Raw genomic sequence first — 222924 nt, forward strand, 5'->3', positions numbered from 1 at the left:
CGCTTGCCATACGATAGTAGAGAGAAGAGTCTATTCCCAAGATAAAAACTGTAATATATACTTTTTGAAATTATTTTTGAAGTTCTAGCATTAGTGTGGCTTCAGGCATTTGCTTGTGTATTCATCCAGCAAGGTCAAAGGTAATCTTCTCTACAGTGGTAGGTTTTCCTCTGTCTGGCTAAAGCTGGTTAGATAGGCCTATAGGTTTGCCAGTTCTTTGCTGCATCAGGCACTTCTTTAGTACTTCACTACTCTGTTGCAAACTAAATGGAAGGTTTTGGCCACTGGGTGTTTAGCCATGCACCTCAGTGATGCTGGCCTGATCTACTGTGTCTAGGATGATAGACCATCCACTGCTTAATTCTTGACTGTTCTCAAAGGGATACTTAAAGTCTTCAACTTTTTCATACCCCTCTCCCAATCTCTGCCTTTTTTCTTTATGAATCGATTTATAGGATACACAGGGTAATCATTCAGAAATATATTGCATTTCATATAATTACCAACATTTCCATACTAGTACAGACATACACTATATACAGTCGTGGCCAAAAGTTTTGAGAATGACACAAATATTAATTTTCACAAAGTTTGCTGCTTCAGTGTCTTTTGAGTATAATTACAAGCATTTCATAAGTGTCAAAGTCTTTTATTGACAATTACATGAAGTTGATGCAAAGAGTCAATATTTGCAGTGTTGACCCTTCTTTTTCAAGACCTCTGCAATCCGCCCTGGCATGCTGTCAATTAACTTCTGGGCCACATCCTGACTGATGGCAACTCATTCTTGCATAATCAATGCTTGGAGTTTGTCAGAATTTGTGGGTTTTTGTTTGTCCACCCACCTCTTGAGGATTGACCACAAGTTCTCAATGGAATTAAGGTCTGGGGAGTTTCCTGGCCATGGACCCAAAATATCGATGTTTTGTTCCCCGAGCCACTTAGTTATCACTTTTGCCTTATGGCAAGGAAAAGGCATTGAAAAGGCATTGTTCATCACCAAACTGTTCCTGGATGGTTGGGAGAAGTTGCTCTCGGAGGATGTGTTGGTACCATTCTTTTTTCATGGCTGTGTTCTTAGGCAAAATTGTGAGTGAGCCCACTCCCTTGGCTGAGAAGCAACCCAACACATGAATGGTCTCAGGATGCTTTATTGTTGGCATGACACAGGACTCCCCTTGTCTTCTCCGTACAAGCTTTTTTTCCGGATGCCCAAACAATCAGAAAAATGATTCATCAGAGAAAATGACTTTACCCCAGTCCTCAGCAGTCCAATCCCTGTACCTTTTGCAGAATATCAGTCTGTCCCTGATGTTTTTCCTGGAGAGAAGTGGCATCTTTGCTGCCCTTTTTGACTCCAGGCCATCCTCCAAAAGTCTTTGCCTCACTGTGCGTGCAGATGCACTCACATCTGCCTGCTGCCATTCCTGAGCAAGCTCTGTACTGGTGGTGCCCCGATCCCGCAGCTGAATCAACTTTAGAAGACGGTCCTGGCACTTGCTGGACTTTCTTGGGCACCCTGAAGCCTTCTTCACAACATTTGAACCGCTCTCCTTGAAGTTCTTGATGATCCGATAAATTATTGATTTAGGTGCAATCTTACTGGCAGCAATATCCTTGCCTGTGAAGCCCTTTTTGCAAAGCAATGATGACGGCACGTGTTTCCTTGCAGGTAACCATGGTTGACAGAGGAAGAACAATGATTCCAAGCACCACCCTCCTTTTGAAGCTTCCAGTCTGTTATTCAAACTCAATCAGCATGACAGAGTGATCTCCAGCCTTGTCCTTGTCAACATTCACACCTGTGTTAACGAGAGAATCACTGACATGATGTCAGCTGGTCCTTTTGTGGCAGGGCTGAAATGCAGTGGAAATGTTTTTTGGGGATTCAGTTCATTTGCATGGCAAAGAGGGACTTTGCAATTCATCTGTTCACTTTTCATAACATTCTGGAGTATATGCAAATTGCCATCATACAAACTGAGGCAGCAGACTGTGAAAATTAATCTTTGTGTCATTCTCAAAACTTTTGGCCACAACTGTATACAAAAGTATGTGGGCACCCCTTCAAATTAGTTGATTTGGCTATTTCAGCCACACTTGTTCCTGACAGGGGTATAAAATAGAGCACACAGCCATGCAATCTCCATAGACAAACATTGGCAGTAGAATGGCCCATACTGAAGAGTTCAGTGACTTTCAACATGGCACTGTCATAAAATGGCACCTTTCCACCAAGTCAGTTTGTCAAATGTCTGCCCTGCTAGAGCTGCCACGTTCAACTGTAAGTGCTGTTATTGTGAAGTGGAAACGTCTAGGAGCAACAACGGCTCAGCCAAAAAGTGGTAGGCTACACAAGCTCACAGAACGGGACCGCAGAGTGCTGAAGTGTGCAGCACATACAAATCGTCTGTCCTTGGTTACAACACTCACTACCGAGTTCCAAACTGCCTCTGGAAGCAACGTCATCACAACTGTTCATTGGGAGCTTCATGAAATAGACTTCCATGGCCAAGCAGCCGCACACAAGCCCAAGATCACCATGCACAATGCCAAGCCTCGGCTGGAGTGGTGTAAAACTCGCCGCTATTGGACTCTGGAGCAGTGGAAACGCATTTTCTGGAGTGATGAATCACGCTTCAACATCTGTCAGTCCGACAGATTAATCTGTGTTTCGCGGATTCCAGGAGAACGCTACCTGCCAAATGCATAATGCCGACTATAAAGTTTGGTGGAGGAGGAATAATGGTCTGGGGCTGTTTTTCAATGTTCGGGCTAGGCCCCTTAGTTCCACTGAAGGGAAATCTTAACGCTACAGCATACTATGACATTCTAGATGATTCTGTGCTTCCAATTTTGTGGCAACAGTTTGGGGAAGGCCCTTTCCTGTTTCAGCATGGCAATGCCCCCATGCACAAAGTGAGGTCCATACAGAAATGGTTTGTCGGGATCGGTTTGGAAGAACTTGACTGGCCAGCACAGAGCCCTGACCTCAACCCCATAGAAAACTTTTGGGATGAATTGGAACGCAGGCCGCGAGCCAGGCCTAATCGCCCAAAATCAGTGCCCAACCTCACTAATGCGCTTGTGGCTAAGTGGAAGCAAGTCCCTGCAGCTGTGTTCCAACATCTAGTGGAAAGCCTTCCCAGAAGAGTGGTGGCTGTTATAGCAGCAAATGGGGGACCAACTCCATATTAATGCCCATAATTTTGGAATGAGATGTTCGACGAGCAGGTGTGACATACTTTCAGCCATGTAGTGTATTTACTTTGATGCATTTTACTGTACGTATGTGCATACAGTACAGTAGATGGCGGTAAAGTAATTTCACTTAGCTAAACCTGCATGCTAAATAGATGAAGAAGAATTTCTTGCCCAATTGGCAAAAATCGTCTGTACTCCGCGCGTGCGCATTTGAAATATGATCATGTTGTTGATATGCTATGCTAGCTAGCTAGTGGAGTTGTTTTTGCATATTAGGTTACCATTAACTTTACTCTCTTCACTGTCTCGCCACTGTATCAAGATAAACCAGAAAACGCTCCGCATGAAGGGCTGATGGAAAACGCAAGAGATTCGGTGAGCGCTATTATTGTGTTCTGTGTAAATCTCTGGTGTAATCTTATTTCCCCTTTCTTTGTTGTGGTTGTCAGACTGCAGCAGCTAGTTTAGCTAGCAAGGCTAGGCATTAGTAGTCCCAGATAGTTACTGTAGCTGCAGAAAATAAAACAGACAGCTTTATTCCAGCATTGCCTGCTTTTCAATTGTTTTATCAAGCTAGCCGTTGTTGTTGGCATGCTGTTGTGCTGCTTCTTCAACGACCCTCCAACATTCTAGGGCAGCTTCTCCGCTTGAATAACGGGCAAGATCCAGCAGCTACCATTAACGTTACGTTAGCTGGCTAGCAAATAATTGCAAGAAGGCAGGCCCGTCATATTAAATAGACCGCACTGCAGTGATTTTTGCCGCTGTATTGGGGTCTCTTGCAGACTTTAATTCCTGGGGATATCAGGTCATGGGCCAGTGCGTGCAGCTGTCATTTCAATGTTGTGCTTTGGCAACAGAGGTTCTGAATAGAAAGGGGGCGGTGCACCATCGATGACATTAGCTATCTGTTACTGCAGTGCAAAGTGTTTGTCATGTAGCTTGCTTGCTGTATGTTGTCGCTGTTTTGATCACTGAGAACAGACTTGTTTTAGTGTGAAAATGGTAAGTGAGCTACCACCAGATATGTTGTGGTGGGTGTTAGGGTTATAATTGGTTAACATGTTGAGCTCTGAGCAATTTCCATGTTGGTTCAATGCAGTGCTATTCATAGATTAATTAATTGGTATGTTGCTATTGAATTGACATGTTGTACTTTCAAAGTCTCCTTCACTATTCATTCTGTCCGTGTTGCATGGAAACATTGCACATAGGTTACATATTCTCTTGGGCCTCTATGTAGGCTTATCTAACAAGGTTTATGGATGCAGTGATTGCTTTGCCTTTATCAGAAAAAATGATCAGCAGTAGGTTATCATGCAAAGCAACCACCTGTCGTGGCATGCGGGTAAGTGAGACTGCATTGACTGCGCTGTGCTAGCTCTAGCTGACACAATCCTCTCTCTCCTACAGGCTGAACGGACTGTTCGTTCAGAAAGGAAGAGGCGGGACTCGTTTGGGATGTTCGATGGCTATGACAGCTGCAGTGAGGATTCCAGCAGTAGCTCGAGCTCTGAGGACAGTGATGAAGAGGTGCCCTCCCTCCCTGCCAGCCTGCCCATCATCAAGACCAACGGCCAGGTCTACACCTACCCCGATGGGAAGGCAGGAATGGGTTAGTAGTACTGTGGCTGCCTCTGCCTATTGAGCATAGCCGCTGATGGTGTTATTACAGGGTTGAATTGAGATTTTAGCATTCTATTATATGGCCATCTCTTCGACTGAACAGTACTCACACCTTGGTATCCCTCCGTGTATGTGTGTATGTGTGTATGTATGTATGTATGTGTGTGTGTGTGTTTCACTCTCCTCAGCCACCTGTGAGATGTGTGGGATGGTTGGAGTGAGAGACGCTTTCTACTCCAAAACCAAGCGCTTCTGCAGTGTATCCTGTTCAAGGAGTTACTCATCCAACTCTAAAAAAGCCAGCATACTGGCCAGACTGCAGGTAACAGCAAACTGCACTAAGTCTACTTCTATTGTCCTTGTATGTTCCTCTATAACCACCATTTTAAGTTGAATTGACATTGAAAAGGTGTGAAAACAGGTTGTATTTATTTCATTTGAATTCCTTCCTCTGTGTATCATCCTCTGTGTATCTATAAGTAGCTATGTTTCCATTAACTGGTCCAGTGATTTTTTGTTGTTGTTGTTGTTGACATTTAGAAAGTCCGTATAGAAAATAGATGCAACAGTTGCCTGCTACAGTTTCCATTGAGCATTAATAAATTGCTGACAGCCTGTATACCCTCCCAGCTATGTGTTTCATGTCTCAGGTAGCCCGCGAAAGCCAGCATGGATATACTGCAATAATTTACTCATATTTGTCATATTCTAATAATTATCATGTTCCAACGTATTGCAACGGTGAAAAAATAGAATTTGTCAGCAATAGGTATTTAGAATTAAATGTTGAGTGGATCGTTTTTGTTAGGGCCAGGTGACGACATCATGTGCCCCACGAACATTCAAAATTATTTGGCAATCCTCTTTTCAAAAAACAGTTTCCATCATAATTTGTCGCAATAAAGAAAGTTAGACAAAAAAAAAATCCATCCCAGTCGAACTGATACAAATGTTGTTGATCTTTAGAAAATGTATTCTATAATCTGCCGTTTCCTTTACACACGTTGCAATGATTTCTTTTGTCGAATAAACCTGGGACAAAGGAAACCTGCCTGGCTTGTATGCTTCTTCTTCTATCTCTCTCAATATTCGTTCCTTTATTATTATTTTCAAAGGGTAAACCACCAACGAAAAAGGCTAAAGTATTACAGAAGCAGCCTCTCATGGCGAAGTTGGCTGCCTATGCCCAGTACCAAGCCAACCAACAGAATCAAGTCAAGTCAAAAACAGGTAAGTTCCATGTAAAAGTTCATGACATGTGAAATGCATTTATTACCAATTACATATGACAACAATTACAATGACTACAGTATAGGTGCAACAGTCTTCAAGGATGATTCTACTAGGACTAGATTGAGATGATGTCTTTCTCACTGTAAATAAAGAAGGTGATGATAAGGTAGTCGACTTTTGTTATCTACCTCTCATGACGATACTTGTGGTGGTTGCAGTGATTCCTGTGAAAGGCTTTGATTGGGGACGCTACATAGGCACCGGCGACATTAACGGGGCACCTGTCGGCTGTTTCAAACATGTAAGCAACGCTCAGCTCAAACACTCCAAAGGGTTGCTGATGAAAAGGGACAGTGAATGGAAGTCAGAACATGTAGACACAGCCAATATGGTATATCTTAACTGACATTATACTTTTAAAGTAGAGATCACGCTCAGTGGATGAATGATGCAAGCATCTATGGTTGCCTCTCATGATGAGTGCTTATTAAGGGACTAATATTACAATAAATACGAAGTAATTGAATTTCAGCTTGCGCCTTTCTTGTTTTGTTATAAAGAAGTAGATTCTTCTAGATATTAGAATGTGTTGATTTGTAACCCTGTAAGACTTTTTATGCTCCAGTACAACGAAACTCAACAGAGCAAGTATGTTAGAATATACACTGCCGTTCCAAAGTTTGGGGTCTCTTAGAAATGTCCTTGTTTTTGAAAGAAAAGCAAATTTTTTTTGTCCATTAAAATAACATCAAATTCATCAGAAATACAGTGTAGACATTGTTTATGTTGTGAATGACTATTGTAGCTGGAAATGGCAGATTTAAAAAAACAACAACATTTTAATGGAATATATACATAGGTGTACAGAAGCCCATTATTAGCAACCATCACTCCTGTGTTCCAATGCCACGTTGTGTTAGCTAATCCAAGTTTATCATTTTAAAAGACTAATTGACTCTGCCTAATGATCAATTAGCCTTTTTAAAATGATAAACTTGGATTAGCTAAAACAACGTGGCATTGGAACACAGGAGTGATGGTTGCTAATAATGGGCCTCTGTACGCCTATGTAGATATTCCATTAAAAAAATCTGCCGTTTCCAGCTACAATAGTCATTTACAACATTAACAATGTATTTCTGATCAATTTGATGTTATTTTAATGGACAAAAAAATTGCTTTTCTTTAAAAATCAAGGACATTTCTAAGTGACCCCAAACTTTTGAATGGTAGTGTACCTCATCTCCATTGACCCATCAAACAGTGTGATGAAAACATCGTTTTTGTTGTTTTTTACATTATTGAAGCTGCACTAATTGTGAGGATAGGTGACAATGAAGAATATTAGCTTGCCATGATGAGTTTGGTTGTTTTAATTAACAGCTGTCCTTTTTGAGTGGACATTTGTATTGTGATGATGTCATTCTCTGTGTTCAGCATGTGTTGTCTTCTCTGCCTTAGGTTCCCATGGGAACTTCTTGGGGTGACCTTGCAGAAGGGGTGAGGGTAGAGGTGCCCAATACAGACAGCGGCCTGCCAATGAAAGTGTACTGGATAGCAGGAGTTATCAAATTAGCAGGTAACAAAGCAGCCCCAGAGAATCCTCTTCACTCTAAAATGCACCTGGCTGGCTTCCTAGATGACGGTGTACTTTCTCTGTATTCATTGTTTTCATCAAACTCTGTTTACACATAGACATGTTACACTTAGATGTAGCCTACACACAATGCTTGGAAACATAGATGCATCTCTCATCCACAATACTCCTATGATTTGATTTTAAATGGTATTTCAGGAAGAAAAAAAAATCTGAAAATCACAAATAAGGTTCAGTGGTTTTCCTAATTTTAAAACATTATTGTGTTTCTCTCCGCAGGCTTTAAGGCACTGCTACGGTACGAGGGGTTTGATGGTGACTCTGGCAGGGATTTCTGGTGTAACATCTGTGTCCCTGACATCCACCCGGTGGGGTGGTGTGCAGCAGGAGGAAAGCCTCTGGTTCCTCCCAAGTGTAAGACTAACAGAGGGAATAGTACTTTACTTTGTTTTGCCAAGATAAGGATAAAGGCTGTGCTACAAGTGTTCAGTCATTTATCATTTTTGACCGGTTTGAGAGAATCATTTCTAATCTTTGCCAAACGTTGTCTGACTGTTTCACCTTAGCCATTCAGCACAAGTGCACCAACTGGAAAGCGTTTCTTGTGAAATGCCTAACAGGAGCAAAGACTCTACCTATTGATTTCTCCACCAAGGTGAGCTACAACTCTACATCACAAGACACTCCAACACCTCACTCATAGTCCAAACATGCATCAAATATCAATGTTAGAAGATGAATATGCTTGTATTATTTCCACAAATGCAACACTAATAACCTTATGGCACTACCAGTACAAACATGCATTGCATGTATTATTGTAGAGTGACATATTCTATAAGGCCTAACAGGATTGTCAAGTAACCTTGTAGAATCTTCACCTCCTCACCCTTCCCCAGGTGCAGCAGAGCATGCAGTTCCCCTTTAAGAAGCTGATGCGTGTGGAGGTGGTGGATAAGACTCATCTGTGCCGGACGCGGGTGGCCCTGGTAGAGCAGGTGATCGGAGGTCGGCTTCGGCTCGTCTACGAGGAGTGCGAGGACGGCTCGGACGACTTCTGGTGCCACATGTACAGCCCACTGATACACAGCATCGGCTGGTCCCGCGGCATTGGACACCGCTTCAAGAGATCTGGTCAGTGACATAGTGGGGAGGGCACGCGGGACTAGGCACATAAGGGTAAAGATTTGCTTAGGGTTTAACCTGTTTGGTATAGGGGGCAGTATTGAGAATTTTGGAAAAATATGTTCCCATTTTTAACTGCCTCCTACACCAACTCAGAAGCTAGAATATGCATATTATTGTTCAGGTTTGGATAGAAAACACTCTGAATTTTCTAAAACTGTTTGAATGGTGTCTGTGAGTATAACAGAACTCCTATGGCAGGCAAAAACCTGACAAGGTTTCAAGCAGGAAGTACCCTGTCTGACAAGGAGTCGTGCGTCTTACCTCTTTTTATTGAAAAGTAAGGATCTTAGCTGTAACGTGACAATTCCCAGGGCTCCAATAGGCTCTCAGAGCCCGCGAAAACCCTGAAGGTTTACGAGGGAGCCTCAGGTTGAAACATATTATCACCTTTTGTAAGTGGATGCTGAGAGGACCTTTGAATGATGCGCGTGCATGAGTCGCTTCTGAGGAGAAATTTTATTCGGCTGTTTAGGCTCAATGCATACTCCCGGTCGGAATATTATCACTTCTCTACGACATAAATGGCATAAAAATTGGTTTTAAACAGCGGTTGACATGCTTCGAAGTACGGTAATGGAATATTTAGACATTTTTGACAAGCCAACGCGCCATGCGTGGGACCGTGAAAAAGCATTCTGATAGTGTCTAGAACTCACGAACAAAACGTCGCTTTTGGAACATAACGATGGATTATTTGGGACCAAACCAACATTTGTTATTGAAGTAGAAGTCCTGGCAGTGTATTCTGATGAAGAACAAGCAAGGTAAGAACATTTTTCTTATAGGAAATGTGATTTTGGTGGAGGCTGAACTGGGTGGGTATCTAAAAAGCTAGCCCTGTAATGCCGGGCTATGTACTTAGATTATTGCAAAATGTGCTTCATCCGAAAAGCTATTTTAAAATCGGACATATCGAGTGCATAGAGGAGTAATGTATCTATAATTCTTAAAATAATTGTTATGCTTTTTGTGAACGTTTATCGTGAGTAATTTAGCAAACTGTTAGTAAATTCACCGGAAGTTTGCGGTGGTTTTTTTCTGAACGTCACATGCTAATGTAAAAAGCTGGTTTTTGATATAAATATGAACTTGATTGAACAGACATGCATGTATTGTATAACACAATGTCCTAGGTGTGTCATCTGATGAAGATCATCAAAGGTTAGTGCTGCATTTAGCTGTGGTTTGGGTTTATGTGACATATGCTAGCTTGAAAAATGGGTGTCAGATTTTTTCTGGCTGGGCACTCTGCTGACATAATCTAATGTTTTGCTTTCGTTGTAAAGCCTTTTTGAAATCGGACAGTGGGGTTAGATTAACGAGATTCTTGTCTTTAAATAGCTGTGAAATAGTCATATGTTTGAGAAATTGAAGTAATAGTATTTCTAACGATTCAAAAATCGCGCCACTGGAATTATAATAGCTGTTACGTAGGTGGGACGAAATCGTCCCACATAGCCCAGAGAGGTTTTAAGGATCCTGAAAAGTTCAACATGGATGAAACACTTACAGGCACTTTAAGATTCTAGTTGTTTCCGTATGATTTATATTTGATTCGAATGCTCTTCCTTTATTTTGGTGTTTCAAATGTTAATGATATTATTGTTTCAGATGTTTCAAAGAAACTTGATGGCCAAGTAGATGCCCCAGGACAGCTTTTTGCGAAGGTGAGTTCAAATAAATGGTTCAATCTGCCACTTGACTCAGTTGATTCAAAGATTTTTCTGGTCTCTTGACATTTTATTTGATACGTGGCACAATCTCTCTCAGGTGAAGGATGTTGACCAGAGCGGGGAGTGGTTTAAAGATGGCATGAAGCTGGAGGCTATTGACCCTCTGAATCTATCAGCTATTTGTGTTGCTACTGTCAGAAAGGTAAGCCTTATAATGGTGATGAGAAATATGACTGACAGAGAAATGAGGGAAATAAAGACAAATGAACTTGCACATGTAACAGATTTGTGCACATTCACACTCCCTGCCTTCTCTTCCTCCAGGTCTTGGCGGATGGATACCTCATGATCGGAATTGATGGTTCCGAGGCGGCTGATGGTTCTGACTGGTTCTGCTATCACTCCACCTCTCCCTCTATCTTTCCTGCTGGATTCTGTGAAATCAACACAATTGAACTCACCCCTCCACGTGGTACATACTGAATTGCATTACATTGTGTGGTAAAAGCATCATCACAATTGTCTATTTGAGTTTATTTGTAGTATCAAGAGAGTGCACATCACTGATTCTCACCTCACAGTGGCTATTTAATTTGGCCAGCCAGTTGCTGTTACTTGTAGCCTCAATAAGTAAGTCTTTTCTGCAGGGTACACAAAACTCCCATTCAGATGGTTTGACTACCTAAGGGAAACGGGTTCAGTGGCAGCTCCGGTGAAGCTCTTTAACAAGGTAACCTTGTTCAGCTTTTGGTCTGCTAGCTATTTTGCCTGTTAGCTCGTTTTGGCTCTATACTTTTGTTCTCAGTCTGTTAGTTGGACTGAATTTGTTGTCAAAACCAACTACTTGTTTGTCTGAGTAACCCTTTAGATTTTTCACCTGTTGGATTTCATCTATTTGAAATTTGATTGTTTTTGCACTTTGGCTTTTTCAAATTGCTTGATTTCTCTCAGTAGTGTAGTCGTTACAGGATATTAGTCCGAATAAGGATGACCAAGCGCATCTGAGTGCAGTGAAGTTAAGACTAGTAGCCCACCAATGTACAACGTCGTATGCTTTGTATTTGTAGTGTTATGACAAATTCCCTGAGTCCACCTGCTGAATGTCCCCTTCTCTTTCTTGACTCTGAAGGAAGTTCCAAACCATGGGTTCCGCCCTAGCATGAAGCTGGAGGCTGTGGACCTGATGGAGCCCCGGCTGGTGTGTGTTGCCACAGTGACACGTATTGTACATAGACTGCTGCGCATCCATTTTGACGGCTGGGAGGACGAGTATGATCAGTGGGTGGACTGTGAATCACCTGACCTCTACCCTGTGGGCTGGTGTCAGCTGACTGGCTACCAGCTACAGCCACCAGCTGTGCTCGGTGAGTTTTATTGGGATTTTTCAGCATTTATTCACAAAGATGAAGATGGACAAAGATATATTTTCGTAGTGCAATGTCTGAACTCATTCTAGTCTAGCCCCAAATAATTTTTGGGAAAATAAAGTCAGATTTTTCATTAGCGTCATCCAAATGGCCTTGACTGTAATCTCCCAAAATAACCAAAACTACCAATACAGGTAGAACTGCTTTGAAACTGCCAATAAATGCAAAACAAAAACAACCAAGAGAAACAGTCAAAACACAGAAACCTTCAGATAACCAAAACACTGCGACTTTAACACCAAACCTTTAATCTGAAACGAATCCTAGTAATGTAGGAAAAATGAGCTAAAGCATTGGCTTTTTTTGAATGAGTTGAGACGAGCTGTGCTGTATGAATGAATGAGTTGTTCTCTGGTTTGTGCTTTTTTTCCAGCCTCTAGAGAGTTCCCTCCGAGTGTGACAAAGCAGAAGAAGAAATCCCAGCAGTACAAAGGCCAAAAGAAAAGTAGGTCATCCGCCCCCTCCCCCTGCACCCTCCCCCTCTCGTTACTGCCCCTGTGCCTCCACCTCCTCCAATGCACACTCCCCTTTCCCTCTTTCTTTCTCTATTTAAGGGCAAAGCTGCACTCGCCACGGCTCTTCACGATTCTTGCTCTGCATCTCTATTCACACCAAAACAGAGCATTGAAACCAAGTCAAAACTCTCCTACACCGGATACATTTCCGTACCAGTGTGAAGCTGTTATTAGAGGATTAGACCTCAGGCTAAAGAAAATTCTCCAATGCCTGCAATAAAATACCAATTATTTGATTATGTAGATATTTTTATAGTATGCTTGGTTTCTATATGCTCATTCAGTCTTTGTTAGTCATGCCGGACATTACGTCAAGCTTTTCCTGAATAACTTAGATTTCTAAGACATTTTTACCTAGATAGATTTGAATTTGACCTTATTGATGATTAATAACACTTAAGTAGTCACACGTCAAAAGAGCAAAGGCATAAAAAACATGAGAAGGTAACAGAAGAGCTGATCAACCATTTTACCTTTTGTCTTGGTTTTTAGAGAGGAAGATCCCCATTGGTAAGAGACCAGTGAGTTTTTCGGGGGTGGTATTGAGTGGAGTGCCCCAGAGGAACCTTTCTGGAGACGAGAACATGACCCCGCCAGACTACTCATCTCCTCCCACGCCAGCATCTGCCCCTGGGACTGCACAGCCTCCCTCGGCAGCCCAGGAACTCAGCCCCAATGGAAAGCCAGGTAACCTAAACCAACCTGCTAACTGAACTCAAATTAGAAACCCATGTTAAGCCTGGTAGTTGGGTAGGGATGTTCTCTACTGAAAGAGAATGGTGTAGTAGGTCAAGTACTCTACCCCATCTCAACATCAACAATCTTGAACAAGGCAACTTATTTGCTCCATTATCTCCTGAGTTTTATAATTCATCCTCTCCTTCCTATTTATTTTCATACTTCTATACTGGCCCTCTTTCCTTTCCCAAGGGGTGACGCTGCAGCTGAAGGAGGAGGTTCAGGAGGCAGACGAGTTCACCTTCCCGCAGGGCACAGCCTCCGACCTGGAGAGCAACGGCTCCGGCGGAAGCTACTACATCAAGCAGGAGACCTGAGCCTCCATGGGGCACTGCTGCACCCACCAACGGAGGGCCAGCCTGGGGGCAAGAAGGAGCCAGTCCCCTCCCTCTCCCTCCACAGCACCAGAGACCATGGGCCCTGGGTGGCATCCCCACAACATTAACATGGAAGGTCACCTGGGGGCTCCAAGCTGTGCCCATAGAGACTTGGGACAGAGCGACTCAAAGACTAGTTCCAAACAGACAGCGCAAACGGGGAGAGGAGTGTAGAGAATAAAGGGAAAAAGAGAGGTGCGTGAACGACAATAACTTTACGTTTCAGTTCAGTTTTTTGTACTTCAACAAAAAAATACGTTTTTATAAGATTTTTTTCTAATCCGATATCTTTTTGTGCATCTCTCGTATTCGTTACTTTGAGGTAGGGTAATCTTTTGATGGATAAACTATGTGATGTTTGTGAGTATACATAATCCAATTTTCCAAAAAAACAGGGTGTATGTATGTAGGTATTGAATGGACTAAACCTTACTGGTATAAAACAATCACTCAGATATAAAGTAGAAACACCACCAATCAGATTCATACCAGTTCTGCACATTCAACTAAGATTTGAGCAGCTTACCACATTCTCTGGATCTTGCGTTCCATTTGTGTGATAGCCAATAATGATTTACAGCTATCTCTGGGACATTACCAAGGAGAATGTGGGAGAGCCCCAAATCTCTAGTTGACCCTTTTCTATCACTATATTTACCATGCCTTATTTAAAATATGTTTACAAATATTACTCCTTTTGGCCATCTGATTGCAGGCAAAAAAAATAATCAAATCTAAACAATTCTACTCTATGAAAAACAGGTGATCCACTGTGATAATATTTAGTTCTATCACGGTTTACTACACAATGATATGCAAACCTTGACTCTTGTTTCAAGTAATAGAGATCTATGTGAAATGTTTTATATCTAATGTATAGCATTATTCTACATGAATTATGTCATAACTCAGAGCGACACTATAAATATGAGCAGAGGAAATATTCAAGTCACTGTAATAGTCGGGCTGTGTTTCATCACTACCATCAACAACATGAGAACCGTTTATCTAAATAGAGAATTTACTGTCTTTGTAAAAGATAAACTTAATAATAATGCCTTTTGCTCTACCTCTTTTAGAAACTTTAATGTAATCTCCTGTTGCAAGGTTTTCAGATTCTGGTCAAACCACACGTAAAGGTGATTTTTCATTACAATTTAATTCACTTTGACAGCTATGTGTGCATATTTCCTAGTAAGTGATTGGTAGGCCTGGGCTAAATTGTCACACTCACTGACTCATGATCATACATTTTCTTCATAGGCCATCCTTTCATTGGGAGATATTAAATGAATGTCAATATTGATTTATAAAATAAAATATTACGTTAAATGTGTATTTATGAACAAAGCATGCAGTATATAACAGAGCCAATTTACAAACATGATATGGTGATTTATTTTGTGCCATATGAGAAATTAAAGAGGGATTATAATTTACATACTATATAAACTAACGACTGCACTCCGTTGTCTCACTTTATATACCAGTAAGGTTGACAATTTACTCTCAGGAAATCTTAGCGTATTGTATTATAGGCTTCTTCTTCCTTGTTAAGGTTATTGAGAAAGGTGTTGTCATTGGCTGTTGGCATGCTGAAATTAGACTCCAGAGATTGATGTGGTCAACAGTATTAACAAAATGTGTCAGTCCAAGATCGGTCTTAAGGTAAATGTGTCGCTTGGTAAACCATCTCACTAATGTAGAGACCTATCTGATTGTGATACACGGTCCCATTTTAAGTGGATTTGTCATATTCTGTCTCTAGAGGTAGGATTACCCTTCTGTATGTCACTGTTTGATAATGTGTCGGTGTTTGTTTTGAACTTTTCTTTTTTGCAAAAATGTTCAGTTAAATGTTAGCTCTGTCGATTTTGTCTTACTGTATGTTTCAATGTCTGGTCCTGAGTGAAACTCAAACTAGTATTACAGTCTCAATGAAAATGTACATTTTACGCGCTGGCTGGTGTAAACCAGCTCAGGTGACCATGGTGATGCCAAAGATTGCCAAAGGTCACTGCCAAGCAATAACGTCTTATCACAGTACTCTCCTAACGTTACATTTGACCCTAAATGTTATAATAATGAACAAGGTTTGACAGGCACACAGTAGCTAAATATATGGTAAAGAGGCATATCTGTTGCAAATGCCCCTCAATTTCACCCTACATTAGGTTTGGGAGACAGTGAGATCATAAGCTTTTAGCTGTACTTTCACTCAAACTTCAGACTGCGTCAAAGACCGAATGGTGGAAATATACATGACATTATGTTAATATATGGCATGACTGTTTTAAGGCGACAAACATTGTCTCCGTCGTCCTTGTAACACAAATGTTAGACAGGAGAATCCATGGTATTTGAATGAAGAAAAAAATAAACGCACAAATGGACTCAATATAGGGCTACACTATTCTGATCGTGACGTTTATTGATTTCAAATGCATTTCATCAATATTATAATCAATGTAAAAGAACAAGACTATATGGTGTGTTTGTTAAAACCAAAATATGTGCATGCAGCAGTGTGAACATCCTGTCCTCTTGTGCTTAACTAGTTGGTCTTGGTTTATGTGTAACTGTTGGTCTTTGCACTAACACAGGTCTGTGTGTATGTGTGCTTGTTTCTATTGTTAAACCCCTTCATCATATTGTCTTTGTATTCTGGTGCTATATATATATATATATATATATTTGATAAAGTCATAACCTTTTAAGAATGAAATGATTTTCAGAAACTGTTACCATAGTGGAGAAATAGTTCTCTTCTTGTATTTTGGATACAACTATAATGAAAGATTTGTAATGGAATTAACTGTCAAAACACAACAAAAAATCTGCATCCAAGTATATAGTTTTTGTTCCTTGGTTTCCATGGTAAATGTGCTGTGAACATGAAGTTTACTAAGCTATAGTATATCAACTACAAAAGTTAAGATGTATTTGAAGATTTAGATGTTTACTTTCATTTAATATTTTTAATGAATCTTGCAGCATGTTTGTGGAAAAAGCATTAATGTAAAATAAATTATTCACTTTTACACTGCATAAAAGTACAGTATTGAGAAGCTAGTGTCCATTGTTTCGTTAACCACACCATTAAATGGATACTTTGGGATTGATGTCCTTTATCTACTTCCCAGAGTCAGGTGAACTCCTGGATACCATTTTTGTGTCCAGTAGGAAGGAAGTTACAGGTAGTTTCATGAGCCAGCACTGACTGGAAATCCATGGGATCTGCTAGCATGCCATGACTGGATGCTTTAATCAAGTCTAGGTCCAAGAGGCTTCTAATCAGCTTCTACCCTCAAGCCATAAGACTCCTGAACATCAAATGGCTACTCAGACTATTTGCATTGCCCACTTATTTTTAGGTATTTTCTTAACTGCACTGTTGGTTATGGGCTTGTAAGCATTTCACTACCTGTTGTATTCGGCGCATGTGACAAATTAAATTGGGATGTCTATGGGTATCTGCTAGCATGCTATGACTGGAAGTCTATGGTGTCTGCTAGCAGACCTATTGACTTCATTGCGCTAAAGTTTCCTGAGCCAATGCCAACTTACTCCATACTGGACAGAACACTTAATACGAGTTCATCCAACACTGGGGGAAGTAGTCAGAAGGGCCTCCCAAAATGACTGTCAAGAAGTAAAGTAGCTGTTCACAATGAATCATGCAAGTAAACTGGATTTAAATGTTGGAGTGCCCTCAAACCCAATTTGTGCCTCTAGTCAGGTTTACACCTGGGACTCCAGGTGGGTGCAATTAAGGTTGAACACAACCAGCAAGCTCCAAACGTCAGGGTAAGCGTTGAATACCCCTGCTGTAGAGAATGTTACCAAGTTCAGCCAATGTAGCATATAGGGCAACAGCCAGCTTTGAGAACTGGTGTATTGTCAAGTAACATTCAGAATGTTGCAGTTAACTTCCCATTTCAAGGCAAATATTTACTGCACTGTTGACCAAATAGGCCCATGTTTATTGCTACCAAAAACTCCCATATTGACTGACGCTTTCCAAACTTCCTACACTATGGTGGAATTGGGTTGACACAAGCCAACCCACTGCTGCCACCGCCCACTTTTAGATGCCCCCAATCACAGGTGTACTCAGAAAAGCTATAGAGGGCAATGCCTTAAATGGCATGTACATAACATCTTGCAAATATTTATTGAAATAATTCAGTAGCATGCCTTGCCATTGGTTTTGAATATATTGAAGCCCCTTCACTAGAGGCCCACATGCACTGAACAGAAGCTACTACCAATTAATGCTTACAAACTTTCCCAGTCCCCTACTAACAAAGCCCCTGAACAGTTTCAAAGTAAACTAGGAAGCCTCATGTATTCTACTCCATGATTTTTATTGACATTATTTTTAAGTGCTCTGAAGTCACAAAGTACATAAACACGTTCCAGATCAACAGCATTCAGAATTGGTTTGATGGGGTGTGAGATGAAAACTATTCCAGTTCCATTTTATTTACTCATACAGGAATCCATTTTGGCAGCTCTTGTACTCGACCATCTCCTCTGGCTTGAACCACAAGGCGATCTCCTTGTTGGCACTGTCGAGGGAGTCGCTGCCGTGGATGATGTTCCTTTAACAGCAAAATGAAACAATCAGCAACTCTGCATCATGGGCTTGAGGTTTATTGGAACTACAGTCAGCAGGGTATATTATATATGCCAGTTTGATTGTAGGAAATGCATTACAGCTTGATTGCATCAGATTCCTGTGCAATGATTCCTACACTTTCAGGTTGCACCTCTTGGTTGAGCACTTACCAAATCAGATTCTGTATAAACAGGCATCAGTGGACACATACCTGCCAAGTGTGATGCAGAAGTCTCCGCGGATGCTGCCGGGCTTGGAGTCAGCAGGGTTGGTCTCTCCCAGCATCAATCTACCGTTCTTCACAACGTTCAGGCCTTCCCAGATCTGAAAGCAAAGGAAGATAAAATGACGCATTGAGAGCAGAATGATTCATTTTGTCACAACCACTGATCAAGAATATCAGATGTATTACATTTGTGGCTTTACCAGTGAAACACTATGCATCTAGCAATGAGCAAGCACTTTCAAAGGGGCTGTGCGTAGTGCACGTGTTGGAAGGATAGTTACCATGGCAACAACGGGACCAGAGTGCATAAAGGCGCAAAGGCCGCCATAGAAGGGCATGTCCTTCAGGTCAATGTAGTGCTGCTTGACGAGATCCTCAGATGCCTGCAATCGACCCCAAAAAATTATTCAATGTCTCAAAATCAAGATTAGCAGTTATATGCTGTTGAAACCTACTAGAAGCACCGCTGAATAGACAATGTTCCCATACCTGGATCATCTTCATGGCCACAAGCCTGAAGCCCCTCTGCTCAAAGCGCTTAATGATATCTCCCACAAGCCCCCTCTGGACACCATCGGGCTTGATGGCAATGAAGGTACGTTCGGTGTTGGACATGGTGCTGCAACATGAGGATATTAGAAATTAAGTGACTGAAAATGGCAGTGGGCCATCAGTGAAACACGTTAACAAAGGACAAATTGCCTAGTTTGTCTTGGAGATTCAAACTGAAATTGCTGAATTAGCTGGAGTAAGACAGGCCACTGCACAACCCCTCAACCGATCAATGTACAGCGCTTCAATGTCAACTAGAATGCTATGGAGTGAAGAGATGTACTGTTGCTAGTAAATGTGGCCAAGGACAGTACAAATCTATTCTCATCACCCACCGGAAAGTATTCCCACATGCCCATTCCATGCCTATGGGGTATTTGGTATGAACAATTTGCTTTTGTTGCCAAAGTGTTACTCATGTTACATACATGGGCAAACGAGGAGTTTGTTTCACTGGCATTGTATCGTAGTTCCTGTCGCGCAAAGTGACCTCATGCTTTAGTTTTGTTAGGTTGAAATCTATTACAAGTAGGGTTCACTAAAGTCAACTGCAAACAGATGCTGCAGCAGTGTGACAGTGCAGTGATGAACTGTCCGTTGCAAACGTCACTTCGAAGGCTAATTTAAAAATGGTAATTCATAAACCTTAACCTGTATTAAACAGTCATCTAAGATCACAACCACACCCTGCGGAATCAGACGAATTGTGCAGTTAGTTTAATTACTACATCGCGATGGACTGAATGTTGAATAGGCCTAGGCAGCAAACGAAAAGTAGCAAGTTAATGTTCTACGTCCAGATTTAATACAGATCTGTGTTTGACGGCATTAATATAACTTTCAAAGTGAGCTAAGGACGTTAGCAGCGCCATGAACTTGAGCACATTCCATTGTTGAAAGCGGCCATATTTGGTACAGATGCCATGCCACATGGGCCCGGCTTTCCACTGTCGTTTAACGAAATACATTCCAAGTAGATTAAAGTCCGGCTTAATTGTAAAGTACTTCTCACCTAACACTGAGTTTATAGTAACAGATAATTGGATTATGGTAACCTGTAAGGCTAAGCTAATTAGCCATGTAAATAAGCAAATTTAACCCCGCAAATCAGTCACGTTGGGTGAAACTGAAAGGCACAGCCCCGGTGGTGTTATCTAACGCGTTACATTTTCAATTAACTAGCTATAAACTACTGCAAGTCATTGGTTTACTATTAGGATGGGACTTAACTGTCACCCAATGCATGTCAATTATCTGGCTAACTTAGTTGGGTAGAAACGGCCGAAGAACCACGCCGTTGCGTGGCATGCTAGCTAGCTAGTCAATGCGAAAAGCAGAACACAAGCGACATCCACCAACTTCCTAAAAACATGAAAGGAATAGAACCGCAACGATAAAGAGAAACGTAAAACACAACGCTGTGAGTTAATGCAAAATGAAGGGCGTTGTGGCCCCACCATTCAAGCAGCATACCTTTAACGTTGATGTGTTGAGACTGACAGAAGACCCGTGAGACAACCGTTCTGGGAAGGGGAACAATCAGTGAGGACGAGAAGATGTTGAGAGCTAGTTTATAAAGGCTGCTGAGTGAATGGGTGGGGCTTGGATGAGGTCAAAAATTGATTGACATGTTGCGTGCCTTTTAATCATCCATGTTCTTCTGCGCGTTCTAGTGCAACACGACAGTTAATGGTTGCGTGATATCCACATGTGCTGTCAAATATTCGAGTCTAGACAATGGTTGATATCAGCACACTAACCAAAACGGTATCTGTTGCAAGGGGTGGGTGGGTTTTGAAATGGGTGGACTTGTTTTATTTTTTTATCAAAGAAACAGGTGTAGGTGTAAATATATCAGAGCCTCACATTTTACAAACACACTATGAAACTATTTTCCTTTACATATTTTGGATGAGGTCTACTTGTGGTGGCCGAAACATGTTTTATGAGGCAGAATTGATTTGGCTGGAATAGTGTCTAGTCTGGTATCTGTTGATGTCATTTAAGCAATAATTCCTGAGAACCCGGGAATTATTGTGACAACTCACGACAAGGGCTGTTTTCATTCTTGATTTTGCCGCCACCTGCTGATTGTTGCAGTTACCGCACAATGACGTCTGTGATGTATATCTATTACGTCATACGTGATCATGTTTGAAACAGATCAGATAACATTTGACCATTCGTTCAGTCATCAGGTTGGTTTCGTTGGTGGTCGAAAATGTATTGTCCCGCATTTTATTGCAATGTATTTTTTTAAATTTTTATTTAATTGTATCATCATTTTTTAAAAGCATTCATTTGTGATACAACTGGAGAGAATATGGAGAAGAAATAAGTTGAGGTAGGCATTGTTTTTTTATAGAGATGTATTTTTTTTATATTAAACATTTTGAAAGGCAAGATAAGTCTTGCCATCTGCCAAAATCAGAAATAGTGAGTAATTGGGTAGTGATCGCCAAGGTGACACTGTGCATAGAGGACTTTCTGATGACATTCCGGGGTCAGAGGTCAAAGGTTATATAACCTTTTGATAAATAATGTAGGCTAATTAATGAGTTTGGGAAAGGTGATATGTGAAGCAGAGACAGAGATGCAGGAGGCTGATCCAGAGTCAGCCGGCCCATCTCAGTCAGAGGAGACTGAAGCAGAGAGGGAGATGGAGGAGACTGATCCAGAATCAGCCGGCCCATCTCAGTCAGAGGAGACTGAAGCAGAGAGAGAGATGCAGGAGGCTGATCCAGAGTCAGTCGGCCCATCTCAGTCAGAAGAGACTGAAGCAGAGAGAGAGAAGCAGGAGGCTGATCCAGAGTCAGCCGGCCCGTCACAGTCACAGGAGACTGAAGCAGAGAGAGAGATGGAGGAGGCTGATCCAGAATCAGCCGGCCCATCTCAGTCACAAGAGACTGAAGCAGAGAGAGAGATGCAGGAGGCTGATCAGGACTTAGCCGGCCCATCTAACACATGGGAGCCACAGCAGACTTCTCATTACAACCTGTCCTTGGCCCGGAGAAGCTCCTCCTCAGAAATTGAAATCTTAGGGGAGGAGATGACTGAGAAGTAGGTTGCTCTTTGTCTTCGCCATACTTACCTCCTATTCTCTATGCTGTATGTTCTGCAACTGACCAAAGAACAAATCAGAGGGTGTGTTTGTGGTGTACATGTATATAGGCTAGTCCTGTAGAGGTCAAGGGTTAGATAGTTTTAATAATTAACAGTACTCATCTATTTACCCCTTTTGCAGGCAATGGATTCTCTTGACTGAGAATATGCATGAAAGGGTGAGTTAGTGTTAGCTCTGGAATTTCTAACATCAGGAAGACGGTAAAATACACTCTGGGTACATACCAAATGGTGCCATTTTCCATATATAGTGCCCTACTTTTGACCAGAACCCTATGGGCCCTGGTCAAAAACAGGGCGCTATTTAAGGAGTAGGGTGCCATTTGGGACACAATCTAGATCAGTAAATAATAAAAATAGGAACTCAGTTGGGGTCTCAAATTATTGTTGAGAGTTTGAATAGTAGAATACACAATGTGCAATTAAAAAAAAATGGTTTTGCATCAGCAGTTTTTCTCTTTCTATGTCAGTCACTGATAGTCACTCAATTAGCCCATGTCATTTAAAACTCTTTTGGTGGGGTAAGTTAGTCTAACGGGCAAGCTATCGAAACTTGAAGTAGTCATGGTTGAATTACCGACTGGGCGTGGGGGTCATTGATTTTGTTAGTCACGCTCACTCAGATATCATATTTTTCTCTCTGTCCAATGGCAAAATTAGTAGAATTTAATGAAAGTAGTTAGAAAATGAAAAGATGTTCTCTATGCCCCATGGCAAAATGCGTAGTATTGCAGCAAACTTGCTTTAAAATGGCAACATTTTCTCTACTCCCCATGGCAAAATGTGTAGAATTGCAGGAAGGAACTCGAAAACTACTCTCCACTGTCAAGAGGGGTTCCGCTAAAATCATTTGCTCGCAAAGTGGGGGGCAGGCCCAAACAAAATTTTACTTAGGGCCCCCAAAACGCAAGGGCCAACTCTGACTGCATGTGTGGGTTTGGATGTGGGTATGCAGACCCCGCGAGCCACTGCAGCACCTCATGATGATTTCATATTTTTTGTGGCCCCCACCCCCATAAAAGTTGCCAATCCCTGGCCTAGATATTCTATTACAATACTACAGTAAATGTACCAGGAGCTGGCGAATCAGCGCTTTGAGTCTAGAGAATGGGAACCTGGTGAGCAGGCTTTATATCTCAAAAACAAGGTGGGAGGAAGATGAATAGAATAGAATAACTTTATTTAATAAATTCAGTTGTGGCATTCGGATTAGGTAATAAAGACATAGGCCTAACAGCACAATGTAGACAGACTTAAGTGAATGTTAGATCTTGTTAGATTTTAAAACAACCTTTCCCGGCTGTTCTTTTACATTACAGTTCACCGTAGTTGAGGCTTATGTTAAGTGCAAGAACATTGTGTCATGGGTGAAGGAGGCCTCTTCAACAGTGGTGGTCCCTGCCCTTGATCTCAGCATGGATTTGTGCTTGACACCATCATCATCAACTTCCTCCTCCTGGTCTTCCGTCGTAATCAATGTAACTGATCTGAAAGCAGCTTCCACATGCCGCAGTGTCAGATTCAGCCTTGGGCCAAGTCATGGGCCAAGCGAGGTCACTAGCCATAGAACTGGTGCCAGCACACGGAACCCAACTCCCTTCCCCTCCCCACTTTCGTATGTACCCCCAGAAGCTTATATCTCCCCATAATGGTTGAAACAGTTATTTTCTTCACTGTGTATAAATAATGACTTCTCTAAAATGTTTTATTTACACTGAATACAGATGTAGGATCTTAAGTTTGCTAGAGCAGGAAAACAATCCTGCAGCAACAGGAAATGTGAATTATTATCTGGATTATAATTAATAGACAGTTTTGTAGGGGCTGAGACTTTTTTCGTAAGGGAAAATCAAGTCAGAAATTTCAGTGGAAATTACAAACTTCAGAAGCCTTTTTAAACCACAAATACACTACACGTTTTACATGTCCTACATTGCAGGAAGGTTTTCCTGCAACAGGGTGATGAAATTAAGATCCTACATCTGTATGACTTTAGTTGGATTTTTGATTAATTTATACAATTCCTTTGCTTCTTTTAAAAAACGTTTTAAAGCAGTGTTTGTGTCCATAAATGTTTGTTATTGTCGTTGTTACCATATCTCTGTTGTGGGGCCCTCTTCAGCTCAGAGGAGTCTTTGGGAAATGAGGAAGAGGATGACAACCCAAGAAGATATTGTTCCACGTCTGAGGACGGAGATAGAGAGGATTGGGACAGACCCCGCTCAGACCCCCTGAGGTCTGTGTTCGGACTGTCTCACAGCTTCATCTTCAGTCAGGTTCACAGAGAATCCCACAGGTCCCTGAGTGAGGTCATACTGCCATCCATCCAGAGGAGATCGAAGAAGATGAGGCCTAATATTCTGTCTGCAGACACCAGGCTGATCATGGCCATTGTGGAGATCATTATCAAACAGATCAACGCCAGACTAGCCCAGCTCATGCTGAAAGGAGGTGCCAGTCAGGGAGCCGAAGCTCCTTCGACCAGCATCAGCTCACCGAGCAGTCAGTTTGCTGAACAGATGCTGCGGACAATCACAACCACAATGAATGGCCATACCATGGGACAGATGGCGCTCACTCGGCTGTCTGGAAAGTCCCCTCTGGAGATTGAGAGCAGGCTTGAGACAGAGTTAGGACCACTGGCAGGTCAGGTCATTGTTGCAACCATCAGCAGCATCCAGAGGGCGAAGAGCAACGCTCAGACAAGACATGAGGTTCGGGTGTCCTCCCCTTTCACCTACTTCCTGTCAGCGGTGTCGGCCGAGGTGCAGAGTCTGGTGGTCCAGAGATCAGGGATTAGGATGTCGGCCAGACAGTCAGGCAGCGACCACCTGCTGAACCTGTCTCGGGCGAAGATCACCAGGGCCGTCGAGCTGAAAATGGCTGAAATGTACGGCGGATCCCTGTGGGATTGGTCCCTGACAGAACAGAATATCCAGCCACGTCATGACAGAATCACTGCCATGTCCAGTGATTTGGTGGATTTGGTGGTCGATGATACCCTGGATGCCCTTGGATATCTAGAGAACCAGGCATTATCCGGGCCCCAGACCGCTGGATCCCTGACAGGGATTGAAGGCCTCGACATTGATGGTGTGGCAAGGGACATGGTCCGGAAAGCTGCACCCAAACTCAAAGCCTCCATGTCTGAGTTTGAGCTGGAGGGGGGATCCAGATCCTCACAGGGCAGCAGTGGTCCCTCGAACCACTCACCTCTGCCTCGCTCCCACTCCGACTTAAGGATGCTCTGTGTCCGGTCAGCAGTGGCAGTCAGAACTGCCCTGCAAGTGATAAAAACAGAGCTTGACAGCAACTCAGAGGAGTCCTTTGATCCGTGCCAGATGGCTAGAAACCTTCTAGCGCGTCTAGTGTCGAGTGTCGAGAGCATCGACGATCTGGAAATTGGTGAGATGCTCCAGGGCCCCTCAGCAATCATGGAGCCGGAGGCTATGAGAGAACACCCAGACATATCTTCCACTGCCATCTACCACTCCCTGCTCATTGATTGCCCATTCCCACCATCAGAGAGGGTTCAGGAAACAATTATCCTAAGCCATCCACTCACTGCACAGGATGTGACCACACAGGGAGAAAAGCAGCATCCTGCTGACCTTCAGACCGACAGCCTAATGGCAGAATACCTTGCCAAGGCACAACAGGTAGTGACTCAGGTCATAAGAGATGCTTCTTTGACCATGGACATCCTGTCAGCCCACATCTCCTCAAGGAACATTGCTGAGGCCTCAACTCGCATTCTTGAGTCCCTTCTAGTGGACTTAAACGAGGCATTTGAGGTGAGTAGGGCAGGGGGGAGCATGTTCTGGGAACAGGTCCAGTTATCCTCCCAGAAACTTTACAGCACAGCTGTGGACAAGCTGAAGAGTTTGTACACTGGTTGCCACCTCACCAACGAGCGAGACCACCAGGAAACCCATGTAACCGCTGACAAAATTCAGGACATGGAAGTGTCTACCAACAATGACCTCAAAGACCCAACAGTTGCAGTCAGCCAGGAGTCAGTCAGACGCAGCGCCAAGAAGATCCTCACAAAGGTTCTGAATGTGATCAAGGCCGGAGTAGCTGGCTCAGAGCACTCATCTCTGGGCGAGCAGATGACCGAAAAGTGCCAACTGGCCACGGAGATGTTGGACTCCATTCTGAACAGACTAGAAGATGATGAGCCTGATGTGGGTGAAGAGGATCATCTTCATGTGATGTCTGTCCGTGATGTCTACCAGGATGTCTCATCTAAAACCTCTCAGGTTTGTATGGTGGTGAGTAGCCAGGCGATGGACCCGCTGACCGATGATGTGTCTGCTGCGACCTTTGTGCATGGTAAGTGAAATGAACACTTTTCATTTATTTTATTTTGTAGTATGCACTAAATTGATTAACTCCTGTCATGTAGGATTCACTCATTTTGAGATTAATCATTTTAATGCAATTGTGTTCATTGGATTTTCAAGATTGTGTATTATTGTAAAATATACACAACATAATCCTGAGCTTAATTATTTTATTTCTTCTGCCCCCAGATATTGTGCACAGGTCAGAGACATGTCTCTCTCAGGCCACAAGTACCCACAGGTCCGGTACTAGCCAGGCCTCCAGTGACTTTGTTGTTGAGGACATGTCTGAGCTCCATTCCAACCGCCCTGACACTGCATTGCCTGTGAGGTGCACTTCTACAGCTGTTGGCGATACAGAGACTCGTCACGTCCCCTCTGCCAGAGTGAAGAAGAAGAGCCAGGGCCGGAGGTTCAGTTGCTGCCCAAAGTTGCCAACGGTCAGGATCAAGGTATGGAGATCCATGTTTGGGGGTTTTGCCCTTCATTACGGCTGAAATAGAATCCAAAGCTAATGGGGTCAGAGTGAGACATTGTGGGGCGTCTAATGGAAGGATGAATTTACCCGGCAACAGGTGTTCAAGAGCAGAGTGGAACCAGAGAGCCACCTCACTCAAAAGGAGCTGCCTTCGCAGCGTTTCAGCACCTCTCGAGTTGCGCTGGGTAAGCGACACACAATGATGATCCTTTTCTTTTGATGCATTGCTAAGATGTGGCCAGTGGTCAGAGTGACTGCAGCTTTACTGAGTTTAATGCTGAGTTTTATTAATCTCTGGTCCCATAATGTTTTCTCTGATCAAGGCCACTGAGTTTGATGAGCTGTCAGGCAAACATTGTAGCAACTCTTACATTTCCCAAGGTCAAAATCATTGATGCTGTCATTTTGATGTATTACCGTTTGTCTGGTTGGTTTAGACTGTGGTCGGAGAGAATGAAAGTACATTTGCCATGTTCAATTTACATTTTAGTCATTTAGCAGACGCTCTTATCCAGAGCGACTTACAGTAGTGAATGCATACATTTCATTTAATGCATTTTTATTTATTTATTTTTATATTTTTTTGTACTGGCCCCCCGTGGGAATCAAACCCACAACCCTGGCGTTGCACACACCATGCTGGCGTTGCAAACACCATGCTCTACCAACTGAGCCACAGGGAAGGTCAATTCTAATCCTGCAATGTTCTCTTATCACAGATGATGATCATGTTGTCCCATTCATTCCCCAACTTGAGGACGACCTGCCACCAGCACCTGCACAGGAGTCCCATAAACGTCCCCTGTTGGTCAGGGTGTTCCGGGCCATTTCCAGAGCCATCTCAAAACCATTCAAGGGCTGTGCTTGTTGTAGGAAGAATTAGGAAAGGGTTAGCCATCAACATCTAATAAACAGCATTGTGTCTGCAGTCAAATTTAATAGACTCTCTTGACATGGATATTTGAGTAGACACTTATCCAGAGCAACTAGGGTTAAGTGCCTTGCTCAAGGGCACATCAACAGATTTTTCATTTCATCAGCTTGGAGATTCAAACCAGTGCCCTTTTGGTTATTGAGCCAACACTCTTAACCACTAGGCTACCTACCATCGCATTGGTTCTACCATATTGCTTATTCTTTTTTGATTCCTTCCTATCTGCAAACACTGAAGTGATAAGGGGTTGGTCAAAATGAACATTTCACACCAGATGTGTTCCATTTACTGTGTTAAGAACATGATTTCAATATTTGTAATATACTTGCAAACTGAGAAGGCATTTCAAACTAGCTTTGTTTGTATTGACCTTGGTGAAAATGTGTTTAAATTACATTGAAACACAAAATTAATACAATGAGTGGCTTTTTCAACACATTTAGATGCATATATTTCCAGTGGGGGAAGGGGTATGGTTTGTGGCCCATCATATTCTATACAGCTCTTCGGGAGAGGTTGCCAAGGTCAAAGTGGAGCTATTATAATCCTGCTGATCATACAGTCTTTGTAATGAATAAGGGTCCATTAATAGGGGCTAGGGTCAGCCTGAGAGGTATCTGTTGGTTGGAGGCCAAGGGTGGGCTTGAAAATGGGTCATTGACAGTTGCTATTTAGAGCTTCTGCATTCCCTTGCTCCTTCTGTCAATGTATATAATCCCCCTGTCTCTCTTGCACCCCTTTGATAGTTTGATTTATGATCACCTCTCTAAACCTGTAGTATTTTTAAATAATAATTATCTTAACTATGGCCTATAGATGGAGGGGTACCAGGAGGGAAATGTAAGAGAATACAGATTTGTGTATGTGAAAATATAGGAAAGTTCCCATTCCCAATACTGTATATTAAGATGATCTTTTTCCATTATGCATGACTGGTATGCATTTTCCATGCATAGTCTTTTATCTTTATTTTGTATCATTGTATCTTGCCTGTTTTTCATATACTTTCACAAATACCCAATGATTACACTGATATGTACACTCTCAAAGAAGTCATCAATAAATAAAGATTTATGAAATAGTTAGGAGCATTAAATTCAACATAGATTTCCCCAAAACTTTTCATCAATGACAAATGCAAAATATGAAGATCATTTTACAACAGGGCGCAAGTATCTTTGCCAGAACGTTTGTGTGTAAAGAGAGAGAAAAAAACCAATTTATTCCGAGTTCAGGGGTCAAGAAAACGGAAACACGTGATAGGGTATTTTGCGCGCAACTTGCGCCCAACCGCTGATTAATAAAACATGTACACTGTTGGGGCGTTGCGTGGGCCATGAGTTCTTCTCTGTGCACATATTTTGCAACTTTATGAAATAGTGCAGCCGCACGTTGACTTTGCTCACAACTAGGACAGCGTTGCAGCCAACCCCATGTGGAAAACATTGGGTGCATGAGGTATGTTATTGTAAAAGAGTAGCTAGCACATTTATGAGTCTACAGAATCTTGTTAAATTCTAGGGTATATCCTGAGACAACTTACAATTCGTTTCTTACAATTCGTATGCTAAGGTTTAAACGATAAACATGGACAAAGTCGGTATACACTCTAGAAAGGGGAGAGAGACGAAGAAGAGAGTCTCTGAGCCAGAGCCTGACTACGAGGAAGAAGTGTTAAAAAAACACAAAAACGCCCAGGCAGTGACTGTTTTGGGCGAAGAAGATGCATCTGTAAAACTTCTTGAAGAGCTTGTTTTTGGTGCTGAAGATGATCTTGTGGAAAGGCTCGTGGAGGTAGGAATTCATTAGTTACATATGGGGTGTATTCATTACGCCGATTCTGTAGCAAAACGTTTCGTCTGTTACAAAACGTTTTGCAACAACTCCAAACGCTCTTCAACGTGACGTAAAATCTGTTGGGTTCTTAAACGGAAGTTGTAGTTCATTTTTTGCGGTTGCCATTCCAATCTGAAAAATCGGCGTAATGAATACACCTCTGCACCTCTGATTCCATACAGAATGATGCTGCCTGCCAGATGCTCAGTGGATTATGTTGCCACATTGTCAGCATGTCATAGATATAAATCCAATATTGATTGATAGTTAGTTACAACCAGGTAATAGACTAATAATCTCCAGTGTCATATCCCTCAGTCACATCATTTACTTTTAGTTTCATTGCAGTCAGTTTTTAGCAAATCAATTTCTTGTCAACAGGACAGAGAGGATGGAGGTGCCACACTTCTGGATGATGACGATTCCAGCGATTCCGATGTAGAGAATGAAGCACGGCTGAAGGTTCAGCCAACAAGGACAGCAGTATGGAAGGATGAGGATGATGATCTGGAGGAAGAGTTAGTTCCTGGGGCTGCAGCAATGTCTTATTGTGTCTTTTCAGCATTGATGTCATCATGTACAATGCTTCACACTTCATGTAACTACATTAGTTGTAGTCATGTAACCCTAATGTCAATTACATGGATATGTGAATCAAACATTGCTTGTATGGGCAGTTACTAGTGATGTGCATCTTTCCCTTTTGAAGACGAATCTATACGTATCTACCGTAATTTCCGGACCATTGAGCGCACCTGAATATAAGCCGCACCCACTGAATTAATTTTTAATTTTTTATTTTGAACATAAATAAGCCGCACATGTCTATAAGCCGCAGGTGCCTACCGGTACATTGAAACAAATGAACTTTACACAGGCTTTAACGAAACACGGCTTGTAACAAAAATAAATAGGCTTTAACGAAACACGGCTTGTAACAAAAAATAAAACATTTACAGTAAACAGTAGCCTAACAAGAAAGTCATTGGTCACTATCTTCCTCCTCCTGTGCACTGAAACCACTGAAGTCATCTCCTTCGGTGTCGGAGTTGAATAGCCTCAGAATTGCTTCATCTGATATTGGATCGTTTTCATTGTCGCTCTCGTCACTGTTTGACCTTAACCCGTTCGGCAATTTCATTGGTCTAATGAAAGCTTCATGCCTCAAAAAAAACTGAGCACGACACAGAATGTGTTTTTTTGGAGAAAAACATTTGAAAGCGGGAAAAATCCATATATTAGCTGCATCATTGTTTAAGCCGCGAGGTTCAAAGCGTGGGAAAAAAGATGAGGCTCATAGTCCGGAATTTACGGTAGATACATGGGCTCCAGTATGATATAGAAACCAGTGCTTGACCTGGACTGAAATAGCTTCCGGTATCCATTTTGGGTTCCGGAACTGTTTATATTTAGGTGCAGGAGCTCCCGCAATACTTTTGAGCTAATATTCTACAAGATGAAGAGGAGCTCAAGCAGTAGAACATTTGAGGTGCTGGTACTCAGCTCCGGTGAGCTCCTACCCAAGTCAAGCACTGACAGGAATGATACGTTTTAGTTTGCAACGATTTGGTTTGATGAGAGGAACAAATCGATACGATTTGGTTTGATGTGATAATATTCGATGCTACAACATTTGCTACATAAACACATTCATTTTCCATTCTAAATTCAAATCTGCTGATGATGGAGCTCATGGGCTGGGCCTCTGAGCTGGATCTGTTTGAGCTGATGTGTGTGTGTGTGTGTGTGTGTGTGTGTGTGTGTGTGTGTGTGAATGTCTATGGTGTATGTAGTCACCTGAGCTGAGCCATAAGGGAGACTAGTGGGCATCTATCACCCCACTATTAGATTGGGGGGGGGGGCTTTTTGCGTAGACATCTTGACAGAAAGGGTAGCAGAAGGTGAATGTTGAACTTTTGTTAAGCCTCGATCACACCTACAGAGTCATTGTGCAATATGGTACGCAGCATCATCTGAATGTGTGCAACCAAAGTTCAACTTTCACCTTCTGGTGTACCAAAATGCAATGACGCTATCGGTGTGATCGAGGCATTATTGGTCAGCGTGCGAAGCAGCGCTCAGTTTTAGTAGGCTACTGATATTCCCTCGGGTTGTCCAGCATGCAAAATTACTTGTAGATCCATAAAAAAAAAATATATATATATATATATAAATTAAATTAAATTAAATGGATCTACAAGTCATTTTGCATGCTGGGTATGTTTGGCAGCATGAGTGAAGGAGGCTTTGTTGCGAAATAGGAGGCCGATTCTAGATTTCATTTTGGACTGGAGATGCTTAATGTGAGTCTGGAAGGAGAGTTTACAGTCTAACCAGACACCTAGAGTATGTGGACAACTACAAATACTTAAGTCAGAACCGTCCAGAGTAGTGATGCTGGGCGGGTGGGTGTGGGCAGCAATCGGTTGAAGAGCATGCATTTAGTTTTACTAGCATTTAAGAGCAGTTGGAGGCCACGGAAGGAGTGTTGTATGGTATTGAAATGCGTTTGGAGGTTTGTTAACACAGTGTCCAAAATCAATGACTGTCAACGCAGTTACATGCTTAGTTTGACAATGAAGGAGAGGAAGCATCAGTTTTCACAACAGATCAGAGGTATTTTCGGAAGGTAGAAAGAAAGTAACATGAGCAAAACCTTTTAGTGAACTGACGATTCATAACGTTTGAGTCGATTTTCTAACCGATGCATGGTACATTTAGATCGATTTGTTTCTTAAACATTTGAACCAGGGACTGATGCGTTTTCGGTGAACCATTACATCCTTAGCAGTTACGCAACTGTTTTTTTTTTATTCATTCATCCATGATCTTTCCCTCCTGTTTCCTAGAGTGGACATGACACACCGGTTCCGTAGAGACCTGACCAAGAGTGATGCAGAGGCCAAGATGTCCAAACAGAAGTTACAGCAGAGGATGAAAGAACAGTAAGTGGATATTAGTAACACAGCCATGGAGTAAATACCGCTGGGATCTGGTGGTTCAAACTCACACTTCCAACTCATTTTTGCCAGGTTCCAAAAAGCAATGGGTGGAATGCCGTCCTGGGCAGAGACAAAAGTAAAGAAAAAGAATAAGAAAAAAGGTAAACCCACATTTTGGTTATAAACATCTTCATGATCCATGTAATATGTTATGAGAGATGCCCCTCACTGATGATTACCTACTAAATAATGGTGGTATAGTGTATACAGCAGGGTTCCCCAACTGACCGCGGGCTGAATTTTGGTGATTTTTATTTGGCCCTCCCAGGTTTTCTGAAGTAATTATTTTTTTTTTGGACATAAAACACTGTAAAAACACCAACAAATAATTTCTAAGTGATTTTAATTTTGGAAATCTGTTCCAAACTATTCCCACACATAATAGAGAGATACACACTGAGTCTACAAAACATTATGAACACCTGCTCTTTTCATGATATAGACAGTTTGAAATTGTTTTAATGAAATTGTATATTTGTTTGGGCTTCTTGCGGACAATTTGCAGTTTACAAATTATTTGTAATTATGTTCTGACCGTCGGCTCAAGAAAAAAATTGGCATGCGGCTGAATCTAGTTTGAGCCCTGGTATATAGTATACATTTGTGTCTTTTCAATAAAAGATGTCTATTTTCCAAAAACTAAAGATGACTCTGATGAAGACTCTGATGGAGACGACCTGATGAGGAAGACGGGCAACTTTGTGGGCTCATCCGACAGCCTTCCCAAAGGAATCATACGGGTGAGTTCTGTTCTCCCATCATCTCACCACTACCACATTTGAGGTTAAGTTAGAGTAAAACAACCAGGTCTCTCTCTGACTGCAAATGGGCACTCTAAACCAGAGTACTTTAAAGGTTTGGGAGTTACAAAACCATTACATTTTCCAGTATTAGATCATGTGGTTTTGTTTACATGTGATGCTAGTACATTTATTATGGATATATTTAACTCTCTTGCAGATGAAGAAGTGCCTACACGCCAACAACGATCGGCCGTCTGAGGACAGGCTGACCACGGTGCAGTTCCACCCCTCTGCCCAGGTTGTCATGACAGCAGGGCTCGACCAGTCCATCTCTCTGTTCCAGGTATTCATTTTACTCATCAGCTGCAGTCTTCTCTCAGGCATTATTGTGGCTGTCATCATGAGACATAGTATAGGGAATGTCATATACCCTTAATAATATCCTCCAGGCCTTTTTTTGACCATATAAGCAAAAAAATAATACAAACTCTCAACGGACCACCAAACATCCTTACGGATTATTATTTTATGGTTATTTTGTGTATCTGTGACACTAACAGACAAGTTTGTACTTATATTAATTACCATCCACCTCACTCTAAATGTCCCTCCTTCCTCTCCAGGTTGATGGGAAGACCAACCCTAAGATCCAGAGTATTCACCTGGAGAAGTTCCCGGTGCACAAGGCCCAGTTCAGCGTGAATGGGGAGCAGGTGGTGGCCACCAGTTTCAGGAACAAGCTGTTCTACATCTACGACATGATGGAGGGCAAGGTCATCCCTGTCCACACTGTCAGAGGTGAGGAGGAGGAAGCCTAAGGCTGCTCGGTAGTAATCTAACCAGTTGGCTGTTAGGTAGTGATATAGCCTAGTAATAAAAGGCTTGGGCGGTATCGAGATTGTCAAACCTTCATACCGACCTTGTGTCCATCCCAGGATATCCGGTAATATGGAATGGAACACAAACCCCGCTGAGACTTTGTAAACCGAAGGTTAGCAATGCTAACAAGTACATGTAAAATCTCAGTGCGAACATTTTATACAGTCTCTGATCCAAATGATTTGCAGGACAGACATCCCAACTCAGTTATACAAATAACAAAAAATTCTACAGTTTGCTGCACACACAAAACAAATATTAGACGGCAAGGCTCTTGATCCAGGAGGGATTCTCTGCTCTTACTAAGAGAAGCTTGTTTTTTGCAAGAAGCTATATAACTACTGTAAGTTAGCAAACCAAATGCACAACTGCAGAGTATTTAGCACATTTTAGACAAGTATTATACACCATTTTTAAAGATAAACTTCTTGTTAATCCAGCCACAGTATCTGATTTCAAAAAGGCTTTACGGTGAAAGCATACCATACGATTATGTTAGGTCAGCGCCTAGTCACAAAAAAACATACAGCCATTTTCCAGCCAAAGAGAGGAGTCACAAAAAGCAGAAATTGAGAGAAAATGAATCACTAACCTTTGATGATCTTCATCAGATGGCACTCATAGGACTTCATGTTACACAATACATGTATGTTTTGTTCGATAAAGTTCATATTTATATCCAAAAATCGCAGTTTACATTGGCACGTTATGTTCAGTAATGTTTTGCCTACAAAACATCCAGTGATTTTGCAGAGAGCCACATCAATTTACAGAAATACTCATCATAAACTTTGATGAAAGATACAAGTGTTATGCATAGGATTATAGATACACTTCTCCTTAATGCAACCGCTGTGTCAGATTTCAAAAAAGCTTTACGGTGACAGCACACCATGCGATAATCTGAGTATAGCGCTCAGCCACCAAAACAAGCCATACAGATACCCGCCATGTTGTGGAGTCAACAAAAGTCAGAAATAGTGTTAGAAATATTCACTTACCTTTGATCTTCATCGGAATACAGTCCCAGGAATCCCAGTTCCACATTAAATGTTTGTTTTGTTCGATAAAGTTAATCTTTATGTCCAAATACCTCCTTTTTGTTTGCGTGTTTAGTTCACTATTCCAAATGCACAAGGCGCAGGCACTAAGTCCAGACAAAGACAAAAAAGTTCCATCACAGTTTGTAGAAACATGTCAAACGAAATAGAATCAATCTTTAAGATGTTTTTATCATAAATCTTCAATAATATTCCAACCGGACAATTCCTTTGTCTTTCATTTGAAAGGGAACGGAGCTCGTGCTCACGGCTGCGCACGTAACTTAACTAAAGGCTTTCAACCAGACCACTGGTTCCAAAAACTCTTATTCGCTCCCCTTTTACAATAGAAGCCTGAAACAACGTTCTAAAGACTGCACTTCCTAAGGCTTCCACTAGATGTTAACAATCTGACCAAATTTACACTGTATATTGGATAGGCAATCACTTGAAAAACTACAAACCTCAGATTTTCCACTTCCTGGTTGGATTTTTCTCAGGTTTTCGCCTGCCATATGAGTTCTGTTATACTCACAGACATCATTCAAACAGTTTTAGAAAGTTCAGTGTTTTCTATCCAAATCTACTAATATGCATATCTTAGCTTCTGGGCCTGAGTAGCAGGCAGTTTACTCTGGGCACCTTATTCATCCAAGCTACTCAATACTGCCCCCCGTTCCCAAAGAAGTTAATGGCGCCGGATATATATTTTATATTTGAGATAATTCGAAATAGCCACCCTTTGCCTTGATGACAGCTTTGCGTACTCTTGGCATTCTCTCAACCAGGTAGTCACCTGAAATGCATTTCAATTAACAGGTGTGCCTTGTTAATTTGTGGAATTTCTTTATTTAATGCGTTTGAGCCAGTCAGTTGTGTTGTGACAAGGTAGGGGTTGTATACAGAAGATAGCCCTATTTGGTGAAAGACCAAGTCCATATTATGGCAAGGACAGCTAGAATAATCAAAGAAATGACAGTCCATCATTACTTTAAGACATGAAGGTCAGTCAATCCAGAAAATGTCAAGAACTTTGAAAGTTTCTTCAAGTGCAATCGCAAAAACCATCAAGCACTATGATGAAACTGTCTCTCATGAGGACCCCCACAGGAAAGGAAGACCCAGGGTTACCTCTGCTGCAGAGGATAAGTTCATTAGAGTAAACTGCACCTCAGAAATTGCAGCCCAAATAAATGCTTCACCGAGTTCAAGTAACAGACACATCTCAACATCAACTGTTCAGAGGAGACTGCGTGAATCAGGCCTTCATGGTCAAATTGCTGCAAAGAAACCACTACTAAAGGACACAAATAAGAAGGGACTTGCTTGGGCCAAGAAACATGAGCAATGGACTTTAGACCAGTGGAAATCTGTCCTTTGGTCTGATGAGTCAAAATTTTAGATGATTGGTTCCAACTGCTGTGTCTTTGTGAGTCACAGAGTAGGTGAACGGATGATCTCCGCATGTGTGGTTCCCACTGTGAAGCATGGAGGAGGTGGTATGGGGGTGCTTTGCTGGTGACACTGTCTGTGATTTATTTAGAATTCAAGGCATACTTAACCAGCATGGCTACCAAAGCATTCTGCAGCGACACACCATCCCATCTGTTTTGGGCTTAGTGGGACTATCATTTGTTTTGTAATAGGACAATGACCCAGGACAATGACTCAACACACCTTCAGGCTGTGTAAGGGTTATTTGACCAAGAAGGAGAGTGATGGAGTGCTGCATCAGATGACCTGGCCTCCACAATCACCCAACCTCAACCCAATTGAGATGGTTTGGGATGAGTTGAACTGCAGAGTGAAGGAAAAGCAGCCAACAAGTGCTCAGCATATGTGGGAACTCCTTCAAGACTGTTGGAAAAGCATTCCAGGTGAAGCTGGTTGATAGAATACCAAGTGTGTGCAAAGCTGTCAAGGCAAAGGGTGGCAACTTTGAAGAATCGAAAACATATTTAGATTTTGTTTTAACATTTTTCTTTGGTTCCTACATGATTCCATATGTTATGTCATAGTTTTGATGTCTTCTCTATTATTCTACTATGTGGAAAATAGTATACATAAAGAAAAACCCTTGAATTAGTAGGTGCATCTCAACTTTTGACTGGTACTGTAGGTTGGGGTGCCTTGTAAGAATCCGACCGCGAGTGGATAACCTGCCTCTACCATCAGTCCTATTTGCTAACGTGCAATCATTGGATAATAAACTGGATGAGCTCCGATCAAGACTATCCTACCAACGGGACATTAGAAACTGTAATAACTTATGTTTAACCTCTTATGGCTAGGGGGCAGTATTTTCACGGCTGGATAAAAAACGTACCCGATTTAATCTGATTATTAGTCCTGCCCAGAAACTAGAATATGCAAAAATTATTAGCTTTGGATAGAAAACACTCCAAAGTTTCTAAAACTGTTTGAATGGTTTCTGTGAGTATAACAGAACTCATTTGGCAGGAAAAAACCTGAGAGATTCCTTTACAGGAAGTGGCCTGTCTGACCATTTATTTGCTTTCTTTGACATCTCTTCCAAAAACTAAGGATCTCTGCTGTTACGTGACACTTCCCACGGCTCCAATGGGCTCTCAGAGCCCGGGAAAAACCTGAATGACGTAATTCAAAGCCCTGGCTGAAACACACGAGCGCTTTTGCTAAGTGGTCTATCAGAGGACAAAGGGCTTAGGCTCGAGCACTGCCCGCCCCCGCCTTTCTGTTTTTCCCTCTGTTTACAGACACGCAGATTCCCGGTCGGAATATTATCGCTTTTCTACGAGATAAATTGCATAAAAATTGATTTTAAACAGCGGTTGACATGCTTCGAAGTACGGTAATGGAATATTTAGAAATGTTTTGTCACGTTATGCGCCATGCGCATGACCGTGATTTACCATTCTGATAGTGTCTAGAACGCACGAACAAAACGTCGCTGATGGAACATAACGATGGACCCGATGCTGGCACTATGACCGCACTCAACGAACTATATAAGGCCATAAGCAAACAAGAAAATGCACATCCAGAGGCAGCGCTCCTAGTGGGCCAGGGACTTAAATGCAGGGAAACTTAAATCCTTTTTACCTAATTTCTACCAGCATGTGCAACCAGAGGCAAAAAAACTCTAGACCACCTTTACTCCACACACACAGGTGTGTACAAAGGTCTCCCTCGCCCTCCATTTGGCAAATCTGACCATAACTCTATCCTCCTGATTCTTGCTTACAAGCAAAAACTAAAGCAAGAAGTACCAGTGACTAGCTCAATACGGAAGTGGTCAGTTGATGCAGATTCTAAGCTACAGGACTGTTTTGCTAGCACAGACTGGAATATGTTCCGGGATTCTTCCGATGACATTGAGGAGTATGCCACATCAGTCACTGGCTTCATCAATAAGTGCCTTGATGCCATCCACACAGTAACCGTATGTACATACCCCAACCAGAAGCCATGGATTACAGGCAACATCCAGACAGAGCTAAAGGGTAGAGCTGTCAATTTCAAGGAGCGGGACTCTACCCGGACACTTATAAGAAATCCAGCTATGCCCGCCGAATAACCATCAAACAGGCAACGCGTCAATACAGGACTAAGATTGAATCTTACTACACCGGCTCCGACGCTTATCGAATGTGGCAGGGCTTGCAAACTATTACAGACTACAAAGGGAAGCACAGCCCCGAGGTGCCCAGTGACATGAGCAAACCAGATGAGCTAAATGACTTCTATGCACGCTTCGAGGCAAGAAACACTGAAACATGCATGAGAGCATCAGCTGTTCCGGACGACTGTGTGATCACGCTCTCCGTAGCCGGTGTGAGTAAGACCTTTTTAAGTCAACATTCACAAGGCCGCAGGGCCAGACGGATTACGAGAATGTGTACTGCGAGCATGCACTGACCAACTGGCAAGTGTCTGCACTGACATTTTCAACCTGTGCCTGACCGAGTCTGTAATACCAACATGTTTCAAGCAGACCACCATAGCCCCTGTGTCCAAGAACACTAAAGTAACCTGCCTAAATGACTACGGTGAAAGGCTGGTTATCAACACCATTATCCCAGAAACCCTAGACCCACTCCAATTTGCATACTGCCCCAACAGATCTACAGATGATGCAATCTCTGCACTCCTCACTGCCCTTTCCCACCTGGACAAAAGTAACGTGAGAATGCTATTCATTGACTAGCGTTCAACACCATAGTGCCCTCAAAGCTCATCACTAAGCTAAGGACCCTGGGATTAAACATCTCCCTCTGCAACTGGATCCTGGACCTCCTGACGGGGAGACCCCAGGTGGTAAGGTTCGGTAACAACAGATCTGCCACACTGATCCTCAACACGGGGGCCCCTCAGGGGTGTGTGCTCAGTCCCCTTGTGTACTCCCTGTTCACCCATGACTGCATGGCCAAGCACGACTCCAACACCATACGTGTTTGCAGACGACACAACAGTGGTAGGCCTGATCCCCGACAACGATGAGACGGGCTATAGGGAGGTGGTCAGAGACCTGGCAGTGTGGTGCCAGGATAAAAACCTCTCCCTCAATGTGATCAAGACAAAGGAGATGATCGTGGACTACAAGAAAAGGAGGGCTGAGCTCGCCCCCATTCTCATCGACGGGGCTGTAGTGGAGCAGGTTGAGAGCTTCAAATTCCTTGGCGTCCACATCACCAACGAACTGTCATGGTCCAAACACACCAAGACAGTCGTGAAGAGGGCACGACAATGCCTATTCCCCCTCAGGAAACTAAAAAGATTTGGCATCGGTCCTCAGATCCTCAAAGTTCGACAGCCACGTCATCGAGAACATCCTGACTGGTTGCATCACCGCCTGGTATAGCAACTGCTCGGCCTCCGATCGCAAGGCACTACAGAGGGTAGTGCGTAGTACGTTACTGGAGCCAAGCTTCCTGCCATCCAGGACCTCACCTAGGAGCATGAGCAGCAGTGTGCTGCATTATTTTCCTTTCTGTTTTCCATGACTCCAGCACCTGCAGAAAGTACTTGGATGTGCGTATGTTCTTCAGCTTTTGTACATATTATCTCAATTACCTCGACTAACCTATGCCCCCGCACATTGTATATAGCCTCGTTACTGTTATTTTATCGCTCCTCTTTAATTATTTTTTTATTTGTATTTTTACTTGTTTATTTTAGTAAATACTTTTGTTAACACTTAATTTTTCTTAACTGCATTGTTGGTTATGGGCTTGTAAGTAAGCATTTCACTGTAAGGTCTAGATCTGTTGTATTTGTTGCATGTGACAAATAAAATTTGATTTGATATCTAGCTGGCAAACATTTAGTTGTGTAACTAGGGGAAAGGGGGATACCTAGTCAGTTGTACAACTGAATGTATTCAACTGAAATGTGTCTAATGCATTTAACCCAACCACTGAGTCAGAGAGGTGCTGGGTGCTGCCTTAATCGACATCCACGTCAACGGCGCCCGGGGAACAGTGGGTTAACTGCCTTGCTCAAGGGCAGAATGACAGATTTTTTCGCCTTGTCAGCTCGGGAGTTCAATCCAGCAATCTTTCGTTTACTGGCCCAACTCTCCTACCCGCCAGGCTACCTGCCGCCCCTAGATCACCTGGCACGTGGTGGTAAGCTTTATAATGAAATATTATGTGACCGGTGAAATTAAGAATGGGAACTGCTTTATCTCCTAACGTATTGCACAAATTGACTGCAGGTATTTACTTAAAGTTGCTACAAATATTCAAATGTCTAGAAAAGAAAGTTATCTGTATTGACGGTGTTGAAAACCATCCCATGGCTATTTCCAAATACCGTGTTTTACGGTATACCACCCAAGCCTAGTTATTACTGCGCAAATTATTGTGTTCTGTGATTGGTTTGAAGATAAAATCGCTGTATATTTTATATAGTGGGTAAGTGACTTGTTGTGTGATTTGAGTGCAGTAACAATTATGATTGTCCCCCAGGTCTGAGGGAACAGAGGGTGAAAGAGTTTGAAGTCTCCCCTGATGGAGAATCCCTCCTTCTCACTGGCACCTCCGGATACCTCCATGTCTTAACAATGAAGGTAAGTGATTGTAGATGGCAAATACCTGGTATACCACACATCCAAAATGGATCAAAATGTAAGACTCCATTTTGGATCAGGCGCATACATGCATTGCATAAATGTCTGTATTTTCTCACTGTTGTTTTTTTTTCAGACAAAGGAGGTAGTGAAAAGCATGAAGATCAACGGAAACATTGCGGGAGTGGCTTTTTCCAACGACGGCAGCAAAGTCTTCACCAATTCTGGTGGGTTTTACCCTGGTCTAAGACACACAGCCACAGCCTAACACCACAATCACATCCTAAAGCCTTTTTTAGACTTTAGTTAACGCTTCAAAATGTGACTTTTTGGGCGACCTGACCAAATTCACATAGAAATATGAGTTATAGATCTGTCATTCTCTTTGAAAGCAATTCTAAGAAGCAGTAGATTTGTTCTATGTGTGCTATTTCTATGCTTCTGTCAGAGTTGACTTGGACTGGTGTAAGGCGGAATCAGATGCAGGAGACAGGTGCTGGAGTTGAGTGTCCTTTTAATAATTTGACACACAAAACAAAAAACGCGAGGCACAGGGCGCTACAGACAGACTGCCTGGGAAAAACACACTCCCAATATTGCGAACAAACAATATATATAAGCGGCACAAAAAGGCACGGGGCGCAGCCCGGTAAATCCTCTCTTCAATAGACTGTCAGGAAAAAAACGTAATAAAACACGGACCACCGTCCTGAATGGACAATCAACAATTCCGCACAAAATCCCCAACTGAAAACACACATTAAATAAGTCCCCACTAATGACATACATAAAACAGGTGCGGAACAGACAGACAAAACTAAACGAAACTGAAACAACGATCGGTGGCAGCTAATAGGCCGGCGACGACGACCGCCGAGCGCCGCCCGACCGAGGAGGGGCGCCACTTTCGTTGGATCCTGTGACAGTACCCCTGAGCCGCGCGCCGACACCGGCCTCGGGGGCGGCCCGGAGGGCGAGGCGCCGGCCGATCCGGTCGGCGACGGTGGAAGTCCAACAGCATAGGGGGGTCCAGAACGTCCGCCGCCGGAACCCAGCACCTCTCCTCCGGACCGTACCCCTCCCAGTCCACGAGGTACTGCAGGCCCCCTACCCGACGTCGGGAGTCCAGGATGGCTCGGACTGTGTACGCCGGGCTCCCCCCGATGTCCAGGGGGGGCGGGGGGGCCTCCAGCACCTCACTGTCCTGCAGCGGACCAGCTACCACCGGCCTAAGGAGAGACACATGAAACGAGGGGTTAATACGGTAATACGAAGGAAGTTGTAACCTGTAACACACCTCGTTTATCCTCCTCGGGACTTTAAACGGCCCCACAAACCGCGGACCCAGCTTCCGGCAGGGCAGGCGGAGAGGCAGGTTCCGGGTCGAGAGCCAGACTCTATCCCCCGGGTTAAACACGGGGGCGTCACTGCGGTGGCGGTCAGTGCTCTCTTTGTGTCGTTCGCTCGCCCTCCTTAAACATTCCTGGACCGCGTTCCAGGTCTCCTGAGAGCGCTTGACCCATGCCTCCACCGCAGGAGCCTCCGTCTGGCTCTGTTGCCATGGCACCAGGACCGGCTGATACCCCAGCACCACCTGGAAGGGTGACAGATTAGTGGAGGAGTGGCGCTGAGAGTTCTGGGCCATCTCGGCCCATGGCACGAACTGCGCCCACTCCCCTGGCCGGTCCTGGCAATATGACCGCAGGAACCTGCCCACATCCTGGTTGATGCGCTCTACCTGCCCATTACTCTCGGGGTGGAACCCCGAGGTCAGGCTGACCGAGACCCCCAGCCTCTCCATAAACGATTTCCATACCCTGGACGTAAACTGGGGACCTCGATCAGATACGATGTCCTCGGGCACCCCATAGTGCCGGAAGACGTGAGTGAACAGGGCCTCCGCGGTCTGCAGGGCCGTAGGAAGACCGGGCAAAGGGAGCAGACGGCAGGACTTAGAGAACCTGTCCACAACGACCAGGATCGCCGTGTTCCCCTGAGACGGCGGGAGATCCGTAAGGAAATCCACCGAGAGGTGAGTCCAGGGCCGCTGTGGGACAGGGAGGGGCTGTAATTTCCTTCGAGGTAGGTGCCTAGGAGCCTTACACTGAGCGCATACTGAACAGGACGAGACATAACGCCGGACATCCTCAGCCAAGGTGGGCCACCAGTACCTCCCCTTCAGGCCCCGCACTGTCCGTTCCACCCCAGGATGACCCGAGGAGGGTAGAGTATGGGACCATCGGATCAGGCGATCGCGAACACCAAGCGGAACGTATTTCAGGCCCACGGGACACTGCGACGGAGTAGGTTCTGACCGAACCGCCCGCTCGATGTCCGCATCCACCTCCCATACCACCGGTGCCACCAGACAGGAGGCGGGAAGTATGGGAGTAGGATCGATGGTCCGCTCCTCGGTGTCGTAGAGACGCGACAGTGCGTCAGCCTTCCGGTTCCGGGAACCTGGAATGTACGAGAGAGTGAAGTTAAACCTCGTGAAAAACATGGCCCACCTCGCCTGACGGGGATTAAGCCTCCTCGCTGCCCGAATATACTCCAGGTTACGGTGGTCGGTCCAGATGAGAAAAGGGTGACGTGCCCCCTCAAGCCAATGTCTCCACACCGTCAAAGCCCTGACCACGGCTAACAGCTCCCGGTCCCCCACATCATAATTGCGCTCCGCCGGGCTCAGCTTCTTAGAAAAGAACGCGCATGGGCGGAGCTTCGGAGGAACGCCCGAACGCTGCGACAGCACAGCTCCTACCCCAGCCTCGGACGCGTCCACCTCCACTATGAATGGCAAAGAGGGGTCCGGATGCGCCAGGACAGGTGCATTGGTAAACAGAACCTTCAGACGATGAAAGGCTCTGTCCGCCTCTGCTGACCATCGTAGCCGCACCGGCCCCCCCTTCATCAGTGAGGTAATGGGAGCTGCTACCTGGCCAAAACCCCGGATAAACCTCCGATAATAATTAGCGAACCCCAAGAACCGCTGCACCTCCTTCACAGTGGCTGGGGTTGGCCAATTACGCACAGCCGTCACGCGGTCACACTCCACCTCCACCCCCGAGGTGGAAATGCGATATCCTAGAAATGAGACGGCTCTTTTGAAGAACTCACATTTCTCAGCCTTGACGTATAGGTTATGCTCCAGCAGCCGCCCAAGCACTTTACGCACCAGGGACACATGCTCGGCGCGTGTGGCGGAGCAGATCAGGATGTCATCGATGTACACCACCACACCCTGCCCGAGCATGTCCCTAAGGACCTCGTCCACAAAGGATTGGAAGACGGCGGGAGCATTCTTTAACCCATACGGCATGACGAGGTACTCATAATGGCCAGATGTGGTACTAAATGCGGTTTTCCACTCGTCTCCCTCTCGGATACGCACCAAGTTATACGCACTCCTGAGATCCAATTTCGTGAAGAAGCGCGCCCCGTGAAATGACTCCACTGCCGTAGCAATGAGAGGTAGCGGGTAACTGAAACCCACTGTGATAGCATTTAGACCTCTATAGTCAATGCACGGGCGCAGACCTCCCTCTTTCTTCTTCACGAAAAAGAAGCTAGAGGAGACGGGGGATTTAGAGGGCCGAATGTATCCCTGTCTCAAGGACTCAGTGACGTATGTATCCATAGCCACTGTTTCCTCCTGAGACAGAGGATACACGTGACTCCTAGGAAGAACCGCGTCAGCCTGGAGGTTTATCGCACAATCTCCCTGTCGATGGGGGGGTAATTGAGTCGCCTTCGTCTTACTGAAGGCGATAGCCAAATCGGCATACTCTGAGGGAATGTGCACAGTAGAGACTTGGTCTGGACTTTCCACCGTAGTCGCACCGATGGAAACTCCTATGCACCTACCTGAGCACTCCCTCGACCACCCCGTTAGAGCCCTCTGTCTCCACGAAATCTGGGGGTTGTGAGTGGCTAGCCAGGGGATTCCCAGTACCACCGGAAACGCTGGGGAGTCAATGATGAACAGGCTGAGACGCTCCACATGACCCCCCCACGTCTGCATAACCAGTGGCACTGTGACCTCCCCTACTTGGCCTGACCCTAGCGGTCGACTATCTAGGGCGTGCACGGGGAAGGGGTGGTCCAGCTGAACCAGGGGGATCCCTAACCTCTTCGCTAACCCATGGTCCATAAAACTCCCAGCTGCACCTGAATCGACTAGCGCCTTATACTGGAAGTGAGGGGAAAAATTAGGGAAACAAACGGAGGTGTACAAGTGATCGACAGGGGGCTCTGGGTGTGGCTGGTGCGGACTCACCTGGGGGGCCGAAGCGGTGCTCTGCCTGCCCTCCGAACTCCCGGAGGGACCTCTCCAGCACCGGTCCACAGTGTGTCCTCTGTGTCCACATCGGGTGCAAGAGAGACCCCTCCCTCCGGTCCTCCTCGGTGCAGCCCCCCCTATCTCCATGGGCTGTGGAGCGGGAGGACTGGTAGGCGGAACGAACAGGCCCCGACTGGAACGTCCCCGGGCAGCTAGCAGGTTGTCCAATCTGATGGACAAATCCACCAGTTGGTCCAGAGTGGAGGTGTTGTCCCTACATGCCAGCTCCCGGCGGACGTCCTCGCGAAGGCTACACCTATAGTGGTCTATCAGGGCCCGCTCGTTCTACCCCGATCCAGCGGCGAGAGTCCGGAATTCCAATGCGAAATCCTGAGCGGTCCTCGTCTCCTGCCTCAAATGGAATAGTAGCTCACCCGCCGCCCTGCCCTCTGGGGGATGATCGAAAACCGCCCGGAAGCGGCGGGTGAACTCCGGGTAGTCACCCCGGGCCGAGTCTGGACCTTCCCAGACCGCATTGGCCCATTCCAGGGCTCAACCCGTGAGACACGAGACGAGGACGCTCACCCTCTCTTCGTCGGAGGGAGGGGGGCGGACGGTCGCCAGGTACAGTTCCAGTTGGAGCAAGAACCCCTTGCACCCAGCGGCCGTTCCATCGAACTCCCTGGGCGGTGAAATCCGGATCCCGCCGGCACCCGCTTCAGTGGGTGTGGATAGGTGCGTAGGGTGAGGGACCGGAGCTGGTCTGGCTGGGGAGGCACCTCTCTCCCAGCTCTCCAACCGGGCCAACACCTGATCCATGGCCGAGCCTAGGCGGTGGAGGAGGCCGGCATGTTGGGAGACCTGCTCAGCCATGGATGGCGCTTCTGCTCCTGCTGACTCCATATGTTGATGGTGCGGGATTCTGTCAGAGTTGACTTGGACTGGTGTAAGGCGGAATCAGATGCAGGAGACAGGTGCTGGAGTTGAGTGTCCTTTTAAAAATTTGACACACAAAACAAAAAAACGCGAGGCACAGGGCGCTACAGACAGACTGCCTGGGAAAAACACACTCCCAATATTGCGAACAAACAATATATATAAGCGGCACAAAAAGGCACGGGGCGCAGCCCGGTAAATCCTCTCTTCAATAGACTGTCAAGAAAAAACCGTAATAAAACACGGACCACCGTCCTGAATGGACAATCAACAATCCCGCACAAAATCCCCAACTGAAAACACACATTAAATAAGTCCCCACTAATGACATACATAAAACAGGTGCGGAACAGACAGACAAAACTAAACGAAACTGAAACAACGATCGGTGGCAGCTAATAGGCCGGCGACGACGACCGCCGAGCGCCGCCCGACCGAGGAGGGGCGCCACTTTCGTTGGATCCTGTGACAGCTTCACATTCTTAAGTTAGTTTTTGTGTCTTTTTACTTTTGGCTTTGTTCACCAGCTTCAAACAATATTTTTGTTTATGGAACATATATTTAACAGAGATGGTACAATGATTCTCTACACCAGTGGTCCTAGTTGGTCACCAAACATTTGTGTAAAAAAAACAAAACAACGATAAATCCTCGTGTTCCGATTTTTGTATTTGTTTCGTGCTGTTGGTGGTAGGTGCACTTGATTCAGCAGCCCTAGCACTGGGAAGGCAAAGTGTTCCCATTTTCAAAAATGTCATGTGTCTGAAGGTAGAACTCCACTTTACCCGGCAGGCCCAGAGAGCAAATCAAGTGCACCTTCAGACCTACCGCTGGCCAATCAGATAGCTCAGCTCAAGCCATAGACTGTAAAAAGAAGCCTCGAGCGCACAGCAAAGTTGAGACTGTGAGATTTCAAAACTTTTAAAACCATGACTAGAGACTCAGCGGAATATAGCTGATTGATTTTATGAATAAGTTCATGTTGAAATTCAGCACTGTCAATGCGCGTTCTCCCTACATCCACTCACACTGCAAGCAGTATAGCAAAGTGTTGTTAGCGGCGTCTTTTTTTTTAATATATAGTAATATATAAAATTGGTGCAGGAGGCAGAAATAATGCAGTGCGACTTCAGTTTCGCCATCGGCTGGAAGCCTCACCGCTGCTCTCTCCTTCAGACTGACCATCAGATGCAGGCTATCAGTCCAGTAAAATAAAAGCAAATGATTATGCTCACTCAGCTGTATACCTATACCTACAATTTTGAAATATAATTTCAAAATGATCTGAGAAGAACAACATTGGCAGGGCAATTCAAGCATAACCAATATGCAGTGATAATGTATTGGGTGTTTTTCCTACTACTAAACCTCATTGCTACAGAACAGTTTTTAAATAGGTTAATATTTCATTCTTTGTCATGTTTAAAAATAATAATATTAAAAATCTGAGCAGTAGATCTTGGCTTGTATTTTGACTCAGAAAGTGACCCCTGCCCTGGTGACCACTGCTTGTTTTGTCACAAACTGAAATTAGGCTATTAGCATTTTAGCAGAAAGAAAATGGCGGAGTGATTTCTGCATATTCCACCTTTTTTAAAGCTGTACATGGGTACCTGTATGTACCAAACTTTTTTTGATGTTGCAGAGGAGGGTGAGGTGTACATATGGGACATGAGGAGCAGTAAATGCCTGAACAGGTTCATAGATGATGGCTGTGTGAGTGGGACCTCCATGGCTGCATCCAAGAACGGACAGTATCTGGCCTGCGGGTGAGTCAGCCATTTTGTTTTTAATATTTTCCATGTCATTTGTGATATAAGGTTGTTGGTGTGTAGCTTTATTCATTTATTTATTAATTCATCCGTTTCCTTGCTGATGTGATTCAGCAGGGATAGTCCCTGTCGTTTTGTGATCAAACCATTGCATTGTCCTGTTTGTCTTGCTTCAGATGTCTTTTTTTGTTTTTATGCATGATTCTGCCACAAAACCTTCAGGATAATTGGGTTGTTCCACCAATTAGGTGCCTTTTTTAAGAAGTGTAACAAATATTAACATTGTCATAAAGAGCACGTTCAACTTAATAAAAAAAACATGTTATCCCACTTAAAGCGATTTAAATAAAACATTTATAGTAAGTGCCTATTATGTGCCAAATAAAGTTAACAGGGTTGACGATTTCATCTTTAATCAGCCATACATTTCCTCGTGACAGGGGGAATGGAATCTTGTTTTGTGCAACAGGAAGTGTTAATTAAATGCAAGCTTCACAAAAAAATGTAGGCTAGAAATGTTTTAACTGTCTGTCCATGGGTAACAGGGTTGACATGTTATGCTCGACCCGCTCAGTTTTCCACCAGAAAATGGCCAAAAAGAGTAGAACCAGCTCACCTGCTTTTACTCTATCATTTGACTATTTGACGTTCTGTTTTTTAGGACAAAAACTATTTTAAAAGGAATAGTTTCACGATATTAATACCAGAGTTCAGTTCAAGTAACATGGTTGATCTTAAAATGAAGGAAACATGTAAATTAATCACATTAAATAAATTATCTTCATACATGACTTTGTCAAAGCAACAAAATAACTAGGGCTGTACAATGATGGAGAAATGTTGGGGTTAAGCGAGTTAAAATCTTCCTAGAGGTGGACACATTGTTGAAGGAGGGACATGTCAAAATGCTGAATTTTTGGCACTTTATTCATATAAAAAATAAAAAAAGATTTATTGAATTCTCCATGTGGTCTACATTTAAAGGGCACTTAATTTAACATAAAAGGCTTTTAAATTGTAATATTTGTGCACATTTTCTACTTAAAATATCAACGGGATGCCAAAGGCACCCATTTCATGGAATAACCCAATTATATTTTTTCATATAGATATAGCTGTAGCACACAAGTTCACATTATTTTTCTACCATTTCTATTGTCTCAGGTCAGCGGCAGGTGTGGTGAACGTGTACTCCCAGGAGGAGTGTATGCAGCAGAACAACCCCAAGCCTATGAAGACCATCATGAACCTGGTGACCTCTGCCACCTCTCTCCGCTTCAACCCCACCTCCGAGATCCTGGCCATTGCCTCCAGGGCTGACGACGAGGCTGCCCGATTGGTCAGTCTCTTTCTCACACATACACCTAATGTTGTCTTTGTCATCATAACAGATACACCTGGTCTCTTGTAAATATTAGGTTTTATTGCAGCATGACTTGGATAGTAATAAAGTTTGAGTTGATTTAAAAGGAATTAAAACCATGTCTCTCTTTCACTGTCATCAAGTCTCTCCAAGTGCCATGTGTCTACCCTTCTCATTTCAGGTTCATATCCCCAGCTTCACAGTGTTCTCCAACTTCCCCATGTTCCAGAGGAAAACCATATACAGGGCCCACCGCCTGGACTTCTCCCCAAACAGCGGCTTCTTCTCTCTGGCCAACAACAAGGGCCATGCCCCTCTCTTCAGGTGAGTTTTGTATTTTTTCAGACAGCAGAAAATAAAAAAACATAAACACTATGGGTGACTTTTGATACAAATAAATATATTACAATAATAATTTGGTTTATTTTCAGGTTGTTGCATTACAAAGACTTTTGATGAAGAGCATCACAAGCAGGCTCGTAATCAACATCAAGACACCAAGCTCCCTCAATACAACTACCATTGTCTTCAAGAAGACATTTTTCAATGAAAAGGACTTCAATTGTGAAATCGGTTATGGTAATTTCATCTATGAAAGTGTCACAGCAAGAAACTGTCTTTGTTATCCTGTTTTTTTTTTCCCTTCAAATTTGAGTGATTACATTTTTTAAGTGTTCTGTTTTCAAAATGCATGCCCTGTATATTTCTTTCTGTCTACTTTAGGGTTTGACAAATGTTTGTATAATGGATAAAATACAACTTCATTTCCTTGATACTTGGTTGTTATTATTATAGTTTCTTCTGTTTCTAGATATCTCCGGAGAACAATAACATTATAGATTGACTATAATGCTTAAACAAGTATAGAAAAGCTGTCAAACTTGTATGTACTATAGCCCCGTTAGTCTACTCCATGTTGACCTGAAAATCTGTTGCTACCAGCCACAATAATGGACTAGAACAATTCACTGTGAATTCCATTTTGACCAAATTGCTCCTCCAAGTCTGATAGTGTTTAAAGTTGATCATTTTCACACAACTTTGGATTTAATACTTAACGTACAGTGCCTTCAGAAAGTATTCATACCCCTTGACTTATTCCGCATTGTGTTGTTACACCCTATATTCTAAATTGATAAAATATTTTTTTGCAAATGTATTAAATTAAATGCAGCAATATCTCATTTACATAAGTATTCACACACCTTTGCTGTGACACTCCCAATTGCGCTCGGGTGCATCCAATTTAATTTGATCATCCTTGAGCCGTTGCCACAACTTTGGCTAATTCAATAGTTTTTACATGATTTTGAAATAAACACACATGTCTATATAAGGTCCCACAGTTGACAGTGCATGTCAGAGCAGAGACTATACCAAGAAGTCCATGGAACTGGCCATAGAGAGCTGAGGTAGAATTGTGACAAGGCATATCTGGGCAAGGGTATAAAACCATTTCTAGAGTGTTGAATGTTTCCAAGAGCACAGTGGTCTCCATCATTGGGAAATTGAAAAAATATGGGACTACCCAGACTCCCTAGAGCTGGACCTCTGACCAAACTGCAGAGAAAAAAAATAAAGTCAAGGGTTATGAATACTTTCTGAAGGCACAGCATATCTGACCCAGTTTATCAGCAGAACAAGACCCAGGCCAGAAGGGCACATCAGAAAGCGAAGCTAATATAAACCCTTACTTTGCATTCATGCTCCCATTATGGCTCATAGAACAGTTTGATGGTGCCATTCGCACTGTGAAATTGACTCCGCTTTATTTTTTTTACTGCACGAAAGGGACCTCCCTGCTGAGCCACAGCTTTGAGAGAAACGCACACCTACAGACATCCAGATGAATGACGGTCACAGCACCATGTGTTACATACATTAGATCCTCCTTTAGGACGTCAGTCAGGATTGGCAGCATTCCAACACCTACATTTCTCCTCATTAGTGAAAGATGAAGCACTGTGTCCTCCCTAAGGCGTCGTAGTCGTTTGTATCTGCATTCAGACAAATAATTTCTCTTCCCCTCGTGTTTCAGTGCATCTTCATCACATTTATTGTTTTGGTCTGTCCTGAGGTGCTCCTGTAATATAATAGGCTGGAGAAATGTCTTTATGATAAATGAACCTTAACACCAAACAAACAAGAGTTTTCCCCTGTAGTCCCCCCTAATGCAGAAACCAACAAACTATTAACGGGTGGGAAGTACAGAAACAAATAATGAGCCTCATCAGCATTTTACTTGGTTTTTGTTCTCATGGTCTTGAGAGTCGGAAATAAATATATTTGCCCTGCAGATCAGGCATGGAAAAATAGCTGCAGTTGTGAAATTAATGGTAATTTGTGTAAATATAGGTTTAGGATAAACACAGATTCTATCTATTCTCTGGTCTGACTAATTTACAGATTTGCGATTTCAGCAGCAGGTTGCAGCAGTGTAGTTGGTGAACCTCAAAATATTCACAAACTCCTTAATCTGTCTCTTAGGAATATATGTGCTAGTAACAAAATGATCTACACTAATTAGCAATATCTTTTTACACAGAATGTCTCTTTTTCACACGCATGTTAAAGGAGAAATACAGTGCCTTTAAAAAAGTATTCACACACCTTTACTTTTCACATTTTGTTGTGTTACAAAGTGGGATTAAAATGGATTTGTCATTTTTTGTCAATGATTACACAAAATACTTTTTTAGTATTTAATGGAAAATAAAATACTAATATATTTTGATTAGATAAGTATTCAACCCCCTGAGTGAATGCATGTTAGAATCAACTTTGGCAGTCTTTCTGGGTAAGTCACTAAGAGCTTTGCAAACCAGGATTGTACAATATTTGCCCGTTAATCTTTAAAATAAAACTCAGTATTAGAAAAGGTGCTCTTAATGTTGTGTTGGATTTGCCCCAAATATAATGCTTTGTATTCAGGACAAAAAGTTCTCTTTGCCACATCTTTTGCAGTATTACTTTTACGCTTTATTGCAAACAGAATGCATTATTTTGGAATATTTGTATTCTGTACAGGCTTCCTTCTTTTCACTTTGTCATTTAGGTTAGTATTGTGGAGTAACTACGATGTTTTCTCTAATCACAGCCATTAAACTCTAACTGTTTTAAAGTCACCATTGGCCTTATGGTGAAATCCCTGAATGGTTTCTTTCCTCTCCGGCAACTGAGTTAGGAAGGACGCCTTTGTAGTGACTGGGTGTATTGGTACACCATCCAAAGTGTAATTAATAACTTCACCATGCTCAAAGGGATATTTGATGTCTTATTTTTTTACCCATCTACCAATAGGTGCCTTTCTTTGCGAGGCATTGGGAAACCTCCCTGGTCTTTTTCGTTGAATTTGTGCTTGAAATTCACTGCTCGACTGAGATACCTTACAGATAAATTGTATGTGTGGGGTACAGAGATGGGGCTGTGATTAAAAAATCATGTTAAACACGATTATTCCACACAGGTAGTCCATGCAACTTATCCAACTTGTTAAGCAAATTTTTACTCCTGAAGTTATTTAGGCTTGCCATAACAAAGGGGTTGAATACTTATTGACTCATGACATTTTACCTTTACATTTTTAGTAGTTTGTAAACATTTCTAAAAACATAATTCCACTTTGACATTATGGTGTATTGCGTTCAGTGACACAATCGAAATGTAATGCATTTAAAATTCAGCCTGTAACAACAAAATGTGAAAAAAGTCAAGGGGTGTGAGTACTTTGAGGGCACTGCAGTTGTTTCACCAACTCACCTGACTACTGTGCAAGCTGCTGTCAACTCCCCATCACAACACATACCCACGCACAATCAAACATATACCTGACTAGCTGGAAGAACCTTCTTTGGCAGTGATGACAGCAGCTTTGCAGGACAGTCACAGACTTATTTCATTATTTCAACTCCATTGCAGAAGAAAACACCCAGAAGAAAGATAAGGTAAGTTTGTGTGTCAACAATTTTTGTAACAGGATCAAGAGTAGCCTACGGCAATTTTTTATAAATATTATCTGTATGTGAAATATGCTTATGTATTGTATTACAATTACACCAATTGCTCATACGTTTTTTTGTGTAGCAATATTAACTGCTGTACATTTAGTACTATAAGTACTCTATGAGAGCAACGATTCGTATGTTTTCATTCCAACCAATCTTCTGTCTGTTGATGTGGGTCAGGTACATTTCAAAATGAAACACAACTATATAGTGACATTATCATCTGAACCTATAACAGTGAGCATCCCAGTTTGGCAGATACCATTCTTCCTTGATTGACAATGGTATAATCACTGAGAGGTTTCCAGGTAGACCTCAGTACAGGACATTCATTGACTGTAATTTCTGTTCCATTCGTAAACAGCCATTAACATAAACTCAGCAAAAAAACAAACGTCCTCACTGTCAACTGCGTTTATTTTCAGCAAACTTAATGTGTAAATATTTTTATTAACATTAGATTCAACAACTGAGACATAAACTGAACAAGTTCCACAGATGTGACTAACAGAAATGGAATAATGTGTCCCTGAACAAATGGGGGGTCAAAATCAAAAGTAACAGTCAGTATCTGGTGTGGCCACCAGCTTCATTACGTACTGCAGTGCATCTCCTCCTCATGGACTGCACCAGATTTGCCAGTTCTTCCACCAAGCCACCTGCAAGTTCCCGGACATTTCTGGGGGGAATGGCCCTAGCTCTCACCCTCCATTCCAACAGGGCCCAGATGTGCTCAATGGGATTGAGATCCAGGCTCTTCGCTGGCCATGGCAGAACACTGGCATTCCTGTATTGCAGGAAATCACGCACAGAATGAGCAGTATGGCTGGTGGCATTGTCATGCTGGAAGGTCATGTCAGGACGAGCCTGCAGGAAGGGTACCACATGAGGGAGGAGGATGTCTTCCCTGTAACGCACAGCGTTGAGATTGCCTGCAATGACAACAAGCTCAGTCCGATGATGCTGTGACACACCGCCCCAGACCATGACGGACCCTCCACCTCCAAATCGATCCCGCTCCAGAGTACAGAACTCAGTGTAACGCTCATTCCTTCGACGATAAACGCGAATCCGACCATCACCCATGGTGAGACAAAACCGCAACTCGTCAGTGAAGAGCACTTTTTGCCAGTCCTGTCTGGTCCAGCGACGGTGGGTTTGTGCCCATAGGCAATGTTGTTGCCGGTGATGTCTGGTGAGGACCTGCCTTACAACAGGCCTACAAGCCCTCAGTCCAGCCTCTCTCAGCCTATTGCGGACAGTCTGAGAACTGATGGAGGGATTGTGCGTTCCTGGTGTAACTCGGGCTGTTGTTGCCATCCTGTACCTGTTCCGCAAGTGGGATGTTCAGATGCACCGATCCTGTGCAGGTGTTGTTACGCGTGGTCTGCCACTGCGAGGATGATCAGCTGTCCGTCGTGTCTCCCTGTAGCGCTGTCTTAGGCATCTCACAGTATGGACATTTCATTTTATTGCCCTGGCCACATCTGCAGTCCTCATGCCTCCTTGCAGCTTGCCTAAGGCACGTTCACGCAGATGAGCGGGGACCCTGGGCATCTTTCTTTTGGTGTTTTTCAGAGTCAGTAGAAAGGCCTCTTTAGTGTCCTGAGTTTTCATAACTGTGACCTTAATTGCCTACCGTCTGTAAGCTGTTAGTGTCTTAACGACCGTTCCACAGGTGCATGTTCATTAATTGTTTATGGTTCATTGAACAAGCATGGGAAACAGTGTTTAAACCCTTTACAATGAAGATCTGTGAAGTTATTTTGATTTTTACGAATTTTCTTTGAAAGACAGGGTCCTGAAAAAGGAAAGTTAATTTTTTTGCTGAGTTTAGTCTTGGTTACATATGAACCTCACCGCAACTTGTTGGTGAACAGGTTTGACAAGCTAGCACCAATCATGTAAAGTATAAAATCTAGTAGCACAATGCATGTGTCATGTTATTTTGGATGGTGACATTGGTGCGACTGGATACAGTAAATTAAACCTGGGCTTTCGACAGCCGTTTAGCTTTGGGCCAAACTGAGAGAGGCCGCATGAATGGGAGTTGTCAGTAGTAGATTAGAGTAGACAAAACCTGGGATATTGTTTGCCTGACTGGCAGGGAAGCTTGAAAGTATGTCCCCATGTTTTTGAGGTTGTATAACTTATTTGTTGGATTCATGGATCACTTTCCAAATAATACATTTTTAAAGGTCTTAGGGTTGTGTAAGGTCACATAAATTCAAATCTGGTATTAGAAAAAATTATTTGGCAAAGAGTAACTCAAGTTCTTTGTTCTTTAATTATTGCAAAAACGTTTATGGTAAATAAGTTGTTCGTATATATATATATATATATACGGTCTCGCTGTGACACCACGCAGGGCAGACAGAGAAGAGAAGATCACATCCTATTGTTCTCTCTTATATACTCTGAAAGAGATAGTTCCCGCTCAATGCTGGCCTGTCAGAGGGAGGAGGAGCGTGGTTTAAACTTGCTCCTCCTATCGTCGGCGTGCAGGCTGGTCCCAGCCTCGTGACGCACTTCCTGTCGCCGGTTGTAGTTCTTGTCTTCAGCAGTTGACTTATCCGTAGTTTATATACTTAATAATGTAGCATAGCTTCCCCGGTATATTAAATAGGTTATGCAAACAAATATCCAGTTTAACCCTAACAGTTGAAAGAGTCATTTACTGCATCACAATGAGGCCATTGTTGTTTTTATTGAGGGAGATGGAGCATTGGAGTTCACATGCATTGACAGCATGTATGGTATGACATCCACATTCACTCATGTCTGAGACAATCTAAGCCACACACAACAAAACGGACTATAGTCTACAGAGCATACAGAGATGCACCTGTTATTTTCCATTGGTTCAGATGTGAAGCTCTGTGGCATCACAGTGTCCTGATCATTTCTCAGGTCACCAAGGGGGAAATCACTTGCACGCCACACAGGTAGATTAATGGTTGGACAAGGGAGTCTTCTTTTGGGACAAACTACAAAATAAGTCATGAGGAACCTGACAGATTGTATGTTAAATTGGGTTGGAAAGCATCGGAAGTATGGAGTCCTCCGCCTCGAAGCAGAGAATGATATTATGGCAATGTTGGAAATTCAAAGTCAGCCTGTCTGTCTGAAAATGTACCTGTGGTCAGAGACCTGTGTTCAAATGATAATGGAAGTACTGAAATCAGAGACTATTCTTCAGTGACTATTCGATTCTTAAAACATGGTGGGATAAAAGCCATGAGCTCACACATCAGTCTAAATTGCATGGATGACGTTTGTCTGTCTGTCAGTATCATGGCAGAATAATGATTTCGACCTCTCTTGCATTTGTGTGCTCCCATTAGGCCTATGTGGGGTGGAATTGTCTATTGTTGTGCTTTCAGGAGGAATTATGAGAGCACACAAGGTGCACTGTAGGAATTCTGTTGAGAAATCACACACACACAGCATAGGAGTGAGAGAGAGTCTTTTGAAAATGTCATGGAATGCTATAGGACCAGAAATATCAATGGACTAGAATAGAGAGTCTTCTGAAAAACCAGACACAGACTTCTGCATTATCACCGCATTTTCCACAGTTTATTTGTTTACCGTTGTTTGTTTTGGGAGTCAATCAAATTCCTTGCTGTGGTACATGACTTGCATGAGTTCATGGTGTACATTTCCCTCTTTACACCCATGTAAAAAAATGTTTTACACCCATGTAAAAAATGTAAGACTACCCCATTCATAGATAGTAATTGCGTTAGCGCCTATTGGCGATAGTATCTTCTGACTGTGGGATTTTTGTTAAGAGCCCCGATGCTTGCTCAAAAAAGGAACACGCATTGCTTGCGGTTCGGTTTTGCAAACATAAGGAACATTGGAGCATTGGAGTTCACATGCATCGACAGTATGTATGGTATGACATCCACATTCACTCATGTCTGAAACAATCTAAGCCACACACAACAAAACTTTCATATTAGCAAGAAATACTTTACTTTTTTTTTTGTTAAGTACATTTACTACACACCGGTATAGGCTTAATGTTCCCACACAGTCATATTTCCGTTACAGCGATTGTTTACTGAAAACAGGCGGAAGACAGAGTGGATTACATGTGCTAATTAGCCCTCTGCGTCTCTGAACACCCGTAGGTAAATGAAAGATGGACTCCACAAACATGTTGTCACTGAAAAATACTGTCTGCTGCAACTGTGTAAAAACAGTGTTTATTTTGCATTTGTGAAATTATTTTGATGTGATATGAAAGTAGAGGGATTTATGTTTCTAGAAACGTACCGCAAATGAGAATCAATTGACGTTTAAATTGAGTATTTGCCTGTTTTGGCTTCCAGAGACAATTTGCTTTTAAACAGAGCATGTAAGGAAGGTCCTTGGACTATAAGGAGTAACATTAGTCTGATCATAGGTAACAAGTATTACAAGATTCCCAAATTCTTTCTTTAACGCAAATGTGCCTCTGGGTTAATCTCAATAGTCTAAAGTGGCTTCCTTTCAATATCTCCTTTTCTGCAGCTGCACTGATCTGGAAGACCTGGATTGATGAGGGTCATTCCTTGGATCAGCGCAGATGAAAGAGAGGAAGAGAGGCGAGGTAGTCACTTTAGACTATTGTGATAAACCCTTGGCGTGAATCAGCACTAATTGTAAACAGGTGTTAGGCCAATCCCAGTGGAGGTGGCCCACAATGCACCTGTGCATATCAGTGATATTTTGTCCACTGTCAGACACACCTCTTGTCTCTAATCTACAACAAGTCTGAAATCAGGTTAAAAATGCTTCTCTGGGATCGGTTAAGGTGTGTTCAGTGAGTGCAAAAATATTCACCTAGACAGGGTCAAGTTTAGGTATGTTATAGAATGCTTAATCAAAATGCTTGATTAAAAACAGGATTTACTATTTGTGATGCAACCCTTACTGTAATAGACACATTTTGTACTAAGTTGTTTATCAGCACTTGTATTTTGTGACCATTTGTTTGCCTTATAAGGGACAATAGGCCTTGGCCCATTCTAAAACTATCCAGTTGTGATTTTTCAAAGGGTTGCATCGGAGGCTACTTTGCCTCCAGCTGCACCTGTCCGCTCTGCAAGCATCAGTTCCCCGAGCGGCCTCAGATCAACATCAACCGAGTCTTCGCCCATATCGCTGAGAAATTCAAAGAAGCTCGCTACGGCACAGGAAAGCCGCATATGTTGGACATGAAGACGCCGGGAGCCATGGCCAACAGCAACCCCTTTCTGGAGGAGATGATCAAATGTGACGTGTGCACAGGGAAAAAACAAGTGGCGATCAGCTCGTGTTTGACCTGCACGGCATCCTACCGCGAAGCCCATGTGCAGCCTCGCCTGAACACGCCCTTCTACGTCAACCACCACCTCCTGGAGCCCCGGGAAGCGCTTCGCGGCCGCACCTGCCCACTGCACCACTGGCTTCTGGAGGTGTACTGCCGCACGGACCAGATCTGTATCTGTGTGCTGGAGGAGCACCGCACACACCGCACCGTGTCCGTGCAGACAGAGAGAGTCAGCAAACAGGTGAGAAGGCAAAGCAGCTTTCACATCAGGCTCTTGGATTACACACCCATTCAGAACTTCAGTGGCCCACGCAGCTCAAAGATGCTTTTTGTGCCAAGGCTACAGTCTGAAGGCTACTTAAGGGTGTGGTGTGTTTTTGGGGGGGTTGGACATGTTCCTTATAGAAGTATAATTTCATTCTAGTTCTGTGGTTGGTGTTTTATTTAGATGACTGTTTTATATTACAACTTGCATTTTGATTGAACCTTTGAAAGACTGAGTATTGGCCACTAGTTTGTAAGTCATAGGGGACTCTCAGCTTCTTGCAATGCAGATGACATAGATAACACCTTTTGTAAACAAGCCACTAAAATCCCTTTTTCAATGCAGATTTTACTCTAAAGATTGTCTGAGATGGGAGTTGATTATGTTCTTGTCTAAGCTGCATCCACATTTCTAATGTAAACAACTTGCATAGAAACAGTGGCTGGGTATTTATCTGGTTCGCTTTCAGATAACTGTAAATTCCTGAACCAAGAGGGTTAAAAAGTGATTGGGAACTGTGGAACATTACAAATTCAGCAACCCATTTCCATTCAATGACTGTATCACAATTTGACAGCTCCCGGTTGCACTGTATTTTAATAGTCATTAAATAACATATGATCCTCATTTCGCACTGAGCATAAAACAAAGGAACAACTCATCGCATAAACGTATCTGAGAAAATGGGCAGCTCCATTGAGACCATCTCTATTTTGAAGTACTCAGTTCTCTACTATTTCTGAATTGACAAACGACGGGTGTGACCTGGAATGTGTTGTATAAAGCCAAGGTTTGATTTACTGCCACCTGCAGTTATGTAATGTTTGCTCATGAGTAGCAATCATTGGCTGATTCCTCTTGATGACACAGATGGAATATTAGAATTGTATTTAACCTTTATTTAACTTGGCAAGTCAGTTAAGAACAAACTCTTACTTACAATGATGGCCAAACCCAGACGACGCTGGCCAAATCGTGCGCCGCTCTATGGGGACTGCCAATCACGGCAGGTTGTGATACATTCTGGATTCGAACAAGGGTGTCTGTAATGAAGCCTCTAGCACTGAGATGCAGTGCCTTCTATCGCTGCGCCACTCAGGAGCCCAAAATGATGTGATCCTTCCTTAACCTATAGGCAGACACACAGGTATTATGACTCATACTGTGGTCAAAGTCCTCAATGGTGCTAAAATGAGCTTTTGGGCACCAGAGTCCTCAAAGGGTCAGGCATCTGACCAAAAACATGAGCAATTTTACATGATTTAAGTCTAATCTTGTGGATGATGGGTTTGGCTCAAGGCAAATGAATAACATGTATGATTTTGTTTGTTGTTGAATGTACTTCATTATGTTATCGTGTGTGTGTATTTCAATTGCAATCTTTCTATTTGCATCTAAAAATGTATATTTTTTTGCACTTCACAAAGCACATTTCACTAAAGTGTTCCCTAAGAGCCTGTTAAAGCAGCAGCAGGCCAGCAGAATTGTCTAGTTAGGACAAGTAGTGAACAGGCATGATGCCAAATCTACTCTCAATGAGACTGCATTCACATAATTGGTCTCTTTGTCTCTCATCCTCAATCTCTTTACTGTCCTTTGTCTGTCACACAGAAACTCATTGGGAAGACTGAACAGGAGATTCTGAACAGGATTGAGGATAAGCGCCTCCGTCTGAATGACCTCGAGCCGACTGGAGACCGTCAGGGTAGGCAGGTAATTCACAGGCCCCAACGTTGTATCAACATTGTGTTAGATCTATTTGACCCCTTCACTAGACCCCTCAACATGTCGGGCTTCATATTCATCAGATCACGCTACCACTCCCTCTAGTGTTAGGAGAACGTACCAACAACCATTACTCCCACTGCAGTGGCTATTAGCAGGTCAAGACAGTCTGTTTAGTCAACCGAAAGGATGTTTGACATACCCCTGTCATGATACATTACAGAAAATACTCAATTAAAATGTAAAAAAACAAACACATTTTAGGTTTGATGAATCACACATTTTTCAGTTGGCAGAATGTTTTTTCTTTGACCTGTGATCACAATGTCCACAACTGGAGAGAAAGAAACTGACCTTAAATCAGTGTCAAGGAGCAACTTAATCCTAGAGGTTTTTCTAGAACTATGCACAGGGTGAGGTGGAGCAGTTGCTGGGGGAGCTGAGTCGCTCGGTGGACAGGATCCGTGAACAGCTAGTGGGCGGGATGGAAGAGAAGCAGGCGTCTGTGGAAACAAGGGGGAAGGGGCTAGTGACACGTTTGGAAGTGGAGCTTAGCCAGCTGTAGGTGACCACCTTTGAAGACCACATTTGCTTCCTCCAGGTATGGCGGGAATGTGTTTTAGCTGAGGCACCTTTTATCATTTGTGGGTGTCTGTTGTAACAATTGGGTGGGGTTCACACTTTGAGGGCAATGGGACCTAACCCCCCCCCCCCCCCCCCCCCCCTACAGGCAGACTCTGACACCCAGGAGTTGGATGCTGAGGCAGAGGTGTTGCTGCATTTCTCTCTGGGGGAGGTGAAGGTGGTTCTGGGGGAATTGAAGAAGAGTGTGGCTAAAATCCACATAGGGGAAGTGCACTCATCATCACTTTCATTGTTTAAAACAATCTCCTAATCTCCATAGTCATCATTATATATTATCCTTTTCAAATGAACATCAGTTACCAAATATTCATAATGGTAATTTCTTTTTGTTTTTTTCCTCCTTATGATCATCTACAACATTTTTCTTTTGTAAAGTCATAAGTTGTTCCCCAACTGTGGTTTTCGGGTGAAGTTTCTCATAAATGACTGAGTTGATGATAAATATTGAGACAGGTGTTCTGCTGAGTCACTCTGAAAGTCAGCCTAGTCTGTAAGCAGTCAAAATACCATTCCAACTGTGGGGTTATTTTTCGGTTTTATGCTTCTGCAGATATTGAATGTGCAACTATAATTATGGTTTATAGTACATCAGAACTTAAACAGGACAGCAAAATGGGTAGACAAAGAGAACATTGTGTAACAAGGTGTAGGCAGCTGACTTAGTGATAGGAGGTTGTGAAATCAATCACAAGGGGAGCATGTGAGGAACAGAGAGTGGAGAAACAACTGTATGAGTGAATAACAGGCAACTGAGTGGTTGCTGACTCTTGAGTATACACTAAGAAGATAAGATCCAACGCCTGGCAACATGTGATGCGCCAGAAGGCTGGGACCAGCCTGTGCGCCTACGATAGGCTGAGTAAGTCTAAACCACACTCAGCCTCTACTCTGACAGGCCCGCTCTGAGCGGGAACTATCTTTGTCAGAGTATTAAAGAAGAATTTTGTGCTTAAACAGTTAGTTCTCTGTTTTGCCCTGCGAGGTGTTACAGTGAACCCGTATATACGAACATTGCATTTACCATTTATTATGCTTGACTAAATTCTATTAGTAAACAGCTGAAAATATATTCAGTAGCCTAGTGTTAAATTCTGTTCTGATACCAGATTCGATGGAAGCAACCGAACACAACTCATACCTCATGCCAATAGAACTCATTCCTTCTGTCATCCATTACTGTGTTGCAACATCGGTCTGGTGAAGAATGAGTCATTGACAAAAGGGGGTTGTAAAAATACCAGAAGGAACATGAACACATAAGAAAAGAAAGGAAACACAACCTATCACACCTGGCCTGATAAAGTATAATGCACTGTATGTTGTGGACTGACCTATTTGTCTTTTAATATAACACAGTATGCGTGTGTTAGTTACTAAGCTACGGGAGAGCGACAGTATGACCAGTGTACAGACACTATGGACCACTAAGAGTCAGTGGTCTCTACGAGGTGGGTCAATTTAAATTGCGTCATATATACACACACACAGGACCAGTCAAATGTTTGGACAAACCTACTCATTCAAGGGTTTTTATTTTTACTACTTTCTAGATTGTAGAATAACAGCTTTGCACACTCTTGGAATTCTCTCAATCAGCTTCATGAGGTATTCACCTGGAATGCATGTCAATTAACAGGTGTACCTTAAGTTAATTTGTGGAATTTCTTTCCTTAATGTGTTTGAGCCAATCAGTTATGTTGTGACAAGGAAGGGGCGGTATACAGAAGATGGCCCTATTTGGTAAAAGACCAAGTCCCTATTATGGCAAGAACAGCTCAAATAAGCAAAGAGAAACAACAGTCCATTACTTTAAGACGGTCAGTCAATCCAGAAAATTTCAAGAACTTTGAAAGTTTTTTCAAGTGCAGTATGAAAAACCAGCAAGAACTATGAAACTGGCTATCAGGAGGACCGCCACAGGAAAGGAAGACCAAGAGTTACCTCTGCTGCAGAGGATAAGTTCATTAGAGTTACCAGCCTCAGAAATTGCAGCCCAAATAAATGCTTCACAGAGTTCAAGTAACAGACACATCTCAACACCAACTGTTCAGAGGAGAGTGAATCAGGCCTTCATGGTCAAATTTCTGCAAAGAAACCACTACTAAAGGACACAAATAAGAAGACTTGCTTGGGCCAAGAAACACGAGCAATGGACATTAGACCTGTGGAAATCTGTCCTTTGCTCTGAGTCCAAATTGAGATTTTTGGTTCCAACCCCCGCGTCTTTGTGAGACGCAGAGTAGGTGAATGGATGATCACCGCATGTGTGGTTCCAACGTGAAGCATGGAGGAGGTGTGATGGTGGCTCTGTCTGATTTATTTAGAATTCAAGGCACACTTAACCAGCATGGCTACCAAAGCATTCTGCAGCAGTACGCCATCTCATCTGGTTTGGGCTTAGTGGGGCTATCATTTGTTTTTCAACAGGACAATGACCCAAAACACATCTCTAGGCTGTGTAAGGGCTATTTGACCAAGAAGGAGAGTGATGGAGTGCTGCATCAGGTGACATGGCCTCCACAATCACCCAACCTCAACCAAATTGAGATGGTTTGGGATGAGTCAGCCCGCAGAGTGAAGGGAAAAGCAGCCAACAAGTGCTCAGCATTTGTGGGAACGCCTTCAAGACTGTTGGAAAAACATTCCTCATGAAGCTGGTTGAGAGAATGCCAAGAGTGTGCAAAGCGGTCATCAATTGTGAAGATGGCTGCTGTTTTATGGGGTCTTAACTAACCGTGCTATTAAAAAAAAAAAAATTAAAAAAAAATCACATTGTTTGCAACTTATTTTGTACACATTGTTGCTTCTACCCTCTCTTATGACCGAGAAGAGGTTCTAGACATCAGAACAGCGATTACTCACCTTGAACTGGACAAATAATTTTTCTTTAATGAGTTGGTTGAGAGGGATTTACTCCAGAAACCCGAACATGCACTCATTCACAGGAGAAAGAGACGACGGTTTCGCGGAAGGAGATCGGGGTGCCTTGTGAGGATCCGCGAATGAGTGGCTAATCTGCCTTTACTATTGGCTAACGTACAATCGCTGGATAATAAAGTGGACGAACTACAAGCACGTATATCCTACCAAAGGGACATTAACTGTAATATCTTATGTTTCACGAGTTGTGGCTGAACGACGACATGAATAACATACAGCTGGCAGGTTATACTGTATCGGCAGGATATAAGAGCCTCTGGTAAGACAAGGGGTGGCGGTCTATGTATATTTGTAAACATCTGGTGCATGATATCTGAGGAAGTCTCGAGGTTTTGCTCTCCTGAGGTAGAGTATCTCATGATAAACTCTCAAGCTGTAGACCACTAACTACCTAATCGGTATTTTTCGTAGCTGTCTACATACCCCCACAGACCGACGCTGGCTCTAAAACTGCACTCAATGAGCTGTATACGGCCATAAGCGAACAGAAACTCTAATCCAGAGGTGGCGCACCTAGCGGCCAGGACAACAACTTCTCCCTCACCGTGATCAAGACAAAGGAGATGATCGTGGACTACAAAAAAAGGAGGGCCGAGCTCGCCCCCATTCTCCTCAACGGGGCTGTAGTGGAGCAGGTTGAGAGCTTCAAGTTCCTTAGCGTCCACATCACCAACAAACTAACATGGTCCAAGCACACCGACAGTCGTGAAGAGGGCACGACAAAACCTATTCACCCTCAGGAGACTGAAAAGATTTGGTATGGGTCCTCAGATCCTCAATGTTCTACAGCTGCACCATTGAGAGCATCGTGACAGGTTGCATAACTGCCTGTTATGGCAACTGCTCGGCCTCCGACCGCAAGGCACTACAGAGGGTAGTGCGTATGGCCCAGTACATCGAGGCCAAGCTTCCTGTCATCCAGGACCTCTATACCAGGTGGTGTCAGGAAGGCCCTAAATATTGTCAATGACTCCAGCCACCCTAGTCATAGACTGTTCTCTCTGCTACTGCGGCAAGCGATACTGGAGCGCCAAGTCCAAGATAGTTTCTACCCCCAATCCTTAAGACTCTTCAACATCTAATCAAATGGCTACCCAGACTATTTGCATTGCCCCCCCTCCCCCCCTCACTTAACTCTACATGTACATATTACCTTGACTAACCGGTGCCCCCGCACATTGACGTTGACCGGTACCCGCTGTATACAGCCTCGCTATTGTTATTTTACTGCTGCTCTTTAAATATTTGTTACTTTTATATATTTGTAGGTATTTTTCTTACCTGCATTGTTGGTTAAGGGCTTGTAAGCAATTCACTGTAAGGTGAAATGTGACAAATACAATTTGAAGGCAAAGGGTGACTACTTTGAAGAATCTCATATAAAAAATATTTAGATTGTGTTAAACTTTTTGTTGTTACTGCATGATTCCATATGTGTTATTTCAGTTGTCTTCACTATTATTCTACAATGTAGAAATAGTAAAAATAAAGACTCCCTTGTAGGAGTGTCAACTTTTTGACTGGTACTGTACATACATACAGTGCATTTGGAAAGTATTCAGACCCCTTGACTTTTTCCACACCTTGTTACATTACAGACTTATTCTAAAATTGATTAAATTGTTTTAATCCCACTCTTTCTATTCTGGTTAGAGCCAGTTTGCGCTGTAGTGTGGTGGAAGAAGTTAAGAACCATTTAAAATTGGGGGCCACTGTTCTTAAGGGACCTTCAATGCTGCAGACATTTTTTGGTACCCTCCCCCAGATCTGTGCCTCGACACAATCCTTTCTCGGAGCTCTACAGACAATTCCTTCGACCTCATGGCTTGGTTTTTGCTCTGACACGCACTGTTAACTCTGGGACCTTATATAGACAGGTGTGCCTTTCCAAATCATGTTCAATCATTTGACTTTACCACAGGTGGACTCCAAGTTGTAGAAACATCTCAAGGATGATCAATGGAAACAGGAAGCACCTGAGCTCAATTCCGAAGTCTCATAGCAATGGGTCTGAATACTAATTTTAAATAAGGTATTATAAATGTTTTATACATTTGCAAATATTTCTAAAACCTGTTCACTTTGTCATTATGGGGCATTGTGTAGATTGAGTATTTTATTTAATCCATTTTAGATAAGGCTGTAACATAACAAAATGTGGACAAAGTCAAGGGGTCTGAACTTTACGAAGGCACTGATTCCACACTGAGGTTGGAATAGACACTTTGTTGAAAAATCTATGATAAAGCACTTTGGAAGAGCTGTTTGAAAAGCCCACCTGAAATGGCTAGTTTTAAATTTACACATCTCTACCATTAAGCTCCTCCAATTAGGCCCCTCTCTCGGACCACTCTCAAACAGTCCTAGCAAAATTCTTGCTTGAGAAATATAATTTTGCTAAGAAGCTGTTTTAGTTTATTTTTTGACCATTTTAATTGAAAACATGGTAAGGTCCTTAATTGTTACCCAGAAATGATTTGATATTGAGAGTCCAATGCAGCCATTTTTAACTTTAATTATTTTTATTCTGTACTCGCACACACTTCCATTTTAAACAACATGTCTTGTTTCTTCTCCCCTCAGGTCTAAAAAAAGATAAAATCAGGTATGTCTGTCTGCACTCTTGGAGCTCTTCACGCCAAAGATTCTCTTTTTGATTATGGTCTCGAACCCATGTGAATTAACTATTGGGTAATGAGATGTTTTAGCTCAAAGGAAATGTTGGACAAAAGTAACGTTTCTCTTAAAGAAAATAGCTTACAAACATATGAGTTCAACTTACTTCAAATATTTGTAATTATTATTTTTTTAAATTTAGAATGCTAATTCACGATGCCCCTTTTGCGGTGGTTTTAAAATAAGTAATTTGATGTAGGCCTCATTGTCTTTTCACTTCATAGTTCGACAATGTATGCTCTTCTTAAACACACACATTTAATAGAACCCCCCCACCTTCACAATGGTTCACTAATAGTTAAAGGCCCAGTGCAGTCTTTTTATCAATGTACAACAGCTGATGCATACGAACACTGTAAAAAATGTTGATCACTAGCCACGTTTAAATCCATAGTTTTATGCAAGTAAAGTCCTACAGTATGAAGGAACAAAAATCACGAAAGCTGTGATGGAAACAGGAAGTTTCGGTACAATTTGTACAACGCTAACAGAATTTGTTCGTTAGACATGGTTGGTTATTTTTGTCAGTAAAATTAATTAGGCAAGAAATGGTGTCGGAAACGCCTTTTTATGCAGAAATATTGGTATAATAACCATCATTCAAGTTAATTTCGAGTCACGTGACGATATTGTGTGTGTGGGTGGTCCTCTTGCTATGACTCAGATAAACCATGCAATTTATTACGCTACAGATAAATTATGAACTTCACAGGGTGGTGAAAGTGCACAGTGATCGTGATGCTCCTTTCCAATAAATATTGAGGGTCTTATTCTGGTGACATGATGATCGATGCTTGACTACCCTCTGACCAATATGCATAATAATCATGTAGCGTTGCCTACCCGCACAGTATCTGCAAGCTGTTGGCTAGAGCGCACGTGCCAAGACCAGATTAGGCACATTTGCTATTTAACGCAGCAGTTTTTGACCACTATCGGTAGAGTTGAAAATGGGATGGAAACACTTTGAACTTTTAGATTTGTTCGGTACCTGAGAATTTAAGTGAAAGTAAATTGTGTGCACTGTCATCACGCACTGATTTGTATCCACAAGTCAGTTTGGTGGAAACACACCACTGGTGGGAAATGCATATTTTCATTATGCAGATTCTAGAATATTTGCATGGAAAATATGGTGCTAATTGGATGGAAACCTAGCTAGTGTTAATTCCTGATATTTACTGGTTGAAATTAATCTACACTAATCAACCTGTTTGCATGGATGGGCGTTTTGCCTTGCCTGGTGACATCCCGAGGTGGTAAATTGGATTAATAAACCAATAAAAAAAAAGAGTAAACTTCTCTGCCAATAACAGCTAGTTTTAAGTTTTCCCCTCCCCACTCAGACCACTCCCAGACAGTCCTAGCGAAATCCTTCCCTGAACAAGTTTTTTACTAAAAAGCAATTTTGTCAATTTTAATGGAACACTGCAACAGTAAGGTACTTAATTGTTAGCCAGAAATGATTTCATATTGATAAAAAGCTGCATTGTTTAACTTATCAAACCAATGGTAGTTTATATGTATTGGAAAAGAGACTCATCAAATAACTTTTTTTTGTTGTACAGGGCTGAAGAAGGTCCAGTCTTATTTAGGTGAGTTGTTCTGATCTTAAGACCAGGATACGATGATTTTCAGAATTATCTCTACCAATGCTCTTACTGTACTACTAGATGTAGTGATGGACTGTTTTACAATAAAACTCTCCAAATAATTGTCTGTTTTACACAAGATGCCATCTTACTGTCATCACTGTCTTTTTGGCCATGATTCCTAAATTTATTCGACTGTGGCATTCACACCAGAGCCTTGACCTTTTTGTGTTCCTTCTCATTCACAGAGGATGTGACGCTAAACCCGGTGACGGCATACCCCTTCCTCATCGTCTCTGATGATTGGAAGCAGGTGAAGAGAGGAGAAAAGTTGCAGTTCTACAGGAACAGTGCGCAACGCTTCGATGTCTGGTCTTGCGTGCTGGCCAAAGAGGGCTTCACCTCTAATCTATTTAAGCATTTGTTAGAAAAGTGTAGGACATGCAATCTAGCAGAGTAAATCACTTAGGATTCACCCTTGCATGCCCCACCGAAACTTTTGTCAGTATCACTTTCTTTGTTTCTTTCTGTCTTTTCATCTCAGGTGAACGTGGGTGAGAATAAAGACTGGAAGATTGGTGTGGTGCAGGAGTCAGCCCAGAGGAAAGGGCTGTTTGACATGAGCCCTAATAGCGGTTACTACGCCCCGTGGTGGGGGGGCACCCACCTGCACGCCCTCACCACCCTGGCCCTCACCAAGGTTAAGGCATCGGTGTGCCTCTGCAGAGTGGGCGTCTTCCTGGACTGTGAGGAGGGTCAGGTGACCTTCTACAACATCAAGACTGACTTGGAGGTGTACCGTTTCAGCGTGGCTGAGTTCTCTGAGAGGATGTTTCCTCTGCTGGGCACTGGGGACAGGGAGGTGCCCCTGGCTCTCAAGATCACAGTGTGCCTGAGTGAGAGGATAGGGTGAGGTGTGTGTGTGAGAGATTATGAAAGTAAAAGTGTTTCAGGGTGAATTTGCTTGATTAAAGTGTGGTCAGCTTGGATGAGTCATAGTGAGGAAGTTTGATTAGGTGATGTATTAAATATTTTAAGGTGAATGTGGTTGAAGATGACAGTGATGCAATTTAATAGTGGGAGTGAAAGTGTGAGACTGTAAGAAGGTATGTGAGACTGATGGAGGGAGGGGACGAAGAGAAGTCTTCTCTTCATTTTGCCTGCATCCTCAAATTCAACTGTTGGTATTATGTCCTGTACCCATTGCACACACACTAGTTCACAATGCACTGAAAGGGAGGTGATGGGGAAAAACACGTGTGGAATCTTGGAATTACTTCATGGTCAGGAATCAGTAAGTCATGAAATCACAATGGTACACTTCGTCACAATTTTCTAATATTTGTGTCAAAATGGTTTAGTCTAAAGTTCTTATTTATATTGGGGGGATAGGTCCTGTTGAGGATATCTTGCATTGTTCAAGGTTGTTTCACACAACCTCAGGGGTGCAAGTTTAGTTTTTTCTTAGTATCCACTACACAGCTGATTCACATCAACTAATCAAGCTTTGATCATGTGCTACAGCTGTGTGGTGGTAGGGGAAATGCTGCACAAACTACTTTTGTTCTATATCTGGAGTTGAATTTTGTCCTGTTTGCAGCATTGTGTAATGCATACATGTGTTACCATTGTCAGAGAATAATGGTAGATGATGATCATCGACATTTGATGAATACCAATCCTTACACAATTCAAGTAGAAGGCTGTGAAAGATGCCAATATCTTGTGTGGCTATTTCCAGCCCTTGACAGTGGGTTGCTTATTTATTAAGTGGCAATATTGCTTGTTATTGTCTGTCATTCAGTCCCAATATGTATATTTTTAACAATAAAAATGTAGTGAGGGGGGGGGTTGCCTCAGTTATTGATATAAATGCCTCATGTTTTACACTTGGTCATTGGAACCTTCCCATTATTGCAGAGGTCTCACAGTCCCTGGTTCGTATCCAGGATGAATCACATCCGGCTGTGATTGTGAGTCCCAGAGGGCGTTGCACAATTGGCCCGTCATTGTAAATAAGAATTTGTTCTTAACTGACTTGCCTAGTCAAATAAAAAACATCACTACAGCTGCAAAAGGTGCTGTTGATTCCAGCCACAAGAGGGTACTGGAGTACAAGAACAGCCTTTTCCTCATCCCTGCTCTTGGACAGCCATTATGTACAGGCGCAAACTCAAACCCAGCATTTCATGAGTTGTATCATGCACCAAACTCCCAACATTGACAAATGCGAAAAGAGCAAGTATTTTTTTTAAACATTTATTTAACTAGGCAAGCCAGTTAAGAACAAATTCTTACTTTCAATGACAGCCTAGGAACAATGGGTTAACTGCCTTGTTCAGGGGCAGAACAACAGATTTGTATCTTGTCAGCTCGGGGATTTGAACTTGCAACCTTTCAGTTACTAGTCCAACGCTCTAACCACTAGCCTACACTGCCGCCGTGTATATATACATATCACCATGGCTCAATTATAATGGCAAGCGTTATATAAACCAGCATTACATTGTCTCGGTCCATGGCAATGAACAATGCATCTTTGTTCAGCTGATCTCAGATTTTTCAAAGGATCCTGTCAGTTGGATCCTAGCAACTAAAGTGAGTACGCATAGTTCATTTGAAAGGGTTAATTAATTTCAATAAGCTTAAATCACCACTGGCAGCCTGAGATGATTAAATTACCAAACCATAAACAGAGCCTTGACTGGTTAAATGGGCCTGTGAGTGAACTGTATCACTGTTTTATGGGAATGACCCATTATGGCCTCAACATTTCTGAACACAGCCAAACTGAATGCATCTTGATGAATTCATAAAGTACAATTAAATATTACATTGGCTGTATAACTCAGGGTACAGTTCAGTTATAAAATAAACCTTCAATTCAATAAAGCCCCATTGACATAAGTTGTAGTTTGTATAGATGTTACAATAATTATCATTCAAGTTCATATTTTATTTAACATAATTCATATTGCAGTCATTGTGAACAGCTGGGATTTCAATATACACAATAGAATTGTAACATTGTAAGCCTCCACCCCCCCTCCCAATGAAATCTAACGCCCACCCCACCCAGAAAACCATAACAAAACTAAAAAGATCTCCCAATCCCACAACAGCCCTGCCTGCATTACTGATCCTGTCAATCTATGTCTGGGTCAGTCCTGTCAAGTCAGTCCTCTGCCAGTGTGTCTATGGCCTGCGTTATGCATCTGGGTTGGTATGGGTACCTGTCTGAAACACGTGTGCGCATGTGATAGCATATGCCTTGCGTGTCAGTAGGCATGTTGTTGAGGCGTGTGTGTGTGTGTATATATATATATATGATAAGTTTCGCCACCAAGCATGGGTGCGATCCGTCAGGTTCAGAGCTCTCGTAATCGAGAGGCCTCGCATAGTGTTCAAAACACAACGCGATCCTTTAGTAAAAGGGAGGTGTCTAAGTGCGTATCTCGGTTGTGTTTTTGTCCTTGTCCGCGAGTGGGAGGATCAGTTGGCATGTCTATCTCCGCAAAATAACAACTGTGGGCATCAGCGTAGTGGCAATATACCGATTCTCTGAGCGACATTCACTGACCATCCAAACCTGTCATCTTTACCTTCGGACCCCCTCCCTTCCCCGAGTGAACCCCACCCCCCAATACTTTCCCCTCCCGGCTCCATCGACCCCCTCCCTCCCCGACCGCTCAAGTTTGTGTATCAGTCAGTGTCTCAGCGTGTGTAAACGGTAATGCGTCTTGGGGGGAGGGGGGGGGAAGAAAAGCGACACGGGCAAGGAGCTATTTGAGACACCGCTCAAAATACGTGGCGCCAACATAGCCCCCCCGCAGCGACCGCTGGACATTCTGCTCAAAGAGCCGTCGGTTCGTCTGCAGGACCTCCGCCGCCTCTTTGTTCAAGGGGTCCTCTGGATTTGGCTCCTGAGGAGGAGTAGAAGGGCGTGGTTATTTGCCAGGTGTTCCTACCTGCTCCAACCAGTCGATTAATCTTTCAGAATCTGAGAGTCATAGCCTTTATACAGTGCATTCGGAAAGTATTCAGACCCTTTGACTTTATCCACATTTTGTTACGTTACAGCCTTGTTTGAAAATGGTTAAATAGTTTTTTCCCCCCTTCATCAATCTATACACAATACCTCATAATGACAAGGCAAAAACAGGTTTCTGGAGAAAAAAAATCTAATTTATATATAAAAAAACCCCCCGGAAATATCACATTTACATAAGTATTCTGACCATTAACTCTGTACTTTGTTGACACCTTTGGCAGCGATTACAGCCTTGAGTCTAATTGGGTATGACCCTACAAGCTTGGCACACATGTATTTGGGGAGTTTCTCCCATTCCCCTCTGCAGATCCTCTCAAGATCTGTCAGGTTAGACGGGGGAACGTCGCTGCACAGCTATTTTCAGGTCTCTCCAGAGATGTTCGATCTGGATCAAGTCCGGGCTCTGGCTGGGCCACTCAAGGATATGCATAGACTTGTCCCAAAGCCACTCCTGAGTTGTCTTGGCTGTGTGCATAGCGTTGTTGTCCTGTTGGAAGGTGAACCTTCACCCCAGTCTCAGGTTCTGAATGCTTTGGAGCAGATTTTCATCAAGGATCTCACTGTACTTTACTCCGTTCATCTTTCCCTCGATCCTGACTAGTCTCCCAATCCCTATTGCTGCAAAAAAACATCCCCACAGCATGATGCTGCCACCACCATGCTTCAACATAGGGATGGTGCCAGGTTTCCTCCAGACGTGACGCTTGACATTCAGGCCAAAGAGTTCAATCTTGTTTGTCATGGTCGGAGAGTCCTTTAGGTGCCTTTTGGAAAACTCCAAGCGGGCTTTCATGTGCCTTTTACTGAGTGGCTTCAGTCTGGGCACTCTACCATAAAGGCCTGATTGGTGGAGTGCTGCAGAGAAGGTTCTCCCATCTCCACAGAGGAACTCTGGAGCTCTGTCAGAGTGACCATTGGGTTCTGACCAAGGTCCTTCTCCCCCGATTGCTCAGTTTGTGCCTTGACACAATCCTGTCTCAGAGCTTTACGGACAATTCCTTCGACCTCATGGCTTGGTTTTTGCTCCGACATGCACAGGTGTGTGCACCTTTCCAAATCATGTCCAATCAATCAAATTGTAGAAACATCAAGGATGATCAATGGAAACAGGATGCACCTGAACTCAATGTCTTGTCTCATACCAAAGGGTCTGAATACTTGTGTAAATAAGGTATTTGTATTTGCAAAAATGTCTAAAAACCTGTTTTCGCTTTGTCATTAAGGGGTATTGTGTGTAGATTGATGAGGAAAAAACTATTTAATACATTTTAGAATAAGGCTGTGACATAATGTGGAAAAAATCAAGGGGTCTCTATACACTGTACATCCTGCTACATTCCTGATTCTAAGCATGGTGAACAAGGAAGAGTAATCAAACTTGGCTAGGCAAAATTGGAAATAGAATATCCCTGTACTCACTAGAAATAGATACTGTAGTCCATATATGATGGAGTTTACGGTCAACACAGGCTTCCAGTCCTCTCTGTAAGAGAAACAATGTTAAAAGACACTGCTCAGTATAATAGTCAAAATTTGGAATTCTGTAGTCATTCTGAATTATCAAATGAGACAACGAAAACAAAGTGACCACAGTGCAGGTGGTGTACCTCAAGATATTTAGGCAGACATTGCCCTCCAGGTCAATGTTTGGGTGGTACACCATTGTCTCACACTTGACCTTCGGGGGGTCATGAGGGTAGCCCTGTCCTACCTGGAAAACAGAGCAGTCACAAGAAGTCAAAGGAGGATAATCTCTGACCTTATATCCATTCACTTTCTTTCGACTTACAACCGTGTTATTAACAACATGCTTACCATCAAGATTGTTAAAGACATGGTCGGGAACTTTGGCGACTACTAAGTATTTTTTAAACCTCCCGCTTTGGCCTGAATGTGTCAATGTGTAGTTCATACATGCATAATCTATGATCTGAATTACTGTCTTACCTCAATTAGCCACGAAATCCCTAATTTGAAAGTGACTGTTTTTCTGGAAGCCGTATTCTATCATTTTCCCCCACGTGAGCCAGCCCCTAGCAATTTGAGATCAAGCCAATGAACTTCAGCCCTCGCCATTTAAGTGAGAGCTAGCAAGACACACACACACAGCCGAGCCAGAGAGAGAGCAATGACGTGGTGCAAATATCTTCATTTACCCTGAGTGTACAAAACACTATGGACACCTGCTCTTTCCGTGGCTTAGACGGACCAGGTGAATCCAGGTAAAAGCTATGATCCCTTATTTATGTCACTTGTTAAATCCACTTCTATCAGTGTAGATGAAGGAGAGGAGACAGGGAAAATAATGTTTTTTAAGCCTAGATACAATTGAGACATGGATTGTGTATGTGTGCCATTGGAGGTTGAATGGGCAAGACAAAAGACTTACAGTTGCCTTCAGAAAGTATTTATACCCAACTTACTGCACATTTTGTGTTACAGCCGGAATTCAGAAGGGTAAAAAAAAAAAAAAAATTGCATAAGTATTCACACCCCTGAGTCAGTACATGTTAGAATCACCTGGAAGTGATTACAGCTGTGTCTAAGAGCTTTGCACACCTGATTTGCATAATATTTATCCATTATTCTTTACTAAATTCTTAAAGCGCTGTCAAAATTGGTCATTGCTAGACAACCATTTTCAAGTCTTGTCATAGATGTTCAAGCAGATTAAGTCAAAACTGTAATTCGGCCACTCAGGAACATTCACAGTCTTCATGGTAAAGCAACTCCAGTGTAGATTTGGACTTGTGTTTTAGGTTATTGTCCTGCTGTAAGGTGAATTCATCTCCCAGTGTCTGGTGGAAAGAAGACTGAACCAGACTTTCCTCTAGGATTTTGCCTGTGCTTAGCTCCATTCCTTTATTTTTTATCCTGAAAAACTCCTTAGTCCTTAATGATTACAAGCATACCCAAAACATGATGCAGCCACCACTATGCTTGAGAATATTTTAGAGTGGTACTCAGTAATGTCTTGTATTGAATTGGCCCCAAACATAACACTTCGTATTCCGGACAAAAAGTTAATGGCTATGCCACATTTTTTTTTATAAGTATTACTTTAGTGCCTTGTTGCAAACAGGATGCATGTTTGTTATTATGTACGGACTTCCTTCTTTACACTGTCAATTACGTTAGTATTGTGGAGTAACTACAATATTGTTGATCCATGCACAATTTTCTATCACAGCTTTTAAACTCAGCAACTGTTTTAAAGTCACCATTGGCCTCATCGTGAAATCCCTGAGTGGCTTCCTTCCTCTCCGGCAACTGAGTTAGCATGGACGGCTGTATCTGTGTAATGACTGTAAGTCGTATTGAAACACCGTCCGAAGTGGTAATAAATAACTTCACCATGCTCAAAGGGATATTCAATGTCTGCAAATATTTTTTTAACCCATTTACCAATAGGTGCACTTTTTTGTGAGGCACTGGAAAACTTCCCTGGTCTTTGAGGTTGAATCTGTGTTTGAAATGCACTGCTCGACTGAGTGACCTTACAGATAATTGTATGTGTGGGGTACAGAGATGAGGTAGTCATTCAAAAAGCATATTAAAAAACACTATTATTGCACACTGTCAGTCCATACAACTTGTGGCTTGTTAAGCACATTTTTTACACCTGAACTTGCTTGCCATAAGAAAGGGGTTGAATACTTGACTCTAGCCATTGCAAATTCATTAAAATGAAAAGCTGAAATCATTTCAAAAAACATAATTCCATTTTGACATTACGGGGTATTGTGTGTAGGCCAGTGACAAATAAAATCTCACTGTAATCCATTTTAAATTCTGTAACATAACTAAATGTGGAAAAAGTCAAGGGATGTGAATAGTTTTCTAAACGGGGTGCCAGGTGCACCGGTTTGTGCCAAGAACTGCAACACTGCTGGGTTTTTCACGCTCAACAGTTTCCTGTGTGTATCAAGAATGGTCCACCACCCAAAGAACATCCAGCCAACTTCACACAATTGTGGGAAGCATTGGAGTAAACATGGGCCAGCATCCTTGTGAAACGCATTCGACACCTTGTAGAGTCCATGCTCCGACAAATTGAGGGGGGTAGGTGCAACTCAATATTAGAAAGGTGCTCTTAATATTTTGTAACAGCGTATTTGATTTAGTACACAATTTTCTGAGGTCACTTTTTCTTGTGAGCTCTACTTTTCAGAACTACTGGCTAAAAAGTATACACAAGTACTGGAGAATCTCTTTAAGGCATTTAGAATCAGAAAAACCAAAAAGAGAACAGCTTTATTCTAAAAACATGCAGCAGCACAACTTTTGTTAAAGGTCCAGTGCAGCCAATTTTTACATCAATATAAAATAATTTCTGGGTAACAAATAAGTACCTTACTGAGATAGTTTTCAATTAAAATGGTAAACAAGAAGCCAAAACAGCTTACCTAGCAAAGAACAGTTTCTCAAGCAAGAATTTTTCTAGGACTCTTCTGATTGGAGAGGGGAAAATGAAAAACTAGCTGTTATTGGAATTAAGGTTTGGAAATCCCTTTCTCAATAGTCTATTAACCAATGTCCACCTAGTGATATCACCAGGCAGGCCAAAACTCTGTCCCACTAAAACAGGCTGTCTTTTCAAATCAGCTCTTAAATTAAAAAAGGGCATTATAGCTTTCACAGTATTATTCCATCACCATAGTGTTGCCTATTTATTAGGCACACCACCCCGTTCATGAAAATGGTTTGCTCCTACAGACAGTGAGTCACGTGGCCTGCTATATAAAGCAGGCAGACAGGCATCGGGGCATTCTGTTACTGTTTGATTGAGCGTTAGAATGGGCTAAGAGTGACCTAATCGACTGAGCGTGGTATGATTGTAAGTGCTAGGAGCGCCGGTTCCAGTATCTCAGAAATGGCTGGCCTTTCACGCACGATAGTGTCTAGGGTTTACCGAGAATGGTGCAGACAAACAAAAAACATCCAGTCAGCGGCAGCCATGTGGGTGAAAAGTGCTCGTTGAAGGGAGGTCAAAGGAGAATGGCAAGAATCGTGCAAACTAACAGGCGGGCCACCAACGGCGCAGTACAACAGTGGTGTGCAGAACGTCTTCTCGGAACTCACAACTCGTCAGACCTTGTCACGGATGGGCTACTGCAGCAGACGACCACACCGGGTTCCACTCCTATCAGCTACAAAAAAACAAGAAGCGCCTCCAGTGGGCACGTGATCACCACTGGACAATTGAGGAGTGGAAAAACATCACCTGGTCCGACAAATCCAGGTTCCTGTTGTGTCATACTGATGGCAGGATTTGGGGTAAGCTGCATGAGTCCAAGGCCTCATCCTGCCTGGTGTCAATGGTACAGGCTGGTGGTGGTGGTGCAATGGTGTGGGAACTGTTTTCCTGGCACACATTAGGTCCCTTGATACCAACTGAGCAACGTTTGAACGCACACCTTGTAGAATCTATACCACAAAGAATTCAGGCTGTTCTGCAGGCAAATGGGGGTACGACCTAGTAGTAGATGGGTGTACATAATAAAACCTGGTCACCGAGTATAAACTCAGCAAAAAAAGAAACGTCCTCCCACTGTCAACTGTGTTTATTTTCAGCAAACTTAACATGTGTAAATATTTGTATGAAAATAACAAGATTCAAAAACGTACACATAAATCAAACAAGTTCCACAGACATGTGACTAACAGAAATGGAATAACGTGTCCCTGAACAAAGGGGGTTCAAAATCAAAAGTAATAGTCAGTATCTGGTCTGGCCACCAGCTGCATTAAGTACTGCAGTGCATCGCCTCCTCATGGACTGCACCAGATTTGCCAGTTCTTGCTGAGATGTTACCCCACTCTTCCACCAAGGCACCTGCAAGTTCCCGGACATTTCTGGGGGGAATGGCCCTAGCCCTCACCCTCCATTCCAACAGGGCCCAGACGTGCTCAATGGGATTGAGATCCGGGCTCTTTGCTGGCCATGGCAAAACACTGACATTCCTGTCTTGCAGGAAATCCCGCACAGAACGAGCAGTATGGCTGGTGGATTTGTCATGCTGGAGGATCATGTCAGGATGAGCCTGCAAGAAGTGTACCACATGAGGGAGGAGGATGTCTTCCCTGCAATGCAAAGCATTGAGATTGCCTGCAATGACAACAAGCTCAGTCCGATGATGTTGTGACACACCGCCCCAGACCATGACGGACCCTCCAACTCGATCCCGCTCCAGAGTACAGGCCTCTGTGTAACGCTCATTCCTTCGACGATAAACGCAAATCCGACCATCATCCCTGGTGAGACAGAATCGCGACTCGTCAGTGAAGAGCACTTTTTGCCAGTCCTGTCTGGTCCAGCGACGGTGGGTTTGTGCCGGTGATGTCTGGAGAGGACCTGCCTTACAACAGGCCTACAAGCCCTCAGTCCAGTCTATTGCGGACAGTCTGAGCACTGATGGAGGGATTGTGCGTTCCTGTTGTAATTCAGGTATTTGTTGTTGCCATCCTGTACCTGTCCCGCAGGTGTGATGTTCAGCTGTATCGATCCTGTGCAGGTGTTGTTACATGTGGTCTGTCACTGCGAGGACGATCAGCTGTGCGTCCTGGCTCCCTGTAGCGCCGTCTTAGGCGTCTCACAGTACGGACATTGCAATTTATTGCCCTAGCCACATCTGCAGTCCTCATGCCTCCTTGCAGCATGCCTAAGGCACGTTCACACAGATGAGCAGGGACCCTGGGCATCTTTCTTTTGGTGTTTTCAGTCAGTAGAAAAGCCTCTTTGATGTCCTAAGTTTTCATAACTGTGACCTTAATTGCCTACCGTCTAAACTGTTAGGGTCTTAACGACCGTTCCACAGGTGCATGTTCATTAATTGATCATGGTTCATTGAACAAGCATGGGAAACAGTGTTAAAACCCTTTACAATGAAGATCTGTGAAGTTATTTGGATTTTTATGAATTTTCTTTGAAAGACAAAAAGGAATGTTTCTTTTTTTGTTGAGTTTATATATAAAACACAAGGAAATCACGTTTCTGACTGCACTGGGCCTTTAACCATTCAAAACTGACAAAAACGTTGGATACCAAATTGTGACCCTAAAAACATCACAAAACAATAGCTATCAAGCAGGTGTAATGCCATTAACAACAGTTGTGTGTGACAGTAAAGCAAGGGTGTAGTGACTCATGTCATCCCGATATCTGTCCACCCACATTAAGCCCCCTTACCTTAAAGCTGAAGACAAACTTTCCCCCTTTGTAAAAGCCCTAAAAAGAGAGAAAATAACCTGAGAATGTGTTTACATAAGGATTTCTATGAATGCTGTTCATAGCCTGTTTGCTGGGTTGGCATAACATGATGTCAATGTACAGTGCTAAATAATACATTGTGTACAAAGTATTTATCTTTGGATATTAGTTGATAAGCCACCACATTAGCATTAGAACCCATTCATTAGTTGCAACTGTACAAGTTTGAGTACAATAGTTAAATGTTTAATAAACACATATGACATATGGAGGATTCTCTCTGACAAGTAGCTACAGATTGTTTCAGGAAAGAGTGAAGACCTCGTCTGGTGAGATGATGAGTTTGAAGTTGAGCAGATCATCTTGGTCAGGGAAGACGATCTCGCACGTCTTTGGGAGGTTCAGCTCATTGATGTCTGCGAGGGGAAAATGTATATGTCTCAATGAACAGCAGTCGTTTGCATCGATTTCCCTTCAGTTGCATGCATGAAACCTGCCTGGCAGAAATATGAAAACTAAAGTCTTGTTATCCGCTTTTTTCTTGTTGTTGTTTTAACGGACAAAAAGTGGCGTGTAAATGGTATTGAAGAAGGCACCTAAGCAGCGCAGTCCAATGAACACAGTCCAATGATTCCTTCTGAAGTGCTGGGGTGATCCCACACCTGTGGTGGTATTTTCCCTCTCACTCTGAGGTCTTTCAAACTGTAATGGTTGCCCCGCAGTATTTCCTATATTCTGCTTTGAATAACAACTCTGATCTTTTTCTACAAGTTTAATATGCGAACAGAGTCAGTTCACTTCAAATGGAGGAAAACCAATTTGTGACTATGTTGTGGTCCTCTAGCCTAAAAGCTAAACAACATTCTTTAGGCATATAGGTTCCGTTGGTCCACTATGAAATGGAGATTAGCTTAGTCTTTCAAAATCATGGCTTGAGTCAAAAGCCAACTGGATATCTTATATGGGGTCCGTGGTGTTACAAGGTTCATGAACCAAATAACTGAGCCATTGGAACAAAACCACCACACTCATCACAGGGGTGGTTTGAATTTCATTATCCAAGTATCTGGGAAAACATTTGTTTACATGGTTGTGGGGGGCTTTTCAAAACATGGTGCATATGTCTTTTCACAGCATTTCCTCATTTTGGATAGCTGGAAATGTCACATACACTTTTGAATCAATGTTATTAGCTAAAGACCTGGCTTAACAATTCTGTAACTACTTTATATGGCTGAGATTCTAAAAGAATATTCATATTTCTTGCCATTCAACTCCCTGTCAGTCTTGTCACGTGTTCTGTCATGAAAAGTATGACATGTTTAAAATGTCTCACATGTATTGATAACATTAAATAGCCTATCTACATGTTGTACACAGTTACTTTGTGACAAACAGTGAAATCCAGCACACTGGCCAGAAACTATGTCTGTAACCTATGTAAGCGTGGCAAACATCCTGGCTAGTGATAGCTACTTCAAGGCAGTACAGCTAACTAGCAATGTATAAGTTGCTGACTAATGAAAATCAACGGTTACTTTTACGTTACTCAATAACATCAATAGTGATATCCACAACAGTGGATACACATTTGTGATACTTTGTTGAATAATGAAAAACTACATCCACGTTTTTGAGCTAGTTAGCATCAGACAGAAGTAGCAAGCTAACTAACTTCATCTGTTTAATGGGCATAGCTACTGGTAGCTTGTGTTTTCTCTTTTGCACAAACTGCTTAGTGGCACATCTAAATTGAAACATTGATAACTTGGCTAACTACTGAACAAATAACGTTATACAGTAAGTTAGCTAGCTATCTAAGTCACTTAACTAGCAGGGCAAATTAACTAACTAATAAGGGTGCTAACTAACAAGAAGTGCTGTAAATATGAGTTGACTCCCTGGCTTCACCATCTTCTGGCTGCGACGTTTGAGTTTTGTTTTCATAATAGCTAGCTGACGTTAGCCAGATGGCTAGCTAACTAGTTAGCCAACTAGCTAGCTCAGCCTCCTATGGCAAAACACCCTCGTTTTAGTTCTGTCTTTCTTTATTAACCATGTGGACAGACACGTTAATTAAAGAAACATCTCCATGGTTTAAAAATAAACCATCTGATTTTAAAGAAGCCAGTTAGCCTACCTTTCTGTATTCGAAGCTGGGCCGCGCTTGCTTTTTTACCCCCGGCTCCTGTTCTGTTTCCTCCAGCAGATTCCTCGTCTTTCTTCTGCTGCTTCAGAGAAAAGAGCTTAATCATCTTCAATTAGTTTATTGAAGATCTATATTTCAGGTCCTTCAATTAGAAACAGCTCTTTGTCTTAAATTTATGGTGAGAGTTATGACTCAGTACAGCACCGTAATATTGTTGGAGCCGGTGCGTCTCAGCTACAATATCGGAAGACAAGCTGATAGCCTAGCTCAGTAGCACTGCTGCGTGAGACAGTAACGTTACGATGCCAAGGTAGCGAGTGAAGGAAGGGGGGAGTTCAGAAAGAACAGTGGAGGTACACAAACTGGACCAGTTTGTTTTTGTTGATATGAAATCATAGGATATTGCCTAGTTGGGCTATTCATATTCATAAGCTTTATTTAACTTACACTCATATTGGAGGGTTAGAGACTGCACATGTTCATGCACATGGTCATATTTTCTGGTTGCTGAACAGCACCCTGAAGTATACAAGGACAAAGCAAAACAGAAACTATTTGATTCAGATGTACAATGTTAAATCAGTGTTGTACATAGCTTACACAAAATACATAGCTTACACAAAATAATAATGCACATATGTATTTGCAGCACCACACCAGACAGTATTTTGTCTCTCAGGCAAGAACAAAATGCTTGGAAAATTATTTTAATAAATCCCACATTTAATTATTACTAGCTCAGTATAGAGTACCATAGTATGAGTCATAATAACTTTTCCACCATTCATTTTTCCCATAGGGGAAACAAGGGCTGTGTTTCGTGTAGGCTTACCCTGGAGTGACATTTTGATAACTGTAATTCACTTTAGGACAAGGAGACTTATCAATATATTTGCCTGTATTTACCTGCCAAAAAATGAAATGCTAATTAGCTGATATTGTGACTATTAAAGAACTACAAATGCCATGATGATCTGGACGAGGCTGCCAACTCAATGCAAATGTAAGTATCTCTGGATTAACTATCTAATGTTAGCTAAATTTAGCAATGAAGAAATTGGCTACATTTCTTTAAATTGACAATTCTGTTAACTGTCTTGTGCAAAGGTATCAGCTAGCGATGACATGCAGGGATTTATAGTCTTGCATGATGTCTACTTTGATATTAATTAGCATTTTTTTATCTGAGTAATAGAGACAAAAATATTGTTAAGTCACCTTGTCCGACAGAGATTTACATGCGAATCAAAATGTCATGTCAGGGTAAGCTTACACGAAACACAGCCCTTATTAAGTGTTTATAAAATTCCCTGTGGAAAAAAGAAATGGTGAAAATCAATTGGAACCATTTCCCTGTTACCGCTAGGTTTTATGGGTATTATGACACCTCCACTGTGGGGCTCTATATCTGGTGTGTGTGTGTGTGTGTGTGTGTGTGTGTGTGTGTGTGTGTGTGTGTGTGTGTGTGTGTGTGTGTGTGTGTGTGTGTGTGTGTGTGTGTGTGTGTGTGCGTGTGTGTGTGTGTGTGTGTGTGTGTGTGTGTTCCCACTTCTCCCGAGTGGCGCAGCGGTCTAAGGTACTGTATCCCAGTGCTTGAGGCATCACTACAGACACTGGTTTGATTTCAGGCTGTATCACAACCGGCCGTGATTGGGAGTCCCATAGGGCGGCGCACAATTGGCCCAGCGTCGTCCGGGTTAGGCCATCATTTTAAATAAGAATTTGTTCTTAACTGACTTGCCTAGTTAAATAAAGGTTAAATAAATAAAAAATAATAAAGAGAAGGAACCCAGACTTCATCAAAGAAATTGGAAACACAGACATTGTCATCCTACAAGAAACATGGTATAGAGGAGACAGACTCACTGGTTGCCCTCTAAGTTACAGAGAGCTGGTAGTCCCATCCACCGAACTACCAGGTGTGAAACAGAGAAGAGACTCAGGGTGTTATGCTCATTTGTTATAGAGCAGACCTAACCCACTCTTAAATTAGTCAAAACAGGAACATTTTACATCTGGCTAGAAATGTAATAAGGAAATGATCTCAACAGAGAAATGTCCTCATGTGTGCTACCTATATCCCACCAATAGAATCCCCATACTTTAACGATGACAGCTTCTCCATCCTAGAGGGAGAGATCAACCATTTCCAGGCCCAGGGACATGTACTAGTCTGTGGCGACCTAAATGCCAGAACTGGACAAGAACCTGACACTCTCAGCCCACAGGGGGACAAACACCTACCTGGAGGTGACAGTATTCCCTCCCAAATATGCCCCCCTAGACACAACTATGACAAAATAACAAAATGGGTCCCAACTCCTGCAGCTTGGTCGTATGCTGGGTCTGTACATAGTCAATGTTAGGCTTCGAGGAGACTCCTATGGTAGGTACACCTACAGCACATCCCTTGGCAGTAGTGCTGTAGATTACTTTATCACTTAACTCAGCCCAGAATCTCTCAGAGCGTTCAGTCAGCCGACTAACACCCCTATCAAATCACAGCAAAATCACAGTCTACCTGAACAGAGCAATACTCAATCATGATGAGCCAAAGGAACTGCACAATATTAAGAAATAACTAAGGAAAGTAGTGTAGAAACCTACCAAAAAAACATTAGGCAACAACAAATTAAATCCCCTTTAGATACCTTCCTGGACAAAAGGTTAGAAGGCAAGAAGACTGGGAATATGGAAGAATACAAACAGTGTAGTTATTCCTCCCGCAAAGCAGTCAAGCAGGCTAAACGTCGGTGTAGTTGAGTCCCAGTTCAACGACTCAGACACGATACGTATATGGCAGGGTCTACAGACAATCATGGATTATAAAAGGAAAACCAGTCACGCCGCAGACACCGACGTCTTGCTTCCGGACAGGCTGAACACCTTCGCTCGCATTGAGGATAATACAGTGACTCCTCAGAACATGTGCAGACCAGCTGGCCAGTGTGTTTACAGACATATTCAATCTCTCCCTATCCCAGTCTGTTTTCCCCACATGCTTCAAGATGGCCATCATTGTCCCTGTACCTAAGAATGCAAAGGTTATTTAACTAAATGACTATCGCCCCGTAGCACTCACCTCTGTCATCATGAAGTGCTTTGAGAGACTAGTCAAGGATCATATCACCTCCACCTTACCTGCCACCCTAGACACACTTCAATTTGCTTACCGCCCCAATAGATCCCAATAGATCCACAGACGATGCAATCGCCACCACACTGCCCTGTCCCATCTGGACAAGAGGCATACCTATGTAAGAATGCTGTTCATTGACAAGCTCAGCATTCAACACCATAGTACTCTCCAAGCTCATCATCGGCCTTCCCTGTAGCTCAGTTGGTAGAGCATGGTGTTTACAATGCCAGGGTTGTGGGTTCGATTCCCACGGGGGGACCAGCACAGAAAAAAATGTATAAAATGTGTGAAATGTATGCATTCACTACTGTAAGTCGCTCTGGATAAGAGCGTCTGCTAAATGACTAAAATGTAAATGTAATCAAGCTCGAGGCCCTGGGTCTGAACCCCGCCCTGGGCAACTGGGTCCTGGACTTCCTAACAGGTTGCACCCAGGTGGTGAAGGTAGGAAACAACACCTCTTTGCTGATCCACAACACTAGGGGCCCCACAAGGGTGCGTGCTCAGTCCCCTCCTGTTCACCCATGACTGCGTGACCATGCAGAAGGTGGAAAGCTTCAAGTTCCTCGGTGTACACATCATTGGCAATCTGAAATGGTCCACCCACACAGACAGTGTGGTGAAGAAGGCGCAACAGTGCCTCTTCTACCTCAGGAGGCTAAAGAAATTTGGCTTAAAACCTTCACAAACTTTTACAGATGCTCAATAGAGAGCATCCTGTCGGGCTGTATCACCGCCTGGTACGGCAACTGCACCACCCTTCCGCAAAGCTCTCCAGAGGGTGGTGCGGTCTGCCCAACGCATTACCGGGGTCAAACTTCCCGCCCTCATGAACACCTACAGCACCCGATGCCATAGGAAGGCCAAAAAGATAATCAACAACATCAACCACCGGAGCCACTGCCTGTTCACCCCGCTATCATCCAGAAGGCGAGGTCAGTACAGGTGCATCAAAGCTGGGACCGAGAGATAGAAAAACAGTTTCTATCTCAAGGCGATCAGACTGCTAAACAGCCATCACTAGCACATCAGAGGTGGTTGCCTACAGACATAGATTAGGAATCACTGGCCACTTTTAGAAATGGATCTCTAGCCACTTTAATAATGTCTCCGTCTCTAGCATAATCTCATATGTATAAACTGCAATCCACACTATTCTACAGTATCTTAGTCACTTTTAAATTGTGTTTACATATTGTATCAGCCATTTCATATGCATATACTGTATTGCATTCTATACTAAACCACTGACTGTTAAACAGCCATCTCCAGCACATCAGAGGCTGCTGCCTATAGACAGATTAGGAATCACTGGCCACTTTAAGGAAATGAAACATTAGCCACTTTAATAATGTCTCCGTATCTTGCATGACTCATCTCATATGTATAAACTGTACTCTATACTATTCTACGGTATCTTAGTCACTTTAATTGTGTGTAAATATTGCATCACCCATCTCGTATGTATATACTGTATTTTATACTATGCCACTGTGCTTAGTCCAATGCCGCTCTGACATATACAGTTGAAGTCGTTTTTCAACCATTAAAACTCGTTTTAATGGTCATTAAAACTTGTTTTTCAACCACTCCACAAATTTCTTGTTAACAAACTATAGTTTTGGCAAGTCGGTTAGGACATCTACTTTGTGCATGACACAAGTAATTTTTCCAACAATTGTTTACAGACAGATTATTTCACTTATAATTCACTGTATCACAATTCCAGTGGGTCAGAAGTTTACATACACTAAGTTGACTGTGTCTTTAAACAGCTTGGAAAATTCCAGAACATGATGTCATGGCTTTAGAAGCTTCTGATAGGCTAATTTACATAATTTGAGTCAATTGGAGGTGTACCTGTGGATGTATTTCAAGGCCTACCTTCAAACTCAGTGCCTGTTTGCTTGACATCATGGGAAAATAAAAATAAATCAACCAAGGCATCAGGAAAAAAATTGTAGACCTCCACAAGTCTGGTTCATCCTTGGGAGCAATTTCCAAACGCCTGAAGGTACCACGTTCATCTGTACAACAATAGTACACAAGTATAAACACCATGTGACCACGCAGACGTCATACCGCTCAGGAAGGAGACACGTTCTTTTTCCTAGAGATGAACGTACTTTGGTGTGAAAAGTGCAAATCTATCCCAGAACAACAGCAAAGGACCTTGTGAAGATGCTGGAGGAAACAGGAACAAAAGTATCTATATCCATAGTAAAACGAGTCCTATATCGACATAACCTGAAAGGCCGCTCAGAAAGGAAGAAACCACTGCTCCAAAACCGCCATAAAAAAGCCAGACTACGGTTTGCAACTGCACACAGGGACAAAGATCGTACTTTTTGGAGAAATGTCCTCTGGTCTGATGAAACAATAATAGAACTGTTCAGCCATAATGACCATCGTTATGTTTGGAGGAAAAAGGGGGAGGCTTGCAAGCCGAAGAACACCATCCCAACCGTGAAGCACGGGTTGGCAGCATCATGTTGTGGGGGTGCTTTGCTGCAGGAGGGACTGGTGCACTTCACAAAATAGATGGCATCATGAGGAACTAAAATTATGTGGATATATTGAAGCAACATCTCAAGACATCAGTCAGGAAGTTAAAGCTTGGTTGCAAATGGGTCTTCCAAATGGACAATGACCCCAAGCATACTTCCAAAGTTGTTGCAAAATGGCTTAAGGACAATAAAGTCAAGGTATTGGAGTGGCCATCACAAAGCCCTGACCTCAATACTATAGAAAATGTGTGTGCAGAACTGAAAAAGCGTGTGCGAGCAATGGGCCTACAAACCTGACTCAGTTACACCAGCTTGGTCAGGAGGAATGGGCCAAAATTCACCCAACTTATTGTGGGAAGCTTGTGGAAGGCTACCAGAAATGTTTGACCCAAGTTAAACAATTTAAAGGCAATGCTACCAAATACTAATTGATTGTATGTAAACTTCTGACCTACTGGGAATGTGATGAAAGAAATAAAAGCTGAAATAAACCATTCTGTCTACTATTATTCTGACATTTCACATTCTTAAAATAAAGTGGTGATCCTAACTGACCCAAGACATGGAATTTTTACTAGGATTAATTGTCAGGAATTGTGAAAAATGGAGTTTAAATGTATTTGGCTAAGGTGTATGTAAACTTCCGACACCCATGGCATAATTGTGTTAGTGTTTGCAACAATATATTGGATAATGGGCAACATACTGTATCTAAGAAATATTTTAAAACTTGAATAACTTTTGTCGGACTATTGCGCTTCATCAATGTCATTCAGTATAAAGCCATTTTAAAGCATATCACATGATGGTAATCATGTGACAGTGTGTGACATCACAAAGAAGACCCATTGAAGACCCTCTATCAACGTGATGAGGTGAGCAAATCTCTCTGAAATATTTGATTTCACCTTTTCACCCTCTAGTAACCTTTGTAACAAAAATGCATGTCCTTCAGTACAACACAGAAAACATAATTTGAATGTTATTATTTTATAAAAAGCTATATTAAATATGAAAAGTAAGGATAATCGTCATAGGTCAAGGTCATTACTTTATATAGGTGGCCAAGGAACTGCCTGTTAAATATGTTTATGTATGAAATCCATCAGTATCACGCTTTTGTTTTTCATCACAACAAAGGTTTCATGTTATACCACAATGTCACCTGTCATGTTGAATGACAGTAGCTTAGTTATCCCATGTTTTCACTAGTTTACAACATTTAATCATGGAATTTATATTTACTTGTATGAATACTGAATATTATAATTTTAAACTATTTTATGGCATTTTAAGGTATTTCAAGGCACATTATCTTTATACTGTCGATGCCGTTGTCCAATAAGGAGAGGGCTGCACGGCACAGACAAAAGATTAACGCAGATCCAGTTGCTAGGGAAGAAAGACTAGCCAGAAGAAAAGCAAGGTATTGTTTTCATGGTTTCATGCTACTGTCAGCAACAGAATAGGATATAATATAATATAAAGCTTGCACTATTAATATAAGTTGCACTATTACACTGTAGTTAATGTTTTATTGCACTGCAGTTAAGGTATAACTGATGGATTATATTAATTCATATAATATTACACACACACACACACACACAATTATGGATTAAAAATTGATTATGAATTAGTTAATAGCTGCTTCACATTTGGGGCTCTTAATGAAAAATCGAGACTGTACAAGTTTGAATTTAAGTAGTTTTATGGGGATTTTATGTAGCTATTTTGTGTAGGTATCTTGAAATTGCATTTGTGTACCTGCATTGAATAGAAATTTACCAGTTAGTGTAACAATGCATAATTACAACATTAACTATCATGTAATAATTGTATAATAATGCAACTTAAAGTGTTGCCGCAGGCTCAAATTATAGTAAAATGAAATAGTAAGAAAACATGTTTGAGAGAGAGAGGGAGTTGATTTAACTTTTAAACTTTGATTAGGTGTTATCATTGTATAGCCTACTATTAATAGACTACTAATAACATTTAATGGATGTGAATCCTATTCTGTGCCAGTGTCATAACTATTACATTTTCATTTTTTAGCTATCAGAGAAGAAAGAAGGATGTAAATCCTGATCATCCACCGATCCATAAAATGACACAATCTGATGCTGAAAAAAAGAGGAAAAATGTTGATTAAATCAGAGGAGGCGCCGTGAAAAATTCAAACGAATGTGGTGATGAACTTACCTCCAGTATCCACTGAAGTAAACTCTTTTGAGCAGCCCCCTGAACAACTTGTACAAGTACAACATGAACCTGCACCTCCAGAGCTGGTGCAACCATCTAAGTCCTTGACTCCAGAAGTAGAGCAATCCCTTGAGCCTCAATCTCAAACACTGGAGCAAACACTTACTTCCTCCACAAAAAGGTATCAAAGCGTTGCAAGCGGCTGCAAAAGGAAAAACTATGTAATGTCGTGATATTACTTTGAGAAAGATATCCACTATTTCGTGATGATTTTAAGCAAAACTACAGTTTTTTGCACAATGTTTATGGAATGTTTTTTAATTAATGCTTTGTTTGAAATGTTCAATGCTGATTTAATCCTATGTGAATTAAATTGTACCTCGTGTCAGTTAAACTATGTTGCATAGTAAAACCAATGTTCTTTATGCGTGTGGCGTATGGGTCATTTCTCTCTCTCTCTCTAGTATGGAAGTGATCTAAGTTCAGCTAGCCTGCACATTTTAAACATTTTATCCTGTTTTTTTACACAGTTTTATAACTTAAAAAATTGCTAAAAGAAAAATACTATTGCTGCTACTAATAATAGTTCATAGGATCATTATTGTTACTGCAGTTATTTCATAGGATCATTATATCATTATTGGAATCACATTTAATCAATATTTGTGGGCCGTAGTGATATGTGTCATTCAGGGTAACAAAATATTGTCATACAGTAGAACACTAGTTGTCAAGGATATCCTTGGTAGCAGGAAAGGAGCAGAGTCAAGTGCAGGAGACCGTATAAATAAGGTAGCCACAAGGCAGGGTGCGCAAAACACACGACAGGAGAACAGCTCCAAAATTCAAAACGCACGGGGCGCAGCCCGGCAATCCCAATGTCGGATCCAAAAGTACGCTGCGTAGTAAAAGCAACGCAAAATACCAACTGCCACTCATACATGACATGAAATAATCCGCACAAATTCCCAAACAAAAAAGACAAACTAAATACCCCCCCACTAATGACTAACAAGGAACAGGTGCGGACCTAGACAGACAAAACCAAAAGACAGAAACATAGATCGGTGGCAGCTAGTAGACAGGCGACGACGAGCACCGCCCAACCGGGGAGGGGCACCACCTTCTGTGGACACTGTGACACCAGTATTTTATATTAAAATACAATAACTTTGTTTTGTTGACTCTGAGAGACAAAAACAAATCTTAAAGGATGAAGTGAAGATATTTTCATAGATATTTAAAAAAAATTCAGTGTAAGGCAGGAAGTCTTTGTAAAAAACGTCAACAAATTTAGAGTTGTACCCGTGGCACATCAAATATGTGGTATTCCAAATAAAATGTCATTTTTTCTGGGTAGTTATATTTATGCCAGTCTATGCATGGATATATAACCTTGTGATTATGAAAAATTGGCATACATTTTTTTAAAAATAATAATAATTACACTGAATGACATTTTACGAGGGTACATTCATATGAATCACAATAAAAATGAAATATTGGCTTTTTTCATGAATATAACATAAGGGCATAGGTGACACTCCAATGAACATAAAAAAGCCTTTTAGGGAATGGCTGTTTTATTTTTTTGCTACTGTCACAGGATCCAACGAAAGTGGCGCCCCTCCTCGGTCGGGCGGCGCTCGGCGGTCGTCGTCGCCGGCCTATTAGCTGCCACCGATCGTTGTTTCTGTGTCTTTTAGTTTTGTCTGTCTGTTCCGCACCTGTTTTGTGTCTGTCATTAGTGGGGGCTTATTTAATGTGTGTTTTCAGTTGGGATTTTGTGCGGGATTGTTTATTGTCCACTCAGGACGGTGGGAGGTATTTTGTGTACGTTGTGTTTTCCGACAGTTTTGTCAAAGGATTTACCGGGCTGCGCTCCTTGCCTTTTGTGCCGTGGAATATATTGTTTTTTCGTGTTTTACGTGAAAGTGTTTCTCCCAGGCAAACTTTGTGTAGCGCCCTGTGCTTTTCGGCCTTTGTGTGTGTCAGTTCATTAAAAGACACTCACCTCCAGCACCTCTGTCTCCTGCATCTGATTCCGCCTCTACACCAGTCCAAATCAGTCGTGACAGCTACTTTGAAAACCTTATACGTCTTTGACCCACAGACTCCAATTTCTTTACTTTATTTCTTGAACTGCACCCCCACGGGACGGTTAAGCTAACGTAGGCTAATGTGATTAGCATGAGGTTGTAAGTAACATGAACATTTCCCAGTACATAGACATATGTGATATGGGCAGAAAGCTTAAATTATTGTTAGTTTAACTACACTATCCAATTTACAGTAGCTATTACAGTGAAAGAATACCATGTTTGGTAGTGTTTGAAAAGAGTGCACAATTATGATCTTGAAAATGTATTAATAAACCAATTAGGCACATTTGGGCAGTCTTGATACAACATTTTGACAGATATGCAATGTTTCATTGGTCAGTCTAGAATGTTGCACATACACTGCTGCCATCTAGTGGCCAAAATCTAAATAGGGCCTGGGCTGGAATAATACATTATGGCCTTTCTCTTGCATTTCAAAGATGGTACAAAAAAATACAAAAAACTGCATGTTTTTTCTTTGTATTATCTTTTACCAGATCTAATGTGCTATATTCTCCTACATTAATTTCACATTTCCACAAATTTCAAAGTGTTTTCTTTCAAATGGTATCAAGAATACACATATACTTGCTTCAGGCAGTTAGATTTGGGTATGTCATTTTAGGCGGAAATTGAAAAAAAGGGTCAGATCATTAAGAGGTTAAGGGCTTATTAAGGGCTTGTAAGTAAGCATTTCACGGTAAGGGTACACATGTTGTATTCGGTACATGTGACAAATAACATTTGATGTGACTCAGTGAGCATTGCTATTGAGAAAGGTTGCCCTAGGCAGACCTGGCTCTCAAGAGAAGACAGGCTATGTGCACACTGCCCACAAAATGAGGAGGAAACTGAGCTGCACTTTCTAACCTCCTGCCAAATGTATGACCATATTAGAGACACATATTTCCCTCAGATTACACAGACACACAAAGAATTCAAAAACAAATCCAATTTTGATAATCTCCCTTATCTATTGGGTGAAATACCCACAGTGTGCAATCACAGCAGCAAGATGTGTGACCTGTTGCCACAAGAAAAGTGCAACCAGTGAAGAACAAACACCATTGTAAATACAACCTATATTTATTTATTTTCCCTTTTGTACATCGCTACAACACTGTACATTTGGAATGTCTTTATTCTTTTGGAACTTGTGTGAGTGTAATATTTACTGTTCACTTTTTATTATTTATCCATTTCACTTGCTTTGGCAATGTAAACATATTTCCCATGCTAATAAAGCCCCTTGAATAGAGAGAGAGAGAGAGAGAGAAGAGTCATATCAAATGTCTTACTTCAGACAGCATTTTGAAGCTCAGGGACCTAATTCAGAAACACATTCTGTGTTGTCCCAGGCTCAAATGCTACCGCAATTGACAGGTTGACAGAGAGCCGAGTGGTGGATGACATTATCCCATACCTATACATTGTCCCAAGGACATCATACCTATTTGTCCAAGGAACATTTTTTTATTTTTTTTATTTCACCTTTATTGAACCAGGTAGGCCAGTTGAGAACAAGTTCTCATTTACAACTGCGACCTGGCCAAGATAAAGCAAAGCAGTGCGACAAAAACAACAACACAGAGTTACACATGGGATAAACAAACCTACAGTCAATAACACAATAGAAACATCTATGTACAGTGTGTACAAATGTAGAAGAGTAGGAAGGTAAGGCAATAAATAGGCCATAGAGGTGAAATAATTACAATTTTGCATTAACACGAGTGATAGATGTGCAGATGATGATGTGCAAGTAGAGATACTGGGGTGCAAAAGAGCAAGAGGAACAAGAGGAACAATATGGGGATGAGGTAGTTGGGTGTGCTATTTACAGATTAGCTGTGTACAGGTACAGTGATCGGTAAGCTGCTCTGACAGCTGATGCTTAAAGTTAGAGAGGGAGATCTAAGACTCCAGCTTCAGCGATTTTTGCATTTCTTTCCAGTCATTGGCAGCAGAGAACTGGAAGGAAAGGCGGCCAAAAGAGGTGTTGGCTTTGGGGATGACCAGTTAGATATACCTGCTGGAGCGCGTGCTGCGGGTGAGTGTTGTTATCGTGACCAGTGAGCTGAGATAAGGCAGAGCTTTACCTAGCAAAGACTTATAGATGAGCTGGAGCCAGTGGGTTTTGCGACAAATATGTAACGAGGGCCAGCCGACGAGAGCATACAGGTCGCAGTGGTGGGTGGTATATGGGGCTTTGGTGACAAACGGATGGCACTGTGATAGACTGCATCCAGTTTGCTGAGTAGAGTGTTGGAGGCTGTTTTGTAAATAACAATGCCGAAGTCGAGGATCGGTAGGATATTCAGTTTTATGAGGGTATGTTTGGCAGCGAGAGTGAAGGAGGCTTTGTTGCGAAACAGGAAGCCGATTCTAGATTTAATTTTGGATTGGAGAAGTTTAATGTGAGTCTGGAAGGAGAGTTTACAGTCTAGCCAGACACCTAGGTACTTTGTAGTTGTCCACATATTCTAAGTCAGAACCATCCAGAGTAGTGATGCTAGTCGGGCGGGCGGTTATGCTATTGTTTAATACCTTGAGCGTGGCTGAGATGCACCCGTGACCAGCTCGGAAACCGGATTGCACAGCGGAGAAGGTACGGTGGGATTCGAAATGGTCAGTGATCTGTTTATTAACTTGGCTTTCGAAGACTTTAGAAAGGCAGGGCAGGATGGATATAGGTCTGTAACAGCTTGGGTCTAGAGTGTCACCTCCTTTGAAGAGGGGGATGACCGCGGCAGCTTTCCAATCTTTAGGGATCTCGGGTATGATACAAAAGAGGTGTTGAACAGACTGGTAATAGGGGTTGCAACAATGGCGGCGGATAATTTTAGAAAGAAAGGGTCCAGATTGTCTAGCCCAGCTAATTTGTACGGGTCCAGGTTTTGCAGCTCTTTCAGAACATCTGCTATCTGAATTTGGGTGAAGGAGAAGCTGGGGAGGCTTGGGCAAGTCGCTGCGGGGGGTGCGGAGCTGTTGGCCGGGGTTGGGGTAGCTGGGAGGAAAGCATGGCCAGCCGTAGAGAAATGCTTATTGAAATTCTTGATTATCGTGGATTTATCGGTGGTGACGACAGTGTTTCCTAGCCTCAGTGCAGTGGGCAGCTGGGAGGAGGTGCTCTTATTCTCCATGGACTTTACAGTGTCCCAAAACTTTTTGGAGTTAGAGCTACAGGATGCAAATTTCTATTTGAAAAAGCTAGCCTTTGCTTTCCTGACTGACTGCGTGTATTGGTTACTGACTTCCCTGAAAAGTTGCATATCGCAGGGACTATTCGATGCTACTGCAGTCCGCCACAGGATGTTTTTGTGCTGGTCGAGGTCAGTCAGGTCTAGAGTGAACCAAGGGCTATATCTGTTCTTAATTCTACATTTTTTGAATGGGGCATGCTTATTTAAGATGGTGAGGAAATTACTCCTCTACCGACGGGATGAGGTCAATATCCTTCCAGGATACCCGGGCCAGGTCGATTAGAAAGGCCTGCTCGCATTAGTGTTTTAGGGAGTGTTTGACAGTGATGAGGGGTGGTCGTTTGACCCATAGCGGATGCAGGCAATGAGGCAGTGATCGCTGAGATCCTGATTGAAAACAGCAGAGGTGTATTTGGAGGGCAAGTTGGTCAGGATAATGTCTATGAGGGTGCCCATGTTTACATTTTAGGGTTGTACCTGGTGTGTTCCTTGATAATTTGTGTAAGATTGAGGGCATCTAGCTTAGATTGTAGGATTGCCGGGGTGTTAAGCATATCCCAATTTAGGTCACCTAACAGAACAAACTCTGAAGATAGATGAGGGGAAATCAATTCACATATGGTGTCCAGGGCACAGCTGGGAGCTGAGGGAGATCTACTCACTACAATGAGAGACTTATGAGAGACTTATTTCAATGAGAGACTTAATGAGAGACTTATTTCTGGAGAGATTAATTTTTTAAATTAGAAGCTCGAACTGTTTGGGCATAGACCTGGAAAGTATGACAGAACTTTGCAGGCTATCTCTGCAGGAGATTGCAACTCCTCCCGCTTTGGTCGTTCTATCTTGATGGAAAATGTTGTAGTTGGGGATGGAAATCACCAATTTTTGGTGGCCTTCCTAAGCCAGGATTCAGGCATGGCAACGGCATCAGGGTTGGCGGAGTGTGCTAAAGTAGTGAGTAAAACAAACTTAGGGAGGAGGCTTCTGATGTTAACATGCATGAAACCAAGGCTTTTACGGTTACAGAAGTCAACAAATGAGAGCGCCTGGGGACACGCAGGGCCTGGGTTAACCTCCACATCACCCGAGGAACAGAGGAGGAGTAGGATGAGGGTATGGCTAAAGGTTATCAAAACTGTTGATGGCATTGAAGCTTGTTTGGAGGATTGTTAGCACAGTATCCAAAGAAGGGCCAGATGTATACAGAATGGTGTCGTCTGCGTAGAGGTGGATCAGATAATCACCAGCAGCAAGTGCGACCTCATTGATATATACAGAGAAAAGAGTCTGCCTGAGAACTGAACCCTGTGGGACCCCCATAGAGAGTGCCAGAGGTCCGGACAACAGGCCCTCCGATTTGACACACTGAACTCTATCTGAGAAGTGAACCAGGCGAGGCAGTAATTTGAGAAGCCAAGGGTTTCCCAAACTTTGTCCCCTCTGGGTGCATGTTTTGGTTTTTACCGTAGCACTAGATGAGTTGGTTATTTTAATTCGCTGTGCAGTGCTAGGGCAGGACCGAGTTTGGGAAACCCTGGGGTAATCTACCCTTCTGTCTCTTCACCTTTTTTTATGTACAGTTTCATCACAGACTATTTGTTTGTGGATATTTTAGACACAGAAAGAAAATGCCCACTGCTGTCCACAATCCTCAATAGAATACATACAGATGTTTACTGACTATTTGAATGTCCAACAAGGCTTCCCTTACAGCCTTTTAGTGAGACAGTTAGAGCTTGGTTGGTTCTACAGTCTTTATACTACAAATCCCACAATTCCATAGGCTTCACTCCTGACGTCTTGAAAGGGAGGCGCGGCAATATTTTTCCTCCCCATATTTTATTTACTATATTTATTTATTAATTAATTTTTTTCTAGACAAAAATGGAGAACCATGGCCACATATCTTACCAATAGCATACGGACGATTAAACGTGTATTCGGATTAAAGTAGCAAGGTTGCTGACGAGCTAATAAAAAAACCACAAAACAAGAATCACACAATAGAAAACGAGAACAATAGCCACGCTCATCCGTCTATTCAGATTTTCTCTTTCATTTTGACTGGAATTTATAGGGAAACCCGCAGCAGACATTTAAGCTGCGAAATAAGATATTTTTTAACAAAACGTTCTCTCTCGAAATCATGTGCCATTTTGCGTGTTTTGAAGACCTCAAGAACACGTTGGAAGACGTTTGAGAGACCAAGAAACAGGGATAGGGGTCAAAGAATGGAGTGAATGGCACAAAAAACGCTATGTGTTGCGTCTTGAAATGTATTGTTATATACCCATTCGGCAACCCTTTACATCTCTGCCTAATCTAGAGTAGACCGTCAAGAAGGATAAATCTAGTTATCTTTCTAGCTACCATTATTACTGTAACAACATGGAACGCATGTGAACGTGCCATACGGGACCCAGAATCAGCAAGAAAGGCTACAGGAGAAAGAAACAAGGAAGCGATCCCATAACAGCTAATATCAAAGCTAGCTAGCTAACTGTTGGCTAATAATATTATTTCTAATGCGCGACCAAGGAGTATGCGACTCGATACCAAGAGGTTAGTAATTATAACAGTTTACCACTAAACTCACATTCAATGTGATCAGGTATCTACTACATTATTTTTGCAAGATGCTGAGCAATATGAAAGAGGAAGAGCATTGCAGGGAAGCGAATGGAGGAGAGATGACGGAGGACTGTGTGTAATCAATTGATCATTTTATTCATTGATATAACAATGCATTTTTTCAATGTTATTCATGTACAGAATCTTCACTACACAACATGTAGTGAACTAACTACGTACAGTAGCCAGTAAAGCAGCCACACTGGTTAGCTAGCTAACGTTAGCTGCTAAGTTATTGGCTGCGCATCTTCATTGTAGCTAGCTAACGTTAGCTAGTCATCCAATTCAATCTTGCGCTACAGGCCATAATGTGGGCAGCCATGTATCCTTACAGAATGGACAAGTCCCTTCCAACAAACAACATTGCTATGAAAAATTACAAGCATGTTTTATCAATATATGATTTGTGTGCTAAGTAAATGCTTGTTGTGGTTGTTAGGAAGCAGGCTAACAAGCTTTCTTGCCACAGCAGCTAGCAACACCAAGACTTGGTTGAATTATTTCTTGCCATCTCATTAATCAAACCCCAGTATTTACTGAATTATTGTCTATAAAACAAGTCGCTGGATGTAAGTTTACTGCACTATAACACATCCATTTAATGACTTGGCTTAATTGGCAAAGGTTCCTCTCCTCTCAGTCACAAATGACTGTTTTGATTTCACGAGTGCCTGGCTGGTACTAACGTCTATCTCAGTTCAGTTTCTGCAATATCACGCCTCTGTCCTTCCTTACCCTCTCTCCTTAGCCCCTCTTTGTGTGAGATGGAGAGAGACTGATACACTTGGTCCATGTTTGGCTCTAATTTATAACATCCTATATTATTCTCATCTCTGCTTTTCACCCCCCAAGCCAGCTAGCTAGGTGTCAGTGCATTACTCTGTCTCATTATATTCCATACACATCTGTTTATCTACATTACTTCATGCAAAGTATAGCCTACAATTTAGGGTTGGGCTGATATATGATTATATCGTGATGTTTGACATTGATGATATATCAGGAAGTGCAAGACTATATATACTCTATTTGATCTTTACAAATCAAAACTGTGCAGTTTTATCAGTTAGGCTGTATCAATATGTAAAAAATGGAAGTCCAAATTAATTAACAGAGATAATTTAATGAGAATGCGACTAATATTGTAAATAAGCACACAAATTGAACAGTCTGGAATGATTTAGTCATTACAGCCCAAACTATTTTTGAATATCGCAATATTTGGAGTAGCATATTGTTGATATGATATCACATCTGATATGATATCAAATATAATTTTATTTGTCACATGCTTCGTAAACAACAGGTGTAGACTAACAGTGGCATTGCAGAGACATAGAAAGTATAGAAATAATAGAAAAGTAATAAGATACCCAATAAGTAACGTTAACTTGGCTGTATACACCGGGTACCAGTAACGAGTTGATGTGCAGGGGTACAAGGTAATTGAGGTATATATATGTTCATATAACTAGAGATAGAGTGACTAGGCAACAGGATAGATAATAAACAGTAGCAGATGCATATGTGATGAACTATTTAGCAGTCTTATGGCTTGGGGTAGAAGCTGTTCGGGGTTCTGTTGGTTCCAGACTTGGTGCAGCGGTACCGCTTGCTGTGCCATAGCAGAGAGAACAGTCAATTACTTGGGTGGCTGGAGTCTTTGAGAATTTGGAGGGCCTTCCTCTGACACTGCCTGGTATAGAGGTCCTGGATGGCATGGAGCTTGGCCCCAGTCATGTAATAATGGGCTGGATGCACCACCCTCTGTAGTGCCTTGCAGACAGGTGCCAAGCAGTTGCCATACCAAGCGGTGATGCAGCCAGTCAAGATGCTCTCAATGGTGCAGTTGTAGAACTTTTTGAGGATCTTAGCGCCCACGCCAAATCTTTTCAGCCTCCTGAGGGGGAAGAGGCGTTGTCGTTCCCTCTTTGCGACTGTTGGTGTGTGTCGACCATGATAGATCCTTAGAGATGTGGAAACCGAGAAACTTGAAGCTTTCAACCCGTTCCACTACAGCCCTGTTGACGTGAATGGGGATGAGCTCGGCCCTCTGTTTCCTGTAGTCCACAATCAGCTCCTTTATCTTGCTGACTTTGAGGGAGAGGTTGTTGTCCATGCATCATACTGCCAGGTCTCAGACCTCCTCCCTATAAGCTTTCTCATTACTGTCGGTGATCAGGCCTACCATTGTTGTCGTCAGCAAACTTAATGATGGTTCTGAAGTCGTGTGTGGCTACACAGTCATGGGTAAACAGGGAGTACAGAAGGGGACTAAGCATGCACCCCTGAGGGGCCCCCGTGTTGAGGGTCAGCTTGGCGGATATGTTGTTGCCTACCCTCACCACCTGGGGGTGGCCCATCAAGAATTCCAGGATCCAGTTGCAGGGGGAGGTGTTTAGTCCCAGGGTCCTTAGCTTAATAATGAGTTTGGTGGGCACTATGGTGTTGAACGCTGAGCTGTAGTCAATGAACAGCATTCTCACATATGTGTTCCTCTTGTCCAGGTGGGAGAGGGCAGTGTGGGTTGCTATAGAGATTGTCATATGTGGATCTGTTGGGGAGGCCTGCGAATTGGAGTGAGCCATGACGAGCCTGTCAAAGCATTTTATGGCTACAGATGTGAGTACTATGGGGATAGTCATTTAGAGGTTACCTTGGTGTTCTTGGGCACAGGGACTATGGTGGTCTGCTTGAAACATGTAGGTATAACAGACTGGGTCAGGGAGAGGTTGAACATTTCAGTGAAGACACTTGCCAGCTGGGCCTTGAATGTTAACCTGTTTTAAATGTCTTACTCACATCAGCTACAGAAGAGCTCACACAGTCGTCCGGAACAGCTGGTGCTCTCATGCATGGTTCAGTGTTGCTTGCTTCAAAGCGAGCATACAAGGCATTTAGCTCGTCTGGTAGGCTCGCACCACTGGGCAGCTCACGGCTGCATTTCCCTTTGTAATCCGTGATAGTTTAAAAGCCCTGCCACATCTGACGAGCATCAGAGCTGGTGAAGTAGCGTTCGATCATAGTCCTGTATTGATGCTTTCCCTGTTTCATGACTCGTCGGAGGTCGTAGCGGGATTTCTTATAAGCGTCCAGATTAGTGTCCTGCTTTTTGAAAGCAGCAGCTGTAGCCTTTCGCTCAGTGCAGACGTTGCCTGTAATCCATGGCTTCTGGTTGGAAATGTATGTACTGTCACTGTGGGGACGATGTTGTCGATGCACTTATTAATGAAGCCGGTGACTGATGTGGTGTACTCCTCAATGACATCGGAGGAATCCCGGAACATATTCCAGTCTGTGCTAGCGAAGGTCATGCTGGACGGGAGCAGATGACATGCATCCATTGAATGGCTGGTCTTTCAAATCCAGACACTGCATGCCGCAATGCCCCCTGTAGGTAAAATTATTTTTGGAAATATCCACCGAAGTCTAAAAAATACTTTTGAATTATTTCCGAAGAGAATCAGTTATCGTTGTGTATCACCTGTAACAGGCAAAATATGCCAAACCCTCGTGTAATTGTGGAGTAGATAGGCCTGTACAGTTCTGTTTCCTATAGGGTTTTAAATGAGCACTATGCCTTAAAGTACCATCCAGAGATTGTGGCACCAACATTAAACTTGGCCTCTTTTTTAAAGGTTCTAAAAACAGGAGAAATGGTAGCCTAATGCAGTTCATGCACTGGCTGAAGGTCCACAGAGACAGAGTTTGTGCCATCAGTGAGCACTTAATTTGAAATGCAGTTACTCAAAATCTCAGAGATTGTAAAAATATGTCCACGATCGAATGATGAATCATAGGCCCATTAGATATTTCAAAGTCTATTCTCTCAGGCTAAAATATCTGTTTAGTTGCCCACGCAATGCAATTTGAACCTCCCAAAACCCCTCAACGTCCTCAGTCACTCATGATGCAATAATGATCTTCCTGACCAGTCTCTAGTTCTAGGCAGGAACCACATTATTGTTTTACAGAAGAGACGGCCCAGGGCCTTAGCCACGGGCTCTTTGATTCTGGCTGTTTTGAGGAAATGTAGGATCACCTGTGTTAGTTGCTAGAGAGAAGGGGCGGGGCGAGATTTGTTTGTACAAGAAGTAAGTTCCCAAGGCTTTGTCTTCCAAGTTATGCAACTAGCTTGGGGCCTGTCACATGGGCTTAGGCTAAGAGTAAACCAATCCTATTTTTATTAGAGGCCATGGAATGCAGAGATTCCATACACTCCCAACAGTATTTGCCCTGTTGTATTTGATAACATGGGGGTAAGGAGCATATGCTATAGTTATAGCCTGTCAGCACTTATGGTGTATGTCTGAGGAGTAGTCTAGAGAGCAGACTGGCCTCCTGTTGCTCACTAGTGTTTGCACTGTCAGTCTTTCTCTCTCTCTTAAATGTCTATGAATGCACTGGCATGCGTGTTCAGTCTGTTCACTGAATAAGCTCTTGTCCCTTCTCTCTTTCCTTCTCTTTCTCTATCCTCTCTTTGGAGAACACCCCGGTTTGTGTATGTTCATGAACTGTTTGTCCTCCCTCCCATATGACATGAGGGGATTTTCAGATTGTGGTGCTTATCTGTATTTGCAGTGTATTTTTGTGCTAACCTGTCTAATTTTCTTCAGTTACTGCAGAATGGATGTCCGGATGTTAATTGTCTCCCGTTTTCCAGTTGACTTTAGTGTATGTAAAGTTTGTGTTGACCTCTCTCCTCAGTTAACTGCAGAGGCGATGTCAGATAGTATGTGCATATGATATAGGCTGTAGCTGTATATGTAGTGCATAGGACTATCTTATGTACAGTGCATTTGGAAAGTATTCAGACCCCCTTCACCTTTTCTACATTTTGTTACATTAAAGCCTTATTCTAAAATGGATAAAATAGTTTTTTCCCTGTCATCAATCTACACACAACACCCTTAATGACAAAGCAAAAACAGGTTTTAGAAATTTTTGCTAATTTATTAAAAAATGTAAACTGAAACATTACATTTTTCAGTACTTTGTTGAAGCACTTTTGGCAGCGATTAAAGCCTCGAGTCTTCTTGGGTATGACGATACATGATTGGCACACCTGTTTTTGGGGAGTTTCTCCCATCCGCAGATCATCTCAAGCTCTGCCAGGTTGGATGGGGAGCGTTGCTGCACAGCTATTTTAAGGTCTTTCCAGAGATGTTCGTTCGGGCTCAAGTCTGGCCTTTGGCTGGGCCACTCAAGGACATTCAGAAACTTGTCCCGAAGCCACTCCTGTGTTTTCTTGGCTGTGTGCTTAGGGTCGTTGTCCTGTTGGAAGGTGAACATTCGCCCCAGTCTCAGGTCCTGAGTGATCTGGTGCAGGGTTTCACCAAGGATCTCTCTGTACTTGGCTCTGTTCATCTTTCCCTCGTTCTTGACTAGTCTCCCAGTCCCTGCCGCTGAAAAACATCCCTACAGGATGATGCTGCCACCACCATGCTTCGCCATAGGGATGGTACCAGGTTTCCTCCAGAAATGACACTTGGCATTCAGAGTTCAATCTTGGTTTCATCAGGCTAGAGAATCTTGTTTCTCATGGTCCTAGAGTCCTTCAGGTACTCAAGGATGATCAAGAGAAACAGGATGCACCTGAGCTCAATTTCGAGTCTCATAGCAAAGGTTCTGAATACTTAAGTAAATAAGGTATTTCTGTTTTCTGTGAAGATGTAACTTTTTTTATTTTTAGAATAAGATTGTAACGTAATAAAATGGGGGTCTGAATATTTTCCGAATGCGCTGTGTACATTTGTGTTTACCTGTATCTCTTTTTTTCTCTCCAGAGGGGAGGTCTGGCTGTTGGCATCTAGTATATATTTGTATTGACCTGTTTCTCTCCTCTCCCCAGTTGACTGCAGAGGGGATGTCAGGCAGTAAGGCTCTGGGAGGGGCACGGCGGCGGCGGACGCGGTGCCGGCGTTGTCAGGCCTGCATGCGGACCGAGTGCGGCGAGTGCCACTTCTGCAAGGACATGAAAAAGTTTGGCGGGCCTGGAAGGATGAAGCAGTCCTGTCTGCTCCGACAGTGCACAGCGGTAAGTTAGAACACACACTAGTGATGGGGGGGGAGAAATCGATATAGTTACATATTAGGAAATTATTTCTGAGGTTGTAGGGTTTTTACAATATTATTTTTGCGCTAGTTGGCTGTACCTGCACCAAAATTCCAGTATTTTTCCTTCATAGTTTGTTCTCCATCTTCTTTTTAAATAGGCAACCAATTTGTTTTCAGCAAGTTTTTATTTCCATGACTGATGAAAACATCTCATGGCTCTCTCTTGTCCCTCTGCCGTAGACATATGGTAAACAATATGTTTTAACATCGCAATAAAATCACAACTGGCAGCTTCATTAAATAGTACACGCAAAACACCAGCCTCAACGTCAACAGTGAAGAGGCGACTCCAGGATGCTGGCCTTCTAGGCAGAGTTGCAAAGGAAAAGCCAATAGGACTGGCCAATAAAAAGATTAAGATGGGCAAAAGAACACAGAAACTGGACAGAGGAAAATTGGGGGGAAAAAAGTGTTATGGACAGACAAATCTAAGTTTGAGGTGTTCGGATCACAAAGAAGAACATTCGTGAGACGCAGACAAAATGAAAAGATGCTGGAGGCAATGTGATGGTCTGGGGGTGCTTTGGTGGTGGTAAAGTGGGAGATTTGTAAAGGGTTAAAGGGATCTTGAAGAGGGAAGGCTATCACTCCATTTGGAACACCATGCCATACCCTGTGGACGGCGCTTAATTGGAGCCAATTTCCTTCTACTACAGGACAATGACCCAAAGCACAGCTCCAAACTATGCAAGAACTATTTGGGGAAGAAGCGGTCAGCTGGTATTCTGTCTATAATGGAGTAGCCAGCGCAGTCACCGGATCTCAACCCTATTGAGCTGTTGTGGGAGCAGCTTGACCGTATGGTACGTAAGAAGTGCTCATGTAACAGTATAGCTTCCGTCCCTCTCCTCGCCCCAACCTGGGCTTGAACCAGGGACCCTCTGCACACATCAACAACTGACACCCACGAAGCATAGTTACCCATCGCGCCACAAAAGCCGCGGCCCTTGCAAAGCAAGGGGAACAACTAATTCAGGTCTCAGAGCTAGTGACGTCACCCGATTGAAACGCTATTAGCGCGCACCACCGCTAACTAACACATCGGTTACACCCATCAAGCCAATCCATCTTGTGGGAGGTGCTTCAGGAAGCATGGGGTGAAATCTCTTCAGATTACCTCAACAAATTGACAACTAGAATGCCAAAGGTCTGCAAGGCTGTACTTGCTGCAAATGGAGGATTCTTTGACGAAAGCAAAGTTTGAAGGATACAATTATTACTTGAATTAAAAATCATTATTTATAATTTTATCAACGTCTTGACTATTTCCTATTCATTTTGCAACTCATTTCATGTATGTTTTCATGAAAAACAAGGACATTTCTAAGTGACCCCAAACTTTTGAATGGTAGTGTATGAATTGTTCCAACTGATGCCATTTTCTAGATAGGCTGTAACATCTGACACACATTTTTGGAACATGCACAGTACATACAGTGCATTAGGAAAGTATTCAGATCCCTTTTTCCACATTGTTACGTTACAGCCTTATTCTAAATCGTTAACGATTTTTTATTTATTTAATCCAATCTACACACAATACCTCATAATGACGCCAGGACAGCGGAGTCAATCACCACCTTCCAGAGACACCTGAAACCCTACCTCTTTAAGGAATACTTGGGATAGGATAAAGTAATCCTTCTAGCCCCACCTCCCCACCCGCCCCCCAAAAAAGATATAGATGTACTATTGTAAAGTGGTTGTTCCACTGGATATCATAAGGTGAATGCACCAATTTGTAAGTCGCTCTGGATAAGAGCGTCTGCTAAATGACGTAAATGTAAATGACAAAGCGAAAACAGGTTTTTAGAAATCTTTGCAAATGTATTAAATAACCAGATACCTTACTTAAGTATTCAGACCCTTTGCTATGAGACTTGAACTTGAGCTCCGGTGCATTGTTTCAATTGATCATCCTTGAGATGTTTCTACAACTTGATTGGAGTCCACTTGTCGTAAATTAAATTGATTGGACATGATTTGGAAAGGCACACCTGTCTATATAAGGTCCCACAGTTGATAGTGCATGTCAGAGTAAAAACCAAGTCATGAGGTCGAAGGAATTGTCTGTAAAGCTGAGAGATAGGATTGTGTTGAGGAACAGGTCTGGGGAAGGGTACCAAAACATTTCTGGAGCATTGAAGGTCCCCAATAACACAGTGGCCTCCATAATTATTAAATGGAAGAAGTTTGGAATCCCCAAGACTCCTAGAGCTGGCTGCCCGGCCAAACTGAGCAATTGGGGGAGAAGGGCCATGGTCAGGTAGGTGACCAAGAACGAGATGGCTACTCTGACAGAGCTCCAGAGTTCCTATGTGGAGATGGGAGAACCTTCCAGAAGGACAACCATCTATGCAGCACTCCACCAATAAGGCCTTTATGGTAGAGTGGCCAGACTGAAGCCACTCCTCAGTAAAAGGCACATGAAAGCCCGCTTGGAGTTTGCCAAAGGCACCTAAAGACTCTGACCATGAGAAACAAGATTCAACTCTTTGGACTGAATGTCAAGTGTCACGTCTGGAGGAAACCTAGCACCATCCCGATGGTGAAGCATGGTGGTGGCAGCATTACATTTACATTTTAGTCATTTAGCAGACACTCTTATCCAGAGCGGCAGCATCATGCTGTGGGGATGTTTTTCAGCAGCAGGGACTGGGAGATGAGTTGGGATCGAGGGAAAGATGAACGGAGCAAAGTACAGAGAGATCCTTGATGAAAACCTGCTCCAGAGCGCTCAGGACCTCAGACTGGGACGACGGTTCACCTTCCAATAGGACAACGACCATAAGCACACAGCCAAGACAACGCATGAGTGGCTTTGGGACATGTCTCTGCATATCCTTGAGTGGCCCAGCCAGAGCCCGGACTTGAACCCGATCTAACTTCTCTGGAGAGATGTGAAAATAGCTGTGCAGCGACGCTTGGAAAAGGAGGTCTGAATACTTTCCGAATGGACTGTATATTTGCTTTTGTCGTTTTCAATGTATAATGATATTTGATTGGCATCTGGTATATAGAGCACATTACATAGCCTAATTAACCTCGGTAACACATATTGTAATTTATCCACGCAAGACTGAAGTTAAGGTTGTTTTTCCTGTTACACAAACCCTCCACCCTGCCAAACAATAAACATGTGAAGAAGGGAGTCTCCACATACACTGCTAACATGTTTTGACCCGCATCTTTTCCCGAATGTGAAAGGACGAGCGAGCTTTTGGCATATCCCTCGCACTCATTGAGATCCCATCTAAACAGAAACCACTGTTTAGACTGGAATATAAACTCATGTTGTTTATGGTACACAATTGATTGACATAACCCATTGACTACAGTTACAGTACCTTCAGAAAATATTCATACTCCTTGATTTACATAAATATGCACACCCATTTGACACTCAAAATTGAGCCCAAGTGCATTTCCTTTGATCATCCTTGATGTCACTACAACTTGATTGGACTCCACCTGTGGCCAATTAAATTGTTTGGACATGATTTAGAAAAACACCTGTCCTATAGAAGGTCCCACAGTTTACAGTGCATGTCGGAGCAGAAACTATCATGAAATCTGAGGAACTGTCTGTAGATCTCTGAGATAGAATTGTAATGAGGCATACAGTGGCAAGAAAAAGTTTGAACCCTTGGATTTAATAACTTGTTGACCCTCATTTTGGCAGCAATAACCTCAACCAAAATTTTTATTAGTTGTGAATCAGACCTGCACAAAGGTCAGGAAGAATTTTGGACCATTCCTCTTTACAAAACTGTTTCAGTTCAGCAATATTCTTGGATGTCTGGTGTGAACTAGGATTCTTCTTAACCTCATTGAGCATTCTGCGCTGTGCTCTTGCAGTCATCTTTGCAGGATGGCCACTCCTAGGGAGTAGCAACAGTGCTTAACTTTATCCATTTATAGACAATTTGTCCTATCGTGGACTGATGAAAATCAAGGCTTTTAGAGATACTTTTATAACCCTTTCCAGTGTTATGCAAGTCAACAATTCTTAATCTTAGGTCTTCTGAGACATCTTTTGTTCGAGGCATGGTTCATATCAGGCAATGCTTCTTGTGAATAGCAAACTCAAACTTTGAGTGTTTTTTATAGGGCTAGGCAGCTCTAACCAACATCTCTAATCTCGTCTCATTGATTGGACTCCAATTAGCTTTTGGAGAAGTCATTAGCCTAGGGGTTCAAATACGTACATACTTTTTCTAACCTACACTGTGAATGTTTAAATGATGTATTCAATATAGACAAGAAAAATACAAGAATTTGTGTGTTATTAGTTTAAGCACACTGTCTATTGTTGTGACTTAAATGAAGATGGGGTGGCAGATAGCCATGTGTTTAGAGCGTTGGGCCAGTAACCAAAAAGTTGCTAGATCAAATCCCTAAGCTGACAAGGTAAAAATCTGTCGCTATCCCCTGAACAAGGCAGATCAAATTTGATGACCAATTTATGCAGAAATCCAGGTAATTCCAAAGGGTTCACATACTTTTTCTTGCCACTGTATATCTGAGGAAGGGTATAAAATAATTTATAGTGTGTTGAAAGTTTCCAAGCGCACATTGGTCTCAAAAATATGGAACTTCCCAGACTGCCTAGAGGTGGCCCTCCGACCAAACTGAGCAACCAGGCAAGAAGGACCTTGGTCAGGGAGGTGACCAAAGAACCCAATGACCACTCTGACAGAACTAGAATGTTCCTTGGATGAGATGGGAGAACCTGCCAGAAGGAAAGCAGTCTTAGATGTGCTTTTGTATGTATGCCAGTGGGTATGCTGTATATATTGTTTTTATTGATTCTATGGAACCAACCCAAGACTCCCTGGAAAACATTGGCAATTGTTACTGAGTAGACAATCCTGGCTAAATAAATAAAATGAAGTAAAAAATGAGTTTCTACAGCACTTCACCAATCTGGGCTTTATGGGAGAGTGGCCAAACGGAAGCCACTCCTGAGAAATAGGCAGATGACGGCACACCTTGAGTTTGCAAAAAGGCTCTGAGATCATGAGGCAAAATATTCTGTTGTCTGATGAGAGAAATATTTTACTCTTAGGTCTGAATGCAAAGTGCTATGTCTGGAGAAAACCAGGCACTGTTCATCACCTGTCTAACGCCTTCCCTACCGTGAAGCATGGTGGTGGCAGCCTCATGGTATGTGGATGCTTTTCAGCAGCAGGGACTGGTAAGGGTGGGAACAATAAGGGGAGCCAAATGCACACAAATAAGAACTTGCTTCAGAGTGCAAATTACCTTAACTGGGGCGAAGATTAACGTTCCAACAGGACAATAACCCCAAGCATACAACCTGGGCAACACTGGAATGGCTCGAGAACAAGAATGTGAAGTCCTTGAGTGGCCCAGCCAAAGCCCAGACTTGAATCCCATTTGAAAATCTGTAGAAAGACTTGAAGATTGCTGTTCATCGCTAATATGTATCTAATTTAAAAGAGCTTGAGAAAATGTGAAAGGAAGAATGTGCAAAGCTGATACAGACATACCCAAGACGACTCAAAGCTGTAATCGATGCAAAATGTGCTTCTATTGACTCGGGTGTCAATACTTATGTAAATTAGATTTATGTAGAAAAAGTAATATAAATTAGCAACATTATACTGAAAACATGCTTTCACTTTTTCATTATGTTGTATTGTGTGTAGATGGGTGAGAGAGAAATCTTGGAAGTCAAGGGGAATTAATATACTGCTCAAAGAATAAAGGGAACACTAAAATAACACATCCTAGATCTGAATGAATGAAATAATGTTATTAAATACTTTTTCTTTACATAGTTAAATGTGCTGACAACAAAATCGCACAAAAATAATCAATGGAAATCTAATTTATCAACCCATGGAGGTCTGGATTTGGAGTCACACTCAAAATTAAAGTGGAAAACCACACTACAGGCTAATCCAACTTTGATGTAATGTCCTTAAAACAAGTCAAAATGAGGCTCAGTAGTGTGTGTGGCCTCCACGTGCCTGTATGACCTCCCTACAACGCCTGGGCATGCTCCTGATGAGGTGGCGGATGGTTTCCTGAGGGATCTCCTCCCAGACCTGGACTAAAGCATCCGCCAACTCCTGGACAGTCTGTGGTGCAACGTGGCGTTGGTGGATGGAGCGAGACATGATGTCCCAGATGTGCTCAATTGGATTCAGGTCTGGGGAACGGGCGGGCCAGTCCATAGCATCAATGCCTTCCTCTTGCAGGAACTGCTGACACACTCCAGCCACATGAGGTCTAGCATTGTCTTGCATTAGGAGGAACCCAGGGCCAACCGCACCAGCATATGGTCTCACAAGGGGTCTGAGGATCTCATCTCGGTACCTAATGGCAGTCAGGCTACCTCTGGCGAGCACATGGAGGGCTGTGCGGCCCCCCCAAATAAATGCCACCCCACACCATGACTGGCCCACCGCCAAACCGGTCATGCTGGAGGATGTTGCAGGCAGCAGAACATTCTCCACGGCATCTCCAGACTCTGTCACATGTGCTCAGTGTGAACCTGCTTTCATCTGTGAAGAGCACAGGGCGCCAGTGGCGAATTTGCCAATCTTGGTGTTCTCTGGCAAATGCCAAACATTCTGCACGGTGTTGGGCTGTAAGCTCAACCCCCACCTGTGGACGTCGGGCCCTCATACCAACCTCCTGATGTACTGGCCTGTCTCCTGGTAGCGACACTACGCTGACAGACACAGCAAACCTTCTTGCCTCAGCTTGCATTGATGTGCCATCCTGGATGAGCTGCACTACCTGAGCCACTTGTGTGGGTTGTAGACTCCGTCTCATGCTACCACTAGAGTGAAAGCACCGCCAGCATTCAAAAGTGACCAAAACACCAGCCAGGAAGCATAGGAACTGAGAAGTGGTCTGTGGTCACCACCTGCAGAACCACTCCTTTATTGGGGGTGTCTTGCTAATTGCCTATAATTTCCACCCGTTGTCTATTCCATTTGCACAACAGCATGTGAAATGTATTGTCAATCAGTGTTGCTTCCTAAGTGGACAGTTTGATTTCACAGAAGTGTGATTGACTTGGAGTTACATTGTGTTGTTTAAGTGTTCCCTTTATTTTTTTGAGCAGTGTACTTTCTGAAGGCCCTGTATGACATACAACATGTCAACTGTTTGCTGCTGCTTACATTCTGCAAATCGGCCCCTCTGGTTTAGAAAAAGCTGTTTCAGAATGCGATTGTCATCAAAATAGAGTAGTCATCCCCTGCATGAAAATGGATAAGCTTGTTAGAATGCCTTTAGTGATTTAAGGGGTGACTCTTTTTTTTTATCGATTTGGTTTGCGAATGCCTCAAATGGCATAGATGGCTGGTAGCTTAGATGTGGGAAATGTGATGTGTTTCCTTGGTAACTGAGCACATTGTTACTTGGGTGTTTGTTTTTTTGGAGGGTAGCAATTTGCTTTGAACAGTTAATCTCCTAGCTATCCGTCTAGAAAACATATCTTGTGGGGAAGGAAAGAAATTCGGTTGGATGGCTACGGAGATTCTAATCCACAGAATCTGTGCAGATTTAAGACCTACTCTCATCTCATATTAATGCCTAATCATTTGTCAATGGATCTAGGCTAGATTCTGTTGGCCTCATATTTTTTGGCTTGATAAGTGTGTAATTTTCACCTCAGCTCAGTTTATTTTTTTGATCCTATCAAAATTCCACTGTTGGCAGGTTAATGAAAATGTTGAGCTGGACAACTGGGGTAATGTGTCAAAGAAAATAAACCTAATAAAAACAGTGCTCTGTCCCTGTGCTTCTGAAAAGCACTCCAAAAACCGCTAAACTAAATTTAATGCATTTGCTTTCATCCACACACTCTCAGTTAGCTAGGTCCTCATAAGAGCGTCAGTTTGGATACATAATAAACATACCATCCATAGTGAATGAATACATAGTTACAGCTCCAACTCTGAGCCCTCTATCCTGAATGGGCCCATATACAATATTTGATTCATTTACATATACACATTATATTGGTTACGCACATACAATATTTGATTTATATTGAATAAGTACAGGCCTACATTCCACACCTAATGTGTATATTATATCGTTTAACATGGTTATATAACGTGTTATGTTTTTATTTTCTTCCTTGCAGCCTGTGTTACCCCACACAGCAGTGTGCTTCTCGTGTGGGGAGGCGGGGAAGGAGGACACGGTGGACACAGAAGAAGAGAAGTTTAGCCTCTCTCTGATGGAGTGTACCATCTGCAACGAGATCATCCACCCCAGCTGCCTCAAGGTGGGGCCAGACCCTCCATGTGTATGGCCGGCTGTCATAGCTGGAGAAGTAGAGTGTGTCTCTCTCTCTCTCACACACACAATCTTCCATTCATACTGTCCTAAGTGAAATGTCTGCTCTGTCTAGTATTGGTTACATACATTTATTGATTGCATTATTGTGATTTCGTTGTTTATTTTCTCCAACCTACAGATGGGTAAAGCAGAAGGCATCATAAACGATGAAATTCCGAATTGTTGGGAGTGTCCAAAATGCCACAAGGAAGGCAAGACCAGTAAGGTGAGAACTGTGACTGGGAACACTGGTCTGTCAGGCTCTGCTGATAAAACAAAACCAGAGGGTGACAAAGGACATCTATGATTGTATGGATTAAACAATAATGGTTGATAAGATAGGAGGATTGATTTGGAATGGAACACGTTGTGTAAATAAGCTCTTAAATTGGAATATAATTTTGTGTTTCATTGACCCTATCCCCATTTCATATACTGAAGTAGGCTATAGTAGGGATGGCAGGTAGCCTAGTGGTTGGAGCGTTGGGCCAGTAACCAAAAGGTTGCTAGATCGAATCCCCGAGCTGCCATGGTACAAATCTGTCGTTCTACCCCTGAACAAGGCAGTTAACCCGCTGTTCTTAGGCCGTCATTGTAAATAAGAATTTCTTCTTAACTGACTTGCCAAGTTAAATAAGTAAAAAATTACATGGAGTGCATTTGGAAAGTATTCAGAACCCTTGACTTTTCCCACATTTTGTTACGCCTCATTCTAAAATGGATTACATTGTTTTTTTCCCCCCTCAATCTATACACAATACCCTGTAATGACAAAGCAAATACAGGTTTTTAGAAATCTTTGCAAATGTATTAAAAAATAAAAACGTAAATATCGCATTTACATAAGTATTCAGACCCTTTACTCAGTACTTTGTTGAAACACTTTTGGCAGTGATTACAGCCTCGTCTTCTTAGGTATGATGCTACAAGCTTGGCACACCTGTATTTGGGGAGTTTCTCCCATTCTTCTCTGCAGATCCGCTCAAGCTCTGCCAGGCTGGATGGGGAGTGTCGCTGCACAGCTATTTTCAGGTCTCTCTAGAGATGTTGAATTGGGTTCAAGTCCGGGTTCTGGCTGGGCCACTCAAGGACATTCAGAAACTTGTCCCGAAGCCACTCCTGTGTTTTCTTGGCTGTGCGCTTAGGGTCGTTGTCCTGTTGAAAGGTGAACCTTCGTCCCAGTCTCAAGGTCCTGAGCGCTCTGGAGCAGGTTTTCACCAAGGATCTCTCCGTACTTTTCTCTGTTCATCTTTCCCTCAATCCTGACTAGTCTCCCAGTCCCTGCCACTGAAAAATATCCCCACAGCATGATGCTGCCACCACCATGCTTCACTATAGGGATGGTGCCAGGTTTCCTCCAGATGTGACGCTTGGCATTCAGGCCAAAGAGTTGAATCTTGGTTTCATCAGACCAGAGAATCTTGTTTCTCATGGTCTGAGACTCTTTTAGGTGCCTTTTGGCAAATTCCAAGCGGGCTGTCATATGCTTTTTACTGAGGAGTGGCTTCCGTCTGGCCACTGTATTATAAAGGTGGAGTGCTGCAGATGTGGTTGTCCTTCTGGAAGGTTCTCTCATCTCCATAGATGAGCTCTGTCAGAGTGACCATCAGGTTCTTGGTCACCTCCATGACCATGGCCCTTCTCCCCCCGATTGCTCAGTTTGGCCGGGCGGCTAGCTGTAAGAAGATTCTTGGTGGTTCCACACTTCTTCCATTTAAGAATGATGGCCAGTGGGTTCTTGGGGACCTTCAATGCTGCAGAATTTTTTTTGGTCCCTTCCCCAGATCTGTACCTCGACACAATCCTGTCTCGAAGCTCTATGGACAATCCCTTCAACCTCATGGCTTGGTTTTTGCTCTGACATGTAGTATCAACTGTGGGACCTTGTGTGCCTTTCCAAATCATGTTCAATTAATTTAATTTGTAGAAACATCTCAAGGATGATCAGTGGAAACAGGATGCACCTGAGCTCAATTAGAAGTTATTTTCTTTTTTTAAATTTGCCAAAATGTCTAAACCTGTTTTCGCATTGTCATTATGGGGTAGATTATGTGTAGATTGAGGATACATTTTTTTTTTACATTTTCAAATAAGGCTGTAACGTAACAAAGTGGAAAAAGGAAAGTGGTCTGAATACATTCCGAATACACAGTACATATTCTTAAATCCTCTTCCCCTTTCTCCACACATCAGGACGGGGGTGATGGCTCAGGGAAGAGGCGGATGGACAACGGGGAAGTAGGCCGATGGAAGCTAACGGACGATCCTCCGCCCACCAAAAAGAAACCCCCCTCTTTAGAAGACGGGGGGCGGCAGGACGGTCACAAGAGAAAGAAGGAGAAGGAGCTTCCTCAGGACAGCGGCCCCAAAAAGAAGGTTGGAAGATCGTTGCAGTATGCAAATATTTAGTATGCACACTGAGTATACCAAACATTAGGAACACCTTCTTAATATTGAGTTGCATACCCCCCTTTTGCCCTCAAAACAGCCTCAATTCGTCAGGGCATGGACTCTAAAAGGGGCAGAAAGCGTTCCACGGGGATGCTGGCCCATGTTGACCCCAATGCTTCCCACAGTTGTGTCAAGTTGGCTGGATGTCTTGATAGACATGGGAAACTGTGTATCAACGCTATTGTGAAAAACCCAGCAGCGCTGCGGTTCTTGACACAAATCGGTGGTGCTGGTACCTAGTACCATACCCCGTTCAAAAGCACTTAAATATTTTGTCTTGCCCATTCACCCTCTGAATGGCACACACACTATTCATGTCTTAATTGTCTCAAGGCTTAAAAATACTTATTTAACCTGTTCCCCCCTTTCATCTACACTGATTTTGAAGTGGATTTAACAAGTGACATCAAAAAGGGATCATAGCTTTCACCTGGATTCATCTGGTCAGTCTGTCATGGAAAGTGCAGGTGTCCTTAATGTTTTGTATACTCAGTGTATCGTTGCTTAGAGGCCTACTAGTTGTGACCAGTTGCTATGAACGCAGCTTGCCAACTCTTGTCTCTGTCTGACCTTCTCACTCAGATGAAAGGGGCACATGAAAAACGCTTGAAAAAGGTAAATCTTCATATGAAGATGAAGTTTTAAGCTCCGTCATAAAGCATATGGTAACTAAGAGCTAGATTCAATCTGTATCGCGGTAGATCCCCGTAAATTTAAGAAAAAAGGTGATTTCTGATTGAGCTGACATCTGCAGTGTTTACCGTGAATGCAGTCTTCGCGAATTCGGGAACATTGCCTTAGAATTTCAATCGAGCGATAACGCGGATCTTCTGGGATACGGACTGAATCCATCTCTTAGTTGAGTTAGTTATATTTCTCAATGGTAAAGGTTAGGGTTCATGCTCCTCTGTCACTCTCTTCACTAACGTTATCCCTCCCATGACAGAAACAGAAGCCTAACGTGTCAGAGACTGCAGAGTCCAATGGGCCCAACTCCTCCACCGGAGGCGGCCAGGGTTCCGGAGGGGGTTCCAACTCCACGCAGTCCCCCACCTCCACGGCCAGCCAGGACCAGCGCTCGCACCACCGCGAGAAATTGGAGCGCTTCAAGCGCATGTGTCAGCTCCTTGAGCGTGTCCGCGAGTCCAGCTCATCGAGCTCGTCTAGTTCCGAGTCCGACTCGGAGTCCGACTCTGACTCGCCTTCCGGTTCAGATGGCCGCCGCGGCTCTGAACCCTCCTCCCCCGTACCCGTCGCTTATAGCAACAGTGCAAGGGAGCGCAATCGGGAAAGGGACAGGGAGAGGGACAGGAGGCTGGCGGAGCTGGGCTTCAGTGCCAGTGAGGACTCTGAGGGAAGTGTTAAGGAGGAGGAGGAGGAGGAGGCGGTGGAGGAGCAGGTTGTGGGAGACAAGCCTCGGCGTAGGGGGGAGGGACCTCCACGGGGCCGCAAGGGGCTCACGACGGACGGGAATGACGAGGAGAGCGTGGAGAGGAGTCGGAAGTCTACCCCATTGCCTCCACCCTCCCCTCTCTCCTCCACTCAGCCTCCACCTTCCTCCGGCCATGGCCCCTCGCCAGGTTCCGAGGGCTTCTCCGGTAAGCGCAGCAATGGCTCTGAGACGCGCAATGGACGGACAAGGGCGGGGGTGAGGGACAGGGAGACTCAGGAGAAGGAGAACGCCAACAACAGTGGCGGCTCGGGGGCCAACCACCGACACGGAACTGGCAAAGGCAACAAGGGCAACAAGATCCGTAGCAACAAGCAAACAGGGTCCCAACCAACGTCGAGGAACAGTAGCAACTCTTCCGCTTCTACTGCCACTACCACATCCAACGGGGGAGGGGGGGGGCTGCTGGGCCCAGGCAGCAACTCCTCAGGGGGCATGTCAGCCCTCGCCGCCTCACCCCGGTCACAGCCGTCCCGGATGGCTCCACGCTCGCAGATGATGAAACGCAGCCCCCCTGCTGTGCCCTCGCCTCCCCGGCCTGTTCAGATGGAGCGGCACTTGGTGCGGCCACCGCCCGCCTGCCCCGAGCCCCACTGCCTGCCCCTGGACAGCGGCTCCTCCCACGTGATGCCCCGCGACGTCTGGCTCCGCGTCTTCCAGCACCTCAGCCAGAGGGAGCTGTGCGTCTGCATGAGGGTCTGTCGGACATGGAGCCGGTGGTAAGTCTAGACAAAAGGTTCAGATGTGGTCAGCATCCGGTTGGGCTGGAAGAGGGTGGTTCAACACACATTTGTTTGGACTACTAAGAAATGCATCTTTGATGTTGAGAACAATAGAAAACCATCCCTGAAAGGATATTCATTGACTACAGTGTCTCAAATTCTGTGGTGTACAGTAGACCAGACTTTCTTTTGTTCTCATCCCAGTCTTTTATTTTCTCTTGCTCTCTCAGGTGCTGTGATAAGAGATTGTGGACTCAGATTGACCTCAGCCGGCAGCGCTCCATCACCCCTCCTATGCTGAGTGGTATAATCCGCAGGCAACCAGTCTCCCTTAACCTGGGCTATACCAACATCTCGAAGAAGCAGCTCATGTGGCTCATCAACCGTCTACAAGGTATCTTGTGTTCATTCAACACCTCTGCCTCCCTACTACATATTTTTTCCATCAATATAGCCTGATCGTGTCCTATTGTAGTTGGGCTGTCGTCGCCGTATTGCTAGTCTGCCTCAGGGATTACGCTAACTCCTGGCCTTCCGCTTTCTCTCCCAGGTCTACTGGAGCTGAATGTGTCGGGCTGTCCCTGGTCCTCTGTGTCGGCCCTGTGTCAGGCTGCTTGTCCCTGCCTGCGTCTGCTCGACCTCAGCCGGGTAGAAGACATGAAGGACTCGCACCTGAGGGAGCTACTGGCGCCCCCTACTGACACTCGGACAGGTTAGTGACAAGTCACTCACATGATTGATTAGCCATCCATAACCTGCAATACATTATGGAAGGGAAGATGCCATGTTGTGTTCATTGGATAGACTTGATATCACAAATGCCAATCTGTGCTGTAATGTACTGTTTAATTTCACTATACTGTCATGCTTGTTTCCAGTGAATGTTGTTGCAAGTGAACAACCACTCACTCTTCATAAGCATGATAAACACACAGACTGAATCTTAAAAGTCCTGTAACATATTTTGCTTTGTTCTTGGTCAAAAAGCTCATGGAGAGAGCAGAGGGGGGAGGTTCCAGAACGTAACGGAGCTGCGATTGGCCGGGCTGGACTTGACAGATGTCACGTCCCGCCTGTTGGTGCGCTACCTGCCCCACTTGACCAAGCTGGACCTGAGTCAGTGTGGCAACATCACGGACCAGACTATCCACACACTGACCTCCCCCATGTCCCCACTGAAGGACAGCCTCACCCACCTCAACCTGGCAGGTAAAGACTACACAGTAGACTCACTAGCCCCAAATACACCAAGGTAGGTACCCTGTTTTTTTATTTTTTGTGTATTTGAGTATTGCAGGTTCAGACCACTAATGAGCAGGGGGATCTGCTCCAGATAATGACCTCTTCTTCCCTCTGAGATGTTTAATCATGCTAAAGTAGCAACATACAGAGATACGTGTTCTCTTATTTCCCAACCATATCAACCTGGCTCCTGATTCAAATATTTAAACCAGGTCTACTCATGGAAGTGTTGCAGTCATTGTGGTTATGTAGGTTGACCGTTGGTTGTTAACCTCCTGTTGTTTCCTCCTGTCCGCAGGCTGTGTGAAGGTGACAGAGCAGTGCCTGCCCCTGTTGCGCCGCTGTGCCTCCCTACAGAGCGCTGACCTGCGCTCCTGCACCTTGCTCACCCCCGATGTCTGTCAGCTCCTCTCCTTCCCTTGCCCTGACGATAGAGTGCTGCTCAAGAACAGCTAAGGGCCTGCGACGCCCTCCTCCTGCCACCTCCCCCCCCCCCCCCCCACATCAACCACCGCCACACTACAGAGAGATAAGCGAACGAGAGGGACCCTGCGATGTGGGCAGTGAGCTAGCCACTGAGGGAAAAGGACATGGAGTGGGAGCCACGAAAGAGAAAGGGGGATTAGAGAAAGAGAACCATAGACCTTTGCCTACATTTCTCTGGATTGACTTGTTTGTGAACGGACATCATTGAAAATGTTTCAGCATGTACATATTCAATATCTGTACAATGGGTGTGTGTATATAAATGTAGTTTACTGTAAATTATCCACTCTCCGCCCCTTACCTCCCTCCTACCCTCACACCAACCATGGCACACATTATCCAGCTGACATGTGTAAAGGCACTGCACTGCGCTGCCGTCTTCAACTAGCATCATTTGCACTCCATAATTAAAAGCTCCTGATGAACGAATCAATTTCCTATTTCGTGGCGTCAGACTACGAAGAATGTACCCAATGCCAGAGGCTGTGCCCCATCAGAAGCCGTTTAATGTACAGACGGATGCTGGGCTGGTGTTTGTGTGTGTGTCTTTAAGTATGTGTGAGAGATGTAAACAGTGTTAATGTGACAATTGGAGCGAGAAAGAGACGGAGATATGACCTGTGTCTGTTTCCTTCACCACTAAGCTCTCTGCTGCCCTCAATCTTTCAGGGGGGTAAGGACATTCAAGGTCCTACATATCCTGTTCAATGGCCGAGAGCCACTAGAGCCCAAAACTCCGAGCCCCGACCACAACCTCTTCCCGCCCAACGTGCCATTCTTATGAGGTCTGTCCATCCTTGTGAATCTGATTGTCCTACTCTGTACCCTGGACAGCCCTTCCCATCACACTGTCTCTGCTGCCATGGCCCTTTTGCAGCTTATGCTGCCCACCGTCTGTGCTGTGTGCGTACATTATGCAGAGAGCTGGACCTTGCTGTGCCCGACTGCAATGAACCATGCTTACCGTACTGTTCCATACCAGACCTGGGATTCGTCAAGGCCCCTTTATTCCCTGCTTCACGATGCCTGGCTGATGTAACATTATCTTGTATATGTGCAGACTGGTTCAGTCTAGATCACGACCGCACGAACTTAGAAGTGAATGACTGACACGTTTTGAGTATGAATTGGGAAAACTGTCAAACTGAGACCGTCCGATGCACCGATGCACGCTGCTCCACGTGGCAGGGGGGATTAAAATTTAAGGCTGACCCTGGTTGGACTTCTGCCTCAGATGTGAGGGACTTTGACATGAAAACCCAATTCTGGGGAAATATTCAGTGTCCACATGCTGCTCATCTTCCAAAGCCAAGAACATCCCAGCCCATCCAACCTGCATCGCAATGCAACCTTAAGGTCTTGTAGGATGAGGGTTTGACTCAGTTGCAGCATTAACCCCCAAATCATTTCTCCATTAGGGTTACCCCTGTGCATGCTGGGTTTTGACTCTAATCACAAATCCAGTGCAGTATTTTTTTTATTCAGTCAACTTTTTTAACCAGTCCACTCTCAATCCAGTTCAGAGGCCAACGTCAACAGTCAGGGTGAGCAGGAACAACTATCATCATTAATATGGATGTTACCGGTTGAAACCAGCATGTACAGGAGGTTGTTCAGACCAGCATGTACAGGAGGTTGTTCAGACCAGAGCCTAAGCTGTATTGAATTTGATTGAGAGGGAATTGAAGACTTTATAGCTGTATTGAATTAACATAAGCAGTATTTGACATGCGTAAACGGTATTCAGCTGAATCGGGATGCATTGGACCAGTTCAAACAGCTGTCGGACTGATAGGGCCAGTTCATTCAGTATTGGACTGGACAGCACTTTGTCCTGCAATGCTGGACTCAACCATGCCAGGTTGGGTCAAGTGTTTCCCTTGTCTGTCTGTTTCTCCTCCTTCTATAGCGGTTGTCCACTTCCTGAGCCATGTTGATCTGTATTTGTGCTTCAGTGCCACAGTGGATCTTGCTGCTGTGTGCTATCTGGAGCTAAACCCCACCAACTCTAGGCGGGTTGGTGGACAGTCTTGAGCCTCAATCTGTAATTCTCATCTAAATCATGTGTTTCCATATCCTTTCAACTATTCTGTTAGACTTTCAGTGATTCCATCCTCATCAGTTCTGTTTCAATACCATTATTAGAAGTCAAATCAGCTTCCTTTGGGTGTACATGTAGGGCTAGAGACCTGCCAAGTAACTATTGAGCCACTAGACAAATGGTAGTTGTCCCATTTGCATTGTTGTACAACTGACTAGGTATCCCCCTTTCCCTAAAAGGTTGGTTTCATCTTTACCCAGTTGTGTATTCTAAATCGTTTCCAGTGTTCCTGTGTGAATTTATAGACTTGCGTACAAAGCATTGGTACCAAGATTGCACTAACTGATCGATCATAAGACAATTTAGGAGGGAACACTGAGCTATAGTGTGCTTTATTACCCTGAAAGGGGTAAATGTTAAAACAGGTCAAATTAAAAAACAGCCAAATCATGAACCTCAAACTTGATTCAAAAATAGGACTAATTAGCTGTCCATGCTAGTTACCATTTACCTGGGTAGTCCAGTGTGTTTCAATGTTAGCTCAGGTTGAGTCCTACTTTAGATCATAGATGAAAGTCATTGTTTGCCACTAAGCTATGCTGCTTACAGAGCTGAGCTTACCACGTAGCAATTTGGCTTACAGCGAAGCAAATGTCCAATATATGGTGGAAAATTGCCTTCTGCCATACACACTCATCCGGATCAATATTTAAATTTTCATAGACAATGGGTCAGTTTTCAAAAAATGTTTACTTCCATCAGTAATGTGGGGTTGTTACTACTCCTTGTCATCCAGTATGTTCTAGCATGAGAAAGCATATCAAAAGTTAAACTGACAACCACTTTCAGAGAAAATAAATGGGTGGTGGTTCATCGGAATAGATCCGGTAGTCGATAAGGAAATTATTCCAGACTCAAATCTGTCATTCTCACCCCCATCCTGATCCCAACATCCCAGCCTAGTCAAGTTGACTCAGACTTGACCCCTAGATTGTACAGTCTTGTCTCTACCAAACTGTACCAGAGCGAAGCACTGGATCAACGTTGTCATCACCTCTTGCCAAAATTCCTGCTTTGTTGAGAAGGGGCATTTTATCCATTTTCGTTTTGCTCTTGTTTATTTGTTCTTTGTTTCTTCCATTGTGTTGATCAAAATGAGAAAGAAAAGTAGAACGATGTGAAAAAGAGAAACTCAAGGCAGCTACTTACGAGTGACTACTGTAAAATGACTAACTAAATAAAAGACAGTGGGGTGGTTTTTACACTGTGTGGCCTCTGCTGATTTCTCAGATCTTACATTCAGTTATGTTGCCTACATAGCAGCGCACTCTTAGTCCACTTTCAATGGAACGCCGTTTGGGTCTTTGCGTGTCAAAGACACGTCATATAAGCTTGACCTGAATATGACTGCACATCACGTAACTTAACACGTTCATTCATGTAGTTATTACACATTGATTACACTATCACTCATATTTCATTTGTCACAACGATTCATCGATACGTATGCCATGATGCTGATAAAGTTGTCTCGTGCACCTACAGTGCCATGATAACTATATAGCTTGGTGTCATTTAAAATGACCCTAATTTATAAGACAGCTCATATTTGATTAATGGTGGTCAGACCCATCTGTGAAGCTAGCCACAAGAAGGAATTGCCACCAAAGTGGACTTTGCACTTAGCCTTAAATAAAAGTATGTCTGACAGTGATGCAAATGAATACAAATAGTAGAATAGATCATGCTAAACGAGGTTGAAAAGTTATATAAAATCAACAAGACTGTTGAAATCACACTGGATGTACTGTACTTTAGAATTGCATTGGGGGCATACTTATTTCACTATACAGACTTACCCCATGTCATTGATCCACAATCCATATGTATCAGTCTACTCCGTTACAAATCAAATGGTATTCGTCATGTGCCGAATACAACCGGTGTAGACCTTAGTGAAATGCTTACTTACAAGCCCTTAACTAACAATGCAGTTAAGAAAATACCAACAACAAAGAGATAACAAATAATTATTGCGCAGAAGTAAATAACAATAGCGGGGCTATATACAGCGGGTACCAGTACAGAGCCCCGTACATTGGCTCAGTACTGGTACCCGCTGTATATAGCCCCGCTATTGTTATTTACTTCTGCGCTATAATTATTTGTTATCTCTTTGTTACCTACCCTTACCACCTGGGGGCGGCCCATCAGGAAGTCCAGGATCCAGTTGCAGAGGGATGTGTTTAGTCCCAAGGTTCTTAGCTTAGTGATGAGCTTTGAGGGCACTATGGTGTTGAATACTGAGCTGTAGTCAATGAATAGCATTCTCACATGGGTGTTCCTTTTGTCCAGGTGTGAAAGGGCAATGTGGAGTGCAATAGAGATTGCATCATCTGTGGATCTGTTGGTGTGGTATGCAAATTGGAGTGGGTCTAGTGTTTCTGGGTTAATGGTGTTGATGTGAGCCATGACCAGCCTTTCAAAGCATTTCGTGGCTACAGATGTGAGTGCTACGGGTCAGTAGTCATTTAGGCAGGTTACCTTAAGTCTTCTTAGGCACAGGGACTATGGTGGTCTGCTTGAAACATGTTGGTATTACAGACTCAGACAGGGAGAGGTTGAAAATGTCAGTGGAGACAATTGCCAGTTGGTCAGCGCATGCTCGGAGTACACGTCCTAGTAATCTATTTGGCCCTGCGGCCTTGTGAATGTTGACCTGTTTAAAGGTCTTACATAGGATGCGGAGAGCGTGATCACACAGTCGTCCGGAACAGCTGATGCTCTCATGCATGTTTCAGTGTTACTTGCCTCGAAATGAGCATAGAAGTAATTTAGCTCGTCTGGTAGGCTTGTGTCACTGGGTAGCTCTTGGCTGTGCTTCCCTTTTTTAGTTTGTAATAGTTTGCGAGCCCTGCCACATCCAACGAGTGTTGGAGCCGGTGTAGTACGATTCGATCTTAGTCCTGTATTGACGCTTTGCCTGTTTGATGGTTCGTCGGAGGGCATAGTGGGATTTCTTATAAGCTTCCGGGTTAGAGTCCCGCTTTCAGCTCTACCCTTTAGCTCAGTGCGACACCCAGAGAACATTAGCGTAGTATCTCTTATTGCAGGACTCTGAAACAACTGTGAATTGAGCCACATGTATTGTCAACCCATGTGTATTGAACACTATTCCCGAGGAAAAATGTGTGGATGTTTAGGAGTTTGATAACTCGGAGGAGGACGTTGGGAAAAAAATATATTGGGTATTGAGTAGACTGATACCCCATTTAATTGATCCCCAATCCTTGGGTAAAGCTGTACTGTGTAATATGAATGATACCCCATTTCATTGCTTCACATTCCAACCTTGTTTAACATGATCTTGACTAAATATGGCATGATTCCACCAATTGTAACCTTCTGCATCACTTTCAAATAGGTACTTTTATTTTGAAGACAAACCGCACATTCCACTATTGTGCCTAATCCTTATTGTGGCTAGCTTCACAACACAACCCGGTCCGGTCGAGCATCACTAGACAGATTAAGCTAGCTGGCTGCTTATAACGTTAGCTTTGGGCAACAGGGTTAAGTAGCTGGCTAACTATTTATTTTCATGAACTGAAGTTGAATTTTAATAGGCGAACAACAAGTGGCTACCTAGATAATACTTACAAGGATTCCTAAATCATTACTAAGAATAATGAAAATGACAGCAGTTTCTACTGGTCATTGTTTTCAGGCTGGTTGTATTGGTGCTAGCTAGGTACCAAGCTAAAGCTGGCTAGCTACCCCAGAAGTTGCGGTCGAACAAATAATGCTTTATTGCCAAAGCGGTATTGTAAACACATCGTTAGTGGCAGTTGTTTGCTGACTTTTTTTGTACAGCTTTGACAGTGCTACTGATAGTAGTGGTGGCGCTTGGCTTGCACGTGTAAATTCAGAACACACAACATTCTATAATACAACTGTTATTTGACGTGTCAAATTAAAAGCGTATTTAATGCGTAAAATAGTGTTATTTGACGTGCATCTTTTTTGACACGCAAAGACCCAAACGGCGTTCCATAAAATGTAGCTGCTATCAGTTAGTGTACAGGTGCACAAACCGACTGTCACAGGGCAGCTGTGACAAATCAACCAAGACTATCACTGACCAAATCAAAAGTGCCCTGGATGGCAGGCTAATGGACGATTTATTTGAACTTTGAACAATTATTATTATTATTATTACACTCTTCCATGGCTTATTTCCATCACGTTCATTGGAAATTAAAAGTTATCGGCAGTACATAAAAGTATAGGGGGATTACTGAGATACATACATGAGTTGTACCAACTGAAATGACGGTTAAATGTCATTACATTAGGCTAGCTAGCCATTTTGTCCACTCCACATTTGGTTTTGAATTTATTGAGAAGTCAGATCATTTTATGGTTGATTAAATACAGGACATCAAAGTTACAACTTAGACAACAATTATACAACAGTTGACTAATACTTTACCTATTTGAACAATCGTCAAGTTTTGATTAAAAATGAATATGTTTTAGGTCCAGAAAAGGTGTGCGCACATGAAAACGCGCTCGCGCGGAAGATAGGGAGGAGTTTTTTTTCTTCTTTTCTTTTTTCATAGAAGCGGCGCGTGATATCCTTCCGCGGGAGTCGAGCAAGGCCCTTTCCCTCCCGACAACACAGAATGAACAAGCGGCATTGCTGCTTAAACCATTTTTTTTCAGGTTCAGCGTTTGGAATTAGCGCATATCCAGAGTAAACTAATCGGCTGGGGGATACTGGGCGTGTATGTTTTTCTCACCGGCTTTCATTGATTTATCCACGGTCTTGTTACTTTGGTTGAACACTGAAGAAATATAATCCGGGGTTGAGTTGTGCGCGGCAATCTAACTAGCAAGCGACTTCTGTGTAGAGTGGTTGGGACAGAATGGAGCTGATAACAATCCTCGAAAAAACTGTCTCTCCAGGTGATTATACAGTTCCATATACTTATCTTTAACATTTGCTATGTGAAGAGTTTAGGCCCAGCAACTTGACATATCTGTATTTGATAACGATAACGAGTGAAAGTTATATCAGAAAAAGGGAGGAGGGAAATGCCTAGCAGTCGGCTAACTAGGCTGCTAATGTTACGGCCTACTCACTCTGCGGATGCGGCTTCTGTGGTGAATTCGCTAACATGCTAACTTTTAGCACTGTTAATAGTTCAATCTGGGCGGCATTGACAGAGCTGCCAGTTGTCAAAATGTATTATCCGTTGAGAAAGTTGTCACCCACATAGTTGGTCATTTTGATGTGATATTTTTACTGGTTTGATACGTATAGTTACCTATCAATTAACTTGGCTAACTAGCCATTCATGTGCAACTAAATCGGCCCTGCCTTGCACGCCCGCTAACTTTAAAGATTACTATCCAAGTACTGTTAACTAGCATGTGCATGGTGTGCCGATGTGAGAAAAAAAATAGAAAAGGCCTGGACTCGATCATGTAAACCTTTATTAGGCCGTATACACTAGCTAGTGAAGTAAACAGTTGTACATTGCCCGTGGTGATGTAACATCTAGAGCGAACTACGTTAGCTTAATAGTTTGATACGAGTTGGTTAGCTCGATGGCTAACTTAATCGTTGGCCTCTAGTAGCTATCCGCTAGTGAGCATAGCATCCCCGGTAGCCAGCGTGTTGCATGACATGGGTCACCTATCTAACTAGTAAGGCTTGATAAATTGGCTATTTAATTTAGCTAGTTAACGAACTAATCTCGCATCAGGAAATGTACACCCACAATTTCCCAAGTAGATTTCCCAATTATCGCAGCAGCAGTGAATGTGATCACTGGTGCGCACTGTACATACTAGCTAATGTTAGCTAAGTAATCGTGGTAGCCTAGCTAGCTAATCGTTCTAGCTAGCTAGGCAATGTAGGAATTGCAGATGCATGCTAACAGAACTTTGCTGCTTCATATTGTAGCTAACTAGCAAGTGCATTAGCTATTCGCATAGTATAACGCTCACATTTTCTCCCTCGCCCCCTCAGATCGAAATGAACTGGAGGCGGCACAGAAGTTTCTGGAGCAGGCGGCAATTGAGAATTTGGTTTGTATAACTACACATTTTATCAGTTAGACGGATAATATATTCCGGTCACATTCAGGTCTGGCGCCAGAAACACAGGGCATGAGCGCATTGAATTGAATTGCCGGCGTTTTCAACTGGGCCCTTCTTCCTCCATCTCAACATTATGGCAGCAGCGTCACACACCTCAGCTTTCGCGAATGAATGGAGACCTAGCATTAACCCACGTTAGCTAGCTAACACACCAGCTACACCATTGTTGGAATCCAGTGCCTTGGCATGATCACTTGGCACTAACAACATTTCGCCAAATTTACGTTTTCAGTGATTTATTTTTATTGTGTATTCATTCAGATTAATTTCACTTGAGCAGTATAACCCCGGCATCGAAAAACGAGTACACTGATGATAGCAGGGCGGATTACCCTGTTTTGATATGGACACATGTGGCTAACATGTTGTAATCTTATAGCTGCATTTGATTCAGTATGCTATTCATGTAACTAATAGTTAACCGGAAAGCTGCCTGATAGGCTTTTACTAGTGAGCAAGAGCACTCCTCCCCCTGACAGATGTCCATTGCATTTTTGGAGTAGAAAACGAAAGAGGGTGTAGCTAGCTGGTTAGAGAAGAGGAAGTAAGGCGTGATCAAGGCATCTGTCATTGAACTACATTTTTGCATAGCTATTTAGCTTTGAAATATGAGTCTGCTTGTGTGTATGCTATGATAACTATTTTGGTCAGTGAAAAAAAAAAAGCTAGTTTATGCAAGGTGTACATCTGCCACTTAACCTTTCTCGTGCTAGACTATTGTGCAATATATACAAGTTATATATTCTGCAGGGTAGGCAAAAGCTAAACTTGGATTGTGTAATCTCTTGTTTTATTTGACCACACTTCCTTATGTAGCTTTTTTCAAGTCAAAATAATATAAATATATTTTACATTTTAGTTATTTAGCAGACATACAGGAGCAGTTAGGGTTACGTGCCTTGCTCAAATGGCACATTGGTAGATGTTTATTATTTTTTTATTACCTAGTTGCCTCAGGGAATCGAACCAGCAAACTTTTGGTTACTGGCCCAACACTCTTAACTGCAAGGCACCATGGCTTTGTTTGCTGGGCTGTGCAGCTCTGTTAATGATCAGTCACATAATTGGCTAGGCAGATGAAAAACTATTAAGGGAGTTTGACCCAAATCAGTAGTCAGAAGATGTCATGGTACATGTGTTGCTAAATGGCCTTCTTTTGTGGTGCCCTCCTGTCCTTCATTATCATTAAAGACCGCATTATGATTAAACCCTATGTCTTTTAATCCATCAGCTAAAGGGACATAGAGATTTCTTCTCCTACTCTAAGTATTTGGACATACATTTTTAATCTCCAGAAAGCCTAGATAGTGACACCAAGCTAAACACTTGATACCTCATAGGCCCCACTAATGGGATGATCTGGAATAGGTGTCACATATGAACTCTTACAGCTAAAATTGGTCACAAAGCAGAGTATACAGTTACTAATGGAAAGTATTCAGACCCCTTGACTTTTTCACATTGTTATAGCTTTGTTTTTCTCGCTCAGCAATTTACATACAATACTCCATAATGACGAAGCAAAAACAGATTTCTAGATATTTTTGCTAATTTATATTTAAAAAAAACTGAAATCACATATGTAAGTATTCAGACCCTTTACTCAGTACTTTGTTAAAGCACCTTTAGCAGCGATTACAGCTTCAAGTCTTCTTGGGTATGACGCGACAAGCTTGGCGCACCTGTATTTGGGGAGTTTCTCCCATTCTTCTCTGCAGATCCTCTCAAGCTCTGCCAGGTTGGATGGGGAGCGTTGCTGCACAGCTATTTCCAGGTCTCTCCAGAGATGTTCGATCAGGTTCAAGTCTGGGCTCTGTCTGGGCCACACAAGGACATTCAGAAACTTGTCCCAAAGCCACTCCTGCGTTGTCTTGGCTGTGTGCTTATGGTAGTTGTCCTGTTGGAAGGTGAACCTTAGCCCCAGTTTGAGCTCCTGAGTGCTCTGGAGCAGGTTTTCATCAAGGATCTCACTGTACTTTACTCCGTTCATCTTTCCCTCGATCCTGACTAGTCTCCCAGTCCCTGCTGCTGCAAAACATCCCCACAGCATGATGCTGCCACCAACATGCTTCACTGTAGGGATGTTGCCCGCTTTCCTCCAGATGTGAGGCTTGGCATTCAGGCCAAAGAGTTGAATCTTGGTTTCATCAGACTAGAGAATCTTGTTTCTCATGGTCTTAAAGTCCTTTGGGTGCCTTTTGGCAAACTCCAAGCGGGCTGTCATGTGCATTTGACTGAGGAGTGGCTTCCGTCTGGTCACTACCATAAAGGCCTGATTGGTGGAGTGCTGCAGAGATGATTGTCCTTCTGGAAGGTTCTCCCATCTACACAGAGGAACTCTAGAGCTCATCAGAGTGACCATCGGGTTCTTCGTCACCTCCCTGACCAAGGCCCTTCTCCCGCGATTGCTCAGTTTAGCCGGGCGGCCAGCTCTAGGAAGAGTCTTGGTGGTTCCAAACTTCTTCCGTTTTACGATTGATGGAGGCTATTGTGTTCTTGGGGACCGTCAATGCTGCCGACATTTTTTGGTACACTTCCCCAGATCTGTTCCTCGACACAATCCTGTCTGAGCTCTATGGACTATTCCTTTGACCTCATGGCTTGGTTTTTGTACTGACATGCACTGTCAACTGTGGGACCTTATATAGACAGGTGTGTGCCTTTCCAAATCATGTCCAATCAAAATAATTTACCACAGGTGGTCTCCAATCAAGTTGTAGAAACATCTCAAGGATGAACAATGGAAACAGGATATGCACCTGAGCTCAATTTTGAGTCTTGTAGCAAAGGGTCTGAATACTTATGTACATAAGGTATTTCTGTTTATTTTTAAATTTGCAAAAATGTCTAAACCTGTTTTCAGTTTGTCATTATGGGGTATTGCTAAGGATATCTTTTTAATCCATTTTAGAATAAGGCTGTAATGTAAGAAAAAGTCAAGTGGTCTGAATACTCTCCAAAGGCACTGTGTATGTAAAACAGAGACCTAAACAACTTACCAGGACCTGAATGAATTTAGCAGTTTGTTGTTTTGGTTACACAAACAAACGCATTACAGATCTGATTTAAAACAACCACACATGGATCAAAAGAGATTTGTGGAGCCCGCTGCTGCCACTCACTGACTGCAGCATGAATGGAATTTAGTGTCAATTGTTTTGCTGTTGCATACAAACCTGCTCCGTCATGTCTTTTGATTGATTACTAGCCTCCTACATCCTTCAGTTGCTGAATGTAACTGTTGAACACTGTTCAGAATCACTGCAGTGAAATCTTACTCATGCCTAGGACTGGTGATGACACATTTTTTTTCTTACCAGTGTTTTACTAAACCACTACCATCTTATGGCCTGATTTTGTAAAAATACATTTTAAAAACTCTCCCCACCCACTCTCCCTTTCTCCAGCCCACGTTCCTGGTGGAGCTCTCCAAGGTGCTCGCCAACCCTGGCAACACCCAGGTGGCTCGCGTGGCCGCAGGGCTGCAGGTGAAGAACTCACTCACCTCCAAAGACCCGGACGTAAAGACACGCTACCAGCAGAGATGGCTTGCCATCGACGCCAACGCCCGGAGGGAGATCAAGAACTTTGTAAGGAGAAACTCCTCTTCTACCTCTTAGTTCAGATTTATTTATACTTTCTTTTTATACTTTGGTTTTTATGTGGTCTCCTGGCCCCCCACCCATCCCCTCCCCTGGGATTGAAGTGTATTAAAGCCTCTTATGGCTTTGTTAAGTGACAGTGTGGGTTACACAGGGACAATCATTTCATTCAAATATCCCCTGGGGGAAAAGAGGACCCAGGTGCTAAAGTTGATTACTCTTTGACCCCCCCCCCCCCCCCCCCCAAAAGATAATTTAACTGAAGAGACCTACCCAGCCAAATGACTTATTTGACTTAAGCCCTTGGCTCCTATAAGAACCAATGTCCTCTGTCTCACTTGGCTTCACCCAGCCAAATGCACCAGTTGATTCACCTCTAAACCCCCCCTCCTTTCACTCCCCTCCAGGTTCTGCAGACCCTGGGCACGGAGACGTACCGGCCCAGCTCGGCCTCCCAGTGCGTGGCTGGCATCGCCTGCGCAGAGATCCCCGTCACCCAGTGGCCCGAGCTCATTCCCCAGCTGGTGGCCAACGTGACGGACCCCAGCAGCACTGAGCACATGAAGGAGTCCACCCTGGAGGCCATTGGATACATCTGCCAGGACATAGTGAGTGCCCCTGGCACACACACTTGCGCACATGAGGATACAGTGGTTATAACCTCAATCTATCTACTGTAATATGAAACTTGTGACGTTGTGTCCTCAATTGCACAAAGACAAGATTCCAAAATCGAACCTAGACTAAATTGGTTTCTTTGTTTTTCAGTGCATGTTTCGCTGCAGAGCAGACTTAACTTCCATGAACAACTGTCTTCTCTCCTCCCCTGTACTGTAGGACCCTGAGCAGCTGCAGGACAACGCCAACCAGATCCTGACAGCCATCATCCAGGGCATGAGGAAGGAGGAGCCCAGCAACAACGTCAAGCTGGCTGCCACCAACGCGCTGCTCAACTCACTGGAGTTCACCAAAGCCAACTTCGACAAAGAGGTATGTTTGTGTCTCCTGCCCCGCCCTGCCTGTGTCCCACTATATTAGTGTTTAAGTTCCTCCTTTGCTGCATGATGTGACCCCAAAAATGTGACCCCACAAATCTCAGCTTGTTTATAGACTTAAGTATCTGGTCTGTGATGAGAAACCGTGCACCACGCTGAACGTGTGATGGACAACCCCTACCACAATATCTGAGACCTGCACACAAGGTTGGGTTTTGAATGCTTTGTCTATGGGCCTGTCATAACAGTGAATGGGTCTGTGTTTTCCAGACGGAGAGACACTTTATAATGCAAGTCGTCTGTGAGGCCACACAGTGCCCAGACACCAGAGTGAGTATCGTGAGTTTCTCTTTTCTATTTAAAACCTTTTTTGGCACATTTATTCCATGCTTTCAGCCAATAATCATATTCTTAACCAATGTTGGTGAAATGCAATGTCTGTCTCCCACAGGTACGAGTGGCTGCCTTACAGAACTTGGTGAAGATAATGTCTTTGTATTATCAGTACATGGAAACGTATATGGGCCCGGCACTGTTTGCGGTAAGCACGCCCATGCAGCAACTTGGTCTTTCTCTGTGGTCTTTAGATGTGCTTCTATTTCTTTCGGAAGAACTTAAGGCAGAACTCCAAACAAGGTCTTGGACTTTATCAGTTACTGATATTGTAGCGTCGCTTGTTGACCACTTGTCTGGTCTGTGACGAGAAATAATGCACCACGCTGTAAAGCCTGATGTGTAACTCCTACGACAATATCTGAGACCTGCATGGACACCAAGGCCAGTAGTCTGTATCAAGGACGCTCCTTTAAAATGAACATCCTGACCCCCCCCCCCCCTTGGTCTCTGTCCTCCCCCGAACAGATCACAATAGAAGCCATGAAAAGTGACATTGATGAAGTTGCCTTACAAGGAATCGAGTTCTGGTCGAACGTGTGCGACGAGGAGATGGATTTGGCCATTGAAGCGACTGAGGTGAGCCCCCCCCACCCCACACACACTTTCAAACGTGTTTTAACTCGATTAACTAAACACAAGGCAACACTGCAGCCAACGAATGTAAATGTACACATGTTTTATATATTATAACACCAGAAAGGGTCGCCGTGTTGCTGAGTGACGATATAGCTCACCTGTCTGGTCTGTGATGAGAAATCATGCACCACGCTGAACGCCTGATGGATAACCCCTACCACTATCTGAGACCTTGACCTACCTTGTTATTTTGTTATCACACCATTAGTCAGCCATTAAGCTGACACCCTTACCTCGAGGGAGTTTATTTTAGACGCAAAATGCATACAATGGAGAGTTGCACAACAACCAAAAGGCAAATATTCCTCTTAAATTTGGTACATATCTCTCTCTCCCCAGGCATCGGAGCAGGGCCGGCCCCCGGAGCACACCAGCAAGTTCTATGCCAAAGGAGCCTTGCAATACCTGGTGCCCATCCTCACCCAGACACTCACCAAGCAGGTACCCAAGAGACGCGCCCGCGCCAGTCATTTTACACCTCGTTATCCTCTTCGTTACACATTAGGGCACAGATTTGATAGACACAATTCAAGTGAAGCGTCTGTACACACCACACATTTGTCTGCAGTTTTTAGTGTTTAACACAAGGCAAGATTCCTTTCAGTTCACAGCCCAGCCTAGCTAACACGGTCCACACACAATTCTAAGTGAAACAATGTTAATAATGAGGTTGGCGGAGGGAGAAATCAACCAAACAGATTTGGATTAATGTGAAGCATGTGAAAAATGCCAGCCACAGGGTGTTGAAACTTTACCCGGACAGGGTAAGCCAGCCAGTGGAAGTGAAGGCATCCCCACCCAGTTTGTCCTTGGAGACCAGGGCAGCGGTGGTGACTCTACATGATTTAATGTCAGCCAGAGACACTAAAACGTCCATCCATAATACCTTTATAACCTAGAATGATCCTGTAGAGTGAGACAGAAACTGATTGATAAGGATATGGGTGAATCATTTGCTGGTATTAAAATCTCTGTACAACACTAATGCCTTTAGCTGGCAGAATCCTTAATCTTGGGAAGACCTGTCTGGTCTGTGATGAGAATTCATGCACCACGTTGAACATGTGATGGATAACCCCTACCACAATATGAGACCTGCAGACGTGTATTTTTAATTTAACCTTTATTTAACAAGGCAAGTCAGTTGAGAACAAATTCCTATTTACAATGACGGCCTACACTGGCCAAAGCCGGACGACGCTGGGCCAATTGTGCTATGGGACTCCCAATCGTGGCCGTTTGTGATACAGCCTGGATTTGAACCAAGGTGTCTGTAGTGGCGCGTCTAGCACTGAGATGCAGTGCCTTAGACCGCTGCGCCACTCGGGAGCCCGTATTGGGGGGGGGGGGGGGGGCTCCTCACCCATCCAGGCGCCACCATTTTGTGTCTAATACCACAGATACAAAATAGTTGATAGTCCCCCAGGAAGACTCTGTTCTACTGCTACCACCCATTCTATAATAAGTACAAGTGTACCAAGTGAAGTCTAGCAGGGAGGTGTGAAGATTTCTCTACGTGCCACCCCAGTCTATCTATTAGGGGCTTTAATGAGACACTCTGTACTTGTCTAGCTGAATTTGTGTGTCCCATTTGGTCTGTCCTTTGTGTTGATATCTGTTATTTTGTGTGTCCTTTTGTGCAGAATGTCCATGTTGATATGCTATAGGTACCTGTTCATGTAAATGTATGCCTTTTCCTTTGGGTCTCCTTCCCCTCTACACAATCGGGTCATCTCTCCCGGCATACCTTTTTATGCAAATGTCTTTCCTCTCACCTCTCCTAAGTCCAGTATAGATTCCTTTTCATACTTCTCCTTCCCTCTTCCCCCCTTCTATTTTCCTCTGTCAATAGACATTGGTTTTATCCCTCCTTTTCTCAATGTCATAACGCTTCATGTAAATGTGTCTCCTCTCATTCACCCCTCTCGCTTCCTCCTCAGGACGAGAACGACGACGATGACGACTGGAACCCGTGCAAGGCGGCGGGCGTGTGCCTGATGCTGCTGGCCACGTGCTGCGAGGACGACGTGGTGCCTCACGTGCTGCCCTTCATCAAGGAGCACATCAAGCACCCCGACTGGCGCTACCGCGACGCCTCGGTCATGGCCTTCGGCTCCATCCTGGAGGGGCCCGAGCTCAACCAGCTCAAACCCCTCGTCATTCAGGTGACTAACTTCACCAAATCTAGACATGAAGACATATTCAACGTGCTTGTAAGCTATTCTTGTAACGGTTTCGCTCAATTCATTCTAATTAACCTAATAATTATGACACACCCCTCACTATTGCCATTGGTTGCACTAATTGTAGTCTTTGTCTACATAACCTGGTTCAAGCATTCAAGACATTACCCTGAAGAAGGCACAGTGATGCCAAAATGTTGGTTTACCCAATAAATGACTGGGTGTTTTATATATCTAATATAGTGTGCGACTATTTTAATATCTTAGTTTATTCGTCATTAGTCAGCACCTCTACACAAAATAATTTTCTCTGGGTGTGCGCCAGGTCATGCTTTTTATTAGACATGAAGACAGGCCATAAACGGATCACCACCATATTATGATCTCAACCAGCAGCTAACATATCAGATAGAAGAGGAGTCTTGACCATCTGTTAGGAAATTCTTGGCATAGTAGGGATGGGATGTTTGGCTCTTTTGACTGACTCGGGATCTTGTCGACTCGTTCGACTCCTTTTGTTCATTTGAGTCAGTAATGCCCAGAGCACGCAGGACCCCCCCCCCCCGACTGGTTAACGATGAACTGAAAACTCAAGTCATGATTCCACAAGCCTCTTGTTCACATCTGGAGCTGTCATTTGTGATTGAGACATGTGAAACTGTGATTTTAAACAATGTACGTTTGTTGATTGCTAGGCACACAAATAAGATTATTTCTTTATTCATTTGAAACGAGGTAAGGTTGTGTCTCCAACCGGACGAGATTATGAACGACTCTTGGTGGAATGCAATCCTTAAATGTCTCCCGTTAGGGTGACGAGCACAATGTTCAAACTGCAGCCCCCAGAAAGAATAGTTCTAGAGTTTCAGTTTGTTGAGCAGAAGCTCTGGTTCAAAAGAAGAAAAAAAAAAACAAGCGTCGTCAATGACATTCAATAATCAATTAATTGCAGTCATTCTTGCACCATGCGATCAATTATCAGTTGTAAACATGTATTTTTCTTCTCGATGCTTATGATCTATTTCCCTGTGCGCGTATGACCGATGGTTGGTGGTTGGAGCACGTCTCTGGATCCGCTGAGCCGGAGAAGCGTGTATTGATCCTGCTGTAGGTAGGACTCGCTGCGGCCAGTACAAGCGGGTCAAAACGAAAGAATAAAGTGAACCAGTCACTCGGGGGGGAAAAAATCATGCGTCTCGAGTCAGTAAAAAGAGTTGTTTAAAAAGAACGAATCGTTCGCGAACTGCACATCGCTAAGGCATGGCCCAACCAGCTCAAACCCCTTGTCATGCAGGCCACACCAGCTACCTCTGTATAATGATACCTACTTACTGATACTACCCATTTTCCCAAGGGGAAGTTTCAGTGGAGTTTCACAGCAGCATAGACTAACATGCATACTAACAATCCACCGTCTGATGGGTGTGTCGAGCAAGGAAGAGAATTGCTTGTGGCCAAGTAATGTATCTGTTGTAAAGGTCATTATCTCTAGGCTGCAAGCATTTCTCAGTTTCCTTGTGTTGCACGCCCATTGGATAATGCATTGTCTTTTCTGTGTGGTGTTAAACTCTCTTATGGTTAATAATGAAGCTATGTGCAAGTTTCAGTTAATCTTTAGATGAACCACAATCTACCCTAAGTTGTTGCCAGGGTGATTGGGTATTTACAGACTTGTTCATTCACAAGCAGGGTGGACTGGAGAGGCTGTTGAGGAGGCGGTATCAGCTGAACCACCATGTTCTTTCGTGGCTGTGTGTATGGCTGCGTCTCAAATGGCTCCCTATTTGGTGCACTACTTTCTACCGGGACACAAGTAATGCGTTATGTAGGGAATAGGGTGCCATTTTGGATACAGACTATGGCCCAATCCTTGACCCCCAGCCCTACTGAACTGTGAACTGAAGTGGGTGCTTGTCTCAGAGTGAGCTAGTGATAAGCTTGTGTAAGTGTCCATAATCAGAGAGGGAACCTGTCATTCACTAGGCACCAAATTCAAAAGAACTGACACGGGACTACCTGACGTTATATAAAATCTTGTTTCCGTTGTAAACCGTGAATCTAATAAGGCAGTATAAAACCTTGTATCTGGTCGGTGATGAAAAAGATTTTACTCAAAACCCTTGACAACCCTGATGTTTAAATCGGATTTATCTGAGACCTGCACAGACAGGTTCAGTAAAGCTGGATTTAGACATACTCTGTAGTAGTTATGGGGGGGAATTGACAGTTACACATCGGAATGTTGTTTTTGATAACTCGTATTGTTTTGACGATATTGCCATATTTTTTGGGGGGGCTAGTTGGCAGTTCCTGCACCAAAACTCCTGTGTTTTTCCTTCATAGCTTGTTCATCTTTTTATGTAGGAAGCCAATTTGTTGTCATCACTTTTATTTCCATGACTGAAACTCATTTTCTCGTGGCTCTCTTGTCCATCTGCAGCAGACATATGTTCAACAATGTGTTTGGAACATCGAATCGCAATAAAATCACTATCAAATCGCAATACATTTAGAATCGTAGTACATAACATATCGTGAGGTCCCTGGCAATTCCCAGCCCTACTCTGTAGAGGCTCTGTGACAATCCCTGGTGGCCCCTTTCCCTGTTTGTCATATTTGACAGATGCTACTGTTGTAAAATCTTGTCCACTGCCCTCCCTCTCCTTCCAGCCCATGCCTCTCTCGCTACACCTGAATACTATTATATTAACAGTACCTTCCTTTCTCCGCCATCCATGCCGGTCTGTTTACTCTTGAACCCTGGTTAACAGTACTTAATAATGAATAAATGATCATTTATTACATTTCTATAGCGCTTTTCATAGAATCTCAACGCTCTTAAATGAGGAGACTTCATGTGTCGCCCCCCCCCCCCTGCTCATTGACACTACCGGGGTTAATGACCAGTCTGCTGTTGTTTCTCCCCTCCCAGGCAATGCCCACGCTGATTGAGCTGATGAAGGACCCCAGTGTTGTGGTGAGGGACACCACTGCCTGGACGGTGGGCAGGATCTGTGAGCTGCTGCCGGAGGCGGCCATCAACGAGGTGTACCTGGCCCCTCTGCTGCAGTGCCTCATCGAGGGCCTGGGGGCCGAGCCACGCGTCGCATCCAACGTCTGCTGGGTGAGACACAAGCTAGACCCGCTTTTTGATTTGATTCATTTTACCATTTTTAAAAACGCAATTCGACAACACGTGGATACAATGCATTTAAAATTGAGGAGAACGGCAAACGTTCAACGGCTTATTTCCATTGTGGGCCTCCACCACACATGCAGCAGTAGTACTTTGTTAATCCCACAGATAAGAATTATCACCACAAGCATCAACAATATACTGCACAGTACAAAGCCACTTGCTCATTTACAATTGATGCCTTAGATCTGTCCACCACACTCGAGTGAAATATGTTGCATCAAAGTATCTGTAGTTGAGAGAGAACTGCCAGGTCTGTGGCGGGAGATCATGCACCATGCTGAATATGTGGTGGATAACCCCTAACCACAGTATCTGAGACCTGTTAAAGACATTTATTTATTTTTAGGACCAAAAATAATGATTCATGGTTTTCATATGAATCCCCTCAACTTCTCCCTCCCTCCCATCCCTTTCCCGCCCTCCCTCCCTCCCTCAGGCCTTCTCCAGCCTGGCGGAAGCTGCTTACGAAGCCACAGATGCAGCGGAGGACCAGGAGGAGCCTGCCACCTACTGCCTCTCCTCCTCCTTCGAACTCATCGTCCAGAAACTCCTAGAAACTACAGACAGGTAGGCAGGACTGTCCAGAAACGGTAGACTGGTAAGCAGGACAGGGGGATGGAACGTCACCTTCTATTGTCAGGACTGTAGAGGTTTAGAAACCTCAACTTTGCTAGTCAAACTAGACATTTTGTCTGGAGGATTTCTAGAGTTAGCTGGAGACTAACTCTGGTATGTGATGAGAAATCATGCACCACGCTGAACATGTGATGGATAACCACTACCACAATATCTGAGGCCTTCAACGACAAAAATGCATTTGGAGATGTAGAATGGTGCTAAAATCCACTTCCTCAGGAAATCCTTTCAAGCCCTTAGCTGTACATACCCTTTTGAAGGCTGTGAGTCTCTTATCCAGTCTCGTCGTCCTAAATCGATCAGGTTTATGTATTTAAATGCACCAAATTATTTGCTAACAATTGCACACCTTTCTGTATAATATAAAATGCAAGTAATTTTGTTTTCCTGCTGCATAGTAATGATTTGAAGTGAAATAAATCAATGTTCTCCCTCTTTGTTCATCAGGCCGGATGGTCACCAGAACAACTTGCGCAGCGCGGCCTACGAGGCCCTGATGGAGATTGTGAAGAACAGCGCCAAGGACTGCTACCCAGCCGTGCAGAAGACCACCCTGGTCATCATGGAGCGCCTGCAGCAGGTCCTGCAGATGGAGGTGGGTCCCAACAGAGATGAGGCATGGGAGAGAGCGATGGATTGGGGGCTGGGGGGGCAAAAAAGGGGGTAACCTTTTTGGTCTGTGATGAGAAATCATGTACTCACTACTCTGAAAAGCTCTGATGTTTACTTAAGGATTTATCTGAGACCTACTTTCAATTATTAGACATTTTGCTTGGAGTCTTCTCTGTATTGAATAAACTCCCATTGAAGGAACTGTTGATTTCATGTGCTCTCTCTCTGTCTCTCTCTCTCTCCTCAGTCTCACATCCAGAGCACATCGGACAGAATTCAGTTCAACGACCTCCAGTCTCTACTGTGTGCCACCCTGCAGGTGAGACGAGCTGACTTTATTCAGTTTGACCCTCAAACTATTTCAACCTCCCCAAACTAGAGGTAGAAGAAGAATACCTAGGGGGTTCCATGAATATATTTAGCTGTCTTGAGTATTTTTAAAGCCTTAGGAAAAAAAGTGATACACATTTTTAGTACCCGTCTGATCTGTGACGAGAGATTGTGTACTGAAAACCCTGACGACACTAATAGGAAGAATCTGAGATCTGCACAGACATGATCTAAAATGTACTAGGAAAGGAGAAGGCTTTATGAGGAAAGGTACCGTAGACGGCCACCCAGCAAGGAAACAACTTCTGGGTTGGAGTTCTCCTCTTTCCCGCATCTCCTTATAGTAGCTAAACAATGTTCAAGTTAGCCTGTGCTATGTTAGGTTAACCCTTTCCCTCCCCACTTCTCTATAGAATGTGCTGAGGAAGGTGCAGCACCAGGACGCGCTGCAGATCTCAGACGTGGTGATGGCCTCCCTGCTCAGAATGTTCCAGAACACCGCCGGCTCCGGGGGCGTACAGGAGGATGCGCTCATGGCCGTCTCAACCTTGGTGGAAGGTGAGCCATTTAAAACAGTCACACTGTGGTAGATGGGTACATTTTTAAAGTGTTTAAAAATAATATGTTTTAGGTCACACACATCGTTTTCTACTCACACCCTCCACCCACTTAGTAGGATGAATTATGTTTATGTGAATCTAAGCGGTTAAACCTCGTATCTGGTCTGTGATGAGAAATCTTGTACTCAAAACCCCAATGTTTAATAGGATTTATCTAAGACCTGTTTCCAGCCGCTTGGTCAATGTGAAACTGATTTCCACGCTTCTTACAGTATGTAAATGGTGTGTTGCATGTCCAGTGTCGCATACCTCACTGAGCATTTTTACATGCACACCAAAAATTCAGTGTTATGGCAATGGGCAGAGTATGGAATTAGTCATGTAAACATGTTACTCTGCTTATCTTAATTGCTGTAAGGTCACAATCAAAGTAAACATAAGCCAATTAAAACAGCTCTGAAAACCACGTATCTTTCGAAAGATTAGGATGTATATAAACGGCTTAATCGGTGTTCCAGCGGCGTATTCGATCGGTGCATATGCTAGCACCAGCAACTCAAGCCTCCATCTTATGCGCGAGTGAAGTGAGTTTGGGCCAACTGAAAGTATGAATCTTAGAAATAGTTTTCACATACCAACTTTATATGTCTGAACTCAGAATCAAATGGGCTTCCCAAAAATGACATGGTCGCTATGGTAACGTTGATTTTGATTGAAGAATTTCTGCATTTATCAAAGTGCTAACCAGGTAGACTGATTTTATATATGTCCATATAAACAGGATTATTAGGGAAATTGTTGTTTTTGCAAAGCATGTAAACATTTAAATCGAATTGTCATATTTAATTTTGACTTCACAATATTTGTGTGCATGTAACTATATTCAATGTTGTTCTGTGATGTCTTCTATGTGTCTTCCTCAGTTTTGGGTGCTGACTTTCAGAAATACATGGATGCCTTTAAACCCTTCCTGGGAATTGGACTGAAGAATTATGCAGAATATCAAGTGGGTTCTGTGATTTCTCAAGGATTATAATCATATTAATCTCGTGAAGTAAAAAAATATATATATTTCTCCCTTCCACTGACGCCTGTTCCTCTCGCTGCTCTGAGCTGTGGCAACTGGGATTTTAGGTGGTCACAGAGTAAAGCAGGGTCTATTTCACCCAGTGTTCATGAGGTAGCAGGGCTGCCATTATCTACACTGGACTTTGCGGGACCCCACACTTGAAATGCACTGATTTAGTAGCTAAGTACCTTCTAGTAATGCTTGCTGTGAGAGTCAACACTCAATTATCTGACCTAGCTTCACTACTCGCCCTCCCTCCCTCCCTTGTCAGGTCTGTCTGGCCGCGGTGGGCCTGGTGTGTGACCTGTGCCGAGCCCTGATGTCCAACATCCTGCCTTACTGCGACGAGATCATGCAGCTCCTGCTGGAGAACCTGGGGGTGAGTTGTACTTTACTTTCTGCCATCTGTGTTGGTAATGACATGGCTACCATTTGTCAATACTGGAATGTGCAGGACCATACATTTTGAGTCTTATTGCAGATTTACAGCCTCTGTTTTGTTGATCGGTTACTGTGTAGAAGCGTGTAAATGCCTTTGCGTCAAGCTGACCGTAGACACCAACAACAACAAAAAATTATCGGGAAGAAAGGGGTTATGATTCCAGCTGTCTTTGTTCATATGGGTTAGGTTAAGTCTTGTAGATACTCATGCAGTTTTTCACCAGTACTGACTAAAGGCGTGTATGTCGCCCCTGCAGAATGAGAATGTGCACCGGTCAGTGAAGCCCCAGATCCTGTCAGCATTCGGAGACATTGCCCTGGCCATCGGAGGGGAGTTCAAGAAGTACCTGGAGATCGTCCTGGACACGCTGCAGCAGGCGTCGCAGGCACAAGTCGACAAGGTAGAACAGATGGACACGCACTGTACCACATTGGCATCCCCATTTTTCGTTTGACCCTGACGCCTGTTCCTCTCACTGCTCTGAGCTGTGGCAGCTGGGATTTTAGGTGGTCACAGAGTAACGCAGGGTCTATTTCACCCAGTGTTCATGAGGTAGCAGGGCTGCCATTATCTACACTGGACTTTGCGGGACCCCACAAGTTTCTTCCCTGAGCATTTGTGTTGAACCTTGTTAAGCTTGCCTCTTCCAGAGTTTGTTAGGGATATTAGTATTATAGTGGTCAATAGATAACAATGACAGTTGCCCTCCTTGACGCTGTGTGTCCTCCGTCCCTCTAACCTGCTGTGTGTGTTGGTTCCTTCCCCCGGCAGACGGACTATGACATGGTGGACTATCTGAACGAGCTGCGAGAAGGCTGTCTGGAGGCCTACACTGGCATCATCCAGGGCCTGAAGGGAGACCAGGAGAACGTGCACCGTGAGTCCGCCATCCTCCCACTGTCATAACTAATCTACAGCTTTTGTGGCTCTAGTATTTTGCTGTTTTGCCGACTATGTTATTGATATTGTGTCTTGAGATGCCAAATGTATGATTTTCCTGCACTAGTGTTTACAGTAGAGACTGAGGAGTTCTTCCACTGACGCCTGTTCCTCTCGCTGCTCTGAGCTGTGGCAGCTGGGATTTTAGGTGGTCACAGAGTAACATAGGGTCTCTTTCACCCAGTGTTCATGAGGTAGCAGGGCTGCCATTGTCTACACTGGACTTTGCGGGACCCAACACTTGCACATTGTGGCACACTGAGAAGTCAGAAAATCGGCAAATGCCACTTCCTAACACGCACCCTTAATCACCTCTTCGTCAGAATTATGGCAACTTTGAGTGAATACTGGGCATCTGTCACCTCTGTCTTAATTCTCATGATTGCGCTGAACATTGTCTTCGTTGCATCGTTCTGTCCTACCTGTAGCTGACGTGATGCTGGTGCAGCCCAGAGTGGAGTTCATCCTGTCCTTCATCCATCACATCGCTGAAGACGAGGACCACTCTGACGGCGTGGTGGCAAACGCCGCTGGACTTATAGGGTAAGGCAACTAGGATCATCTCGGTGGTAGTGAGGCTTGCTTTGTGGATCGCAATAATACTGAAGATGCTTTTGGTATAACATAGCGTAAAAATGTTAGGGGCAGCTTGGGCTAAGATGCATGGAGGAGGGCAGGTGATCTCAAGGCATGAAAGACACTTCATAATGAATTCTGATTATAATTTTTTATATATTTTTGTTGATCTAAGGAAAACCTGTCTGGTCTGTGAGATCTTGTACTCAAAACCCTGATGTTTAATAGCGTTTATCTGAAACCTGCACAGACACAGTCAGTAAGAGACTTGAAAAGGAGTTGTTTGAGGTAGCAGGCCTCTGATCAAGTCGCTGGAAACACGACTTCGATCTAATGTAAAACTGGTTCCTCCGCTTCTCTTTGCAGTATGTAACTAGTGTTGTTCCTGCGACGTGCTTAGTTAACCCTTTCCCTCCCCTGTGACGTAAAATGTACTGCATGTGGTCCGACTCTCCCTTTTTCCTCTCCTCAGAGACCTGTGCACGGCCTTTGGGAAGGACGTGATGAAGCTGGTGGAGCTGCGGCCCCTCATCAACGACCTGCTGACGGAGGGCCGGAGGTCCAAGACCACCAAGACCAAGACGCTGGCCACATGGGCCACCAAGGAGCTGCGCAAGCTCAAGAGCCAGGCCTGGTGAGTTACTGACCTAATGCCCTACTGACTGAATTTCACCCCTACAGCACCTCTAGGGTGTCACAAAACTGCAAGGGAATAGCTAGGGATAAAAAATAAAACGGTGTACAGTTTAAAAGTTAATGTTGCATTGGGAAATACTTATTCAGGAAGTGCTAGTCTTGTCCATTTTTTATTTCATTATGGCGATGGTGTGAAATTGTAACCATTAGTGATTTCATGAAAGAGCATTTATAGAGCGTGTAACTTGGTGACCAATTCTGATATCTATAAAGTCACCAGAATTTCACTGGAGAAGCCTAATGAGGGATCACTCTATGTGCATGGAGCACGTGAACACAGGACTTTGGCTCCTTCAGCTAATAAGCTTTTCTTCCTCTTTTCCCCTCTACAGATTTCATGCTGTTTGGGGATAAGATGGACAACAATGAAAACGCCCCACTGGAATTTCTTCTGTCTTTTGCGTCGTGTCCGAGTTAAAGCAGAAGTGAAGCGTGCGCTGAGATGAGTGTCTGAGAATGTGTGAGTGAGAGCGAGAGTGAGCGAGGATCGACGTCACACCACCTTCTGAGTACAATTCCAGCAGTTGCCGGCAGACCAGCAGCGCCCCACCCCTGAACCCCCACCACCACTTCCTTAGCCACCCCCCGCCACCCTCTTCTTCTTCGGCCTCCTGTGGACTGATTCTGACTTGACAAGGACTCCACACAAAAACGTGGATCGCTGTAGCCGGCTAGTTCTAGAACTCTTCTGAAAAAAACGAATATTAGTCTACAACAGGATCACCAGAGCAGAGAAATAAAACTGCCAAAATGTGGTTTCTTTTGAGGGAAAATACAAACAAAACATGCTACGAATGAACGCGACTATTTTGCTCTTTGACCGATCTGTGGAAGACTTCCTTTTTCCCCTTGTCATTTTTTGGGGGGTTCCTTCAAGCACTATATGGTTGTGGACTTGGTCAATTTTACGCAAACGTGAACTGAACCGGAATCTTAAAAATACAAACTTTTGGGGTGTTAGAAATGCGCCTAAAGGATCACTGCTGGAGTTGAAGGAAGATGAAACGAGGGGGACGAGCAGGCGGTCTCCACCCCCCTCGTCTCCTACTTCTAGCCTCTCTGATATCCCCCAGCCTGCCCCTGCACGGAGCCCCCACAGCGATGCAGGGGTGGAGCTAGCTGACCAGCCTGGATGATGAAGTGTGTGTCTGTGAGGGAAGGGATTCACTGTCTCTACCCCCCCCCGGTTATTTCAAATAAATAATAAAGCTTGACGCAAATTCAGTAAGATATATTTCTGATGCTGTTTGGGAGAGGGCAGTGGGGGCTCGGTAGATTACTTACTGGCAGCACCCTGAGTGAATTGGCAAGAAGGTGTTTATTTCCTGCAAGAGAATCACTGACAAATGTTCACCTTTTTATTTTATTTTAATGGCATCAGTTGTTTCTCTTCATCTTCAGTGTGGGCTTCTAGATAAACAGACCCTTTCTTGCCAGCCCTGTTAACAAGAATTGGTGAGGATTTATGCGTTGAGTGCATCAGGATCAATCAAGGCTAGGGGAACACTTCCAAAATAACTACATTTGACATGTAACACTTTGACATCTTCTTAGTGTTAAGATGAGCAAGGAGTAGAAAACGAGTGCCAAATTTAGACTACTCGTCATAGGGTAAAATACAACAAGCAAACACACACTTGCCTACAGCATGTAGTTCAGAAAGAAATCTATTGAACTACATGAACTAGTGAATTGGGCTTGTTTCAGTTCCCATTTGTTGGTTTCTCGCTGCACTTAGTTGGAAAAGGGTCACTCACCAAGCTGTTAAAATGAGAATCGACTACGTTTGTACAAGGTTATATTTTTCCATTGCTATGAAAAGAAACAATAAAATGATATCAAACATTCCCCAAGCAGTTCTGGTACTTTGGTCTGTATTTTCTTTTGTTTCTTGCAAATGTTTGTAATGCACTGTGATGACTTCAGTTTCCATGGCAACACTAGGTTGGTCGAGAGATCCCCAGAAACTTCCAGAAAATGTATCTTTCTATATTGGCATAATCAATCGGGTTCAATTTAACTTGTCTTCACTGTTTTGTACTGTTTACGTTCTCCAATGCATAAGTGTTGGATATGAGGCGTTTTCCATTTGATTTGAGATTGGATATTTTTTGCAGTGACTTTGGTCCTCACACCACTTTGGAATGTGTAACATTGTCCTCATGGGCTTGGCTATTTACACCATGTCATGTGTTGAAATGATATTAAGAATTGCAACTTGAATATAGAATTGTGAGCTTTTTTTTTTCTTAATTTCCAACCTAGTAAACTAATAAAAATCTATATTGTACTTAATACTGTAACCTTTCAATGTTCTTCTGTAAATGGCTGTCACTTGTGCCTGCTGACCCTTATACCCTTGCATTGAGTGTGCGTGTGTAGAATAATGATCTATCTTGCTTAAAAGGAAAGTCAGCGAACCATAATTACTCTTGTCCCTCCAGAAATTAATGTGACAGGTTGATACATTTTTCAAGTGCCAGTAATGCACAATTTTGGCATTTTATTCACCATATAGTGCACTGCTTCTGAGTCCAATTTGTAAGTCGCTCTGGATAAGAGCGTCTGCTAAATGACGTAAATGTAAATGCAGGGACCATAAACAAAGTACATTTGATCTGAGCAGAATTTAGGATTGCTGCTATGTTAGAAGTTGACCCAAACCACAGATGTGTGTTATTACTTGATGTCCAATCCTAAGGATTATGGGAAAGAAACATGGAAGTGCAGTACACTGTCAACTACCATATACAATATATTATCAGGTATCGGGTCACCTCTAGTGCCCAGCTGCCTGAACTGCAAGTGCTGGTTTTATTTCCCCACAACTCAATTTAAATGTTGAAACGGTACAGTGCTGTCTCATAAACCTGCCATGCTGATTTAGACAGAAATGTGACTCCTTATAAATGGGTGAAATGCAAAACTCGGCTCATTGTGAAGGCTACATTTGCTAAGAGAGATACAATGCATCTAAATAGCACATAGTGAAATAAACTGGGTGGTTAATTTACACTTGACCATGAAGAGAGGGATGACACCTGGAATGAGCAGAGCAGCATCTGATGACGTTGTACACAGTCACCTAAAAGGCCTGAGGACCACGGTCACAAAGAGCACACAACTAAGTAAAAATGTGATGAAACTGTTAAAATTCCATCTTGAAGTAGTGCTTTATTCCAAAGGGGAGAGAGAGCAGGCAAGCGTTTTACGGAAGTGGAGGAGGAGGGTGGGGTTTATGTGTGACTGAACCAGAATCTAGGGGCTTTTGGGGTCCTTTCTACTTCAGGAAGCGTTCAGGGGCATGGGCAGAGACATATATTATCTATTATATGGACCAGATACTCAAGTGGCCGTTCTAAAAAATAAAAAAAAATGAAAAGGAATGCCCTCAAAAATGGAAGGCAGAGGAGGCAAGCTCAGGTGGGACCATTCTAGCCAACGAGAGGGGAGATAAGCGTGTGAACAACAGGCACAACTCACATAGAAAGTGTTTTTTTTCCTTCTCAAAGTTGCCGGGATGTCACGTATCCTACTTATATCAGTACTCTCGTTAACAACCGAAGCATTATGAAACGTATATTCGAACAAATAAGCCTCACGTGGCAAATAAGCCATTACATTTTTGGTTGACCAAATTCGATACTTATTGACCTCCATCCAAAAACCCCTCGCTTGGTGAGCAAAACAAATAAAACGCCACCTGCTGGAGAATACATATTTTGGCCCCAGTCATCCCTCGCTTCGAGGCATAAATGGGCCGAAAATCTGTATTTTCCAGCAGGTGGCGGTTTTTCGTTTTTGTATGGGTATGGACCTCCTTTATTACCAGAAGAAGTAGATTATTGATGTCGCCTCTGCGCAGACGCCCATTACATCCATGTTGTCTCCGAAGAGGGAATCGGCGTCAGCAATACTGACGGAACGATTTAGATGTGTTTTTGTTTATTCGCATACATTTTTTTTTTAAATCCCACGAGGAATATGGAACTTCAAATGGCTGTCGTTAGGTAGAATGATGTGTTTGCAGTCAGCAACCGTGCTATTTATTTTTCTTAATGTTATGTAAGAACAGAGTCGGTACGCGGCGCCTCTTGTACGGAATTGAGGCGTAATAATGAATAACGCGCAAGATATGTCTCCTGATTTTGTCTTGATGCGCTTGGTTTCTGCGGCTGAATATGACCGATTGGACGATGAGAATTTGACGTTGGGCGGTGGAGTGGTTTCCGGATTCGGGAAAGCTGTCTTGGGTAATCATGGCAACAATATCAACAATGGGTTTGAATTTGATCCGAACAACCCCACAGCAGGCCCGGCGATTCCGAGCAATCCCTCCCCGCACTATAGTTCACAGGTCGAGAGCCGGACGGGAGCCCTTGACAGCGGCTTGATGCTGACTCGACCCTCAGCTTCTGATGCGCCTCAACCACCAGACTTCGCCGTGGCTCACCGCTTCGATTTCCCTCCTGGCGCGGGCAGAGGGTCGCGGGCTCAACTCATGGTGTTTCAGAACCTCCTTAGGACAAGCGACGGTGTTTTTGAATGCGGCCTCCAGCAACCTCCTGGCTTCCAGGTAAGTGAGGTTGATAAACAGGAAGCCAGTTCTGTCTGTGTCTTGATGACCAGTGACGACAACATGGATGTGCAACACCAGAGGCTTCAGTGGCACCCCATTATGAAGCTGTCCAAGGTGGTCACAGATGCTGGAGAGGGAGATGGGCTCTGCCACCGGCACCGCCTGGTCACTGATGCCACGGACTGGCCTCCGCTCCTGGACAAGTCCCCCCGCTTTGACATCCTGGACCCCAGGAAGACCAGTTCAACAGGGGACACGAACTACCACCACCTGGACGATACGGTGCTCAACCTGGCCCGGAGGCTGGGGGAGCTGGGCCAGGCCTCAGAGATGCTGCTGAAGGAGAGGGGAGAGATGACTCGCTGTTCCTGTCAGAGCATCCTGGCTTCGGCAACTGGGGGCATGGGCCCCGGAGAGGACCCTAGTGAAACCAGTGACGCCCTCCTTGTGCTGGAGGGCCTGGACTCGGAGGAAGTGGGGGAGCTAGGGATGGGCGGGGAGGAGTTTAAAGGTGGTGTCCCCGGGCAGGAGGGTGAGACGGACACGGGGCAGGACGGGCGGGGGGCTTTCTCCAGCGGTTCCCTCACGGGACTAATGAGGCAGGTACACAGGCTGGCCGGGGAGGCCCGTGCCTGTGACCCCCAGGTGTGTCCCTCCCCGTTGGATTCCCTGGGCTCTGCTGCAGCCTTAACATCTTCGTCCCTGTCTCTGGCCTCTAACACCACAGGCCAGCAGGCGGTGGAAGCCTCCGCCACCCTACCTGGCACCTTACCCTCACAGGACCCTCCCAGCCAAACCTCCCAGTCCCAGCACCAAAGCAGGGCCACAACGCCGAAGTTAGGGGTGATGTTGCGAGCCGCCTCACCCTTGGTAGTAGAGGGGGCAGCAGGGGGCGAGAAGACGACCAGAGGGAGGTCTAGGAAAGGCTCTCTGAAGATCCGTCTGAGCAAACTATTCCGGACCAAGAGCAGCAGCGGCTCCAGTCACCTACTGGACAAGAGGCCCTCGCTGGCCTCCTCCACATCCTCCGGGGGCAGCCAGATGGATGTGTGGGGCTCCGGATCCACCAGCACAGACCAGGACACAGGGAGGTGAGGTTAAGGAGAGGGAAGGGGACAGCCCTGGGTCTCTGACTGGGTCTTAAATAGTGTTGGTCTAGCTGGGGGGACTGGGAGAGGACAGGGTGGTGAAGCTGAGGGTACGCCGACAGCTCTGCGGTCTCGGCTAGTGTTGGTCTAGTACAGTTATCATTATAAGCTATTAGTGGCTTTACAGGGGATTATTGTATTGCTGGAGGCACTAAAACAATGTGGGCGTAGTAGAGTTATTATTATGGAAGTTAAGCTGTTAGTAGCTGAATGAAGGATGGTTATAGTGCCACAGGCACTAAAGGTAGACTAGTGGTTAGTGGAACTGCAGTCAATTTTCCCAGTGAGAGACACACATTTACATATATAACAGCTTTTAGCTCACCTTGTCAACAAAATCACGTTACTCTTTTTCAGTTGTTTTATGATTAGCGCTGAAAACAGTACAAGAAAGGTGATTAACTTATCATGTTCTTAAAGGAACATGCTGGAACTTGGGCCTATTGAGTAGTAGACCAAATGCTACAGTACAGTAACGTTTGAGAGGGTGATGACTCCAAATACTTTTGACTTTGATTACTAACTTAATCTCCCTTCTTATCCATGATGGCTTTATCATGTTCTGAACTCCCAATTCAGTGAAGATTCAAAATGTCAGCCAATGTTGTTCACACCTGCTATTATGTAGCCTTGACAGAATGCTCCATAGTTACTGAGATATTCTGGCATCCAAAATACAGTGCATGTTGCATTTCACCTCCTGGTATTATTTGGCATACCTCGGCACCATCCTGGTTCTACGCTGTATGTGCTGAAGCCAACTTTTCTACCGTTCTCAAGCCAAGGCCATACAGTCTGGCGTCATGACAATGAACAAACACAGAGACAAAGTTGGAGAAAAGCACAAGCAGACAGGAGCAGCAGGCAAAGGCTACCTCGCCACTTTGTCGTTTTATGTAACCTAGGCTGTCCACTCCATTTGGTTATCAACAGAAGCCTCTGGGGGAATCTTATGGGCTTGCCATACTAATGCCTTGTTTTCATCCTCATGCTGTTAGGGGCCTTTGTTTGTGTCGGAGGGATAGTGGTAAGATTAGGCCTAATGTATCAATGTCAGAGAGTGGCCCATGTTGCCTTATAGGCTTTAGTTTTGGCAGGAATCCACCACAGTATAACTGTGCCTATTTGGTTGCCAGTTGCCACCTTAGACATGTGGTTCCCTCCATTTGCCATGTAGATTTGGCCTAACAAATTTGTCGTGAATACAGTAGGCCATAGCAAGGACATGAACGTAGTATAGCAGTATATCCTTTTTCATTTTGTAGATGCCCTCAGTGCATTGTTTTTGCTTTATGTTGTTAAAAGTCAGGGGAAACAGTTGGAGCTCGATTTAATGAGGTCAGCCCGCGGATGTTGGACCAACTGCTAGTACAGTATGTGCGTTCATTCAACATGTCCTTTGAGAAATGTTCATGTCAGGAATTTTCAGGGTGTATAAGGGATAGGCTACATTAAAAAGGCTAAAACCCCCAAACCTAGTTCTTCTGAAATGCATACACTAGCACTTCCCTCTTTTAACAGCCCTGCTAATAGTAATATCTCATTTCTGTCATGTTTTGATTTTTTCTTATTATAAAAAAAAAAATGTTTAACTGTCGGGACAGCTGGCATCTTATTTGACCCTTCAAAGGCTCACTGGCTCACTGGCTGACTTGCTGTAGTCAAATCTAGGTCAGGTTCACGGTTCATGATCTAACCCAGCCAGCCAGTCATCATCATGTCTGTCTATCTGAGCACTGCTCCCCTTAGTTCCTATATGTTTCCTTTGATTCAGAACGCACAAACCTGAGATGTGTCGTTACTGAACATGACGGGAAATCAGTGTTCTACTCCAGGCAGTTTATTCTGTCCCTGCTCTCGGCGAACATGGCTCCTCTTTTAAGCGAGGGGAAATGGTGTGGGAAGGGAGGTGGGAAGGAGTTTGTAGGTGGAGTGGGGGGCTGAATATCAGCTGCTGTTTACCCCGCTGTGCATCAGGCTTAGCTCAAGCGGCATGCTGGGTATTCCCCACTATAGCACTGTCTCACACATACACACACACAAAAGCAGGCCCCCGCTGCACAGAGCAAAGGAATCTGGCAGCCAGCAATGCACAGCTATCACCCAGCCAGGCCTTCCAGAAGCTTTCCAAAAAATTCCCAAATGTGAAAGACTCGAGTGGTGCTTTGTTTTCGGGGGAAGAGTTAAGCTAAGGAGGGCTATCCAAACAAGAAGTTACACCACAGAAATGCTCCAATCAACGAAGGATCATGTAATCAGAGGAGCTCTTTGTGCTTCTTCATATCAGTTTAATAGCATAAATCTTAAGCATATCTTCTTGCTTCAGAAAATAGGCTATATATATATATATATATATATATATATATATATATATATATATATATATATATATATATATATTTATATATTTTTTTTTTTTTTTTTTTTTAATCGAACAAGTCTTTTGGAATAGACAACACCCTCAAGACCCTCGGTGATAATTTTGCATCGCTGGCTGCTGACTTCACAGGGTCAATGTAAGCTGATTCGAGGGCAGTCTGTTAGATCATGGCTGGTCAGATCCTCTAGCCAGAGGTAAGCGTATGACCCACTACATCCCAGAGGGGTGGGTGGCAGAGATGGATCTCAGTCCTTGGTGTTGAGGCACAGTGTACCCTTGAGAAATAGGCCACTGGTTTCTCCTGTACCAGCTATAGTAGCTCGTACAGTTGAAGACTTGAAAAGTCATGAGGCTGAGAGAGATGGTTCAACGTGAATGGTGTGGGATTGAAGTGTAGCTGATAATACTGGTTCTTAGGACTATATAAGGGCTTCTCTTATGTTTGACCCTCTCTCCGTCTCTCCACAGCAAACTCCAGCACTCCAGGCCCCAAAGTGCCTTCTCTCCGGTGGCCTTCGGTCCTGCCTTCACCGGTAATTGTGTGTACTTGAGTGTTCGTGCGCATCTATTTCTTGAATGTGCCGTTTAGCTTTATGTCGACGTATATGGGTCGGTAATGGGTGCTTGTGCTCGGGAGAGTGTGCGACTCACATACGCATGTTCACTTATGTGCCGTATAGGATCTCTTGCTCTTTTTTTCCCCCTCCCCCTCTCTGTTTCTCATTTTCTGTCCCTGGATCTCTCCCTCCAGGTGAGACTGTGTCCCTGGTAGACGTGGATATTTCTCGTAGAGGGGTGAACTCTCTGCAACCCCCGACACCTCCACCTCCGCCCAGACGAAGCCTCAGTCTGCTGGGTACTTTCCTCTCTTTCTTGCTTACGTTTCCTTGATGTTTCTTCTGTCACCTCACCCTCTTCTCCATATGCTCCCCTGCTGCTGGGCTGCCCCTTTTCACTTTTTTTTTCTTTCTGGGCCCTTTTCTCCTTTTCCACAAAAACATTGATGTAAATACAAAAGTACATTGAGGATTTGTGTAAGGGCCAGACGTTTCAAAAAAAGATATATATATATCTTGCGGGTTAGAAAAGGTGGATGGGAGTTAAGCATGGTTAGTTTCTCCAATCTCAATAGCTGTAGTTGCTGCCTCAATGTTTTCTAGTTGGCATGTGTGTAACGGTTCACTGTGTAAACCAATTTCAGAAACTCAATAGTTATATACGTGTTAGGACAGACACTAACACATTTATGGTTCGGTGCCACTTGGGTTTCAGTACAACAATGTCACAGAAAACCAATGAGTCTTCAAATGCATTAGGCCTTGTGACTTACGGTACAGGATCAGAATTGCAGGACGGAATTTGATTTGGTTGAAGAAGCTCTGTCTGTCTGTCTGTCTGTCTGTCTGTCTGTCTGTCTGTCTGTCTGTCTGTCTGTCTGTCTGTCTGTCTGTCTGTCTGTCTGTCTGTCTGTCTGTCTGTCTGTCTGTCTGTCTGTCTGTCTTACTCCTAGCTTTCCTGTCTGCATTGCAACTGAGTCATCTCTCTGTTCCTCTTTCTGTTGGCTGTGTTGGCCTCAGACGAGGTGTGGGTTTCTTTCTTTAGACCGTGTTCTAGTAGGCTAGCGCTAATTAGCATTAGTAGTGTGGTCGATGCCAAGGCCGAGACCGTCATCAGGCTGAAGATACACACAAGTCGCGATGCAGTCAGGATCAGACAACGGTATGGAGAGCACTTGCGTTGCTGAGGTGCAGGTCGTTTTTGTATGACTAATGATCCCACATTTCCCTATTAGCCTACTTCATACCTATTCCTCTAGCTTCTAAAGCCATTCTGGTTCCTCTGACCTGGGCATCCGGCCACACTTCCTCGACACGCGACAATCATTAGGGGCTTAACATCCAGGTTGTGATAGAGGTTTTGTCCATTTTAATGTAGGATGACGATACTGGAGGACAAATGAGACTAAGGGAATGGGGTTACAGATGGGTATTTGCTCGATGCCTTGCTATGCCAACGTCTGTCCAGCTTGGTGATCTGCCACTGCTTTCTTCATATGCTCTGCCTGGTGTCATTGTCGCTCTGTGACCTGATTGTAACATCACTGTGTGTCGGGATTCCACTTCTGACACCAGCAGTACCCAGTTTGGACGTGAGACAAACGGTGACTATCCATTCTTGTGGTTCTTTTGAGGCAAAATGTTAGCTCTGTAATGTTTCCACCAACAGTCCTTTGTCTTATAGTGTGACATTCAGCCATCGGTATGATCAACTTAAAAGGAAGCCAGAGGAAGCCCACATTGTCATTTGATCTTTGTAAAGTTCAGGGTGGTGGTGGGCAGCAGCTCGGGCCTTTCCTAGAGAGTGGCGTGGGGGGTCTCCATGCAGTCGCTGCCCCCTGCGGCCCCTTCATCCCTCCCATGCCTTCATCCAGCATAGCCTCAGCCTCAATGGTAAGAGCAAAGCCGGGGCAAGACAGGTCAAGGGGGCTTACCAGTGGGGCACAGAGAGAGACTCATAAAGACATAGGCTGGAGAACTGAAAAATCTTAGGAAATGTTTTAGAAGGGTACACGGCCCATTTTACGGTGACATATCTAACTCATTTCAGTTGGACGGCTGTTAAATCAACTCGATAGATGGTGGCCAGTTTTCTCAAGTAATGAAGGGGTTAAAAATGAGTTGCATTGATTCACCAGCAGTTCATTTGAACTTCTATTGTTTGAGACCCAACAAATACAGTAGGAGAAGAGAGCCAATACAACTTGCTAATGGGATCAATTTATCATATTTACTATGACACAAAGGTTGACATTTGAATGTCCCCTCTTCTGTTTTTAACGTTGTTATAAAGTATGTGGTCATTGCATTGGTGCAAAGCCAGTATTGTTTCTGGACACTTTTTAATGAGTTTGGTAAACAGATGTTCTGCTGCGGTAGGGTTAATGTTTGGGCTATTATTGCTTTCCCTAACATGGTTTCTTCTTCCGCCTCCTGTAACCATTTGCATATGCACATACTAGCGTTGTTATTTTGTAATCTACTGAGCAACGTTATATAGTCCGAAATTATAGTGCGCAGTTAGAGCTGACGCGTTTCCGTAGTCTTTGCAATTCCGTGTTCTGACACAGAATCGTACATCCTTCTACATTGATATCCGAACATTGTGAAACATTGCGACCTCCCGAATAAGCCCCTGCAGGTTTACCGGACCATTTCTCTTGGTTTAATAGGGTCGGCTCAAAGAAAGGCCTTGTTAAAGTGGCGTGGTCAGAGGCAGCAGGGAAGGAAAAGTAACATGGGGATCCCTAATGAAGAACGAGATTTAGGAAGAGGCAGATAATGATACTCATTATCATTTCAGGAAAAGGATAGCGTTGATCGCCATCTCTGGAAAATGAAGAAATCATAGTTTAATCGGAGATGTCACATTGTGCACACGGGACGTATGATTGTGCCCAGTTAAGCCTGGTCGATTTGCATGATGTTAAAACGTGTCTGGTTGAATGATTTGGTGATTATATTCAGACAGACTGGTGAGATTGTCAGAGGCCGATGAAGTGACTGTGTCCATTTGATGGCTGTCTGTACCCGAAATAGACATTAACTTATAGGCTACTCCAGTACATGCATGATACAGACGTATTCATTATATTATCACAGACGTGTCATTACACACAATATTTTAACCTAAAACGGTGGCTCCGATTATCTTATTTGTTTTTTAGGTCACATAGTCAGGACAATGACGCACAAGTGCTTTCCCTGAGGTACACACTTGCTCATGCTTCTTTTAAGCAGGGTGAATTTATGGCTAACTTGGCAACAACTTCTGGAAATACCATGCGTTTTCTAATGCCGATTTTACAGAATGTTCTCGTAGCCACAATTGCGAGTGAATGATGAACCCTGGATCTGAGTGTGTGGCGCCCTGTGTTTCAGATACCTTCCTGCGGGGCCTCCCCCGGCCCATTCCGCTGCCTGGCGGCGCCCAGAACCCGTCTCGGGTGGACCAGCGCCCCATGCTGTGCCCACTGAGCCGCCCCGATGCCAGCAGCTTTGCCAGCAGCCTCCGAGAACTGGAAAAAGTAGGACATGTCACGTGTACATGAGCACATTGACATTCTTACAGACACAGTGCTAGATTCAGACATAGTCAATGTTCCCTTAAGCTGCGTGCACGGGCGCGCAGCTCCCCCAGGACTGCCGCACATAAGAAATATCAGCCTGCGCAGAGAAGCACGAGATTGAACTTGAATTGCCAATATTTGCCACTTTCCATTCAACACACCGAAACAAACTATGCAAGAGATTTTCTTGTAGGCGGAACGCACCGGAGTAGGATTCTATTGCATTAACAGGCACGACTCAGCCTGTACTCTGCACACCAGTGCGGCAAAACCAATCAGAGCTGCAGTATCCTAATGTGCAAATAGAACATTGCCATATATGGATCTGTGTCATTCACATTGAACTGGACTGTGTTTACAGCATGAGTGGTCGTGAGTAGATGCACTTGTTTTGAGATCAAAGCAAGAGCTGCATGTAACCACGTGTGCACATTTGTTCATATTATTTGATAGTGAGTTATTAGCCCAGTTATAGTTCATTTCTAGTCAACAATGGGGGAGTGGTTGCTTTCTACAAGAGCACAAAACGTGAATTTCTAGTCATCTTTGAAAAGCGAGTCAGGTAAAGAGTCTTAAAGCGGCAGTGTTGTATTTTGAGACCAGGCTTGAATAAGCCAAGTGGGCGAAGGGTAGCATAATTTCTCTGATTCTCTAATAATGGTATGGGAGTAATAATTAACTTTATTTTGGAAAGTGGTTTCTTGCATCAAACAACTCATTTTCAGTCACCTTGTCTGAAGGACAAGTGGATAAATGGGTTAATGCCAAGCCCTGCTTTTTCCCCCCCAAAAGTCTCACGGAATGAAGGCCTACATTGAACACCACACATTGGCTACTACTGTAGGCTGCTGTTTCCATGTTAAAATCTAAAGGGATGCATTTTCTCCATTGTTTTTATGGAAGGCCACTCTGATAGGCCTACCTTATGATCAAATAGCCACAGTAGGCTTCTTGGGCACAGGTATAACTCTATCTTAAAATGGTTACAGCCTCGGTGTTCACAATAAACGCGGGCCAGAAGTTGCACAGAATTTTCACAACATTCAAGTTTGCGCTCAGCAGACCTAAAAATGTGTACGTGCCGAAAAAAAATAAGAGGTAACATTGGACACGGTGCTAGGTTCGGACACGGTGCTAGGTTCGGACACGGTGCTAGGTTCGGACACGGTGCTAGGTTCGGACACGGTGCTAGGTTCGGACACGGTGCTAGGTTCGGACACGGTGCTAGGATATCAAATGTATTTATAAAGCCCTTTTTACATCAGCAGAAACCAAGCCTAAAACCCTGAACAGCAAGCAATGCAGGTGTAGAAGCATGGAAAATCTAGGAAAAACTCCCTAGAAAGGCAGGAACCTAGGAAGAAACCTGGAGAGGAACCAGGTTCTGAGTGGTGGCCAGTCCTCTTCTGGCTGTGCCGGGTGAAGATTATAAGAATACATGGCCATTAAGGCCAGATCGTTCTTCAAGATGTTCAAACGTTCATAGATGACCAGCAGGGTCAAATAATAATCACAGTGGTTGTAGAGGGTGCAACAGGTCAGCACCTCAGAAGTAAATGTCAATTGGCTTTTCATAGCTGAGCATTCAGAGGTCGAGACAGCAGATGTGGTAGGGGGGGGGGGGGGGGGGGGAGGGTTGAAAACAGCAGGTCTGGGGCAAGGTAGCATGTCCGGTGAACAGGTCAGGGTTCTATAGCCGCAGGCAGAACAGTTGGAACTGGAGCAACAGCACGACAAGGTAGCACGTCTGGTGAACAGGTCAGGGTTCCATAGCCACAGGCAAAACGGCAGAAACTGGATCAGCAACACGACCAGGTGGACTGGGGACAGCCAGGAGTCATCAGGCCAGGTACTCCTGAGGCAAGGTCCTCTGAGAGAATTAGAGAGAGATGGGAGTATTAGAGGGAGAGGGAGAGATGGGAGAATTAGAGGGAGCATACTTAAATTCACACCGGACACCAGATAAGACAGGAGAAATACACCAGAAGGACAGACTGACCCTGGCCCCCGGCACATAGACTACTGCAGGCTGAGACGGGGGGCCAGGGACACTGTGGCCCCGTCTGACGATATCCCCGCACAGTGTCAACCAGGCAGGATATAACCCCACCCACTTTGCCAAAGCACAGCCCCCACACCACTAGAGGGATATCAACAGACCACCAATTTACTACCCTGAAACAAGGCTGAGTATAGACGCAGAGCTAGGCTCCGACACATTGCTAGGCTCCGGCACAGAGGAGTGTTCGTAAATTCACTCTGAAGTGCCAGAGTGCGCTCTGGGCGTTTGTAAATTCAGAGCGTTGTCAGATTCTCAGTTCGTAAATTCAGAACGTTCAGAGCGCACACTGGACGCCCTGGCCGAGGAGTAGGGTTGATCCCAGAGTTCTGACCTCAAAACGGCAGTCAAGCACTAGCCTGCTAGCTACTTCCAGACACAATTGAGAGAACACCTCATTCTGACCATTTTACTCGCCCTAGCAGAGCTGGTTAGGCTGTTTTCATGTTATCCAGTGCATTGGTGACTGATGCTGACAACAATTTAATTACGCTTTTTTGCCGACGTTTACTGGCACCGGCCATATTCAACGGGTGTTGGGCGTTTGTAAATTCATCAGTTATTCTGCGCTCTGGCGAGAGTGCTCTGAAATCGGAGTAGAGTGAATTTACAAACGTGCCCAGAACTAGATTCAGTTAGACAAGACTAAGATGATGACAAACGCATCCCAGAACACAGGCAAATACTTCTAACACCACTTGTCTTTCGATGTGCGTTGCGTGCGTGTATATTTGATGTGAATTTGTCTGCGTCTGTGTGATCATAGTGTGGCTGGTACTGGGGTCCTATGAACTGGGAGGATGCAGAGATGAAGCTGAAGGCCAAGCCAGACGGAGCGTTCCTGGTGAGGGACAGCTCTGACCCCCGGTACATCCTCAGCCTCAGCTTCCGCTCCCAGGGAGTCACACACCACACACGCATGGAGCACTACAGAGGTGAGTTACACACACACACACACAAGCAGGCATGCACATACACACACGCTACATGTACTCTACGGTAGGGCTGTTCCGATCTGGCTGTACTCGTAATCGTGTCCGGAAATTGAGTTGATAGTCGAATCGGATGATACTCGTGATCAGAAAAAGTGGTAGTGTTTAATATACCTAAATAGATCTTGGCAAAATGCCCATCTCCCTGCACGTTTATAGACCAAACTAGCTTCAGATGAGGAGCAGCGCGCGGCGGGATGTCTGGCAGGACCAACGTACTGCCCGCCCTTCTCTTTACAGACAGGCAAACTAATCAGTTGAGTTACTTAGACCATGTAGCACCTAGCACTTTATTAAAAGATCCACGATGGCATGCCAAAAAGTATTTTTCTTCCATTCACTGATAATTAAAAAAAATGGCAATCGTATCATAACAATTGCACATATCTGTTACGATCCTGTTCTGTCAGACTACTCTGCACGCCCCTACTCTACATGCACTCTCATGCAGCACTTTTTTACTAAAGATGTAAGCCATTTACACACATTTTAGATGGCTTCATGTTGTCTTCATTTTGGATGGTTTCATGTTGTCTTGCCATTGGATGGTTTCACGTCGTGTCTTGCCATTGTGCTAAATACTATCTTTAGGGTGTCTTATTGATTGGTATTTTTCTCTCTTTGTTCACAGGAACCTTCAGCCTCTGGTGTCACCCAAAGTTTGAGGACCGCTGTCATTCTGTGGTGGAGTTTATCGAACGGGCCATCATGCACTCCAAGAACGGAAAATTCCTTTACTTCCTGCGTTCACGGGTCCCAGGTAAGAACCTACCAATCAGAGTGGGACACATCTAAATGACAGCTCTGTCACTGTATATGGACCTGAATCATAGGTTATATTCAGCACCATTTAAAGTTGCTATTACTAACACCTATTTAGCACTGGGTTGTCATAATTAATTAGGGCATAGATTTGTTTTGACTTTACTATATTTTTGCAATTAGTGTTGTATTTGTATATGGTGGAGAATGTAGTTCACTATCTAGGGTAGAATTTAGTATGCTTATGATGTGTGTTCCTGCCAATGATGTACATTAATGTGTATGACTATGGTTCCTCCTCCAGGCCTCCCCCCGACCCCGGTCCAGCTGCTGTACCCAGTGTCCCGCTTCAGCAGTGTCAAGTCCCTGCAGCACCTCTGTCGCTTCTGCATTCGTCAGCTGGTCCGCATAGACCACATCCAGGAGCTCCCCCTGCCCACGTACGTAGAAACACAACACATAGATCTGCCCACATTATAGAAACAACACATAGACCACATTCAAGAGCTCCGGCTGCACATTTACATGCACTGCCCTGCCTGTATAGACAAGTGGCCCATGATATAGTGCCCTCTAGTGTACAAAATAAGTGAAACATCCGAAGGCTGACAAGATGCATATTGGGATTTGTGTGCAATGGTGGGAGTGTTTTAAGATATTGACATAATGGAAGATTTTGATAGTGTGTATTGGGATGGTTATATTTTATATCCATTAGTACACACAGGCAGATAGTTTTGCATTGGAAGGGCTTGTATAAAATGTACCCCGCCTCTTCCTGTAGGCCTCTCATAGTCTACCTGCGAAAGTTCTACTACTACGATCCTGAGGAGGAGATGTACATGTCAATCAAGGAGATGGGGCGGGACACGACCACCCAACTGGCGACTGGCCAGCCGGAGTCTCAAACGTAGCATTTGGAAGATCATTGGATCAAGTGAGTGATGGGCCATCAATTGAGCAGTGTTGTGAAATACGTTTATACTGAAATACCCTATTCGGTACATTATACAATTGACTTTTCAATATATTTTCCATGAAAACATTGTGGTGTGCATTGTTTAGTGAGGCCACTAGTCAGTGCATATAATGTCTTTATCCTTTGATGTTGCAGGTTTTTTTATACATGGGAGCAGCTTACCTGAAGACTGATGGTGACTGTGCTTGGGGACAGTCTCACTCAAACCCTCTTGTGCCAGACTGTGCACTAATCAGCGCTCTTGGTTGACTCGGTATCCGGACATCTGGGGCAGGGTTTTGGATGATCCACCCTCCTCCCTTTTTGATTGGCCCACAGAAACTGGAGGAGGGGCAGGGGATGAGGAAACTGCACTCACCCGGCCAGTGAGGAAGATATCTGACCGCGGGGCTGAACTGGAAGAGCTGACTGACTACTTGCCATTGTGCTAACTACAGTAAGCCCCCCCCCAGCTAAGACTGGATGTCACTGCAACGTTGAAACGAGCGCACCCTTGAGCTGGAGGCTAAGACGATAGGTTGAGAGTCGAAGTATATGGAACCAAATCAGTTTTGGAAAACGATGCACTCGTCCTTTTTTTGTACACCTGCTCTGAAAAGGTCTGGGAAAAGGGACAGCTCGTTGTTTGGACCAGAGTATAAAAAGTTGTCTATTGTATGTCAGCCAAGGCAGAGAAACTGTACCCACCTTTCTGATCTGATGCATTCTCAACTACAGAGAAATATAATTTTTCCTCTTAAAATATTTGGTTGCCACTTGTTTGATCGGCACCTTTTTTGAATTGACTGCCTGAGGTGTGTGTGTCTGCGTGCCTGTATGTGTGTGTAAATACTGTGTGTTGGCGTTAACTCTGGTTATCCACCAACAGCTATTTGGTGGCGTAACATCACTGGAGGATATCGTGGTTGGCTCTCAACTCTGGAATCCAACTGGAATTCTCTTGCTATACTGTCATTGAGCAAATGCGTCACCAGAACAAATAATAATAAAACTTGATGGAATTTAAAACATGAGAAAAGCTCCTTTATGTCTCTGGCCGAGATTCAATCCAAGGCGACCAACAGGAAAGGCACATTATTGGCTGTTCAGTGTGTTGCTCTATAATGTTCTTTGGATTGAGTATTGACCTGTCTGTCTGTGCTTGTGATTGTCTCCCCAACCAAACATACCCTACCACAGAACTACGTTTTTCTTCTTCACTACAGTCATGTTGGTAAGTAGACACTAGTTGGCGCCAGAACCCTGAGGAGGACCAAATTATACCATCCTGCAGTCTACACTCCCAGCTCCACCCCACACACCCCCACAGTAGCTAACAATGTTAGGGTAGTTGCAGCATCTCATTTACATCTCATCAGGATCTCCTCCATGTCTAGGCCTACAAGAGCCTTCGGTAAGACTGGTTGGAAACAATGGCATGTGAAGAGGTATACAAACCATATCCGTACGTTCTATATGATAAACCTTTACAACATATTGAGATATACCTGGTATAAGTTAGAGGTAGCCAACCTTTATTTTCTAGATATTTTCAAGGTTATATTTTGGTGGTTGGTCTCCGTGTGTGTGTGTGTGTGTGTGTATGTGCTTTTTTGCTCCCCAATGTCCCTCTGATAAACGTTTATTCTCTGGCAATATCACCGCAGGGGAACAGTATGCTGATGTGTAAATTGACAAAGCAGTGAGGGTGTGCATGTATTTACTGTTGGTGTATGTGTGCACTGAATTCGTCAATGTATCTACCTGGTGGAGTGTGTACTCATACAGTATGCATGTCCTTTATTTAGGCTAATGTGTGAGATGCAGCACATAAATAGAAGACTTGACTAAAATAATAGTTGATGGTTCGGGTGTGTGCAATGACTTTGTGTGAGGACATTTGTTAATGCAACAAGGCCCGAGCTGCAAAATGAGAAAGAGGGGCCAGAATTTGAATAGAGCTTTATGAGAGATCAGCAGCACCAGTGGAGGCTGCTGAGGGGAGGATGGCTCATAATAATGGCTGGAATGGAGTCAACGGAATGGTATGAAGCACATGTGATACCATTCCATTAACTCCATTCCAGCCATTATTATGAGCCATCCTCCCCTCAGCAGCCTCCACTGATGCACACAGAGCTAAGTGCTAGACAGCGAGGCGGGTATTAACGGCCCAGGAAATGCCTGTAGGATAGATAGGACTGTTGAAAATGGATGTTTTAAAGATTCACAACACATCATGGTACTGTGAGAAAACATCTGACTACCATCGAGAAATAAGCATTTGTCAAAAGATCATGTGCATGTATCAATGTACTTAGTTCTTGTATAATGGCCTTGGGCGTACGAATATCTGCTGATGGTCATGTGGATGCAGTGTTGACGCATGTCTAAAGACAATTGAACTTTCTATGTTTAGCTAAACTATGCAACCAAGTGAGGGCAGCAGAGTCATATGTACAGTCGTGGCCAAAAGTTTTGAGAATGACATATTAATTGACACATACAAAGTTTGCTGCATCAGTGTCTTTAGATATTTTTGTCAGATGTTACTATGGAATACTGAAGACTTTTATTGACAATTACATGAAGTTGATGCAAAAAGTCAATATTTGCAGTGTTGACCCTTCTTTTTCAAGACCTCTGCAATCCGCTCTGGCATGCTGTCAATTAACTTCTGGGCCATATCCTGACTGATGGCAGCCCATTCTTGCATAATCAATGCTTGGAGTTTGTCAGAATTTGTGGGTTTTTGTTTGTCCACCCGCCTCTTGAGGATTGACTACAAGTTCTCAATGGGATTAAGGTCTGGGGAGATTCCTGGCCATGGACCCAAAATATCGATGTTTTGTTCCCCGAGCCACTTAGTTATCACTTTTGCCTTATGGCAAGGTGCTCTATCATGTTGGAAAAGGCATTGTTCGTCACCAAACTGTTCCTGGATGGTTGGGAGAAGTTGCCCTCAGAGGATGTGTTGGTACCGTTCTTTATTCATGGCTGTGTTCTTAGGCAAAATTGTGAGTGAGCCCACTCCCTTGGCTGAGAAGCAACCCCACACATGAATGGTCTCAGGATGCTTTACTGTTGGCATGACACAGGACTGATGGTAGCGCTCACCTTGTCTTCTCTGGACAAGATTTTTTCCGGATTCCCAAACAATCGGAAAGGGGAGAAATCAGAGAAAATGACTTTACGCCAGTCCTCAGCAGTCCAATCCCTGTACCTTTTGCACAATATCAGTCTGTCCCTGATGTTTTTCCTGGAGAGAAGTGGCTTCTTTGCTGCCCTTTTTGACACCAGGCCATCCTCCAAAAGTCTTCGCCTCACTGTGCGTGCAGATGCACTCACACCTGCCTGCTGCCATTCCTGAGCAAGCTCTGTACTGGTGGTGCCCCGATCCCGCAGATGAATCAACTTTAGGAGACATATTTGTGTCATTCTCATAACTTTTGGCCACGACTGTAGAGATACTTGCTAACATCAGACATTACATAAAGCAGGGGTAGGCAACTACATTCAGGTGCAGGCCGTTTTTTTTCCGGACTGGATATAGGTGGGTCCGGAATATATTTATAATAATTTGCACACTGCAAATTGTCCACAACTTAGCCCAAAAAGAGATTTGTATTTGAAAAGAAAAATAATTTCATACCTTGATTACGTTGAGAAACCATCACATATGCCCCTTTTTTATTCATGGGAATACTTCTTTATATGAATTCCTGGGCCCAGATTCACAAAACACTTCTTACGCAAAAACTTAAGAAGCTGCTCAAGAAAAGAAAAAAAGACATTCATATTCCTCAACAATATCTTACGATTTAATGATTTTCTTATGAAGTCCTCAAATATCTTCTTACGAATTTAGCTCGCTATCTAGCTAGCAATGGCAATCATGTTAGCATATTTCCTACTGAGATTACTGTTCTAAATGTTCTTTGGTTTAAAATAATCAATACTGAAACTTTCAGATGAAGTTTGTGAGGGAATTAAACATGTTCAATTGCTTTCATAAGTTTATTATTTCACTGCCCTGAGTTTAAGACAAGGGTTTAGCTATCTTGGAATTAAGAACAAATCCCCAAACTTTATTTTTAGGATTTTATTTCTTCTTAACTTTTTGCTTAAGGAGAAACATAAGAAATAGTGCAAGAACATTTCCAGTAACCTTTTTGATGAATAGGAACTTTGCTTAACTTTCTTCATAAGTCTATAGTTAAGGAAAAAATGTCAGTTAAGAAGAATCTGGGCCCTGGTCTTCTGGAGAAAAAAAAACGCTTGTTGCCGATCCCTGCCATAATGTATCTCACCAAAGCTCCACCTTAATGGCCAGGTGCAACTGACATCTCTATTGGAGGACTGTAACAGATGCACCTGTCTTGAGAAGTGCATCTCCTTTATCCTCCCTCCATCCCCTTTTAATCCTCCTCCTCCTTTTTAGTGTCTCCCCAGGCAGACGAGAGACATCTCCTTGAGTGGCCTGATAATAAGCTGAGTGGAGTGCTGCTGATGGACACCCCCCTCCTTCCTTCCTTCCTTCCCTCCCCCTCCTCCGTCACTTCTTCCTCCTCCCCTCAGGCTCTTACCCCCCCCCCCCCCCACGCACACACACACACACACACACATACACCAGGGCTGAATCACCAGGACCTGCTTCAGAGCGATGCCGTCTCCATCATACCAGACAGCTGTGCTTGAGTGTGTGCCTACCTCAGCCTGCCTCTTTCTCTCTTGATTTTTCTCCTGTCCCTCTCTCTCTCTTTACCCCATCTCTCTCTTTCCTTTCTCTCTACCTTAGACACTCTCATCCACTCCCGCTTCTCTCTTCCTCTCTCTTTCACCCCTCCCTCCCTCTCTCACTCTCCCCTCTCTCTTTCTCTCACCCACCCTCCTCCCTCTCTCGCTCGGCTGTCCTTGACGGTGCTCTGTGGAGGAGCAGAGCACTGTAGTGCTGGGTTGTGCAGGAGGAAGCAGGCAGCCAGCCTTTGCCCAGTGGATACATACTGTTCTGTCTCTTCCAACGCTGCTGCCGTTACCCGGGATACGCAGTCGGCCTGCCGTGCTGCCAGGGGAGTCGAGGGCTGATGCCAGTCTGCCATGTCGGCTGAGTGCCAACCTAAGGGGAACGCGTTTTAAAGGTGAGCTGCACAGCCTTTACCGCCCGGACTGTTTACCTTTTTGTCTCGATTTAGATCTTGTTTTCTAGTCTTTCCCTCTCTCTGCCCTTCTCTGCTCTCATCTCTGCTTCTGCCTATCTCTTATCATCTCTGTTCTCCTCTCTTGTCCTCTCTCCATCTCTCGCTCCTCTCTCTCTCCCTCCCTCTCTGAGCCTGCCAGCCCTATCCTCCGACAATGCTTTTTGTTGTTGGAAACAAACCCCCTCTTTTGGGAACAAGCTGTGCTTGCTTTGGGATGTGTTTGTCTCGTTTGGTGCGGTCATTTACGCCAAGCTATCCTCACGCTGACTGAATAGAGCGCTTATTAGATATTCAGCTGCATTGACCCATGTAGTTCTGTCTGGGTTGTTGTCAGGCTATTAAAGCTACTGTTCACTGTTTTCCTTCACTCCCCTCGTTTGATTTCTCCTGAGGTATATACCCTCCTGAAGTCTGTTGCAACATTTAGCAATCCTCTGAAAGTGAGATATATTCTAAAATGTAGGAGATTAATGTGTTCTATGAATTTATTTTTCTTCTGGGTATCTGAATCTTTCTAAATATCTGCCTCTCCATCTCTCTTTCCCTCTCCCCTCTCCTCCTTTTCTTTTTCTCCATCTCTCCATCGTCCTCGTCCTTCTCTCTCTCGCCGCCACGTGAGTGTCCGTCTTCCCCCAGGGTTGTTTGTGTTGTTCCTAACAAGTGAACACACAGATGGGACACGGCGTGTTCACACAGCCTAACGAGCAAGCCCCCTCTCATCATGTCCAGTGATAAAATACTGCAACTCATGGGGAAAGACACACTGTCCTTCTAAACCATAACACCCCGTAGGACTGTGTCATTGCAGTCTGAAATGTCTTCCTTTCCTAGTTTCCTTTCCTTCATGGGCACTGACCTGTGAGGACTCAATTGGTTAGAGAAATATAATGGAGTTATATCCTATTGTCTCACTTTTCTGTTATCATGGAAAGGTTACAAGGAAGTGTTGCTATGTAAACATAGGGAGCCAGCTTGGACTCAACACAAGGTAGTGGTGTAGTAGTTGTGGACAGTGTATAATGGTACATGAAGTTGTCTAGGACTGAGCTTTTGTAATAGGCCACGTTCCTCCAACTGTCTGGCCCCATGGCCATCACTCAACCCCTAAACCTGTCTCTGTCTGCAGGAAGTGATTAGGCCATATTTCCTGCCCCTCCCTTCATCCATCATCCCTACCTTCTCTGACGCCGTTGACTCCTCCTCAAGTGGGTAACTGGTTGTACGGCTTCATCGAACCTCTGAGAAGCTGGCTGTTCTCATTATCGTTATAACACAGTGTTAAAGTGTGTGTGTGTGTTCGTAAGGCCATTATCGTTGATATCTTCTGTCTTGTGATTTCTTTATCATCAAGGTTTAGTGTGTGTGTGTGTGTGTTCGCACGTAAGAACCCCGTTTGTCATATATATTGAGACCAGTCCCTGGACGCAGACACAGTATGTTGCCTCCACACTCATTCTCTCCTCTCCCTAGTTTTATGTCCCTGTAAGTGATCCATGGTGGGACGCTCAGTCTTGGGACCAGGGTATGAACGCGTGCTGTGTGTGCTGAGTGTGTGAGAGCATGTATCTCGATATCTGTGTATGTGGCAATCTATGTCCTGTCCACACCTCATGCATGTTTTAAGGAACCATGTTCTGGCAAAGAGGCCACCCCATAGATTTGTTGGAATAGGGGTCATGAGAGGGAAGTGGGGGGGGTTGGGTTTAGGTGTGCACTGCCTAAATTGCATCCCTCAGAATCGACTGTTAGCCCCCACTCCTTTTCCACATACCATCAGAGTGGGCCAATGTCTGCCCAGCGAGACTCAATTCTGCTGCTAATACGATGAGATTCCCTCAGACATCCCGCCAGGGAGGGAAGGCAATGCCATTATTTTTCCCAAACAAACCACGCGACGTGAATAGTGAGATCCAAAATCACATATTTAAGCAGATTGCATATGAAGTATATTTCACCTTTAAAGGTGGACTTCAGGATTTTGGCAAATAAGCATTTATTTCCTTCCCTAGAGTCAGATGAACTTGTGAAGACATTTTTTACGTCTCTGTGTGCAGTTTCTATTCCTTTAAACCATCAGTACAGCACATCCTACAGTTCAATCATCTGTTGTCTGTACTGCTACGGCTCACTAGCTTGTTGCTTTATGGAGGATGATGCTCTGCTCATCACTGTCTTTCTCCTCATCTCAGTCATCTGCTGCACTACACTACAGACAGGAAGTTCTCTCTCTCTCTGTGTGTGTTTATGTGACTGTTGTATCTGCCACACACACAGCTCTATCTCAGGGCGTTTCCTCTACGTGATGTACTGCAATACCCAGCACTGTCAGGAATCTCTGTTTGTGTCCCTCTCCGCTCCCCCTCTCCACAACAAGAGGACGGATTGATACACTAACTTTGGTGCACAGCTCTTACTAGAAGAGGTTATCGAATGGATGACTCATACAATAAAAAGCTCTTAGGGTGTACAGTACCAGTCAAAAGTTTGGACACACCTACCCATTGCATGGTTTTTCTTTATTTTACTATTTTTTTACATTGTAGAATAATAGTGAAGACATCAAAAGTATGAAATAACACACATGGAATCATGTAGTAACCAAAAAAGTGTTAAACAAATCTAAATACATTTTATATTTGAGATTCTTCAATGTAGCCACACTTTACCTTGATGACACCTTTGCACACTCTTGGCATTCTCTCAACCAGCTTCACCTGCAATGCTTTTCCAGCAATCTTGAAGGAGTTCCCACATATTCTGAGCACTGGTTGGCTGCTTTTCCTTTACTCTGCGGTCCAACTCTTCCCAAACCGTCTCAATTGGGTTGATGTCGGGTGCAGCACTCCATCACTCTCCTTCTTACAAATAGCCCTTACACAGCCTGGAGGTGTGTTGGGTCATTGTCCTGCTGAAAAACAAATGATAGTCCCACTAAGCGCAAACCAGATGGGATGACATTTCGCTGTGGAATGTTGTGGTAGCCATGCTGGTTAAGTGTGCCTTGAATTCTAAATAAATCACTGACACCCCACACCATCACAACTCCTCCTCCATGCTTCACGGTGGAAACCACACATGCGAAGATCATCTGTTCACCTACTCTGTGACTCACAAAGACACGGGGGTTGGAACCAATAATCTCAAATTTGGACTCATCAGACCAAGGACAGATTTCTCCAGGTCTAATGACCATTGCTCATGTTTCTTGGCCCAAGCAAGTCCTTTAGTAGTGGTTTCTTTGCAGCAATTCGACCATGAAGGCCTGATTCACACAGTCTCCTCTGAACAGTTGATGTTGAGATGTGTTTGCTACTTGAACTCTGTGAAGCATTTATTTGGGCTGCATTTTCTGAGGCTGGTAACTCTAATGAACTTATCCTCTGCAGCAGAGTTAACTCTCTCTCTTCCTTTCCTGTGCACTTGAAGAAACTTTCAAAGTTCTTGATATTTTCCAGGTAGACTGACCTTCATGTCTTAAAGTAATGATGGACTGTCATTTCACTTTGATTAGTCTAGCTGTTCTTGCCATAATATGGACTTGGTCTTTTACCAAGTAGGGCTATCTTCTGTATACAACCCCTACCTTGTCACAACACAACTGACTGGCTCAAACTCATGAAGAAGGAAAGAAATTCCACAAATGAACTTTAAACAAGGCACACCTGTTGATTTAAATGCATTCCAGGTGACTACCTCATGAAGCTGGTTGAGAGAATGCAAAGCTGTCATCAAGGCAAAGAGTGGCTACTTTGAACAATCTCAAATATAAAATATTTTTCATGGTGTTGATGTCTTCACTATTATTCTACAATGTAGAAAATAGTAGAACTAAAGAAAAACCCTTGAATGAGTAGGTGTGTCCAAACCTTTTGACTGGTAAATGATTCCTTCATTAAGCTAACATTGATGTTTTCATCCCACTTTTGTGCATGTTTTTCTTGCCCTTTTTGTCTGTTTATTGATGTCCGTCTTTTCAAATACAGGACTTATCTTAGCATTCCATATGTTTTCTGTCTCTCACCGGGACTCACATCTACATGCACGCACGCATGCACAGAGAGCATTCACCCCCCTCCCACACACACATATTCCTGTGTTGCACTAACCATGCTGCTGTGTCCTGCCAGGGCTACAGGGCCACGGGCAGTAGGCAGCAGATGGCCTCTCTCTCATGGGCCCCCTGCCCACTCACCTCCCCTCTTCCCCTCTGGGCTGGTGCAGTCAGCACACTATTAGTGGCTTCTCCATCTACAAACCAGGGGAGATTTAGGCTGAGTCCCATTTCTATCAAATGGTCTCCTTTCCTTATCTCCTTCCTCTCTGATGATCATTGATTTAAATGACTGGCTGTCCATTACTATTAAATGGTCACCGTTTCTAGCCATTTTGACCATGGCTCTAAGACTGCATAGGTGGAACCAAGGGGTTGCTTGGCTTTCATGTGGCAAATGATAGGAGCATGGAGCTATTTGGTGTCACATATTCAATGAGTAACTGAATGTCTAAAAACTGAGGGTGCATCATTCATGATGAAGCTGCACTTTTGGATAATACTTTCTTTGTCTGAAGTTGTGCAGAATTTTTTAATGCGAAGAATCAAGTGTCTTGAGGCAGTTAATCACAGATGTGATGTTTGTTGCAAACTCTAATGCAGTAAGTGTATTATTGGCTGGATTAACCCCCAGGCCAGTTCTGGTAGAAGTGGATTTTGAAGAGAAAAACAAAAGCCCAGCTATGTTTTTAAAGAAAATAATCAGCCACTGTTCTCACAGACTGCAACAAACTACTCTGTCCAATGCTTACAACTGTTACTGTAGCTATATAATGACCAGTACTGTGTTCCCCAAGCATCCATAACAGCACAGAGCTACCATCCATTAGAGTTTTCTGATAAGGTAGAATAGATCTAAAGGATACTGTCCAGAGTGTCGATTGGAGTTCACAGATAAGATAGGGGGGTTAACGGGCACAAGATTGGGTGATTCGCAGGACAACCCAAGCTAGCTTGGGGCAACTTTAATCATCTTCATTTGCAACAATCTTACCACAACCTTATGTATCTTCATTTGATCCTGAATGTTCTATTCGTTTTGTTTGTGGAGTTAAGTCGAAGATATATTTCACATTTGATCCACTAAAATATCTATACTTTATCCTACAGTGTAACACCCTCCATTTGAGATGTAATGCATGAACCCCTTTCCACCCCAAATACACACATCATCCATCTTTATCATGCAGCCATTTCTTTAGGAAGGTGTGGAATCCCCTGTGTGTGTTTTTGCTCTCCTCTCATCTCTCCATCCCTTCCATTCTCTCTTCTTTAGCCGCATGTTTAATTACCTGGCTAGCAGGGAAATGGGTCAGCAGTGTGATGATCAGCTGAGCACTCGCGATCAATCACCCTGATGACTATGCTCCCGGGCAGACGTGCCCATTAGCGCATGAGTGTGTTTTTATGTGCATGTGCGTGTGAGTAGAAATGGGGGGGGGGGGGTTTGCTGCTCATTTTCTGGTAAATTCCTAATGTGATTTCCTTGAGGGTTCTTCCAGGGAGAAACAGCCACGGGGCTAAGCGTTGTAGCAGACAGACGAGACGAGGAGGCTTGTTAGATGATGGGGTGGTGAAAGCTAAGCTAAGGGCTGCAGGCCGACTAAACTTGTCGATATACATAAATGCATCGACTCATTGCGCTCTGTCTCTCTCTCTCTCTCTCTCTCTGCACTGTAGTCTTTTATGTTTTTGTTTCTACAGTACCAAATCTCGAATTCTATCCCCCTCGCCCTCTCCGTTTCTCTCGCTCTCTCTCTCCTCTCTCTTTCTCTACCCCCTCTCTCTTCACAGTGCCCATTGCGCCATGTCTGCCACACAGCTGGAGGAGACAGAAAATGTTTTTGGTGAGTGTTTCTCTCTCTCTCTCTGAGTGTGTGTTTGTGTCTCGCACATTTAATGAGCGTTGTACATGTGACACACGAACGAAGATTGTGTGTGTGTGTGTGTGTGTGTGTATCAAAGAAAGATACACAATATGAGGCACACAGACATGGTGTGTGTGTCTGACCTAAGCTGTGTGTTCTGTGCGCTGGTCCTATAACTTTCTGAATACCGTGGGTCAGGGAAATCTGTTGAACATGAGGGGGTCTGTTCTTGTAATGATACGTGGGAAGGCCTATGCTATGAAATCTCATGACTGCCCTTCTCAGCCAAAAGGGCGGTCTAGTCAGGCTACACATGCACACAGACGTACACACACACACAAACACTCCATGTCCTATTTTAAGAAAATCAATTCCTAAAGAGGCTATGACTCAGACTTCTACATCACAGCACCTTTTGTATATAACGTTGTAACCAGCAGTGACCAAGCTACCTCTCAGTCAGAGTCCTATAAATACTACCTATTCCCCTTCGGAACAGCTCCCAGGTCACCTCTCTCTTCCTGAATAAGACACCCCAGCACTAATTTGGAACATCACCCTTTGTGTGGACTCAGCCGTTTGGGTCTCAGCGGTGTCGGGTCCAATTCCCCAATGTGCCGACTAGTGCATACCTGCCCTCCTCTACCCCTCTGACACTGTCTTATTGGCCCAGACGCCCCAAATGAGCTCAACTCCTCTGAAAACCAGAAATTGCAACGGTATTATGGATTCACTTGGCTAACATTGAAACGTGCATCTACCTGCCTGTCATTCGCTGCCTCGGATGTGAGATATATTATGAGTGTGTTGGCATTTGTGTGTGTGTGTCTCCACAGCACGTCTTTCAGATATTCAGTCAATAAATTTGACAAAACAAAACAGCCAGTGGATTAGCCTGACAGTCTCGAAATGTTGGCAGTGGGCAACACTAATACACATTTTTGAACTGACCATATCTTGTTTGCTTCGCCAGCTCTCAGCCGTTTTCTTAATATACTGTACACCCCCACCCCCGCTTTCCTCTAGTGATGCGCCTGTGAGATTGACCTTCATACCTCTCCAAAAAGGCCCACAGGGAAATATAGAGTCGGGGGGTAGTGCGCTCTGTATACCTATAATGGGGGTGGCTTGTAGTATATCTTTCTCCCACCTACTCTATGTACTGTATGGTCTGTGTAGAATCCAATAAGGGGTGGGATGATGGCTTATGGGGGATGAGAGGGGGATGTGGCTTGGTTTGGTCAATATTTAATGGTGCCTTTTAGCACAGAGACGAGGTCTAATAAGAGCAGGGGGATAATGTGCACCGCAGGGGGTAACAGAATGGTAACACAATAGAGAGGTGATTCTGGGCCTCTCAGTTCACCATTCTCCTTCACCCCATTTTACTCCTCCTTGTAGTCTCGTATAATGTTGTGAACAGGAGGGTTGATATACTGGAGCCAAGAAATGTAGTCTTTTAAATGTGAGGGATTCATCCTGTAAAATAGCTTGTTGCGGTTGTTGTCTGTTGTCTTTGGGGTTGCTGTGCTTGGTCTCCCTTGACTCGCTCAGTGGAAACGTGGTAGAGAACGTAGGCGGGGGAGAGCAGGACAGTTTCCCTCTGCGGCAGTTCGGCCTGTCTGCCTTCATTACTGGCTGTGTACATCCTAATACTGAACCATGAGGCCAGCCAATACATAGCTCATCCAATGAACCACAAAGACAATGTCATACTGAACTAGCAGTCACAGTGCTATCGTAGCACACAGCCCATAACACACTGAACCCAACCTAACGCCGTACAGTTTCAATCTTATAGGCTGAGAATTCATATCCACTGAAACCTTGCACTGATGTTCTTTATATAAAGCTTGTTTAAGGCTTCAGTTATACTGAACCAAACCTTGCTTCCGGATACAAAGCATGTATCATATAGTAAACCAACCTTTTACATTACCACTCAGGGAGCTAAACCAAACATGTACAACCCAAAACAGAGCCTGTATCACACTCCAACCTAGCTCCGTTCCAACAGAGATAGAAAAGGACCTGTTTTAGGGCTGAATCAGGGGCCTGTAGAATGGATGATTATCAGTGTTTGGTTGGCCTGCATCCCACAGGGAACTCACTCTGCTGTTGCTATAGCCGTAGCATTGATTGCTAGCTTTATCTCAACCCCCACCACCTAACCAGCTTGAGGAACCAGCACCAATCCGAAACGGCAAAGCACTCAATTCCATTCACCCCCAGATTGCGTAAAATTGAATTTAATGAACCTTACACTCTACCACACTGAGTTGGAGTGTTGTGGTTTTGGACTCGATAGCCCAAGCTAGACCCAGTGGTGTCTATCTAGACAAATTAGCTTTGAGTGCTGCTTGAGTTTTAGCATGCTGTGCAAGGACGTTACCACTCGACTACACTACTAGAGCAATTCACTTCTGTGCTCAATTCTATTTCAGGAGAGATGTGTGACATGCAGGAGTTGGAACCGATTTATTTTCCCTTATCGTTCATAACAGAACTGTAACAATGTGCGCTGAGAGTCGGGAAGCAAGTTCAGGGAGTGAGTGTTTTAATAAAAGAAACGGAACATAATACAAAACAAGAACCTCGAACAACGCACAGACATGAAACAATGACGCCTGGGGAAGGAACCAAAAGGAGTGACATACAGAGAAGGTAATCAAGGAAGTGATGGAGTCCAGGTGTCTGACGATGCGCAGGTGCAAGTAACGATGGTGACAAGTGTGCGCCATAATGAGCATCCTGGTAACCTAGAGGCCGGAGAGGGAGCACACGTGACAAGAACCAGTATGTATTTTTTTCAGTTCCATAGTTCCGACCAGCAAAATAAAGTTCTGAACTGGTTTGAACCCCAAAAAAGTCACCGCTAATAATCAGAATTATACCTCTGGAGGGGAGCGGCTTCTACAAAGGAACTTTGAATGTCTTTTGAACTTCAGAGAGTTGGTTTAACATTGTACCAAAGCTAACTAGCTAGCTTTTGTGTGCAGAGCGACACCAGAATTAAAATAAAACATTTGTAGTGAATAAATCCAATGTGAAACGTGATAATTATTTAGTATCCTTAACTAGTGTTGAAAAAGTTAATCCATTCTTCTCTAAAAAAAATCTCTCTTCCTAATTTCTGAATCACACAGTAGTAGGCTAGCAGGCAGGCAGACACTAGAATAAGAGTGAGGAATTTTGAATAGCAGCTTTGTTGCGTTGTTTTTTGTGCGAATGGATGCCCGGAATGTAAAATAATATTATTAACCGGTTCCCATGCTTTTAAAATAACGGTTCTGTTCCATTAAACCCCTGGTGATATGTACTTTACTGTAAGCTGTTTCTAATTTGGACCGAATACAATAAATCTGTAAGATAGCAGATGGCTATTGTTGAGTTGTGTTTTCTGAAGTGAAGGCGGTTCCCTTTCATCGACTGTGAGGTGCATGAAAAGGTATTGGAGACAGGTCTCCTTCATCTCTGAGCATGTAGCCCATAACATGCACAGAGCGGGCAAAAGGCCAGTTGGGGGTTCAACCTTCCTTGTCAGTAGGCTGATGATAGAACTATGGATGGAAAATGTCACTCTGCCTCCATTTGACCACTGCTGGATCACTGAGCAGCACGAAGATTGATTTAGAGTGCACCCCAAATTGCACCTTATTCCATAGGGCCCATAAAGCTCAAGTCAAAAGTAGTGCAAATGTAGGGATCAGGCTGCCATTTGGGACGCAGCCACTGAATGTAGCCATGGTGAGTCATATAGACATATATACATTCATTTTCAAATTCATACTCTCATGTTAAGACAATGTCGTAAGCTAGGACAGAGAGAGCGACGTCCATATTTGCCCGACCACAGTCAAGTCCACCTGTACTGAATCCAGTGGAAGTGCTGCAATATTTTGGAATTCATTGTGCTTTTCTTAGATGAGAATGGATCTCTGGTAATTTAGTGTGATCTGCCACACCTGCCCTTTTACTCAGACTGTTCAGTAGGTGACATGCCAATGACAATATTTATTTGATTTATTTCACCTTTATTTAATCAGGTAGGCAAGTTGAGAACAAGTTCTCATTTACAATTGCGACCTGGCCAAGATAAAGCAAGCAGTTTGACACATACAACAACACAGAATTACACATGGAGTAAAACAAACATACAGTCAATAATATAGTAGAAAAATAAATCTATATACAAAGTGAGCAAATGAGGTGAGAGAAGGGATGTAAAGGCAAAAAAGGCCATGGTGGCGAAGTAAATACAATATAGCAAGTAAAACACTGGAATGGTAGATTTGTAGTGGAAGAAAGTGCAAAGTAGAAATAATGGGGTGCAAAGGAGCAAAATAAATAAATACAGTAGGGGAAGAGGTAGTTGTTTGGGCTAAATTATAGATGGGCTATGTACAGGTGGAGAAATCTGTGAGCTGCTCTGAAAGCTGGTGCTTCAAGCTAGTGAGGGAGATAAGTGTTTCCAGTTTCAGAGATTTTTGTAGTTCGTTCCAGTCATTGGCAGCAGAGAACTGGAAGGAGAGACGGCCAAAGGAGGAATTGGCTTTGGGGGTGACCAGAGAGATATACCTGCTGGAGCGCGTGCTACAGGTGGGTGCTGCTATGGTGACCAGCGAGCTGAGATAAGGGGGAACTTTACCTAGCAGGGTCTTGTAGATGACCTGGAGCCAGTGGGTTTGGCGATGAGTATGAAGTGAGGGCCAGCCAACGAGAGCGTACAGGTCGCAGTGGTGGGTAGTATATGGGGCTTTGGTGACAAAACGGATGGCACTGTGATAGACTGCATCCAATTTATTGAGTAGGGTATTGGAGGCTATTTTGTAAATGACATCGCCGAAGTCGAGGATCGGTAGGATGGTCAGTTTCACGAGGGTATGTTTGGCAGCATGAGTGAAAGACGCTTTGTTGCGAAATAGGAAGCCAATTCTAGATTTAACTTTGGATTCGAGATGTTTGATATGAGTCTGGAAGGAGAGTTTACAGTCTAACCAGACACCTAGGTATTTGTAGTTGTCCACATATTCTAAGTCAGAACCGTCCAGAGTAGTGATGCTGGACGGGCGGGCAGGTGCAGGCAGCAATCAGTTGAAGAGCATGCATTTAGTTTTACTTGTATTTAAGAGCAGTTGGAGGCCACGGAAGGAGAGTTGTATGGCATTGAAGCTCGTCTGGAGCGTTGTTAACACAGTGTCCAAAGAAGGGCCAGAAGTATACAGAATGGTGTAGTCTGCGTAGAGGTGGATCAGAGACTCACCAACAGCAAGAGCGACATCATTGATGTATACAGAGAAAAGAGTCGGCCTAAGAATTTAACCCTGTGGCTCCCCCATAGAGACTGCCAGAGGCCCGGACAACAGGCCCTCCGATTTGACACACTGAACTCTATCAGAGAAGTAGTTGGTGAACCAGGCGAGGCAATCATTTGAGAAACCAAGGCTGTTGAGTCTGCCGATGAGGATGTGGTGATTGACAGTCGAAAGCCTTGGCCAGGTCAATGAATACGGCTGCACAGTATTGTTTCTTATCAGTGGAGGTTAAGATATCGTTTAGGACGTTGAGCATGGCTGTGGTGCACCCATGACCAGCTCTGAAACCAGATTGCATAGCGGAGAAGGTGTGGTGGGATTCGAAATGGTCGGTAATCTGTTTGTTGACTTGGCTTTCGAAGACTTTAGAGAGGCAGGGTAGGATAGATATAGGTCTGTAGCAGTTTGGGTCAAGAGTGTCCCCCCCCTTTTGAAGAGGGGGATGACCGCAGCTGCTTTCCAATCTTTGGGAATCTCAGATGACACGAGAGGTTGAACAGGCTAGTAACAGGGGTGGCAACAATTTCTGCAGATAATTTTAGAAAGAAAGGGTCCAGATTGTCGAGCCCGGCTGATTTGTAGGGGTCCAGATTTTGCAGCTCTTTCAGAACATCAGCTGACTGAATTTGGGAGAAGGAGAAATGGGGAAGGTTTGGGTGAGTTGCTGTGGGGGTGCAGTGCTCTTGACCGGGGTAGGGGTAGCCAGGTGGAAAGCATGGCCAGCCGTAGAAAAATGCTTATTGAAATTCTCAATTATAGTGGATTTATCAGAGGTGACAGAGTTTCCTATCCTCAGTGCAGTGGGCAGCTGGGAGGCGGTGCTCTTATTCTCCAAGGACTTTACAGTGTCCCAGAACTTTTTTGAGTTTGTGTTGCAGGAAGCAAATTTATGCTTGAAAAAGCTAGCCTTGGCTTTTCTAACTGTGTATATTGGTTTCTAACTTCCCTGAAAAGTTGCATATCACAGGGGCTGTTCGATGCTAATGCAGAACGCCACAGGATGTTTTTCACTTGGTTAAGGGAAGTCAGGTCTGGAGAGAACCAAGGGCTATATCTGTTCCTGGTTCTAAATTTCTTGAATGGGGCATGCTTATTTACGATGGTTAGGAAGGCATTTAAAAAAAATAACCAGGCATCCTCTACTGAAGGGATGAGGTCAATATCCTTCCAGGATACCCGGGCCAGGTCGATTAGAAAGGCCTGCTCGCTGAAGTGTTTCAGGGAGCGTTTGACAGTGATGAGTGCATAACAATTTGTCATTGCCAATGCTATGAGTCATGTGCATAATCCGATGCCACATAAGGTTTACATGAAGAGTCATTCTTGATGTTTGTTAGGTGCAATGACCATTAACTGTAATGCTGTTTTAAATTGTTTGTCTGCATTCAATGAAAAACAGTAGGAGGAGTCTGCACCACAATTCAGTTCAGGGAAACCTTCCCTCACACTCTGCCTCAGAATATTATAAAAAAAACTGTTCTAAAACAATGTATTTAAATGAGTTGTAGATAAATTGGTCACATTTGTGTTGCTAAGGAGATTAAATAGATTTTTTTTATATATACTTCATTGAATCTCATGTCCTTGGTGTCCGAGTGTGTTCATCAACACTCCCTTCCTTATCATTATCCCTGTGTCTCTGAACCCCACTGAGTGCCTGCATGGACAGTGTGCTGCCTTGGCATTTCTACATGACTAAAGACCAATTACATTAGAGTGAGCACTCAGCCACGGGAGAGAGGGAATAGGATATGCACATCAAGAAATATGAGTCGAACTTCAGATTTCCTCTTAATTCTCACACAAATCACAAAGACTTGAGTCATATTTTCTCTCTCTTTGATTTATCTCGCTTGTTTTTTTTTCCTGAGTTGTATTACTTTTGGTGTCGGTGGTGGGATCCTTTGAAAATAGGTTCTCAGCTATTTAGCCTAATATTGTCCAGGACAAGATAATTACTATATACTATATATTTCAAAAATCTGTCCCAAACCTGAATGGCTGCAGTGAGCATCAGAGAAGACACCTTCAGTGATATTGTGTTGTTCATAGCTGATGAAAGGTCTCACCACTTTCTTCTGTTGTATCTTATTTTTAGTCTGTCTTGGCTGACTGGCTGGTGTTAGATCCTCTGGTATAGGAGCAGTCAGTGCTGTTCTGTACAGTACAGTACAGTACAGTTTGTGATGAGATCTGAGCGTCAGCATGGGGAGAGAGGGGTATCAGATGAATCCTGTTAGTTGGCACTTTCACTGCAGCGTGGCCGGCAATGAATCATCACTGGCCTCCATTCTGAAACAAAAACAGTAACAAGAGCACTTAGCTGTTGACTCACTCAAATCTGGCCCCTCTGTGTCTCTCCATCACTGTACTGATGCACCTGTTCATGAAGAGGGAGATGGGAAGAATAAAAAACACTAATACAATTTAATTACATATGTTTATATATTTTTTTATATATATATATTTCTCACAAGTAATACATCAATTGAATTCTGTCAGGGCTTTGACTTTCATACATGTTTGATTAGGTTATTGTAATACATGAATCCTTACTACAGTGTCAATGCTTCCCAAGTAAAAAGCTAATGTTTAGTAGAGGGTTAGAGGCACTGTGTTTGGGGATCGATACAGTGCCTTCAGAAAGTATTCAAACCCCTTGACTTATTCCACATTTTGTTGTGTTACAGCTTGAATTTAAAAAAACTCACCCATCTACACACTTTACCAAATAATAAAGTGAAAACATGCTTTTAGAAATCTTTGCAAATTTATTGAACATGAAATTCAGAAATATCTCATTATGGCTATGCTTGATGCAGCCACCACCATGCTTGAAAATATGAAGAGTGGTGTTGGATTTGCCCCAAACATAACGCTTTGTATTCAGGACATAATGTTAGTTTCTTTGCCACATTTTTTTGTGCATGTTTTGGAATATTTGTATTATGTACAGGCTTCCTTCTATCCACTTTGTCAATTAGGTTAATATTGTGGAGTAACTGCAATGTTGTTGATCCATCCTCAGTTTTCTCCCATCACAACCATTAAACTCTCTAACTGTTTAAAACCTGTTGAGGACAGGCGTTCCGCTAGCAGACATCCAATGGAACAGCAGGGTGCGAAATACAAAACATCAAACATCTAATAATTTAAATTTCTCAAACATACGACTATTTTGCACCATTTTAAAGATACACTTCTCCTTAATGTAACCACATTGTCCGAATTCAAAAAGGCTTTACAGCGAAAGCAAAATATTAGATTACGTTAGGAGAGTACATAGACAAAAATAACCACACAGCCATTTTCCAAGCAAGGAGATGTGTCACAAAAACCCAAAATACAGCTAAATGAAGCACTAACCTTTGACGATCTTCATCAGATGACACTCCTAGGACATCATGTTACACAATACATGTATGTTTTGTTCGATAAAGTTCATATTTATATCCAAAAACAGCATTTTACATTGGCACGTGATGTTCAGAAAATGTATTCCCACCAAAACTGCCGGTGAATGAGCACATCAATTTACAAAAATACTCATCATAAACGTTGACAAAATACATAACAATTATTTAAAGAATTATAGATGCACTACTCCTTGATGCAACCGCAGTGCCAGATTTTAAAATAGCTTTACGGAGAAAGCACATTTTTCAATATTTGGGGTACATGGCTCGCCATCAAAGCAAGCTATAAAGACACCTGCCAAGTTCTGGGGTCAACTAAACTCAGAATTAGTATTATAAATATTCTCTTACCTTTGCTGATTTTCGTCAGAATGCACTCCCAGGACTGCTACTTCCACAAGAAATGTTATTTTTGTTCGAAATAATCCATATTTATGTCCAAATACCTCCGTTTTGTTTGTGCGTTCAGATCACTATCCAAAGGCATAATGCGCTAGCGTAATTCGAGACACAAAAAGTAAAAATGTTCCATTACCGTTCGTAGAAACATGTCAAACGTTGTTTACAATCAATCTTTAGGGTATTTTTAACGTAAAAATGCGATAATATTCCAACTCGGACAATAGCGTATTCATTCCCTGTGGCTCAGTTGGTAGAGCATGGTGTTTGCAATGCCAGCATGGTGTGTGCAACGCCAGGGTTGTGGGTTCGATTCCCACGGGGGGCCAGTACAAAAAAAATGCATAAAATGAAATGTATGCATTCACTACTGTAAGTTGCTCTGGATAAGAGCTTCTGCTAAATGACTAAAATGTAAATGTAAAATTCCAGGAAAAAAAGAAGGAACGGCGCACTCGCGGGCTCGCGCATCATCAAGCCCTTTGTCCTCAGGCAGTCCACTCATTGACTGAGCTACTATTCTCTGCCCAGTAACAGGAGAAGGATGAAAAAACTTTCTGAAGGCTGTTCATGGAAGCCTTAGGAAGTGCAACGTGACTCCACAGACACTGTAGTTTCGATAGGGATTCAAAAGAACTACAATTCTCAGATTTCCCACTTCCTGGTTGGATTTTTCTCAGGTTTTTGCCTGCCATATGAGTTCTGTTATACTCACAGACATCATTCAAACAGTTTTAGAAACTTCAGAGTGTTTTCTATCCAAATCTACTAATAATATGCACATTCTAGTTTCTGGGCCCGAGTAGTAGGCAGTTTAATTTGGGTACGTTTTTCATCCGGCCGTGAAAATACTGCCCCCTATACCTTAACAGGTCCGTTACCATTGGCCTCATGGTGAAATCTCTGAATGGTTTCCTTCCTTTCAGTCAACTGAGTTAGGAAGGTCGCCTGTATCTTTGTAGTGACTGGGTGTATTGCTACACCATCCAAAGTGTAATGAATAACTTCACCATGCTCAAAGGGATATTCAATGTTGCTTTTTTTACCCATCTATCGATAGGTGCCCTTCATTGCGAGCTGTCTGAAAATCTCCCTGGTCTTTGTGGTTGAATCTGTGTTTGAAATTCACTGCTCGACTGAGGGGCCTTACAGATAATTGTATGATTCGGGTACAGAGATGAGCTAGTCATTCCAAAATCATGTTAAGCACTATTACTGCACACAGAGTGAACAACATTTTACTCCAGAAGTTATTTAGGCTTGCCATAACAAAGGGGTTGAATACTTATTGACTCATACATTTCAGCTTATTATTTTTAATTAAATTGTCAACATTTCTAAAAACATAATTCCCTCTTGACATTATGGGGTATTGTGTGTAGGCGGGTGACACAAAATGTAAACAATATTAAATTCAGGCTGTAACATAAGAAAATGTGGAAAAAGTCAAGGGGTATGAATACGTTCTGAAGACAAGTATTCAGGTAGATCAATGTTCATCCCCCACAATCCTCTGCTGACTCAGCCACAGGAGAATGCCCAATGTGATTAAATAGATTCATTGTCATGTATTTGGGGGCTGGGGGCTGGATGAATGGAGTGAAGCATGGAGGGATGAGGGGAGGGGTGGGAGAGATAATTGATGGAAACGCTGAAGGACTCTCAGATTGGTGTCAAGAGGTTGAAGGCAAAATAATCGTTCCTCTGGGTTCACCACAGATAGAGGATGTTTGAGCAGGAGGAGGATCAGAAACACATTTCACCTGATCAGTTAAACTCCTCAGTGTGACATGCAATGGTGGTATGGTGGTTGTAATCTCATCTTGAACCTTCTCGTAACACAGAAAGTAGAGGATTTCTTTTTACATGCATGGGTTTAGCTTTTGCCCAGTAGTTTATCTTTCTAGGTCCCAGGTGAAAGGAATATGTTAAAATAGCTGTAGTCTAACGTTTAGGTCTGGGCTTTCCTTGTAACACATTTTGCATGGATCTGTAAAAAGCACTTCTGAAATCTGTCTCCAGTACTTATTTGAGCTTTTCTCTGTGAATTTCCCTCAGAACCGAATGATCTGACTATCGTAATTTTCTCTGTGTTCTACCTTCAGACCTGAACGAGGCCATCCCAGAGACAGAGCTGCTGGACAACAGCATACAGAAGGGGCGTGCCCAGCTGTCCGTCAAAGCCAGGAGGCACCGCCCCTCTCGCTCTCGCTTCCGAGACAGCATCAGCTCCACAGAGGGAGATGACAGTCTGGAGAGGAAGGTGAGTGACAGGCATGAGAGCCAATCAATCGATGACATGGACTCTCAAAGGGACAGGCACACCCACAAGACACATTCCTTTGTAGTCTGATGATGACCTTGTAGCATGTGATAACAAAAGGCAAGGGCCTCGCTTCCAGACAAACTAAACACCTTCTTTGCCCGCTTTGAGGATAATACAGCGCCACCGTCACGGCCCGCTAACAAGGACTGTGCCCCAACCCCCGAAGTGGAGATGTTGTTTCCTACCTTCACCACCTGGGTCTCAACCCCGCCCTGTGCATTTGGGTCCTGGACTTTCTGACCGGCCGTCCCCAGGTGGTGAAGGTAGGAAACAACATCTCCGGCTTCGCTGACCCTCAACGCTGGGGCCCCACAAGCGTGCGCGCTCAGCCCCCTCCTGTACTCCCTGTTCACCCATGACTGCGTGGCCATGCGCGCCTCCAACTCAATCATCAAGTTTGCAGACGACACAACAGTAGTGGGCTTGATTACCAACAACGACGAGACAGTCTACATGGAGGAGGTGAGGGCACTTGGAGTGTGGTGTCAGGAAAACAACCTCTCACTCAACGTCAACAAAACAAAGGAGATGATCGTGGACTTCAGGAAACAGCAGAGGGAGCACCCCTCCCTATCCACATCGAAGGGACAGTAGTGGAGAAGGTAGAAAGTTTCAAGTTCCTCGGAGTACACATCACAGACAAACTGAAATGGTCCACCCACACAGACAGTGTGGTCAAGAAGGCGCAACAGCGCCTATTCAACCTCAGGAGGCTGAAGAAATATGGCTTGTCACATAAAACCCTCACGAACTTTTACAGATGCAAAATCGAGAGCATCCTGTCAGGCTGTATCACTGCTTGGTACAGCAACTGCACCTCCCTCAACCGCAAGGCTCTCCAGAGGGTGGTGCGGTCTGCACAACGTATCACCGGGGGCAAACTACCTGCCCTCCAAGACACCTACAGCACCCGATGCCAAAAAGATCAAGGACAACAACCACACGAGTCACTGCCTGTTCACCCCGCTACCATCCAGAAGGCGAGGTCAGTACAGGTGCATCAAAGCTTGGACCGAGAGACTGAAAAACAGCTTCTCTCAAGGCCATCAGACTGCTAAACAGCAATCACTAACTCAGAGAGGCCGCTGCCTACATAGACTCAAATCACTGGCCACTTTAATAAATGTATCACTAGTCACTTTAATAATGTTAACATATCTTACATTACTCATCTCATATGTATATACTGTACCTTATACCATCTATTGCACCTTGCCTATGCCACTCGGCCATCACTCATCCATAAATGTATATGTACATATTTTTATTCCATCCCTTTAGATTTGTGTGTATTAGGTAATTGTTGGGAATTGTTAGATTACTTGTTAGATATTAATGCATTGCTGGAACTAGAAGCACAAGCATTTCGCTACACTCGCATTAACATCTGCTAACCATGTGTATGGGACCAATAGAATTTGATTTGTATAGATATTTGTATAGACAGCACCAAGGGAGACTTTAGTTATTTATTAAGCATTTTATGTGGTCACTATACCATAATACTGCACACATGTAGCTAAGTAACATAGCAACTAGCGCTCTATAACTAACAGCACTGTGCATGCCTATACACGTGAGTAGATCCTGATTGGTTGATAAACAAACCTTGACTCAATCAGGCATTGAATCATGTTTCACTGCTTCATTTGACAATCCGATTTTATGGGTTGAATTCTTTAGATTCAAACCCATTTAGTTGTAGATGGTAAAAGACCGTGCAACCATCCATATGAATTCCGTTTCTTAGTCCTAGAACTCAGTTCAGATGATATGGAGATTATCAGAAGAGAGAATGTCTCCATGGCCTAGGCTATTTTGGAGGGCATTGGAGAGTGTGCCTCGCTCTCTTCATATCTGTTGTTTGGTCATTTTTTTGACTATTTTCTCTCACTAGAGTTGGGGTCAATTCAAATTGCATTCCAGCCCAATCAGGCATTTCATTGGACTGGCACTCAATTTGAAAAGTACCGTACTACAGTTATGAGCATTTTCCCATTCAAATTTCATGTCCAATTATTCCTTACTATACAGGAGATGGAATGGAATTGACCCAAACTCATATGTCCCTAATTGTGTTCATGAGTGGGTGCGTGCATGTATTTATATATATGTAAGCGCATGTTTGTGTGCGTGCATGTATGTGTGTCTGTCTGTGTGTGTGTGTGTGTGTGTGTGTGCATATGTGTGTCTGGGTGGGTGTGCTTATTGTTTGTCTCAGTCAGTTCCCATTTAAACATGTTGTGGTGTTTCTGAATCTTTGTGCCATAGTGTCTGGACAGCCCATTGCACTCCGTCCGTTCCCCCCTCCACTCCACCCTGCGAGGAGGCTCCTCCCCTTCGCCTGATTCGCTCCTCTCCTCGTCCTCCCCTTGTCCCACCTTACAGAGCCCCGTCTTCTCCTTCGACACCTCCTCCTTACGGCGCTCCCCGGAGGAGGGCGGGACCGGGTCACTAGCCCCTCGGGGGCGGTACCGCCAGCTGACAAATGCCACGTCTCAGGAGGCCCTGGTGACCACGCCCAACAGCTCTCCCTCCAAGTCGTGTCCCAGTTCGGACTGCTCGCCTGTTTACATTCGACGAGCACGACGCCCAGACAGTGAGGGTAAGAGAGGCAGCCATTCGCGTTGGGCAAGAAAATCCTCATCCTAGTTATTACAGTCCAAATCCCCACACTAAGAATTAAATGCCCTGTGATATTAACTTTGGTATATTAAGCCTAAGAGGCAAAGCACACACACAGCAATTAAGTGGATTATTGGCTAAGCCATAAATGTATTGATACACAACCACCATTACTGCCATACCATTAAGGCCACACCAACATGTTGGTAATGGTGAGTTAATGTATCAAAAAATGCTTTGTCTAACCATTAATGTGCCAATTGCCAGTTTCATTGTTTCTCAGTGTTAGTTTCAGAAAACAGTCGAGACACAAGCCCGGCCGACCCCGGCAACAACAGCCTTATCTTCGACAAGAAGACCAAGAGGAGGTTCTTGGACCTGGGGTAAGTGCTCAATATTGAGACATTTAAACTGTTTACATTGTGAACACATTGTAAATTGGTCAGTTTCAAAACTGGTGCTTTCTGTTGATTTTAACCCACTGTTTTGTTGTTCTTCTGAAGGGTCACATTGAGACGCTCCTATGTGAGAGTCAGAAAAGACAAGTCAAACAGACTGTCAATGGGAAGCCGGTGAGTCCATGGGAAGCCATTTTGGCTCTGTCCCTTTGTTTCAATACAGGAGGCAAAATGTTGGCTGTATTAGACCTAGTTAGCACATGAGAGGCATAATTTTGTCTCTTTCAGTTAGCATATTGAATATCTCTCTTTCACTGCACAGGGAGTCATCTGAGAGCCCGTCCAGGTCCTCTGGCTCGTTCGTGCCTTTCTCCTGGTTCACTGACAGCGCCAGGGGCTCTGTGTCCTCCGGGGCAACCCCGCCCTGCTCCCCCAAACTGGTCTCACAGGACTGCAGCCCCCGCAAGTCCAACTCTCAGGTAACTCACATCCACAATAAGATATAGACACATCCAGATACCATATTTAGGTCAGACTGCGCTATTGTGTTACTACTACCATTGTCCACTTTGTGTTTTTATCATTATCAGAGGCCTCATGTGTTTATGTTAGCATTAGCATATAGGCTAGTCTTCATTTCATGTCTGTCATTGAGATTTCTGCCACGTCTGACAACGAAAATGATGAAAATGGACAGAAGGCCGTGTGCTGTTATGGTTCTGGATGGCCAGATAGTTAGCAACAATCACAAGAAACTGTCATGTGGTGAATCGTAAGTGGCTCGTTTCAGCTCGTTTAAACTTGTTCTTGATACCATGTCTTGTTTTGAGATGTTTTGACTGTCACCTCTATGCTAATATGGGGGGAAAAAATGCTAGATAGCTAGCTAACCAACAACTGTAATGATGTATTTGAGAGATAAGTGCTCATTGTGTAACTGTAATTATGTTTTCAAGAAACATTGGAGCCAAAATATAGTTTACATGTTGTCAACAATCTAGGCCAACACCTGTTTTTCCCCATACTGTAGTTGTGCATGCGTCGGTTTTGTTGCTAATCAACCAACCCGTCTATACATTCCACAGTTTAAATAACCGAGAAAAGGATGCTGCTGTTACCTTTGGAGATATGCCAAATGCTTTTAACAAATCTTTTCAAATGAATTGCCAAGAAAGTGAAAACTTTCACCCACTGGGTCTGAGCTTCAAATGCACATCAAATGAAAACAGTCAACAGATGAGAGAAGCAGACACCAGAGATATAACACTGCTATAAACAGTCTTGCGTAGATGCGACTAGCATCGTCAAGTTCGTCATCCTTCATAAGCCTCTCTCCCTCTCTCCCCCCTCCATCTCTCTCCCACCCTCACTATCCATCCATCTCTCCCTCTCGCATGTACGCGCGTACACACACACACACACACACACACACACACACACACACACACACACACACACACATACACATATATATATATATATATATATATCAATTTTATATATATATATATATCAATTTTATATATATATATATATAAAATTGATCTGAAGAGGCCCATAGTGTGACAGCTCCTGTGGAGAGTCAGGGGATTGAAACCCAATTAGGAAACAAGGCGAGTTTTCCTCTGAGTCCAAGAGGGTGCTGCTATTCGACATTTATTGACAAGCATGGCTACATTTACACAGAGGGGAAATCGATGGCATTTTGTACGGCACAATGTCACATACTCGTGTCAAATCGACAGATGACTTCAGGAGTTAAAACAAGAACATAGCTTCGATGCAAGAGTCTTCAGTTGATAGATCCGATTGACCACGTTGAGGAATTTTGGTGTTGTCTTCCTCTTACATGTTTTGGTACATGCGCATCTATTGGATGGAAAACATAGCTTAATATACAGACGAAAGAGGCTGAGGCACAGGGTTATAGTGGTTGTCCGTTCAATACCCAGGAAGGCAGACATATGCCTCCCACTGACTTTGCACCAGCTAATTAAAGCCTCTGCCAAAGGCCTAAGTATTTCTAAGGGAAATAGATTATATTTCAGAAGCTTGTGGGCCAATGGCTGTTTAGCTAAGTGGCACAGAAAGGACTGGTAGGAAATATGCAGGCGTCCGATCACACCGTTGATGTAACAAAACAAGGTGTGCGTTCCATATGAAAGTTTTTTTTACATTTATTTCACTGTCAAACGTATAGTTAAGAGCATGCCTGGCTCTTTGAGCTTCATAGCTTTTCTGCTTATGTGCACAATTTGCTTTTATAAATCAAAGGTGTTTATAAGCCGTTGTCAGCACAACAAATATGATATTTTACATATTGAGGTATAGCTCTTCCACAGATGATGACATTCTTTCTGCTAATATGTTCGTGTGTAGCCTGTCCATATCCTTGCCATGAAAACATATAACCAGTAGGTACATGCACAGGACACCTAACAATACATATATTTCTTGTTGGATGGCTCTCTTTGCACACTTTTGCAGTTGTACACAGAAATCCCATGATGCAATCGATGCTGTTGATTTACTCACCTTGGAGACTTGACCGCTGCGATGATTTTAGCTAACCACAACGACAATGTCAAGACAACTAGATTACCGTTTAACAAAAGTAGGAAAGTAGCAGAACATATTTCCAGTTAGTGGCTAATAAATGTTCTAATGCCCATGTTTACATATGCTTTAAAACATATTTTAACTTTTGAAATAACCAATGGCAGTTCGGTGACTTCATGAATATAGCCCTCTATGGGAGAATACACCCATCCACCCCTCTCAGCTTCACTTGGTTTGATCCATTCTGAGTCAAAACCCTCCCAATTATTGGGGCAGGGGGAGTGTTTATACTCTCTAACACCTGCACCATGACACATCTAAAAGCCCCAGTAGCAACATGTTGGGATCATGGGCCCGTCCCAAATAGCACCTTTATTTCCCATAAAGTGCAATACTTTTGACTGCGGGTCAAAAGTTGTGAACTTTATAGGGACTAGAGTGCCATTTAGAACAGAGCTCCATGGGGTTTAATAGTGAGGAGTAGCTATGCAAAGCATCCCAGATGCACTTAGTCACTAGCATAGAGGCTGGAGCCCTTCGCTCTGCATCGCAATTAAAGCTGCAGCTTCCCTTTGACAGCAGAGAAGGCCAATAAATTTCTACCACTGTGTGCCTGTCCAGCTGGGATAATAGCTCTAGTATGCGTCCCAAATGGCAACCTATTCACTACATAGTCCACTACTTTTGAACAGAGCCCTATGGGCCCTGGTCAAAAATCAGTGGTATAAAGTACTTAAGTAAAAATACTTGAAAGTACTACTTAAGTAGTTTTTGGGGTATCTGTACTGACTCACTAAACACAAATGCATTGTTTGTGAATGATGTTGTGAGTGTGCCCCTGGCTAAACATAAATAAAATAAAAATGATTTACAGTTACATTTACTTTTGATACTTAAGTATATTTAAAACCAAATACTTTTACACTTTTGCTCAAGTAGTATTTTACTGGGTGACTTTCACTTTTACTTGAATCATTTTCTAATAAGGTGTCTTTATTTTTTCTCAAGTATGACAATTGGGTACTTTTTCACCACTGTCAAAAGTAGTGCACTATATTGCCATTTGGGACGTAGCCCTAATAAGGCTGGTGTCTGGAGAGCAGGCAGATACCCATGACTTTGCCTTCCTCCTCTGCACTGGAGATTTGGACCTCTGAACTGTGGCTCTCAAGGGGACTGTCAAGGGCCGTTATAGGGCTGTGTGTCTGTGTGACTTTTTTGTGTGCATTTATATGTGTTTGGAGGGGCATCATTTGAGAGGGCAATTAATAAAAAATATGTTTCTGTATTTTTTTTAAAGTGTTACTGCTGTGACCAAACATTTTATCTTTCTAAGCTTAAACTGTTTGAAAGTAAGGTTTACGAACAATGCATTAATATCCTTCTAATGTCAGATGTAATTGATCTTGAACTGGACAAATCAATCAATCCAATACTGTTTGACCACAGTGGTCACAGTCAATGAAAATATCACTGTGCACTTGTACTTAATCCCAATGTGTCAAAGAATACTGGAAACAATGCGGAGAAAACGGTATTCCTTTATCATGGTTGGATAATTTCTCTCCTCTCTCTCCTCTCCCTCTCTCTCCTCTCCAGGAGTCTGCCCTGAGTGATGAGTTCTCTCCGCCCCCCCGTAGTCCCCCCCACGCCTCCAGTGGGACCACAGCCGACTCGTCCTCCCGCTCCTCACAACGCTACCAGACCCTCTCCCAGTCTTCAGACGAGGTAAAGGGCTTCCTAATGCAGTGGTGGTGGTAGTGGGCATTCTCGGCGTAGGACTAAATGGATCTAAACTCGATTTCAGTTCTCAAATCTCTAATAGCGTACCAAGAAAACTCTGAATTATTCTCTAGTAAAATGTGTACCATTACCTGAAATAACCCCAACTGGACATCCTGTAGTTATGTCTTCTTGGTTACCGGTGGCAACTAGCTTACACTATACTATAGCACACACATCATTCAATTTGAAATTCTAAGCAGTTCACTTAAATCCATAACAGTAGAAGTGTAGAGTGTGTGGTCCTGGTGTTTTCAAAGCCTGAAGCTGTGTTCAAATACCCATACTAACATATTGTATACTATATACTTAATGAGTATATACTACATACTATAAGTTCATTTTAGTATACTGTAAACGAACAGTATGCTTTCAGTTGAGCATACTCACTCTTCGCATGTATACCGGAAGTTGATGCTGTTGCTATGCAACCTCTTGCTAGCTAGTTAGCATAACAATTTACTAGTTAGACATTATGACTTCGGGTGTGTTCTTAAATTCAGAGCGTTGTCAGATTGTCCGTTTTATAAATTCTGAGCGTTTCGCTCTCGGAGCGCACACTGGACGCTCGGGCTGAGGAGTAGGGTTGATTTGAGAATTCTGACCTTACAATGACAGTCAAGCACCCCAGCTAACATTGGCTAGCTTGCTAGCTACTTGCAGACACAAATGAGACCACTCTGACCAATTTACTCACCTTAGCAGAGCTGGTTAGGCAGTTTTCATGTTACCCAGAGCGTTGGTGACTGTAACTATTGGCAACAATTTAATTACGCTTTTTTGCCGACATTTACTGACACTGGCCATATTCAACAGGTGTTGAGCCTCGTAAATTCATTATTCTGCGCTCTGGAACTCTTAGACAAGAGTGCTCTGAAATCGGAGCACATAGCCAGAGCAAATTTACGAAAGCACCCGAATATCCATGGAGTAATCAAGTCAATAAACGTTGGGTAGTTAGCCTATAGTTAATATACTGGCAAGTTTGATGTATAAGTAGCCGACTAACGTTACTGCTGTAATAATACGCTATGTGAATTGTAAGGACAGCGTAGCTAATGTAACAGTGTAGGTTCCGTCCCTCTCTTCGCCCCAACCTGGGCTCCTTGCACACATCAACAACTGACACCCACCGAAGCATCGTTACCCATCGCGCCACAAGAGCCACGGCCCTTGCAACGCAAGGGGAAACCCTACTTCAAGTCTCAGAGCGAGTGATGTCACTGATTGAAATGCTATTAGCGCGCACCACCGCTAACTAACTAGCCATTTCACATCGGTTACACTAACAAATTGTCAGCCAATCTAACGTGTAAGGTAACTTATTTGAAAAGTCATTACTTATTACATTGCTCAACATTTTCTTAACATTTGTCATAATTAGTTAAAGCAATGAATATGTATCCGCTCCCGTTGTACTTTGACTGCAATTGACTGCAATTTTTTTCGACTGCAATTTCTTTCAAATTTGGAAACTATGTGAAGCCACGCCCATTTCATGAAGAATTGTATTATGGGCCCTAAAGTTCGGAAATAGTGTCCTCTGCTTGTATACTTCATATTGTGGTGAATTTAGTACGACATCCGGGAACTTTTGGCATGCTAACTAAATGCATACTATGACCAATAAGCATACTATATACTCAATTCAAGTCACAAATAGTGTGGTTAGTGTGAGTATTTGAACACACCTCGAGTATGGCGAGTGCTCTGCGACTTCAAAAACACTCCCTGGCCAGATGCTGTCAGACACGGCTGCACAGTGATTAGGGAATCAATTACCTCCGGTAAACTAGCTCTCTCTCCCACCACATCTGATTTAGCTCAGCATGTTGGATGGGATATTGGGTTTTCAGAGGGGCTTATGACTCTCTCCCTCTCATCTCCTTAAGCTGCCATTACAGAAGGATGCAGGATGCACGTCAGACCTGGGTACAGATAGTATTTGTTTTCTTTCGAGTACTTTAATTGCACTTGATTGTGTGGCGCATGTCTGGCGCAAAGGAACCAATGGAATAGTCTCAAAAGTGCGAACCTTGCCCGTCTGGCTCTCATCCGGCTCCATCCTCTTCTATCACCCTGAGTTAATTTTAGCAGCACTTCACTTGTTCCTGTGCTTCACTGCCGGCAGAGAGACACTGAGAACACCTCAGTGCCTGGCAGACAGAGATAGCCAACCTGACAGGACCATGCTAGCCACCAGGCTTCCAACACCACCAGACCAGGGGTTAGATCAGTTAAACAGTGTTGTTTGTGTGCGCGCGTGCGTACATGTGTGTGACACAAGGGGGTCTAGACTATAGAGGCATTGTAATTGTCACTGCAACCTAAAGAGCAATATCAGTGGGTGTAATAAGGCAGAACGTTAGCTCTGTCACTGCACTGAGAGGGGTAAGGCTACCTTGTTTTGTGCTATTCATGACCACCAGGGGGCAGATGAACATGCTCTTCAGACTGCTACCTCAAAAAAAGCTATTTTTCCTATTAGGGAGCTGAAACAATGCAATTGTACGGAATAACTGAATATCTTGGGCAACCTTCCTTTCAGCCTGTTGACGAGCCACTGTGCCTAGTGTCGTCATGGAGCACCCAGCAGGTGTGCCAGTGGCTGAAGGGGTTGAACATGGAGCAGTACATCTCAGAGTTCACTGCCAGGGACATCGACGGGGAGCAGCTCCTCCTGATGGATGGCACCAAGCTCAAGGTGAGAATGGTTCAGGGAAGGAGACGAGGGAGAGGAGGAGAGGAGTGGGGAGGGTAGAAGGAAGGGGACTAAATTCAAGGAGGAGAGGCAAGGAGGGGGAGCAGAGGAGATGAGGGTAAATGGATGGAGAGGGTCAGAGAATGGAGAGGCGAGGAAGAAGTGCGGATGGAGGAGAGGAAGGATGGCAGATGGATGGAGAAAATGGTAGTGGAGGAGAGGAAAAAAGAGGAAGGGCATATGGGTATGAGTGGGCTGACGAGAACAGATGGTGAAAGGGGAGAAGCGGAAGAGAGGTGACGACGAGATTAGAGGATAAGGTAATGGAGAGGGATGAGAGGAGGTGAGTGCATATAGGATCAAAGTAAAACAGAGTATCTCTGACTCAAATTGAGCCAGTCAAAAACAAACATATTAACACCCACCTACAACAATTTACAGATGGTCTCTTTAAGTATGATCTCACTGCCCTCTGCTGGTGAGTGACCACTTCCATGCCACCTGTGAACTACACTGAACAAACATATAAACCCAACATGGAACAATTTCAAAGATTTTACTGAGTTACAGTTCATATAAGGAAATCCGTCAATTGAAATAAATTCATTAGGCCCCGATCTATGGATTTCACATGACTGAATACAGATATGCATCTGTTGGTCACAGGTACCTTAACAAAGGTAACGACGTGGACCAGAAAAACAGTCAGTATCTGGTGTGACCACCATTTACCTCATGTAGCTTGACACTTAGACACGTAGTTGATCAGGCTGTTGATTGTGGCCTTTGGGATGTGTGTCTGACTTCTCTTCAATGGCTGTGCAAAGCTGCTGGATATTGGCGGGAACTGAAGCATGCTGTCGCACACGTTGATCTGGAGCATCCCAAACATGCTCAATGGGTGACATGTCTGGTGAGTATGCAGGCCATGGAAGAACTCCAGAAATGATCAGCTTGCAGGAATTGTTTACAGATCCTTGCGATATGGGGCAGTCATCATGCTGAAACATGAGGTGATGGCGGTGGATGAATGGCATGACAATGGGCCTCAGGATGTCATCACTGTATCTCTGTGCATTCAAATTACCATCTATAAAATGCAATTGTATTCGTTGTCCGTAGCTTATGCCTGCCCGTACTATAACCCCACCGCCATCATGGGGCAGTCTGTTCACAACATTGACATCCGCAAACTACTCGCCCACACGGCGCCATATACACTGTCGGCCATTTGCCCAGTACAGTCTAAACTGGTATTAATTCGTGAGGAGCACACTTCTCCAGCGTGCCAGTGGCCATCATAGGTGAGCATTTGCCCACTGAAGTCAGTTAGGATGCCGAACTGCGGTCAGGTCAAGACCCTGGTGAGGACGAAGAGCACGCACATGAGCTTTCCTGAGACGGTTTCTGACAGTTTGTGTAGAAATTCTTTGGTTGTGCAAACACACAGTTTCATCAGCTGTCCAAGTGGCTGGTCTCCGAGGATCCCGCAGGTGAAGAAGCCGGATGTGGAGGTCCTGGGCTGGCTTGTTTACACGTGATCTGCAGTTGTGAGTCTGGTTGGATTTACTGCCAAATTCTCTAAAACAACATGGCTTATAGTAGAGAAATTAACATGCAATAGCTCTGGTAGACATTCCTGCAGTCAGCATGCCAATTGCACACACCCTCAAAATTTGAGACATCTGTGGCATTGTGTTGTGTGACAAAACTGCTCATTTTAGAGTGGCCTTTTATTTCTCCTAGCACAAGGTGCACCTGTGTAATTATGCTGTTTAATCAGCTTCTTGGTATGCCGCACCTGTCAGGTGGATGGTTTATCTTGCCAAAGCATAAATGCTCACTAACAGGGATGTCAACAAATTTGTGCACAACATTTGAGAAAATAAGCTGAAGATTTCTGGGATCTTTCATTTCAGCTCATGAAACATGTTCAGCGTATGTACTAGGCCTAACTCCCAAACTACATGTCAAGGGTTGTGTGTCTGTTTCTCTGTTTCTCTGTCTGTTTACATTAATTGGGAGTTGAAGCCTAAGGCAAATCTCTGTGTGTACATATAGTTATATTATATTCACACCACTGGAGGCTACTGAGGGGAGGACGGCTCATAATAATGTCTAGAATGGAGAAAATGGAATGGCGTCAAATACATGGAAACCATGTGTTTGATGTATTTGATGCATTTCATCTACTCCGGCTCCAGCCATTACCACTTGCCCGTCCTCCCCATTTCAGATGCCACCAACCTCCTGTGGCACACTTTCACACTCTTTCACATTCTTTCACACTCTTTCACACTCTTTCACACTCTTTCACACTCTTTCACACTCTTTCACACTCTTTCACACTCTTCACATATGCTGTGCTTCTCTGTTTATTATCTATCCTGATTGCCTAGCCACTTTTACCCCTACCTACATGCACCGGTGGAAAAAGTACCCAATTGTCGTACTTGAGTATAAGTATAGATATCTTAATAGAAAGTTACTCAAGTGAAAGTCACCCAGTAAAATACTACTTGAGTAAAAGTATAAAAGTATTTGGTTTTAAAAATACGTAAGTATCAAAAGATAAAGTATAAATCATTTAAAATTCCTTATATTAATCAAAACAAAATGTATTTGTCACATGCACCCAATAAAACCAGTGCAGATCTTACCGTGAAATGCTTACTTACAAACCCTTAAAACCAACAATGCAGTTAAGAAATATAAGGTTAAGAAAATATTTACTCAATAAACTAAAGTAACACAATAAAATAACAATAACGAGGCTACAGTGTGTATATATAGGGGGTACAGTCAATGTGTTGGGGAACAGGTTAGTTGAGGTAATTGAGGTAAAATGTAGGTAAGGGTAAAGGGGCAAAGCAGACAGCACCATTTTCTTGTTTTAAAATGTATGGATAGCCAGTGGCACACTCTAACACTCAGACATTATTTACAAAAGATGCATTTGTGTTTTTGTCAGTCTGCCAGAGGCAGTAGGGATGACCACGTGTTATCTTGATGAGTTCATGAATTTGACCATATCCCTGTCCTGCTAAGCATTCACAATGTAACAAGTACTTTAGGTTGTCAGGGAAAATGTATGGAGTAAAACCTACAATATTTTCTTTAGGAATGTAGTGCAGTAAAAGTAGTCAAAAATATAAATAGTAAAGTACAGATCAGATACCCCAAAAAACTACTTAAGTAGTACTTTAAAGTATTTTTACAGAAGTACTTTACACCAAAGCCTACATTCACAAACTCAGCAAAAAAAGAAACGTCCCTTTTTCAGGACCCTGTCTTTCAAAGATAATTCGTAAAAATCCAAATAACTTCACAGATGTTCATTGTAAAGGGTTTAACACTGTTTCCCATGCTTGTTCAATGAACCATAAACAATTAATGAGCATGCAGCTGCGGAACGGTCGTTAAGACACTAACAGCTTACAGATGGTAGGCAATTAAGGTCACAATTATGAAAACTTAGGACAATAATGAGGCCTTTCTACTGACTCTGAAGAACACCAAAAGAAAGATGCCCAGGGTCCCTGCTCATCTGCGTGAACGTGCCTTAGGCATGCTGCAAGGAGGCATGAGGACTGCAGATGTGGCCGTACAGAGACGCCTAAGACAGTGCTACAGGGAGACAGGACGGCCACTGATCATCCTCGCAGCGGCAGACCACGTGAAACACCTGCACAGGATCGGTACATCCGAACATCACACCTGCGGGACAGGTACAGGATGGCAACAACAACTGCCCGAGTTACACCAGGAACGCACAATCCCTCCATCAGTGCTCAGACTGTCCACAATAGGCTGAGAGAGGCTGGACTGAGGGCTTGTAGGCCTGTTGTAAGGCAGGTCCTCACCAGACATCACCGGCAACAACGTTGCCTATGGGCACAAACCCACCGTCGCTGGACCAGACAGGACTGGCAAAAAGCGCTCTTCACTGACGAGTCGCGGTTTTGTCTCACCAGGGGTGATGGTTGGATTTGCGTTTATCGTCCAAGGAATGAGCGTTACACCGAGGCCTGTACTCTGGAGCGGGATCGATTTGGAGGTGGAGGGTCTGTCATGGTCTGGGGCGGTGTGTCACAGCATCATCGGACTGAGCTTGTTGTCATTGCAGGCAATCTCAACGCTGTGCGTTACAGGGAAGACATCCTCCTCCCTCATGTGGTACCCTTCTTGCAGGCTCATCCTGACATGACCCTCCAGCCTGACAATGCCACCAGCCATACTGCTCGTTCTGTGCATGATTTCCTGCAAGACAGGAATGTCAGTGTTCTGCCATGGCCAGCGAAGAGCCAGGATCTCAATCCCATTGAGCATGTCTGGGACCTGTTGGATCAGAGGGTGAGGGCTAGGGCCATTCCCCCCAGAAATGTCTGGGAACTTGCAGGTGCCTTGGTGGAAGAGTAGGGTAACATCTCACAGCATGAACTGGCAAATCTGGTGCAGTCCATGAGGAGGAGATGCACTGCAGTACTTAATTTTGCCCCCCCCCTTGTTCAGGGGCATATTATTCAATTTCTGTTAGTCACACGTCTGTGGAACTTGTTCAGTTTGTCTGTTGTTGAATCTTATGTTCATACAAACATTTACACATGTTAAGTTTGCTGAAAATGAACACAGTTGACAGTGAGAGGATGTTTCTTTCTTTTTTTTGCTGAGTTTACATACATCAATTACCTCCTACCTAATTACCAGAGCATACCACCCTGCATCCCACTGCTGGCTTGCTTCTGAAGTTGAGCAAGGTTGGTCTTGGGTGGTCTCTGGATGGGAGACCAGATGCTGCTGGCAATGGTGTTGGATGGCCAGTAGGAGGCACCCTTTCATCTGGTCTTATATATATATATATATATATATATATATATATATATATATATATATATATATATATATATATATATATATATATATATATATATATATATATATATATATATATATATATATATATATATATATACTGCTCAAAAAAATAAAGGGAACACTTAAACAACACATCCTAGATCTGAATGAAAGAAATAATCTTATTAAATACTTCTTTCTTTAGATAGTTGAATGTGCTGACAACAAAATCACACAAAAATAATCAATGGAAATGCAATTTATCAACCCATGGAGGTCTGGATTTGGAGTCACACTCAAAATTAAAGTGGAAAACCACACTACAGGCTGATCCAACTTTGATGTAATGTCCTTAAAACAAGTCAAAATGAGGCTCAGTAGTGTGTGTGGCCTCCACGTGCCTGTATGACCTCCCTACAACGCCTGGGCATGCTCCTGATGAGGTGGCGGATGGTCTCCTGAGGGATCTCCTCCCAGACCTGGACTAAAGGATCCGCCAACTCCTGGACAGTCTGTGGTGCAACGTGGCGTTGGTGGATGGAGCGAGACATGATGTCCCAGATGTCCTCAATTGGATTCAGGTTTAGGGAACGGGCGGGCCAGTCCATAGCATCAATGCCTTCCTCTTGCAGGAACTGCTGACACACTCCAGCCACATGAGGTCTAGCATTGTCTTGCATTAGGAGGAACCCAGGGCCAACCGCACCAGCATACGGTCTCACAAGGGGTCTGAGGATCTCATCTCGGTACCTAATGGCAGTCAGGCTACCTCTGGCGAGCACATGGAGGGCTGTGCGGCCCCCCAAAGAAATGCCACCCCACACCATGACTGACCCACCGCCAAACCGGTCATGCTGGAGGATGTTGCAGGCAGCAGAACGTTCTCCACGGCGTCTCCAGACTCTGTCACGTCTGTCACATGTGCTCAGTGTGAACCTGCTTTCATCTGTGAAGAGCACAGGGCGCCAGTGGCGAATTTGCCAATCTTGGTGTTCTCTGGCAAATGCCAAACGTCCTGCACGGTGTTGGACTGTAAGCACAACCCCCACCTGTGGACGCCGGACCCTCATACCACCCTCATGGAGTCTGTTTCTGACCGTTTGAGCAGACACATGCACATTTGTGGCCTGCTGGAGGTCATTTTGCAGGGCTCTGGCAGTGCTCCTCCTGCTCCTCCTTGCACAAAGGCGGAGGTAGCGGTCCTGCTGCTGGGTTGTTGCCCTCCTACGGCCTCCTCCACGTCTCCTGATGTACTGGCCTGTCTCCTGGTAGCGCCTCCATGCTCTGGACACTACGCTGACAGACACAGCAAACCTTCTTGCCACAGCTCGCATTGATGTGCCATCCTGGATGAGCTGCACTACCTGAGCCACTTGTTTGGGTTGTAGACTCCGTCTCATGCTACCACTAGAGTGAAAGCACCGCCAGCATTCAAAAGTGACCAAAACATCAGCCAGGAAGCATAGGAACTGAGAAGTGGTCTGTGGTCACCACCTGCAGAACCACTCCTTTATTGGGGTTGTCTTGCTAATTGCCTATAATTTCCACCTGTTGTCTATTCCATTTGCACAACAGCATGTGAAATTTATTGTCAATCAGTGTTGCTTCCTAAGTGGACAGTTTGATTTCACAGAAGTGTGATTGACTTGGAGTTACATTGTGTTGTTTAAGTGTTCCCTTTATTTTTTTGAGCAGTATATATATGGTCCCATGTGGCTCAGTTGGTGGAGCATGGTGTTTGCAATGCCAGGGTTGTGGGTTCGATTCCCACAGGGGACCAGTACGGAAAATAAAATGTATGAAATGTATGCAATTCACTACTGTAAGTCACTCTGGATAAGAGCGTCTGCTAAATGACTAAAATGTTTTAAAAAAAATATATATATATATATATATATATATATATATATCCCAATGCCCCAGGGCAGACATTGCCCTGTGTACTGTAGGGTGCTGTCTTTTGAATGGGACGTTAAAGGGCTGTCCTTTAACCACGGTGTTAACCACGGTGTCCTGGCTAAATTCCCAATCTGGCCCTTTTACCATCACGGTCAACTAATCATACCCAGTTTACAGTTGGCTATTCCCCAGGTTGTTGATGTAAATGAGAATGTGTTCTCAGTCAACTTACCTGGTAAAATAACGGTTAAATAAATACATCTGCACATTGTCTTGGTACCAGTGCACCTTGTATAGCCTCATTATTTTATTGTGAACTATTATATAGGGTGACCATACGTCCTCTTTTTCCCGGACATGTCCTCTTTTTTGAAAACTAAAATATGGTCACCCTATATTATAGCTAACTACCTTTTTTTCATTTAACAAAATGTTCTTCCTATTTAACTCTGCATTGTTGGTTAAGGGCTTGTAAGTAAGCATTTCACGGTAAAGTCTACACCTGTTTTATTCGGCGCATATGACAAAACAAATTTGATGTTTTATTATATTTTATTCTCAGGGTTTGGGAGTGAACAGTTCGACGGACCGCAGTGCACTGAAAAGGCGGATCAAAGACATTCACACAGCAGCGGAAAAGGAGCGCAAGGCCCTGGACAAACTGGAACGCCAGAAAGAGAAACAGCGCAAAAAGGAACAGGAACTACGCAAGCTAAACACAAGCTAGACATAACCACCAGATGGCGCTAAATTACCACAGAAATACTCCTGACTAGAAACTGGTGCTGGTGCACCATCTCCAACTTTCCCATTATCATGATAGCATTGATGCTAAGTGGAGTTTTGTGCAAACCGTTGGAATTTGCACATAGACTTTTGTACTGTACCTCCGGTTTGGATGTGAGGCTTTGAACCCTGTGATGGGCGGGACAGTGTGTTGTCTATCACTGACACATGATCAATAACAGAATGAAAGCTCCATTATCATCTTGTCAAACGGCTTTATTTTAGACCAAGAACGGAACCCAAAGTGGGCATGTGAGAGGTGGGTCGCGAGTTATGAGAATACATCTACAATCACACACTATTTATTCTTAATTTGGGTAGTTGGGGGACAATTTGGGTCACGGTGGGACTGTCAAATTCTAATTTGGGTCCAGAGGTGAAAAAGCTTAAGAACCCCTGTTTGAGACCAATCACTCAGTGGTTGACGCAACATGATAGGTCCCGCCCATATTGGGGTTCAGATGTCTCATTCTTCCTGGCTATGACAAATGTGTTCTTCTTTGTCAATCAGTAAGGTAATCCACCCTTGTGGATAATGACTAATATTTTGTTACTCGAAATGAATGTGTGTTATATGTGACTTCTACACACATTCAATGCATTGACCAAGTCATACTTTTCCCAGTACTCGCATACAGTACATTCTAGCAAATTACACACTATCAAAACCTAACCCATGGTCTGAGTTATTATAGAAATAATACAATTACAGAAATTAGCATTTATTTATTTTACAAAGAATATAATCACAGAATTTTGATTTTTTTATTTTTTTAATCTCATAACCGCAAGCCAGTAACACCCAACCACATTCATATTGTAGTATGCATCAATACTCTGTAAGCCACTGTCAGTGGACAGGAGTTAAACTTGAAGTAACATGAAGATTTGTCCAGGACATTGTCAAGATAAGATGCTGATGAGACAGATGTGATTTTTGAGCATATTTATAAATACTGTATGTTTGTGGTGTACGTGCATGTTTGTGATGTACGATATACTGTCTGTTTATGTGTGTGTAAGTGTGCATATGTGCTATCTGAGGTAATTTCTTTGGTAATGACTGTATGGGGATGGGACTGGCTCTCCTGAAAGGAGTCTTCTGAGCTGGACACTTTAGAATTCTGGGTGTTGTCAATCTTCTGTCTCTACTCCCACGTTGCACCAATCGTCATCTTAGACGTTTTGAATCCTGCTGGAACAAGACAAGAAAGACACATCGATCCGCTTAGGAGGATTCAGGGTCCCGTATACTATCCAAACATACTATCCAAACATATTATCCAATCCGTATTCCCATTTTGCCCAGTTTTCATACTGAATTCTTGGACTGGTTTGTGGTCAGAAGAATCAGTGACATGGACATTAGCTCCAGGTTTTACACATACATGGTCCTTAGGACTCGTTTCTTGATTTCCGTCCTCCCATGATGCGGTTGCTTCATTTATGTTCAACTCCTGTGTCAAATGGAAATATGTATTAAATATGTTTTAAAATGCAGAATGCATGTCAGCACTCCCAAACTTCTGCTGCTTCTGGTCTCTCATCTATGGTCTCAGTTCAACATCCTGATTCACACTCGGTTCGTACAACTGATATGCAACGCATCTGATACATCGGGGGTGTGGTTAGAACCCTAACCCAACTCAAAATAACAATTTAGTCCAACTCAAAATAATAGGTTTATCCAATTCAAAATTGGTAGGGTTTGACTATAACAAAACATACACAAAGTAACACTTGGTCCATCTGGTTTTACAATGGCACTTTATACATGTCACGTTACAAAGTCAACATTCTGGGTTTCTTGGTTTACATAGCACAGTAAAAGATCAAGAACACATTGCATGTTAAAAAGAGAACAGGATGAGAAAGGAGGATCTGGAAGCTCCCGTTGATAGTTTCAGTTCTCCACAATGAAACAAGACTTGAAGTCCATACCCATACCCACACACAAAGAGAGAGAGACTACAGAGCTTTGATGCCTCTAGTAAAAGATCACCAGTAGGTCAGAACGACAGAGCCAATATACAGACAGAACAGGTGGAGTTTCAAACGTTTCTGATTGCTCTAGTCAAGTAACAGTTTGACTAGCGTGAGTCATTGGTTTTTCTTGTGTATTACCTTGTAACCTTGAAATGGCTTTTAACATTGTCTCTGTAAACGCCAAGATGACGTCAAAGAAACACGTCACATCTGTGTGCATTTATAATGACGGCTTGAACCCACAGTCACACTTGGAGGTGTCCATATCCCACTAATCCCAGTGTCCTCGCCTGTAGATAAAAACTCACACAGAACAATTTAACAAGGACCCTGATTATCAAGATGGACCATAGAACACCCCCCTCCTCAAAACCCTATTACCCACACTGCACCTGCGTCTTAAACGTGACTGATGTCCGCTATACAAAGTGCATTCCTATGTACACAAAAAGGAGCATAGCATGTTTTAGTGCACTTGTGTGTATGTGTACATGACATCCACACATCCAGAGTCCCAGAACTGAAGTAATTCACACTGAGGATTAGACACTTAGGGTCAAAGTTCAACAGGTTGCATTGAAGTGCTACGAGATCGTTCGTTGGCACGGTAGGATTTGCATGTAGAATATTTACATCTGCGATTTAAATAATTAAGTTGTCGTACGCGTCCTTAAAACGCGTCCAAATCATAAAATAATTGATAAAATAAAGCATTATAAAATAATATATTTATTTTTGTATCATTACATCTATCCTACTGTACTATTGACAGAGTGTGTTGGTTAATAGTACTATGTATGCATTTCTACTCATTCTCCAGGTATAATGGAAGCAGGTGGATTGGCTTTTGGATAACATTTCAACAACATAACAATGGCTAGGCCTCACTCAGAATGCATTGTATCAACGAGCAACGGAAATAGGTGAGGAAACCTTACAAAACAGTCATGTCTTTGTGAAGAAATTGTGTAGGATTTCCTGCAGGACTCCTGTACAAGTTTTTTGACTAAGTCGCTTTGGATAAAAGCGCGTGTTAAATGACATATATTATTATATTAAGGGGCACCTCAAGTACTAGACACTGCGGGCCAAAGGAAGCTACAGATGGCATTCCACATGGATCCACAATAAAGATGTCTATGTTTGTCTGTCTGTCTGTCTGACTGACTGACATAAATAATAAAAAAACGACTTGAATAAATATATTAAAAACATGAATTTGAACAATGGATTGTTGGAAATGTTCCAAAGGGTTTTGCCGCATGCCCGTCTCCCCTAGTGCCAGTGTGTGGCTGGCCTAGCATCAGATATCAGGCCAGGGTTTGGGGCAGTATCTTCCACACCCTACAGGCTGGCCAATGGAGCCAAGGGGTCCAGGAGATCAGAAAAGGGATGGGGTAGGGTAGGGGTCCTGCTAGAGGAAGGGCTGGGGGGCTGTGATCCCCCCTCTGGAGGGTGGTGGTTGGGGAGAGGGGGGTTAGGTCCGCACCCAGCAGAGGGGCACCCAGAAGGTCTCACGCTCCAGCCGCTCCAGAATGCCTCGAAGTTCTGTGCAGGCGCTGGCTGAGTCCTCCTTGATTAGGACCCGGTCGACCAGGTGGCCGTACTGCTGGTCCATCTGCTGGGCTGACTGACGCATTTCCAGCAGGTCCTCATCCTGACCGGTATGGATGGACGGACAAACAGACATAAAAATGAGGAAGCATAAGAGTGAGGAAGGCTATAAAGGTGATATCAGATTAAGGAGAGGAGAAATTAGGAAAGGAGAAAGCATGCCATGCAAAATAAAAGATTGAGTAACAGAAAAAAAGGTGAAATAACTCATTGATACATTCATATGAGCACATTTCAGACTCAGCTCACTATAATAAAAAGAGACAGTAGGTCTCACCGTCACTCGCCCATGATCTCCCCCTGCTGGTGAGGTGGCAGCACTACGACGGCGTCTGCTCTCCGGGACGCGCGGCTTGACGAAGATGACATAGGGCTTGAACTCAGATGTCCGCAGTGTCTTCAGAGCCTAAGGGGCCAGGACACAGTCAGATGCAATTTCACACTCACAGTCTGATACAATATCACACAGTCTGCTTTGGTTGTCACACAGAGTACACAGGGTTTAGAGAACAGATACTATCAGAGAAATGTCGTCTTGAGATGTCAGAGATGCTACGGATAACTGTGACACAAGCGAATATGGCAGCCAGCCTGACTGAAACAGAAAGTACTCTCACCAAGAGACCACAGGAGAAACGTCAGGGGCCGTCATAGAATAGGCTGTGACACAGACTGCATGTGATAGCCGTGGTTATATTGTACAGTGCATTATGACAGAATGGGATATGCTTCACTGCAGAGGATGTGCCTTGGCCCTACCTCTGGCTGCACGTCCACTAGGCACATCTTGTTCTTGGCCTGTACAGAGCGGATAGCCTCTATACTGGTACCATACTGGTTCTCCTTGTACTCCCCATGCTCTATGAACCTGGACACAGAGGACACAGCTAAGCACGAAACAGACAAAACAAAGCAGAGTACTATAGAGACAGGGACAGTATGGCCCTACAGATCAGCCATATAGTATCAAAGAGAACTCACTTGTTGCTCAGAGCGTCTGTGTCAAACGCCTGTTTGGTGACAAAGTGGTATTCCACCCCCTCTTTCTCGTGAGGCTTCTTGGGCCTAGTGGTATCTGGAGACACAAGTGATAGGATAAATCGAGAAAGCTGGGATTGTTTTACTGGTGTAGCAGTTCTTCACTAGGGTGTTAGAGGGTGTCGCCGTCAGTGTAGAAAGAAAAGGGTGAGGTTTAGAAGGTGTAACTCACGCGGTACGGCCACAGCATAGCGGTGTGGGTTCTCTGCTATCACCTTCTGTTTCAGCTCATTGATACGAGCTCCAAGGGAGCCTTTGTGTGAGTGAGAGAGAGAGAATGAGAGGCAAAGAAAGAAAGAAAGAAAGAAAGAAAGAAAGAAAGAAAGCGATAGCAGAGAGAGGGAGTGACACAGAGTTATTTAAACAGAACTATCAGGGACAAATAATCAGTATTTGCTGAAGAAAATCTGCATCAACATCACGTTAAGTCCACTGATTAGTTACTGGACGTGCCATTTGTTGTGCACTGCTAAAGTGAAAGAGAATATGTGTTGCGAGATCGGGCTGGTTCTCACAAGACGACCACACAACGGGAGGAAGTTGCTGTTTGTAGTATTGGCCACTAGAAGGCAGTATCATCAAAGTAGAATGACTCCACACTGCCATGGTCATCCTGAAGCTGTTGTCTTACCGATCAGAACCACCAGGCGGGGTCTCTCGTTGGGCCGGTGCTGGTAGCGAGTCACCTCCTCGTAGGTGGCAAAGTCTGGGTCGGTGGGGTCGGAGGTGGCCCCTCCTCCGAGGGATCCTGACCGGTCCTTTCGGCTCAGACGGAAACTCCTCCTCAGACCCGCTACGCAGGACAGGCAGGTTAAGGAGCAGGGAGAGCAAAGTGAGGCAGGGAGGCACAGGGTCAAAAGGTCAGATATGATCATCAAGTGATTTGATACACTGTCTAACACATGCTCTTTCTACATAATTAACTGTATTCTCGGAGGCATTTTAGATAGAGCCTGTCATTGTTCTCACTTGGCAATTAGTGTCGTTGACAAACATTTTAAATGCACAATACCAGTGTCCCGTCATATCAGGACATCATGCAAATCAAACCCCAACGTAACCCTAACATTATTATTACTTGTTGGTTATCAAATAACAAAGAAAGTGCAACCCTTGATCATCATGCATTAAAACCCCAGTGAACCGTGAGACCATTAAAATACGAGTGGTAAGCTGTGATCCGTCATTAATCAGTGAGTGACACTACAGGTTTGACAGCCTGTCCCGTGCTTATCTCTAAGGTAAATGGGCTGCCAGCGGCATTGCGAGATATTGACTGAATCTGCTCATTTACAAGCGTGTGTCCAACAAATATCAATCACATGCAGCTAATATCTGACAAGGGGGTTGACAGCTCCACTTTGACAGTGAGAAATAAGCTCTGGGACTGAGAGTGAAGCAAACACTCTTCTGTTATCACTATCAAGCTCATGCCTCTCCTTTCTCTTTTTAAAGGAGACTTGGCTTCACTCAACGAACAACTAATAATGCTACAGTAAAGCTAAAGGAGAGCGCTTCTTGCCATGGAAGGACAATGGTCTGGTTTGTAACACATGTAAGAGTATACAGTACAACGGAGACATGCTGCTTGACAGAGAGCTACAGGAGTGGACCAGGAGGGATAGGACAGCCTGACTCTGGAGACCACAGTGTAGTGGGAGTGACACACACACACACACACACACACACACACACACACACACACACACACACACACACACACACACACACACACACACACACACACACACACACACACACACACACACACACACACACACACACACACACACACGCACGCAGACCTGCACACATATTCTCTCCAGGCCCAAGGGTGCCCATCCCCCCTGCCTGCGGACAGTGGGAATACCTGAGGGAACAAGCCGGTAACAGTACCTGAATAAAATCCCCAGGAAAACACCTGGCCGCAGGAGGGCGCCACTGCTTTACACTTAGGAGAGACTATAACTGGCATTAGAGCATCATACAACCCAGCCTCGCGCCTCAGTCTCCACACAGGGTGAAACAAGCAGCAAAACGTGCCTGGTTGGTTGAGTGTGCAATGCGTCCAACGCAGCAGGGCCCTCGTGGGGGTGAGGGTAGGAGGGGTGCATCAGCCATAGCAGCAGAGGCAGAGGCAAGAGGGGAGTCTCAGGGGGATCCAAACACTGCTTTAGTTTGGGGCAAGGCAAGGGTACTGAGTTTAATCTCCATATATAAGGAGTAACCTGATTGGTTGATGTCAGTATTCTGTGTCATTACGAAGGTAAACAAACATGATTACATTGATAACTGCCACCCAAAATGAGGTGTAGAATAATACAGTTGGTCTTATTGCCATGGGAGGGCAGTGTTTGACTGTCAGCTGTGTTCAGATCACTCCGTGTGCTCTGCTTTCCATTCCAACAGTTTCTGGGGTATGGGGGAAGGGGAGGGGCCTCAAGGTCATGTAGGGGTGAAGGAGGCGAGGGGAGGACAGTGGAAGGAGGGGAGGCCAGTGGGAGGGTAGCAGGGGGCTGAGGATTACGGGAAAAGCGTTATACTGTCGTGCCAATGCAATTTCAGTCTGGATGCAAACTATATTTACCAAGGTCGGTAGCTTGAGGGTTAAATCCAATTGATAACGCTCATTAGCAAGTAGTAACATTTTTGAATGCTCTGAAATGACTGCTACTCTGGTGTCTGGGGAACTGATAATGAGCCTAAGACTTGTTAATACTCTGACAGAGACACATAGCAGCCATGTCTCAATATCTACTGGAGATAAAACTGTTTCTAGTCCGGTACTCGCTCTCTATCACACCCACTTCAGCACTCTTCTCATTACACTAATTATGTAATGAGACTGATTTGTTAACGACACCTGAAGGAATGAGAAACTAAACTCCCCTCTTTCGCCCTCCCTCTTTCATATTAAGCTGGAAGATCTGGTGCTGGAACGCACACTCTCTCCTTCAATACTAGTCTTCCCTATCAAATGAACTGGGATCAGTTCCGTCTCCTCTCAGCATTGTCTCTCCCCACCACCTCTCTCTCCACCTCTCACCTCCCTTCTCCATCACTTCCCACACAGACACCCCAACTCCAGCCAGTCTCACCCTCAGGACATCCATACATTCCCCAACCCAAAGCGGCATTTCAGTTAGCCAGCAGCACACAGCAAGGTCCTGGAGGACACATAGACATCAGACAGCGAAAGAGGTAAATGTGGCAGAAGGAGGAAGACGTGCAGGCTCTCACCTATGTACTGTCCATTGAAATAGCCCTCACAATCACAGTCCTCTGTAGGGAGGCAAGCAGGGAGAAGAGGGGGGCGGGGGTGAACGGAGGGTAAGTAACCTCGAGGAAGGATCAGAGGGGTGGGGAGGGGGGGTACAGAGGGGAGGGGGGGGGGCTGCGGGCCCCGAAGCAGGATAGGCAGGGTCAGGCAGGTGGGCGGCGGGCAGAGGGGTGGGCGCAGAGTAGGTCACTAAGCCAGCAGGTCAGGACAGGGAGGTTTCAGCAGGACCTCAGCCGGAGCCCGCAGCCACTGTGGCAGCCATGATGGGGGAGGTTTGACAGACACCACACAGACACACCGACCACTTCTGGAGGCAGTCGACTGGAAAAGGGAACTGGGTCTCCCTGGTCCACACACATGGCTTTGTGAAATGGACACAAAGCTATGGTAGCTAGCATACAAAAACCTTTGCAATTTACAACTCCAGAACTGCTGAATTCAATATTTAACTAAGCAAAAATATCTGATGTCTCTGAAACTCTGGATATGCAACAAAAGTGCTGACAATGGTAGATTCACAACTCAGAGATACTGATTAGAAAATAGCTGACAGAGAAAAATGGGGCAAGTAGAAAAGATGACAGCAGAGAAGGGAGAGGGAGAATGAGAAATCCTCTGCAAGGAGAAGAACAGGTAGCCAAGACACAGTAGAGGAGTGAGGAGAAGAAGAGGATAGCAAACTGCAGTAGACAGAAGAAGATGAATTACAGAGGAGAAGGAGAAAAGAGAGAACAAAAGGAGAGAAGCTGATGATGATGATGGAGAGGGTGGGTCATTGCTATCTTTAAGTGATTGGCTGTGCTTTCCAGTCTGCAGGACTGCCTTAGCATTACACACATACAATAAGGTACTGGCTCTCAAAGTATGGGCTCTTTAAGCATTGCCATAATATGCTTTACGTAATGTTCTTATAAGGTAGGGTAGGTGCTGGTCCACGACTTAGACAGTGAATACCTTACGAAGGTTGGGGCGCACACCAGAACTTTTTCAGTTAAGATGCTTAAAATAATCTTGAAAAGTATGATTTTTTGGAGTGTGTCCAGTCCGTTATTAGAATGCACGCACGTACTCACACACACACACTGCAATCGCAGTGAATCTCTATTCTGGTCTCGTAGGCTGCCTATAGTGGGGGAGGATTTAAGCTGGAAGCAGAGCAGTACAGGACCCATGGGGGTCTCATCCACCCCCGCAGCACAGGCACACACACACACACACACACACACACACACACACACACACACACACACACACACACACACACACACACACACACACACACACACACACACACACACACACACACACACACACACACACACACACAAAAAGAAAGAGAGACGGCTGAGAGCTTTGATGCCTCTACTAATATACCTTCTAGTAGGAGCCTGCAAGCAGACAGTAACTGTCCTCTCATAGTCATACCAAGGAGTTTCAAAACACGGAACTCAAATTGTCAAATGGAAGTCATGAGAAATATAAGTAATAGAACATAAACTGTCACCACATGTCCATGTATCTGATTATGCCTAATTGTGGATGGTTACTAGTATTCTCTGCAAGTCCATGTGCAGTAATGTCCTGTCTAATCACTGACAGTGGCAATAAAACTAGTGGCACACTGCCCTCATTCCCTGATCATGGTTATGTGTGAGTGAGGGAGAGAGACAAAGAGAGAGAGAAAGAGAGAAGAGAGAGAAGATTGCAGACATCTCTGTACCAGTATACCCACCTTTGTCACATCCCTGGTCATCTGAGGTAAGCAGTGAGGGAAAGGAGGATGATGAGAAATCTTTGACAAACAGTTACACAAAATCCCCAACGGGCAACGGGATATTGGTGTTATCTCCTCTCTCCATTCTCTAAAATATACTTTTCTAGCAGGTGAGCCGTTGGAGAATGAGAGAAAAACGTGTGTGAGAGAGAGAGACGGGAATTATAGATTTTAAAATGCACAAACTGTCTCAGTCTCAGTCATCGAGGGGTCGAGCCTCTGACCCACATTAAAAAGGAAACCTCAGGAGCTTCACTAATGGCAAGGAAATTAATCAGAGAGAGAGAGAGAGAGAAAGAGAGAAAGAGAGAGAGAAAGAGAGAAAGAGAGAGAGAAAGGGAGAGAAAAGAGAGCGGGGTAGAGAGACAGGTAGAGAGAGAATGGTAGAGAGAGGGAGAGAGAGAGAGAAGAGAGAGAGAGAAGAGAGAGAGAAGAGAGAGAGAAGAGAGAGAGAAGAGAGAGGTAGACAGGTAGAGAGAGAAGGGTAGAGAGAGGGAGAGAGCGAGAGAGAAGATAGAGAGCTAGGGGTAGACAGGTAGAGAGAGAATGGTAGAGAGAGAGAGAGAGAGAGAGAGAGAGAGAGAGAGAGAGAGAGAGAGAGAGAGAGAGAGAGAGAGAGAAGAGAGAGTCCATACAGACATGGGCCTCCATGGTATAGCCGGCTAGCTGACATATTGCTAAGCTCTTGTTGTCTCCCTGGGGCTCAGACCTAATCGGATCGCCTGTGGATTATGGACCACGAAGCGCCACCGCTCTCATTAAACACTCACCTGGCCACTTCTATTCAGACATACCCAATACTATTACCCCATAACATAGAGCAGGAGAGAGACAAGAGTGGACAAAATGGACATTGTTACACACTCATCCTGTTAATTGGTTCTAGTCTGTTGTAGTCTCTCTCACTATAGAGATACACTTTGTGCTCACCGGCCAGATGGACCAGACATGAAAGATTAATTCATATCTTTGTGATCCCTCCCTCTCTTCTCCCCCCTCCCAAAGCCGTCTCTCACTCTTTTTTCTATTTGTTCCCCCCCTCTCTCTCTCGTCCCTTTTCAAAACACATCCTCATGACAGCAGAGAATAAACAGTCAATACTAATACTCCCGAGGACACCAATTACCAGCAAAAAAGGGTAAATAAACGTCAACATGAACACATCTATCTGGTGGAGAAATCTACATCTGATAAAAAACAAACATGAACCATCACTGACAAATACGTTATACTTCAAAGGATATGCTTGAGCTTCAGTTTGATATAGGGTACAACAGCGAACATGTGTCTGTATATCTGTACACTCTTAGATAAAAAGGGTTCCAAAAGAGTTATTTGGCTGTCCCTATAGGATAACCCTTTTGGGTTCCATGTAGAACCCTCTGTAGAAATGGTTCTTCATGGAACCCAAAAGGGTTTTACCCGGAACCAAAAGGGTTCTACTTGCAACCATAAAAGGTTCTTCAAAGGGTTATCCTATGGGAACAGCCGAAGAACCCTTTAAGGTTATTGATAGCACCTTTTTGTGGAAACTTACAGGTAGGATTTTTAGGGGACTTAGGGTTCGGAAGAGTGCCCGTTTTTATCCGGTAAGCCAGCCGTCTGAGAAAATGTACAGAGGAGGACAGAAAGAGGGGGGGGGGGGAGACAGTGTCAGAGAGATAAACATAGATAGGAGGAAAAGAGGCAGTGAAGGAGGGAGGCAAAGAGATTGAAAAAGAAGATTAGACCATGAGAGATATAACACATACTGACCCCTGCCTCAAATGTGTTATCAGTGAAAGGAGCAAAGCTAGTATGAGAGATTAAACCCATGGCTTGGCTGAGGTTCCCCTCTCTGTATTTCAGCCACCATGATTAATCCAACACAGTGTGAGTGTTTGAGTGTGTGTGTCCGCAATCAGGCTGCAGCCGCTGGTATCACTCCCCCCTGTTTAGCTAAGATGAATACAGAGTAGGCAGTGGGTTGGGGCTTGGGCGTGTTTACACCCCCAATGCAGAGCACCCCCACACGTTTACATATTAATCCTATTGAGGGATTATGACACTGACATAATGGAGTGTTCCCATTCCAGCCTATATTTAGATCCATGTGTTAAGATCCAAGCGGCTCTGATACTTGATTTAAAAACACATTTGACCCCTGAAAGTGGAGCACATGAATATGGAACAGATAGAGACAGCTCTATGACGATATCTGCACTGTTCTGAAAACAATTCAGTCCACATACTGCACATAATAGAAGAGTCCTACAGTATATGCATAAGAGGCATATTGTACTTAGACTCTTCTCTGAGCTATGAGCTAACACCTGTCCATGGACCTCTCTGCCTATAGTCTCACCTCTCCTGGAAGAGTTTGGAGGGGATGAGTCCAGCACGGAGGTTGCTGTCGCCCACCCGTTTGGCCTGCCACCAGGTGGGGTCGTCCTGGGTTACCACCTGCAGGATGTCACCTCGCTTGAAGGGAAGTCCCGCCTCCTGACAGGGCGTGGCCTTGTCATCAGCAGGGATGTAGTCAAACAGGGCCCTCATGTAGACCTGAGAGACCACACACACAACTGTTAAACTATCTCAGAAATACATAAGGTATGTATAGAAAATAATTGACAGATCACCTCAAACCAGAGAGAGGGAAAGTGATGCTTTTGTAAATAGATTTCAGAGTATCTGTGTATGTTTCTGTGTGTGTGCATGAACAACATGTGCATACAACATACACTATATATCAGAGGTGTGGACTCGAGTCAGAAATATGATGACTTGCAACTCGACTTTGACACCAATGACTCGACCTGACTTGATACCCTCCCCAAGCCCAAATATAAAAAATGATGCTATTAAAAAAAGTGTGCAACGCATCAACTCTTCATTTAACGGATTACAGTTTGAATCGGACAGCAGCCAATCAAATTGTGCGTGGCAGTGCAGAGGAACGTCGGCGGGGGAATTCAGATGGAGCCCTTGGAATGAGGATACCCAAAATTATTATTTTCGGATTTAAAGACGACGCTGTATCAACAAAAAATGAATTACAACTTGCAAAACATGCGGGAAGAAAGTTAGACGGAGGCGCAACAATTTCCAACTTTGTTCGACATTTGAAGCTGCACAAAGAACGGTAAGTCGTGGCTAATATAGCCGACAGCTATCCATCACACGAGGTTGTGTTTGAATGTGTGTAACTTGTTTCATGGGTTTCTTTTTGCTGGCTTGTGATGTCTGGAGCCTGTATTGTTATGTGCGCTCCTCACTGCTTGCCTAGATTAGACTTGCAGATCGACTCGCCACCACGCTGGAGCTGGAAAATATCAAATGAGCACATTTGTGGCAGAGTGCCTCCTAGAATGGCTGTGTACTCTTCCTAACCTGCTGATTACGGCGAGTGCTTGAACCTCTGATTGTGTTTGTGCTTCACACAAATCCCACCATCCCCCTCTCTGCTGTCCTCCGCAGTTTTGAGCTTTCTCCATTGATAATGAAGAACGGCGTGTTATTTCATCTGAGGCACCGCATTCTAACACAGTTTTCCAGATAGAAATGCAATATATAGATCTGTACTCGATTCGCTATTCTACACGGCAAAGGCTGTTGTAGGTGATGTATTTCTATGCAACCACCCCACACGACCCGACCCAGCCTACTACGCTACCTGCTGTCACAGAGAGAGAGGGGGGGGGGGGTCTTTCTCATGGCTACCCATGTATTTCCATGGAAATATAACGTTTATTTGGAAAGTAATAAATATATTGATATTTTTTTAAAGCATTCATGATTTGCGTAAATGTAATATACTAACTATTACTCTTGTTAAAAATATGAAGTGGTATTACATTTGGTGAAGAGCACATTGACTTGTTTAGGACTCGAAACTCAAAGTTTAGGACTTGACTTGAGACTTGACTCGGACTTGCTTGTCTTGACTTGGGACTTGAGTGCTAAGACTTGAGACTTACTTGTGACTTGTAAAACAATGATTTGGTCCCACCTCTGCTATATATACAAAAGTATGTGGACACTCCTTCAAATTAGTGGATTTGGCTATTTCAGCCACACCCATTGCTGACAGGTGTATAAAATAAAGCACAAAGCCATGCAATCTCTATAGACAAACATTGGTAGTAGAATGACCTTACTGAAGTGTGACTTTCAATGTGACTTTCACATTGTGACTTTCGATGTGGCATCGTCATAGGATGCCACCTTTCCAACAAGTCAGTTCGTCAAATTTCTGCCCTGCTAGAGCTGCCCCGGCCAACTGTAAGTGCTGTTATTTTGAAGTGGAAACGTCTAGGAGCAACAACGGCTCAGCCGCGAAGTGGTAGGCCACACAAGCTCACAGAACGGGACCGCCGAGTGCTGAAGCGCGTAGCGTGTAAAAATGGTCTCTCCGCGGTTGCAACACTCACTACTGAGTTCCAAACTGCCTCTGGAAGCGATGTTAGCACAAAAACTATTTGTCGGGAGCGTCATGAAATGGGTTTCCATGGCCAAGCAGCCGCACACAAGCCTAAGATCACCAAGCGCAATGCCAAGCGACGGCTGGAGTGGTGTAAAACTTGCCGCCATTGGACTTTGGAGCAGTGGAAACGCGTTCTCTGGAATGATGAACCGCGCTTCACCATCTGGCAGTCCCGATGGACGAATCTGGGTTTGGTGGATGCCAGGAGAACGGTATATGCCCCAATGCATAGTGCCAACTGTAAAGTTTGGTGGAGGAGGAATAATGGTTGGGCTATTTTTCATGGTTCGGGCTAGGCCCCTTAGTTCCAGTTTAGGGAAATCTTAACGCTACAGCATTCAATTACATTCTAGACGATTCTGTTCTTCCAATTTTGTGGCAACAGTTTGGGGAAGGCCCTTTCCTGTTTCAGCATGACAATGCCCCATGCAAAAAGCAAGGTCCAATACAGAAATGGTTTGTCAAGATTGGTGTGGAAGAGCCTGGCCTGCACAGAGCCCTGACCTCAACCTCATCAAACACCTTTAGGATGAATTAGAACTCAGACTGCAAGCCAGGCCCAATCGCCCAAAATCAGTGCCCGACCTCACTATTGCTCTTGTGGCTGAATGGATGCAAATCCCTGCAGCAATGTTCCAACATCTAGTGGAAAGCCTTCCCAGAAGAGTGGAGATTGTTATAGCGGCAAAGGGGGGGGACCAACTCCATATTAATGTCCATGATTTTGAAATGAGATGTTCGACGAGCAGGTGTCCACATACTTTTGGTCATGTAGTGTGTCTGAAACATGTCTCGAATTACACCTCCACATCTCAGTGCATGTTGGCACAAACTGTTTTAATTCATCTGCCATCGACTCTACTGCTGTATGTGTGAGCCTGAACCCAGGCTGTATTCTGACCCTTCCTCCATTCCAGAGCAGCTGTGTCTGTGTTTGTCTGTACTGAGCGTGCCCAGACCGTTGTGTTCCTCACCTTGCTCTCCTTCAGACGGTCCTCCTCCTTAACGGCTGGGATTATCTTCAGGGTGATGGAGCCCTGAGACTGGGACTGAACGACAACACACAGAGAGGAGCTGGATGTTTAGCGTCACAGAAATACAATTTGAACACCATTTCAACTCCTGCATCTTCCCAACAGAGTTGATACTGCATGTATTGCCAACAGAAATCAAAGGAAAACAGTGCTGTTGGAGCTAGTGGTCTAAAATAATAGGAAGACATCAAGTATTCTACTCTAGTCTCACCAGAAGCTGACTGATCTCATCAGGTCTCTTGTGAATGATGGAGATGCCGTTGACCTCCCGTAGCTCGTCTCCTACGTGGACCAGTCCTGGATGGAGGGGAGGAGGTGGTGAGGGGAGACAACAGGCGAGCTGTAGTAGAGATCTATGCCTGTGTTCCAAATGGCACCCTATTCCCTAAATGGCACCCTATTCCCTATATAGTGCATTCCTTTTGACCAGGGCCTATAGAATCTGGTCCAAAGTAGTGGACTGTATAGGGATTAGGGTGCCATTTGTGTTGCACACCATATCGTGTATCGAGGAGATCTTGCACAGCACTGTATCAGTAGCAGGTGTACTATATCAATCATACCACTATTAACTGGGATGAGATATGGACAATAGGGCTTGGGAGTGGTGGTATCACTCTCCTCAGTCATGATCTACTGCAGTCACAACAGTGAAACCTGACAAAGAGGGATGAGCGATAGGATCAATTCATCTCATTACTGCAGAGGGAGAATGTGAGAGTGGGAGAGAAGGAGGGAGGGCAGAGAGGGAGAAGGGGAGGGAGGGCAGCGAGAGGGAGAAGGGGAGGGAGGGCAGCGAGGGAGAGAAGGAGGGAGGGAGAAGGGCAGAGAGGGAGGGAGGGAGAAGGGCAGAGAGGGAGGGAGGGCAGAGAGGGAGACGGGGAGAGAGGGAGGGAGGGAGGGCAGAGAGGGAGACGGGGAGAGAAGGAAGGAGGGCAGAGAGGGAGACGGGGAGAGAAGGAAGGAGGGCAGAGAGGGAGACAGGGAGAGGGGGAGGGAGGGCAGAGAGGGAGAAGGGGAGGGAGGGCAGAGAGAGAGGGGGAGGGCAGAGGGAGAGAAGGAGGGAGGGCAGAGAGAGGAGGGAGGGAGGGCAGCAAGGGAGAGGGAGACAGGGAGAGAGGGAGGGCAGAGAGGGAGAAAGAGAGGGAGAAGGGGAGGGAGGGCAGAGAGAGAGGGGGAGGGCAGAGGGAGACAGGGAGAAAGGGAGAGAAGGAGGGAGGGCAGAGAGAGGAGGGAGGGAGGGCAGCAAGGGAGAGGGAGACAGGGAGAGAGGGAGGGCAGAGAGGGAGAAAGAGAGGGAGAAAGAAAAGGGAGGGAGGGAGGGCAGAAAGGGAGAGAGGGATGCTATGAGGAAACAGACAGGCACATAATGTACAGTACAGAGAAACAGACAGATGTTAATGCCCCCTTTTCTATTGATGCCCCCCCCCCACACACACACACACACACACACTAAACTCACACTAAACACACACCAAACATATTAAAGACACGCACGTCTGCAGATGGTATTTCCATGGTAACAGCAGCGGACAGCTCGTTGGAGAGAGTGTGTAATGTGTGATATATGATTGGCTCTCAGGGGAAAGACAGAACACAGCTTCAAACAGCCTGATATCGACGGAGATCCTCGTCTGTCTGTCTGTCTCTCTGTCTACCATTGTCTCTCTCTCTCTCGCTATGCTGCTGCTTTAATCTCTGCAACATCTCGGAATCATTAGTGGAGGATTCTCCCAGCTGCAGTTTCTATACAGGATGTTACCATTAAATGTATGTCCACTGACATACTTTAGGCTACAGTATACTGCTGCCTAGAAGGCCATTTATATCCAGACTTCTGATTATTTGTCTAAGTTACATCGTCTCGGGTTAGCCTTGCTTTCAGACATATTATGTCTGGCAATATTATCTGAGCAGTCCATAGATCTCATTTGACAGACCAACAAAAACTCCCTGTCTTGTCTGTGCAAGTTCCAGAGGAAGGGGATGATGAATCAGGATGTGTCAGACAGTATGGGTTAAGACCAGACACAGAGAGGGACAGGATGGGACTGAATCACTCACCACTCCGGTCTGCAGCCCCGCCCCTCATGATGCGGGCCACGATCACAGACCCTGTGGTCTCATCCCGTCTGATGGTGGCCCCCTGGGAACAGAGAGAGATGGACGTTTCCTCCTCCCGGGATTGTATCCTCATTCTTCCCATCTATTCTTTCTGTTCCTTCCTCTTTTCTTGTATTCTTTTGTTTTCTTCACAATCAATCAATCAATTAACACAGCCCCAGTCCCACTTCCCCCTTCCCTATATCTCATCATCCCCTCATCCTCCCATCCTCTACAATTTTATCTCTTCTCTCTGTCATCCTCTCTGTTACAATGACTCACCAGTGGTTCCTTGTTCTTGACCAGTCTGACAATCTTCACTGACTCCTCCTCCAGCTCGTCCTCGAAGTCGTCAGGCAACGGTGGCAACACGGGGTCAAAGTTCTTCTGGGCAACCATGTCATGAACTGACAAAACTGCCTGATGGGAGATGACAGAGAGAGAAGGATTAATGTTAGAATTGCAGAACTGCATTCTGAGCAGTGGTGTAAAGTACTTAAGTAAAAAATATTTTAAAGTACTACTTAAGTCGTTTTTTAGGCTATCTGTACTTGACTTTACTACATTCATAAAGAAAATGATGTACTTTTTACTCCATACATTTTCCATGACATCCAAAAGTATTTGTTACAGTTTGAACGCTTAGCAGGACAGGAAAATGTTCACACACTTATCAAGAGAACATCCCTGGTCATCCCTACTGCCTCTGATCTAGTGGACTGTCACGTATATTCCCTCTCTGGCTTCTGGGTCACCCAGACTGTTGATTATTACACTCACCAGCACTTATTGACACTCACCTGGACTCCATCACCTCCTTGATTACCTGCCCTATTTATGTCACTCCCTTTGGTTCCGTCCCCAGGCGTTATTGTTTCTGTACCTGTTTCTTGTTTTGTTCATGTTTGTTTATTTATTAAATGTATTCACTCCCTGAACTTGCTTCCCGACTCTCAGCGTACATCGTTACAGGGACTCACTAAACGCATGCTTTGTTTGTAAATTATGTCCGAGTTGGAGCGTGACCCTGGCTATCCATAAAGAACATTTAAAAAAATGAAAATGTGGCCTTCTGCTTTGCTTAATATAGGGAATTTGAAATGATTATACTTGTACTTTTACTTTTGATACTTAAGTATATTTAAAACCAAATACTTTTAGACTTTTACTCAAGTAGTATTTTACTGGGTGACTTTCACTTTTACTTGAGTCATTTTCTATTAAGGTATCTTTACTTTTACTCAAGTATGACAATTGGGTACTTTTTCCACCACTGATTCTGAGTATACCAAACATTAGGAACACTTTTGTATACTTAGTGTACATAGAGATTGACATAGATTGAGCGATCCAATACAAATGGATGCATGAATGGCCACCCCACCTTCCATAACCAGGTCTCTCTGTGTGTATTGGGTGTTTTGTTTACCTTGAGATGGGGGGACGTCAACAGCTGTAGGAGTTCCTTCTCCTCAACACTCATTGGTCCACTCTGCAGCTCCTCTGCCACCTGCCGCCAATCACAAGAGAGCTGTCAGTCAGACCATGACCTCTGACCTGGTATAAACCTGTGTGTCCAACAGTGTGGGCTTGGGATATAACTGACAAATGGAGCAGATATATACTGAAAGTGTAGCAGACTGTTAGCAGTAATAGTCTGGAATAGAATCCACAAATATAGATATATATACTGTAGAGTTGCACGGCTGCTGCCTAAAGCAGCAATAAACAGAGTGTGCTTGCACACACAAATATACACACAGGAGAATAAGCAGCCAGGAGCTACGGCTCAGCACTTTTCCACTTAACTGGCGTGAGGAGAGAGAGGAGAAGCAGGATGTGGAGAGAGTCTCATTAGTGTTTAGATGAATCAGCAATTTCAGACCACAACACATTACCGTACTGTAACCCTATAAATTTCCATACCTTACTACCTGCATCTACCGCTCCTCTGTCTCCGCAAACACACTGAGACTGACTCTACTGGACGAGTGCTTCACACTTTGGCAGTGTGTGTGGTGTGTGTGTGTTCCTTGTTTGTGTGTGTATGTCTGTGTGCGTTGTTGAACTTACATCCTCAGCCAAAGAGGCGGCGCTGTGGAGGACAGGTGTAGGACTCTGGCGCTCGTACTGTCTCAGCTTCTCATGGATCTGCAACACGCAGCCAATCACAGGAGAGGTCAGGGAGGTCAAACACACACACGCACACATACACAAATTAAACAACATAAGTGTACCATAACTTTCATTAACATTGGCAACATTGCCACCCAGCAGAGGCGCAACTTTGACTGGGGATGGTGGGGACATGCCTCCCCCACATTCTGAATTTGTATTTTGCCCGCCCCCCCCCAGTTTTATAATTGGAACGTGATACAAACGAGGCAACGATGCGGACACCTCCTAGCAATCAGGTAGGCTGTTTGGAGTGTTTATCCAACTGGATAAAATAAATATATATATATATATATATACAGTACCAGTCAAAAGTTTGGACACACCTACTCATTCAAGGGTTTTTCTTTATTTTTACTATTTTCTACATTGTAGAATAATAGTGAAGACATCAAAACCATGAAATTACACATGTGGAATCATGTAGTAACCAAAAAAGTGTTAAACAAATATATATATATATATATATTATATTAGAATATATTTTATATTTGAGATTCTTCAATGTAGCCACCCTTTGCCTTGATAATAGCTTTGCACACTCTTGGCATTCTCTCAACAAACTTCATGAGCTGCTGCTCCAGTTTCAACTGTTCTGCCTGCGGCTATGGAACCCTGACCTGTTCACCGGACGTGCTCCCTGTCCCAGACCTGCTGGAACCCTGACCTGTTCACCGGACGTGCTACCTGTCCCAGACCTGCTGTCCCAGACCTGCTGGAACCCTGACCTGTTCACCGGACGTGCTCCCTGTCCCAGACCTGCTGTCTCAGACCTGCTGGAACCCTGACCTGTTCACCGGACGTGCTCCCTGTCCCAGACCTGCTGTCTCAGACCTGCTGGAACCCTGACCTGTTCACCGGACGTGCTACCTGTCCCAGACCTGCTGTCCCAGACCTGCTGGAACCCTGACCTGTTCACCGGACGTGCTATCTGTCCCAGACCTGCTGTCCCAGACCTGCTGGAACCCTGACCTGTTCACCGGACATGCTCCCTTGTCCCAGACCTGTTGTTTTCAACTCTCTAGAGACAGCAGGAGCGGTAGAGATACTCTGAATGATCGGCTATGAAAAGCCAACATTTACTGCTGAGGTGCTGACCTATTGCACCATCTGCAACCACTGTGATTATTATTATTTGACCCTGCTGGTCATCTATGAACATTTGAACATGTTTGCCATGTTCTGTTATAATCTCCACCCGGCACAGCCGGAAGAGGACTGGCCACCCCTCATTGCCTGGTTCCTCTCTAGGTTTCTTCCTAGGTTCTTGCCTTTCTAGGGAGTTTTTCCTAGCCACCGTGCTTCTACACCTGCATTGCTTGCTGTTTGGGGTTTTAGGCTGGGTTTCGGTACAGCACTTTGTGACATCAGCTGATGTAAGAAAGGCTTTATAAATACATTTGATTGATTGATTGATTGATAGTCACCTGGAATACATTTAAATGAACATTTCTTTCCTTCTTAATGCGTTTGAGCTAATCAGTTGTGTTGTGACAAGCTTTGGGTGGTACAGTATACAGAAGATAGCCCTATTTGGTAAAAGACCAAGTCCATCTTATGGCAAGAACAGCTCAAATAATCAAAGAGAAACGACAGTCCATCATTACTTTAAGACGTGAAGGTCAGTCAATGCAGAAAACTTAAAGAACATTGAAAGTTTCTTCAAGTGCAGTTGCAAAAACCATCAAGCTCTATGATGAAACTGGCTCTCCTGAGTTACCTCTGCTGCAGAGGATAAGTTCATTGGAGTTACCAGCCTCAGAAATTGCAGGCCAAATAAATGCTTCACAGAGTTCAAGTAACAGACACATCTCAACGTCAACTGTTCAGAGGAGACTGTGTGAATCAGGGCTTCATTGTTGAATTGCTGCAAAGAAACCACTACTAAAGGACACCAATAAGAATAAGAGACTTGCTTGGGCCAAGAAACACGAGAAATGGACATTAGACCAGAGGAAATTTGTCCTTTGCTCTGGAGTCCAAATTGGAGATTTTTGGTTCCAACCGCTGTGTATTTGTGAGACGCGGTGTGGGTAAACGGATGATCCCTGCATGTGTGGTTCCCACCGTGAAGCATGGAGGAGGAGGTGTGATGGTGTGGGGGAGCTTTGCTGGTGACACTGTCTGTGATTTATTTAGAATTCAAGGCACATTTAACCAGACGGCTACCACAGCATTCTGCAGCGATACGCCATTCCATCTGGTTTGCGCTTAGTTTTTTTTTCAACAGGACAATGACCCAAAACACACCTCCAGGCTGTGTAAGGGCTATTTGACCAAGAGAGAGAGTGATGG

At 43.9% G+C, this 222924-nt stretch overlaps 10 protein-coding genes, 1 long non-coding RNA gene and 3 other non-coding genes across 24 annotated transcripts; 11 read left to right on the forward strand and 3 right to left on the reverse strand.

Annotated features, from left to right (window-relative positions):
* Positions 1–3408: 3408 nt before the first annotated feature.
* LOC115197174 (MBT domain-containing protein 1) lies at positions 3409–16646 on the forward strand. Its single transcript, XM_029758470.1, has 17 exons — positions 3409–3579; positions 4618–4819; positions 5019–5152; positions 5946–6060; positions 6282–6364; positions 7525–7642; positions 7940–8074; positions 8227–8315; positions 8560–8794; positions 10460–10515; positions 10619–10723; positions 10846–10993; positions 11169–11251; positions 11651–11885; positions 12322–12393; positions 12956–13150; positions 13394–16646. Exons 1-17 carry the CDS (start codon positions 3559–3561, stop codon positions 13516–13518), a joined length of 2151 nt encoding a protein of 716 aa, XP_029614330.1. The 5' UTR covers positions 3409–3558; the 3' UTR covers positions 13519–16646.
* A 1278-nt stretch (positions 16647–17924) lies between these two features.
* Positions 17925–20600, reverse strand: LOC115197180 (nucleoside diphosphate kinase A). Its single transcript, XM_029758481.1, has 5 exons — positions 20451–20600; positions 18915–19044; positions 18707–18808; positions 18411–18523; positions 17925–18182 (listed from the first exon to the last, which is right to left on the reverse strand). Exons 2-5 carry the CDS (start codon positions 19038–19040, stop codon positions 18065–18067), a joined length of 459 nt encoding a protein of 152 aa, XP_029614341.1. The 5' UTR covers positions 19041–19044; positions 20451–20600; the 3' UTR covers positions 17925–18064.
* An 8642-nt stretch (positions 20601–29242) lies between these two features.
* LOC115197188 (U3 small nucleolar RNA-associated protein 18 homolog) lies at positions 29243–50532 on the forward strand. The gene is made up of 14 exons (XM_029758493.1): positions 29243–29316; positions 29431–29652; positions 30076–30212; positions 32544–32639; positions 32727–32797; positions 33342–33436; positions 33657–33782; positions 34063–34237; positions 41307–41407; positions 41544–41634; positions 48268–48391; positions 49559–49733; positions 49939–50081; positions 50189–50532. The coding sequence occupies exons 2-14, from the start codon at positions 29446–29448 to the stop codon at positions 50211–50213; spliced, it is 1566 nt and encodes a 521-aa protein (XP_029614353.1). The 5' UTR covers positions 29243–29316; positions 29431–29445; the 3' UTR covers positions 50214–50532.
* Positions 50533–58743: 8211 nt separating this feature from the next.
* On the forward strand, positions 58744–69839 carry LOC115193882 (E3 ubiquitin-protein ligase TRIM39-like; the record flags this gene model as incomplete). The annotated part of the gene is made up of 7 exons (XM_029753043.1): positions 58744–59304; positions 60940–61041; positions 61454–61614; positions 63055–63146; positions 68883–68909; positions 69155–69332; positions 69447–69839. Coding segments are annotated over 7 exons (1494 nt in total), but the record flags the coding sequence as incomplete, so codon positions are not given.
* A 2002-nt stretch (positions 69840–71841) lies between these two features.
* On the reverse strand, positions 71842–82627 carry LOC115197197 (NEDD8-conjugating enzyme Ubc12). Its single transcript, XM_029758506.1, has 6 exons — positions 82308–82627; positions 80489–80583; positions 80147–80185; positions 74565–74668; positions 74377–74440; positions 71842–72829 (listed from the first exon to the last, which is right to left on the reverse strand). Exons 1-6 carry the CDS (start codon positions 82420–82422, stop codon positions 72689–72691), a joined length of 558 nt encoding a protein of 185 aa, XP_029614366.1. The 5' UTR covers positions 82423–82627; the 3' UTR covers positions 71842–72688.
* Positions 82628–89269: 6642 nt separating this feature from the next.
* Positions 89270–90592, forward strand: LOC115202994 (uncharacterized). The gene is made up of 2 exons (XR_003880104.1): positions 89270–89388; positions 90021–90592. It is a non-coding gene; the product is annotated as an uncharacterized LOC115202994 (long non-coding RNA).
* A 6725-nt stretch (positions 90593–97317) lies between these two features.
* On the forward strand, positions 97318–122205 carry LOC115197202 (F-box/LRR-repeat protein 19). Of its 2 annotated transcripts, XM_029758518.1 has the most exons (11): positions 97318–98037; positions 103958–104143; positions 112355–112498; positions 112691–112777; positions 114745–114927; positions 115585–115617; positions 115949–117171; positions 117405–117568; positions 117725–117886; positions 118162–118383; positions 118715–122205. In XM_029758518.1, exons 2-11 carry the CDS (start codon positions 103973–103975, stop codon positions 118870–118872), a joined length of 2547 nt encoding a protein of 848 aa, XP_029614378.1. In that variant the 5' UTR covers positions 97318–98037; positions 103958–103972; the 3' UTR covers positions 118873–122205. The 2 variants fall into 2 exon arrangements, with proteins under 2 accessions (XP_029614378.1, XP_029614387.1); XM_029758527.1 differs by lacking the exon at positions 115585–115617.
* Positions 122206–125573: 3368 nt separating this feature from the next.
* On the forward strand, positions 125574–146274 carry LOC115197212 (importin subunit beta-1). 2 transcript variants are annotated; one of them, XM_029758539.1, is made up of 22 exons: positions 125574–125911; positions 126981–127039; positions 130519–130701; positions 131121–131321; positions 131551–131703; positions 131979–132047; positions 132160–132249; positions 132570–132680; positions 133080–133181; positions 134681–134905; positions 137856–138047; positions 138559–138689; positions 139206–139353; positions 139618–139689; positions 140114–140258; positions 141184–141266; positions 141601–141708; positions 142028–142171; positions 142543–142648; positions 143139–143253; positions 143759–143920; positions 144315–146274. In XM_029758539.1, coding segments are annotated over exons 1-22 (2640 nt in total). In that variant the 5' UTR covers positions 125574–125871; the 3' UTR covers positions 144316–146274. The 2 variants fall into 2 exon arrangements, with proteins under 2 accessions (XP_029614399.1, XP_029614407.1); XM_029758547.1 differs by having other exon boundaries at positions 131979–132038.
* On the forward strand, positions 141346–141489 carry LOC115147591 (small nucleolar RNA SNORA79). Its single transcript, XR_003866412.1, has one exon. It is a non-coding gene; the product is annotated as a small nucleolar RNA SNORA79 (small nucleolar RNA).
* Positions 142229–142372, forward strand: LOC115147598 (small nucleolar RNA SNORA79). Its single transcript, XR_003866415.1, has one exon. It is a non-coding gene; the product is annotated as a small nucleolar RNA SNORA79 (small nucleolar RNA).
* Positions 142810–142953, forward strand: LOC115147589 (small nucleolar RNA SNORA79). Its single transcript, XR_003866410.1, has one exon. It is a non-coding gene; the product is annotated as a small nucleolar RNA SNORA79 (small nucleolar RNA).
* Positions 146275–147827: 1553 nt separating the features above from the next.
* On the forward strand, positions 147828–162020 carry LOC115197225 (suppressor of cytokine signaling 7). Of its 4 annotated transcripts, none has more exons than XM_029758561.1 (9): positions 147828–149652; positions 152558–152628; positions 152841–152945; positions 156028–156173; positions 159041–159209; positions 159898–160026; positions 160333–160468; positions 160813–160965; positions 161143–162020. In XM_029758561.1, exons 1-8 carry the CDS (start codon positions 148100–148102, stop codon positions 160940–160942), a joined length of 2439 nt encoding a protein of 812 aa, XP_029614421.1. In that variant the 5' UTR covers positions 147828–148099; the 3' UTR covers positions 160943–160965; positions 161143–162020. The 4 variants fall into 4 exon arrangements, with proteins under 4 accessions (XP_029614421.1, XP_029614429.1, XP_029614437.1 ...); XM_029758569.1 differs by having other exon boundaries at positions 147829–149652; positions 152558–152622; XM_029758577.1 differs by lacking the exon at positions 152841–152945 and having other exon boundaries at positions 147829–149652.
* A 3819-nt stretch (positions 162021–165839) lies between these two features.
* Positions 165840–202663, forward strand: LOC115197263 (sterile alpha motif domain-containing protein 14). 3 transcript variants are annotated; one of them, XM_029758646.1, is made up of 11 exons: positions 165840–166124; positions 167311–167389; positions 172030–172082; positions 183339–183496; positions 185831–186164; positions 186468–186567; positions 186688–186756; positions 186905–187061; positions 190741–190869; positions 193472–193627; positions 200940–202663. In XM_029758646.1, exons 3-11 carry the CDS (start codon positions 172043–172045, stop codon positions 201102–201104), a joined length of 1308 nt encoding a protein of 435 aa, XP_029614506.1. In that variant the 5' UTR covers positions 165840–166124; positions 167311–167389; positions 172030–172042; the 3' UTR covers positions 201105–202663. The 3 variants fall into 3 exon arrangements, with proteins under 3 accessions (XP_029614506.1, XP_029614499.1, XP_029614515.1); XM_029758639.1 differs by lacking the exon at positions 167311–167389; XM_029758655.1 differs by lacking the exon at positions 167311–167389 and having other exon boundaries at positions 185948–186164.
* A 169-nt stretch (positions 202664–202832) lies between these two features.
* LOC115197243 (MAGUK p55 subfamily member 3) lies at positions 202833–220710 on the reverse strand. 4 transcript variants are annotated; one of them, XM_029758600.1, is made up of 17 exons: positions 220528–220710; positions 219884–219964; positions 218737–218874; positions 218416–218497; positions 216563–216648; positions 216292–216366; positions 213200–213396; positions 212393–212457; positions 210814–210834; positions 209042–209083; positions 207698–207763; positions 206433–206594; positions 205974–206054; positions 205745–205838; positions 205523–205631; positions 205041–205169; positions 202833–204806 (listed from the first exon to the last, which is right to left on the reverse strand). In XM_029758600.1, the coding sequence occupies exons 1-17, from the start codon at positions 220681–220683 to the stop codon at positions 204627–204629; spliced, it is 1764 nt and encodes a 587-aa protein (XP_029614460.1). In that variant the 5' UTR covers positions 220684–220710; the 3' UTR covers positions 202833–204626. The 4 variants fall into 4 exon arrangements, with proteins under 4 accessions (XP_029614460.1, XP_029614469.1, XP_029614478.1 ...); XM_029758609.1 differs by lacking the exon at positions 209042–209083; XM_029758618.1 differs by lacking the exon at positions 207698–207763 and having other exon boundaries at positions 220528–220709.
* Positions 220711–222924: the final 2214 nt, after the last annotated feature.

This window comes from Salmo trutta, chromosome 1, assembly GCF_901001165.1.
Source record: "Salmo trutta chromosome 1, fSalTru1.1, whole genome shotgun sequence".
Lineage (NCBI taxonomy): Eukaryota > Metazoa > Chordata > Actinopteri > Salmoniformes > Salmonidae > Salmo > Salmo trutta.

Excerpts from the sequence above, each read along its gene's own strand:
- LOC115197174 (XM_029758470.1), top strand. The coding sequence starts at position 3,559 with ATGGAAAACGCAAGAGATTCG. Across the intron at positions 4,820-5,018 it reads CGATGGGAAGGCAGGAATGG|CCACCTGTGAGATGTGTGGG; the intron begins GTTAGTAGTACT and ends CACTCTCCTCAG. Across the intron at positions 10,994-11,168 it reads TGAACTCACCCCTCCACGTG|GGTACACAAAACTCCCATTC; the intron begins GTACATACTGAA and ends TCTTTTCTGCAG.
- LOC115197212 (XM_029758539.1), top strand. The coding sequence starts at position 125,872 with ATGGAGCTGATAACAATCCTCGAAAAAACTGTCTCTCCAG. Across the intron at positions 132,250-132,569 it reads TGGGCCCGGCACTGTTTGCG|ATCACAATAGAAGCCATGAA; the intron begins GTAAGCACGCCC and ends TCCCCCGAACAG. Across the intron at positions 138,690-139,205 it reads CTCCTAGAAACTACAGACAG|GCCGGATGGTCACCAGAACA; the intron begins GTAGGCAGGACT and ends TTTGTTCATCAG.
- LOC115197243 (XM_029758600.1), bottom strand. The coding sequence starts at position 220,683 with ATGTTGTTTAATTTGTGTATGTGTGCGTGTGTGTGTTTGACCTCCCTG. Across the intron at positions 213,397-216,291 it reads ACCGTCTGAAGGAGAGCAAG|GTCTACATGAGGGCCCTGTT; the intron begins GTGAGGAACACA and ends GTGGTCTCTCAG. Across the intron at positions 205,839-205,973 it reads CTATGCTGTGGCCGTACCGC|ATACCACTAGGCCCAAGAAG; the intron begins GTGAGTTACACC and ends TTGTGTCTCCAG.
- LOC115197180 (XM_029758481.1), bottom strand. The coding sequence starts at position 19,040 with ATGTCCAACACCGAACGTACCTTCATTGCCATCAAGCCCGATGGTGTC. Across the intron at positions 18,524-18,706 it reads CTGGTCCCGTTGTTGCCATG|ATCTGGGAAGGCCTGAACGT; the intron begins GTAACTATCCTT and ends CTTTGCTTTCAG. Across the intron at positions 18,183-18,410 it reads TTCTGCATCACACTTGGCAG|GAACATCATCCACGGCAGCG; the intron begins GTATGTGTCCAC and ends TTGCTGTTAAAG.
- LOC115197225 (XM_029758561.1), top strand. The coding sequence starts at position 148,100 with ATGAATAACGCGCAAGATATGTCTCCTGATTTTGTCTTGATGCGCTTG. Across the intron at positions 152,946-156,027 it reads ACGAAGCCTCAGTCTGCTGG|ATACCTTCCTGCGGGGCCTC; the intron begins GTACTTTCCTCT and ends CCTGTGTTTCAG. Across the intron at positions 160,469-160,812 it reads CAGGAGCTCCCCCTGCCCAC|GCCTCTCATAGTCTACCTGC; the intron begins GTACGTAGAAAC and ends CTCTTCCTGTAG.
- LOC115197188 (XM_029758493.1), top strand. The coding sequence starts at position 29,446 with ATGGACAAAGTCGGTATACACTCTAGAAAGGGGAGAGAGACGAAGAAG. Across the intron at positions 30,213-32,543 it reads GATGATGATCTGGAGGAAGA|AGTGGACATGACACACCGGT; the intron begins GTTAGTTCCTGG and ends CCTGTTTCCTAG. Across the intron at positions 50,082-50,188 it reads GGCCATGCCCCTCTCTTCAG|GTTGTTGCATTACAAAGACT; the intron begins GTGAGTTTTGTA and ends GTTTATTTTCAG.
- LOC115197263 (XM_029758646.1), top strand. The coding sequence starts at position 172,043 with ATGTCTGCCACACAGCTGGAGGAGACAGAAAATGTTTTTG. Across the intron at positions 183,497-185,830 it reads ATGACAGTCTGGAGAGGAAG|TGTCTGGACAGCCCATTGCA; the intron begins GTGAGTGACAGG and ends TTTGTGCCATAG. Across the intron at positions 186,568-186,687 it reads AGGAGGTTCTTGGACCTGGG|GGTCACATTGAGACGCTCCT; the intron begins GTAAGTGCTCAA and ends GTTCTTCTGAAG.
- LOC115197202 (XM_029758518.1), top strand. The coding sequence starts at position 103,973 with ATGTCAGGCAGTAAGGCTCTGGGAGGGGCACGGCGGCGGCGGACGCGG. Across the intron at positions 112,499-112,690 it reads TCCACCCCAGCTGCCTCAAG|ATGGGTAAAGCAGAAGGCAT; the intron begins GTGGGGCCAGAC and ends TCCAACCTACAG. Across the intron at positions 117,569-117,724 it reads GCTCATCAACCGTCTACAAG|GTCTACTGGAGCTGAATGTG; the intron begins GTATCTTGTGTT and ends TTTCTCTCCCAG.
- LOC115197197 (XM_029758506.1), bottom strand. The coding sequence starts at position 82,422 with ATGATTAAGCTCTTTTCTCTGAAGCAGCAGAAGAAAGACGAGGAATCT. Across the intron at positions 74,669-80,146 it reads AGTTTGTCTTCAGCTTTAAG|GTAGGACAGGGCTACCCTCA; the intron begins GTAAGGGGGCTT and ends TCTGTTTTCCAG. Across the intron at positions 72,830-74,376 it reads GACTACAGTATCTATTTCTA|GAGCCAAATCCAGAGGACCC; the intron begins GTGAGTACAGGG and ends ACTCCTCCTCAG.